General features: G+C 41.4%; 5 protein-coding genes across 10 annotated transcripts; 3 read left to right on the top strand and 2 right to left on the bottom strand.

The window, feature by feature from the left end:
• The first annotated feature begins 4592 nt into the window (after positions 1–4592).
• Positions 4593–23935, top strand: DLL4 (delta like canonical Notch ligand 4). The gene is made up of 11 exons (XM_089521922.1): positions 4593–4739; positions 4835–5107; positions 6059–6116; positions 8594–8863; positions 11730–11790; positions 12128–12258; positions 13582–13751; positions 16288–16507; positions 17085–17799; positions 20554–20662; positions 22122–23935. Exons 1-11 carry the CDS (start codon positions 4674–4676, stop codon positions 22125–22127), a joined length of 2079 nt encoding a protein of 692 aa, XP_089378048.1. The 5' UTR covers positions 4593–4673; the 3' UTR covers positions 22128–23935.
• Positions 23936–80621: 56686 nt separating this feature from the next.
• Positions 80622–85542, top strand: CHAC1 (ChaC glutathione specific gamma-glutamylcyclotransferase 1). Its single transcript, XM_089523154.1, has 3 exons — positions 80622–81023; positions 82614–82649; positions 84037–85542. Exons 1-3 carry the CDS (start codon positions 80622–80624, stop codon positions 84439–84441), a joined length of 843 nt encoding a protein of 280 aa, XP_089379280.1. The 3' UTR covers positions 84442–85542.
• An 18674-nt stretch (positions 85543–104216) lies between these two features.
• INO80 (INO80 complex ATPase subunit) lies at positions 104217–211639 on the bottom strand. Of its 3 annotated transcripts, none has more exons than XM_089521919.1 (36): positions 211178–211639; positions 189859–190044; positions 185424–185593; positions 185065–185132; positions 180575–180736; positions 179626–179746; positions 175813–176027; positions 170659–170712; positions 168986–169189; positions 167370–167565; positions 167159–167226; positions 165847–166056; positions 164770–164850; positions 163908–164003; positions 162637–162696; positions 161282–161424; positions 158833–158917; positions 157041–157158; positions 156283–156368; positions 154476–154643; positions 153716–153849; positions 152935–153002; positions 151811–151904; positions 149879–150056; positions 147935–148072; positions 135422–135647; positions 124868–124995; positions 119841–119935; positions 115913–115985; positions 115271–115429; positions 113803–113905; positions 112928–113016; positions 111900–112055; positions 108637–108796; positions 106680–106895; positions 104217–106188 (listed from the first exon to the last, which is right to left on the bottom strand). In XM_089521919.1, the coding sequence occupies exons 2-36, from the start codon at positions 189999–190001 to the stop codon at positions 105983–105985; spliced, it is 4671 nt and encodes a 1556-aa protein (XP_089378045.1). In that variant the 5' UTR covers positions 190002–190044; positions 211178–211639; the 3' UTR covers positions 104217–105982. The 3 variants fall into 3 exon arrangements, with proteins under 3 accessions (XP_089378045.1, XP_089378046.1, XP_089378047.1); XM_089521920.1 differs by having other exon boundaries at positions 179626–179740; XM_089521921.1 differs by lacking the exon at positions 211178–211639 and having other exon boundaries at positions 185424–185547; positions 189859–189927.
• Positions 211640–220033: 8394 nt separating this feature from the next.
• Positions 220034–255943, bottom strand: EXD1 (exonuclease 3'-5' domain containing 1). 4 transcript variants are annotated; one of them, XM_089523521.1, is made up of 12 exons: positions 255770–255943; positions 250331–250505; positions 247326–247394; positions 242163–242223; positions 241946–242076; positions 237696–237760; positions 231580–231666; positions 230656–230760; positions 230435–230515; positions 227921–228064; positions 222848–223039; positions 220034–221926 (listed from the first exon to the last, which is right to left on the bottom strand). In XM_089523521.1, exons 2-12 carry the CDS (start codon positions 250461–250463, stop codon positions 221198–221200), a joined length of 1797 nt encoding a protein of 598 aa, XP_089379647.1. In that variant the 5' UTR covers positions 250464–250505; positions 255770–255943; the 3' UTR covers positions 220034–221197. The 4 variants fall into 4 exon arrangements, with proteins under 4 accessions (XP_089379647.1, XP_089379648.1, XP_089379649.1 ...); XM_089523522.1 differs by having other exon boundaries at positions 255849–255943; XM_089523523.1 differs by lacking the exon at positions 220034–221926 and adding an exon at positions 221943–222066.
• A 359-nt stretch (positions 255944–256302) lies between these two features.
• CHP1 (calcineurin like EF-hand protein 1) lies at positions 256303–281181 on the top strand. Its single transcript, XM_089521918.1, has 7 exons — positions 256303–256390; positions 267408–267480; positions 275914–275994; positions 276454–276581; positions 278052–278113; positions 278720–278842; positions 279495–281181. Exons 1-7 carry the CDS (start codon positions 256324–256326, stop codon positions 279546–279548), a joined length of 588 nt encoding a protein of 195 aa, XP_089378044.1. The 5' UTR covers positions 256303–256323; the 3' UTR covers positions 279549–281181.
• The last annotated feature ends 7177 nt before the right edge of the window (positions 281182–288358 follow it).

Below are 288358 nucleotides of genomic sequence, written 5' to 3'. Positions count from 1 at the left end.
AAGAAGAAGAGGAGGAGGAGGAATATAAAGAAGAAGAAGAAGAAGAAGAAGAAGAAGAAGAAGAAGAAGAAGAAGAAGAAGAAGAAGAAGAAGAAGAAGAAGAAGAAGAGAAGGAGGAGGAGGCATCCCCGGTCTCTCTTTGCCCGGGAAAGACTGCCCTTCAAAGCCCTTTCCTTGGATGACCATTGCCTCAAAGTCAGGAGGACTGACTTGGCCTTCCCTGGCAGCTCCTTAGCCACCCACGCAGCCAAAGATGCTGACTGGGTCCATCCAGACGACATCATTATAACGCCTTGGTCCCGCTTTCATTGCCAGGGCCCCGTCCTGCGGGAATTCTGGGGGTTCTCCATTGTAAGGCAGGTAGAGCACTAGAGCTCTCTCGGCAGCAGAGGGGCTCAGTATAAATCCCAGCAGGATTGCCAGGATGGAGCCAGGGCAGGCACAGAGACACCAAAGTGGTCGAATCCTGCAGGGTGGCTGCTGCTGCTGCTGCTGTTGTTGTTGTTGTTGTTGTTGTTGTTGTTGTGTGCCTTCAAGGCGTTTCCGATTTATGGCGACCTTAAGGGGTTTCTTGGCAAGTTTCTTCAGAGGGGTTTTGCCATTGCCTTCCTCTGAGGCTGAGAGAGTGTGGCTTCTTGCCCAAGGTAGGGATGGATGCACCCAATATAAGAGCATCCATTCAAAGGCAGGGCATTTTGCCCCTTATAAGTATCTTCCAAACTGGTCCAAAGAGGTTGTCAATTGGGAGAACACAACTCCCTTGTGGCAACAGGTCCAGGATAATCCGATTTGGCACCACTTGAACTGCCATGTCTCCAGGCTATGGAATTCTGGGAGTTGTAGTTTGTTGTGACACCAGAGTGTGCCCATCATCATCATCATCATCATCATCATCATCATCATCTCTTACCCACCTCTCCCTATGAATCGAGGTGGGGCTCAACAACACTTAACACACCAGTCAAAACATATCCTTTAAATACACATCAATTCAAAACGGACAGACATAGAATTTAAGGATAAGCTGTACATACTTATGAAAACAATCCCCATTTAAAAGAACAAAATATACACTTATTAAAGAATCCACATTTAGAAGGACAAGTTAGATACATATTAAAGCAGTCTACGTTTAAAAGGGCAAGATATATACATCTTAAAACAATCCACATTTAGAAGAACAAAATATACTCTTATTTACAGAATCCACATTTAAAAGGACAAGATATACATTTGTGAAAAGAATCCACCTTTAAAAGGACAAGATGTGCACACATTAAAAGCACTGAAAATTTAAAAGTCGTCATTTAAAATTCACAATTTCAAGATCCTCTGGCTAAGCCTGACCAGAAAAGATTGGTCTTCAGCGCTGTCTTGAATTTCTTCGTGAAGTTGGTTTGGAAATGAGGAACATCCAAGAGAAAAAGAAGATGAAGAAGCAAAAGAAGGTTCATCCTAAGGATTAAAAAAGCAAAAGACACCAAATTATTTCACCAAGTTATGTCCTCTCTTCTTCCTCTGTTGTTGTTGTTGTTGTTGTTGTTGTTGTTTCTGCAGGTGAAGGGCACCCTCCACCTTCTGGGCAGAGGCTGGCATGAAGGTGGCAAGACCTCATTACCATACAGCTGAGGGTTTATCTTCTCTCTGCCCTTTCTCGCTCCCCCTTTTTTCTTTTTAACCAGCTGAAATAAAAGCCTCATGAAAGGCTTTGGCTGAGCTTGGCTTTAATGAGGGACACGCGACCTAACAATGGGCCCACACTGAACACAGGCCAAAGGGGGGGGGGGGGGGTGTTGGCACACACACACACACACACACACACACACACACACACACACACCAGGAGACAACAAGCTGGGCCTTTCAAGGAGAAAACTCTTTCTTACTGGGTTTTCTTGGTCAGATTCCTTCCGAGGGGGCTTGCTGCCAGTGCCATCCTCTGAGGCTGAGAGAGTGTGGATTTACATGGATTTGTAATTGGTTGACCCTGAAGCCAAAGGGTGCTCAATAATGGCTCCTTTTCATCCTGGGGAGAAGTGACCAGTGGGGTCCCACAGGGCTCTGTCCTGGGGCCAATGCTATTCAACATCTTTATCAACGACTTGGAGGACAGAATTGGGGGCATACTCATCAAATTTGCAGATGACACCAAACTAGGAGGAGTAGCTAATACCCCAGAAGACAGGATCAAGATTCAAAATGATCTGAATAGATTAGAAAACTGGGCCAAAGCCAACAAAATGAATTTCAACACAGAGAAATGTAAGGTACTGCACTTAGGGCAGAAAAATGAAATGCATAGATATAGGATGGAGGACACCAGGCTGAATGAAACTGTGTGAAGGGGATCTAGGAATACAAGTGGACCACAAGTTGAACATGAGTCAACAGTGCGATGCAGCAGCTAAAAAGACCAATGCGATTCTAGGCTGCATCAAGATTCGAACCTTGGTCTCCAAAGTCCAACACTCAAACCATGGTGGCTTAGTTAAAAATTCAGTAAGACATTTAGGTATAGTACATTTGAGGCACCTAAAGAAAAGGGGCAGAAGGAACATGGCCAAAGGAAGGCAAGCACAGCAAACAAGAGAGCCTGGTGTGTGGCAGAGTGGTTTGAGCGTCAGACTGTGTGACTCTCAGCCTCAGCGGAAAGCAATGGCAAACCTCTCTGAACAATCCTAGCTTGGCTATGAAACTCACTGGGGGACCTTAGCGAGTCACACTCTCTCAGCCTCAAGGGGAAAGCAAGGGGGGAAACTGCTCTGAACAATTCTTGCCCAGAAAACCTCATGATACCTTATTAGAATGACCATAAATTGGAAGCAACCTGAAGGCACACAACAACAACAACAACAACAGAGAGAGTGATACCTTTATGGGGACAACCAAAATGCACAAAATACATGTGGCAGGCTTTCATCAGGCAAAAGGTGCTAAAATCAAACAGGAGAAAGGGGGAAATGAGGACGTTAGAGTCGCAGCTTTACATTTTGTCAAGATGTTGCTATTGTTATCCTTAGTGAAGGTGGCAAAGAAGGATGGCTATCCAGTTAAGCAGAGCCCATTCCTCCCTTTTGGTCACGGGGCCTCTGGGAGTCTAGGCCCCAGTCTACACTGCAGAAATAATCCATCTTGAGACCGCTTTAACTGCTCTGGCTCAAGAAGAGGGAATCCTGGGAACTGTAGTTTCGTGGGACACTTCGCCTTCTCTGTCAGAGAGAGCTCAGCTCTGGTGCCAAGGCAAACCACAATTCCCAGGATCCCCTAGCCCTGAGCCAAGGGCAGTTTAAAGCGGTCTCAAACTGAAGGATTTCTGCAAAGTAGTGTTGATATGGAAAATCAGTTTGCAAAGAGATCAAGTGGCCCCTTTGGGATTAGCTGAAAGAAAGAAGTTGGTCGCCTGAGCATCTGAGGAACAAGGCTCAGGTCTAGGAAAGCTCAGGCGACCAACTTCTTTCTTTCAGCTAGTCTCCAAAGGGGCTACTAGATCCCTTTGCAAACTTTGCAAACAGCAAAGGGATCTGATGCATATTAATATCAAGAGCCAACCCTCAATCTCTGAGCAGACTTAATTTGACCATCTCTCTTTTAAGCAGAAGAAATGAATGAGGGATTTAATCATTGAGGAATGTGTTAAGAAGAGCTGCAACCGTTGTATCTTCGGCTATTAGCAATGGAGGGGGAAAGAGAAGTTTGTGAGGAGACAAATGGATATATAAAACGCCTTTTTTATATTGTAAATTTTCAATAAAGAGTATGTGTGTGTGTGTATATATATATGTGTGTATATATATATGTGTGTATATATATATATATATATACACACACACACACACACACATATATATATATGCGCCACTCTGAGTTTCGTTTGACATCTGCCTCTACATCCCCCTCCTCCTTCTCCTCCTCCTCCTTCTCCTTCCAAAGGGAGTGACTCCGGCGTGGGCCCTGCTGCCAATCCCTCCCCAAGAGATGCTTTCGGGGGGAAGAGGTCTTCCTCCTCCTGGGTCGGATCGGGGGGGCTGTCTTTGGCCCTTCTTCTCCGCTCCGAGAAAGCAGAGCGGAGCGCGGCTGGGGAAGGCGAGAGAGGCAGGGGCGGGGAGGGAGGGAGGGAGGGCCTCCACCGCCAAGCCCTGCTGGCCGGGATATAAACCCCGCCGGGGAAGGCAGCGCCTCACTCGCCCAGACAGCGCTGCCAGAGCGGACCCAGCAGCAGCAGCAGCAGGAGAAGGAGGGCAGCGCCCCCAGCCCCCAGAGAGCCCCCTCCTTGGCAGGTCTCCTCCTCCAACAGCAGCAGCAGCAGCAGCACCTTTTCTCCTCCTCCTCCTCCTCTTCTTCTTCTATTCCTCCTCCACCTCTTCTCTCCCTCTCCCTCCTCCTCCTCCAGAACCACTTCTCCTCCTCTTCCTCCTCCTCCGCCGCTTCTCCTTCTCCTCCTGCTCCTCATCCTCCACCACTTCTTCTCCACCTCCGCTTCTTCTTCCTTTACTTCTCCTCCTCCTCCTCTTCTTCTTCTTCCTCGGCTTTTGGAGCCTCTCAGCCGGACTTCCCCTCAGGACTGGTCCCTGGGACCCAGTGGATTACCGGATCTCCCTCGGAGCCCTCTCCTGCTTGGAAGGGGCGGCGGGAGAGAGGGCTGTCCGCCTGAAGCGCTGGGGCTGCTCCTTGGCATGGCCTCCTCCTCCTCCGCCTGGCGCCTTCTGGCCCTGGCCCTGGCCTTGGCCGCTCCGCTGCAGGTAAAGCCCTGTCCCCCTTGGGACCCCCGGGCGGGCGGGCGGGCGGTCGGGTGGAAGAGATCCGGGGCTGACGGTGTCTCCCTCCTTCCCCGCAGGGGGTCTGTGGCTCGGGGGTCTTCCAGCTGGAGCTGCGCGAGTTCCTGAACGGCCGGGCGGCCTTGGCCAGCGGGGAGCTCTGCCGGGGCGGATGCCGCACCTTCTTCAGGGTCTGCCTGAAGCACTTCCAGCTGGTCATCTCCCCGGAAGGCTGCACCTTCGGCAGCCTGGTCACCCCGGTCCTGGGCACCAACTCCTTCGCCGTCCCCGCCGCCAGCAGCGCCCAGGGCCCCGGCAGCCCCCTCCAGCTGCCCTTCAACTTCACCTGGCCGGTGAGCCAGCCCCCATCTCTCCCTCTCTCTCTCTCTCCCTCTCGGGGATCTGGGTTCCAATCTCCCCCTCCGCCACCCCCGACCCACCGGCACGGCATCCCCACCTTTGGAGCCCCGCTGCGTCTTCTAGCACACTCTCTCAGGCCCCTTCGAGGCTCCCCGAAAGAAAGGAGCTTCCCTCGACTTCAGCCGCCTCCTTCCTCCGGTGCTTTTGGTGGAGTCTGGAGTGGGAAAGAAAGCGTCTGAGGAAGCAGACTGAAGTCCGGGAAAGCTGCCTTGGGTTGGTCCAAAGGGGCTCCAGATCGCCTGCATAGGAGGAGCCCCTTGAAAAACCTGACTCTGAGGAAGTCGACTGCTGCCCAGTGAGTCCCAAAGGGGCTGCGAGGTCTCCCTCCAGACTGATGCTGCAGACGACCAGGGCTAGATCTCTGGATTCAGCCTCGGAGGGGGGCCACGCCAAGCCCCTCTGGCCAAGAAAAGCCCCGGAGAGTCCGAAATGGCACCCCCAGCCCATCACTTCCATATAAGACACAGATCCACAACTGGAGTGTGGCTTTTGGCCCAAGCCTCCCAGATTGGGGTTGAAAGGAAGACACGGGTCTATCCTGGAACGTGGGCATTTCTGTTAGAGACAGAAAATGTGAATGAGGGAAAATGAAGGGATGGAGGGAAAGGGGGCACAGAAAAGAGAGAGTGTGTGATCTTCCTTTTGAGAGTCCAGAAAGGTTTTCCCCAGGAGACTGAAAGCAGTGCTGCCTGAGGAAGCTCCATTTCATGGACTGGGAGAGAGTAATGCTATCTGCAATTAGATTAATTGAAATGGATCTCCTCCCGGGAGAAGGCTTTCTGCTTTCACCCGATTGTTTGAGACTGCCAGCTCTTTCCGATCACTTTTCACTCCCTTCTTCCTGGCCGCTCTTCAATGCAGTGCCTTCTTCCTTCCCTTTGCAGGGCACTTTCTCGCTGATCATCGAAGCCTGGCACGCTCCTGAAGGTTACCATCCAGCAGGTGAATATGGCGTTTCACTCCTTGGCCACTGGAGGGCGACAGCGGTCCCCAAAACTTGCCTGGTCTTATTATAAACTTGGGCCTTTTTAACACAAGACTAAACTAAATCTCTCAGCAGCACCGTAATAAAACAGCTATCACCCAAGGAAAATAAATACATTTCTCTGCACGTAGCCCCTGAGGGTACCTTTTCTTTGGTCGGTCCAGTCTGCAAGCCAGAGTTGTTGTTTTTTCTTTCCCTGCGCTCCCCATCCAGTTTTGCTTTGATTTTTGTCCCTTACTTAATCTCCACACAATTGCATTTCCTCCCCGTTTATTTTTGGCGTGGGAAAGAAAGGCGCTCTTTGGTGAGAAAACGGCAAGGCTGCCAAAAAACTCCTGACCGCCTTTTCCTGTATTTTACACCTTCTGCAAATTCCGCCCTTTGGAAAAGGAATAATGGCTTTGGGATGTTTTTGTGACATAAAGGAAAAGGATATTTCAACAGCGCAAGAGCTTTTACTTTGAAAGCCTTGCTGCAAAACTTCTCAGGGCCACGGCTAACAATAATGGATGCGAAAGGCAAAAAATAAGAAGGAAAAACAGTGTGTTATTTTCCCCCATTTGTACAATGCGACCCCCCCCCCTTACTTCCCCAGTTGTTGCTATCAAATATCCCAAATGTTTCCTTATATTTCTAGCTGAGGAGAGTTTTTAATCATCATTATTTGGCACAATATTTGTGGAATACTGCAACATTCCTCTGCAATGTCACAATTGCTACTTACGGCCTACTTGTTCCTCTTTACATGTTTCATTATTTTTGAATTATTTTAAGCATGCCACCAGTTAGAGGGAGCATTGCTTGGTTTTGGTTTTGGTTTTGCGATGGCGCTCGCTGATGGAAACTCTTGCACTTGGTGCTAGGGACTCATGGTTTGATCCTCGATGCTGTTGCTCATTAGCATGACACTGGAGACGAAGTACAAGTTAAGATGTAACACGAGAATGGTTTTAATAAGGTCACAGTGTATGGTAGCACCCACAGGAGGTGGCATGATGCTACGTGGCTGAACTGGTAGAAAGGAGCACAGTTAGGTATACAGTATAAGCAGGGAAGTCACACCTCTCAGCCTCAGGGGTGAGCAAACCCCCTCTGAAGAAACTTGCCAAAAAAACCTGTGATAACTTTGCCGTAGGGTTGCCATAAGTCAAAAATGACTTGTAGGCGCACAGCGACAACAAATAAGCAGTCAGTGGGTAACCTGGGAGAGGGTTATGCCTATTTTTGGTCTTGGACAACTATGACCTGTGAAATTTATCGCCAGAAGCAATGCCCAAGATGGAGGATGCAGGGATGGGGGAATGCACCTGTTGAATTTCTGCCTGTGACACAGCTGTTAAATGCAAATGCCCTGTCAGACCCTGAAAAGAAGGGAGTAGGAAAGGATGATAACCAATCTGTGAGGATGTGAAAAGATGCCATTGTAGCCTGGAAGGAAGCATGTGTGACATTGAAATTAGAGAACGGTACCAGGCAGGTGGCACCTGGCACAGTATGAAGAGTCTTGGAAGGTGTGCGTGCTTAATTTTTCAAGAGAGGCATGTGGACTCTCACCAGTTATATTTTCTCATCCCTCTTAGCAGAGCTGTTTCACTGAGGCGATTCAGGTCTGTGGCTATTCAGAGGTATATAGCACTCTGCACATGCATAGAGGCCTTTTCCTTTGTGGTTACACATCTCCATTCAGCAGAGGAGTGTGACACAAACTGAAGCCATTGCAACTAGGTGGTTGTATGAGAATGGACATCACTGCTTGCTGTGGGAAAGCTGGACGTTGCTTGCTGACATGGGGAAGCATTTGTGAGAGAGGAGATGGGAGGTGAGGCACGGCCTCCTCCAATGATACCCTGAGCTAGAAGGGCTGGCACTGGGCCCTAGGACAAGGCAAATGATTTGCTCTCCCTTCAACCTGCACAATTTGGTAACAAATATCATAACCACTCTATTGGGATATCAAAATTAATTTTGTAATGCATTGTTTTTGCCTCTCCCCCCCCCCCCTTTTCCTTGAGGGCTTTGCTCCCTTCCCACTCTCTCTCCGGTGGACTCTCCATCACCAACAGAGGTTGGGTGGGCAAATGTAGGATTTATCCGACATTTCAGTCAGGAGGAATCTCAAAAGGTCCTCCATTTTAAACTTGGCTAAGAAGCATGCATTTCTATTTAGAGTAGTGTTTTTAGCTTTTATTTGATCATGTACTCCATTTTTCTTGAACATCCCTACATTTTGCGGTGCCTTGTCATCCTTTGTGGGTGAGGACATCTGGTTACCCTGGGTGGGCATCTTTCAGGGGAGCTTTAATTATGTTTTCCAATTGGGCAGGCAGGGTTGGAATAGATGAACCTTGAAGTCCCTTCCAGCTCTGTGTTTCCCTGGGGACTAGAGCCTCCAAACCACCAGGTCTACATGTGTGTGTTTGTGTTCCTGTTGCAGGTTCTGAGCCCCCAGCCAAGAAATGGCTGATCAGCCAAATGGCCATCAAACGCTCATTGGCAGTGGGCGAGGACTGGTCCCAGGATGAGCAGAGCAATGATCAGGCCAAGCTCCGATACTCCTACCGGGTTGTCTGCAATGAACACTACTATGGCGACAATTGCTCCCGTCTCTGCAGGAGCCGAGATGACCACTTTGGACACTACATCTGTGGACCTGATGGCAGCATCGCCTGCATGCCAGGATGGACTGGGAACTATTGCACTGAAGGTAAGCTGTCACCCCAAAAACCCTCAGAGGCTGCATTTGCACTCTAAAAATAATCCAGTTTGACACGAATAAGTGCTGTGGCTCAATGCTGTGGAATTCTGGGGTTTGTCATATGCTCCCCTCTGGTGCCACAACCATTGACAAATCCCAGAATTCCATAACTTTGAGGCACAGCACTTAAAGCGGTGTCAAGCTGGATGATTTCTGCATTGTGGATGCAGCCAGACTCAGAAAACAGTGCGCTGGAGATGCTGCAGGAGGAAGAAAATTCACAGTGTTGAGAGCGCCGCCTAGTGGTCATGGGCCTCCATGATAGGGCAGACATTGAATTACTTATTACATTTAAGGCCTATAAAGAGTTGTAAGGAGAGAAACCATAGGTGAGGATCAGTGGGTAGGGTGACCCGACTTGATCCTCCTTTTCCAGAACATGTCCTCCATTTCAGCCTTCTCTCCAAGAGGAATTCCAAAATGCTTATCCTGCATTTTGAGCCTGCTGAAGAAGCACAAACTGATAATTCTGTGAGTGGTTTGAGCTTTTCTTTGGTCATGTCCAACATTTTTCTTGCCCAACATTTTGTGGTGCCTTGTCCTCCTTGGCGGTGAGGGCATCTGGTCACCCTGGTCAGTGCGGGATGAGGGAGAGGGTTGCGTTTGGTTGAGAGCAGGGAGATCAGCTGTCATAACCGTAAAGGAGAACCAGTCAAGTAGGACTGCATCCACACTGCAGAAATAATCTGGTTTGACATCACTTTAACTGCCATGGCTCAGTACTGTGGAATTCTGGGAACTGTAGTTTGTTTGGGCACAAGAATTCTCTGACAGAAAAGGCAAAACTACGGTTCCCAGAATTCGATAGCATTGCGCCATGGCAGTCAAAGTAGTGTCTAACTGGATTATTTCTGTAGTGTGGATGCAACCTATAGTAGTAATTCCCAAACACTGGTCCTCTCAGAAGCCCCAGTCACCTTGGCCAACCAACATTCAGGAATTCTAGGAGCTGAAGTCCAAAAAAACCCTGGAGGACCATAGTTTGGGAATCAGTGCTCTATAATTTCAACTATAAACCTCTCTGATGTGAACACAGACTCCAGTCTTTTCAGGAGAGAAGTAGGGGTTAAGTTGGGGGGTGGGGGTACTGGCTTCATAATGTGAGGAAGCTTCTCAATGGGAAGCTTATCTGAAACAAATGAAAGAAAAGCTTTCTGGAAGTCTCTTGAACTCTTTACCCCTGTAAATCATCCTTACCCTTTGTTTGTGTAAGCCATGTAATAAATTGTGAGGATTGGGGGTTTTCTTTTGGGGGGTACCAAAAATACCATTGCCATATCAGAGAGCAGTTGTTTCCTCCATTCCACCATAACAATAATAAAAAAAACCCGCAGTCTCCTTCAGAAAAGAAACAAAGTAAAATACTGGAGAGTTCATTGATCTAGCTCTGCACATTATAAGTAGTATCCCCTTCCATGCTTCAAGTAGCAAGTTTACACGTTATGCCTTACTGCACCAGTGTAGGCTGATGTAAATCCATAAAGAGTGATGCTCTGATGCATATCTCCAAACATGCTGCAGTGGATAAATGCCAAGAAGCTCACAGCCATTCCAGTGAACTGTACGTTCACTGTCACTGAATATTGCAACCTATAATACCTTCCCTGTGCATTTTTACAACAGCAAGTACTGGCAGTGGTAGGTTTGCTTGAAGAGCAACTTGAAAAGCTGCCACTTTGTTTTGTGGTAGCAGCCAGTATGTATTTGATGGCATGTATAATATGTTTCTGTTGAAGGCATTATGGTATAGCTCTCAATGCCAGTCTCCTGGGGATCACAGCAAGGAGGTGCTATCACACTAGTCTTCTGATTGTAGATTTCCTCCAAAAAGATCTTTGCCTGCAGCTGAGAACAGTAAACACTATATGTATATTCTCTGAGGAGAGAGGGTGCACAATGTGGGCACCTCTATGTAAAATGTCCTTCTGTCCGGTAGCTCCCTGTATCTTTGTAGGCCTTTGGACTTGAGGATCAGGATTTCTTTATGTCCAGGAGAGTTTCTGGTTGGAAAATAGTGTTTTTGCTCCTTTTTATACATGCTCCAATAGCAACTGGCCCATTTCCATTCATTTCCCCTCATTTGCACCCAATTCAAATTGTGATGTCATCGAATGCCCCTAGCAGACTGATTTCTGAAAACATATTCCGTAGGAGTTGAAGGTACAAAGTATTTTCATTGTAATTAGATCTCATCTGCCTTCCACTTCCAACTACAAATGCAACTTCCTAATAAGAACTATTGATTTCTTGATACGGATATTATAACATTGAGCTTAGGTGCATCTCCTAAGAAGTTTAGAGCTGAACCATTGCTAAAAGTTCTGTTACTGCCAGACCTGGTGAAACTGGTATGTTCTTAAAATATAGCCATGTTCTTCTTGGCCTTAGGAAACCAAATCTATATTTGTTGTGAAAACAAAGGCAAACCAGGCTTTACAGGAAAGCAGTATTTATGAACAATGCTGCTGTTGTAGTCTTAGTTGTCTTTTTTTTTTAGTGTTGTATCCACATATGCATGTAAAGGTGCCACTGTATGTAAAACAAGTCTACTATATATCGGTTTTCACAATTCTGAGCAAGGCATATGAGTTATCTTTTGAGATAATTTAGGTTTTTCTGTTAGTGTAAAATATAAATAGTACTTTTATATATAAGCGTGTCTGGGCTGTTCACTCAGATCCAGTAACGTGGTGGTAGGGATCTTGTGTTGACTTATTTGGAGGACAAACAAGATACAAATGTGATTAATGTTTTGAAATACATTCTTTTTTTTTTTCTTTTTTCTAACAAAATGTACTTCCACTTTTTCCAACAGCTATCTGTCTAGCTGGTTGTCCAAAGAAAAATGGATTTTGCCAAAATCCAGGAGAGTGCATGTAAGTTGTCATCATACTTGATCTGAATGAGAATACCAATATATGCAACACAGTTCTCTGCTACTTTCAATTTACAGATTTGAATTGGTATCCTAGGTTAAAAAGAACAACTGCCTTTGTCTTCAGTGATCCCAAAGTCATTAAATAGACAGCTAGAATCTTTATTGCTAAAAGCTATAAAGTATCACAATTCAAAATGATTAAAATCCTTGATACCAACAAATAAACAGATAACACATCATAACCATATAAAGATTACATTTGTATTAATTAAAGTTAAGAAAATGAATAAAGTCATTTAATAAGTACTGAAAAATTGCAATTATTTTCTTCTCAGATGCCGCAGCGGTTGGCGAGGCCGTTATTGTGATGAATGCATTCCTCATGTAGGTTGCCGACATGGAACCTGTACAACACCAGGGAAGTGCATATGTGATGAAGGATGGGGAGGCCTCTTCTGTGATCAAGGTTAGTTGGTATAATTATGACACGAATGATTTAATTTTGATGTGACTGCTGATTGAAGCTATTTCATTAAATGTAGAGAGCCAGCATGGTTTGAGTGTTGGAGCAGGGCACTGGGAAACCAGGGTTCAAATCCCTGCTTGGACATGGAAACCCTCTGAGTGATTTTGGGCAAGAAAATCCCATGATAGGTTCATCTTAGGGTCACCATAAGTCAGAAATTACTTGAAGGCACACAACAACAATAACCACCACAACAACAATAAGTCAAGAGCATGCCATAGCATTGGTTATGCTGATTACAGTAAAAGCTCATTGTAAGCCTGCAGTGTCATCTTATTTCATGTTCCTTTGATACACCATGGTCTGGATCTAGGAAGAAGCGAGGGCTTCCAGTGCTGAGGAACTAATTGAAATGTTTGAAAATGTGTTGTGCATGCTTTCATTAATCAGCTGAAATGAAGGCGATTCCTGCTGATTTTCAAATGTCTGCCATTGTTAGTGTGGCCAGACATGAAATATCCACTTCTTACAAACTGGTAAGCCTAAAAGAAAAATAGCTTGCACAAGAATTTTAAGTACAAGCCATAAGTGACATCTGAACCACAAATGTGCTCTCCCAAAGTACAGCACAGTCACTTCACAAAATGGAAATGAATAATAGTCAGGGAATCACCATCCATGTGTCCCTTTCCCAATCTGAGCAAAATAAGTGGATCCATATGAACAAAATACCAAACAATCCCCACGTCACACTACACCAAAATAAACAAATAAAACAGTACACAGAGAGAGAGAGAGAGAGAGAGAGAGACTGTGACAATGTTTGAGAACTATGCTTTAGGAAAAAGTACTGAATTTATACACCCTTATACACATTTGTTTATATTAAGTATGCAGTGTAGTCCATCTGGCTCAGGAAGTATATCCTGCTAAACCTAATATAGGAAATTTAATTGTTTCGGTTGACAATAAACTCAAGGTGTTTCAGCCCAAATCATTGTGTTTTGCTGTTTCTAATTGTTGTTGTTGTGTGCCTTCGAGTAATTTCTGATTTATGGGACCATAATGTGAAACTATCATAGGGTTTTCTTGGCAAGTTTCTTCAGAGGAAGTTTGCCACTGTCATCCTCTGAGGCTGAGAGAGTGTGACTTGCCCAATGAGTTTACATGGACAAGTCAAGATTCGAACCCTGGTCTCCAGAGTCCTAGTCCAACACTCAAATCACTACACCATGCTGTTTGTAGGGGCTCATCTTAAATGCTATTATTTATTAAGTCATAAATATTTCATTGACTGAAACTTTCCCTTTCTCCTCTGCCCAGATCTGAACTACTGCACCCATCATAGACCCTGCAAAAATGGAGCCACTTGCATGAATACTGGCCAGGGAAGTTACACATGTTCCTGCAAAGAAGGGTTTACTGGCATTGACTGTGAACGGAATATCAGTGTATGTGACAGTAACCCCTGCAAGAATGGAGGAAGTTGCACGGTAAGAACTAATCATATACAGGACATAAATATGTAAGAAGTTAAGTTGGTTTCCATCCTTATCATACAATAAAATATTTCTATCCTACACCTCTAAAGAGTTCAATGCAGGATGTATGATGAGGCTGTTCTACTTTACACACACAATAATCCTGTTTAGTAAGTGAGTCTTGGGCCCGTTCCGCACGGGCCTTTGCAGTGCCCCCATCACATGCTAGGGGTTGGCCAAGGACCTAGCATCCATACCGGCCTCACCCCTAGCACATGACGGGGGCATAAAAATGGCCGCGGCCTATACACATGGGCGCAGCCATTTTTCCGTGTCGGACGCTTAACGTCTGCACGTAGTGTCGCAAAAATGACACATCGAGTGCACCATTGGCGCCTTGTTGAGTCATTTCCACGACGCAAGAAGAAGCACCATTTTGGAGCTTCTTTTTAGCTGCGCCGGGAAGCCTCGTAGTTTGGTCGCTGGGGCTTCTCGGCACAGCTAATGACGGCGCAGGCAGAGCGCCGCTTTTCGGCGCTCTGTAACGCGCCTCAGTGATAATGATTTGCTGTTACATACTGTCTTGGGGATATTTCCTGGACAGTGGATAAAGAGAAGTATCACTGAGACACTGTTGCATCAGTTTAACAGAATGATATGTATAGCAGCTGATGTAAAGATGCTGGCACTGCTGATGTGGTATAGAAGGTTCTTGGAGCTGGCATGAGGGATGTGTACACATAAAGCTTCATGCCATGGAGGGATGTGCACACATGCTGTGCTGTGGCTATGGTTTCCGCCTGAAAAATCATGCTGCTATGTGGTGCATTACTTTCTCTCTCTCTTTCCCACCCGTGCACCTTTTTCAATCTGCACAGTGGCTGCACCAGCACATTTACCTGTATGAACTTCACTCTGATAGTGTGTGTATACAAGTCCTTAACAATGTAATATTGAAATTCCCACAAGTTAAAATAAAACTGTCAATATTTCCCTTTTATAAATGCATCTTGCAACTACTTCTAGAATGCTGTGTACACTTCTGAATATTGCATTGTAGAGTGAGAAAAAGTACAGAAAAAGGTAACCAAATATCAAGGGTCTGGAGCTACTGTTCTAAGTGCAAAAGTTACAATGGGGCTATTTTTGTGGGATGTGGAGAAAGTAGATAGGGAGAAGGCTTTTCCGACTCTCATAAAACCAGAACAGGGGTTAACCACTGTAACTAAATAAGCTAAATCTTTAATTAATTCTTTAATTAACGTCTTAATTCAAATTTCAAACTCACTACCACAAGGTGTAGTGATGGCTGTCAATTTGGATGGCTTTAACAGGAGATTGGATAATTTTAGGGAAGATGGATCTATCAGCGGCTATTGTTCAGTTTCTGGAAAGTATGAGATGATGGATGCAGTTGCACTCATGTCTTGTTAGCAGGTTTCCCATGTTCATATAATGATTCAGAACAGAATGTTGGACTAGCCAGGCCTTTGGTCTGATTCACCATGGCTCCTTGTATGTTCTTAAGAAAATATTGCTTCCAATTGGGAAGACAGCTATGAGATTTATTTATTTTTTGAGAATCCAAATAATCTACGTCAACCCTTCACTGTTGTTTTTTAAGACATTTGGTGATAATTAATAATAATAATAATAATAATAATAATAATAATTTGTTTTATTTATATACCGCTATTCCAAAGATCATAGCAGTGAACAGCAAGTAAGCTAATTAGCAAGTAAATTAAATATGATTTCATATCCCACCTGTTTATACATAAATATACAGAGGTTTTTTCTATGCGGCTTCTAGTAATGGATCAGAAGTTGATTGCTGGTATGAACTCTGTCTCTTTGAAGTATTCTCTCTTAACTTTATGGTGTTTAAAAACTTTCCTGCAAGACCTTCCAATAATTGGATAGGATCGAGATTTAGTCATATTTAGAGTAAACCAGCTAAGCCATTACAAGAACTGTGTAACTCTGCAAATGTTGTTGAACTGCAACTTGCATTGGCTATGGTGAATAGGACAGCTGTGAGTTGCAGTTCAGTAACATCTGGAGAGCTGCACAACTCTCATTCCTAAATTAGAATTTTACTGTGAAATAATACTGTGTGGTCTAATATGGTTTAATGAGATTTGCTCTTAACAGAAGTGATAGTGAAATGAACAGGAGATTATATACTCGTTGTGAAAGTGGAATCTTTTACTGCTTCTTGGGTTTCCATCACAGTTTTTACCAACTAGGGTCTGAATCCAACATTTAGTCCCATCTAGAGGGGACCATTAAGTCAATAAGTATAAATACTGGCTTATCAAGTTCACATTGCTTCTATTGTAGTTGAGACTATGTCTTTAAAACTACTATTAAATGTAGGTCTAGATATTTGTTCTAACCCTATTTTACCTGCAGCTGCCACTAAGGCCAATTCCTTTTATTTCAATTCATTCATGATGCTCAGAGAAACTGAATAATAATAATTTAAAAAATCAGAAATGAATTGCAATTTTATTCTTTTATTTGAAATGTCTTCTTTCTTCTACAGGATTTAGGGAAAGATTACAAATGTATATGTCCCCGAGGATATGATGGGGTCAGCTGTGAGCACAGTGCCTTGACTTGTGTTGATTCTCCATGTTTTAATGGTGGCACATGCCTGGAAAGGGAACAAGGAACCAGCTATGCTTGCCTGTGCCCTGTGGGCTTTACAGGATCTAACTGTGAGAAAAAAGAAGACAGGTGCACCAACAATCCTTGTGCTAATGGTAAATCCTTTCACCAGAAAGATTTTAAGGATTAATAGTACCAGCAACTTTAATCTGATTTTAATTTTAACATAATTTCTGTGCCCAGAAATTAAGAACCAGCGGGGATGCCCCTTGATGGTGCTGCATTTACTTGGGGTTTAATGCATATCAATTTGAGAGAGTGCATTTTTAATTCATCTTTTACTGAACTCCTTTCTGCCTTTGCATACCCGTACCTTCGCATCTTCTCTTTTCCTTCTCTCCTAGTGCATTACTCAACACTTCCCAATGACTAAACCCTTCCATATATCCCATAACCTCTTCCACAGTATTTATTTAGGCCACCTCACATGAATTGGCAGCATTCACACAGCACAGTAAATACTTCTCTGTGCCATTCTTGATGACTATATACTAGAGCATAGCTTCTCTAACTTTCATTCTTTTGATTGTAATTATGTATAGCAAATTTGTTCATTCTGTTGATTGTAATTCTGTATTTCGTATTGTAAATTTGTTCCGTAAAGGCATTATTATGTTTAGTGCAACACATTGAGGTCACTAAATTGAACTATTTGTGTCTTTTTCTCTACAGGTGGGCAGTGTTTTGTGTTGGGCCAGCAACATGTGTGTATCTGCCGTCCTGGCTTCTCTGGACAGAAATGTGAGATCAACATCAGCAAGTGCTCCAGAAATCCATGCTCCAATGGAGGATCTTGTCATGACATTTTGAATACACATGATTACACATGTACTTGTTTGCCAGGCTTCACTGGTAGAAATTGTGATATAAGAACTAGAGATGGATGTGCCTCTGGGCCATGCCAGAATGGAGGAACATGCTACGTTGGGCTTTATGCTCCCAGTTTTGCCTGCCACTGTCCCCCTGGTTTTGGGGGCAGCCAGTGTGAATTTGCAGTATATCCTTTCACAAAGCCAGAGCTTCCTAAACCAGTTCCATGGGTGGCTATATCCATGGGTGTTGGGCTAGTGGCTCTCCTCGTCCTGTGCTGCATGATTGCAATCGTCATCCGGCAGATGCAGAGGCAGCCAGAGCAGAACTCTGAAGCCATGAACAACCTGTCTGACTTCCAGAAGGAAAATCTCATCCCAGCCTCTCAGCTTAAAAACACCAATAAAAATAAAGACCTCGAAGTAGACTGTGTGCTGGAAAAATCAAATTACAAACTGAAGAATCACACATTGGATTATAACCTGGTGAAGGAACTGACAAGTAGAGGGATTCAGGAAGACAAATACCATAAAAGTGAAAAATGTATAGGAGAGAAATCACCCTTCTGGTTACACAGGTACAGATATTTCTTTTAGAAGCCTCGTTTCTCTCCACAGTTGGAAAATATGAACAAGAAAGCTTGTATATGAGCATTTAAAAACTGAGAGAGATAAGAGAGCAAATAAGAAATTTGCTTCTTGTTACTGTGTGGTTTGAAGTCATTACTGACTTATGGCAACCCTGTCACAGGGTTTTCTTGGCAAAATTAGAACAGAGGGTGTTTGCCGTTGCCTTCCTTTGAGGCTGAGAAAGTGTGACTTACTGAAGGCCACCCAGTGGGTTTCCATGGCCAAGTGGGCATCAAGCCCTTGTCTCAGAATCATTGTCCAATAGTCAAAACATTACACCACACTGGCTCATAGAACTGCAAATAAATTGAGTATTTATAGTTTTGAGATTTTAATTTTCTTGTTCAGTCTGCTGCTTTCACAAGTAATAGTCAGGATCTGAAACCCATTTTTAATCCAACAGTTAGATTATGTTAATTTTGTGTCTCCTTTTAAAATCCTATAAACCAAGCACTTTTCTTGGTTGTTATGATTATCATCATCGTCTCTGGTTTTCCAATGGTTTCTGAGTCTACACAAAGCCTGCTTTGGAACTGTCTGGAGAGCAAAAGTTTTGGTAGTAGCCCTCACCCCACCTCTCTAATATGCTCAGGCAGCCCTAATTCATTTTACTTTGTCTGCCATTATAGATCTTTCTCATCTGGAGCTTTTTTTAAAAAATCATCTTTAAAGTTTATCTGTTTTTCTTCCTGTCTAGTATTAGTTTTTAGTTTTTCATGTGGTATCTTTCCCTCTTTGAAATGGTAGTAATAGCCCCTTTGTGTGGGGCACCTTGTGTTGACTCATGGCCCAGCTGTGATCTAGGATCCTTCAGTTCCTCAAACAAAAACAGTGTCATAATCAGAGTAAGGGCTGTCCGGTGATTCTTCCTTTCAGAGATATTTACTTTACAAAGGCACCTCCCCTTGAGCACAGGGAACTTGAATGATGCAGCCTGTTTAATTGGTCTTGTGGGTCAGGGAAGTTAATGACACAGGGCAAGACAAAGTTAGCAGAATAATTGCCTGATTCGGTCTTAAACTGCAGATTGCTAGTCTGTGAATAAACATTCTGAAAGATGGCCATTATTTTGCACTTCTGTTGCATTCAAGTGCCAAAATAAACCAAAGACTGACAGTAATTTTAGGAAAATCTCTCTTTTTCAGTCTTATTTTCCCCTTTCATCAGTAGGAATAATGGTGGCTTACTGCCAGAATTGTTGAATAGGAAAGAATAATGGTAACAACACATATGTGTGTGCGCGTGCTTGCTAAAAGTAGTGGGCTTTCTTGTGGAGTGAATCCTTGGAAAAGCCCATTTAATCTTTCTCCACTCTGTGCTCTGCTCAGGACAGACTTGCAATAGACTTCTTCATGGATTTGAGACCAATGATGGATGGTTGTCCTACACTGTAATGTTTTTTGAAAATGCAGTGCTTTGCCTCCATAGGAGAGAATAGTACCCATTCATACATATCTGGGTAGGGTTGCCATAAGTCAGGACCTCCAAACCGGGACAAATGTAGGACAAACATTTAAAATGTAGGACACTATTTTTAAATGGGAGACACGTGAAAAAAATGGGTGATTTTTTTAAAAAAAATGTTAATATAAATGCGGAGGGGAACAGGAAAGGTGAAGGAGCCTCACTGAAGCGAGGCTCCTTGGCCCTGCCTATCCGCCAGGGCAGGGGGCCCAGCAGGGCGAAGGAGCCTCGCTGAAGTGAGGCTCCTTGGCCCTGCCTGTCAGGAGGGAAGCGGGCCAGGCGGGGAAGGAATCCTCCCCTCAGGGAGGCTTTCTTTCCCCGCCTGGGCTCCGTTCTCGGCGGCGGAGCCCAGGCGGGGAAAGAAGTCTGGCCTCGGCGAGGCTTCTTTCCCTCTCTCAGCTCCGGCGGAGCCAAAGAGGGGACGGAAGCCCCCCCGCCAAAGGAGAGAGGCCTACACAGGCCTCTCTCTTTTCTCCACTCCTGCTGTTGCAGACTTTGCAACAAAGCCTGGGGCGGAGGCAACCCGGGGCGGGACCGTGCGGACCCGCCCAAAACTGGGAAATTCCCGCCCACAGCCGGGATATGGCAACCCTATATCTGGGAGAAAGTAAATGTATGGATTTAGGGACACCATCTGACAGGCAAGCTAAAACTCAACTAGTTTGAAATGAAAGGTAGCTTTCGGTCCATAACTTTCTGTCCCTTGCAAGTACTCTTTCACTTCATAGCTCACTCCTAGGTTCCACTGTGTGGCCATGGTTTAGCGTGAACTAGAAATGGAGATGTACATTTCTGATCATTTAAATTTTGCATGCATGAATGGGAATTTGTTTTTAAAAAATTCCCTGCTTGAAGAGATTATAAGTTTTTACTCATTTTCAATTATCTTTTATATTACATCATTTATTTGCAAAATAAATTGCAGAAAACTATTCTATATTAAATTAAATTTTTAAATATCTGCATAAATTTTAAAAGAATAGTGTTTTCTCTCTTGTGAACAAGCAAAATGTTGATTTTTCTTTCTTTCTGAGAAAGAGGACATTTGTGAATACTGTATTCTTTACATGCCTTTGTTGGGAACTAGCTTTTTTTACATGTCTGTAGTTTTCCATGACATAGTATCTTTTCTTTCAGTTGCAGCTATTGCAGGTTGTTCTTTCTTCACATCTTAACACCTGAAACTAAAATATTTTACTTATTGTTCTTAATCGTATGTTTTTCTATGTTTTCTACAGTGAAAAGCCAGAATGTAGAATATCAGCAATATGCTCCCCAAGGGATTCCATGTACCAGTCTGTCTTTGTGATAACCGAAGAGCGAAATGAGTGTGTTATGGCCACAGAGGTATGCACATTGCCCATGCAGATGTCGCCTATGCAATGATAAATACATAGAAATGTGGCATTGTTTATCATGAACATGTGAAGAGAATAATGCAATTTGGGGTTCTTGGGCACCATTTACATACATCTTCTATGATTAAAGCAACTAATGGGAGAAAATGGCACTCTTTATTTCTGCTTCACATAGCCCAAGCAAATAAAGCTCAGAGAAACAAAGAAATAAATAAGGGAAATATCAAATGCTTCAGGTTTGGTTCTTACCTTCCATTATCAGATGTGTGCTCATAGAATAGCGCTTTCCAAATTCCCTCATATGTTTGCAGTACACTTTGATTCCTGAAAAGCTACTCCTTGGGGTTGGAGAAACCATCAAAATGGGATGGGTTGCTAGGTGGTGGTGGGAAAGCAAGAAGAGGGAATGGTAAAAATCAGAAAACATCTCATTATGACCAGAAGTGCCTTCCACTCACAGTCCTGTTGAGTCCATCCCACTGGATCTAAGAATAGGAAGCACAAAAAATAAATACGTGAAAACACAGTGAGTTCAGAAATATCAAAGAGAAAGGGACTTGTTCTCTGCTGTCTTAGAGGGTAGAACTAGGTCTAAAGGTTTTAAGGTACAGAAGGGTAGATTTAGATTGACCATTGAAAGATACTTCGTAACAGTGAAAGCAGCTCGGCAATGGAACCAATTTTGTTGTTGTTGTTGTTTGTGTGTCTTCAAGTCATTCACAGACTAGCAATCTGAAATTTAAGACAGAATCAGGCAATTATTCTGCAGTTATTCAGACTTATGGTGACCCTAAGGCATACCTATCATGGGGGTTTTCTTGGCAAGATTTGTTCAGAGGGTTGCCATTGCCTTCCCCCAAGGCAGAAAGAGTGTAACTTGCCCAAAGTCACCCAGTGGGTTTCACGGATGAGCTGGGAATCTAACCTTTGTCTTCAGAGTCATAGTCCGACGCTCAAACTACTATACCACCAATTACCTAGAGGCAAAAAGAGGATGGACAGATACCTGCTATTGAGCCGAGGGTTGGACTGATGACCCATGGGTCCCATTCTGATTCTATGATTCTATATCAGTCTAGATCAATGGTTCTCAACCTTGCTAATGCCACAACCCTTTAATATAGTTTTTCATGTTGTGGTGACCCCCAACCATGTCTCGTTTCCTAAGACCATCAGTAATATGTTTTCCAATGGTCTTAGGTGACCCCTGTGAAAGGGTTGTTTGACCCCCCCAAAGGGGTCGTGACCCACAGTTTGAAAACTGCTGGTCTAGATTGTTTGTCTTTAATAAGGGGTAGACAGAAAAAGAAGAAAGATAGTGATTTGAGTTGGAGGTTCTAAGTTTGTATTTGCCTACATTTAATTTTAAATTTACAGTGAATAAAGTAATATGTCTGTTTCTAATTCTTTTTTTCTTTTCTTTCCCCCCCCCCCCCCCACGTGGATAGGTATAAGAATGAAGGCTGCTCATTTTGCACCTCGGTTTTTGAGGTGCCACAAGGTGGACATTCCCGCTACATTGTTTACAATTCAGAATTGGATTGGACCTTTAATTTTTTATTAATTATATGCAATTTGCTGCTCTCAGGAGGAGGAGAGATGAAAGTGGGTGAACTGGACAGACTGTGAATTTAAAAGCTGCAATACACCTTTTGTTTCCTGTTTCCTTATTTTGAAGCCTGATCGGAGGAATGTAACTGACTACAGGGACGAGAGAGGAAGAGACTGTATCTCTTTCTAGCCTTTGAAATTGCATTGCTGCCAGTTGCTCATGAACAGTTGTATGACTTTCCAGAACTTCAGTTTGGGAGGTGCCAGTCAATGCAGAAGGCACTCAGCCATCATCACAGAGCCTACCAGCAATACTGTGAGAAGAATGAATGAAGAAACCCGTTTTTCTATGCAGAAAATGGATACAGAATAAATGAAGTCACCATTTTTTCTGGATTTGAAAGTGCCTAAAGCGTGTCTGAGAATCTAGAGAGCCCAAATCAAGGCATAACTGCCTCCCCCCCTAACTTGCAGTACCCCAACAGTATTGGCCAGAAGTGGCAACCAATACCTTTTGTTGATCCTCACTTTTCCAGCCCCTTTCCCTTCCATGTATCGCTCACAGACAGTGTAAGGAAAAATTAAGCATTTCATTGCTTAAAGATGATGATTATGCTTTGGTGAACTAAGCTGTAAGTTAGAATTTTTTCTTATTATTGAACCATAGGAACATCTGTGGACTTAAATGGGGGGGGAAAGAGGATACTTCTCCAAAACATGAGGAAACTTAATTCCATGATCAATGAAAGCCTTACAAGTGCGTTTAAAATCAATCAGCTTTTTAATGCCTTTTGCACTACTAGTCACCATGAATAGAAGTATGTTTCTTTGTATGCATAAGAAAGGACTTGGATTTGTGTTAGCTATCTCAGTCTGGTGCCACCATAATAATTGCAAACAATTTCAGACAGGGAAGTGTTATAAGCCCTGCCTTAATATCTGTTGCTACAGAACAACCATCACTACAAATCCATCCCTTCCCCCGAAGTCTAGCAAAGACTAAGCTATGAAAGGGGACTTCTTCAGAGATTATACTGTGTGGAAAACTTTAAATCTCTTGCTCTGGCGTGCTTGTCCATTCCTTCACAGTACTATGAGGAAAGGATTAACTTTAAACTTTTGAGTCCAAAGGAGCAGCTCTGAAATGGAAAACTGTGCACAAAGACTCTCTTATGCATTTACAGCAATAATAATAGACATTTCAGATAGGAAGTGCTGTGATGTTTATAGTGATAAACAAGTACTGTGGGAAACAAAATGTGGCGGAAGCCGAGAGAGGAAGCCAGTTTTCATTCAAGGAAGCTGGGATTGTACTTTCTGTGGAGGAAAAGCAACGTTCCTGACCTTGTAAATCCCAGCATTGGATTAGTCCACCTACAGCCTTGAATTGTGCAAGCAAGATCTTGCTTGGAATGTTCACTACAGACCTTCTGGTCTGGCAATTCAAGACCTTTATGGAGACAACCTTCAGAAATCAATAATATGGTTTATACTAGTGTCTGTTTGTAGTTTATTTTGAAGTCTAGTATTTCAGTAATTTAAAAAGAGAATCAGAAGCACTGAACTTTCTACGTTTTATAACATTATTTTGTATATAATGTATATTTATAATCAAAAACAGAAGTGTAAATATGTTTATTACTTATGTAATGTTTTTATGTGATGAAAAAAGTTTGAATTTTATTTTTTTTTCAAATAATGAAAATACCTTCCTGCTACTACAAAGTTTACTGTGTTTTTTTGTTTTGCTTTATGACTTTGGTTTCATGATCCTGCAGTGTTGCCCAGGTGTGTCTTGGGTTGCAGAGGTTAAGCAGCCTTGAGGCAGCACAGTTTGTTGTTAGGCATTACCTCCACAAAGTTCACATTGGTGTTTTGGGGAAAATAATTCATTCTTTTTGAGCCACTAAATGATCTTTTTGAATAGATTTTGTCTTTACGCCTTTAAAAAACCTAAAGTTTTAACAAGTCCTTACACTAGGGATAAAAGCGAAGCAGCAAGAGAAAGTATTAACCTTTGTATCTATAGTTCATTCTGGAAAATGATCCAGGACATTAATAAATTTGTCAACTTCATACTTGGTTAGCAAATTCTAAAGTTCTCAGCCTCAGTTGTGAGTAATGAGTAGTTTGTAATTAATTATTTTTCAATAATGAAAGTACAACTGACTGACAATATGACTATATATATATATATAGATATAGTAATTTTAGCTTACTTCTGTATTTATGAATGCAACCTCATTACATTGTGGAGGAAAACAATGAAATGGTTCAAGGCTGGCTTTGTATGGGTGTCTCATGCTGCACCATGATTCTTAAGGCAATGGCAAGGTTAACAGAGGAGCATTTTGTATCACAAGCCACCTTCCAGCATTCATATGTGTGTGGTTCTGCAACTAATTTATATATTTCTAAGAAACAGAAAATCAAAATTACTTCCAAAATCTAACTAACTGAAACTAAGCAGGTTTGGAGGCCTTGGAATTATAATAGTAACTAATTACTCTTTAAAACTCGCTATCCACACCCTGGAGCTTCCCTTGCTGATCTCTATTATAATCAGAGCTCTTGATTAATTAGTGCATCTGTCTCAAAACATCTGAGCTTCCTTCCTCCAACAACAGTAGTGCCTTGACAGAAGTAATAAGGAAAAGTACTCTGGATTTTAGTGCTGCCATTCTTGCTTTTGCGCTAGAGTTTCTCATCTGCCCTTTAGTCTATTTGCTTCTCATCGATCAGCTTGTGCATTACGAATAGGGGAAAGCATTGCCAATGTATTACATATATAAATCCCAGTCTGGAGGTTTTCTGTTTAAGACACATTTTTGTATTCTGTTTTAAAGTATTCAATTTCATTGTGGTAGAGTAAATGCTTCTTGGACTCCAGCCTAGTTACACCAAAGTACTTAGATTCAAGTTCAAGAAGTCACTGGAACTATCAGCTTAAATCCAACTGTTTTGGTAGTGTGTAGATAGCAGAGAATATTTTTTTAAAGAAACTTTTTAAAAAGATGAAATGCCATAATCAGGATTTCTATCATGTTGTTAAACCACAGTCATAATTTCCAAAATGATGAGTGAGCTTTTATTTTCCCTTGTTTTTAATGACATTCTGTGGTGTTTACCTTTTCAAAAACTGTTTGTGTGTGCCTCCCTCTTTAATTCTTTTCTTAGTAAAATGAGCTGAAATCCCAATCAGTCTCCTTGACTACCATTTGAGGCAAACAATCATCAAGATGGAAAACAGAAATAAAAAGATTCCCCTCCCATTCTCAAACACTTACCCCATAGAGCAAATTATGAAAAACAAGCCATTGACAAAAAAGCTGAGCAGATGCTCCTGATTCGCAGCCCTTCCTTGGCAATGTGAAATAAACCCAACAGATGCTTCTCTTAATTGAACACATGGATTACACACATGCACACACACAAACACAGAGTCCTGCTTCAAACAAAAAACAACAGCCAAATAGAAAAAGTAGTCAGGGAACTCTTCCCACAGTATAGGCAAAAATTTAAAACCTGGATTTTGAGACCCAAATACAGTTTTGGGGTTTCCAGATAAAAAGAAAACCATCACAAGGGGAAAATCTGAGAATTATATCTGCTGAAGCCTGAGAATAAATATATACTGATTAGTTAATGACTAAAAAACTTACATGTCCTACACAACAGAGAAACAAAAGCTGGAAAATAAATAAATGCATGCGGACCAGCAATCCCAGACACAGGCTTCAAAGAACCTAAAACAGGAACTTTCCTGTGCAAACCTGACTAAAGATTGGTGACACAATAAAATTTCAGGGTAGGCTAAAGTTTTAGATAACATTGAACAGACAGCTCCAAGGGTTTGTTCTGCTTTCAATCTTTAAAGAAGTCAAAGAAAAAATTTGCTTGCATGTTTGTGTGCATAAAGTTGGCCCTCCACATCCATGGATCCTGCATCCATGGATTCAACGATCCACAGCTTGAAAATATATATATATGACTTGAGCATCCACAGATTTTGGCATCCACAGGAGTCAAACCCAGGCTGATACCAAGGGCATACTGTATATGTATGGGGCATGGTTTATATACACCATGCTGCAATTAAAATTTGGAAGTACAGCCATTGGGGGTGTATCACTGCAGTATTGCAATGTTACACACCCAATGGGGGGGTTGCACTTAAATTTTAATTGCAACATGGTAAAAACATTTTTTTCCAAAAAGGGTTTGTGTTTGGGGGGCATTTTCACTCAGTTTTCAGTGCTATAACAGTCATTGGATTTTGTGCAATGCTTCCACTGTTTTGTAATTATAGAATGTATGGAAATGAAAGTTTTGACTGCTAGATAGTGCCACCAGTATTATAAAAACCAGCATCCCTTGAGGTGGTTGGGATGGTGTGACGAAATACATTGCTAGCTACCCTGCCTAGGGATGTCTCGAGAATACAGAGTTTCTTTCTCTGACTCATACGTATATATGCAAAAGAGTTTTATGCTGAAACCGACAAAAGTTATGCTGTCAAATTCTTACATTCAGGCTGCTTGATCAATATATATTTACACTGAGGCTGTGAAGTTTACTCCTAGTAGTGTAATTCTGAAGATGTATCTGGGGCCTGTTACAGACTGCCAAAATAAAGCTGCTTGGGGTCTCTTTGGAGGTATGCTATTTAAATGATGCATGCATCCTAAGAATCTGGAAGCTGCACCAAAGCTGCACTCCAGTGCTTAGGAATGAAGTGTGGCTTTGGCGCGACCTCCGGACTCTTAGGACCCATGCATCATTTAAATAGCATACCTCCAAAGAGACCCAAAGCAGCTTTATTTTGGCAGTCTGTAACAGACCTAACTTATGTCATGTTCTTTGTCTTCTTAGCTTTCATCAGCGTTTCAAAAGAAAAAGTAGCTACAAGATTCCTACATAGTAAATAGGTTAAGGTACTAAATTAGCTGTGTCTATAAGAGGAGGAATCCACATAGCCTAGCTTTTCTCCCATTGCTGCCCATCTTTGTTCCTTTCTAAGAACTGGCAAGAAATAAGCTAAGAGATCTAAGGAATGAAAGAACAGAGCTCTTTTCTTTCACTCTTCAGATCTCTTAGCTTATTCAACAACAACCCAGAATATTAGCTTACTCATACCCAATAACCCAGAATGACCTTCATGGAAAGTAACCAACATGGTAGGAGCCAGCATGGCAAAGTGGTTTGAGTGTTGGACTACAATTCTGGAGACCAGGATTTGATTCCCAGCTTGGCATGAAACCCACTGGGTGACCTTGGGCAAGTCACATGCTTTCAGACTTGGGGAAAGGCAATAGCAACCCTCCTCTGAACAAATCTTGCAAAGAAAACCCCATGGTAGGGTTACCTTAAGGTTGTTAACAACCTGAAAGCACACAACAACAACAACAACAACATGGTATTACAACAGTCTGTGAAGAAGGACAGTGGTCAGACTTGGGTTTCAAGTGGCTCTTCCTATCTTTCAGCTTCTCTACATCCTGCTTTGACCTCCCTTTGAGAATCTAGTTCTGCAGATCTCCAAGGGTCCTTTCACACCATAGTGCTAAGATTCCCCTTTAGCTACATCCTATGGAATCCTTGGGTTTGTAGTTTGGTGAGGCAGTAGAGCTCTCTGGCTAGGAGTTCTAAATACTGCTTCCTAACCTGCAAATCCCAGGATTCCATAGGATGTTGCCATGGCAGTTAAAGTGCTAAAGTGCAAAAGGGCCTGACCTACAGAATCTCATATAGCTTTATCTCTAAGCTACTCCCACATTGACTTTCCCCACATTGTTCTTCCTTTCTCACCTCCATTTGCCTTTTATTTTGGTTTTTGCTCTTAACAGTGTAAACATAACAGGGTGGGGATCAGGGTTTGTTTTCTAAAACATTGGCCTGTTTCTGCTTCTGGCTAACACAACTGCATACACCACATATAAAACATATCTTGGGACTGATCTGTATGCTCTGGTAATGTTTGACAAATGGGGCTTTGCAATTACTCCTGATTGTAGGGAAAGGAAAACCTGGTGCATGGTGGATGCAGAAAAGTGAACTAGACAGAGAAAAAAGGTGCATTCAGATAAGAGGTGTGGGTGCTGGGGATGAGAAGAGATTCCCTCCTGACTGGAAGCCATGACTATCCATCCTTCCCAACATCCAACACCCATCACCCTCCTTTTTCTCCTGATTTCCGTGTATGCCGGAAGAATTGCAACCAGCTGTTATAGTACAAAGTTATAATACTTGAGTTCTTACCACAGTCATCCCTAAGCAAAGATCCACAAATTGTCAAATTCTGCAGAAGATATCAACACGCTAGTCTTCCATGGCCAGGGGGGTTACATGTTTTTATATAAGAACTCACCAGACCCTGTAGTCTTAATGCAACCCCAGGTGAGCTACTTTCCTGACATTGTAAAGAGATATGAGCAGCTGCCAGAGGAAATGTATGTTCTGTGTTGCCTTACTGGCCAGACAATAATTTTACTCTCAGTTGGCAAGGGTACAAAAGCAGAAAAATAAAAATCCGCTGGGACATTTTTTCTTTTCTTAGGTTACGGTTGTGTGCCTTCAAGAGGTTGTCAACAACAACAACAACAAAAATTGTTAAGTAAGGTCTAACTATGTCACTTTATAACTTTAATGAAGCAAAGGATCATGTCATCCCTTTTCAATGTAAGTGTAACTGTGTCACTTTCTGTACTTTTATAGTTTCATGGTTTATTACTTTTATAGTTAGGATGTGTGTGTGACACTACTTAGGTATGTTTTGTACCAGAGGTTACTGCATTGTAGCATTCTGATGTTTTCCTAAAAGTAACTGAAACTAACTTTAGTTTAAGAGTAGGAGCTACTTTGTAAAATTGCAAGAATGTTAACCATTTGGGTGCCTTGGAACTATTGTTTATTAACTTTTTAAAAAGTATCCTTTCTAACTCTGACTGAGAGTAGGGTTTTGCATAATATGCTTATATAATAATATACAGATGTGCATACGGTGTTCATATGCAAATATACTGGTGCAAATCTAGAAATAATTACTAACTGCAGTTTTGTTTTAAAGTTTAAAACACTGCATATATTTCCCACATGTCTTGTTTACAACTGGAATTCTGCTTCCAGGAAGTTTCTTGATGCAAGCTGAGCATTGGATGAAGTTGGTATCCAAATTATATGAGCAAAAATGACTGTGGGTGCAAAGTAGGGTTGCCAGAACCTGATACTGGTGATGATTTTTTAAAAGTTTGTTGTCCTGCATTTGCTTCAATGTAAAATTAGAATTCCATCTTCTCCCAGCCTCAGTTTCCAATATGTATGAATGACACAATTTCTCTGCTTTTTGAGCAGACTGCCTCATGGATCTTAGCACATCAGTAACCTTTGCTCAATTCTATTTTTCATTTGCATCAATTGTACCCAAATCAGCATCTTTGCATCATTTTAAATTGTCTTAAAATTCTTAATTTTTTTTAAAAAAATGAGTTTAAAACAATCAAATTGATTTAAAGTATGCAGCCCTTAGATCCTATGACATAAAGTATGATATAAATATTTTAATAAATGAATAGTCTAACAAAATCACAGGCTAAGAAAACCAAACAATGTCCAGTGAAATTCAAAAACTACCATGTCCATTCAAAATTTCTGCAGATTCAACCAAATCTTGTGGCACTTAAGGACTAATACATGTTTTCTGGCATAAGCTTGCATGATTTCTGATCTTGAAAGTCTCTCTTTTAGTTACATAATGTCTCCATTTCCTTGTCCATGACAAAGCAACAAGGAGCTTGACATACATTTTTGTGTGTGTGTGTGGGGGGGGGGGGTATTGATCTAGGTTTATAGGTGAGTTCTGATTTTCTAACAAACCATGCCAAACAAGCACTTTCTGTGTACACTTTCCAAGTATACAGTAATAAAGTACCGCCTTTCAGAAAATAAAAGACTGAGGCTGAAATAACCAGAGCCAAAATTGCCCCCTCGGACTGTACCAATGGTAGTCAATGACTTCTTCCTTAAGTTTCAACCCAAAGCAAGGAGATCTCATTGTGTTATAATCATTTCTTCCTGTTTGTTACCTAGTGACATCATTTCCTGTTTCCTGTCTGATTATATCCTTGCCAACTGTTTTTCTCAAGCATTACCCAGCTTCCCAACCTCCCACCCCCTTTCTTGTTAAACAAAAATACCCTAATAAATATCTCTGCAACTGGAGGCCCTGACAGAAAAATCTTCCACTCCCTCGATTAACTATTCTATTTCCAGAATCCATGCCTGGCAATCATAAACTAAATATTGTGAAACTGTTTATTTTAATGTCTGATTAAATTCCTAGCAACCTTTTTCAGAAACACCATGAAACACTACAAGTTTTTGTTTTAAAGCCCTAACTGTCAGCCAATAGAGACCATATCGGACCTTTATATGCTTAATATTCCATAATACTAATACAGGTTGAATCAAGCTTATCCAAAGCGCTTGGGACCAGACATGTTTTGGATTTCAGATCCCCCCCCCCCCCCCCACAGATTTTGGGATACCTATATTTGCAGATACTTCCATAATGAGATATCTTGGAGATGGGATCCCAGTTTAAACATGAAATTCATTTATGGTTCATATATCCCTTATACATATAGCCTGAAGGTAATTTTATACAATATGTCGAATAATTTTATGTATCAAACAAAGTTTATGTACTTTAACCATCAGAAAGGAAAGGTGTCAGTATCTCAGCCGCCCATGAAAAAAGTTTTGGTTTTTGGAGTATTTCGGATTTCAGAATTCTGGATAAGAGAGATTCACATGTAGTAACATACACAGTGCTTGTGTAACTGAATCATAGAATCATAGAGTTAGAAAAGAACTCGAGGACCATCCAGTCCAACCCCCTGCCATGCAGGAACTCACAATCAAAGCACCCTTGAAAGATGGCCATCCAGCCTCTGTTAAAAAACCTCCAAAGGAGGAGGTTCCATCACACTCCAAGGCAGTGTGTTCCATTGTCAAACAGTGAGGAAGTTGTTCCTAATGTTAAGGTGGAATCTCTTCTCTTGTAGTGTCCTCATCAAGTGAGCCTGGTATGGTGGCAGGACTGAGAGAAAGCCTTTCCCTCAAGATACGGTTTTTCAAATAGTCTGGACCTAAGCCTTACAAGGATTTGTAGGTCATAACCAGCATAGGTCAATAGTTCCTCCACCTCCAAACCCAGTCCAGTGACTGTGACAGGGTGCATTAAGTCCATTGTGCCAATAAAAAAGCCTCCCTGGCACATTTAAGTTTTAAAAGCCTGCTTATTAAAAGCTTGTAAAGCTCAAAAACTGTGTATTAATCTATATATTAATGCTATACACAGTTACATATTTAAAACTTCCAATAAAAGGAAAGTAGAGAGTCTCCAGTGGAAGGGATTTCCAGAGAGCAGGAGCAGCCACTGAGAAGTCTGTCTCGTGTCCTCACCAAGTGAGCCTGCGATGGTGGTGGGAGTGAAACAAAGTTTTCCTCTGAAGATCTTAGAGCTCTTGCAGGTTTGTATGGGGAAATATGGTCTTTCAGATAGTCTGGGCCTAAGCCATAGGTAGATCAAGCTGTATATGACCTATATGATAATTACATAGTTCTGTTGCATTACATGGAATATAAATCCATGTTAGCTATGCCCAACACAGACACACCCCAATCAAGCCTTGTAACACTATTCTGGGTTATGGACAGAGTTTGAAAAATGGTACTTTGTTGGACTACAGTTCCCAGTACCAGCCAATGGCCATGATGGCTAGTGGGTTCTGGGAGTTGTAGTCAAAAAAGGAACAATTTGTGGTTTAACCATAAAATGCCCCAAGTGAACTCACAGACAGGATAAGATGGTGTTAGCTATTCAGCACTGTGGGTTTTTGTGGGTTTTTCAGGCTATGTTGCCATGTTCTAGAAGATTTTCTTCCTGATGTTTCGCCAGCATCTGTGGCTGGCATCTTCAGAGAATGCTTTGCCTGGAAAAAAATGGGTGTATATATACTGTGTGAGCCTGGGAATGCAGGAGTGATTTGCGTGTGTATTGTTTTGTGCTGATGGCAGGCCTCAGGCTGGGAGGCTAATGCAAAAGAGGATTAGTGTCTGCTAATTGGTGATCATTCTCTGAAGATGCCAGCCACAGATGCTGGCGAAACATCAGGAAGAAAATTTTCTAGAACACGGCCACATAGTCCGAAAAACCCACAAAAAACCATGGATGCTGGCCATGAAAACCTTCAACTTCACTATTCAGCACTGTTTGCCTTTATAGCACCTGGTAATCTGCTCCTGAACATGGACGTTTCCTTATGAGCTATCAGCTGGGGAAAGTGGTAGTTCATTTTGGGCTCCAGGAACCTGCTTGATATCACGGACTGGCCCAGAGTACCACTGCATCAAGTCCAGACTGATTAATATTTCTCTCCAGAATGACTGTACTTCTGGGAGTGGTGATATGCCTTTTATTGCATACTCCTTTTTATGACTTGTAATTAATATCAGTGGTGGCAATAGCAGCTGCTTCTGCAATGCTGTCAAGCCTTACTTAATGCCAAAATTTAGATGACAACTTTATGGCTTCCATAGGAGAGGCAGCTCTGTCGGTCAATGGAATCACATTGGCTTATGTCAGTGAAGAATCTGGATCTTGGGTGATTTTGTTAACTTTCAGAGTACTCTGTGCATGTGTGGATCAGGATATAGTAATTTCATTAATACTGGATATATCACTTGACAAAGGTCAGACTTCATTTCAACTATGGCTGAAATTCACACATAACAGCCAAGATCTTACATTGTCCAGACTTCCATAGGTGGAGCTGTATTACAGGTCCCCACTTCCCACCCTCAGAACTCATGGTTTTACTGCAGGTCTCTCTGAATGGCTGTTCTGTGTCTATTGGAGAGTGGGGAAGGGTTAGAGAAGCCTCTGGTTGTGCCCAGAGCCAAATACAGACTGACAGCATCTTCTGCTGTGATATGCCAAGATCCCAAGAACCAGGGTTTGAATCCCTGCATGACCTTGGGCAAGTCACATTCTCTCAGTCTCAGAGGAAGGCACTGGGGAACCTCCTCTGATCAAATCTTCCAAAGAAAATCAAATGATAAGTTTACCTAAGGGCCACCATAATTTGGAAATGACTTTAAGGCACACAACATCAAGATGGACTTATACTTGCACATGTCACAAGCAGGATGCTAGCCTTTAAGTGTTATATCTATTTGTTATATACCAGTGTGGTTATATATCACACAAATTTTCTACATATATGAAACATACAAAAAGACGAGATAAAACAGAAAATAATAAAATAATAAAAACTACTGATCTTGGAATTTGTAGTTTGTTGAGGAACTTAGATTCTCTGCTAGATTCCTGCAGAGTATTCTAAGTAATTCAACAAAAACAAATCCCAGGATTACAGGATGGAGCTATGGCAGTCAAAATGCTATCAAACTATTGAGATTGCAGAGTGTGGATTCACCCAAAAGCTCTGGGTACCTCTCAGTCACCTCGCCCAGAAAAAGATTTGATACTTGTTTATAGTTGTTAAAGTCCTGGGGATCCAAAGAGGGCTCTTTGAGAAGTGTTAACAATATATTGTAATTGAGATCTAATTGCATCTATTCCCTGGATGGCCAGCCAAGAAGAACAAGGATGGAGAGGAGAAATTGTCTTCCTTATTTGACTTAGCAGCTTGTCCACATCAGTAGTACTCACCAATTGAAATTGATCCAGTGTAAACATACTTATAGAGTCACTGGACACCCAGCAACTGTCAACCTCTGCTATATGGGTGTGTAAGTCAGCTCTTATCCAAGGGATTTTATCTGTGAAGTGGTTGTTCAAAGCATCACAACAAACTAGTAAAGGCTCTAAAACTGGATGCATGAGGTATGCAAAGGTGGCAGAATAGTGCAAATACCCTGGGTGCAAATTTGCAGCTACAATATGTGTAGAAGAAGAAGATTTCCTTCGCTGCACATATTATCATTTTATAGGAACAAAGATATTCTTTTTATTATGTCTTGCTGAATTTTCCACCATCTGTACTCCAGTTATCGTCCTTTCTGTTTCAGCTCACTGAGGTATTCTGTATAGCAAGAAGTTCGATTAGTAATGGGCCAGAGAGAACATTTGGGAGTGATCGTGTCGATTCTATCTACTGACCGGGGCTTGATAAGGATCATTGGTGGTACCAGCTGTAAAATCTTCTAAGGCTTTCTGGAATCTTGAAGGATCTATTAACCTTTGACAATAATCCATCTTAATAGAGGATTAGTCTGAGGTTGGGACAGGAGACCTTGACTACCAGAATGGAGGGAACGAGTAGGAATGTAAGGCGAGAGAAAAACCAAGTACCAAGTTAAGAAACTGTACCAAGTTAAGAAACTTCTCCCCTTGCCCCAAGCTTTGGCCCTGTCTCATTGGCCCCAGACTATTATTTTAAAAGCTTGCAGAAGATCATGATCATTGTCAGAACTCCACTAAATTGATTTGGTCCTAAGAATATTTTTTGTGATATTTATTTCATTGTGTATACAAAAAAAAAATCCACTTGTGCCAATCCCAACTTCATGAGAGCACAGGAAGGCAGAGGTTTTGGTGTGGTTTAAGGATGCAGGACAGTTTCATACTTCCTGTTGACACAAATTTACAGTTACTACAAAGCCAAGCAATGTCAACAAGTACTACTACCAAACTTTGCAAACAGGAACCACCAGAGGGAGCTCCAGGTACAGCTCTGGATTTATAGCAGGCTGCCTTAGCTACAAACAGTAATTACTGTAAGATGCATTAGATATAAACGGTACATTTATTGTATAGCTTATTCTTTGGATTACTATTGCCAGAATCCCCCTGACTAAGGAATTCTAGAAACTATGGCCTGTTACAGACTGCCAAAATAAAGCTGCTTCGAGTCTCTTTGGAGGTATGCTGTTTAAATAATGCATGGGCCCTAAGAATCCAGAAGCTGCACCAAAGCTGCACTCCAGTGCTTAGGAATGGAGTGTGGCTTTGGCGTGACCTCCGGACTCTTAGGACCCATGCATCATTTAAATAGCATACCTCCAAAGAGACCCGAAGCAGCTTTATTTTGGCAGTCTGTAACAGGCCTATAAGAGCAACTCCCCATTGTTATTTCAGTGTTTTTCAAGAACCCTAAAGAGACAGTATGGTGTAGTGTTATGATTGTTGGACTACTACCCTTGAGACCAGGGTTTGAAGCCCCTCTTGGCCACAGAAACCACTGGGTGATCTTGGGTAAATCACACACTCTCAGCCTCAGAGGAAAGTAAAGGCAAACCTCCTTTGAACAAATCTTAGGGTCGCCATAGGTCTGGAATGACTTGAAGACACACAACAACAAAGATGACAGTAGAAAATACATGTATATTATGACTGACAGGCTTTTGGAAGTCATGCAAGCCTGGTTTTATTTGTTTTTAACTTTTGTATATTTATGTGATTTTTATGTTGGATATGTTTTAATTGTTTTGAATTTTATTGCCATTTTAAATGTTTTATCTGTGAGCCGTGTTGGGTCCCTCCGATGAAAAAGGCAGCATATAAATGAAATAAATAATCCTATTGCTAACTTTTTTCAAGCCCTCGTTCTTTCAGGGGCACGTGATTCCTTGTTACCCATCATGGAAATCAAGCAAGGCAAAAATCTGACATAGTGGGAGTTCTCAAAAAAAACAAAACAAAAAAAAAAACAAAAACAAAAACAAAAAACAGTGAAAGAATGCCTGAACTTGTTAGGCCACTTTGTCACTTATCCTGAAGTAGCCAGTGAAGAAAAGGAAAGGCTCTTCAGAGGGAGGTTAGAACAGATGGCTCCTGAAGTATAATTCACCAAGAGATTCCAGATGTCTGATTCAGGACAGCAGAACTTTATTACAAGGCAGCTGAGATTCTTGTTGTTGTTGTGTGCCTCCAAATAATTTTTGACTTAAGGCAACCCTAAGGGTGTACTTGGCAAGTTTCTTCAGAAGGGATTTGCCATTGTCATCCTCTGAAGCTGAGATTCTGCTAGTCACTAAAGATGCAAAACTCTCTGCCGGCGTTCATCTGCCTGGTTTTGGGCATAACACAGCATAACACAACTGTGAAGGTATACTTCCATAATCAATCAGTGGTTATTGTTGGTGAGTTCTCAGGGACCATCCAACTATAGTTTTGCAGCTGGGAGAAAACAAAGGTTCTCTTCCCCTGGAGTTCCAGTGTACCTGCTGGAGATCGAGGAAGACAACGGCTCATTATTTTTCTCTACAGCCAAATGGTGACAAGAAACCCCTATCCCCGATTAGGCATGGGAATGCACTACAGCACCAGCAAGTTTTGTTGCCTGAAGGGAGGGCATTGTTGCGCAAAGAGTTATTGATTACTGTCTTTCACAATGACTGAAAAAGCACATAGGCTGGTATAACAGGAGGTTATGTCAGCTTATGTCACCAATAAGATTCCAGCTGTGGCTGAGATCTTGTAATGCACAGAGTAGTGCAAATGTTCCACAGACAGAACTATGCTGCATCTCTCCTCTCAACAGCCTCCATCCTCACCATTTAACCAGAGTAGCCCATCCAGGCCATTCAGGAGTTGGGGAAGAGCAAGGTGGATCTGAGGCAGCTGGGTGTGTTTGAATGATGGACCAAAAGCAGAGAGTGTTCGCTAATGGTTCCTTTCCCTCCTGAAGAGAAGGGACAAATAGTGTGATGCAGGATTCTGTCTTAAACTGAGTGTTGTTCAACATCTTTACAAATGATGTGGATGAAGGAATGTTTATTCAATCTGCAGATGATGCAAACTAGGGGAGGTAGCTGATACCTCAGAGAAAAGAATGGAAAGAAGAGTAGATTGGAGAACTGGGTCAAAGTTAACAAAATGAATTTCAACACAGATCAGGGTATGGGGCCAGGCAGGGGAAAAAAACATTTGCATGAATATAGGATGGGGGACAACTGGCTTGGAGCAGTATGTGCGAAAATTATCTAGAAGTTTTAGTCAATCATAAGATAAACAAGAATCCACAAGGTAATACAGCAGCCACAAAACAATACAAAAATAAAACACCCCACTGCAATTCTAGTCCGCATTAACAGATTAGAATTGCATTAACAGTGCCCAGATCAAGAGAAGGTATAGTACCACTCTATGGGGGCGTTCCCACTTGGCAGATGAAACGGATTATATTGGCGCGATTCTGATTCAGATTATGTTCTGGGAATAATTCGAATTTTTTCCATCGTTTCCATTACCAAAAGGGGCAAATTACCTCGATTCATTTAGACCCTGTTTTCGTTCCCTTTTATTTTAAATCACTTTATTTTAAAGCAGATTAACTTGCTCCCTGTTCCCATTTGTGTCCACAAGCTGTCAATCAAGCACCTAGGCCTCAGACATCACAAGTCTTGGGTTTTTTTTTAATTTTTAGGACAGCCAATGAAAATTGGCTGCATCCAAGGCTCTTCTGTTGTGTCTCCCCAGACTAGAAGGAGGCCTGGCAAATCGGATCAAGGAGGAAAAGGCAGTGGGCTTCATTACTGAGGAGAGAATATTTGGGGAAGAGAGAAGATAAGGCTCGATCCCCCCCCCCTCAGATCCCTGGACGTCAAGGCTCTCCATTCCCCAAAATCGCTTTGCCTCCCCCATTGCTCCTTGGGCTGTTTGGAGGGCGATCAAGCAGGCATGTACTACAAAGCCCATCTGCTGCTCAGGCGCTCAGGCAGAGGTGAAAAAGAAAAAAGAAAAGTTAAAAATTGTGTTCAATGGCTCTCCTCACACATCGGTCTATGAATGTGGAGCAGAGGGGAGGTTGCAATCCAGCGGGGTAAAGTCTATGCGAATGGAAGAAAATGGTGCTGGCGATGCAGAAAGAGACTAAAGAGGGTGACACCCCCAGGCCAGCCCCTTGAGTGCTGCTCCTCCCATCTCCAGGTTCCGAAATCAGACACCCTTTCGTTCCCATTTGGATACCGTGAATCGTACCTCGCTTTCAAAAATAACCCGCGTTATAACCTACTATTTTTTTAAACCGGTTTATAGTGGTCTAATTCGAATTATACGATATAATTTGATTTTGACTCGAATCACAGTGGAAACGATTCCGGGGCATTGAGGAACTAATTCGGGCATCAGTGGGAACGACACCTCTTAATTCGCTTCATGATCCACTTTATAGGCAAGTGGGAACGCGACCTATGTCCATCTCTGGGCACCATCATTTAAGAAGGATATTGGCAAGATAGGATATAAAAAAGGCAGGCAAGATACCTGAAAACCAAACCCTATAAAGAACTGTTGAGGGGAGCTGAGTATGTTTGTCTTAGAGAAGAAGAGACCGAAAGACAAAATGATAACCAACTTTAAATATCTGATGGGCTGTCATGTAGAAAATGGAGCAAGCTTTCTACAGATCCAGTAGATAGGACCTGATTCAATGGATTCAAATTGAAAGAAAGGGATCCCAAGTAAACATCAGGAAGGTCTTCCTGCTGGTAAGAATTGTTTTACAGTGGAATAAACTGTGTTGAAGTGAGGTGGACTTTGTTGGAAGTTTTAAAGCTATATGTCAGGCATGCTTTAGCTGTGGGTTCTTGCACTGACAGACCAGATGACTAGCCTTCCAATTCTACAATTCCATTGTTACCATTCCACAGACAGACAGCATATGCAGCTCACATTGTGCATAGCACTCTATGCATCTAAAGAAATAGGGTCTGTAGTCCATGAAAATTCATCTTCAACCATCACCACCACCACCCCTGTGACTGTTTCCCCTATAGTTCCAAGACTATGACTGCTAGACATTTGAAAAGCCTAAACTCTTGGAGGTGCAACTTGACGTTATTGTTATTTTAATGGAATTTAGTTGATTAAAATCCATCTATAGCATTCAGTACTACCTTCTGTCACTAGGTGGAAACCTTCCTTAAGGAGTGGAATCAAAGCTTCAGAAGGAATGGCTTAATGAGTGCCAAGGCAGAAGACAGAATGCCTAATGAGAAAGCAAAATAGAGGGGCTGGGTGAGAGAAGCGAAAGAACAGAGACAGGAAAAGAGCACTAGGTTACAAGCTACATAAAGGTAAAGCTTTTTCCTTGACATGATTGTCTAGTCATAACTGACTTTAGGGGGCAGTGCTCATCTCCATTACAAAGCCAAAGAGCCAGCATTGTCTGAAGACTGCTCCAGTGGTCATGCGGCCAACATGACTGCACCAAACGGTGTTACCTTCTCACCAAAGTGGTACCTGTTTATCTACTTGCATTTGTATGCTTTTGAACTGCTAGGTTGGCAGAAGCTGGGACTAGTGATGGGAGCTCACCCCATCATGCAGCACTTGGGCTTCGAATCACCAACCTTCAGATCTTACGATCCTCAGAATTGGCGTCTTAACCACTAAGCCACTGCAAGCTTCATACAAAGGCTATAATATGTTTATTCATTTTTAAGATTCCATAGGGCTCTTAGTTGAGCAATAGGAAGAACTTCTTTACTGTAAGAATGGTCTGACGGTGGAATAGACTGCTTCAGAAGATGGTGGATTCTCCTACTTTGAGAGCTTGGATGCTGTAATTGTGTTTTTCTGCATGACAATCTGTTGGATTCAATGGTCATTGTGGCTCCTTCCAACTCTAAGATTCTATTATTTTTACTAAGAATGACAAATACAATTGGCCTCCACTGAGCCATAAATCCTACAAATTTCTATAAACTTCTTGGAGGCTAGTATTGCTGTTGTTAATTTGCATCTTAGGAGTTATTATTATTATTATTATTATTATTATCATCATTATTATTAACCTTTATTTATAAAGCGCTGTAAATTTACACAGCGCTGTACATACAGTCTTTTTAATTAGACGGTTCCCTGCCCTCAGGCTTACAATCTAAAAAGACACCACACAAAAGGAGAAGGGAGTAGTGGTGGGGAAGGGGATGAGGTCCAGCAGTTCCTCTCTACCTCCAAGGCCTGGACCAAGGCAGATGGACTGGAGGGAGGACTTGGCTTCATAATGGATGGTTAATCTTCATCCAGGGGGGCAAGCGACAATTATGCAAGGCCTGGGAATTCTCTGAACGGGACAGTCTTCAACTCCGTTTTGAAGCTGGTTAAAGAAGTGATGGCTCTTGTTCGTGGGGGAAGAAGGTTCCAGGAGTGAGGGGCAGCAAGTGAAAAGGGGCGAATTCGAGATGGGGCAGAGGAAATCCTGGGCTGGGAAAGCAGACCTTGACTACCAGAACAGAGGGCCCTAGTGGGAAGGTATGGGGAAATAAGGTCTGATAAGTAGGGAGGGGCCAGCCCATGGAGGGCTTTAAACGTTGACAGCAGGAGCTTATACTGAATGCGGAAAGGGAGGGGGAGCCAGTGAAGGGATGCCAGCAAAGGAGAGATATGGTCAGAGCGGTGGGTGGATGTGATAATGCGTGCAGCTGAATGCTGGACAGAAATTAAAGACGGAGGTGAGAAAGAGGAAGCTCTGCCAGAAGGATGTTACAGTAATCAAGTCGTGAGATCACTAAGGCATGGACCAGGATCTTGGCAGTAGAATCGGAGAGAAATGGTCGGATTTTGGCAATATTGTACAAAATGAATCTACAAGCCTTGGCTGTGGTCTGGATCTGAGGGATACACGACAGAGAAGAGTCAAAGATAAAACCAAGACTGTGGACTTGCTGGACTGGTTGAATAGGAATGTTGTCCACAGAGACAGAAAAGGAGTGTTGAAGGGTGGACTTAGAAAGAAAGACAAGAAGCTCTGTCTTGGACATGTTGAGCTTCAAACGCCGATGGCGCATCCACTGCGAGACAGCTGTGAGACAAGACAAAACTTGCTGTTCAAGCCTTGGAGAAAAGGCCAGGGGTGGAAAGATATAATTGGGTGTCATCAGCATAGAGATGGTAGGAAAAACCAGAGGGGACCCAGAACAGAGCCCTGGGGCACTCCAACAGATAAGGGAACAGAGGACGAAGTTTGACCACCAGTGACCACTGCAAAAGATCGTCCTGACAAATAAGATCTAAACCAGTCAAGAACAGAGTCTGAGAACCCAAGGTCAGAAAGTATATCAACTAGAAGACAGTGATCAACAGTGTCAAAGGCTGCAGTTAAGTTCTTGCACCAATTTCTGAATTCTGAATTCATCGGAGCAGTACATCTAAGTTTTAGTCCAATTTTTGACCTATCCATAGTGAAGAACTAATTTGGGGATAAGGTTCAACCCCTTCAAAAAGTCCTTTAAAATTTCAGCAACTCACTGACATTGGCACTGTCAGCTCCAACTGATTCACCCTCAGATGCACAATAACACAATGCTGCCAATAAATAAGTATTGGTAATTCCTGTATGCAGGGTCCTTGTGACCAAATCATAGAGCATGGAATCATAGAATCATAAAGTTAGAAGCCATCCATTCCAACCTCCCCCTCAATACAGAAAATCCAGCTGGAGGATCCGCAGTAGATAGCTATCCAGCCTCTTTTTAAAGAAAATTAAAACCTGCCCTCCTATAACTTAAAACCATCGCACATGATCCTACCCTCTGGGGCTGCAGAGAACAAGCCTGCAACCTCCTCTCTGTGACAGCCCTTTAGATATATTTAAAGAGAGCAATCATATCACTCCGTCTTCGGTCTTCTCTTCAACAGGCTGAACATGCCCAGCTCATTCAACCTTTCTTCATGTTTTGTTCTTCATACCGATTATCCTTGTTGCTCTTCTCTGAACCTGCTCCAACTTCCTAAAATAAGATGCCTTGAACTGAATGTAGTACTTCAGATGGAGCCTGACTAGCACAGATAACAGGGGGACTATTACTACCCTTGTCTGACAAACCAATAATCTCTTTGATAGTGATAAAGTCATTTTGCTGTTTTCTGTCAGCTGGAGCAAAAACTCCCCAGTTTTAGTCTTAATATGATACTTAATAAGTATTAGTATGATAGTGCAGGGGGAAAATACATAACTAGTATTATTCAGAAATTCCAAAATTAATAAAACTTCAAAAACGTATTTTTCAGACTTACTGCAAGTTAATTTGGGGGCTGCAGTTCCTACAGTCTCCATGTAGAAGTTTGGATGACTGTGGGTGATGTCATCCAAAAAAATAACTTTTCCTAGCTCTGTGTGGGCTATATGAAGTTGTTACTCAAATTGCTAGGCTACTGAGACAACATCCATACATTAATATATAATAGGGACATTTTAATAGTTCAAATTAATAGCAGTGAGAGGGCCAGGGTAACATTGGCTGGGACACAAGCCCTTATATACCGGTTCTGAAAACCTAGAACTCCAGAGTGTTAAGTACAACTCAGTTTTATTAACAGCAAAGGAGAAAATCACCATACATAGCATTCACACACACACACAAACTAACAACAGTAAATGTAGTAGCTTGGAGCAAAATTTAAGGAAGGCAATACTTTACCAATCCAGAAACCAGGCTCCAATCTGGGAGAAAGCTGGGAGCTGAATATGACCCAGTCTGCTTGCTGTGTAGCACAGACAGCGGTAGCGAAGGTCCAAGTTTGAATTGGACAGAATTTCTGCCTTACTGCAAACTCGACCAAATTACTATTGTTCAGGCACATGTATTTATAGCAAGAAATAGATCTTGGGACAGTATTTCAGGAATTAAATTACTTTTTCTAAGAGTTAAATGACATTCCCAGGGGGAAAGAATGGAATTAAACATGCACGGACAACTGGACAATCAGTATGAATGTCCTCGGACAAAAAGAGTTTCATTCCCACAAGGAAACTCTCTCTGTCTGTTGCATGCAAATAATTTCCAAGTCCAGCTCTTCACCATCCCTCACTTTAGTGAAGGGATTATGCTGATTCTGATCTCAAGCGATCCCATCAAGGCTAAGTGCCTTTGGCTTCTCCCACATTGAGCCATCAAAATTTCCAAACATGGTATGGCTAGTTTCCTGTACTGGAGATCCCTCTTTTGGCTGCTTGCCAGAAACCTCCCTGTTTGATACCAATTTGATATCAAAGGTCGAATGGGGTGACCGAGGGCTGGACCCTGGGTTACAAAGGATCAATAAAGATGGTATGTATCTTTGGTTGCTGTGTTTTGTGTTGCTATCACAGTGCTTAAGCAGATGTTTTTAATTTATTATTTTAGCTATTTTGAAATTTTAAACATATAATTTGTGATTTTAGAGCTATGATTTTTTAAATCTGTGCTTTTAATGTTATTTGTTTGTGTAGGATTGTTAGCTTTTCTAAGCAATTAACCACTGAAGACTTTCAGGGAGTCCTCCAGTATTAGCAATTAAGAGGAAAATGAGAGGAAAAGCCTTGTGTATTAGATGGGGAAGAACTCTGGAAAGTCATTGGTTCTGATTCAGCTATTTTGTTTAAATGTGTATATTTTGCCAAGAAAGCCCCTTGAAAGGGTCACCATAAGTACTTGGGGAAGACTTGAGAGCTGCAGAACTAGATGATGTGGACTCTGAACCACTCATGTTCTTTGGAGAAAATTAAATCCTATGCAAAGTAACATAGAATTGAAACTCATTATATTCAATGTGGGATTTAAATCTGTTCCAGGTAAATATGGTTGGGATTATGTTATTTGTCTTGCAGAACCTCTGCTTTCTTTGGGAGATGATGATTATTTGGGTTGCTGTCTTTTAAAACTTTTTAAACTTTTTAAAACTTTAAAACTTTTTTTCTAGTGGTGAAATATTGGTGAGGCATTTATAAGACCTCTTGTGTTTGTGTTTTTTTGCTGACTGCACAAAATGAGGTTGTAGGAAAATAATGTCTGTCTACGTATAATATATCTGATACCTTAATGAAACTCTGTGTGCAAAGGGATCTTGTGCTACTGATTTTCCAGACTATCATGGCCAAATCTTTGAATTAAAGGAACTCTGTTAGATTTACAGTACACCTGCTACCTGATGCCCAAAATGTATAATGATGGGAATTTGTTTCTCAGGAAAGCAGCATATGCCCTGAAGGAAAGCAGCTGGTACTTTTTGACCTAGTTGTTTCAACACATATGCACATATACTGCTGCTTAATCTTGCTAAGCCACTTGACCCAGAAATATCCTGTGGCAATGCATTCCCCAGGCTTGCTGAGGCTTGACCAAGGGCAACATCTTTCTGTGTTGATCAGTGTCTTTGCTTTTCCTGTCAGTTGCCCTGGTCTATTTCTCTTTCACAGAACAGAGATAGGGAATGTTTGGACTTCAGCTCTTACAATCCCTCACCTGCTCCAACAATCTCTCATGCTGGCTAGGGCTCATGAGAGCTTAAGTCCAAAACATCTGGAAAATAAAAGGTTCTCCAATCTATTATAGAACAAGGTTCATAATACCTTCTCTCCTTCCCCCCCAACCTATATGAAAAGTGAATTATTGGGATGGCCAATTGGTTTATCTAACAGCATGACAATAATATTAAGAAAGGCACTCATTACACAACATTAATAATGCTGATTACCTGCAGTTTCCAGTTTCAGCAGGAGGAAAGATGCTCTGCCTGTTCTAAAGCACAGCTATTAGGAGAGTTGTCAGCCTGTGTGGTGCAGTAGTTTGAGCATTGGTTTGAGCATTGGACTACAACTCTGAAAATCTGGGTTTGATTCCATGCTTGGCCATGGAAACCCACTGGGTGACCTTAGGTGAATCACACACTCTCAGCTCCAGAAAACCACATGATAGGTTCGCCTTTAGGTCACCATAAGTTGGAAACAACCCAAAGGCATACAACAAGAATAGCAGAGGAGCTGCTGTAACAGCTCTGACCCACTTTGAGCAGACTGACAGTTTACTGTGGACCAGAATAATTTAGGTTGCCTTTATGAGTTACAAAACAGGTGGGGAAGACAAAGAAAGCACACATTCTTGTGTGATCTCCAAAGATGAGAGTCATGCATTTGTTTCTCTATTTTTGTCCCTTTCATTTTAAAGCATACTTAACTAAGCAAACTCTCCAAATACTATTCCCATTTTCTTCACTCTGTTAAGTGACAATCCTGCTACCCAAGCCCTTGTATACAAGGTAAAGTGGGCACCAGGCTGAGCTAAATGATATTTGGAGAGGCATATTTTTAAAAAGTAGGAAAAGGACCTAGTCCTCATAGTAAGAAATGTGTAGGATGCCTGCACTGAAGTCCCTGTGCTGACAGATTTTGCTTGTGAGGGCCAGTCAACACAATAAAAATTATCCTGATAGACTGTAAGTAGAATGTTATCCAGCCATACATGATTTGAACATATTCACCCTATTGGGTGGCTTTTTAAAAAGTCGTCAACCTCTGAAAAAAAGGAATTGCACTTTGTCCATTGTATCCAGAAAGATTTATAGGCTAGTAAAAATTATTTATAGCCCTCCCCCCCGTACTCCTGAAGGCTATGGGCATTTTGGGGTTATTCACATAATAAAAATAATCCAGGATGAATTCAGGGTGAATCTTTGTTGTTCACATGCATCTCAAATGCATTCAATTAATGTGGGGCGGGGGGGGGGGCTGTCAAAATACTCACTTACCCCAGGATAATCAATATTGCGCTTTCCCCTAAGTTTTTACAAAAGATTTGCATTATCAGCTGTGTCAACAACAATGCAAATAGACCTCAATAGACTTGAAATAAAACACCCCTTACCTTTAACAAGTTTCAGATGCATTTGCATCATCGACAGCCCACGTAGTCGAAAAAGTGCCACCTTTTCCCCAGCAGAATAACTGCTGCAGGGAAGAAAAATTACAGAGAGAGGAAAGAGAGGGGAGAGAAAAAGGGATGCCAACCCCCTTCTGTCTGGCTGAGGGGTGCCAGTGGGCATGGGGATATGGGAAGGGCATCTGTACATGTGAGCAACCAAACTTATAGAGATGTGGAGCAATGTAGTTCCCAGAAAGATGCAGTTCCATGGTATGAATAACAAACCTGTAATGTACGATGTGTGAATGAGGCCTAGTTAAAGGTCCGTAGCTAGGAGGAAATATGTATGTGGTCCTTTTCTCCCTCACATTGTCAGGGAAAGGGATGAAGCTCTCCCAGTGGTATCTCCTCCTTCCTCTGCTCCATCTTTCTCCTTTCACCCAGTGCCAGGAGAAAGGAAGGCTATTTATATTAAAAGACTGCCTTGGTTCTTCCAGATTTCAAGTGGTGGCAGGAAGAGATGATGATGATGATGATGATGATTATTATTATTATTATTATTATTATGCACTTGTTTTCAGGAAACTTTGCAGCATACAGCAACCAAAGGGATCCTAACAGTGGGTGACTGGAGAAAAGTATACTGCTAACCTGTTGGGATAGATGGGGGGTGGGATAGATGACAATGGAAGCAAAAGTGTTTGTGTCTGCATCATTTGATTGACAGCCCCCCACCAAAAAAAATAATAATAATGGGGCTGCGTGTGTCTGACAGAAAGCCATAGTTCAGAATAGGCAGGGTTGAAGTAAAAGTGTGAAAATCCACACCAATTCACATAAAACAAGCATGAGTAGACTCAGCCCTAAGAGCTTTACTTGTCAAAAAACTCTTAACCAGGGACAATGAGGTGTTCATCCCTGCAACCTAAAGTAGTTCTTGATCATGACTTTCACCCGAGTTTAGAAATTTTTACTTTTTTCACTATAGTTTCCAGAATCTCCCCCACGATGCAGATTGTAGAATTCTGGGAGCTGTTATTCAAAAATATATTTCCCAAGTCTGTCACCTTCACTCTGCCCTTGTTCTCCAAGCCTTGTCCTTTGTTTAGCACAGAGGCAGGCATTTTATTGTCTCTTCAGCTAAAGTTTCAGGTTGCTAGCTGGAACCCTGCCAAACACTGCTGAGAGAAGCAGCAGCATGTAATCTGTGTCCTGGATTGAGAACCTGACTTGTACTTTTCTCTGACTGTCACACAGAAATGGTGGGGGTTGTTCTTACCCTAAAACAGGTGTGAAGAATACTGTGCCTCTCCAGATGTCGTTCAACTCCCATCAGCTCCAACCAGCTTTGGCCAAGGGTCAGGCAGGATGGGAGATGTAATCCAACAATGTCTGGAAGGCCACAGGTTCCCCACATCTACCTTAAAGTCTCCACATAGGATGCTTGCCCCAAAGATTCAGTCTGCCTTAATCTAGCTATGAGATTTCTTCCCACATTGCAAAGGAACAAGGCCCACCTTAAGAGCTGCCATTTACATGCACATTTCTGCCACAGAGGACCTTCTCCGTCCACCCTCCACCATCCCTGGCCATCACAGCACCAGGGTCACAGTTGGGGGGTGTCTTGTAGGTCATCTAGTTGAACCCCCCAACTGGATCAAGGAATTCCCAAAGAGGTCCAGCCAGCCAGACCCTCTGCTTGGTGACCTTCTTAACACTCTAGCTAATCACCTGACACCCCTCTAGATAACTAGTTCTGTTGTCAAAAAAAGCTCTTATAGTCAAGACATTTCCCACAATGTTAAACAAAATCTGTCCTCCATAGGTGCCTTCAATAAACTCCTGTCTTCTGGAACAGCAATGAACAAAGCCTCTTTCACACTGCACAAGTAGAACACTTTGACACCATTTGGACTGTTATGGTTGCAGCTAGGGCTGCCATAACTTGCAGCAGACCTCTCTGGCTGAGAATTTTAAATGTCCCCCAATTGCCAATCCCAGGATTCCTTGTGATGTTGCTATGGAAGTTAAAGTGGAATCAAGGTGCTATAACTATGTACGTAGTATGAAAGGGCCCTAATTCTTTATTGTCATCCATTTGATAGCCCTTCAAGGCTTTGAAATGTTCAGCTACCTGCCTTCTTGCAATGTCTCCTTTTCTTCAAGTTAATAATATATATTTATTTTATTTATGCATTTAATTTATATCCTGCTTTTCTCCCAAATGAGATCCAAGGTGGCTCACACATGAATCAACACAAGGTGCATGAATATAAAAATAGTAAACCAAAGAAAACCAAACACCAAAAAAGTGTTTAAAATAATTAAACAAGCTACCATAATAAAATGTCAGTACTTTAAAATAATATAAAATCCTTTAAAACAAGGGTGGGCAACTGTGTAAGGGTAGGGGTCAGCGTTACCCCCAGGAGACTTTGGAGGGGGCGCATCCCTACACAACACACCCTGCCACAAAAAACCTCTAAAATTGTTTTGCCTCCCTCCCATAAAACAGTCTAGGGGTTGTTGGGGGGCATGTATGCCACTTTTAGGACCTCCTGGGGCCATTTTAGGCCCAAGAGAGGCTTTTTTTAAAAAACAGGAATTGAGTGGGGGGGGGAATTAAAGGCTTTTCCTGGCCCTAAATATGTCACAACAAGGCTCCCCACAATCCCTACAGGACACTTAGAGCAATTCATTGACACCTAGGAGGCCTTGAGGGGCCACAACCATGCTACAGGAGCTGGATGCAACCTGTGGGCCAGTTTTTGCCTATCTCTACATTAAAATAATAGGAAGAATATAAAATCATGACATCTCCTTCAACCTTTCCTGATGGATATGTAGAGAGGTCTTGTAGCACCTTTGAGACTAACTGAAAGAAAGAAATTAACAGCATGAGTTTTTGGAAACTAAAGTCTACTTCCTCAGATGCAAGGGATGGGACTTGGTTTCCTGACGGGATTTGTTTTGCTTACCTATGACTGTCTTTGTTGCCCTCCCCTGAACCTATTCCAATTTGCCTTACCCTCTTTAAAATGCAGTAACCAGAATGTGACACAGTATTTCAAATGAGGTTCAAAGAGTGCTAAACGAGAAGGAATGGTTACTTCCTGTGTCTTGGAAACTACGGTCCTAATAAAGCAGCCAAAAATTATGTTTGCATCTTTTACACTATTTTTATCCAGGTAACTGAGTGAGAAGACCTTCTTTGCATCATCAAAGAACAATGTCCTGTAGGATCCTGTAGAAGATATTATGACTATTAATACAGTCCTAAGGCCACTTTTAGCTAGAAAGGTCCTTCATCCTAGAACAGCCTCTGGTGAAGTGGGTTGGTATAAGAATAATGAATTTAAGCTAGCTAAAGAGAATTTGGCACATGTTACCAAAAGGGTAAAGCAGATGCAGCTGATTTGAAAGCATTGGCTTCTTGCCGCCTAATTTATCAGGACTTATTAAGAAAGAAAAAAAGGATGTTTATATTTAATCAGTGGAAGGAGCTGGGATTGACAGCCCTGGAAAGGAATGAAAGTCGGTTTTGATATTTGATCTCAGTATCAGTCACAAGCTTTAATCCCATGTTAGATGCTTGTGTTTCAGCTAACAGTTGGTGTATTTATTTTAGAAATATTTTTGAACCTGATGTGGATAGAAGTTTTAATGGATCAGGATTTGTTAAGGGGCCCTCAATCCAAGAAGAGGAAGTGAGCAAATCTTTATGTGTTCTAGCAGAAAACAAAGCACCTGGTGAGGCTATGATTCCATCAGAGGTCTTTAAGAACAATTCTGAATGGTTGGTCCCCTCTGCCAGCAAAACTATTTCCCCATATAAACTCTACAAACATTATTCCTGAGGGATGGAAAGAGAGCATAATCTTTCCACTTTATAAGAAAGGAGATAAATTAAACCCTCAGATTTATAGACTAATTAATTTATTAGATATTATTTCTAAAATTTACAGATGCTTCCTTCTCCAGAAGCTGGTAAAATGAAAGGATGAAAATAATATTCTTAATCAGGGACAAGGTGGGTTTAGGAAAGGCCACAGCACAGTGGACCAAATTTTTATGTTACATCATTTAATTAATAAATACTAGTGGTCCTTCCAAGTGACATTTTGCTCATTCATTGACTTATCCTCAGATTTTGATCTAATTAATAGGAATAATTTGTGGAATAAGCTTCCTGGAACTAATATCAAGACGAGTGTTACTCCTGTTTCAGGAGTTATACACTGAAACAGCTATGAGGGTAAGGATTAGCACAGATAAAAGATTGACAGAAACAAAAATACAACAAAAGGATTCAGACAAGGTTTAATCTTCATATTAATAATATAGTAACTGTGGTGCTCAACAGACGGGTGCTTTGCACCAACCTCAGCCTGAACGAGGGGTGTGCGGGGGCTGAGCGTTTACATGCTTAGCATCCCTACCGCACACCCTGGCCACCATCATTGCACGCACCTTTCCATATGGGGCGTGCAATGATGACATCCATGCAGCACAGTGCCCAAACAGCACCGTGCCATGCAGATGTCATCACTGCACGCAAGCGCACCAATGGCGCCCCGTGCACAGCCTAAAAAGAACCCGTTGGGCATGGGTTCTTTTTAAGCCTCCTGGAGGCCATGGTGTTTGGTTGTCATGGTCTCCATCCAGGGCAGAAAGGGGCGGCATCTCACCGCCCCTGCCTGTCCTTCTGTCTAGCCCCTATGTTAATTGCCCTGATCATTCCCCTCCCTCAATAGGAAATTGGAAAACGACAATCCTAATATATGATGATGACACTGTACTATTGTCTATGAATAAAATTGGGCAGAAGAGCAGTCTAAATAAACTTTATGAATTTTGAAAAAACAGAACTGTTTAAAATGTTAAGTAAAAGCCACAGCAAATTCACTAATGCATTGACATGGAAGTTACCAGCTGCCACTTGAAATCTAAGAGGGCTGAGGATTTTTATTTTATTTTATTTTATTAAAAAAGCATGTCTAATATTAAAAAGACAGTGGGATATTGGTATGAAGTGTATTTTCCTGGGGAAGCTGTTCCAAGACTGAAGCCCCCATCACAGTCAGTCAGTGTACTAAAAACATTACAAATCCAGTAAAGGAATAAATACATGTACATACATGCAAAAATCAGATTAGGAATTATTTGCACAGTCTATAGCAATATCTTTCAAATAGCTAGCACTAATACTTTTAACAGCCTTAGAAAATAAGGCTGTTTTATGTGTAACATATGGATCACAGTTTGACAGTAGCCAGCATAGCTTCATGTAAGAGTTCTCACCTTGTAAATAAGCCAAAATCTGCCCCAAGTATATCTTCCTGGGAATTTGATAAAGCTAGCTGTAGAGTAAATAGTGTGAAATATCCTTTGCTTCTCCCACACTTCAAATGCAGAGCCATAAATTTCTTGGAATGTTTTTATATCTGCCATCCAAAACAGATGTTGGCATAATTTAGAAATGTAGTTCTGTATATGCAGTTCTCAGAGGGGCAAAGGTAAGAGTTTATAAGTACTGAGCTCTTACATTATTTGATTTCAACAATGAGAAAATTTGAAGATCTAATGGAAACTACATCTTGATTATTATCCAATTTACAGATCCAGTCCCTCAGCTTGTATTTAACTCTAGGTGTGATAAGAAATATCTGTTGAAGGCATTTTAGAGGCTAATGCATCTTGAAATAACTTAGCCCAGTCACTTTTCTTCCACTGTTCACCTAAAAAAAGCTTAGAGAGGCAGTCCTCTGTCATGTCGAAGACTCTCTTATAATACAAAAGAGATGCCTTCTCAGCAATAAATTTTATAGATACCACATCTGTCTCTGTTCTGAGGAATATAGGTGGAATACCTGGAGGTATTGCCAAGAAGTACCTCAAAAACTGATTCTAACAGACCCCCAGGGCACTCAAAGTATTGTGATTTATCCCCCAGATCTCAATACCATGTTGCATTTGAGCAACTACTTTTCATAAAGATACTTTCAATGCTGGAGTTATCAGCCTGCTGCCTCTAGAATAGAAAAAAAAAATCCAAGTAGCATGGGCTCACATCAGGGCTGCTCTTTTGATGCTTTGTAGCTGAGTCTTCTAATATTTTTTCTCATCAAAATATACCACCAGATACAGAAGAGAGCAGACTGTTCTATCTTATTTCCAACTAAATTCCAATTAAATTTCTGTGATCATTTACTAACTATTATCACTTTAAATTTAGCACAGTTTACTAAGGATAGTGTTAGTTTCGGCACGCTAACCCTCCTCCCTATTGGCATGGGAACCACCAGCTACCCCATTTTAACTGAGCCTTACTTTTTTTGTTACTCTTCTCTGTTGATTCCACTAATTAAAAAAAAGCTTTATTTTTAGCCCGCCTTTCCAGGGACTGTTGTGTTTTATATTTTAAACTGCTCTTGGGAGTCCTTGGATTGATGAAGGATTGGAATAAAATAAAGTAAGTTACTATGCCATGGTTTTAACATGGCCATTCAAGACTTTTTCAAAGGAACATACCATCTTCTGGCACAAACTGTCCTTTATTCATTCTAGGATTTAACCAGTGTAAAAAGATTCCCAGGCAAATGGCACCATTCTGAGAAACCTTGAATCTCATTCTTAAGAATCTGGGCTCTGAGTCATGGCTACCACCCTAACAGACCCCGATTTTGACATGAGACCTTACTTCACTGAAATTTCATTACATTAAAGGGAATTTCTCCTAGCAGAAATTAGGAGAAAATATCTGTCCCATGAACCCTGACCATGGCCTTAATTCTAAAAAGCAGTGACAGCAGCAGTTCAAGCCATACAACATAGATAAGTTTTACCCATGCAACAGCCGCCTTGAGCCCCAGGCTGGAAGAAGGGCTCTGTGTGTGTATGTGTGTGTTCCCTCCAGGTTCTAACTGAAAATGGATAATAATAAATAATAATAACATTTATTTATAAAGCCCTTTAGATCAAACATTTTCTGGATACCAGAAGCATATATATTCTAAAAGCACTAGATCCTATCTGATCTTGGAAGCTAAGCAGGTTCATACTTGAATGGAAGACCATCAATTAATGACAGTGACAGGTGCTGCAGGCTGTATTTCAAAGAAAAGAGGAACTAGTAAAACCACCTCTGAGTATTCCTTGCTTAGGAAAACCTGATGAAATTCATAGGGTTGCCCTAAGTTGACAGGCAACTTGAAGGCACAGACATCAGAAGCATTCCCTCACACATATCATGGGTGAGGACCAGTAAACTGAAGCTGAAGAGACAGAGCTCTATGGATTAATGGCTGAATGCACCTCTCCTGAATAGGACTGCACTCCCCCGACGCAGTACTCCTAGTTTTGTCTTTGTCAATAAAGGCTTTGATTCTATGACCAAAAGTGCTAGAAATCAGCTTTAACTGGTCTATCAGTTATACTCTTTGCTTAGCAGGGATAACTCATCCCCTACAGTTCATGTACTGGTAACCTTCTGATTAGACATGCTGTAAACGGGACAGACCTTGAAGATTATTCAGAAAGTGTAAACAGCTGTAGTTCAGATCCCTGACCAGAATGCCTTATGGATCCAAACTTCTGATACAACCGACCATAATGCCTTATGGACACAATATAACACCAATCTTAAACAAATTGCACTAGCTGTAATAGGGTACTTGTCTGAATTGAAAGTGTTTGCAAGGACATTCAAAGCCCTAAATGGCTTGGAATCTTCATACCTTTTCCATACACACCTGCCTGAGAACTGAGGTTCTGGCAAAGCAGCCCTCTTTTGTCCTGAAGTGGTGAGAGTAATACACTGCATGAGGGCATGAAAGAGAGTCTTCTCAGCTGTGACACCCCATTTGTGGAATGCCCTTCCCTTGGAGGGCACTGACACTGGTTTCATTCTGGCGCTATTAGGTTTATTAAGAAAGTTATATGATGTTAAGCTCTTTTTAATGTTTTAACCTGTTCAGACCAGTTGTTTATATGCTTCTCATCTGCTTAAAACATCTTTATTGTTTCAAATTTTAAATTATTTTAAACAGCTTAATGGACTCTACTTCAATGACAGAGGGTGGGATATAAATATTTTAATAAATAAAATCCTGAAGATAAATCAATTGACACCATAAGATGAGATGAGTAAAGGGCTCCTTGCACAAGTTAATCATCTTTTACAGTATTACTGGTCTACTTGCAAGAGATCAGCCCATATAGCTGTATCTCTTGGGCTCTTTGAATATGGGCTTCATTTTCTTTATTTACCTATTGCTGGCTTTCATCTACTCAGTGAGGGCTGGTCAGGTTATGAATTGAATCCCTTGAATTAGAACCCACTATAGAAAAATCTCATCAGTTTCAAAGGAATATGTTTTCTAAAAAAGCATGCCTGGAATAATAGCCTTACGCTGCCATCCTGTGCAAGCCTACATGTGGGTAAGACTCACTGAATTATTATGGGATTTACTTTTTAATAAACTGGAGGATGGACTACATGTAAGCGTATTATGCAAACTGCTGTAGATTTTCACACATTCACAACAACTTTTGTCTTCACTTTCCTGCACAAATTCACATCTGTTCACCCTCCCTCTGCTAAACATGCGCAGCCAATTTTATTATTATTATTATTAACTTTTATTTATAAAGCGCTGTAAATTTACACAGCGCTGTACATACAATCTTTTTAATTGAACAGTTCCCTGCCCTCGGGAACCGATAATGTGCATCCTTGCAGATACTTGTGAAACTCTGGTAAAAACTGTGAAACCCTTTTCTGCAGAGTTTATGGAGTCCCCACCCCCCCACCCCCCCACCCCCAAAAAGCCTAAATTTCTTTGAACTGTGTGCAACCAGACAACCAGACAACATTCTATTTTCATCATGTAGACAAGCCCTGGGATTGCTGTACAACTTTTTTTTCAGTCCAAAAAAGGCTATATTACTGGTGTGTTGTTGTTGTTGTATGCCTTCCAGTTGTTTCTGACTTATGGTAACGCTAAGGTGAATCTATCATGGGCTTTTCTTGGCAAGTTTCTTCAGAGGGAGTTTGCCATTGCCTTCCTTTGTGGTTGAGAGTGTGACTTGGCCAAAGTCATGCAGTGGGTTTGCATGTCTCAGCAGGGATTTGGACCCTGGTCTCCAGAGTCATAGTTTAACACTCAAACCACTATGCTACACTGCTGTGTCATAGTTGTAGATAAAAGCAAGAAGCTGAGTTTGGTGTTTACCTTAGCTACTCTCTGGAGAAGACGTAAGGACAAATGCAAAGCAGAAAGTTGACTCAGTCCCAGGCGTACAAAATGACTGAACACAAACCAAGGAATCCCCACCCCTTCCTTGGTCATTGCAGTCACTTATGTCACTGCACCCACTTTTCTAATCACCATGATGACTTACTGGCACAACGCCACTTAGTTACTTTCATTTCCCTCTGGGCACATTCCAGTAATATGACATTTACATCACTACATACTCTATGAATTAGTGTCTCTATTGGTGACTTCAGTTTTCCAATGATGAAACCATTGGTCTGTCTCAGCTGTTTTTCTGGTATTCTGTGTAATATTCATCTCCTGGCAGGGATTTATGTCTAGATTTTCTAGTATTCTGTGGTAATATTCACCACCTGACAGAGATGTATGTTACATTTTGTATATGCATGTGCACACACATTAACAGGTGCACACACATGCATACAAAGCAGCTTTGCCTAACAGAACCTTCATCGTTTAGGGCCAAGATCATGCTCCATGAGCCATGGATCATATGTATGAGGCTGATCAGGTCTCTTCATGCAGGCTGGATGAGGTTAAACAAACTCAAGTTGAATCCAGAGAAAACAGAGGTGCTTACCATAGGTACCCCAGAGATTCGCCAACCAGTCCTGGACAGGGTCACACTTCCCCTAAAGGATGAAGTTCACAGTTTGGGAGTGCTCCTGGACTTGTCTCTACAGCTGTTATCTCAAGTGGAGGCAATGGCCGGGAGTGCTTGGTAACAACTTCGGTTGATACGCCAACTGCGCCCCTACCTGGCCCAGAGGGACCTTGAAGCAGTGGTACTCGCTCTGGTAACTTCTCGTTTAGATTTCTGTAATGCGCTCTACATGGGGCTACCTTTGTACCAAGTTCGGAAGCTTCAATTGATCCAATATGCTGCAGCCAGACTGGTCATGGGAACATCAAGATCAGACCATAATACTCCAATATTAAAATCTCTTCATTAGCTGCTGATCAGCCTCCAGGCACAATACAAAGTGTTGGTCATTACCTTTAAACCCCTACATGGCTTGGGCCCAAGTTACTTAAGGGAACACCTCTCCGTACACAATCCACCCCGCACTCTCGGAACATTAGGAAAGAAATTATTGGAATATACGAAAACTAGACTAATTGCAACTTCTCATAAAGCGTTTACAGCTGCGGCCCCTAAACTATGGAACAACTTATCGGAAGAGATCCGTCTTAGAAGCCTTTAAGAAGGCACTTAAGATGGATCTCTTCCGGCGGGCCTATCCATCTGACCTTCTATAGCTGATCTCAAAGAACACTCCCACTTCTGACTTTGACAGCATGGAAAACAGACAACGATTGGGTCATTTTAGTGATTAGTAGTAGTTTTGTTGTTCATTCTATTGATTGTACTTTTAGATAATACTGTATCTTGTATTTTATTGTTGATTTTATTCTCTGTAGTAATCCTGTCCCGATCCACAGGGATAGGTGGGAAATACAAATAAAATTTATTATTATTAGTAGTAGTAGTAGTAGTAGTAGTATTAAAGTATGGATCTCCAAACTGTGCACTTTAAGAGAATGTGACTTCAGCTCCCAGAAGCCTCAGCTATGTTGGCCAATAGTCTAGGATTCTGGGAGATGAAGTCCAAAATCCCTTAAAGAGCACAGTTTGGGGACCACTTTACTAAAGCAAGGGTGGACAAATGTGTCCCTGAGCTGCAAATGGTCCACCAAGCAGTAGTGTGGGCCACACCTGGTGACACCCAAAAAGGGTGGGGTGACACCAGGCCAGCTCTCCAGTCCCACAAAAGAGTGCCTTTTCGGGCAGCCCAGGCCCCAGACGGAGGCACCCCAAGTGCTGTGGCTGCTTCCTGGGGGCACGCTGGTGATTTATGGGAAGTCACGCACTGGAAGTCGCACCCACATAAGACCTGCCCCCCCCATGAGTGACCACACCAAGTGACACCAACCCTAAGGATGCCACTGCCACCAAGTCTGTTTGGTGGTCCTCAACTCCTCCAGAATCCTTGGTCCACCTTTTGTGTGTGTGTGTGTTGCCTTTCTTGGAAGCCTCTAGGAGCAATATGCCATTGTTTAAATAGGTCACACATTCACTCTACACTGTTGAACATCCCCAAATACCTGTTTTTCAGAACCAGAAGCAGAGCTTGGGGGCAGTTTTGGCATAGATCACAATCTATGCATGCAACCCTCAAAGGTTCCCAGGGACAGAAAATTGTCCCCAAACCCCACCATAGTTGCCCACTCCAGCACTGGAGGAAGATTGTACAGCATTAGCCCTTTCAAATGACACTCTGTAGAAAGCTTAATTGATGGGTCCTGCTGTTTAAACTCTTAGGAGCTGGCTCTCTGTTGTGTCAGTGGAGTAATGTCCCTTCTACTTGTTGTCATGCTTTTCCCAGCACCTCCTGGTCAGGTCAGTGTTCTCAGAAACACTGAGCTAGTGAATGTGTCTTCTGAGTCCAGGTGGCTGATCCTGTCTGAGCTTCCCTTTCTGACTCACTTATAGGGCTATATAATTAAGGTAATGTCTTGACACTTAGATGACATGTGGTATACACAGCCAGAGCTGGCCCATGGCATTTTCAGAGAGTGAAAAATTACATTTTAAAAGTAATTCCCATCGAGTTATTCATTACAGTGTTTTAAAAATAACTCATTGCAATGCTGAAAATAAATAAATGGTTAAATTACTTGTTACAGTGCTCATTACTTTCCCATGACTGTCTGTTATATTGATGTATGACAGAAAAAAAATCTGACAACTGAGATGAGAATGGCATCAATTAAAAAATCTTTGTGAAAACACCAATTAAACCCCCCCTTTAAAAGAAAATTTTGAAAGCAACTAGAAACCATTACTCATAACACCTGTGAAGACTTTTATATTGTCAGGCTCCAGCTTGCAGTCCCCCTTTCCAATAAGAGGCTGGACTGTAAAAGTACCAACTTTATTGAAAATAGTGTTACATACAAGAGAAGTGACTTCTTTGTCAGGAATGAAGATGCATACTTACATATGGGTTATATAGTCCCACAAGCATACCCACCCCCATAAAGCAATAAAGTAAATTAATTGGATAAGTCTTTCCCGCGCAGTGAGGAATCTCCTCCCCAATGATGTAATGTCCTCTAGTCCGGGATCTCTGGCAAACTCTCAAAACAATAAAGTTCCCACCAGGCGTTATCTCCTCCTTGCACCTGTGGCCTTGAAGCATAAACATCCTTCACCACTAGACTAAGTAATAATGAACCTTAACAGCCTATAAGTATATTCAAGCATGGTTATACATCCCATTATCCCACAACCCAACATACATGGCAGCATTTAAAATATAACAGCAACATATATAAGTATCATGAACATATTACCATAACATCATATAAGCAATAGCAATAACTCTTTAGGTTTAACTCCCCCTCCCAACTCAGTAACAGTCTCTGCCTAGCTGCTAGCTGGGTAACTCCCTAACATTGCAGCATTTCAATCCTAACAAGCAAGCACAGAGGCTAACCATCAATCCATCACCTTCTAGTATATTCTATCAAACTAATATGTGTCAAACCCACTACTAGCTTACTCTAATAATATCTAAACCAACCCTAAACTTATAATCCTTATGACAGAAACCTCAAATGAATATATGAATGCAGGGGATTTCTGACATATATGGGACATTAACTCTAAAATGTAGCATCATGATGCCACTATTACCTCCACTGCCCAGGAGCAGGTTGCAGGTACCTGTGTTACTTGTAACTCATTACATCTAAGCTCTGGCCATTTTATTGACTGCAATCAAGGACTGGCTCCCCACCAGATCTTTTCTTCTACTATTATCTGTTCATCTTGCCATTCATATCCTCTGCCTCTTTGTGTGTATGTGCCTTCAAGTTGCCTGTCAACTCATGGCAACCCTATGCATTTCAAAGGGTTTTCTTAGACAAAAAATATGTGGAGGTGGTTTTGCCAGTTCCTTCCTCTGAAATATAGCCTACAAAGGAGCCCTGATGGTGCAGCAATTAAATGCCAGTACTGCAGCCAGTTTTTCAACCACAAGGTTGTGAGTTCAATTCCAGGGCTCCACGGTTGATTCAGCCTTGCATCCTTCTGTAGGTTGCTAAAATGCATACCCAGCTTGTTGGGAGAGACTGCTTAGTTCACAATGAAGTGATACGGAACTGTAAATGCTATTGCTACAGTTTGTTGCATTCATTGGCAATCTCCCATCCAAGTACTAACCAGGACTGGCCCTGCTTAATATCCAAGATCAGATGGGACCTGTTGCCTTTAAGATATTTATGCAGCAGTTGTATGTTACCAAAAAGAACCATGTCTGTCCCAAAAGAGGACAAAGAATTTGCATTAAAATTTGCTAATTTATAATATATATGCAAATTTATGGGGGAAATCATCTGTTTTAAACAGAAAGAAAATTAATCTTACTACTACAATAGGAAAGACTATAAACCAAATGATATGTGTGCTTGCTGTCCAGCTGGTAAATATTACATAGGTAATTTTATGCCACATGTTTAAGGTTCTTTATCTTTAAATCAGGCTTGGACTGGGGGCTACCTCAAGTAGAAGATACCTTCAAAAGTTTATCACCAGTGAAGAAGCTGATGTGTTTTGCCAAGGATGGGAACAACTGGGAATTTATATCTGCATATCTATCTATCTTTCTGTCTATGTAGGTGAAACAAATTTCTCTGCTTTTCTTACTTTCAGCATTCCTAGGAGTTACTCCAGTTGAAATCTAAAACCATCATTACATACCCTACAAACATTTCACAGATCAAAACCAGGACATGTGTGACTAATCTCAGTGTGTGTGGCAAAAGGATATGGCGATGCAAAAAAAGGGCATAAGTTATTAATGAGGAAGAATGCACAAAACTACTATTTTAGGTAGAGGAACCCTGGAATTTATGTATTGAATTTAGGAAAGTCTCAACCTACTGGGAAAGATAAGACTCTGACCCCTCAACCCCTCTCCTCATTGTTTACTACTTTGCACTTTGAATCCAGTTTGCAGCAACTGAAGTAAACTGAGGGCAAAGGAGAAACAGGGACATTGTAAAAGCAGCTGAGAAAGTAGGATAGCAGATTAACTGACTGCTTCCGCCAAAGTGGGGTATTTGGAAAATATGCTGCTAGAGTCTTATTTGAATCACTGCAGACCTCTCTCCCCCCATACTGTATCCACTCAAGACCGAGTCAATGCAAACATCTTCAACATCAATGTACTTTCTTCCCTCTGCTCACCTACTTCCTACCTTCTTTTTGTAGCATCTTGCCTGGTGTAGAGATCCTGAAAGCTTGTAGAGTTTGTTGTTGCGGTCTTGGTTGCCCTGATAGAGAGTTGAAGGGAGAAAAAAGAAATCTAGTGCAAAATCTAGTAGAATTAGTCACTACAGACATAAATTGGTGGGGGGGGGGGGGGACAATAACTTAGGAATGATAACGTGAGCATTGAAGGTTGCCCTCTTATATCAGAGAGAGAAAAGCATGTTCTGCAACCTAGTTCTACAGGGGCTTTAGGAGCTGAGAAACCTTCAAACTGCAACCACAGACAGTGAATCTGAATAGTTATAGGTAATTGTTACATAATTCTAGCTTTACCCATTCATAGGCGTAGTTGTTCTGAACTTCTCAGATATCTATTACAGTTGGCCCTCCATATTCATGGATTCTTTATCCACAGATTCAGCCATCCATGGCTTGAAAATATTTTTAAAAATATATACATTCCAAACTTTGATTGTGCCATTTGATATAAGGGACACCATTTTACTATGCCATTGTATTTAGTGGGACTTGACCATCCATGGATTTTCCTATCCACACAAGGTCCTGGAATCAAACCACATGGATAGCAAGGGCCTGCTGTATAAGTAAATACAGTATACAATGTTTGTAATGATTATGCCATGCTTCTTGTGTGAGAGAAAGATGCTGTATGCCAAGGAAGGGAGGCACGTGGCCATCTAGCTGGACTTCAACTCTGCTTACCCCTGACCATTGCTTTTGCTAGCTAGGACTGACAGGAATTGCAGTTTTCAACAATATCTGGAGGACTGCAAGTTCCACACCTCTGTTATCGCAGTACCACTCATTCTTGCCATGACTGTAGCCAGGGGCTCTTCCACACTATACAATTACAGCGCTACAATTTCTCTGTTGTAGCTGCATTCTGTGGAATCCTAGGGTTTGTAGTTTGGTAAGATGCTAGAGCTTGCTAGCATAGAATTCTAGGTACCATGCTTCAAACTGCAGATCTCAGGATTCCATAGGATGATGCCATGGCAGTTAAAGTGGAACCATTCTGCTGTAACTATATAGTGTGAAAGGGTCCAAAGAACAGGAGTGTGTTGCTATTTTAGCCTCTAGACCTCTTTGGGAAGTTCACAGGATTCAGCTGACTAATCTCTGACCAGAGAAAGCACTACTACTATCATCTTACATTAACAGGGCTTGAACTAAATTCCTGAGCTGAACCTGCTGTACTAGCACACACTCTTCCTTTGCACTTTTGTCAGTGTCATTCACTAAGGAGAAGAACAGCTGCTGCTTACATCAGAGATAGAAAAGATTTGTTGGATTTCATTTCTGGAAGGAAATAACTATTTCACACTTCACTTTCACACTTGCTAACAGATCAGAATGTTTCTTGCCTCTGAAGAACATAACATTTGTGGAGTTCATTATACATTTTGAAGGACAATGTGGATATAGTTCCATGTGTACATTTTTTAAAAATGTGCACAATTTAAAAAGTATATATTAAGAAAATGCAGGTGAACAAGCTTCAGATTTTGCAAAAAGGTTCATACAATGAGTATCTCATAGGGAAAAAATGAGTACAAACAAACATTTGTCTGAAAAATACTCATAGGTTTCTAGGTGGTATGAAAGAAGAGTTTTGCAGAATTTAGCTAACAGAAGCAGTAGCAGAATGAGAATGTCAAGGGGAAAAGTGATACTCCACAAAAAAATCTTTATTCCTCATGACTTCAAATAATCATCAGGAATAAACTGTGTGTCTTTGCTCTGTAATGTTTTTTTACCTGGACCTTAGCCCAGGAACAAAATTCTTCAGGGCATTTGCCATTCTTTCCTAATGATGACACTGAAGCAAAACTGTATGTGCAGCTTATGAAATTTGCAGCAGCAAAAGCAGATGCTGCTGCTGCTGTTATGATTATGATTATGATTAAAACAAAACAAAGTAAAAACACAAAAGTTAAAAAGTGACCTTGCAATTATGTTTTCTTGAATTTATGGAGTGACACAGCTCATAATTAATGTATTGTTAGACTATCAGGTTTGGAAAGTTACTTTTTGAACTACGGCTTCAGAATCCCCAGGCCAGCATGGCAACAGCCAAGGGTTATGGGAGTTGTGGTGTTAAAAGTACCTTTCAAATTAGAACTTCCAGGCCTTGTCAGCAAATCTTAGGAAAAGCTCCTCAGTCATTCCTGTCAGGGATGATGGGAGTTGTAGCTCTTCACCTCTGGCTCGAACTCACCACCTTGTTACGCACCGGCACTGACCAGTTTTGGCCAGTGGTTAAAGCTTTGCTCTAAGGCAGCAGAGTTACAGAGAATAGGCTGAAGACCCTGACAAACTCTCCAAGCCTTCTCACTCTTGCTTCCACAGAAGTCTTTACACTTCTTCAGGATCCAGCTGGCTCTTGTATCTTCACTCAAGACACCAGACAACTCAGTAGTCTTATATAAAAGATCTACTTTATTCTACTATATACAGCTCCAAAACTATCCAATACAACAATACTCCTCACTACTACTATCCACTGCTACTACCCACAAAATACATTAGGATTCATAGCCATTATTATAGTCCTTGGATCAACCCACCCACTCTTGTCAGTTTCCACCCAGTGGGCGTGTACATCCATTTTCATTGGTTCTCTTGTTTCTACCCAGAATTAATGATTTCATCATCTCAGCCTTGACCACTTAACAATTCTCAGGTGTGTTCAATTATCCACTTTGCATTTCTGTCCTTGGCATTTAGGACTTGTTAATTATATTACCTATTACACCTGTGTGGCTCTTAATTGCTTCTGCTGAGTCACCCTGACTCTCACATACATGTTTTATTTCATTCACTGTATGTCCCATGTTGCTTTTTCCTTAACAATTCCACCAACCAACATTCACTCCAATATTCCATTCTCTCCTCCTTCTCAACAGCTCCTTACCTTATATTCTAATATACAATCAATAGCATTTCCAAATACAAGTCCATGACATCACAGTGACCCCTCACAATAAGGAATACCTGGGGCCACTTCATAATATACATGTATACTATGCATGATTCAACTTTAATTGGCCTGGATGCATTCTATGGAATCCTGGGATTTGCAGTTTGGTAAAGCAGTTTGGAAGAGCCAATGTGGTGTAGTTGTTTGAATGCTGGACTACAATGGTTGGAATCTCACTAGGTCACCTTAGGCAAGTCACATTCTCACCACCTCAAAGGAAGGCAAAGGTAAAACACCTCTGAATGAATCTTGCTAAGAAAATACTGTGGTAGGGTCACCTTAAGTTGGAAATATCTTGAAGTCATACAACAACAAAGCACTTGAGTTCTCTGACTGAAAACTGTAAATATCCTTCCTTAAACTACCAGTTCCAGAATTCCATAGCTTATGGTCAGCACAGTTAAAGTGGAATCATAGCAATATAACTATGTACTGTAAGGGGCTTCTGGCTACCCTACCCCTCCTCCAAAACAAACTGGAAGCAGGCCAACAAAATTTTCCTTTCCCACACAAGCTCTTTCCTCAACTACTCTTTCACCTGAAAATTATTCTGCTGCTATTTAGGTCAACTATTTCTCAGGTGATCCCTGATTCATAAAAAGGTGATTGCTCACTCATAATCACACACACACCAACACCAATCACTTCAAGCACCACAATTCCCTTTCTCTCAGAGAAATGCATCCCATGGTGAACACTACATAATAATAACTCAGGGTTATTTCATACTCATGAAATGACAGATATTTTTCTATAGCAGTGGCTTTTACTACAGGAGGTGAGAATCACGTGGCCCTCCAGATGTTGCTGGACTGCAACTCCCAACATTCCTTACCATTGCCCATGCTACCTAAAGCTGTTGAGTCTTGCAGTCCAACAACATCTGGGATATTAAATGATTCCCACCCCACTTTAATACTAAAATCCTATGAACTCATTTCCCCATATTTATCCACAGAAATAATTCCCAGGTTATCTCCCTTTTCCACAAAATCATAATGGATGAATATCTATTCTGGGTGTCCATCAGGAAACTGAGAAGAAAACAATCCATTTCTTTCAATAACCTGCTCGTTTTAAGTAGGCCATAAGAGCTGGAGGAAAAAAGGTAAAGACTGCCTTTTAACACCTGGGACCTGTAATTACAATTGAGAGATGGTATAATGGTTAAGAGAATGAACTGTGGGTCACAAAGTACCTGGTTAAAATTTCATCACAGCATGAACTGAGTTCTTCTCCTCTGAACCCATCTGTATATTATCTGTAATTGCAAGTTAACAATAGCACCGTCTGGTGGTTTGTTCTATAATGGGTTGGGAACTGTTGTTCTTCCAAAGGTTTTGGACTATAACTTCCATAGCCCTTTACCACTGTCTGAGGGCTGAAACATCTAGAGAGCAAAAACCCTTCACCCTGTTTTAAGGATCAGTACTGTCAGCATCAATACAGTTGTGAATTGGATCATATTATGAGGTTTTAATACTTCAAGTATATCTAGACTAACATGGGCTCGTGCTGAAACATTTCTTTCACAATTCTGACATGCAGACAACTTGCAATCACCTGAAAACTGTTGGTCAATTGCTTGCTTGATGTTTAACATAAAGTGGTGTGGTGGAGCCAGGGGTTTTTGATAAGCAGGGACTGTGACATTTTTCACCCCCCAGCCCCTCAGACCTCCCTATTCCTTCTCAGTTTATCTGCAGTCTCCAATAGCTGGAAGGAAAACAAATTTCTCAGCAGCAGGGTTTAGTTATGAAGTGTCCCTGTGGTAATCCCAAATATTTTTGGTGCTTGACTGCTGCATACAAAATGCCTGCTCCTGGTGGCAATGAAAACTGCTAGAAATGGGATATATGTGTATGTGTATGTGTATTTATGTGTATTTGTACTTACATCATGACAACTGCTTGCATTTTTGGAATCTCCTTAGGGGGGTTGCTATCAGGACTACTATGCTGAGGGTCTTGTTGTTGTTGTTGTTGTGTGTCTTCAAGTCATTTCCAACTTATGGCAACCCTAAGGTGAATCTATCCCAGTATTTCCTTGGTAAATTTCTTCAAGGGGATTTGCCATTGCCACCCTCTAATGCTGAGACAGTACAACGTGCCCAAAGTCACCAGTGGATTTCATGGCTGAGCAGGGATTTGAATCCTGGTCTTCAGAGTTCTAGTCCAAAGTTCAAAGTAGTACACTATGCTGGGTCTACACTTCAAATTTTGCTATTAGACCACTGTGAACAGCATACAGTAAATTTAAGGCTATAATCTGGGCACTGAAAATCAATCATAGAAGTACTTTCAGCACAAACACCATTAGCTCAGATAGTACTTTTCAATCTTTATCTACAAGAACAATTTTGGTGTATGGCTCTACAGACACTTCAAGAGAGAGCTGGCAAATCTGGCTCTCTGGATATTACTGACCTACAACCCCTGTAACCCAGTCTGGGCACCACATTTCTAAAACAATATTGACAAGCTGGAGCGTGTCCAGAAGAGGGCAACCAAAATGGTGAAGGGTGTAGAAACCATGCCTTATGAGGAGAAACTTTGGGAGCTGGGTATGTTTAGCCTGGAGAAGAGACAATTAAGAGGTGTGAAGTCGAAAGCTTTCATGGCCGGCATCCATGGTTTTTTGTGGGTTTTTTGGGCTATGTGGCTATGTTCTAGAAAATTTTCTTCCTGACGTTTCGCCAGCCAGAAAAATCAGCAGTAGCAGAACATGCTACAAACTATCCTGGGCATAAAATACTGTTTGAAAACACTGAAGTTCTGGACCATGCCAACCACTACCATGTCAGGATGCACAGGGAAGCCATTGAAATCCACAAACATCTGGATAATTTCAACCGGAAAGAGGAAACCCTTAAAGTGAACAAAATTTGGCTACCAGTCCTGAGGAATAGCAAAATAAGGACTCAGCAAATGCAAATGGGAAACCATTCAGAGTCAGGGGCTTTCCCAGCAGATAATGATCACCAATTAGCAGACATTAATCCTCTTTTGCATTAGCCTCCCAGCCTGAGGCCAGCCATCAACACAGAACAATACACATGCAAATCACTTCTGCATTCCCAGGCTCACACAATATATATATACCCAACATTTTCCACGCAAGCATTCTCTGAAGATACCAGCCACAGATGCTGCCAAAATGTCAGGAAGAAAATTTTCTAGAACATGGCCACATAGCCTGAAAAACCCACAAAAAACCAATTAAGAGGTGATATGATAGCCCTGTTTAAGTATTTGAAGGGGTGTCAATATTGAGGATGGAGCAAGCTTGTTTTCTGCTGCTCCAGAGAATAGGACACGGAGCAATAGATGCAAGCTCCAGTAATAGAGATTCCACCTCAACGTTAAGAGGAACTTCCTGACAGTAAGAACTGTCCGACAGTGGAACACATTCCCTTGGAGTATGGTGGAGACTCCTTCTTTGATACTGTTCTTAACCAGAGGCTGGATGGCCATCTGTCAGGGGTGCTTTGATTGTGAGTTCTTGCATGGCAGGGGATTGGAGTGGATGACCCTTGTGGTTTCTTCCAACGCTATGATTCTGTGATCCCCATCCCTGGTGACAGTGGCTAGAAGTAATGGGAGTTGCAGCCCAACAACATCTCAAGGTCACAACTATCCACTCCTACCTTAGGAGAAACAGTATTTTCAAGGCTTATAGCACACCCAACACAAAATAAAAGAACATAGTATGTTAGTATACAAATCAGATAATCTATCTGTTAGCCAATGTGTAGAAAATATGTGGACCTCTACATGCAATTGGACTTCACTTGTGCCTAGCACATCCTGGGAAAGCATACCTAAATGTTAAGACACAGCCAGCATTTGAGTACAACAACACTTGGAAGGTTACACATTTTCCACTCTTGAATACTATCTCCTTTTAATGCCAGAAGCTCCCTAAGATCTCAGACAGGAAACATTATTTTTGGAGTACAGCTCCCAGATTTCTCCAGCCAGTATCATTACTGGCCTTGTTGGGTAAAAATTCTGGGAGTTGCAGTCCAAAAATAGGAACACCCTATCTCTGAAACAGGGTTGTACTGGTAGGACAGAGGGACAGCGAGGTGTAAACAAAACAAACAGCTTCATTTATATACAGCTTCCTACTGAACTAACAGTATCTAAGTGGTTTACAACTGTAAGCTAATTGCCCTCAACAATCTGGATACTCATTTTAGTGACCTCGGAAGTATGCAAGCCTGAGTCAAGCTTGAGCCTTTTTGCTGGTCTTGAACTCGCAACCTTATGGTTTTGAGTGAGTAGCTGCAGTACAGGCATTTAACCAATGCACCACCAGGGCTCCTAGTAGTGCTTTGAGCATTGGACTATAGAGACCAGGGTTCGAATCCCCACTTGGCCATGGAAAACTGGGCAGGTCACACCCTCTCAGCCTCAGGCAAAAGCAATCCTTCCTCCTCCCCGAACAAATCCTGCCAACAAAAGCCCATTATTAGTTTTTTCTGGGTTTTTCGTGCTATGTGGCCATGTTCTAGAAGAGTTTCTTCCTGACGTTTTGCCAGCATCTGTGGCTGGCATCTTCAGAGAATGTTTGCCTGGAAAGGACTTGGGTATATATATTGTGTGGCCTGGAAAGGCAGGAGTGATTTGCATGTGTATTGTTTTGAGGGTTGCCATAAGTTGAAAAACATTTGAAGGCACATAACAACAAACCGGTAGGACAGACATTTGTATAACTAAAGAAATGGCTTTTGCCACAAGAACTTGGAAGTGAAGAAGATTATTTTAGACATTAAGTCCCAGAATCCCCCATCTGCACAGCCACTGGCCATGCTAGGAGGGAAAATTCTGGGATCTGTAAAGAGTGACTTTTCTGTTGTTTATTTAACAGTGGACTTTGCACAACTGGAGGCTGGAAGTGATTCCAAAATTGCCTGGAGTAGCTGAGAGAGGGAAGCATATCCATTACGCCCTTGGGAAAGTATGTGTATAACTGAGCAAAGCAAGTCCTAAGCAGAAGGCTAGCTGTACTGAATTTCATGCTTGGCTCCAACCCAGAGTTAACTTGGGGGTAGTCCTAGAAATGTCAGGACTCCTACATCATGATGCAGTCCTGACATCCATGCATCACCTGTGCCCAGAGAGTAGCACAAACAACTCTGTGCTCAGATGACACAGTCTGGGTTGTTATATAACTCCATGAATGTTGTTTCCTTGCGTCATGACTCTCCTGTTACATGAGGCATTGTACAGTCAGTTTAAACTATCTGTTTCAGTTTGTGAGTCTGAAAGTACAGTGAAGGATAACTGTTCAGAAAAGAAAAACAACAACTTTGTTTATCCTGTGCCTGTCTTTTAATATGCATACACCAGCAAGTAGATTTTCTTGTGGCATAGAGCTGTTTGGAGGAATGCTGCCTGTATAGTCAAGGGCACCTCTGTCCTAATCTTCTATACAGTGAGCAGATGTCAGCATGATGTATGTGCACACTGTATAATGTTCTGCTCATTGCAGGAGTCATGGATGGAGCAAGGAACAGAGCTTGGAAAAATTATTTCTTTCAGTATGGAACGCAAGACTGCTTAAAATATAAATGGGGAAAAAACCCTAAAACGATAAATACTTAAAAGTTTTAAAAAGATTAAACTGACAATCCAATTTAAAAAGTAAAAAATAAAACCCACTCAAAGTGCTGTGGGCCCTTGGTATCCACTGGGGTTTGGTTCCAGGATTCCCTGTGGATACCAAAATCCATGGATGCTCAAGTCCCATTTAATACAAAGGCATAGTAAAATGGTGTCCTTTATATAAAATAGAAAAATAAAGGTTTGCTTTTTGGAATTTGTATATTTTAAAAATATTTCCAAGCCATGGATGCTGGAACTTGTGGATAAAAAATGTGTGCATATGGAGGGGTGACTGTGTGTGTGTGCGTGCGCATGTGTGCGCACCTTCATGTTTCCTGTAAACATATGGTGACCACTTGGATTTCTTAGGGTTTTCTTAGGCAAGGAATACTCAGAGGTGTTTTGCCAGTTCCTTCCTCTGAAATATAGCCTACAGCACCTGGTAGTCATTGGTGGTCTCCCATCCAAGTACTAGCCAAGGCTGGCCCTACTTTGCTTCCAAAATAAGAGAGAATCTGGTGTCAATAGGGTAGTATAGATAAAAATACATCAGAGTCCATTAAAAGTTATTTCTGCCACCCCTAATCAGAAAGTGAAGGCCTGTTTAAATAAAAAAGTATTTGCTTTCCAGCAAAAAGGAAGCCAGCCTAGCCTCCCATGGAAGTGAACTCCACAGTCTGGGAGCAGTCACTGAGAAGGTTATATCACAGTGTTTCCTTGTCAGACAGGCTTAAGCAGCACATGACCTGAGACTGTGAGGTTCCATTTTCATGAGGTGGCCATAAATTTGTATGACTATGATGCTGTTAACATCTCATCAGTGCTGCAAACTTAAAGGCCAAGCCTGGCCCAAGATAATTTTGTGCTTGTAGCAAAGGACAAGGGGCCTAAATACTCTAAAGGCACCAGATCCTGTCTTATCTTGGAAACTAAGCAGGGTCAGTGCTGGTTAGTATTTGAATGGGAGACTGCCAATGACTATCAGGTGGTGGCTATTGCTAGCTGCTTTCGAGTTGATCTCAACTTATGGTGACCCTGTGAATGAGACATCTTCAAGTATCTTATACCTCCCTGCTCAGATCCTGCAGGCTCAGACCCAGGGTCTCCCTCATTGAGTCTATCTATTTGGCATGTGGCCTTCCTCTCTTTCTATTTTCCTCCACCTGCCCCAGCATCATTGTCTTTTTCTAATGAGCCATGCCTTCTCATTATGTGGCCGAAATATGACAGCCTCATCTTGGCTTCCAGGGAGAGTTCTGGTTTGAGCTGTTCTAGGACCCATTTGTCTGCTTTCTTAGCTATCCATGGTATCCATGAAGAAAGAGGCTCCTCCCTCCATAACTGACATCTTCTGGCCTATGAGGGAGAGAATAGGCTGGCCCAGCTCCAGCAGGGCTAGCCTAAAGAAGAAGAGCCCTCCCTCTGGTCCATCTGCCTTGGTCCAGGCCTCAGAGGGAGAGAAGAACTGCTGGACCTGATCCCCTCCCCTCCCCACCATTCCCTTCTCCTTTTGTGTCATGTCTTTTTAGATTGTAAGCCTGAGGGCAGGGAACCGTCTATTATCCCCTCTGTTGTAAGCCACCCGGATTCCCAGTGATTGGGCGGCATATAAATAAATCCTATTATTATTATTATTATTATTATTATTATTATTATTATTATTATCCTCAGCACTCTTCTCCAGCACCACATCTTAAATGAATTAATTTTCTTCCTATTTGCTTTCTTCACTGTCCAGCTCTCACATCCATACATGGTAATGGGGAATACAATGGCTGGAACAAATCATCTTGCAGAGTTACCATGAAAGTAAGAGTGGTGAGGAGGAATATCCTATGCCATCTTGAACTCACTGGATATGAGAGAGGGGATATACAATGGGCACACACATCTTAAGAGGCCAAAAGGACTGGAGCATGGCTTTGGTGCAGCTTCCGGCCTCTTAGGATGCATGCATCATTTAAACAGCATACTTCCAAAGTGACCTGAAGCAGCTTTATTTTGGCCTGTCTGTTTGGGCCCAATATAATAGATAAATGAATAAGTAGAACCTCCACATGTGGTAAGAGATCTTCTGCCTAGACACAGTTAAATGACTTGTTCTCTCAGAGAGAGGGCGCCATTTATGATGTTTCTGGAAGAAAACTACCAGCACAGCAGTGGAAGAAGAAGATAGATTAAGGGGCTAAAACTTCAGATCGGCTTGGTAGCCCTTCAGGCATCCATATGCTGCTGCCCAACCTCATCAAGTGGGAGAAACAGATCTGCCAAATTGTCAGTCCCTGAAGCATAATGCAGGAACTCAGTACCACGGATGAAATGTCCTTGCTGTTCTTCTTGCTCCATTTGCTGAATTTAACCATCTGGAAGGGAAAGGAACAAACTCTATCTACTGTGACCACCATGACCTCTAAATAATGCAAACTGAACAAAGAGCCAAATGATTCTTTCTTGTGTATGAATTTATCTGAGTATGGAGATCATCCATAGTTGTTCTTCTCCACACCCATCTGCCCTTACTTTGGAACATGCCTGAGGATAGGACCTTTGATTGTTTTTGTAGGCCAACACCCAACTGCTAGATGCAATTAGAGTAGATCCACCAAATCAGGATTTTTATCTGTGTTGATTTTCCATTTGGCAATTGATTCAATGGGTTTACTCTAGCTGAGATTAGCAGTTGGATTTAGGCCACAGCATCCTGGATTTGGAATGAGTGACAGGCCTGCTGCCAGATTTGATGCCAGGTGGAGCTGGCCCTACCATTAGGGAGAGTGAAGTAACCTTGTCAGGCAGCAAGTGCTGAAGGATGGGAACTGTTGGAGGACAGAACTGTGTGTGCCATAAACTAACATTACTTTTTCAAAAGTGGTGGAGGATGCTGTTGCTGAAATAATATTCAGTGACCAATATAGACACCTTATTTTGCATGGAATTGGAGATGATGGAATTTGAAGATCTTGTCCTTTGCCTCAGGCAGCAAAATGTTTTAACCTGGGTTACCTTTTTGGTTGTAGGTCAGGGGTTGAAATCATGTAGTCCTCCAGTTGTTGTTCAGCTGCAATTTTCAGCATTCTTTAAATTGTCTATATTATTATTATTATTATTATTATTAACCTTTATTTATAAAGCGCTGTAAATTTACACAGCGCTGTACATACAGTCTTTCTAATTAGATGGTTCCCTGCCCTCAGGCTTACAATCTAAAAAGACACCAAACAAAAGGAGAAGGGAGTAGTGGTGGGGAAGGGGATGAGGTTCAGCAGTTCCTCTCTACCTCCAAGGCCTGGACCAAGGCAGGTAGACTGGAGGGAGGGCTTGGCTTCATAATGGATGGTTAATCTTCATCCAGGGAGGCAAGCGACAATCAAGCAAGGCCTGGGAACGCTTCTCTGAACAGGATGGTCTTCAACTCCGTTTTGAAGCTGGTTAAAGAAGTGATGGCTCTTGTTCGCAGGGGAAGAAGGTTCCAGGAGTGAGGGGCAGCGAGTGAAAAGGGGCAAATCCAAGATGGGGTAGAGGAAATCCTGGGCTGGGACAGCAGACCTTGACTACCAGAACGGAGGGCCCGAGTGGGAAGTTGAGGAGCTGGCTAGGACTTATAGGAATTGTGGTGAAGCCACTTGTCTTTCTTTGACTACACATATTAAGATCCTTTGTGTATTCTACTTATATCCTGCCTTTCTCTTGATACTGTATGTATCTGTGGGCATTTAGATTTGCTCATGTTTGAATTCTTTTTTTACAAACATCCATTTTGCTACTGGTTCCATTTCTCTGTGGTTTTTTCAAAGATTGTCACCTGGCTTGACAATAGTACCTGTAAAAGGGATCTAGGAATCTTAGTAGACCACAAACTGAACATGAGCCAACAGTGTGATGCTGCAGTTAAAAAAAACTAATATGATTCTAGGCTGCATCAATAGGAATACAGTGTCTAGGTCAAGTGAAGTAATAGTACCACTCTATTCTGCTTTAGTTAGACCTCACCTAGAATATTGTGTCCAGATTTGGGGAGATATAACACCAAAAGATCTGGAAGCCATGCCCTATGAGGAGCAGCTTAGGGAGTTAGATTCATTATTTTCTATTTAGTCTGGAGAAGGGAAGTTTAAGATGTGACATGATAGCCATGTTTAAATATTTAAAAGGCTATCATATTGAAGATGGAGCGAGTTTGTTTTCTGCTGCTCCAGAAACCAGGACACAGAGCAATAGATTCAAACTATAGGATAAGCGATTCCACCTAAACATTTGGAAGAACTTCTTGACAGAGCTGTTCCACAGTGGAATATGTTGCCTCAGAGTGTGGCAAAGTCTCCATCCTTGGAGGTTTTTAAAGAGAGGATGGATGGCCATCTGTCAGCAATGTTTTGATTGTGTATTCCTGCATGGTAGGGTGGTGGACTGGACAGCCGTTGTGAACTCTTCCAACTCTATTGTTCTATGATTTTATACGTTGTGACTGGCTTCTATTGTTTTAAGCAAAATAAGCTTATCTGATTGCCATGGATTAAAAAGGATCTGGTCAGATTCCACTGACAGATATTGATGATAGTGGTGATGATAGTAAGCTACTCATTCATCTCCCATTTCTGGGCTCTCTTTTTGATTGAATTTCTATCTCTAGCCAGAGCTGAAGCAAGCTTTCTTCATTATTTTCTATTTTTTTAAAAAAGGTTATTCCCTCCACACAGCAAGAGACACCACCCCACCAATTTTTGTGGAACAAGGAAAACATGTAATAAGGAACTGGATCAATGGCAACAGGTTATACTGTAGCACTAACAGGAATGAAAATGGACAATTCTGTCTTTACCAGATTTGAAAGGGGGAGAAACAGAGAGAGTCATGTGGCCCCTCAGATATTATTTCACTACAATTCCTATAAACCCTAGCCAGTATAGAATTTCCAGAACCAGTGTTATCCTACCAAAACAACTATATCTGACATCAGCTAATGATTAGCTGAAATTCAGCAATCTTACACAGAATATCTAATCACCAGAGGGAGAGTATATGACATGCTGAAACACTATCTTCAAATATCCTCCAAATAAAGACATTGTTATGCAATGTTGGGCTTGTAGGTAGCTGCTCAGCTAGTTGACTACACAAGGGTGACTACACAAAGGAGTCTTCTAAATTGAAAACGAGCTTGTTCTTTATTTTGGGACCAATAATGTACCAATAATTACATACCAACATGTGTCATCAAGCACCAGGACTGGCCTGAGACATTTTGCTGCTTCAGGCAAAGGACATGATGACACCTCCCTCATTCCATGTACAAAAGCCAACTAGGCTGGCAGTTGAAATTTACTTTCACATGCTATGGGGCCACTAACAATAGATTGTAGAGGTGACATGTAAGCTGGGCACAAAGAGCTCTTTTACATCACCCCTCCTTGGAATGTGAACAACAATATCAGACTCTTCTGTTTATTCACCTCATTGTTGGTGCAAGTTAACATGCAGGCTAATGAAAGTGATCTGCAAAATAAGCATATAACCTCTGTCAAAATAAGAAAACTGCAGCCATGTTCTGGGTCAGACCTAACGCCTGTCCAAAAGCCTATCCAGTATACTCTTCCCATAGTGGTTAACTAGATGCTGGTTGGAATCCTGCCTAGAAAGAATGAATGCAACACATTCCTCTTGCTCACGTTCCTCAGCAGTTGGTATTTAGAGACATACTACCTCTGACAGTGGACATAATATATAGCCACCATGAGTAGTAAACACGGATAGCTTATGTGTGCATCTCTGTGCCTTCAAGTCACCTGTCAACTTATTGCAAACCTATGAATTACGTACATAGTGTTTTCTTAGGCAAGGAATATTGAGATGTGTTTTTGTCACTGCCAGTTCCTTCACCCTCTATTAATTTGTATAATCCCTTTTAAAGCTGTTCAGGTTTCTGGCCACCACTACATTTCATTCTCACTGGAGAACCCTTTAACTGGGAACCTTTCCCACTGCACAGCTAAGAGTCCACTTTAACTGCCATAGCTGATCCTTTGGAATCCTGAGGCTTGTAGTTTGGTGAAACACAAGAGCTCTCTTGACTGAGAATTCTATGTACTCCCCCTAAACTGTAAACCCTAGGGTTCCATAGAATGTAGTCATAGCACTTGAACTGGAACCATAGTGCTATAATTGTTTTGTGTGGAACAGCCCTGCTCTTGATTAATAAAGAAATGAATCAGTGAACAGAACCAAACTTGCTGGCCTTTTGCCCTTCTTCAGCTAAAAAGCATGGCCCCTGTTGAACACTTCCTGCCCACCAGAAGTATAATTTTTAACTTAATGTATTTTTCCTTCTGTTGTGGTAGTAGTGGTTGTGATGGTGGTGGTTGTTAAAGTCAACTGACTTAGATGGCAACCATATTGTACAAGTTTCAGGGGCAGGATTTATTCAAAGGAGGTTTGCTATTGCCTCTTCTAAAGGTGAAAGAGTATCCAGTAAGTTTCCATTGCTGAGCACAGATTCGAAGCCTGGTCTCCCACAGTCCTGGTCCAACACTCAAACCACAACACCAGCTTCACTGTTTTGTTGGGGAAGCTAAAGAAAGTAAATGTGTCTCTAACTCAGGTCAGTCTCTCCCTTGCCTCTCCAGTCTATGGAGATTATCAGACAGGGGACGAAACATCTGTGTCCCATCCTTTCCCATTTTTGTAGTGCAATCACGAGAAGAATTTCATACGGTGTTGTGCTTATCCCATCATTATCCTGTCCAGAAAGCCTGATTGACTGCGATCATGTGAAAGACTTTCAAATGACGTTGCACAGATCCCGTCATTGAAATGGCATTGCCCGGCATTTTGCATTAATGGGAGTTCCTGTTAATGCAATGCCACTTCAATGACAGGACAATAGCACTTTTGTAGTCAAAGATGGGATAAGGATGGGGGAGCGATCCCATTATTATCCCATCTGTGTGTGATAATCTACTCCCATGTCTCATGTCTCTTTTTTATTTTCTAACCAGCTGGGCCCAGGTTTTACAAACTGATGCAATCCCAAAGCCATTAATGTCACTGAAGCCATTTTTTAAAGAAAAGGAACAATTACAATATGACACATCACAATAATCCAGAAATTACCATTCCCATTATGCACTGGCAATGTTCTCAGGGCCATGCAAGAATAACCCATAATTAATGCTTGAAGGAAATGTAGCTAAGTTTTATGAGCAGGCTGAGAACTAAGAATTACAGTGCCAAGCTTTTCCCAAACCAAGCATATATATGACAGGGTCTGTAAATCAGAGGTGGAGAAAGTGCGACCTGTAGGTCTTATGTTGCCTGCATTTTTGGCCCCAAAGCCCCCTGGCATTTCCAAAGCCCCCCAGTCCTTAATGTTTTAAGTGAGAGAATTTTTCATTTGAAATCCACTCCAAATGCATCTAAATGGCTTGCAAATGCAGCAGCTTGCATCCTTCTCCCTCAAACCTCTTAGAACAGTTGCAAAATTACCCTAATACTGAATAAATGTGTGCCTCAAATCCACTTCAAATGCATTAAAATTGTCCATAAATGTGGTAGTTTTTATCCCATCACAGTGCCCCAAACCTCCTGAACAGCCACAAACTAAGTGCTGTAATGTCACTGCTGATGTACTACCAGCAAACTGGTAAAGCCCCTGGAGAGGATAGGCTTCCACCCCACATTCATGCAGTTGCCCACGCCTGTTGTCAATCACTCTTGGGTTCTTTGATTCAGTGAATTTCACTTTACCCTAGAGCAGGGAAAATGAAAGAAATAAAAATTGAATTAAAGAATAAGAATATATTCATATATACACTCCTAAACACCATTAACTTGTAAGATATAGAGTAGGTCTCTTAGGGGCTCCAACAGTAAAATAAGGGCTCCGTGAGTCCAAAAGTTTGGGGACCCCTCCCCTAGAGAATCAATGATGTATTTCTGCTTCCTTAAGATTTCTGCATAAAGCTATTTTATCTTCAATATTATTTACATCTGTCCCATCCTGAAATCCAACTTTGGGTTTCAAAGTGGTCATTCAAAATCTATTAAGGCTCACTTGTAAAGACTGTGCCTTGTTTGGCAACATCCTACAGAGGGACAGAACATTTCTCATGGAAAACACTAATAAATCAAATGGATGGACAGCATCATATTGCAAAGTCCAATTCATCTAGTGTCATTTGCAGTTTCATGTGACTGGCATGCAAGCAAGGAAATAACAAGTCCTGGCACTCTGATTCATTCAAATGACAATGACAAAAATACCAAATTCCAAAACTACAACTGAAAATGCCACATAAAACAGGTGCACTCTGCATTGCTTATTATAATTTTGCAAAGACAGGACTGAAAGCATATGAATTATTTCATGAAAGCACAATCAGGAGGTCTTCATATGGGAGAGGCAAGGAAACTTTTTTGGCTCAAGGGGAAACACAAAGTGCTTTTTCCTCCTTGCTATCTAATCACAACTAGCTTTGAAATTATGAGGCATCCTGATCAAGTTGTTCCAGATAAACCTGAGGATTTGCACCTTTCTTTCACCACGTCAAGGTGGTCAAAATTTAGAATGTTACTTTGGGAGATCCAGGTTCTAATTCCCATTCAGCTGTGAAACTGACTAGGTGACCATGGACCAGTCATTTCCCCTCAGCCTAACCTACCTCACAGAGTTGTTGGGAGGCTAAAGAATGGAATAGGTGAGCCATATATGCCACCTGGATCTACTTGGAGGAAAGATGGGGAATAAATGCAACTAGGACTATGCTCAGGGGGAGTTTCCCTCACTGTTCAGTGTTTATGGAAGTTTCCATCCAAATATCTGCACAGTCACCCTGCAGCATAAACCCACTGGGCAGCTTATAAGTAGCTAGAAAGAGCCAGGAAGGAGTTTTCAGAACAGCAGCTTGCATTTATTCTGTGTAAAAATGCAGGAATCCTAATATGAAGAAAGTTGCTGTAATTCCCCACCACAACCGCTGCCCCCCCCCCTTCCCAAAGCTTGCTGGTCTTTGTAAAGATCTTTGTAAATGTGAGTCAGTCTAATGTCATAGAGTTTTGTGTGCCAAAGAGTTACTTAGTGAACCGTATATTGAGAAAACTAGAACCTTAATAAGAGAAATGGCTTCCAATCCTATATTTATTTATCTGGATAGTGTGAATGAAACCTTAGAGTGACTGAACGTCAGACAGAAAGTTGACGTATGACACAACAAACAGAACAGAGTTGGCATTGCTTGTTGTGTGTTGCAGAACTGCCAGCTGTTATCTTGTTGACAGTGTACTCTGTACAGTACTGTACAGTCCCCTAGTGCGTCTAGTTTATTTTTACAGTGCATTGCCCTGGCTTGTCACTATCCTGCGTCCTGCAGAAGAGAAACAATCTCATCTTACGTCTGCAAGATACTTGAAATCAAGATCACCGTAGAGGGTAGTAGGGTTTACTTTTAAATAGCCTGATCATTGCCAGGTTCTGCAAACAGTTTTCTTCTTCTTCTTCTTCTTCTTTTGTTTGGCTGTGATTCATCACTACCTGAAAGAAACCTAACCCATACTTGTACATGTGCATCTTTAACCTGAAACTAGCATATTCACCCAGAATGATTATGGTAATTTGTTAAGTATGTAGAAGTGAGTTATCTTCCCCTTCCACATAGCCTTGAAACCCTATCACCAAAACTGTTTCTGGTTGCAAAACTCTAACCTTTGATTTGTCCCTTTCAGAGAATGGAAAAGTTACTTTTCTGGTAGGTTTTACAATTCCTAGCACATCTTAATGATGCACAATTGGGATATTCTAAGTGCTGCAGTCCAAAAAAGCAGCTTTCCCCAAGCTTTGTGTTTTTTGTTATTCCACATATTTATGGGAATGCAATACAGTTATTTTGTTGTGCCTTCAAGTCATTTTTGACTTATGGTGACCCTAAGGCAAACTTATCATGGTGTTGTTTTCTTGGCAAGTTTCTTCAGAGGAGGTTTGCCATGGACATCATCTGAGGCTGAGAGAGTGCGGCTTGCCCAAGGTCACCCAGCGGCCACCACGTATAATATTGTGTGTGTTTGTGTTTATTGTTGTTAACTGCCCTCAAGTCCATCTTGACCCATGGTGACTTTGTGGATGAGACATCTCCAAGACTCCCTATCCTGTAATGCTCTGCTAATGTTCCTGCAAACTCATGTCCCTCCATCCAGCATACAGCCTTCCTCTCTACTTCCCTCCACCTTTCCTAGCATTATTGTTTTTTTCCAATGAGTTGTGCCTTCTCATGATGTGTCTGAAGTTTGACAGCCTCAGTTTTGTCATATTGGATTTAATTATAATATTCATCATATTCTATTAATATATTAAATTAATAAGTATGTGAATACAGATTGTTGTTGTTGTTGTTGTTATAATTGCATAGCAAACCATCACTTTGAAATACTAAGTCGTCATCATCATCATCATCATCATAGAATAATAGAGTTGGAGGAGACCCCAAGGGCCATCCAGTCCAACCCCATTCTGCCATGCAGGAAATCTCAAATATAATCACTATTTTATCATTTATATATGTAATTATATTATTAGTATTAGTATTAGTATTTTGGAGTGATGGTTTGCTATGCAATAATAATAATAATAATAATAATAATAATAATATCCTTACTATCCTTTCGACGCCAGCTAAAGACGTCCCTGTGCAGTCAGGCCTTTTAAGCTGAGAAGGACTGCATTTTTAATGCAGGACTATACAAATTTTAACGGTTTGTATTTCAACATGTTATGTTTTAATTTATAACTGTTTTAATTTTTAATTTTTTAATTGTTTTTTTAATTTTTACATTTATGTATTTTAATGTTGTTGTGCTGTTTTTAAACTGTATTGTTTTATACTCGTCGTTCGCCACCTTGAGTCCTTGTATTGGGAGAAAGGTGGCATGTAATAAAATAAAATAATTAGAATTAGAATATGCATACATATTAATTAAATATAATTAATATAAATGCAAATAATAATATACATAATCAATACTATTTAATCTGTAATATACTTAATTAATATGTAAGTCTATGAATACAGATTGTTGTTATTATTATTATTATTATATATTTAATTATTTAATATGCAATATATTTAATTAATAAATGAATACAAATGGTGCTGTTGTTATTATTATTATATTTAATTATTTAATCTGTAATATAGTAAATTGCTATCTAAGTATATGAATACAGATCATCATCTGCATAGCAAATGTCAATAGTCTCTGTAAGCTGTTTGCAGCACGATCCCCCTCCTCCCCTCCCTCCCTCCTCCCTTTCTTTCCTGACGCAACCTCCAGCCTCTTTTACTCGAAAGCTTCCAGGCGCCTTGCATCATCCCAGCCTCTCAGAGCCGGCAGCCAGCGAACCAATCAAAGGCCGCGTCACGTCTTACGCTTGACAGGCCTCACTACCCAATCCGGATTCGGACCCTACCTGGGGAGGCGGGACAAAACGAGGCCGGAGCCTCTGATTGGAGGACGCGAAAGAGTCCGACGGGGCAGGGGCGGGGTTTGCCGGCAAGACGGTATTTAAGGAGCGGGAGCGGCCGGAGCGGGACAGTTGAATGAGGTCCCTCTCTGAGGTGATTTTGGCTCTGGTTCTCCTTCGCGCCTGCTCCTGCTCCGCCGCCATCACGGCCAGCCCCGACCAAGCCTCCCCTTCCACCCGGGCCACTCCTGCCCCGCTGCCCCCGCAGCTCCCTTGGCTGCTCCTCCGGCTCCTCCTCCGCTCCGGAGCCATGAAGCGGGACCACCACCACCACCACCAGCAGCAGCAGCAGCAAGCGACGGAGGTCCTGGCCGACGAAGAGGGGTCCCCTCCGTCCTCCCCGCTCTGGGTCTTCGGCTACGGCTCTCTGGTCTGGCGCCCCGGGTTCGAATTCACCTCCCGCAAAGTGGGCTGCATCCGAGGCTACAGCCGACGCTTCTGGCAAGGAGACACCTTCCACCGGGGCAGCGAGAAGATGGTAAGCGAGAAGGGAGAGAGAGAGAGAGGGACCAGGCGTCCTCCTTTTCCCGGACACGCCCTGCACCCCCTCAGCCTCCTCTCCAGGAGGAATCCCCAAGGGGCCTCCGTTTTGGGCAGGGCTAAGAAGCATGGCGTTGATGGGAAGAAGGACTAGGAGAAGGGACAGCATGGGATTGAATCATTGGGGGGATACTTGCCTATAGGGGATCATGGGGGAATAGTTTCCCATGGCAAGTATCCCCCAATCATTTCCTATGGGCAAGTATGGTTCCTCTATGGACAGATAGCCCCCATTGATTTCCCATGGGCAAGTATTCCCCAGTGATTTCCTATGGAGGACTATGGTTTCTCTATGGACAGATAGCCCCCAATGATACTCTATGGGCAAATATGGTTCCTCTATGGGCAAGTATTCTTCAGTAGTTCCCTATGGGCAAGTACTGTCATTTGTTTTAGTATGCCCTGAAACTGATATTTATATGAGTGCTTTTAATTTTGATTTGGTCACGCCCTACATTTGTTGTGAATGTCCTCCATTTGCGGTGCCTTGTCCTCCTTTGCTGTGAGGAGGACACCTGGTCACCCTGCCCCTCCCTCCCTTGAGTCCCCTGGACATTACAAAATAAAAGCCGAAAACGCCAATGTAAAGATAAATGGATGCTTCTTAGTCCTGCTCAAAATGGAGGAAATTATGGAATTCCCCCTGGACAGAAAAACTGGAATGTAGGACATGTCCTGGAAAAGGAGAGTTGGTCACCCTGGGGCTGGGGTGGGAGCCCCCTTCTCTCACTGGCCCTTGAGCCCCTGGGGCTTCCCTGTTGTTGGAAACATAAAGGAGGGAAACAGTTATGGATTTAGGGAATTTGGGTAGATTCCCCCACCTTGACCCACTTTGGGTGACCAGATGTCCTCTCTGCAGAGGAGGACCAGGTGCTTCAAAATGTAAGGCATTCAAGAAAAAATGTGAACATTGCCAAATAAAAAGCTAACAACACTCAGAAATGGAGGACGTTTTGGAGTTCCTTCTGGACAGAAAGTTGAAATGTAGGACACGTCCTGGAAAAGGAGTAGATCTGGTCACCCTGTACCCCAGTAGCTTCCTTCACCCTTGGTTTGGCATTGCCCATGCAGTGGCTCTGGAGGGGCATTCGCTGTGCGAAGGAGGCAGGGTGGGTCTCCTTGACTTCATGGGTTGGTTCTTCCAGTGGCATCACTAGGGAGGTGTGGGAGGTTCAGACCACACCAGGCGACACCTCACAGGAGGGGTGAGACCCAGTGGGGCCTTCCTCCCAGTGCAGTGGAGGGGCGAGCATGCCACTCAAGGCTTTGTCACCATCCCAGTGCTTGAGAATGGAGCCAAGGCACTGGCAAAGGTCATGGAGGGTGGCAGGTGAGCAAGGCAGTGAGGGAGGAGAGTGGGGCAGGCCACCACCAGTGCCATCCCCCTTGGCAGCCCCTTGCACCAGGTGTCACCAGGCCTGGTGGTACCACTGGTTCCCCTTCAGTTGAGATTTGATTTATGCTTACAGGGTTGATTCTTCCAACTTCCAAATTAACGCTGGCCCCTTTCTTCCCCTTTCTTGTTCAGCCTGGACGAGTGGTCACCCTCCAAGAAGATTACAATGTAAGTATTTGTTTCCTGCATCCTTATGCTGTTAGCATGGTGTACACTTCTACAACAAGGCCTAGTCTGGGTTCTTTTTGTGGTGATAGCTCTTTCTGTCTTCCCAGTCCTCATCTTAGATTCCTAAAGGAAGAACAGGAGGCTGGTGGGGGATCACTGTAGTTAGAGGTTTTTCTAAGGCCAGACTATTTACCTCTTGATGTTCATGTGGCCTGTGGGAATGCTGAAAACACTTGAATATTCAAGACACTGTAGAATGCTGTTAATGCTCTTAAGATGGTTATCCATTCTGTCATCATGGGTTACTGTGACAACATGAAACAGGATTTTGATAAAATTGGAGGCATCCTGCAACTGGCATGTAATTGCTCAGCAAAAATTTGGAAGGCAGCTGAGTCAATACAATGGCTTTCCAGGAGTCTCTCCAAAAGTTCACTATCTTAATGACTCAGTGGACTGGACAGAGGTGAAGGAATGAGTGACAGTTTTTTTTTTAAAAAAAAAAATAACTGCCTCTAACCAAAAATGTGGCCTTTAACTTCCCTGGGCCCACCATAAAGTCCATTAAAAATTAGAATGGATGGCAAGAAGCTGTATTAGCATAGAAAGCAGATCAGAATTTGTAAGAGTTGCTTTTTGGATTGCAATTCCCAAAATGCTCCAACTAGTAGGGTCACTGGTTATATCAGCTAGGAGGGTTGGTGAGTTGTAGTACCAAAATATATCTTTTTCAAGCATTCCAAAGCTGTGTTCTTATGGAAAATGCCAGTTAAGGGATAGAGAGACTGTTCTGAGGTATTATGTTTCTTATGTCTGGCTTCAAAATATATAGCATAAGGAAGCAAAGCATAAGCCAAAAGAGGATTTGTAATATGCAAGTCAGTAGAGCCTGAGGTGCATAGTTTGTCTATTTTTCTTGCTTGATTTTCCAGGATGCAAGTAGGGAAGCAGTAGTCAAAGTGATTGGAAAACATATTTTGTACTACCGGGGCTTGTGCCCATAAACAGAGTGGGAGTGTGCATAGAAAGTGTGATGCTCCAGATGTTGGACTGCAACTCCTAGCATGTGGATGTGATAGTTAGCACTGTTGAACCTAGCTCTCCAACAACATCTGGATAATCATATTTTTGTCAGCTCTTGCTGTAAATATAATGCCACTTCCTGCTGAACATAATAAAATGCCATTATCAATCCTCAGTTAGTTTTTAGACCCCTTTCTGCCTTTCCTTGAAAGGGTTACAGTACATATAAATTTATTTCCAGCACATACACACATATTTATTATTATTGTTATTACATTTTATTTATAAAGCACTGTAAATTTGGAATATATAAAACTGTACCTCCCTGGGTAAATTACTCATGCATTTTACTTTCTCATTCCAGGGGTCCACATGGGGTGTTGCCTATGAGCTCCATGGAGATCAAGTTGCTGCTTCTCTCAAGTATCTGAACGTGCGAGAAGCGGTTCTTGGAGGATATGTCACCAAGCTGGTGAAGTTCTACCCCCAGGAGAAAGAGCTCAAGGAGCCAATCCTAGCCCTGGTTTACATTGCTACACCCCAGAATCCTTCCTACTTGGGGCCAGCCTCTGAAGAGGACATTGCTGCTCAGATCATTGTCTCCAGTGGCCGTGCCGGCCACAATATTGAGTACCTGCTGCGGTTGGCAGATTTCATGCGCTACTGCTGCCCTCAGGTGGAGGATGAACATTTGTTTTCAATTGAGGAGGCTCTGATTTCTATCCTGCCCTGTCTATACCATGCTGAAGAGTCTGTAATAGAAGAATGAATGTGGTTTATGCCATCCCGGAGAGACTGATAAATGACTTTTTAGCCAAGGACACTGATTACAGTACACACATCAAGTGCAACTCCAGTCAGATTAATAAAGCCAGTGGGTAAGATAGGTGGGGTGGATGAAGATGGAGACACTGTTACATATTTGCTGCTTTAATGATCTCTGACTGGCAGTAGGTTTGTTGTCTTGAGTGGAGAATGAAGAGAGCTACTGCCACTCTACCAGCCACATTTGGGTTGCAAAACTAGCGAAAAGACACTTTTAACCCTATACCCATCCACCCAAATGGATGTAAGTCTCACTGAAGATACTGGAGCTTACTTCTGAGGAGTTATCCCAGAGTTAGGTGAAGTTATTATTGTACGAACTGTAAGTCTCAGAATCCCCTAATCAATGTGGGCAGTGACCATGCTGGCTGGTGAGGTTCTAGGAATTGTTCACCAAAAGCAGTAAATGTCTAGCTCTGCCTTATGCATAGGGATGTGCTGCTAATTGTGGTTTTAAAACGTGCAGCCTAAGCAGTTTTCTTTAAATTTGCTGAAGCTACAATATACTTTTAGTATTTTTAACATACCCCACCTGAAGCAGAGCAGTGGCTGTAATAGCCTCACAATACCTCACAAGCTGCAAGTGTGGGGTTGAGTGTTTGCAGGTCAGAAGAGTCAGCCTCTTTCTCCAGCCTCCATTTCAGTGACTCGACCTTCATGTGTATGCCGGGGTTCCCAGTGCAATATAAATTTGCCTTGCCTTCTGTAGGCTCTCTGAAGGGGCCAAATTCTTAGATTTGTCTTAAGCGAACATTTAATGCACTACCTTTTATAAATATACATAAAACTTGATAATGTATTTATTGTACTGAACATAATATTTCATGAAGAGAAAAGTGTTCAAGTTGTTAGTGTGCTAGTAACTTCTCTGCAGAGCAGGGGGTGTTACAAGACTGATGTGGTTGTGCCTTCTGGTTTTAGAATGGCTTCCCTGCCTTAAAGAAAAGAGCATCCACTGATAGAAGCTGTGGTCTCTTGAGGCAGCTTTCCTGTGAATAGTGTCACTCTGTTCTGTGTTACGTAATACAGTTATTTCCATACATTACCTCTATGTGTGTCCTTTCTGCTGTGTGACTACAGAGTTTAAACACCAAGGCCTGTTTATCTACCACTCCACAGTCCAATTCAGCTATAGTCTAAAAAATATAACATCCCTTTGTTCAATGTCTAGAGTTAAAAACAACACATGTTCACAAAGTTAGAGGTTGCTGGAGAGATTAGATATGTATATGGAAGAATGCCTGTGCTGAGCATTGCCACCTTAGAACCCTCCTGGAGCAAATGCAGGTTAGGAAAGAGTTCAATTCTTCTTGTCGTAATTTTTTGAAAAAAATAGCTGTTTTTGTTAACAAAGCTGAGTCGTGGGAAAAGCTCATTGACATGTTACAGGTGTTGTGATATATAAAAAATTCTGTGTTTCTTGTGCCTAGATAAGAACCAATCTGACAGGTTCATCCATCAGAGAGACCTTTTTGGTTTTTACACTGAAAGAACATTAGTGGTTTTTTGCTAAGAAACTTCATGTATATGGAGATAAAAACTCAAAACAAGCATTTCAGAGGTCACAGTGAATAAGAGCCAATATTGCTGTGACTGCTTCCAAAGCTTTGCCATTAAAGGTCTCTGAAGCTACTTATGGCTGGGTTTATCTGAAGCTATTTGCTTGACAAGCACAATTTGTACCTTGCACTTGTTCCAACACTGGGCATCTAGTGCTAAGTCAAAACCTTACTGTGGGCAGGATGTAGAAGTTGCTTCTAACTCACACACCTAGAGCGCCGTAATAAAAGATTCATGATGTCTGCAAGATCTTCCATATTCCCTCTCCCCTGTCTCCCACCAAAAAAGCTGCATAGCGCACTCAGAAAGCACACAGGGCTTATCTTTCAGACACCTGCATTTTTCTGTGTTTTAGGGCAGTGGAGCCTTTGCGATAACAATATGCTGTTTAAGCCGTCTTTGCTCCCATCCAACTCAAACTAATGTGTATCCCATGTCTCTGCATTTGTCTTAAATCAGATAAAAGAAAAAATGCAACTCAGTTGGCTTTCCATTTGTGTGTAATGGCCTGCAGCTAGAGCGAGAGTGTTCTGGCACTGGAGTCGGCAGAAGATAGATGAAACTTTATTGGGAGATGGTCCCCAGTAGGCTAGGCCCTCTGTCAGCCAAGCATTTCTATATCGGATGGTTTTGGTGTTTTATCACAATGAATGTTCAGGCAGCTTTCTGAAATTCTGCTTGAACTGATATTGTGGCCTACATCTCTGATCACTGACTCATGCTGGCTGTAATTGAAAATAGTGCTACCCAAAGTATAGGTTGTTGGACTGGTGTCAACCCCTGTGCCATCTGCCAGTCCCTGGAGAGCTTTCAGGCAAGAATATACTGCAGTCAATGGGCACAGTTATGGTGCCAGTCCTTAGCACATTTGTGTGTGTGTGTTTGGGGGGGGGGGGATGGCAAGTCTCTTACATGGTAGTTTAAGCACTTGCTAAAATGCATCTAAAGAGCACCAGACGGGAAGATTTTACAACACCCTCCCTGAAGGATGCAATTCTCTCCATTGATTGCTGTGGAGGAAATCTAATAGCCCTAGCAATCAGAGTATGATTTTATTCTTCCTCTTTACTCTGTTAATATGCCTGTGGCAACAGTTTGCAATGCAGTTGAACAAGTGGCACGGCCACCTACTTCCTAGGCCAGAGCTGAGGGTTAAACAACCACAAACTGTTGTGGCCTTTTGGAGAGAAAAAACACACCCTATAAACAAATATACAATACTCATAAGTAGAATCAACAGCAATCATGGAACTCTGTAAAGACCAATCTGTAACCACATAAGACTGACCATTTTGTTGTGTTTTGTTTTGGCAAGAGGCCTGTTCCAGTCCCAAAAGGGCTGAGGCTCCCCTCCCATGATACAAGGGGCCTTTGAGAGGAGCCAGAATGCCTAGGGCATATGCACTTTCTTCACCTCAATTTACTTTTACTAATATTCAGTTCAGGCTAGACATTGCAAATGTTACATTAGATTTGTAATTGGTTGACTGACCAAACCCAAAGGGTGTTGAGCAATGGCTCCTCTTCATTCTGGAGAGAAGTGTCCAGTGAGAAGCCACCAAGTCCTGTCCTGGGCTCAGTGCTATTCAACATCTTTATCAATGACTTGGATGAAAGAATAAAGGGCATGCTTATCAAATTTGTAGATGACACCAAATTAGGAGCCGTACCTTATACCCCAGAGGAAAGGATCAAAATTCAAAATTAACATAATAGATTAGAAAGCTGGCCCAAAATTAACAAAATGGATTTCAACAGGGAGAAAGGTAAGGTACTGCACTTAGGTAGAAGAAATTGAATGCATAGATATAAGATTGGGGACACCTGTCTTAATAAGACTATGTGAAAGGGAGCTAGAAGTCCTTATTGATCACAAGTTGAACACGAGTCCACAGTGTAATGCAGCAGCTTAAAAAGTTAATACAATTCTAGTCTGCATCAATAGAAGTATAGTGTTTAGATCAAGGGAAGAAATAGTACTGCTGTATTCTGTTTTGGTCAGGCCTCACCTGGAATACTGTGTCCAGTTCTGGGCACCAAAATTCAAAAAGGATAATTAGAAGCTGGAGCATGTCCTAAGGAGAGCAGCCAGAATAGTTAAAGGTCTGGAAATCAGGCTCTATAAGGAGAGACTTAGGGTGCTGAGTATGTTTAGCCTGGGGAAGAGAAGGTTAAGAGGTGATATGATAACCCTGTTTAAATACTTGAAGAGGTGTCATATTGAGGCTGGAGCAAGCTTGTTTTCTGCTGCTCCAGGGAATAGGACATGGAGCAACAGATGCAAACTACAGGAAAAAATATTCCACCTCGACATTAGGAGGAACTTCCTGACAGTAAGAATTGTTCAACAGTGGAACACATTCCCTTGGAATGTGATGGAGTCTCCTTCTTTGGAGATTGTTTTTAAGTATAGGCTGGATGGCCATCTGTCAGGGATGCTTTGTGAGTTCTTGCATGGCATGGGTTTGGACTGGATGGCCATTGTGGTCTCTTCCAACTCCATGATTCTATCAATCTAGGAGAGTGATGTGGCTCCCTCCCCACCAAACCTGCTCACACTGGCTCTCAGGGGTGATCCCCACACCCTTTAACAATACTGACTGGGCAGAGACAGTCCCAGTTAATCCTCTGTCCTCCCATTTTTTCAGCTGCTTTCATATGCTCATTTTAATCTCTTCCCACTTTCCATTTTGTCTCCAGTTTACTTAAATTGGTGGAGACTAAATTTAAAGTGCAAAAGTAGTTTGCACTCAAGTCAACAGAACTGAGAGGAGAGGAAGGGGCAAAACCTTGCTTTTCCCAGTAGGCTCAGGCAAAAGCAACCTAGCTTGTCTATTCTTCCTCCTTCTTAACTTTTGGTCACCTTGACCTCACCATGATATTGTTTGGCCATATGTGTCCTTGTTTTGATCTGTTCAGTGTTGAAGAGTATGGGCCTCTGGGCTTCCAAAGCTTTGCTTGGCAGGAAAAAAAACCCTGTAACTCCCAGAATCATTCCAGATAGCATGGCCAGAGACCATGTTGGCTGGGGAGATCCTGGGAACTGCAGTCTAAAATGTAACATTTCCAAGCTCTGCTTAACAATGCACACTGTGATGAGACAGACAGGACCCCTGATCTAGGCAAACAGAAAGAACAGTCTGTGGAAGCTACCTGATCTCCAGCGCACATGAGCACATATTCTCTTTTAACATATCTGCGTACACACAGACATACAAAAATGCCCCTCACCCCTTGCTGTGCTGTCCCTCCAAGGACAAGGGCTGCCTCTGACACAGTTCTTCTGAGGACAGAGGTCAAATACAGAAACAATTTCTCTCCCCCCTTCCCCCTTGCAAGGATGCCAAGGCAGGCTTTAAATAGAAGATTGTGAAGCTCCTGCTTGGACCATGGGGGAAAAACACATCTTCCCAAGAACCGCAAAATCACAGTCCAAGAAACTGATGTTATACTTTGACAAGTGGAGACAAAAATATTCATATACTGTATTTTAAAGTATATAGCTCCCTGCCCCCCCACCACCAAATTGTTCCTCAAAGCCGAGCTAGGCTAAGATATTGTATTTGTATCAAATAACAAAATGGTACCTTTGGCCACTCTGTGTACAGAAGCTGCTAAGACCTGCTGCTGAATCCTTCTTCAGCACTGGAGATAGGACATCTTCCACAACAGCCACGAGGAGCAGGCTAGCTGTGAGTGCATAGGAGCACTCAGCTCTGCCTTCCAAACTTTTGTTGCTTCTCTCTTCCTCCCAGCTATCACCTTTCATCTGACATTGAGAGAGGTCACCCAGTGGTTTCAGTGGCTGATCAGGGATCTGAACTATGGTCTCCCAGAGCCCTAGTTCAACATTCTAGCCACTAAGCCACAGTGACTCTACAATGTAGATATTCAGTGGTGAATTCTTAGAGAATTCACATTTGGCCTAAGAGGATGGCAGTGGCAACCATCCTCTTAATAAATGTTGCCAAGAAAGCCCTATGAGAGGGTAACGATAAACCAGAGTTGACTTGAAGGCAAAAAAGAAGAAAAGATGGAGAAGGAAAGCATCGACGGTAGCCCAATTGAATGGAATGGGACTTACTGCAGAGTAGCTACACATGTGATTACACTGTTACCGTAATTTTACCTTACTTAGTTCTCAAAATAGGAAAGAGGAGTCGTATGGAGTGAATTGAGGCTAATATTCACAAAAGATTTAGCACTGGGATTTCCAGAACTCAACATTAGGACAGGTGGCTTGTATGCAGGAGGTTCCTGTTTGTTGACTGAAATCCATGGCAGGAAACCTCTACCAGCCAAGTGTGTAGACCAGGCATAGGTAACTTCTGAGGGTTTGGGAGCCATTCCCCCCTCCCATATCCTCCAACCATCATACTTTGGCAGGGACATAACCCCCTACTAATCCTGTCATCCCACTTTTCACCTGCTTTTAAAGTGTCCCAGTTTCTTTCTCCTCTTCTCACTTTCACCATGTCCTCAGCTTGCTTCAATTGGAGCAAACCATTGAGTATGATTGCAAGTGGAGTTCAAAGTGGAAGGTAGTTTACATTCAATTAACTCAACGGGAAGAGAGGACAGGAGGGGTAGACTTTTGCCATTCCTAGCTCAAGCAAAAGCAAACTGCTGCAGCCTTTTCTAGCTTCTACACTCTAATTCATTAACAACCTTTGCTATCTTGAACACACTTCAGTCACATATGTCCCATTTTTCATCTATGAAATGTTAGAGGGTATGTCCTCACCTAGACCTTGTTGGGTTATCCCCAACACTCCCAAACCAATCCCACCCCCCATGACAAATCATGTCTCCATAAGCCATTGTCTCAAATTAGCTTTCTACCTTGTGATGATGGTAAAGGAACTATCCCTTTACCAGTCCTGAAGTAGAATTCAGTTGCTGGTCCAGTCTGTTTTTGAACATGAACCTGGCAGCCATAAACTAAAAAGAATAACCACAATGATCCAGAAGCCATGAATCCAATCTTGCAGACACAGGAGGCTAACAGAAAATGCTTTTGAACTATAATTGATTTGGGTGACAGACTAAATAGCTCAGGGAAGTGATGGGAAGACGAGGAGGGCTATGTATTGGAAACATTTAAAATCTACAGCTCTTGCTGTAATAGGATTCTTTCCAGTTTCAGCACACATGATTTTTTTGAGGCACTAACATACTATGAGAGAAGGTACTGTATATGTGCAGCTGTCTCTGATATACTTCACATTTTTAATAAATAATAAAATAAATTAAAACTTTTATTTTTATCCCGCTTTTCTGTGACGAGACAATCAAAACAGCTCACAAAAAATTCTCTCATACTAGGGGAGTACAAATGCTTACAAATTTGAAGATAGATCGTTCACATTTCAATCAGCTTCCAATGCCTATTAAATAATTGCCAGTACCCATGAAATAACTGCCCACCTTCACTTCTATTCTTCCATTTAAAAGAGAACATTTCAGTTGCTGCTGCTATCCACCAATTGAATTTTATTGCCTCCTCACCAATTACCACGTACGGATGTGAAATGGGGTGCTGGAGAAGAGTACTTAGAATACCATGGACAGCCAAAAGACAAACAAATGGATTCTTAAACAGATCAGACCAGGGCTTTCCTTGGAAGCAAAGATGATCAAGTTGAGACTATCATACTTTGGCCACATAATGAGAAGGTACGGATCACTAGGGGGAAAATGCTAGGAAAGGTAGAGGGTAGAAGAAAGAGAGGAAGACCACAAACCAGATGGATAGACTCAGTCAGGGGGGTTATAGGCAAGGGCTTGCAGGATCTATGCAAGGCAGTGGAGGATAGAGATTCTTGAAGATGTCTCATCCTCAGGGTCACCATGAGTCGGAATTGACTTGAAGGCAGCTAACAACAACAAACCAGCTAAAACACTTTCTACAAACTGATTCTGTCTCTTCACCTTCTCAAGTACATCTGGTTGGATTACAGGAGAGGGATTTCTCAGTGATGGTTCCCAGGCTCTGGAATTTACTTCCTAGAGAGGCTGGACTGGCTCTTTCTTGTTGTACTCCCAACAATGACTGATCATAAGAAAAGAGTTTTTAATAATTTGTTTTATTTTTAATAGTTTGTTGGGTTTTCCTAATAGGTGTGTTTTTAAATTGCTTTAAATTCTACTGATAATTTAATTATCTTTTAAAGTTTGCATGTTCTTAGACTGATGTAAGTGTCTTCTACATCAGACTTCATTATCAAGTTTTATGTACATCTTACACTGATGCAAGGTTTTTTCCCATATGTTCTTAGTGATACAAGTTTTTTATCTCAATCTATTTTAATTTTCAAAAAAGGAGAAGAGATGGGATATTCAATAAATAAATAAATGATACTAAAACTAAAGAGTCCATGCCCCACTCTGTCTATTAGGAAACTTTCAGAAGCTGCCATATCCTGTTAATGCTCTGCATGTAATCCTAGTCCTCCATAAAGCTTCTGCCAGCCTTTCATCTAAGCAAGGCGCATGGATCTGGCAACATGTTGTTTTGCAGCTGGGTTTATGTCTGGCAATGCACTCCAATAACTCCATTTGTACTTCTAAGCCTGCCAGCTGGAAGGCAGATACTGGCTTTGGCTGAGCTACCCACATGTGTTTAAGGGATGTAGGAGGGAAGACAGAATACTTTAATCTGTTACCATGCCAGTCAACTCAACCTGTAGAGTCATGCTGACAAAACCCTTTGCTCCACACTGCACTTGTTTCTTCCATGCTGAACAGTGATGAGCCCATAGACCCAATAATGATTTGGGACATAGCTTCCCCATCCCATAATGTATTTAATGTATAAACTATGTGGGGGGGGGGTGCGACATCTGCATGTAGATATAAAGGGGGATCTCAAGAGTAAAGGGTTTGAGTACCATTGATCTAGTGGGCTAGAGACTGAGAGCTTCCAAAACAGTGAATCCTAGAGTTTTGTGTGTTAGCCAAGAGGCTCACTTGTCCTGCCTCATGAAAACCACTGTGCTACATGTGATTTGTACTATATCTTTGTTTAAGTGTAATTTCAACCTGTATTAGGCCATCATATCTCTTCTTCATAACTGCTAAGAATTTTTAAATGTCCAGTCAGGCACTCTGTAATGTTTCCCCTTCTGGGACAAGAGAGGTAAGCAATAAGAAGGGAGAACATGGGAGATCCAGTTCTCTTTCTCCCCCCCCCCCCCCCCAGAAAGCTGCTCAAATGGGGCAAGAAGGGAAGGGGAACAAGAAAAGGGAAGGCAAAAGAAAGTGGAGGATGAGGGACTGAGGGACAATTCCCAATCTGGTGTTAATGAAAAATAAGCTTATACCGATCAAAATTCTCAAATGTGTCCATAGAAATAGAAAAAGAAAAATGAAACCTTTTTACTTCAATTCCAGTGTTTCTGTTTTGCATTCATCCTGCTTACAACTCTTTTATGTGAAAAACAAACAGCAGTATGCATGTATCTGACACATCCTAAATAAAAAGTATTAGATGTTTGAGCCCTACATTTCTATCATATTTTTTAACTTCTCATCTTCTTCTAAATCTTTGTCTGCACATAATATTTTTGCAAATGCTCCTGGAAGGAAATTGCATGCAGCCTTTTATATTGGTTCTGATTGCATTAAATACTGATCTAAGAATTAACACTGAGGTGTCCTGCTCAAGAAATCAGCATTCATGAGCATCAGTAAACATTCTGTGTATGCATCCCATTTTCTACCACAGAGAATTCTAGAAACTGAACGACTGTATTAAGTCCAGAAAGGTATTCTGAAGAAATAGTTGTATGATTCATACAGGACAATTTCCAATCCCTGTACTCTTCCCTCCCAAACAACAGGCACACTAAAGAGAAAGTTTGCCTTCCCCTGAGGGTGAGAGCATGTGACTTGCCTAAGATCACCCAGTTAATTTAATGGCCAAGCAGGGAATCAAACCCTGATCTCCAAAATCATAGTCCAAACAGTCAACCCAAAATTGGTACAAACATTTAGCAAAAAGTACTTTCAGATATGCTTCTTCCAAGTTTAGCATCTCAGAGAATATGGAATCCATAGAAAGATGCACAACCTGGAAAAGCCCCCCCCCTCCCCAAGATTACCACTCTCAGAATCCCTCAGCTAGTATGGCTAATTCAGCAATATAGCAAGAAGATTATTGGCTTTTGCTGAGATTTAATCTCTCGGGAAGTGGATGTTTTTCAGGATGTGTCTTGTAACATTTTTCTGATTTAAAAAGGGAGAAAGGAGTGGGAAAGAAAAAGGAATGTGTTAGCAGCTTTAACACTAACTGGTTTTTATTTTAACATGAGCTTTCCTGTTCTTCGAGTAAATCGCAACACCCAGGCATCCACTCTGAAGTAGTACTGAATCCTCACAAAGCTATTCTGATACATGAAGAAGATCCGCTAAGCACTTCTGCACCTTATTGGTAGTAGAAATATAACAACAAAGGAAATCACCCACCCTTTTACTATGCCTGAAATCTACTGCCTGTGGCAGGTAAACCCAATACATGTTCAAAATGAAGACTTTTGCTGTTTTGTCTCTTTTTATCTATACAGAACAAAAATAGACGATAAGAACTGTTGCTGAAAAGTCTCCATGTTTCCCCCCTTAAATTTCTAATGATTTTGCGGCTACAGTTGTTTGTTTTTCCTTTTTTAGTCCATCTAAAGTGCTTTCTCTTTAACAATACAAACTATGAGAAAATATTAGAGGAAATTAATTTTAAATACAAATATTAAGGCCATAAATTTCACTTTAAAACACATGACCTCAAATACAAATCTCAGTGAATAAGGTGATGCTTTTTCTACAAATAAGCATAATTCAACCTAGACAAGGAAGAAATAGAAATAATTAGAGTTCCCGTACCTGGGATCAAACACTGATTAGGATGGCAACTGCAGCCAAGAAATAAGAAGACTAGGAATGGGAAGGTCAGTGGTGAAATAACCAGAAAAGAACCCAAAAAGCAAAGACATATAACTGAGTGCTCGAGTCAGAATCGTCCAAGCCATACTATTCCCCACCATTATGTACGGATATGAGAGCTGGATAGTGAAAAAAACAGATAAGAAAAAAAAAACCAACTAATTTCTCAGAGTGCTGAGGATACTGTGGACAGCCAAAAAGACAAACAAATGGGTCCATGAACAGATCAAGCCTGAAGCCAAGATGGCTAAATTAGGCCTGTCTACTTTGACCACATCATGAGAAGGCATGAATCATTAGAAAAAACAATAATGCTAGGAAAAGTGGAGGGTAGTAGAAAGAGAGGAAGACCACACAGAAGATGGATAGACTCAATCAGGGAGGTCACAAAGATGGATCTGCAAGACTTAAGCAGAGCAGCGGAGGATAGGCGGGCTTGAAGATATCTCATCCATGGAGTTGCCATAGGATTGAAGTTAACTCCAGGGCAGTTAACAACAAAAGCACACGAAATAACTTTTTCTTCTTTGGGATTTCAGCATATATCTATATAGGATATTCTACAGCATTTCCGAAAGGATTATTATCAAGAAAGAGATTTAATTTAATAGTGCAGTCAAGTCAATCCAGCATGGGTCTGTACACCTCATGCTTCAAAAGGTAGAACAAGTTCCTTGTCTGAAGTGATTTGAGGCCAACAACAGAGTGCATCCCAGTGCAAAGAAATGTACAGCCAAATATTTCGGGCCTGCTGCACCCAGGCAATGCAATGCCTGTTTTCTGCAGTAGCAGAACCCTGTGAAAAAGCTGGGCTCAAAAGGCATTCTCTGTAGGACAGTCAGGAAGTTCTACAAACTTTTTGCTCATTGGTTTCTGGGTGTGCTTTCTCCAACCCCCTTTTCATCTCTTCCACTTGCTTGTCCACTTGGCCAAATGAATGGTTGTGCATTTGTTTATGCACTGAAGTTCCTAAAAAGTACTGCCAGTACCTTGAACTCTGAAGAACTGAAATAAAGGTCAGGAACTCCATAAGAGGAAGAGGTTGTTTACTGTGAGTCTGAGACTTTTTTAGCCTCGTCCTGGGGATACCAAAACAAGATATCTCCCTCATGTGCTTCTGTTTATTCAACTTTTCTTGTCTGGAGGGGTTCAGTGCTGTCCATAAAGACAGTGTCAGGCCATAATGAATATATTGTTACAAAACACATAGGCAGTTAGCTGAAAGCTCCCCTTTAAAAAAAAAACAAAATAAAAAAGTTGACAAATTCTATTTAATCTCTCAATTCAATGGGCCAAGGCAGAGGCTGTAAATTTATTTTGTTACATTGCATCTCTCAGTGGAATGTTGGCTCCGTGTTTTTGGAAATTGTAGTTGACAAAATTAATTCTCCAGGCTCTGGGCAGAGGATGGGAGAAAGGTGCATGTGTGGGGGGAGAAAGTTTCCAGTGGAAATATATCAGCACTTAGTAGAGAGTATTTTTTAATCAACACTATCAGCACTGTTCAGGATTTAAAAAGTCAATTTTTAAGAGGAGGATTCTAACACATTTTCCAGGAAAAGTGTATTTTTCTTAACAATGGCCCGTTCCACATGGGCGGAAATTACGTGCGCGGCACGTACTAGGGTTAGAAAGGGGCATCCTTTCCGGACGCCCCTAACCCTAGTACGTGCCAAGCGTGTACAAAATGGCAGCACCCGTTCTACATGGGCGCCACCATTTTGACGTAGCAGACGCTTAGCGTCCGCACGTCTCGGCGCCATTATGACGCTGCAGGTGTGCCATTGGCACCTTGTGGCATCATAAGGGCGCCGCAAGAAGAACCTGCATTTTGCAGCTTCTTTTTGTTGTGCAGAGGAGTCACGCGGTTTGGCCACTGGGGCTCCTCCGCGCAGCAAATGACGGCACCGGCTGACCACCCTTTTTGGGCGGTCTGTAAAGCACCTATATGTCTTCCATAAGTAAGTTCTAGTGAGACCAGTGAGGCTTGCTTCCTTGTAAGTGTGCTTAGGACTGCAAGCTAACATTAAATTAAACTAAAATCTCTTTAGACACAAAATAGTATTCACTTCTTAAAGTGCTTCTAGCCTTCAAGTATTCTAAGACTGTGCAGTGGTGGTGAGGGAAAGCAGACAAAATCTGTCAAGCACCTTTTCACACTACACAATGATTGCAAATTAACTGCTATGGAATCCTGGAATTTGCAGGTTGAGTATTCTAAATACCTCTCCCTAAACTGCAAACCCCAGGCTAGTAAATCTTTTCCCACTTTAAAGCAGAGACAGGGAAAGTGTGAGCTTCAAACCCAGGGGCAGTTTTTGTGGCTGCTCCATGCTGCAACAATAATAACAATAACAATAATAGGAGCTCCCAAACTCTCCCTGTGGGTATGGGGGTGACTTTGCCATGCTTTGGGGAGTGGGTACTTTTAATTACAGGAGAGCTCTTTTTTTTCTAACAAGAAAAAGCCTGGAAGCTGACTGGTTTTCTAACCTTTAAACTGGCTGATTTTACAGGCATAGGAAACATGACTTGGACAGGAATCATTACAGAAAGAAACAAAGGATTGTTGGCTCCTATCAATCAAGCTCCCTATACTCACTCTTTGTAATGTTCAGCCCTCCCAATGTTGTCAGACTGCAGCTCCCAACGTTTCTCACCATTAGCCATGCTAGCTATTGCTGATGGGAGTTATAATCTAACATCTGAGGGCCACCTCAGATATTCACCTCTACTCAAAAGCAAGAAGAATAACATACTTACATAATTACATACATACTTAAAGCATTGACTGGCTTGGTTCTCAATGAAACCTATTTGTATATCACTGCAGCTTGGCCAATCCATGTTGGAGTGAACACTGTTTACTTTACAAGAGGATCCTTGGATCTTTGGTTTAAAATCTGAGCTTTATATTGCCTTTAGATGTGTTTATATTTCCTCTCCTCCCTCCCAGATCATTTCTTGGCTATCTTTGGAGTGTTCTAAATTTCTAAATACTAAGCAACAGGCATTGCAAGCATCTTGGGAACTATGATGCCAAAGGGTGAAATTATGCCAAAGGGTGGTGAAGTCTTGGACAAGGAGCATGTTTACTAGAAACCAAGTATGGACCTTTTTTCCAGGCCACTGAGGCAGAAACTTTGTTCCACAGGGCTCTGTCCTGGGCCCAGTGCTATTCAACATCTTTATCAATGACTTGGAGGACAAAATTGGGGGCATACTTATCAAATTTGCAGATGACACCAAATTAGGAGGAGTAGCTAATACCCCAGAAGACAGGATCAAGATTCAAAGTGACTGAACAGACTGGAAAGCTGGGCCAAGGAAAACAAAATGAATTTCAACACGGAGAAATTTAAGGTACTGCACTTAGGGTGGAAAAATGAAATGCACAGATATAGGATGGGGGACACCTGGCTGAATGAAACTATGTGTGAAAGGGATCTAGGAGTCCAAGTAGACCACAAGTTGAACATGAGTCAACAGTGTGATGCGGCAGCTAACAAAGCCAATGCAATTTTAGGCTGCATCAACAGAAGTATAGTGTCTCGATCAAGGGAAGTAATAGTGCCACTCTATTCTGCTTTGGTCAAGCCTCACCTGGAATACTGTGTCCAGTTCTGGGCACCACAATTCAAAAAGGATGTGGAGAAACGAGTGTGTCCAAAGGAGGGCGACTAAAATGGTGCAGGGTCTGGAAACCATGCTCTATGAGGAACGACTTAGGGAGCTGGGGATGTTTAGCCTGGAGGAGAGAAAGTTAAGAGGTGATGTGATAGCCCTGTTTAAATATTTGAAGGGATGTCATATTGAGGAGGGAGCAAGCTTGTTTTCTGCTGCTTGAGAGACTAGAACATGGAACAATGGATGCAAGCTACAGGAAAAGAGATTCCACCTCAACATTAGGAGGAACTTCCTGACAGTAAGGGCTGTTTGACAGTGGAACAAACTCCCCCGGAGTGTAGTGGAGTCTCCTTCCTTAGAGGTCTTCAAACAGAGGCTGGATGGCCATCTGTCGGGGATGCTTTGATTTAGATTTCCTGCATGGCAGGATGTTGGACTGGATGGCCCTTGTGGTCTCTTCCAACTCTATGATTCTATGAAACTAGGGTGGTGAGATGAAGCTTCTGTCTTTTTATTGCTCAGTTGACTTCGCTACTGGTTTTCTAAATGTTTTATGTATATGTTGGGATTAGTCAACCTCTTAGATGACTTTTCTGCCCCAAAACCCCCCAATACACAACAATTTTAATAGGAACCAAGAAATGCATCAACATCAAGTTACAGTAACGGTTTAACAGTCAGGTGTAAGAAAGAAATCTCTATACCAGTGTATGTCAACAAAATTCCAGCCAGTATGTATATATAGTGCTTCAGAATAACTTAAGCCAGAGTGCACAATTGCATGGGAGTAAGGAATCAATTCCTCCCTCTATGGTCTGCACCCTCCACAACTCACAGGCAACCTAAATATCTCTTTTCCTCTGCAGTCATTCTCAAAATGGCAACAGAAAGTGATGTCATGTAACTTCCTCTCACTATTTTGAGAGACTCTGAAGAGGGAATGAATTTATTTATTTATTTATTTATTTATTTATTTATTTATTTATTTCATTTTTATGGCCCCTTTCTCCCAGAAAGGGAACCAAGGAAGCTCACAAGATAAAAATACTTTTAAAACTTTACAACAAAAATTTAAAAACAATCAAAACAATTCATTTATGGGTTGTACAGTATCCTGGGGTGCATGTGAAGGTGGATGAGGGTACTTTTACCTGTTTTGGGGGATTCTGTATGGTTTGGGACAAAATTGCTGTGTGACTTCAAAGAATCAGAGTTGGAAGAGACCACAAAGGGCCATCCAGTCCATGCAGGAAATCTCAATGAAAGCTTCCCTGACAGATGGCCATCAAGCCTCTGCTTAAAGACCTTCAAGGAGGGAGACTCCACCACTCTCCAAGGATCAGGAAATTCCTTCTGATTAATGGTGACCTTAAGGCAAAATCTATCAAGGGATTTTCTTAGCAAGATTGTTCAGAGCAGGTTTGTCTTTGCCTTCCTCTGAGGCCAAGAGATTGTGACTTGCCCAAGGTCACCCAGTGGGTTTCCATGGGCTAGTGGGGATCTGAAATCTGGTCTCCAGTCATAGTCCAAAGCTCAAACTGCTACACCATGCTGGCTCTCACCTGATATTTCACTGTGCAGCACATCAATCTGATGTTTAACAACATCTCACAGCTCAGACCCTCTCACACACAACCTCCTTGGCTGTTTTCTACTGCTACCTCACTCAACTTTGTTCCTTCTCCTTTCTCCCTCACCTCTTTCCAGTATTTCTTTTAGCAATCTTTCTTTGACTCCTTTTTCAGTCTCTATTGTCCACCTACAGTATTTCTCTCTACCATTCTAAGGGATCTCTTTGTGTAAAAGAAAATGAGATGGTATCAAGATTGCTAGTGTGAGCCCAGCTCTGCCATAACCATCATAAAGCAGAGCTGAGCAAGGATGGTCAGTTGCAGTTCTGGGGCTAAGTCTATCAAGGGGTTTCCTAAGCAAGATTTATTTAGAGCGAGTTTGCCTTTGCTTTCCTCTGAGGGTTTGCCTTTGCCTTCCCCACCCTCCCCTTTCCCTTATTTTTAATATTCAGAAGTGGACTTTTGGCCACTTCCATCTTCTCCCCCATTTAATCGGATTCCAGGCTTACTGAGCATGCCCACATAGAATCATAGAATAGAATCATAGAGTTGGAAGAGACCGCAAGGGCCATCCAGTCCAACCCCCTGCCATGCAAGAAATCCAGATCAAAGCATCCCCGAAAGATGGCCATCCAGCCTCCATTTGAAGACCTCCAAGGAGGGAGACTCCACTACACTCCTAGGAAGTGTGTTCCACTGTCGAACAGCCCTTACTGTCAGGAAGTTCCTCCTAATGTTGAGGTGGAATCTCTTTTCCTGCAGCTTGCATCCATTGCTCCGTGTCCTAGTCTCTGGAGCAGCAGAAAACAAGCTTGCTCCCTCCTCAATATGACATCCCTTCAAGTATTTAAATAGGGCTATCATATCACCTCTTAACCTTCTCTTCTCCAGGCTAAACATCCCCAGCTCCCTGAGTCGTTCCTCATAGGGCAAGGTTTCCAGACCACTTACAGGTTTCAGGTCAATTCACCTGAAACCTCTCCACATTTGCCATATACCTTTGTCTAGCCCAAAAGTGGAGGAAGGCTCCGGGTGGTGCATCCGCTGCGGAGACGCCTGGACGGAGGTGTCGTCGTCGTCCGAGGGCTCCCCCGATGGCAGCAAGGGCTCCTCCTCGGAGTCGGTGTCCGAGGTAAGCGGGATGTCCGGGACCCTGACCCGAGTTGCTGAACGTGCCGGGATCTGCAGGGACGATGGCTCCGTCAGGGAGCGGCGTGGTGCAGAGGCTGAGGCCGTCGCATGGGAAGGAGCAGGCTCGTCATCTTGGGGGGCCACCGGGCGCAGGTTGAGCCGGGTGAACTCCCTGAAGGCAGTCTCCCTCGGCACTGACATGTAGTATCTCCCGGATTCGGCGTCAAAAAACATGTCAGTGTCCCTCTCCATCGGTTCGTCGACCTCCGAATGGATAGAAGGAGGAGGTGACACTCTCCGAGGGAGCTCGGCTGCTTCCGCATCGGCGCGGGCAAAGTCGACCGTCGACAGCAGCAGTGTGTCCAGGAGAGCGGCCGCATGCGAGGCGGAGGAGCCATCAGGGCACGAAGAGGCTGGTGTTGGGGCCTTCTTCGTCGGGGAGGGATGCTTGTGGGAAGCGCGCTCCTTTCCCTTGGAGGAGACCTCCGACACGGTGTGGTCCTTGGAGGGCTTGGACCTCTTTGGTGCGGAGCCTTCAGCTGCCTCCTTGTGGTGCCTCCTTTTAGACGACTGCGGCGTCTCGGCCCGATCCTCGGGGAGGAAGAAAGGGTTGTCTGGCAGGTCCAGCAGGACAACGGCTCCCGTGGATTGAGGCTTAGATGTCTTCGCCTTTTCCACCGGTGCAGCCTTTCCCGAAGAGGATGCCCCCATCTCGGGCAGCTTGGAGGCGTGTCGAGATGCCTTAGACGACGCCTTGGAGGACGGAGTCGGGACCGACGAGCCCTCCGTCTCTGCGCGATCCTTTGCGCGCGAGCCCTCCGGGGACGGCTTCCTCCTGGATTTCGCCCTGGGCTCGGTACCCTCAGTCCCCGACTGCTTGTGGGGGTGCTTGGAGGGCTTGTCGGTGGCACTGGGTTTGTGTGAACCACGGGCCACATCGGTGGTGGTGGACGATCCTGCCATCGGCGGGGAAGACATCACGCTGGACACACTCGCCCGGGAAGATGAGGCAGGCGGCGGAGACGAAGGAGCCGATGATGGACAGGGGCCTCCCTCCTGAACCTTGCCCAAAGCGATGGCCGAAGTCAGCCGGGACTCACGGTTCTTGCGAGCCTGGGATGAGAGGGACTTGCAGAGCGGGCAAGCCTTCGTATCATGGTCCTTGCCCAAGCAAAGGAGGCAGGAGGAGTGCAGGTCCTTGATGGGCACCTTGCCCCCCGCAGACATCACACTTCTTAAATGGAGCAGGCATTTTCCGAAGTCGACAAGTTGAAAGGGAAAGTCCAGAAACGAGGTCAACAGTCCGAGAGTTCGAAGTTACCAGGGGCGGGAGACAAAGAATGGTCAAGAAACGGTCCGAGGTCAAAAGTGAAAGTGATTCCGATTGCAAGCTAAAGCGAGCGAAGTTCCCTGAAGCAGCTAGCGCGGCGGAAAAAAGGAACTGGGGAAAAGAGCGGGAAGGCAGGGGCCTTATAACGGGTGGGCGGAGTTACCGCCAAAAAGTTTCTATATGTTGCAAAGTAAACTTTGCCCAGTGACTCCAGAAGTTTCCGAACAGCACTGCGCAGGCGCAGTGAAACCCATTTGTATGATTCGCAGAGACCACGAAGAAGAAAATATAATTCTAGTGCTCTTTTGCAGTACCTAATCTCACAAACTGATTAGGAAATTTTAATCACTAACTTTCTCTTTCAACATGTTTTCCTATGATATTTAAAGATATATAGACCTAACCTAGTCTCATCAGGTTTCACATGGTATTTTAGCCAACAGGGGAGTCTGCTGCTTGCCCACAAGTAAGCACACCTGGAAACACATCCTACCATTTCCCAGACTGCTGAAGATGAGCAAATACAGCTTTTCATAGCTCAGCCATTTGATAATCTCATAGAACCTACATTAAAGCTCAGTCTCATGTGATAAACACTACAGTGAGACTATGTAAACAGTCACATCAAATAAACAGTGTCTATAAATATAACTGCTTGTAGAAAGCACCTTACCACTTTCCTAGACCATCTCCTTTTTGTTGGACATGACTGTTTTGTTTGAACATTTTAAATTCATGCAATGTCACATGATAAATAAAATGATAATATGAATCTTACTCCTTATGGTTCTAGCCTAGTCACAGAACAATCCATAAGTACTAAGCACCAACTATTCAAACAGGACAGAAGGGTAAATCTTTTCTCTCACTACAAGTCTAGGCTGTGGGAAACAGTGAATGGATCATGTTGACCTCGTCACAAAATACTTTCATGGTTGAACAGATGAGCATATTGTTACTAAACTATATAGGGGAGGGGAAATAATTGTAATGATGTTATTTGCCAAGGTGTTTAAGGGAGAGGATACAAGGGGAAGTACTGGAATCCATATCCCACCACCAGTGTACAACACTACACATAATGTATAATATTACACAGAGTGCTCTTACATTTCATAGCACTTATACTATAACTGATTTTCATCTCCCCCTCCCCCCATAATATATTTCATTTCTGTCAAAGTGGGAAAAATTCCATACTGGACCATCAACACAAGGACAGGGAAACGAAAAAATACTGTAACTTGTGTTTTTGATAACCAGTTTATCAGCCAGATGGCTCCATGACTATATTAACTTGTAGTAATAAGAAATCTTCTCTTTTTTTTCCAGCTTACAGTCATCCTACTGCATATATTCATTGCTTCAACATATGAAAAACAATAAACAAAAAACAAGAAAATGTTCACAAGAGACATTACTGATTAGTTAGGAGATCTTCAAACTTCTTGATACATTACCTGTATCTATACACATTTACAATGTATGTACTTCAGAACACACTGTGTTTCAAGATCTCATCACACACTCTATGGAAACAATAAACCGGAGTCTGAATTTACATAAAATTATCTCACTCCATTTTATTTAAGATTCATTTCTCCAGTTAGTAAAAGAAAGATGTGTCTCTTTTTATACATATGTACAAGTTCAGTTATAAAAATAGACAGCACATTCAAAGAGGAAAAAAAAAGCTTGGCATTTTTTTCTGATTCCCTCTAAACACTGTATATATACACATGTAGAATCTGAGGGAGATGGGGTAAACTCTTCATGATTTAAATTAAATATCCCCTCTCCACCCAATTATTCCCTCCAAATTTGTTTTTTTTTAAATCAATCTTAACTGAACTCTTTTCTGCTATTTTTAGGTGTGCAAATTAGAGGCAGAGTCAACAGGAAGCACTTGCTCTACACTGTGGGATGCCAGGAAAGGTGCATGAGACTGAAAAATCCTTTGCTGCCTTAGCTAAGATCTTCACCTCGACACCTGGTTCTCCCTTGAAAGATGAGAATGCCCAGAACAAATATCAATGTTAACGTGAAAGCAGAACTGCCTTCCTCCTTCATCTCAGTGCAATGCAGACAGTATTGATATATATCATGCTAAAGCAGAGGGTTCTTGTGCATTCAGAATGGAGTATCAGGACAAAGAGTTGCACTAATGATCTTGCTGCTCTTAGACAACTTTAACGAGATTCAGAGAACAGTGCTACAGTGCCAGATCATCACAGTGCAGCAAGTCTAACCTGCTAGATATGGACCCAGTTGCCAATTGAGACTTGCTAAAGAGCATATGGTGAGTGGATGGCTTGGAATAAAAGATAATCCTTAGCTATGGGTTCTATGGAAGTAGGGTTAGTACATTTTCCATTGTTCATCTTTTGCAACATGGCAAACTGTGGAACCTAAAACATTACCAGAAAGCTCTTCTATGGCACAATGAGAAGAAAAGCGGTGACATTCTCCCCCTTTCAGAACTCTTTCTTGTTGAAAGATCACATACAAAATGGCTCTATTTTAAATGCCTTAACATTTCCATGTAAGTCAAATGGAAAAAGTATACTTAAAACCCAGTGCTATGATAGTAAATGCAACAGAACTTGGTACTGTGATGTTAAACTTTCATACAATGATGCAGAGATAGCAATGCCATTCTGAAAGCCCAGATCTGTCCTACTTTTGTTTAACCAACCAAACAAGCAGTACTTTGGTAGTTCAGAAGCATGATAGTAACAACAAGTCTTCCTAGGGCACAGTGCAAGACTCCTCTCTCTTTTCCCTTAAATCTATTCTTCATGGTATCCCACCATTCATACATATTAGAACCAACAAGTTATGTTTCCACAGCTCCCTCAAAAAGGGGCACTGACCAAAAGGCTCCTCCAAATCTGCTGGGGACCTCCAAAGGTAAGATGCTGATCTCATTATAAGCATGGAATTGAATTCCACACGAAACCTGAAAAGACAAAGAGAGTGGGTGCTGGTGCAGGTATGAACAAAAGGAGATCTTGTAGCCAATCTTACACGGACGCTGGATCTTCTTCCTGCATGATTTGTAGGATGCCAGAAAAAACTCAATGCAAAAGTTAAGTTCACGCATCCCAGATCTCTGTTGCTTCTCCTCACAAATCTGCAAAGGTAGTAAATCTGGGCTATGCATGAAAGTGCACACAAGACACCTCTTGCCTCAGTAGTGCAGGAAAGCTTCTCTTCACACCCACATAAGGGATGGAACCAAGGCATCATCTGTATATCCTTGTGCTGGTAAGTGTAGGCTGCTCAGGAAGCTGATATGAACACACACAGGTTCCAGGGATTCAGAATTACTATCGCCCACCTGAAGTGTGGGCTCCTTTATATTGTTTTCGAATTGGGGCTTCTGGCACCAAAGAACTTGTCAGGTTTAAGGTTTTTGAGGAACCACAAACACTGTTTCCTTTGCTCAAGGGAGAAGAGGTGCTTGATGGTACAAAATCTGTAAGTCCAGCATGCCGAATAATTGGAGTCTGGAGAGGGCTGCCTGAAGACATACCTAGTGACAAAAAACAGAATGTTTTCCCAATAGGCCATATCCAAAATATGGTTTTTTAACTACTGACAAAATTAAAATTATGAGATTAATATTAAGTATGACTTTGAGTGACAACATCAGCACTTTCTTCTTTTCCTTTTTGAGGAAGCATCTGTTCTGACGTCGACCCACAAGGAGATTCAAGACATAAGATGAAGGATCTGAGCCCACTGATTTTGGTGGAAAGAAAGGTCTTTTTTTACACAAGAAAGGTTGCAATATTGCAGTAAGGCTTAATCTGACAAAACTAATTCAGTAAGGAAAAAATCTCTTAGGCTATTACAGTATAGTTCTACTGAATGATTTATCTCTCTGGAACTAGATGAAAACTTTAAACATAATATATGTTGATAATTCATTTCATCTGAGATTAAACTACACTAGAGATATTTGTAAGGATGCCTGGCTGAGGATCTGCAATCCACACATGCAGTGCCATATCACACACATACCTTTGGACACATTGTATCCATATGCTGCATATGCTGCTGCAGAGGCGGCGGCTGCTCCTGCTTTAGCACCTGCCATGGCAGCTGCACTTCCTGCTGTAGACTTTCGGCTCCGACCCTTCCCTGTGCTTTTTGATGCACCGTTTGAACCTTTGGGCCGACCTCGGCTTCTACCTGAATGACCTCGTGCTGTGACAGGCATATCTTGTATTGAAATTCCTTAATGAAATGAATGAAGAAAGCAGATGTGGAAATATTTAGTGGTGTATCACAAACGGGATCTCCAAAATTAAATACACCTTAGTAATTAACACAATTTGTTTCTTCTTTATAATCCCATATGTTTTCACACTGTAGGTATCTCATTCTTTAAGACAGACAGACAGAAAGACATATAATCTCAGTTTTTGTTAGTAAAACAGTTATTTCAGACAACAGCCCCTCGGTTCTTCCATTATTCCCACTCAATGTTTGTCCTAAACATCAACTTGCTCTATACTTTTAAGGGGTATGTGTAAAGTAGCAGGTGCTGAATTTACAGGCCAATTCTTTGCAAATATGTTTTGGTTTCCTGAATTATCACTGTAATCTGAGATACCTTTCTAAATATTTTATGGTAATATTTTATGATCTTCCCAGTGACCTAGATATGTGCCTTAGGGGATAAATTTGATCTGCGCACATGGAATTTAGCTCACTCTCCTTGCTGAAGATTTCTGTATAACTCAAAAAGCAAAGATAAATCTGTCATGAAACAAATAGTCCAGTAGAAACACCCATTAATTTTATATTATTCTAGCAATTTTGAGTATGTGTGGCTTGACTTTTACTAAGAAAAAAAGGTGTTCCACAAAAATTAATCTGTAAGTGCAATTTGTTTTATTTTGGATTGCCTGTATAACTGCGGTGACTAAGAATAGAAGTACATCATATTTTTAGAGAAAATTATTACCTCTACTACTTGATAGTATTTTAGCGATCAAACAAGGCCAAAGCTGAACTGGTGGTGTAGTGAATGAAGAGATGCAAAACAAAGCTTTTATCTATTATATCTATTTATATAATATATAATCGTGTGTGTGTGTGTATACTGCATTATATAATATTGTGTAAATTGTATCTTATAAATCTTTTTTTTTACTGATGTAATCCCGCCTCGAACCTTGGGAGAGGCGAGAAATATAAATAAACATTATTATTATTATTATTATTATTATTATTATTATTATTATTATTATTTATCTGTATTCAGCAACATATTCAGCAACATATCTACCAGCAAGTTTTTGTTTGGCTACATATCTGAACCTGCACTACTGGTAACACACTAGGATTGCTCTTTTGAATAGCTTTTTAGCTGTTTTAAGATACACTTTAAACTCTTTAAGAATGAGATAAAATAGCATAAAATAACTGCAGTTTGCCTGGCCTCCCAACATGAAACAGGCCACACAACTTGGTCAAATGAGCCAGACAGCAAGAAATTTCTCTCCTGGATGTCTTTCTAGTCAATCCCTCCTGCTAGATAGACAGTGAAGAAGCCAAGAACTGAAAAGGAAAAAGATCTGTAGAGGGTTATCCCACCCAAATCCTGCAGCATTTATATTGTGCTAGATTAGTATTATTATCTGTACAATATATATGTGAACTGAGAGTGAGGGAGTGCCATGACTAAAACTATCCAATAAATTCATGTTACTTGGAGCCATCTGCATCAAAGCTCACACTATCAAATCACACATTCTCCTAAATATGCAGTCCTATTTAAAAGCAAAATCGTTAGACAGACCGTGAATGATTAAACATGTCAGAGTCCATTAACCTAACAGATATGAAGGTGATATTCTTTCCTAGACTTCCCCTTCCCTGGCCCTTAGGTAAAGCCCATACTGATAAGCAATGCAGAAGTACAGGAATTATGCCATGTAGTGTTGGAACAAATTTATAGACAAATACCAACCATTCATGTTGTCAGAGACTGAGCCTGTGATGGAAGCAGGGGAATTGGTAGCTCTTGATTGAGGTGCTGAAGATGCTGGATCATCTACAATCACCAGCATGTCATTGCTGCTTTCATCAGGTGGAATGGATCCCATGTGCAACTCACTGTTGATGGAAATCTAGACAATATAAAAATACATTACTTTAAGTTTTAATTACACCAACAAGTACACTGTGTGGGAAATAACTACACTGTGTTGCAACTGGAAGTGATCCTTTTTCAATTTTAACTCTGAAAGAGCAACAGAAATGCCATAGCTCAATGTTTTACCCCATGAAGAGGTCTGTCTTACTCCGTGCTGGAATACTGACTTTCATTATGTGTTGATACAAAGTAATGGCTTCTTTCAGCCATCAAGACTTTGAGCACCAGCAATTCTTCCTAACAGAATGAGGTCAGAACCAATAGTAGGAAGAAAAATAATAAAAAGAGTACATTAGCCCTCTATATCCACAGATTTTTCATGCAGATTCAAGCATCCACTGTTTGAAAATATTTTAAAAATATATAAATTCCAAAAAGCAAACCCTATTTTGTCATTTTATATAAAGGACATCATTTTACTATTTATTCCATTGTATTTAATGGGAGCTGTGTATCTGCAGGGGATCCTGGAATCAAATCTAAGAGGATACCGAGGGCCCACTGTAAGGCCTATATCCCATCTTTCCTCCATGGTGCCCTCCAAGATTGTATTCTTACAATCACCCTCTGAAGTATGTCAGGCTGAGAGGAGTGAATGACCTTGTGGGGATTTGAAACCAGGTCTTCCTAGTGTAATAATCTAGCTAATATACCATATTATACAGTCTGCCCTCCCTATACATGGGGGATTCGTTCCGGACTCCCCTGCGTATGGGGAAATGAGCATATGCTCAAGCCCTATAGGAAATAATGAGGTGCATGCTTGCTGTGGCGCGCAGGGCGCACGGTGCAGGTAGGTGCCTCATTACTTCTAATGGTGCTTGCCTTCTGCGTAAGCTCAAAGCTGCAGAAGGCAAGCCTGCCTATGAGGAGGGCTGGCTGTACATAACTTTTGGTCTGCATCAGTTTTGGAGGTATGGGTGAGGCATTTCTAAACCTCTGCTGTCTTTCAGGATAGTGCGCAGCTGAATATTTCTTAAATATTATATAAAAATATTGTTTGGGCTGCTTTTCTACCAGAAAGTAAAAGGTTAGCTATCTTCACAAATACAGATTTTATTCAAACAGGGGGAAAATGTCTTAATTTTAACATGATCCTGAACCATTTAAAAGTTGAAAGCAGAAACCTGAATTGAACCTCAGTACACTAAAAGCCTGTGTAGACATTTTAAAACAGTGGGATATGCTCAGGAATCTGGCTGCCACTTCATGACACAACTGAAGTTCCCAAACCATCTTCAAAGGGCAGCCCCACAATAACAGTTATCTATCCTGAAAATTATCAAGGGACACTATCTATCTAGAAGGGACATATGCTATATGGATGAAAATTCTTTGTACCATCAACATTATTCAGGCATCCAAAGTAAGGGCCAGAGCCCGAGGGCAGGGAACCATCTAATTATAAAGATTGTATGTACAGCGCTGTGTAAATTTACAGCACTTCATAAATAAAGGTTAATAATAATAATAATAATAATAATCTAACAGCATTTCTTTTTATGAACTCTTTTAAGTGTAACTTTATCCAAAGCAAGCTAAACACCACCTCTCAAGTCAACTGAAGAGTATTTTCTTTTTTGCTGCATTCAGTATCAATTTGTGAATGTATTATATGGGGGAGGGGCAATTCTAAGAGGAGAGATATTAACCAGTTTAACAAATGTATGAAAAAGGGAATAATTTAACAAGTAATCTACCCCCAACATTTCCTGCTAGCTACTAGAGACAGGATAAGGCTGCATTCCTTGCTCATTCTTTTTATCATTAGTTAATCTAAACTACAAAAGACAGATGGACCTTTCACATGTCAAAACAGATCCCTCCCATGAGTGGAGTATGCCCCTGATTTCTTTTCGTCATTGAACTTGTAATGAAAAAAATTCACTTGACAATCACGGGTTGCTTCAGAAACAGCAGGAGGACGGGCAGTCCAGACTTAGATCTGTTTACTCAAAAGTTAAGATTCCCCGTGTTCAACAAGGTTCATTCTCTGAGGAGCATGTATACATAGCCCAAGTCACTTTTATCTGTTCAAATGCTGCCTTTTATGATTTGGCCCTGCTTAGCTTGAATCAAGATCACAATAGAACTGATATTGGTTGGTGAAAAATTTATGTTTTCCTTTAACTGTGTATGTCCCTCTTCAGGGAGAAATACTCCCATCTTCAGAAACACATGCAATTTCCCTCTCTTATCACAATTATTTATGAGTCAATTATCAATGCATCTCATTCTGAATTCTGTAGATTAACAAAGTAATAAGATTCCATAATGGATGAAACTAATTTTATTTATTTATTTAGCAATAGGTATTACATTATACAGCCATAAAATGTGAAGAAGTATTAACAACACAGTAGCAATTTTTATAGCTATCTTCTGTGAGGCTTTGGATGATGGAAAAAGTGAAATCTCATACGAATAGTAACTATTATTACTATTTTATTACTACTTCATTGATATCCTGCTTTTTTCCCCAGTAAGAGGACTCAAGGTGGCTTACAAATTATTGAAATTATACAAAGATCAGGTGACTTCACTGTTCAGATTTCCCACTTTATTGAAAGTTCCCCTGGTTTTCTTTAAAGAGACAGGGGGCAAACCAACCTGGGAATTTGGTACTCGGGCTTAGAAACAGGTGACTGCACAGAGTAAGACAGTTCTGATGAGGTATCAAAGAGAAGAGTACATAGAAAAGTACATTCTCAGTTCTGGAACAGGAAAGCAAAATGAAAACAGCAGATAAAAGTATAAAATGAAATTCTATATAATACTTTGAGGGCAGATGAGTGCAATTTAACTTACCAATAGTGAATTATGCTCTACCTTATTTACAATGTTGTGTGGTATATTAGAGAATGGGAATAATCTGTTCAAGAAAATATGAATGAATATGATTTTCCTACAGATATCATTTATAGGAAAAAATGGCAATGTCAAGTATGAAGTGCTGTTGGAAGAGTTTAGTTCACCACTTGTTAAAAATCAAGACTTTCATGAATTCCTTGCCTCACTGCACTCATCTCAAATGTCATATATGAAACAGCTCTGTTGTGCTGTAAAGGTAGTCTTACCTCACTAAAAGGGCTAGGCATGGCAGAATCTACACTGACAAATGATTCATCACCATCTGCAGAGAGGTTGGAGTTATCTGCAGATGGAAGGAAAGGGATCACCAGATTCGTGCCTTCTTTCCTTTTCCTTCCATCTAATTCATCTTCCTTCTTTTTCTGTAATCAGAAAAAAGAAACAATTATCCTAAGGCCAAAAAACATGGAAGAAATACTCAAAACATGTCTGACAATATGCCAGGCAACCACACAGTACATTATTATTAGCTGAAACCTAGCAGTAATCATCTAGTAAAGTAAGTTGCCTGACTTCTGACTTTTGGCTCAGTTTGAAGAGGAATCCTATTCAGAGCTCGGAAAAATTACTCCCAGAATCCCTCCCCTATAGCATGGACCATATAGTCCAGCACTCTAGTGAGTATACAAATGTAGTGAGATGTCCCCAGAAATCATACTAGCAGGATATGGTGGCACCATGCATTCCTTTTGACTCCAGCAAATGCTTCTAAAAAAGGAAGCTCCACTTAGGTATTATAAATAATTGCTATGTACATGATCACCTTTACATGCATTCACCTAATAATTTTTAAAAATCCATCTAAAACAGTAATTCATACACAAGTTAAGACATTTTATACGAAAGCTATCTACTGTAATTAAAGTCATTTATTTAACCAAATTAGATAAAAATGTCTGCAGGAGGACAATATATATGTATATATATATTCTGACCACTAAGGATGACTGCTGGATGTTATTCTTTCCAAGATAGAAATACTGATCATCCAAAAGGCAGGTGTGTATGATTATTTTAAGAAAATTTACTTTAGAAAGCACAATTAGTACTTATTGGGGCTTGCACTCTCTTCAGAAGAGAGCTTCAAACACATTACAATGACTTAAGACTTCCTTTCTGGAGAAAGAGTTCAAGCATTAAGTAATGTATATGGGGTAAGTGGGAAAAGGGAAATGAACCTGACCCATATTTAAAGTTATAATGCTACAAAGGAGCAGAAGCTAGTTCAAAGTACCTTTTCAGCATACTTCTCCCTTTTTCGTTTACGTTCTTTCACACGATTTGTCTCCTCCTGCTGCCGTTTCTCCTCCTGACGCTGACGCACTATCAGTTCAAAAATACAGTCAGAAATCTTTATCAGTCATCATACAAAGCTTGGTGTAAAACTTAAGTCTAGTCAAGTATTGTAGGAACAGGATGTTGCTCATTTAAATTCATTCTCCTATCTTTCCATCTCCATCCCTTTCCACTGTGGCCCATCCGTTCATTTAAAAAAATTTACACTATTATAGCAAAATAAAAATAATTTGCACACTATTTTAATTTGAAGTCTAAAATGTTAAATGCCTTTCACGGAGGTTCAACAATGACCATTAGGCAAAAACAAGAAAATTAAAATAAATAGCCTCCCTATTCCAACTTATTTTCACCTTTTGATTTAAAAGGTTTCAAAGATCAATGCTGACTACATTTCTTTATTTTTATTTTGCTGCACACTATGGTTCAATGACTGTCAATAAGTACTGGGAGTACTTATGCAGAATACACTGTCTCTAAGTATATTAGAGAAATTTACCCAGCACTTGGTACTTCATTGCATGGCACACGTAAACAAACTCCAAGTAAGAGCACACTTTGCAGCAAGCAGCAATGAAAACAGTGCCTAAATACAAATCCATCTATTGTCTTTAAACACTGTATATTACTGCATGGCAGGTAGCTGGACTGGACAGTGCTTGTGGACTCTTTCAACTCTGATTCCTTCATCTACCTCATTTTGTAGAGGTAGATAATTTTGTAGATAAAGCATCAAATGGAAAGAGAGGCACACATTTGGAGCTGGTGATGTTTTGGACAAAGATAGGATAATAATAATTTACTCTAACATACATTTTTTCTCAAGTTCTTCATCATCCAGAAGCAGACTAACCACTTCCTTGGGCTTCAAGGTGTCCGGTTTGAAATTGCCACCAGAAATCACCATCCTTTGGATCTACATTAAAAAAAAGAAGAAGACCTACTAATCAGTCTTTCCGTCCATAGTTTCTCCATAGGCAGAGATACTGAGAAGATGTGGGGATGAACTATTTTGGTATAGCACTCAGGAGTAGATCAAGACACACTATTATTTTTTCAAAATGGTTGATAGTTGTATGTGTATGTGTCTATGTGCCTTAAATCAACTGTTGACTTATAATGATCCCATAAATTTCATAGGGTTTATGTAGGCAAAGAATATTAAGAGGTGGTTTTGCCAGTTCTTTCCTCTGAAATATAGCCTATAGCACCTGGTATTTGTTGCTGGTCTCCCATCCAAGTACTAACCAGGGTTGACTTTGCTTAGCTTCCAAGTTCAAAAGGGAGCTGGTGCCTTCATAGTAGTTATGACCACTGAAACTGACATAATAAATTTTATGCTACTGATATGTTCTTGTGCTTAACATATTCTTTAGCCAGAATGTTAAATATACATTTTGCTATGTTGAAACCTTACTGTAAAATGTATTTCAAAAATGTATAAATTCCAATATGTATAGAAACACAAGGCCATGGATAGTTTGAGTCTCAAATGAAAACAAAGGGAGACAGCATGTTGATAACACATTATGAGAGTGGGGCAGGAAACAATAAGTTCTGCAAGAATGTTGTTAGTTGTGAGAGTTTCTCTGGCACCTGTGAGTAATGGCACATTTCACCCAGTGATTGGAAACCTACAGTCATTCTAATTCCAAGAAGTATTTTCCTGAGCAATAAAGTAGGTGTGTACCACCAGTGTACTTAAGTGCCCTGCACAATCTAGTTTATATGGGTATGGCATAATCTAAAGGTGCACAATGCAGCCTTGCTCCTGATGCTAAACAGAGTTAGAGATGGTCAATGCCTAGATAGGAGACCACTTGGGAACTCAATGTATGTTGCCTTGAATGCAATACTGGAAGAAGGGTAGGATTATAGTGTATTAAATAAATACGTGGCAGGCATAAAAAGCCTTTTTCCCACCCGAGGCTAAATACAATGATCACCCACCCTTTCTCTATGGCCTTATTTGAATCATGGAACTTAAATTAGTTGAAAACCACGTTGGATCCCATACCAGGAGAAAGGCAGGGTATACACTGAATGAATGAACTAACAAACAAAGAAACAGTTTGGTCACTATTCAGAATATTTTCTTCACAATACAATCAATCTCTATTAGATTATGTTTCCTCTTCTGGAAAGGAATGCCTCGTTTCTCAATGGTCATTGTTCAATATCCCTTGGAGCCCTTTTGGGAGAAAGGCGACAGCCAAATGAAATAAACAAATAAACAAATAAATTATATCCTTTTCATTATTTCACATTTTATTAATCTTACCTCACTTTTCTCCTTAGCCCGCTGCAAAATGCGTTCCTCAATGGTGCCTTTACAGATCAATCGGTATACAGTCACTTGTTTTGTCTGACCCAGCCTGTGTGCTCTGTCCATGGCCTGCTGATCCACTGTTGGATTCCAGTCACTATCGTAGAAAATTACCTGTCAGGGGAAATTTTAAAACAAAATTACAAAACAAAAATACAAAACAAACAAACATTCTCTTATCACTCCCCACAATTTATTAATGCTCTTGAATTTATGGTATAAGGTCTTTGCATTTACTCTCAGGATAATTTTGTGGCTGGACAATTTTATTTGGTCACTTAATGAGTTTTCATGGTGAAAAATATGTAGGAAACCAGAAACAACTGATTCTGTTGTTGATGAACCCAAGTGGTATAAGGCATGTGTGATATTTCACTGTTCATTTTTAGAATATACTTTGTTTTATTAAAGATGTCACAAATATAATGCAATCATTCATCAGAAAAGTCATATTAAAGGTACAGTAAAGGTACTTTCTCAGTATTATGGGCTTTTAAGAGTTTGTTCATATAGTGTACTGTACATCCTGTTTTATTGCTTGTTCATTTTTATCCTACAGTATTAAGATTCTATGTTGAAACCAAGGTGTTTACTTACTGTATCAGCAGCTGTAAGATTAATGCCCAATCCACCCGCTCTTGTGCTTAACAAGAAGACAAAGATATCATTCCTACAGAAACAGAAAAGCACCATCATTTCAATTGTATGCTCTAAATATTCTACATGTTACTATCAGGAGGCTAAATACAAGTCACACTGTAATACTGACATAATACAGTCACTCCTCCTTTCTCATGGACTTGGGATCCGCGTTCCTGAATATAAGCGAAGGGGTGACCTCCGTTACCATCAATGGGGTGTGTACTCGCAGGGGTGTGCCCCATTCAAGCCTATGCGGCTTGAATGCATTCGAGTCTCCATTTTTTTTGGAGGGGGGGTGTCCAGAACGGATCCCCTGCGAAAACAGAGTCAACTATAATTTTGCTTGGCTTTAATTATTGTAAAAAATTACAGTGGGCTCTTTCCTTATGTGGGGGATCCGTTCTGCCCGCCCCCCTGTGTAAGGGAAACCATGTGTATGCTCGCACCCTGTTGTAAACAATGGGGTGTGTGCTTGCGGCATGGCACACATGCCTAGCCATTTCTTTCATTGCCAAGCATTTTCAGCATATGCTTAATGCTGCGCGTGGTGCGCCCACATACAGTGCATGTGTACTGTATTTTACTTACTGTATATACTCAACTATAAGTTGACCTCATGTATAAGTCAAGGACAGGTTTGGGGGCTAAAATTATGGATTTTGCCATGACCTGTGGATAAGTCGAGGGTAAAACTTGGAGGCTCCTTCAGTGTGTGTATGTATACGCATAGCAAGAGACTCTAATTGAGGCTTTTTGCTTCAGTGTTTCAACTTTGCTTTCACCCTTCACTCCCCAGACAGTGGCAGCTAGTGGGGGGTTCCTGTTTGTTTGTTTAACAGCAATTAGTCACCCAGGACTCTTTCTGCTTGGCTCAAGAGAAAAAGAAACTCTCTCCCCACTACATGGGGAAATATGAAAGAACTGCTATCACAAAACCATACTGACCGATAAGTCAAATTGGGATTTGGGGGTCAATTTTTGAGCATAGATTTTTGGACTTATAGATGAATGTTCCTACAATGACATATTCATGTGTCTGGAAACAGGCTAAGACTGCAATCCTAAACATGCTTACTAGTGAATAAGCTTAATATGCTGCAGTGGGAGCTACTTTCAAATAAACATGCACAAGGACATAAGAACAGGTGGAGTAAGATGCCATATCACTGGAGGCTGATGAACCTGCTCTCTTCTCTCTCTCTTCTTTACTGTTGCTGGATTAACAGTGATAGCAGTTATTCTGAGGAATTATGTGCAAGGTGATGATAGAAACTTCTTGTGGCACTGTGCAATGACAACCTGAGCCATAATGGCTTCCTTTCAGGAAAGATTCCACAGACCAAGCCACTTGGTTTGGAAGGTCTCAGGAGCACCCATTCAAACTGTTTGAAGAGCCCCAGGAAGTAGTAGTAGTGCTCCTTGGCAGAGCACAGGAAGAAAATAATGTACACAGAAGTGCTCTGAAGCACTGTGTGGCCTCTGAATAACCATTTTGCTCACCAGCAACTGAATCTGGAAAGACTTCTATTTTTCTTAACTTTTTAAACATTTCCCGCAAATTTCATTACTAGAGAGATCTTTCTGGAGATTTCATTCTTCACACTTTGTTCACTGTTTTCTCAATCCTTGGCTGTAGGTGTCCATAGTACTGGTAGACATAGCTTGTATTATCTCTACAGTCAGTCAGAGTATTATGTCAACAAGGAATATACACACTTTTGTTGCTAACCGCAGAATTGTGTAAGAACCTTTGCACCACAGTAAATGTAGAAATCACTGTAAAGCATATCTGTATATTTCTGTCCATACAGTACCTTCTCTGCTTGATTGTACATAAGGAAATGTTTTGGATGAGGATAAATTTGTATGAAAATGATTTGCAGGAATTAATCTTTCAGCTTGTTATTGAAGAAGAATTATCTGGCCCTTGCGGTCTCTTCCAACTCTATTATTCTATGATTCTATGATCTGGAGGATTTTATATACTTTAGGACTGATAAGTAAGTGCACAGATTTATGTGACCATCAGATATGGATCTTAAAATCCAAATAATATCCATGACAAAATACTTTAACTGCATGGTTGTGGGAAAACAAGTGACATCTGTGAAAGAGCATGGATACTGTTTGGAAATTCGGTCCTAGTGGTCTGTAGACTGCAGAGATATGAAGTAACGTTCCATAACACTGGAAGTACAAGGTTACCAGAGTGCAGTGCAACTATTAAACAATCTGCAGCCCTTCAACAGCTGTTTGACTTTAGACAGCTCAGACGCTTTAATGACACTGTATTGTAAGAAGATCCTACACCATTCTCTCATAGAGCTGCCACTTGGGTTCTTTTGCAAAAGACTTTTGAAAAATGGGGGGCAGAGAGGGCAGTTACTTTTGCAAACCTCACGATTCCTTGTGTCTGCCTGCATCTTCTTCACCTTCCTCACTGACTCTAACTACTCTCCTGTTGGCACAAACAATTTTGTTGCAATATTAGGAGTGATGGTGAGGTGGGAAGGATAATTCAGAAAAGTTATTGGGTTGTATACAGGATCTGCTTTCCATTGCTGGATGGTCCCACCATATGATTTTCAACTCCGCTGTCACTATGTCAAGGGCTACTCCATTACAGAGGGTCTCTCAACACTCTGTTAAGAATTTTCAGACACTTGGAATGCCTTCATTGCTACTAGGAATTTAAGGATGATGATGTGAAGTTCTTATTCCTAAGGTATCCACTTGCCCATGATAGAGTATGGATCTGAATGAGCGTCTCATTTTGAGCACTGGCCATCAACATGGCTACCAGTTTTGATGGGCTGAAAGGCATTTGGCCTCTCAAATGGTCTAGACCCATCTACTAATCTAGGGCCTTTTTGACGCTGCTTTTTTCTGCAACTTTTTCAACAAATTGATTCTGCTCAAGTGTGAATGAGACGTGGATTGGAATCGATTCAAATCTGCTCTTCGGCTGGCTGAAGCGGGTTCATTTTTAATTGATTCATTTGTCAAGGTGAATGACAAGTGGGTTATTTTACAGGGAAAAAATGCAAACCACAATGCTGGTAATGCTGGCAGTGTCCCGGAGAACCAAGATAAGTCACCTTGCGGAGGTTGTAGTAATATATAACTGTTAATTGAAGCAATGGCACAAGTAGCATTAATATTATCACTGATAGTAGATGGCTACCTCTGGAGTTTTGAGGCTGTTTCAACTTAATTGTCTTCTTCAGTAACGTTGGTGACTCATGGATTTTGTAACTTGTAAGCTGAATATAGCCTAAAATATGGAAGCATGGAATAGCTTACTGGAACTATATCTTCCTGAATTGTAATCCGGAATTGAAATGTTACAACATTATTGAAGAAGACAATTAAGTCGAAATGGCCTCCGGAGGTAGCCAACTCCGGAGGTAGCCATCTGCTATCAGTGATAATATCAATGCTCCAGGACATTGCCAGCATTGCCGGGCTTTTCAATGAATTAGTATTATTGGGATATTCACCCTACAATGTCTGTGATGAAGTCACCGGAGTAAACAGAATAATTGTCATTGCAGCACCTTATATCCTTGCAAGGTGTTTTTGGGTTGGACTCTTTATTTACAATTGTTATTCTCCTATATTAATTTCATCATCATTTCATATTCATTTAGAATCGTTCAATTATATATATTGGTTTAGAATTTTTGTAGCATTCTTGCATTTTTTACATTTGTACTTAGTGATATATAGTATAACTATTTGTTGTTTTTTTCTCCTATTTTTGACCAGTTACTGCGTAAGCCTCCTGTTGTGTTAGTTTCCTAATACTACTACTACTAATAATAATAATAATAGGATTTATTTATATGCTGCCCGATCAATAAAAACAAAACAAAACACATACCTGTTCTGAAAGTCAGCTACCATATCCCTTCTTTCAGATATTTTTGATGAACCATCCAGCCTCATATAAGTATGCTTCCTGTAAACCATATATTCCTAAAAACATAAAAAACAAAGAAAAAAAGATGCAGGTTTCAATTGCATTTCTAAATGTTTAAACAAATTTATACTAGTTACTAACACCACAATTTCATATAATGCTAATTTCCCATAATGTCTACAGCTGGGAGGAGAGAGGCCAGGACAGCTGTACTTTAAAACTCAGGCTCCAAGCCCAGGACCATGACCCCACCGGCACAGCCAGGAGGAGAGAAGCTTCACCCTTAAAACACAGGCTCCAAGCCCTGAACCATCACCCTACCGGCACAGAAACACCTGAGCCCAGCGGTCTGGCAGTGGCAAGAGGGAGGCATGCCGGGAGAGTGGCAATTCAAAAGCCGGAATACTTGGCGGAACCAGCACAGGGAACATCATCAGCCTACAATGGACATTAGGCTGGATGTATTATTATTATTATTATTATTATTATTATTATTATTATTATTACTATTACTATAGAGAGAGATGGCAACAGGCAGAGGGAGATTACTGTTAATAGTGGACTAGGGGATGCAGACAATACTAATCTTAAACAGCCCAGCCTGCCCCTGATGGTCCTACTCCATTTGCCTGTTCTCTATCTATTTTATAATTAATTAGTATAACTATTTTAAGCATGTAAGTTGTATTTGATTGTTATTTTGTTGTTGCGGGAGAGTTAGGGATTGTTTTATTACTTATTATGTTATGTTATGCTTGATTATGCCATGTCATATAATTTTAACATATGTAATTTGATATTGATAGCTGTTCTGCTGCCAGGGAAGTGCCGGGGATTGCCGTTTAAATTATTATGCTATGTTATGCCTCCATTATTATGCTATGTATTATGCTATGTATTTTGGATGTTGTACTCTGTATTCTTTATTTTTTGTATAATTACTTTATTGTTATAATATTGCTGTGATGTATTTGATGGGTTGGTGTATTTTGCATTTTTGATACCTTTGTTTTGTAATCCGCCTTGATTTCACAAGGAAAAGGCAGTATATAAATAATAATAATAATAATAATAATAATAATAATAGTTTTATAAAAATAAATACAAAATAAAATTGTTAATAAAATACAGTACTGCTAAAGCGTACCTCTTCTGAATTGGCTGGACACCGCAGTAAAAGGATACTGAGTGTGACTTTTTGTGATTTAACATTCAATTAATGTGTTATGTTAACAGCCCAGTGTGTCACTGATTTCAAGCTCACAGCAGCTTCATTATTTCTCACCTACATAATTTGGGACTAGTTATAATCATAACATGAAAAAAATAGCTTCACATCTCTTTAAAATTTTACCTAAAGCTGTCAGAAAAAGGATTCAAGATTTTCTTGGAGACTATTTTTGTGTTAATCCACAAAGATTAGCTCACCCATCTGCATTTGAACTCATGTAAATTAAAGTCCATTTAATATTGGCAGAACTATGTGTTTTTTATAATTTGGTGACTGCTTGCCACAAATGCAGGATTTGGAAACAGGTGAAGAAACCACCATCCTGGAATTCCAGTTTTATCATCCACCGCTCCATAAATGCAATTTTTAATATGTAGTCTTGAAACTGTTAGGGACATCAGAGATGCTACCTTCACTGAAAATCACACATGAGGGTTACACATGCTCTATTGTCCTGAGCCCTAGAATAACACCATCTCTTATGCACAATCAAGCAAACCTACTGCATGGGGCTTTTAGTTTGGGAGAAAAGTTAGTCCTTAACATTACTTCACTTAGTGGAGGATCACTTGGTCCTATTTTCTTTTATTTTCTATAACCTAGGAAAGTTGTCATTCAATAAAAGGTACAACTGGAAGCAAAGGCAGACCTAGATTTCGGAATGTCAGCCAGCCAGGCAAGATTTACATGACCCACTTCTGGAGATTGTCCTTGCTGTTTTTGTGGCTGCATTGGGATTCTCTCTGTTACAACTCCAGTGGCAAATGAAAAAGATATGTGAAGACTCCAGGCCACTGCCAGAATGGAGCTGAAATATCCCAGATGAGAAAGATATCTATCTGGCCCAGTCACCTAAGCCACAAAAAACATGAATTATGTTTGCTCCCAACTTTAGAAGAGATTGTTCTGTCCAAGAATGTACTCAGTGCTTCCATTTGAGGGATGGGGCAGCATGTATAGAAATCTGTCTTAAGCATGCCAAAAATTGCACTAAAGTAGGGATAGAACTAGGGCTTAGTGTTCTATATTAGAACTTTCGTTAATATCATAATCACCAGATTATTTGTATGCTGCTTTTTCATGGTAAATGATGCTCATAGAGGTTCTCAGCAACACCAGAAGAGTTTACATAATGTAACAATATTTTAACATAGATCAAATAAAGGTGCTGCAGGCTAGAATAATAAACTATAACACAATAATATTCAAATGAGGTATTCAGGGTGTTAATATCAACATATATTAATTACACTGAAAGATTAATAAGTTATTTCCAAAAAGCCTTTCTGATTTTTAACCAAGAATAGACTGTAGTATTCTGTTTTTAAGTAGAAAGGGAAGCTGATGGCTAATGCTAGAAAGATAGCTATATTAAAATCACTTGAGTACCCTCTCATTAAGCTTCTTTAGCTGACACAGTTATCATGACACTAGAAAGACTAATCCTCCAAATACTGAAATCAACCTCAAAAAGAAAGAGCTGATTACTGAGGCAACAGAGAAATGTGAAGTCGAAGGCTGTCATGGCCGGCATCCATAGTTTTTTGGGGATTGTTTGGGCTATGTGGCCATGTTCTAGAAGAGTTTATTCCTGAAGTTTCGTCAGCATCTGTGGCTGGCAACTTTATAGAATGCTGGCATAGAAGAGGTGTGAGGTATATATTTATATATACTGTGTGACCCTGGGTACAGAGGAGTGATTTCCATGTTAATCTGTGTATTGTTCTGTTGCTGAATGGCAAGGCCTCAGGGTGGGAGGATATGCAGAGAGGATTAGTGTCTTTTTAATTAGTGATCATTGTCTGCTGGGAAAACCCCTGACTCTGGGTGGTTTCATTTGCATTTTGCTGGTCTTGATTTTAGTGTTTTTCAGGACTGGTACCCAAACTTTTGCACGGTACAGGCTGCCCCAAAGGGGCGGCCTGCACCCGCCACTTTTCACGGTGGATTGGGGCCAGGGCAGCCTCACCGGCAGCCCTGTGGCCCGAATCCATCATTTTTCCCGGCCAAAGAGAAGCGGCAAAATGCCTGAAAAAGGGGTGCCCTTGAGCCTTAGGGCTAATGGCACCCTCGCGCTAAAAAGGAGAAAGGGGTGGCCACCATGGCCCTTTCTCCTCTGTATTGTTGATGTGGCCGTTTGATTGCCACAGCAATGATGTGGGGCTCAAAAGGAGCTCCATTTCAGAGCTCATTTCTGTGCCTCTGCCAGGCCACCGTAAGCGGCCTGGGACGCCGCCACATAATAATGGCGCCCCCCCAAGTACTAGGGGTAGGGAGCATGCGGTTGGTGCACGCTCCCTAACCCTAGTATCGCCGAGAGCATGCCGTTTTATGGCAGTGTGTACTGGCCCTTTTCTAACTTTAAGGATTTCTTCTTTCTTGCTGAAGTTGTCTTGGTGTTTGTGGCTTTCCCTGTGCATTCTGACCTGATAGTTGTTGGCATGACCCAGAATTTCAGAGTTTTCAAATAGCATTTTATGCTCAGGATGTTTATAATATATTCTGCTATCACTGATTTTTGTGGCAGACCCAGTCTGCACTGTCTCTCATGTTTCTTGATTCGTGTTAGGAAAGTTTGGCTAACAGTCCTGAAAAACACTAAAACCCAGCAAAATGCAAATGAAAACCACCCAGGGGTCACACAGTATACAGTGAACCACACTATATGCGGGGCTCGTTATAGGCGGTTTTCAGTTTACGCTGAGGCCGCCTGGGAGAGGGGAGAATGCGCAGTGCATGCACATGGCTGTGCAGTGAGCACAAGCACCATTCTATCCAGTGGGGCTTGCAAAAGGTGCGCGTGGCTGCAGGTCAAGCGCAAACCCCATTGGATATAATGGGGCTCGAGCATACATGCATTTTGGTTTATGCGGGGGGAGGGGGATCCGGAATGGATCTCCCATGTGAAGCAAGGGCCCACTGTATATATACATACCCTACTCTCTTCCATGCCAGCATTCTCTGAAGATGCCAGCCACAGATGCTGGTGAAACACCATGAATAATCTCTTCTAGAACATGGCCACAAAGCCTGAAAAACTCACAAAAAACTATAGCAACAGAGACATTTAGTAATTTCATTTGTCTCTTTTTCCAGTCCACTGGGAATGATGGAAAGTTTGTAAAGCTCGCCCACCCTCATATCCACCACCTCTATTATTCAGACTGAAATAATCAAGTAATTCATTCAGAGCTCTGATGGCATCTTATGGGGGCACAGAGGGTGCACTGGGTTCCCCTGAACTCACTGGGAGCTGCATGCCATGCCACTGCCAAATACATAACAGTGGTGGCAGCCTCCCATCCTTTTAAAGCAAGGAATATAAGGAGTATGTGCCTTCTTGTTACAATGAAACATTCTTCTTTAGTTTTCAAGATGTGCCATTTTTAACTGGAATAGTGTCCCCAGGTGCTGCTACAGTTGCTTACACCTTCAGTAAGTTACGCTGCCTAATATATTTTTCTCTGGCAGGGATGAAGAAAGGTCTGCATGGGTCTGCTTTCTCATCAGAGACAGAAGGTAGTAGAAATAGCATTACTGCATAACAATGTTGCAGTGCCATAGGTCTAGGTTGCACATTGGAAGAAAAAAAAATCAGTAAGATGCCAGTAAGATGATATTAGTTCTGTTTTAGTGACCATTAACCCTGTGTTGAAGAAAAGTTTTCTAGCTTTTCTTAAACGATTTCATGTCAAATACTAGATTTATTCAGCTATTAGCTTCTGATTCCCTTTCATACAGGTGATATGTTTCCTACCTCCAACAAGTCAATCATCCGTGTCATCTGAGAGTAGATAAGGACTCTGTGTCCTTGAGATTTCAATCTTGTCAACAGAACATCTAGGGCATAAAGCTTTCCACTATCTGTGATGAGACTTTCTTTGTCTAGAAGGGGAAAGAATAAAAGAATGATTTCAAGCCTGCTGCATATAAGTCTTGCAGTATATGGTATGTCTATGTGTATGTACACACACACACACACACACACACACACACACGCACACACACACATACACACACTAATTCAGTTGATTGACAGAATAGCACATTGTGGAACTTACCGTGAAGGTCCATTCTAGCCAAGGAGAAGGAGGCATCCAAGACAGGGTTAATTCCAGTCACTGCCCATGCAAGGCAAGGGATCACATATTATTTTTGAAGAGTATTTCTTTTTTTATCCCTAACTCCTTCTCAGTTGATTCCCATGCCCAGAAAAAGGAAAAGAGTGAACAGAAAGAAGCTTCTGAAAAAACGAAAAGTAGTCTTGTCACCCATGAGTGGGGCTGAATGGCTCATTCTCCTTGGGTAGAATGGACTTTCATGATATGTTCTCCAGTGTGCCATTCTTAGCCAGTGGAGAAGGAGTCATCCAAGCAAGAGAATTATCCTAGCATAAATATACTTTGGGAGGAAGGTGGCAAGAAATTTGATTAATCTGACAGGACATGTTGAAGCATCTTTCTGCCAAAAGGAAGCCCTGGTAGAGGCAAATAGTCCAACCTGTAATGCTTTGTAAAAATGGGAGGGGTAACCCAAGAGAAAGATTGTGAATGTTTGTCCAGAGTAGGAGTGATGTTTGAACCTCCCAGGTTAGATAAATCTTGACGAGCTGATGTCTTGATATGAGTTTCAAAAAGGGTCAGAGAAGCCACTGCAACAGAAGAGAGTGGAACTTTACACAAATGGATAGGTGAATGCAAGAAATCATCATGTTAAATAGATGTGTCAGTGTCATTAGGTATAGACCTCTTTTTTCATGAACGGAAGAGCCTCCCTTCTTTTTTCTATTCTCTCTGCAGAGGAGCAATGAGAACCCTTTCTCTGTCTGCTAGAGCTCCTAAAAAGACTATCTATATGTTGAAGAAAGATTACTTTGTTTGAAGACCATGAAGAGCCTGAAGAACTGACAAAGTGGTTGCTAAGGTTTGTTGGGTTGGGCCCCTGGGGGTATGTCACTTCAAAAGGCTATCGCCCATTTAAGAGAAGATACGGATGCCCTGCAGTCTTAAGTGGGCCACCAGCACCTTGGTGATGATGGACCAAGATCAGCCCAAAAGGCAGGGCTTTGAATTGATAATGGGCACTAAGGTAACAGAAACAAAGGTATTTGTGAGATGGACTGGGTAATAATATGAAAATAAGCTTCCAAAAGATCTACTGAAAGGAACCAATCCCCTGGAAGTATGTGATGACTGTTTAAAGGCTCTCAATCTGGAAGTGCCTGTACTTTACAGACCAGTTGACAAATCTGAAGTCCAGTATCAGGCCAGTCTCATAGCCAAATGGATCTTCTGGCTACAGTTGAGCGAGCAGAAAAGGTCAAGGAATCTCTGGAAGCATCAGCTACAAAGACTAAGGAATTACAGATCTTAGGTAAGGCTTTATGTAGAGAATTTGTATCTAGGCCCTGGTTTTTAAATATATCTTGCACCCATAATATGGCCACCCGAGCAATGAGATGCTGTCGAAGATATACAGAGAAGGCAGAGGCCTCATGGAAGTGTTTGAGTGAAGTGTCTTCCCTCTTCTCATTAGAGTCCTTAAGGGCCAAATCTCTTTCCTGGGGTGCCAAAGCAGAAGCGCTAAAATTGGCACATCAGTGAAGAAGGTTTTAAGAAGATTCATCACTTCTGGAGGAATTGCGCTACATTAAAGCTCTATCTGCTTCATGTGAGGTTATTCCCATTCTGTTTTAACTATGTCATTGAAATCAGATGAAAAAGGAGTAACTCATTCCCCTTCTTCAGAGTCAGAAAAATCCCTGTGATACATTGAGTGAAGGGAGGTTACATCAAGATCTCTAGAAAAAGGTAAGGTAGGGACTGTTCTCCCTGTTGGCTCCTCATCAGAGGAATGAATTGCCTCTGCTTCTGAACTTGGTTGCATAGTTGCAATGTTAGATCTAGCCCTGCCGTAGTTCTTTGGAGGAATTGGAAGGGCAAGAACTGCATGTTAGGTAGATGACATAGGACAGGGAGCTCTGGATCTTTTGTATAAGGCATAGCCTGAGGAGGGGGGCAGTTGGCTCAACTATTTAAGCTCATTAGCAACTATGGTGGAAAACTGTTTCAGCCATGAATCCTGAATGGAAAATGACACAGGAACAGAGGAAGGTACTGGAAAAGCTTACTCGAAATGACTAGCTTCTGCTTGCGATTCAAAACAGCCCCCATGCTTAGGCCTGTCCCTCAACTGAATTGCTTGCTTAGGCTTTCCACCCCAAGCAACTCTGATTGAGCTTTGCTGAGGAGAAACAGAGAGCTCACCTTGTGGAAAAGAAGTGGTTGGGGAATTAAGGCGATCCATCCCTTCTGTATCTATGACTTCTTCTAACTGTTCATCTGCACTAGCAGTGGTAGCCATATGATCAAGATCTGGCATTTGGGGCAGCCAAGCAACTTCAGCAGCCTCCGCAAGATCAGAGGCAGAGATGATTTCAGCTTCAACAAAACTTATTTGTTGAAGAAACAATGTTTAACTGTTTACATACCAATTCACAAGAAAGGAGATATAAAAGACTGCAGCAACTATAGGACAATAGCACTAATCTCACATGCAAGCAAAATAATGCTCAAAATTCTGCAGCATAAACTCCAACCATACATGGAGAGAGAAATTCCAGAGGTGTAAGCAGGATTCAGAAAAGGGGCACTAGGGGTCAAACTGCAAACATGTGATGGCTAATAGAGTGCACCAAAGAATTCCAAAAAAGAATCAGCATGTGTTTTATAGACTACAGCAAAGCATTTGATTGTATAGATCACAAAAAGCTATGGAACGCACTCAAAGACATGGGCATACTACTACATCTGATAGTCCTAATGAGGAATCTGTACCAAGGACAAGAGGCCACCATCAGTACAGAATTCAGGGAAACAGTGGTTCCCAATAGGCAAAGGGGTCAGGCAAGGCTGCATCCTATCACCCTACTTGTTTAATTTATATGCTTAAAATATCATAAGAAAAGCAGAATTAGAATCAGAGAAAGGAGGAGTAAATATAGGAGAAAGCAACGTTAACAACCTAAGACAGCGGTAGGCAACCTTTTTGGGCCAGGGGCCGGGTTGCTGTCTCTCAGGCGACTGGGGGGCCGAAGCCGGGGGTGGAGCTTCCACCCTCCGGGGGCAGGGCCGCATGCCGGGGGTGGAGCTTCCACCCTCCGGGGCGGGGCCGCATGCCAGGGGTGTAGCTTCTACCCTCCGGGGTGGGGCCACATGCTGGGGGTGGAGTTTCATCCTCCGGGGGCCAGGCCTCCCCATCTTTGCAGGCCCCTGACGGGGCCCCAGGCCCTGTCAGAGGCCAGCAAAAAAGCCTCTTGGAGGACCCCAGTGACGGCACCGGGCCTCCTGGAGGCCCGCTGCCGCCGCTGGAACCCTGTTGGAGGGTGCCACCGACGGCATCAGGCCTCCAGGAGGCCCGCTGCCGCTGCCGGAGCCCTCAAACAGGGCTGCGACGGCGGCATTGGACCTTCCAGGGGCCCGCTGCTGCCGCCGGAGCCCTGTTGGAGGGCGCCAGCGACGGCATCGGGCCTCCAGGAGGCCCGATGCCGTCGCCGGGGCCTTCAAACAGGGCTCTGACGGCTTCAGCGGGCCTTCCAGAGGCCCGATGCGGCCGTCGGAGCCCTCTTTGAGGGTGCCAGCGACGGCATTGGGCCTCCAGGAGGCCCGATGCCGTCGCCGGGGCCCTCGAACAGGGCTCCGACGGCTTTAGCGGGCCTTCCAGAGGCCCGATGCGGCCGTCGGAGCCCTCTTTGAGGGCACCAGCGACGGCATCGGGCCTCCAGGAGGCCCGATGCGGCCGTCGGAGCCCTATTTGAGGGCTCCCTCGGCCGCATCGGGCCTCCTGGAGGCCGAGGTCACGCAATACTTCGCCTCTGGGCACCGCCATTTTGGGCGAAAAATGGCGGCGCCCAGAGCTGCTTATTGCCGCTCTGGGCGGCGCCATTTTTTCGCCCAAAATGTCGCCGAACTCAGTCACGCGAGACTTCGGCGCCATTTTGGGCGAAAAATGGCGGTGCCCAGCGCGGCTTTTTGCCGCTATGGGCGCTGTTATTTTTTCACGCGGCAGCGGCAACCGCCCCCAGGGGCCGCAACGAAGGCCTCCGGGGGCCGGATCCGGCCCCCGGGCCGGAGGTTGCCAACCCCTGACCTAAGATATGCAGACAACACCATAATATTAGCAGAAGACATTCAGGAATTGGAACAGTTAATAAGGAAGGTCAAAAATGAAAGTGCAAAGGCCAATCTGATGCTGAACATAAAGAAAACAAAAATAATGACCACAGAGGAAATACACAAATTCAATCTAGACAATGAGGATATTGAAATAGTTAAAGGATTCCCATATCTAGGATCAAACACTGACCAGAATGGAGACTGCAGTCAAGAAACAAGAAGACTAGGATTGGGCAGCTATGAAAGAACTGGAAAAGATACTGAAGAGCAAAGACATACAACTGAGCACTAAAGTCAGAGTTGTTCAGGCCATTGTATTCCCAGTTTCCATGTATGGATGTGAGAGCTGGATAGTGAAGGAAGCAGGTAGAAAATCAACTCATTCAGAATGTGGAGAAGAATACTTAGGATACCATGGAAAGCAAAGACAAACAAATGGGTTCTCGAACAGCTCAGACCAGGGCTCTCTTTGGAAGCAAAGATGATCAAGTTGAGATTATCGTACTTTGGCCACATAATGAGAAGGCACGGATCACTGGAAAAAACAATAATGCTAGGAAAGGCAGAGGGTAGAAGAAAGAGAGGAAGACCACAAAGCAGATAGACTCAATAGGGGATGGGGGGTGGGGGTGGGCAAGAGCTTACAGGATCTGGGCAGGGCAGTGGAGGATAGGGTTTCTTGGATATGTCTCATCCACGGGTTGCCATGAGTTGGAACTGATTCAAGGGCAGCTAACAACAACAACAAATGTTTATTTTCTCTCCAGCTAATTCAAGCTCCCAAACTGCAGCAGTGGTTCTGGAGGAGCAGTAGGGACTGTAAGCAAGTGCACATCTTTACAGCCACCGGGGGGGAGGGGGTGTCTTTTAAGAGTGCTCGCACATCCCAGGCAACTCTCACATACTAGGAAAATAGCGATGTGAAATGGAGAGAGACAACATGTCATGAGACTGTGGGGTTTTTTGGGGGGGAGGCAAACTGGACAGAGAGAAAAGCAGCATGGAAGACAGAGGAAACAAGAGAAAGTGGAGGAGCAAGTATACAACTTTTCCTGGTTAAGGCAAGGAAAAAGAACTGAGGAGGAACTAGGGTTCAAACAAGAAATACTCTTCAAAATTAATACATGATCTCTTGCCTTGCCTGGATGGCAACTAGAATTAATCCTTTCTTGGATGGCTCCTTTTTCACTGAGAGAGAATGCAACGGATCCTAACTTAGAACAGAAGGTTTCTGTACAATAGATGATCCCACTAGTAGAAGGGGTAGTGGACAATTTTCACCAACTTTCTCCTTCTCTGCAGGCCCAATTTCATTTGGAAGGGCCTCTAACCTGCCAGGACTGTTTTTTGGATAGAAGTCCTCCCTATTATCTGTTCTTGAATGGAACTCCACTCAAGGAATGGGGCTATTGCCAGAAGCAAAAATTGGATCAAAGACAATCATATTTTCTAAACTGAGAGCATAAAACCATTTTCTAGAGGGAAAAAAAACAATTCTCCTGATAGCTTCTTTTACAGACAAGCCATATAAGAATTAAACAGAGAAAAATGTGTTCAGACATAAATTTGTGCCACCATGCTCTCTCCAAATTAGTTTTCTTTCACTCAAAGGATGATCTGCTTTTAGTCAGGGTTTATTGAGTTCTCTGAAGATGCCTGCCACAGATGCTGGCGAAATGTCAGGAATAAACTCTTCTAGAACATGGCCACATAGCCTGAAAAACCCACAAAAAACTGTTTATTGAGTTTCTTGGGGAAAATAAGTTAATCTTCTTCATGGTCAAAAAAACTGTTCAAAAGAACCCCAGAGAAGGAATTTTCTGAGGGACTAGGTTTAATCCAGTGTGTAATTAGACAATACTGCACTGTTAATATAAAAATAGATGGTAAAACAGCTAACAGAGCCACTCCAGGTCTCAGTAAGGTAGGCTATAAATAAAATATTTAAAGAAAATACAACTTGCTTTCCAGCAACCACCTTCTCTCTCTGAGAAATCTGCAGGGCATAATGGGGTCAGTGAGAAACTATCTAGCTCTCCTAGTAAACAGTTAGTCAATTTGGCACTTTTTATCAATTTGAAAAGAACTCAGACATTTCCTGCAATTTAATCTAAGACCATTTTTCTTTCTAAGAACAGGAAAAGCCTCGAGAGATTCCCACATTGATCACAACAGGGAACACAGCATCTAATAGAGAAGGGGAGAGTTAACTACAACAGCAGCTGTTTTGTTGCTCACTTACTGCACTGGAACACTGCAGCCTAACATATAACTCTCTACTGATTTCTTCCTTGAGTTATTTTTCACTTTCTAAAACAGAGGTGGGAAACTGCTGGTGCATTTCTATAGTGTTCTGTTACCAAAATGTAGCTTAAATTCAGTGATATACTAGTGGGAGAGGGTGAAGAAAATCCAATATTTTCACTGTAAAAGCACAGTTTTTCATTCAAAACAAGCAAGGAGATTCATGCACTTGGAAGCACAAATTTACCTGCAAGGTTCATTTTTTGTTTAGAAGGAAAAATATACTTTAAAGTGAAATGCTACATTTTTGCTGTTGTTCTGCTGAATTTTGATAACAAATGCATGCTGCATATGCATGCAGCTCCAGACCCATGCTAACTGTCCTTTCGTTTTCTGAAATAAAACCATTTTCTAGAGGGAAAAACAATTCACCTTATAGGTTGCTTTACAGACAAGACATGGTTTGTTTCTCAGTCTGATCTACCTTCATATACATTTTTCTTATTCATTCCTCAGACACACAATTTAAATCTACTGATTATTTCTTTCTGTAGCACTTCCCTGAAGTAATCTGAATCAACTTTGTATTACAGCTACACATATTGATCAAAAATGAGGGGTTGGGATTATTGGTGTGGTTGCCAAATTTAGCTCATTGTGCGCTATTCTTTTCTTTTTATCTGTTGGTATTCACAGACCATTTTCATTAATATTGCATTCAGGTATTTTTCTCTTTTTCTTTAGAGGTTCTGTTGCTATTATTTTAGTTAAGTGTTAGGATAGGATAGGATAGGATAGGATAGGATAGGATAGGATAGGGAGAAGAGAAATAAAACCGTGACCTGTTGGCAAAGCAGAATTTAAGAACTGGTAAAGAGGAGAGGGAAGTCAATGTCTGCAATTGAAAAGAACTTTGGGCTACTGGTGCATGGGGAAGACCCATATATTTGTGGATTGCTCCTCCATTCTACCAGAAAATAAAGAGTGACCAGCCAGAGAGATTTCTCTTTAAATGATTAATTCTAGCTTTATTGTATATTTGTAAGCACTATTGTATGTATAGTTTCTGCTCATTAACATACTGTACTTCATAAAATACTTTTCCCTTTGGTCAATACTTCTAACAATCCAAGTTTCTTACTCTCATATTTCTATTTATAATAGCTTTAGACTGTTTTCTGTTATTTCAGAAACAATTATTAATCTGTTGCTTTTCATTTGTTTATTTATATTTTTATTTTGTTCATTGCACAGCAATCATCTCCCAAATTTCAGTATGGTACAAACGTCATTAGTGTCCTAGTGATAAGCACTATACACAAAGGGAAATTAGAAGTTCTGCCTGCTATCAGGCTTATGAAGCAAATATAAAGAAAGAAACAAAAGAAAGGAAAGGAAAAGACAAACACAAGAGAAACAAAAGAAAGGAAAGGAAAAGACAAACACAAGAGAAACAATACGCAGATGAAAACAGAGACACGGCTGAAGGCCTACCAGCATCTCCTGTCAATTTTACTTTATTTCACAACAAACTGCTCTGCATTTATTTAAAAGCCACAAGAATATTTAAAGGCATGATAGAGGAAAAAAACTCACAACTGCTCTAGAATATATTCTTAATAAGTAGAAATCTATTTCAGCAGCTTCAGTGTGCAAACCTGTATCTCCTCCATTGTTATCTGTGGGTTTTCTGGGCTATGTGGCCGGATTCTGGAAGAATTTATTCCTGATGTTTTGTCTGCATTTGTGGCTGGCATCTTCAGAGTGGCCCCAGCCACAGATGCAGGCAAAATGTCAGGAATGAATTATTCCATAACACGGCTACATAGCCCAGAAAAGCCACAGAAAACAACAGATGCCACCATGAAAGCCTTTATCTTATCCTCCCTTACACATCTGGTCATGATTTTCACTAAGTTTTTTAGACTCTTCAGTGAACCTTCTCCCAAACTAGATGATATGAGATATCCAAATTAATAGGGAGGTGGAGATGGTTCTTTCTTTTAGGTGGGCTCCAATATTTTGTTTTTATGGACATTTAAGAAATATTAAATCCAAAATCCTAGGGTCAGGGAGTCACATTGTATCCCTCTCAATCTACTGGGACTGCTGAATTGCTGCTGCTGTTGAAATCTAGTAGCAGAGCAATGGCAACTGTGCCCTCTTTCTATGGTGCACTAGAGGGCCAGAGTATCCTCCTGCACAACAAAACAGTCTGGGGAAGCGGTGCTGGGGCAAAAAGAGAAACACTGGGGCATTTGGGAGGAAGAGGGTGTGAAGGGATCAAAATGGGAGTGAGAAGACTAGTGTGGAGTGTTTTAGGGATATGGCAATGATTTAAGCAATGTCAACAAGGCAATATAATTAGGTCAGCAACATTACTGTTTGGGGACTATCTGCCCCTGCTTTATATTACATATGTTATCTACCTTTCCTTATATTATGTCCCTGATGTGATGCTTTAAGAGTTACTAAATAAAATGACAGGTTAAGCACTTCTGTTTGGTTAGTTGTTCATGAATATGCATTTATATGTATGTGGATTAGAGACAAAACACATCCCTAACAGATTAATTGCTAGAACTGAGAGGGGGAGGCTGAATACAAGAGAATATCTACAGGAATTCAAACAAATAAAGTTTTAATAAGGCAACTCAACCATAACAGCAATTCATCAGCAATCACAACCAGAAAATATAGTCTGGGAGCATATGAGAGTGGAAGAAAAAGATGAAAGGGAAGATAGTGCCTTGGTAATTTCAAAATAAATTGATGACCTATATACAGACATTTATATCTAATTTGGCCCAGACACTCAGTATGGTGTGGAGGTAATAAAGATGCATATTGCAGCCCAAGAGAGCAATCAAATATATTCTAGGTCTAATTAAGCAAGCACCATTTACACCCATAACCATCCTTTGAAAATTTTTGGAGGAAAACTCCCCTCAAAAGAAGCTTTATTTATTTTCTAGCTCTTAGACGTAGATTGCTTGCATAGGGGTTTGAATATTTATAGGAATGAAGCAAACAAATACAGTTGTCCCTCCGGATTCGCTGGGGTTAGAGGAACAGTACCTCCACAAATATGGAAAATTCGTAATAAGATAAGCCCCTCCCACTTCCCCTCTGATGCCTGGGATGGCTGTCCAAGACATGGGAGGGACCAGAGAGCTTGCTCGGCTCTTCCTCCACCCTCCCATGCCTTTAACCAGCTCTGGGAAACTAGTTAAAGAGACAGGTGGTTGGGGTGAAAGAGGCACACACGTGCGCCTGCCTCCCTTCATCTCCCCGCCCTTCAGTCCCTTCCCACAGCCAGCTAGAGGGACAGGAGGGTGGGGGGGGGTGAGGAGAAAGAGGCGTGCGCCTGCTTCTTCTCTTCCCCTCACCCTTCAGTCCCTTCAGTCAGTGCTGGGAAGGGACTGAAGGAAGGGAGGATGAGGAGAAACAGGCATGTGCCTACTTCTCCTCTTCCCCTTGCCCTTCAATCCTTCTAGCCGGCTGTGGAAAGGGACTGAAGGGTGAAGGGATGAAGGGAGGCAAGCATGTGTCTTTTTCTCCTCTTCCCCCGTCTTTCAATCCCTTCCCAGCACTGGCTGAAGGCACTGGAGGGTGAGAGGAAGGGGAGAAGCAGGCACTCGCTTGGCTCTTCCCAGAGTCGGTTGAAGACACAGGAAGGTGGGGAGATGAAGAGAGGCAAGAGCGTCCCTGACTCTCTTCATCTCCCTGCCCTTCTGTCTCTGCCCTCCCATTCGCAAATAATCAAAACAGTGAATCTGAAGTCCGCGAATCCAGAGGGACAACTGTATATAACACAAAAAATATGTAATGTTTTAGGCTCATTGCATTCTGTTTTCATTATGAAACTATTCAGTCCAAGGACTGCAGCCTACCTGGTATCCTGATGAAAGACCAGCCATTTGGAGGTCTGATTCCCAGCAGTCCTCCTGGATGCTCAGGAAACAAATGAGAGCATCGTCTCAGCCAGCCAACTGCAAGTTCTGGTGCACCATGTAATACACACTGCTTTGCTTCAACATTCCCTCCTTCTTTAAGTGCTTTTCGCTCATGCTCTGCACTTTGATCATTGCAGTAAAAGTCTAGTGGCACAGCTGTTACCTGTAAATGAAAATATGGTGAAAATATTCACTGACAATTAAACACATGCAACAAATTAGCTTCCTTTACGAATATAGTGAAGCAAAACATTTATTAAACTAATTAGTATTCTCTAGATCTAACAGAATGGCTTCAAACAATGGGAAATATTAAGTAGCACTATGGCTAGTAGAAGTATTCAGCCCCTTTAACTTTTCCTTATTTCCTTGTGTTGCAACCTGGAAGTGAAAGAGATTTAATAATTAATATTACCACTTGCTGTACACAAGATACCCAACACTGTAAAGCTGCTAAATATTTATATTGTGGAACAAATTTTTTTTAAAAAACAAACAAACTTGCAATTGTTGGTTGTGTACTTATTCACCCCTTTGCTGTGATACATCTAAATAAGCCCTGGCCATTCACTGCCATTAGAAGTCACATTAGGCACTAAACAGAATCAAAGGTAAAAGTAAAGGTAAAGTTTTCCCCTTTGACATGATTGTCAATTTGTGTCTGACTATGGGGGCAGTATTAATCTTCATTACTAAGCCGAAGAGCGAGCGTTGTCAAAGACAACTCTGTGGCAGAATGACTGCACAGAACACTGTTACCTACCCACCAAAGTGGTACCAATTTATCTACTTGTACTTTTACATGCTTTAAAACCGTTAGGTTGGCAAAGCTGGAACTAGTGATGGGAGTTCATTCTGTCACATGGCTCCTGGGCCTCAAACTTCAGACATCAGATCTTACATAGAGTCTACCAGTATGCAATTCCAGCACTACAAGATCCCAGATGGGATACACCTCTTTCTGGAAGGCTTCAGAGTTTGTTGGAGAGTATATCTAAATGAAGAACATTAAGCAAGCCAAAAAGCTATCAAAACAAATCTAGAAGCAAGCTGTGCAGAAGCACTACCCAGGCTTGGGTTATTTTAAAATCCCCAAAATGTAAGCATTCCCCAGAGCACAATTAAATCCATTATTATAAAATGAAAATAATCTGTTTCAACCTTGACTCTGCCCGAAAAGGCCATCATCACAAACTTAGTGACAGGGTGTGGAGGGCATTGTTCAGAGAAACAATCAAAAGGCCATTGGTAACTCTGAAGGAGCTAGAGAAATCCTCAGCTGAAATCAGATAAACTGTCAATGGAACAAGTATCACCTGGGCAGTCCACTACGCTGGGTGTTATGGGAGAGTGATGAGAAGAAAGCTACTTCTAAAACAAACTAGTATCAAATTCTGTTTGGAGTTTGCAAAAAAGCATGTAGGAAACACAGTAAACATGAGGAAGATGTTTCCCTGGTCCAATGAGACCAAAATTGAATTTTTCAAGCTTCTTGCAAAACACTATTTGTAGAAGAAAGATGACAGTGCTTGTATTCCTGAGAACATGTTGCAAAGACACATTTCCTCTGCAGTGACTGGAAAGCTGGTCAGGAATGAGGCCAAGATGGATGGAATAAAATGATGGATAGTTCAAGAGGAATCTCTGTTTCAGTCCACAAGGAAGTTAGGACTGGGGTGGAGGTTAAGCATGACACTGACCAATGGCCAAAGTAACACTGGCATGGTTTAAAAACAAGAACGTGAATGTCCAGTCAAAACTCAGACTTCAACATATTCATGTATACGTTCTTGGGCACACCATTCCCCTCCCTCCCAGTGTCCCAGGAACCAGCAATAGGTTTGTAGCCAATGAATATGTTTCTTTCTTTCTGTGACATTCTCCAGGGAACACTACTATGAAGAGCACTGGTGTAAAGTGTTCTTTTTGTAGTTCATTATCTTTGCAAGGACCTAGTACAACTACAGCAATGGCCTGAAGAATGCTGTGGATATACCTCAGAAACCTCGCAGAGTAGCACCCACAAAAAGGGAGGTGTGGTGGTAGTTGTTTTCTTCTGTTAATCTTTTCAAGACATAGCACTTTATTTCAGCTAGACAATCAACCTGAATGCAAAATTCTATTTCTGTATTTATAACACCAAAGCTTTCAGCTTATCTTCCTTTGCATGCTACTTTCTCTCCTGTCAGCTTCAGTATGAATTACCCAGCCATGCAAACAATGCTGCCAACACAGGAATCTAAGCTGTACACCAAACTAGCTATTTTGGACCATCTCCATCTTTTTAAGCTTTGCTGCTGTCTGCATGAAGAAGAACATTAGCCGAACAGCTGCCTCTTGTAATGGCTGAATAGTTGAATAGTGTCAAGATAAGGAGTGTTTCAGCAGTCACCTTTTGCAATTTTTTTTTAAAAAATCTATAGTCTTATCTATTTTCAACAGGCTGAAAGACAAACCCATGGTGTCAACCTGTACAGCAAGCAACTGCTCCCAAGTCCACAGATTTTCACAGTAAAACACTGAAAGCCAAAGCAACAAGAGGGTCACAAAGGCAAGTAAGAGTGATAGAGAAACTGCACAAGTTATCATTAGTGGTTATAATCTCTGATTCTACATTAGCACAGCAGACAAGGGTAGGGAACATCTCCCATCTTGGCAAGGAAAATGCAGTGACAGCGAAGAACTATCTACTGTACCTGTACTATTACAGAATGCACTACTTTGTTTCTGTAAGGAAAATAAGCACAATACACATATCCAGAATTAAAATAAGGCATCACCCAGAAGTTCTCCAAATAAAGAGAACCTTTACAATTTCCTAAGCCCATAAAACAGCCCTATGAAGAGGTAAAGGATGAATTTAGACAATTTGCTTGACTATTCAGGTGTCTATGCTGGCAAGCATATTAAAACAAACAGCTATGCAAAGTGAGCATAAAACACTTTATACTCACTTTAAAGCAGAAATAACAGAGAGAATAAAAATCTAACCAAAAAATACAGTGCGCCTGCGCCATACGCAGGTGCACTATACATGGCTTTCAACTTATGCTGAAGCCGTGCGACAAAAAGATGAATGGCCCACGTGCCGCAAGCACGAGTCCCATTATATTGAATGGGGCTTGAGTATACGCGCTTTTTGCCTTACGCAGGGGGTGGGGTCTGGAATGGATAACCCGCCTAAGGTAAAGGACCACTGTATAGGTCAGAACTCTTTATTTAGAGGGGCACACATAGCTCCCCCTGAAAATAGTGACTGACAAGAGTGATGTTGCCCACTAATTATATCTGCTATTAAGTCCAAGGCTGGGTATGTCACAGTTTCTAGAACACAGTGTTATACTTGTGGATAGAATCACAGGGAAAACATTTACACTGTCAGGACATTATCATCACTATAAGAAATGCTGACTATAACTGGGAAGGTGGTGGGGAACGAATGAGCAAAACACATTCTTGTCTCCTCAGCCAATATAATATTATACCTCCCAAAGACATAAAGTAAAAGCACTTACCAGAAATCAGAAAACAAAACAAAACATGAAAGTCCAAATCTTGCCACAACAGCCAATTATGACATAGCTTTAAGAGTATAACTGCCCCGCCCCAAGAAACATATATCACCTATCAAGACATGCACTTTTGGCTTTTTGTAATCATTTTATATAAATAACAACTATAATATTTTAATTTAGACCAAATCAGATTCCACTGATGGGTGTTAAGAACTAAGTAATTTATCAAGAAACGTCCTTCCTTGGTTCCCTGTTCCCTCATCACTGCCTAATTAAAATCTGTACAGCCTTCTCCACAATGATGGGTTGTGGAAGTGGTTTATAATTCTGAATAATTAAAGTAGAATAACACTCTTGGCTTCATTAAATGCATTTGAAAAGTGCATTTTCTATTCCAAGAGTAATTTGTTTCCAATAAACTGAATTTATTTTATTTTAACACAGACCATAGTTTGTTCTGAAATTCAACTTCTGCCCCCCACCCCTCATGTGCCCCTCCTGGAGTTGCTTTATTAAACCTGAATAAAACATAGCAATATTTTTGAGGTCCTTTTATAATAATCAAAAGCATAACAGATTTTGCCAGCACATTATGGTGTAATGTTTCTTTAGAGCCAATCTGCTTTTACTGCTCTGTAAATAAACTTGGAGAAAAGAACTAGAAATATCTTCTAATCCTTTACTGCTGCTATAGAAGGATAAGCCTGAGGTTCCTGTGGTTGTCAGACCTCATCCATGATGCTCATGCTGGTATTTGTAAAGGAATAAATTGCAGTTGCAGCTGGAGACTTATCAACTTATGAGTCTGCTTTATACTAACTGGTATAGTCAACATTACACCTATGTGGAACTTGCTGGCCACTAAGGCCTTGTACAGACGGGCAGGAAGGGGCAGCGAGATGCCACCCCTTTCTCCCCAGATCGTTGCCACGGCAACTGCACAGGCACGGCAATGGTCCACTCCCAAAAGGAGCTGCGAAACACAGCTGCTTTCTGTGCCGGTGCGGCACCATTAGCGCCCTGGAGCAGCACGGTGATGTCTCTTGTGTGCCACCCCATTTGGATGTGACGCACAAGGCATGTCATCGGCGTGTGTGCCATGTGAACACATGCATGCCAAAATGGCACCAGGAGCCCTAATTTTGGCCCCAGGATGGCGCTTTTTGCACGTCTGTTTTGGGCCTAAGTTACTTTCTGGGCAAACAGATTTTTGTGGGGTTTTATTTATATTAGAAAATGTTTCACCTTTTGAATGATATACAGTATTGTCATATAATATCACTTTGGAGAGTGACTAACATTTTGTCTAGTACTATATGTAATACAGTACTGCCATCTACAGTCAAGCGATAGGTAATGAAAAAAGCAAGGTTTCATACTGTATGGGAGGGGGATCTAGGACCTCACTACATGTTTTGGAAAGGAAATGTTTTACCTGCATAATAATTTTTTAAGAGGATGAATTTGAGGAGAAATAAGGAAGATTAAGTCTGGAACAGGGATGTGCAAATATGCCCATGCAAACTTTTCATTAGCACATGCAGCATTATTTAAACATATCTGGAGGATTCGACAACTATGGTTCCATCATATGTGTATAAAGCACAATGTGCTGTAAAATACATTAATACATAATTAGTCCAAGAATATACAGACATTTTGTTAAGTTTGAGATCTAAGGAGTGTTTTAAGTCAATGCTACTTGCAAATTGGACTGTCCCTCCTGTACTTTTCAAATCTGCTCCAGTACCCCCCCCCCCCCCAGCCCTGCCACTCCAAAGCAGATATAATGGGATCAGAGAATTAATTCCTTCATCTTTGCTGGAAGAAGCAATTCCTATTGGTAGGAGCAGCTAATGAGATAAAACCCTATGTATGAGACCATGAAGTTTAAGACTTTTAAAATAAATTCCATGGATTAAAATACAGTTAAACTGAAGACAAAACTAAGGATCTACCAGATCTACCAGTGCTAGTTACTACACTTGGGTCTATCATTTGAAGTTACAGTAATTTTAAAAATCTAGACTTTTTATTGCATTTGATATATGACAGCTCAGTTTCATTAATCAAAAGTAAAAACAAATTTTGAACCGTGTATAATAAACATACGAGAAGAATATCTATAATGAAGTGTCAAGCTGACAATAAAAAAGCTCCTTTCAACATTCAGTCACTGCTACTTACAAAGAAAATGAATTTGATTAACCTTAAATAAAATCAAACTACCAAAAAAAAACAAAACCCAACCTTATTTTAAAAACATAATACTTTATAAAGAATAACAGGACATCAAAACAAAATATATTCCCAAGAAATCTGGCCAAAAGCTTGCCAAAACAGAAAAGCCTTCAGTCAGCAAAATAAGGCTAAACTGGCAAGCAGTGGTGGTGCTTAAATCTATGGTCACTTTCAGGCAGATGCAAAATGTACTCTCCTAATGATACATGCAGAGCACTATTACTGACACACTTACAACAATCAACCTCTCTTTTGAGAACCAATAGAAATCACATGGACATAAACCAAGTACTGCCTGCATTGACTCCTAAGGACATTTTCAGTAAACAAAGTACTAAATGTGTTAAGCCTACTGTATAAACTCATGTCTAAATCGAGAAATTGGAAGAAATGTTTTTGCCAACAGTCTCAAGAACTAGATCAGGAGGGCTTTAAACTGAGTTCCTAGGGGAAGGGAGACAATATTAAGGAAGGCGAAAGGGATGGCGAAAATAGTCAAACTGACATAGAGGAAACAAGAAAAAAAGTGCAAGGACCCAACAGTGGGAGGCAAAAAAACTTGCACAGGCAGCAAGTAAAAGGGACCCATGGTCTGCGATGTCTCTACACTAATGCACAGAGCATGGGAAATAAGCAAGATGAACTCGAACTCCTAGTACAACAAAGCAAATATGATATAATAGGCATCACTGAAACCTGGTGGGATGAGTCTCATGATTGGAATGTGGAAATAGAGGGGTATAACCTTTTTAAGAGAAATAGGCCAAACAGGAAAGGAGGAGGAACAGCACTATATGTCAGAGATATTTACACCAGTGAAGAGATCCAGGACATCAATCATGGAAGCCAGGTGGAGAGCATCTGGATAAAAATCAAAGGGGAGGGAAACAACAAGGATGTTACGGTGGGAGTCTACTACAGACCCCCAAGTTAGACTGAGGAATTGGATGATATCTTTCTAGAACAGATGACCACACACTCAGAAAGGAGAGATGTAGTAGTGATGGGTAACTTCAACTATCCTGATATTTGCTGGAAGTCAAACTCAGCAAAATCCTCAAAGTCTAGCAAATTCCTCACTTGCCTGGAAGACAATTTCATTGTCCAAAAGGTGGAAGAGGCAACAAGGAGGTCAGCTATTTTAGATCTGATCCTAACCAACAAGGATGACTTGGTTAATGGGGTGCAAGTGGTGGGATCCTTAGGTGGAAGTGACCATGTTCTGGAGTTTGTAATACAGTGGAAAGGAGAAACCAGGCAAAGTCAAACACACATTCTAGATTTTAGGAGAGCGGATTTCAGTAAACTTAGAGAAGTATTGAGGGCGATTCCATGGTCAGAAATACTAAAAGATAAAGGAGTTCAGGACAGATGGGAGTTTCTCAAAAGGGAGATACTGAAGGCACAATTTCAAACAGTTCCAGTGAAAAAGAAAAATGGGAGGTGTCTTAAGAAACCAGGATGGATGACTAAGGAACTTTCAACCGAGCTAAGTTTGAAACGGAACATGTATAAGAAATGGAAAAAGGGGGAAATCACGAAAAAGGAATTCAAAGAAAGAGCAGGCATGTGTAGGGGTAAAGTCAGAAAAGCTAAAGTGCAGAATGAACTCAGACTTGCTAGAGAGGTTAAAGACAACAAAAAGGGCTTTTTTGGATATGTCCGCAGCAAAAGTAAGAAGAAGGAAATGGTAGGGTCACTACGTGGAGAGGATGGCAAAATGTTAACAGGGGACAGAGAAAAGGCAGAATTACTCAACACCTTCTTTGCCTCAGTCTTCTCAGAAAAGGAAAAGGGTGCTCAACCTGAGGATAATGGAGCAGAGGACAGAATAGGGGAATTTCAGCACAGAATAAGTAAAGAGATAGTAGAGGAACACCTTGTTAATCTAAATGAATTTAAGTCTCCGGGACCAGATGAACTCCATCCAAGGGTATTAAAAGAACTGGCAAATGTAATATCGGAGCCATTGGCAATAATCTTTGAAAACTCCTGGAAAACAGGAGAGATCCCAGCAGACTGGAGGAGGGCAAACGTTGTCCCCATCTTCAAAAAGGGGAAAAAAGAGGATCCCAACAGTTATCGTCCAGTTAGTCTGACATCAATACCAGGAAAGATCATTAAACAGAGAGTCTGTGAACATCTAGAAGGCAATGCCATAATCACAAAAAGTCAACATGGGTTTCAGAGAAACAAGTCATGCCAGACAAATCTAATCTCTTTCTTTGATAAAATTACCAGCTTGGTAGATGAAGGGAATGCTGTGGATATAGTATATCTTGATTTCAGTAAGGCCTTTGACAAGGTTTCCCATGACATTCTTGCAAAGAAGCTTGTAAAATGTGGACTAGACAAGGTAACTGTTACATGGATTTGTAACTGGTTTACTGGCCGAACCCAAAGGGTGCTCAACAATGGTTCCTTTTCATCCTGGAGAGAAGTGACCAGTGGGGTCCCACAAGGCTCTGTCCTGGGCCCAGTGCTATTCAACATCTTTATCAATGACCTGGATGACAGAATTGGGAGCATACTTATCAAATTTGCAGATGACACCAAATTAGGAGGAATAGCTAATACCCCAGAGGACAGGATCAAGATCCAAAATGATCTGAATAGACTAGAAAGCTGGACCAAAGCTAACAAAATGAAATTCAACACGGAGAAATGTAAGGTATTGCACTTAGGGCAGAAAAATAAAATGCACAGATATAGGATGGGTGACACCTGGCTGAATGAAACTACGTGTGAAAGGGATCTAGGAGTCCAAGTAGACCACAAGTTGAACATGAGTGAACAGTGTGATGCGGCAGCTAAAAAGGCTAATGCAATTTTAGGCTGCATCAATAAAAGTATAGTGTCTAGATCAAGAGAAGTAATAGTGCCACTGTATTCTGCTTTGGTCAGGCCCCACCTAGAATATTGTGTCCAGTTCTGGGCACCACAATTCAGAAAGGACATTGAGAAACTGGAGCGTGTCCAAAGGAGGGCGACAAAAATGGTGAAGGGTCTGGAAACCATGCCCTATGAGGAACGACTTAGAAAGCTGGGGATGTTTAGCCTGGAGAAAAGAAGGTTAAGAGGTGATATGATAGCCCTGTTTAAATATTTGAAAGGATGTCATGTTGAAGAGGGAGCAAGCTTGTTTTCTGCTGCTCCAGAGAACAGGACCCGGAACAATGGATGCAAGCTACAGGAAAAGAGATTCCACCTCAACATTAGGAGGAACTTCCTGACAGTAAGGGCTGTTCAACAGTGGAATGCACTCCCTCAGAGGGTGATAGAGTCTCCTTCCTTGGAGGTCTTTAAACAGAGGCTGGATGGCCATCTGTCAGGGATGCTTTGATCTGGATTTCCTGCATGTCAGGGGGTTGGACTGGATGGCCCTTGCGGTCTCTTCCAACTCTACGATTCTATGAAATTGCAGTAAAAAAACTGTACAGATAGGATGGAAAAGGGGCTGGAGAAAAGAGGAGAGAAGTGAAGGGGGAGGAGGCAGAAAAATAGAGGTGGACCTAGTCTGGAAAGGCCTGCCGGAAGAGATCCGTCTTAATAGCCTTCTTAAAGGTTTCCAAGTTGGTAATCTGACGGATCTCGTCATTCCAGAGTCTAAGAGCAACTGCTGAAAAGGAACGCTGAGTCACTGCTGAAAGTCTAGTCCTCTTTGGTTGAAGCAGATTCCTCCCAGCAGAACGAAGAGTGCGGGAAGGATGATATGGGAGAAGGTGTTCCCACAAGAAGTCAAGACCCAAGCCATGTAGTATATGTAAATCTTCTATACAATGCAACAGTCAAGTACAAAGTTTGCATGAATCTGGACCACACATACTGGCACCCACAAACATGATGTACAACATACAAATATCAAGAATTCAAAGATATAGCAGTATTAGTCTGTAGAATCAATACATACAGATCTTGTAGCACCTTTGGGACTAATTGAAAGAAATAAATTGGCAACATGAGCTTTCATAGACTTCAGTCTACTTCCTCAGATGTTTTTTATTTTAATTTTTAAAAGCATCTAAGGAAGTAGATGCTTTTAAAAATAAAAATAAAAAGCATCTGAGGAAGTAGACTGAAGTCTATGAAAGCTCATGCTGCCAATTAGTCTCAAAGGTGCTACAAGATCTCTCTACATACAAATGTCAAGTAAGGGAGGAAAAACCTCATTCTTTGAATCAACCACAACAACTGTATAGGGGCTGAGTTTCTAACAATTAAGCAGAGCTAGATTAAACTCTGAAAGAATAAAGAAAAGGAACAGAAAATAAAATATAAATGTAACATAACAGAAACTACAATGAATACTAATACTAATAATAATAATAAATTTTATTTCTACCCCGCCCTTCCATGGAAATGATCAGGGCGGCTTACAAAATTTATAAAAACATTGCAATACAGGATTAAAATTCAGTATAACAGTTAAAACCATTACTACAAAAAACAGGAACAGGAAACAGTAAAATAGGAAAATACACATGTCAGGGGCAGAAGACAAATGCAAAAAAGTTACATCGATCCAGGGTCAAAAAGGGAAAAAAGGGGCAGGAAGAATAAACAAACAAATTAAGGTGGGAAGGCCAGCCGGAATAGATATGTTTTCAGCTGTTTTTTAAAAACAGCTAATGAGGCAGCGGAGCGAAGCTCTGCAGGGAGCTTATTCCAAAGTGAAGGGGCAGCAGTAGTAAAAGCCCTCTGTGAGGTCCGGGTAAGGTTAGACCTAGGGACCTCCAACAATTTAGTCCTGGAAGTTCTGAGTGTGCGAGGCGGATTATATGGGGAGAGGCGGTCCTCCAAGTACCCTGGGCCCAAGCCATTTAGGGCTTTATAGGTCAAAACCAACACCTTGTATTGAGCTCGGAAGCGAATAGGCAGCCAGTGAAGATCTTTTAAAATAGGTGTTATATGGTCCGACCTGGAGCTACCAGCGACCAATCTAGCTGCCATGTTCTGCACCAATTGCAGCTTCCGAGTTTGGTACAAGAGTTGCCCCATGTAGAGCGCGTTGCAGAAATCCAATCGAGAGGTTACCAGAGCATGTACAACAGATTCTAGGTCCTTTCGGTCCAGGTAGGGACGCAGCTGGCGTATCAGCCGAAGCTGATAACAGGCACTCCTGACCGTCGCATCCACCTGAGAAGTCAGCTGGAGCGACGAATCAAGGAGTACTCCCAAGCTGCGCACCGAGTCCTTCAGGGGGAGCGTGACCCCCTTCAGGACCGGGTGACGGATCTCACCACCAGAAACCGGGGAACCTATCACCAGTACTTCCGTTTTCCCTGGATTCACACTGAGTTTGTTCTCCCTCATCCAGCCCATTACCGACGCCAATCAGGCATCTAGAGGAGAGATGCCATCCTTAGTTACTGCATCAGTCGGAGACATAGAGAAAATTATCTGGGTGTCATCAGCGTACTGATAACACCGCGCCCCATGTCTCCGGATGATCTCTCCCAGCGGCTTCATGTAAATGTTGAATAGCATAGGGGACAGAATCACTCCCTGAGGGACACCAGATGTCAGGGCCCTCCTATCGGAGCGACAGTCCCCCAGCTCCACCATCTGGGACCTGCCCGAGAGGTAGGAACGGAACCACTGCAAAGCAGTGCCCCCAATTCCCAACTCCCTCAGGCGTCCCAGAAGGATACCATGGTCAATGGTATCGAAGGCCGCTGAGATGTCCAAGAGCACTAACAGGGACACGCTCCCCCTGTCCATGCCCAGATGGAGATCATCAACTAAGGCGACCATGGCAGTCTCAACTCCATAGCCCGCCCTGAAGCCGGTTTGAAATGGGTCCAGAAAATCGGTGTCGTCCAAGATCGACTGAAGCTGGAAGGCGACTGCTCTCTCGATCACCTTCCCCAAGAAAGGTAGCAGCGAGATGGGTCTATAATTATTATGAAGCAGGGGGGTCTAAGGAGGGCTTCTTTAGCAGGGGTTTAACCACTGCTAATTTTAATTTAGATGGAAACTGACCCTCACTTAGAGATGTATTGATTATGTGATGTAACATTAGTCGCACCACATCTCCCCCCTGAGCTGTCAACCATGAGGGACAGGGATCAAGAGAGCAAGTCGTCCTCCTAACACTTCGGAGGATCTTGTCCACTTCATCGGTACTAACAAACTCAAAGTGATCCAGTATAACAGGGACCACGGACGCTTCGGACACCTCTCCTATAGGATCTGCACAAAAACTGGCGTCGAGATCAGCCCTTACCCGAGAGATTTTATCCGCAAAGAAGTTGTTAAAATCGTCGCAGCAGGCTTTAGATGGCTCCAAAATAGGGCTCAGGGTGGGAGGGAGCCGAGTTAGCTCCCTCACAACCCTGAACAGCTCTGCCGGACGCGACTCTGCGGACACAATACGTGCAGCATAGAAAGAATTCTTTGTTGCATGTATTGCCACTCCATAAGCTCTCAAATGAGAGCGAAGGAGTGTCCTGTCAGACAAGCGCTGATGTCTTCGCCATTTATGCTCTAGTCGTTGCACGACCCGCTTCCTTGCCCTGAGATCTTCCGTATACCAGGGTTGTTTATTGGAAGCAGGCCGGAAAGGACGCTTGGGAGCGATACTGTGTATAGCCCTAGAGAGATTAGTATCCCAGATGTCGGTTAGGGCATCAACTGGACTACTAGACATAATATTTTACAGAAAAATATTCAGAACAGAGCAGAAAAGACTTACCCTTGGACTCACTACAGACAAGAAGGATGGCAACTCTGTGATTTGACAACACTGTTTCCATGAGGTAGCTGATCGTTGATGAATGATGTAATCAGAGTAGCCGATTACTGCTTTACAGTGGCTTGTGAATACAAGGTTCTAAAATAAATAAAATTCAAAATGTATTCTAAAGATTTGAATTTTTTTTTTTAATTTTCAGAACATGCATACCTAAGGTCCAAAACAGATTGCAGAAATAATCCAGTTTGATACCGCTTTAACTGTCTTGGCTCAATGCTAGGGAATTCTGGGAACTGCAGTTTTGTGAGACATTTAACCTTCTCTGTCAGAGAGCTCTAGTACATAAAAACAATTCCCAGGATTCTGTAGCACTGAGCCAGAGCAGTTAAAGTGGTCTCAAACTGGATTATTTCTGCAGTCTGTTTTGGATCTAAGAGGGAAGCAGGTGGGCAGGAAGGAATGGCCAGAAGCCGCTCCCAGCCCAATCACCCTGGGGCTGTGGCATTGTTCCAAAAGGAGCAGAAAAAATATGCTCCTTCTTGGGCTGGTTTTGGGCTGTCTTGGCCCTGGCACGGCTTTCGGGTGATCCGGGGGCGTGCGTTGTGTGAGTGGCTGGAAGCTGCCCCCTTTGCCTGTCTGTTTTGGGCCATAGTTATTTTATTATTGTAACTTGCTTAGGGTTAACCACTTCTTTATTGGCATAACTGTAACATCTTACTTTTTACAGTTATTGGTCGTGACCTCAACTAATGGTAGAGAAAGAATATTACATTGTTCAAATGCTGGCTCATGCTGATACCTCATGCTCTGTTGTGGATACTAAAGCAACAATGAGGTGGACAGGAAGATGGTGAATTTGTACCATAAGCCAGCAGTTCATAGCATTTGGAATTTTTAAAAGGTAACTAAAAGTAATGATTTTATTTACTTTTGAGAAGAGAGAAAATACAGAGTTACTTTCAAAAACTGTAACTATGACAGGAGGGAAAAATTACTTTTTAAAAGTATTCCAAACTCTAGTCTAATTTTATTCTACTTCAAAAAGGTTAATGATGAAGCATTAACTATTACTGAATTTCCTTTCTGTGATGACATTCTAAGGGTTTACTTATATTTTCAGTATTTATAGTATTTAACCTACACTGTGTGACACATACTGTGACTATTAAAAAGAAGCTCATAAGGAAAGGCATCATTCCATTTTCTTTAATAACTCCAACTGTGAATAGCTTTCATTGGAAAACCATGTTTTTTAAAAAAAATAACAGAAAGAAAATGAAAATCATTAATTATTTAGTACAAGCTGAAATCAGACAAGAAGGGGGGGAGCTATAGATATTAGTAGGATTAGCACGCCATAAAACAGGATAAGGCTGTCTCAAGTGGCAATTTTGGATATCATGAAAGAGCAGCAGATTGTTATTTAACAATTTGCAAGGACAATTGTATGCAACTGAAGATTCTCTTATCCAACCTGATCAAGACAGGGTTATGATTAAGGTTAAGAGCTTTGGTGGTTGGGAATGGGGCTTATCTGTCCATGAACTATGCAATGTTTCAAAAACTGCAGAATCGTGCAAAATAATAGAAATTATTCAAATATAGTTGTTTTGCATAAGCTAGATCAGTTTTAAAAATAGGTTGTCTGGTCTACAATTTTATTTTATCAGCACAGCATGCATGTAGCAGCTAGTCTACTAACTGGAACACTGTACTAAAACAATGTAATATTATTTAAAGAAAATGTATTGGCTCCCAATACACTTCTACAGTCTGAAGTCAATATCTTCAGATATAGGAAAGGACAAAATATTTTAAATGCATACATCCATACACAGAGAATGACTACATTCTGAGTGTGTTGAAGGCTAATCATTTATTGACTTCTTAATGTTTTAACTCAAGCTATTTATGTACTTGTACATAACTTAAAATAGTGCTTACTTGCAGCAAAGTGAAGCTGTGCAAGTTCTGAGGGGAGAGTGGAAAATTGACATCCAGCAAGAAATCTTTGTTCTTCAGACATGGAGACTTATGCTGGTCTTCTTCTTCCAACTCTCTCCAAAAGCGAACATGGTGGAGCCTGTAGGTGGCTTTCAGAGACAGGAAAAGAGCTAACCATCTGAAACAAACCACAGTAGATATTCTTATTCACAGCTCTGTGAACAAGAATTTAAAGATGCAGAAAGCCTGTCATTTTCTAAAGTTTTATCATTAACAGATGTGATCAGAGCTACTTTTTTTTAAAACAAAGTTGCGATCAGAGCTATTTTTTTAACAAAGTGAACACAAAAGAGGAGTCAGTATGTAGAGAGATCTTGTATCCCCTTTGACACTAACTGGAATAAAGAAGTTGGTACCATGAGCTTTCGTAGACTTCAGTCTACTTTCTCAAATGCATATAGTGGCTAATTTTTGGTACTGGATTTAGTAGCCATTCAATCATTTACAAAGAGACAACAGATAAATACATAATAAAACAACGCATAATGTTTGAGATGCCTTGAACAGAGCCTGAAATACTACTTCCTGTGGATATGCTCTGTCCATGAGTTGTTTTGTTAATAGGCACAAAGCATTTCAACCCACATTCTGGACTTAACAAATCACAGTCCATCCATCTCAGTAGAAGCTTCACTTTCAATCAAGTTAAAACAGTTCAAGAGTTTCATCAAAAAGCATTGGTACATAGTTCAACATATATCAGACTGGATGGGTGGGTAGAGCCCCAAATTTTCTTCAGAAGAACTAGAAACACTAGGGATATTTTTGTGAGTAGTAATTTCAAGGAACAGAAACACACATATCCAACAACATTCTGATGGGTGTAACTAGATCCACAGGACATCCTCCCTGTGGCCACTGTGTCTATGGCATGTACGTTTCCAAGATCCCTGCATGAGAAGACGATACTAACAAATAGAAGTACACTTTACAACAATTCACTACTTGTAATAGCATGTTTTGTTATCTATGCTATTCAATACATGTGCCTGAAGATTTATGTGGGTAAAAAAAACCCTGACTTCTCAAGGAAAATATAGATGAACACCTCTGTAACATAAAAACAACAACAAAACAGCTGCACTCTTAGTGAGTCATTTCTTGGAACAATAGCACCATGGAACAGATCTTAAATTTTGGGCTACAGAAGAACAACAGAAAATGTGAATACTAATAAGAGAATTCTGACAAGAAAAGAGGAAGTGTGTGTTTTAAAACTAAAATCTTTGGTCCCCTGAGGCCTAAAGGAGGATCTTGACCACCTCCTGCTCTTATAAATTTCCTTTGAACTCTTCAGCAGTTCTATTTCCTTTAGTTGTTACATCAAAGTGTCCTTGAAATTTTTCAAACCACTTTTCCTGACCCTCTGCTGACATTAAAAAAACCTTCAGCCTTAAAAATGTGCAAGTTTTGTGTGTGTCCCCGTGTGTGTCCAATAAATGGTGTGAATTTCAGCTCCACATAAATTTCAGATATGTGTCTACAGGGCATAGTCAGTGTACAAACATAATTAATGATTTCATATACTGTAAAATTATGCATTGTTTTATTATGTATTTATGTGTTGTAAAAAAATATGTTGGGCTTTTGCCAATAAATTGTTTATCTATTGAGCAATTTAACATGTGCCTCTACTTTCTTCTGTAGGTTTTATTAGGTGCTCCCCAGTTTTATTACTTTGAGATTTTGTGCTTGGCCAATAGACTGACATAGAATATACCAACTCTCCCATGCAATGTTAAATACAAGTATCATTTTTCAGATTTATTTACATACAAATACAAATAGGTCTACAGAGATCTTTCCTAAAAAGTATTAACTATATATTCCCATTTCCCCCATTGTTCTAAGATTTGAACTAGTAGTTCTCACCTGGCTAAATGGCCCTTATGCATAAGGCTTGCCATCTCTGATGGAGAAACATCAATAAACCTCAGGAAAGAGAAACAACTCTCTTTCTCATTACCTAAAATATAAAAATGACAATACTGAAAGTAAACATCTGGTGCAATAAACAACAGGCATACAATAACCACCTGAAAACTGCTGATCACATTTTTTTTATTTCCAAACGGTAGATGCGACAAGCAGTAGTGCAACAACATTTCAGGTTCAACCACTACCTTTCACACTTGCATATAAGCTTTTCAATAACTAGTTTGCATTCCATGGACAACGACAACACTGAGTTCTCACTGAATATTTTGTCCTCATCTTAAGGCTTTTTGCTAAACATTTTTGTATTTCTGCAAAGTTTGGAGTTGATCGCTGATACATAAATCAGAGAATATAATTTTATTTGACTAAGGCCAATCTGGTGCTTTGACTCCTTAGTATGTGCAACTCACATATGTAGGTGATTTTCACGATTAGCAACCATCCAGTTTTCCTATTCAGTTATTGCAACTATTCTGTCTTTAGGAAAAGTGACAAGCAATATTAACACCTTAAGAAACCCCCGCAAAAAAAGGTTTTGTATCAATGAGACAGAGAATATAGTAGCCCCTCCCAATTTATGAATATCCGTTCCAGACCCCCTCACGAAAATGGCAACTTGCACATATTCGAATCCCATAGAAAATATTGGCCTGCCCATCTATGGTGCATGGGTGGGGCTGTGTGTGGACACGCAGTGCCATTTATTAATGGCCACTTGTCCCTCACATGAAGAGCAAGACCGTGGATTCCAAGTCCCTGAAAAGGGAGGGACAACTGTATTGCCCAATCTGTGGTTTATGAAATGCACTGATAGTTGTGGCTTGTGAACAACAAGATTTTTCAGTATGTCCATGTAGACAGAGGGAAATAAAAGAACTCAGGACAAATGACAGGGAACAATCGAGGACAGGTACAACTGGAATTAGAAAGAATAAGAGGTGCCTGTTCTTTGCAAGTATAAGCGGCTGTGAAAGAAAGCCAGATCGAAATCCACTAATATAAGTAAAATGGCATATGACCTAAATTCACTCTAACATTTCTTAAAGACTTTAACGTACCCTTCCTATGGAAGAGAGATTTCTGGATGTGGTCCGGTGCAAAAGGAGAAAGTAAAAATTGCAACCACCTAAAAATTAGGAGAAGAGTGTAATGGTTAGAGTGCTGAAATTAGAACATAGGAAGTCCAGGTTCCATTTCCAAATGAGGCACAAATGACTGTGTGACCTTGGTCCCAAACACACTGTTTTAACTGCTCTGGCTCAATGCTTGGGAATCTTGGGAACTGTAGTTTTGTGAGACATTTAGCTTTCTCTGACAGAGAGCTCTGGTGCCCCAACAAATTATAATTCCTGAGATTCTGTAGCACCGAGCCCAGGCAGTTAAAGCAGTCTCAAACTGGATTATTTCTGCAGTGTGTTTTGGACCCTTGCACCAATTGCTCTCACTCAATTTGTCTAACCTGACAGGGCTGCCGTGAAGCTAACAGGACAAGAGCTAAGTATATCACCTTTAGAGTTCACGGAGGAAAGGTGGGACATAAAATGTAACTGGTACATTATAATAGTAAATACAAACATGAACTTTTAAAAAAGTGTCAGTTAAATCTAGTCCCAATTTTATTTGGTTTTTGTTTTTGTAGCCCACTCTTTCTTCAAAGAGTTAAAGACTACTCATTTTGCCTGACAATCCTGTGATGTAGGTCAGGATTCTTCATTCATAAACAAAATCTGAGAAAGAACAACTGTTGGTTTTTTTTTTCTAGAGCAATGGCAGGAAAAAAATCCCTTTGCCTAAATAGATGGAACTAGAGAAGCAGAATGGAACACCAACATTGCTTACCTGTCCCGTGAGTGGTTATATACCCTGATCTGCCCATTACGGTAAAGAAATTTTGAAATCTGGTATGGCTTTAGTGAAATGTGAAATGGAGACCATGTTTCTTGTCGTTCAAAGAGTTCTGGATGATTGCAGACCTGGAATGAAATTTCAATATTTAACTATTCAGAAACAGATAGGAAAATTAATTGTGGATATTATTTAGGTATTCTCAGTGTCTGGAAAAGAAATTGTGAGACATGTTGCAAATGTACCATTTCACAATAAGTGGTATGAGGACTGCAGTTTAAAAAAGTAAATTACTTTTTACAAACATGAAGTCTAAGCAGTATAACTCCACTTATTCTTGCCTTCTCTATGCCCAGCCCTGTTCCCCTTCCAAAATTCTCACTTTCATCATCACAAATTATTCTGTATTGCAAATACAGTGGGCCCTTGGTATCTGTTGGAGTTTGGTTCCAGGATCCTCCATGTATACCAAAATCTGTGGATGCTCAAGTCCCGTTAAACACAGCAGGGTAGTGAAATGGTGTCCCTTATATATAATGGCAAAATCAAGGTTTGCTTTTTGGAATTTATGTATTTTTAAAAATATTTTCAAACCATGGATGCTTGAATTCATGTATTTAAAAAAATCTGTGAATAAGGAAGGCCAGTTGTACTCCAGCTGCAACTAAACTTTACAGGATAAAAGTCACATCTGAGAAATGATTCAAACTTGTTAGTCAGAGACAAGAAAATGACTGGTGTTCAAACATTTCACCTTCCTGAACTGCATGACTAGATTCATGAGGCTACTAGTAGTATTCTGTGCTTGCTGGGTGGTCCCCATGGAGGATTGTAAAAGATCATCAATGGAAATTTTGTTCTTCAAAGCTTGATAAAGCAATTTTTGCCGACTGGTCTGTGGGCAATACATGAGAATCTCAATCTGAAAAAGAAAAGCAAAAAAACAAAACAAAACAACAAACAAACAAACAAATTGAACTGTTACCATCAGAAAGTAACATTAAACCCAGGTTTAATACTCACAGACCATGAAAGATTAGAGTAGCTAGAGCTCTATTGCAGAAATGTTTACACATGGTTTTGTTCAAGGATCCATGATTCCTATTTCTAGGAAATCATTTCTTGGCAAAGAATAACTGAATATTTGCAGTGCCAGAAAGATGGGACTTTCAATCCCTCTCCTCTTCCTTTGGCTCTCAAGACCACTTGGAAACCTGCTCCAGAAAGGTTCACAAACCTCCAGAACAGATTTTGGGATGCATGGGTAACTGCAGCTGGGGAAGGGAGGGACTAAGTGTCATGAAGGAGGTATTCTATTGAATCTTGGCAATAAAGCAGCATAATTAAAATAAGATTAGAGATGAATTAGGATGGCCAGTCTTCAGAGACTTCTGAAATTCTAAGATTTCTTGAAAGTATTTTCCAGCTGGTATGCTTGGCACTCTTATTAACTTCCCCATCTCATGGTAAAACGGTGAGATGCATAGGGCTATCAATATGACCGCTCCAGAATGTGGCCTTTAGTTGCATGGAAGAGTAAATTTTTCAAGTCTGTTTAAGCAATGAAATAGACAAGACTAGCCTGGCTGCTAGCATTCTGGCTGGGAAACTCCCACCCAAAAGAGACTAGACTGCCTCCTCACTGTTGTCATTTAGTCAGAAGCTGAAAACACATTTATTCATGCAAACATCTGGTTGATAGGCAAATGTTTCACATATGAAGATGCTAATCCTTGTAGATGTTTCTATCTACAGTCTTCGAATTATTGTTTTAATGGTGTTTGTACAGTACACTGTACTGTGTTATATAGGCTTTTAGGTACACAAATTCTCAGAGTGGAAAGAAGGAATACAAATAAATACATTGTCTTTTTAAAAGAAAACAAGGTAGCACCTCCAGATTAAAATCAATCACAATAGGCACTTCTGAGTAAATCCAAAACCTGCTTAATCACAAAAGGAGAAGAAATGTGCTGAATTTCCCCAATAAGGTTGTTATATAGTAGAGTTGCCGCCAATAATGGCCTGGGTGCCAACAGGAATTAGCCTTATGGTGGATGACTTACTGCAACCTGCATAAAGTTACATTACCAGTAGTCATTCAAAACATAAGAAACAGGCAAGGCAAGGCAAGGCATGCCTAAGACAGCAAACATTATTTGTCCAATAATAATCATGCATTATTTTCACAATCAATACAGTTTCATAGAGTTTCACTGTAGGATCCTGCTAGCTGAACTGGAGTCATGATGGGGAGGAATTTTTTCCAAATTTCTCTTCTGCCTTCTAACCCTCCGTAAAGGTTTTCCAGGGTGCCAGTGGGGCTATAGGCAGAAGGAGTAATCAGTGAAAATCATCTCTCTATGTTTTCCTCACTGGAAGTGTTTGTAAATAAGGTTCATTCCTGTGAATTCTGAGTCCAGCCCAATGAATGCTGGAAGAAAGTCAAACTTTGCTAAGTTTGACTTAATGCTAGGAATAAAAACTATACAGTGATGTAAAACAAAACCCTGAAAGGCATAAAAAAGTAAAAATATATATAAACTAATTTTATCTAGGACCTTGTCTGACAACTCGTTTTCCACATCCTTCTTGATTCTCCTCAGCATAAAAGGTTTCAGGATCATGTGCAAGCGAGATAGTTGATCTGAAATTTTAGAGAAAAAACAGCCTGTGATCAATACATTAATGTTGAAAATGTACTCTTCTGCTTTCTGTTTAGTCATACAATTCTGTTGGTGGCTATATTAATAAAATTTCATATGATTTTACGTATACTATATTTATTTCAGTGTTTAAACCACTTTGTGTCCTAGTTCTGAAGGAAAAAGTGGGATGTAAATAATGATGATGAAAAATATATTACAAAGATGAAGTTATATAAACTATGTCTATACTTTACAAATGAGAATATTTAGATCACTGGCAAGTCAGCTTTGAACTTGGGAACTCAGGTACTGTGGTGAGAGTACCAGGGACTACTCCATATTTCTCCCTCTGTAGCACATCTGTAGAAATGTATCCATAAAATCTTTAGCAGTTTAGTTTGTCAGCAGAAGCAGAAGACTTCATGCAGCTGTAGTCTTTTCCTTTAAACTACTCAGGATGTAAAGGTATTACTGTATTATCTCTGCTATTGGTGTTCCCATAAGCTTTTCAGAAGGCTTATTACTCTAGCTTCCACAAATATAATCCTTAGCAGCACAGAATAAACCAATAAAGCAACATAACACAAATAAAGTAATTTATTTTTATAACTGTGTTCTCCTTAAGCTGTGGAAGTCTGATACACAAAGAATACATTCTACACAGTACTCACTCTCATCAATTGCAGATTTATTCTCCGCATGGCTTTCAATATCTTTAGAAAACCACTCATTGAATTCCTCATGGGAGTCAAACAATGTCGGCATAATGAAGTGGAGCAAAGCCCACAGCTGCAATACGAGAGCAAAGTTGGTATCAGAAAAAGTTAGCTCATTAAATGTCTTTACTATATAGCCAATGTGGTATGGTTAGAGTGCTGGACTAGGATTCTGTGATACCAGGGTTCAAGGACCTGCCTAGCCATGAAAACCTGATGAGTGACCCTGGGCAAGTCACACTCTCTTACCTTTAAAGAAAGGCAATGACAAGCCTTATCTGCAAATTTCTTGCCATGGAAATACTAAGTAACAATTAGTTGGAGTTGACTTGAAGGCACACAATACCACAACTTTTTACTAAATAAGCTGAATTCAAGTTTGTGCGACAGTATCAACAACTTCTCAGCAAGGAACACAGTTTATACAAAGATAGACAAATGGATTTACCAATGTAGAAGGAATGTCTTTACAGTTATGACAGAGAAGAGCTTCCCCACAACTGATGTGGAGGGGAAGGTTGCTGATAGCCTTGCCCTCCACAATTCAAAATTCAACTGCTCTGTCCAAGTGAGAGAACTTCAAAAAGGAGGTGGGTATAATATATATGCACATATTAGACTTGAACAATCTCCCTTGGACTGGTGCCACACACCCTACACAGAAGTAACTAACAGGCTATCTGCTGGGAAAGGAAAGAATGGTATACAGACTTGCAATCTTCTGGTTAAAAAAAGTACAACACACCCGCGTCATACGCGGACGCGCTCAAGCCGCAGGGCGCATGCAGGGCAGAAGGGGCGGCGCGTCCCATTCAATTGAATGGGCGCGCGTGCCCGTTGCACCCCGCCGCACTGCCGCGCCGCTGTGCACGAGCCCCATTGTTTCCAATGGGGCTTGAGCATAGGCGGAATTCGCCTTACGTGGAGGGATCCGGAACGGATCCCCGCGTAAGGCGAGGGCCGACTGTAATTGTAATGACTGGTTCTGAAGAGTAGAATTATGCCCTTCCTACAATGCTACACTATGAAGATATGGAATTCTCCCATTCTTCATGATAAATTCAGCAGATGTGCACATGGGTAATTGGACACTTGTTTGCATTTTAGTTATTGCACCCTTCGCTGCTTCAATCATAATAGGTCTTATTTTTCTGGGACTCCGAGAAATAAGCAAAACTGGAAAAGTACAAAAGACGTACAACAAATCCAGCAACATAGCAACTAAAATCTTTCATCTATAAGGTGCTGCAAGTACTGAGAAGGAAAAAACAAAACATTAGTGGCCAAGAAGTGTAGCACCAGGCAAAGCAGAGACACTCTCCAAAGCTGTTGAAAACTGTCCATCAAATGTTGAAAAAAGCCAAATGTGCAAACAATAAAAGCTTACAGAAAGAAATATATGCATAGTCAGAGTCTAGGTGTTTTGTTTTGTTGAAATTATGCTGCAGCAATTCTCACTGCTGAAGAAATGAATTTCATTTTAAACTGAAAACGGCAAACTTACAGCAGGTAAAACAACTTGAAGGTTCAATAGCCTGAAAGTTCAACTTATGTGCATGGTTTTCTACAAGCACATTTACTGTGTTTTTTTCATAATGAACAGAACAATTAGTTCTCACAACGTAAGAAATCATAGAGTTGTAAGAGACCACAAGAGCCATCCAGTCCAACCCCCGTCATGTAGGAATAAACTTCTGTTTATTAAAAAGTCCAGAGAAGCCAATTGAAGAGAACAAAGCATACATACCTCAGCCATGGTATTTTGGATGGGTGTTCCAGTTAGAAGCAGTCGATTTCGGCACTGGAATTGGAGTAAAATTTTCCAACGGACGCTGAAATGTATTAAATGATTTAAAAGGATCTAAAGTAAGGACTAGCAATAAAGGATATAACTGCTATTTACATTGTTAGAACATTAATTAATTATTTTTTAACAATGAGAAAAGACGACGTTAATATTCTTGCTGCTTTTTATCTCTCTTTCCCAAGTACAGTGCGCCCGTAACATGCGTGGACGTGCCTTACCCGTGCTGGGAAAAGGAGTGGCGTGCCCCATAAAGGGGTAATGGCACGCACGCCCATGGCGCATGTGTGTTGCTGCACTGCCGCATGCACAAGCCCCATTCATTTAAATGGGGCTCGAGCACACGCAGAATTCTCTTTATGCAGGGGGTGGTGGTGGTGGTGGTCTAGAACGGATCCCCTGCGTAAAGGAAGGGCAGACTCTACTTCAAGGAAGTTGGTACATTGATAATTTCTTACTACTACTAATTAAGAACTACTAATTAAGGTTGTTTCAACTATTCAGTTGTGAACAGGTCATTTTAAGACCAATCACTGACTATGTGCCAGTGCCTCCAAGCAGCTTACGTCCAACCTCAACCTGTTCCAACTTGACAGAGCCAAATGCAAGGTGATCTCCATGGCCAGACTCATCCATAAATGCCATTTGGCCAGCTTCTCCATCCAATAACAAGTACATTTAGCAATAGTAAGTACATTTCTATACTGCTCATCAGTAAACTAGCATTCCCTAAGCGGTTTACAATGTGTAGGTCAATTACTCCCAACAGGCTGGGTGCTCATTTTACCGACCTACAAAAGCATGGAAGGCTGAGCGGACCCTGGAGCCCTGCCTGAGATCGAACCCACAACCTTGTGGCTATGAGTGGCTGCAGTACTGGCATTTAACCACTGTGCCACCAGGGCTCCCTGACCTGGTTGGCTGGCTTCCCCATTTGTCCATAAGTTTGCAAACGCTGGTGGATGGAGGAGGAAAAGTGCTGCTGCCTGCACTACACTATAACTAACCATTTAAGTCTGCACATATTATTTTTCTTTCAGCGGGCACCAAAACTTTTTTAAAAAAGGAAATGAGCCAGGATGTCCAGTGTAAAATAGGCAGTGATGCGTCTATCTTTGGCCACTGATACTTTTTTGCCATTCCTACACATACAGGGCTAGTTGATCCTCCAAATTACTGCCTAACCAGCCTGAGTTGGAGATGGTCAGGAAAACACCACACATTGCACTATCTGCCTTACTCGTGCTGTCACCCATGTTTAAATAGCACAGGCAGAAGCATTTTCTCTCCATTAGTAGTCTGGCTGGCCCTAAACAACTACAATGCTGTTCTTTCTCTTGAGTTATTTTCAACCAAACCTCTGATGCAGAAGGAGGGACAAGGCTCAGAAACAATGAAATGAAATGAGTGGCTACAACAGTATTTGTACCTGACTTGCTCAATGTTTCTGTACAACGCTCAGCAATTTAAAATTTCTCACTCTCACACACACACCCCTATTTTAAAATAAAAGACACATGTCAAAGCCTGTGCATTCACCCCCATCGTCACTCAGGATCTGACCATGCTGTGCTGAAGCTGAGCTTGTACTCATTCAGACTACCATCGAGATAGATGGATTTTAATGATTAATATCCTCACAATAGATTTATAGAAAATGGTTGCACAGTGGATACATAGAAGTAAGATTTTTGAGTCAAGGGCTTCTGAGAGGGAAAAGGCTAAAAAGGATTTGCAGTAGAAATGTTTAGAGACAAGATGACCTTTGAAGGCTCATCAAGGTGCCTGGCCTGCTTTGAAAGCCAAAACAATTAAGAGCAGCATCCTTGAATGAGGAAGTAACACATAGGTGATAAGGGTAATGGAATATTCCAAATGTGCCTTAAGTGTATTTTAATGTATTCATGTATCTTGGCTCTGATTGTAAGAAAGTTCTGTAAGTTTGAACTTTGAACCAGCCAATAGAATGTATGTTAGGGACCTCCTTGTTTTGAACTACTATATAGACAGCCATTTTTTTTTGTTTTTGTTTTTTTTTTGTTCTGACATTTTCGTTTGGAACTTGGGTTTCTACTGAGGACTGCCAGCAAATAAACTGGATTCTCAGCATCTCCTGGGTCCTCTTGTCATCTTTGCTCTGTCAAGCTGGTGGACTTTGTGAGAGAAAGTCCAGGCTTTTAAGGTTCCCACAACACCATAGCTACATACATTCAGGTTAGAAATCATAGCCTCCTAAGGAGACAGACAAAGCAATTTTAAGTGTCATAATAAAACTCCACAAATATGTAAGGAAAAGAAAAACCCAACATCTGTAACTTTTACGTCCTGTATTCTAGATTCCCTTCTATTAATGGCCTAAAAACTGAGATTTCTTTCTTTCTTACTCACTTACCTGGAGCTACTCTTGAGTGCTTGTGCCTCATCGAGCACCATATATTGCCACTTAACCCGTTGAAAATACTTCACATCTTGGACTACAAGCTGATAACTGGTGATCACAACATGAAAAGGAGCATCTTGGGTATACAAAGTCTTCTACAATCCAGAAAAAAATACAGGAGTTACATAAACCAAGTTATTTATCAGTGGCACAGACATCAAGTATTCAAGATCAGAAGTTTTCACACCATTTTTGCCTACCTTTTCCCAAATTCAGAGGAATTAATGGGGGGAGGGGTGAATAAAAATATGATTAAATGCTTTTATTACAATCAGTCAAAATGTCACACTTCTCTATTGTGGCGTTTTGGTTAACAGGGGACAAAAAACAACCTATTAATAAGTTATCTGTCCTCTCTGGAAACATTCTCCTATATTTCAGAAAGAGTATCTCTTATCTTTCTCACTTTAAAAGTTCCACATTTTAATGCATTCATACACAGCATATGAAGAACTAAGGATATGACCTTCAGTTAAATGCAAGGGGTAAGAAGGGATTTGAAGCAGTTAAATCAACCATTCACTTTGGTATGATGACTTTCCTTCCTACTCTGGACAGTGATAGAAGTTACCCACTTCTATCACACAGTTGTGTGATTATCTATCTCCTCTCATCAACCCTGTGAATCTACAGGACTTCCCACTGCTGCAGCAGCAGCAGCAACAACAACAACAAACACCTTGTTTCAGGATAGTGAGGCTCTGCATATACCTTGTTTCATGATTGATGGCTTGCATCATAATGATTGCATTCCAACATATACCTTGATCACATAGGAATAAATCCTGTGATTACAGTCAAGACATCCATTGAAAACATCATAAAACACATTTAAAGAATCAAGGCAGAAATGCCTGCTGCTGATGCTTCTTTTTAAGACGTGCTCAAATGTTGTGTTCTCATAAGTTCAGGGGGCAAAGAACATGGAGGTGGAGAAGAGCAAATGTAGAGGCTGACAGTGGGTTGGAGTTCTGGGGCTTCGAAGGTGGCAGAGGGTTGCTCTAGCAAGTAAAACAGAGGATGGTAAGAGCTGGGGCTTTAATGATCCTGGAAGATGGAAAGCCTATTAAATATATTATTCTGAAGAATTATAGAGGCAGGTGTTGGAGGGAGGATGAATAGTAAAATAAGACTGAAAAAAAGAAAGCATAGATTTATTCGTATTCTTTTTCTTTTTGGATTATATTTCCACAGTCTAATGTAATGGAACAAGAAATGATGAGGCTACTTTTTAAAAAATGGGGAAGGAAGAAAGGAAGGGGAAAAGAGAAGAGTGGATAAGGTATGTGTACTGTATGTGATAGTACCTGACTCCAAAATTTCCTGATCACTTTTCGGTCATGTGGATTTCCCCAGTAAGGTAGCACCTAGAATGGACACACAAACATATTCTAAATAAGTATTTTTAACATAAGTTAACAGGAACTAGAGATCTTTCTTATTTCTGGAAGCAAATATCCCAGAAAGCATTATTACTGATCAAGTAATCAGTAAAATCAGAAAACTGAAAGAAAAATAAAAAAAATATTTCTCAGAGGCATTGCTATTTTAATAAAGCACACATGTTGGGGAATGCATTTGTGCGACAAAGGACTGATAAAGCCAAAGAGCAAAAACAGCAAGGACAGCAGTTAGAATTTGAGCATCACATAAAATATACTACAGTGGGTTCTCTGTATCCACAGATTCTCCATTCATGAATTCAAGCATCCATGATTTGAAAATATTAAAAAAAAAATATGCATTCCAAAAAACAAACCTTGACTTTGCCATTAGGGACACCATTTTACTGTTCCATTGTATTTAATAGGACTTGAGCATCCACAGATTTTGGTATCCATTGTGGGGTGTGGCCCTGGAACCAAACCCCAGTGGATACCAAAGGCCCACTTTATGATGAAAAAACACTTGTGCTGCCTTTAATAACTTAGTATATGGCAATCATATTGATCTATTTTTTTATTATTTCTCTGTTATTTATTCATACAGCCTTAGAATTCTTGTATTTTACATCAGGCTTTACAATTCAGCTGTAGGAGCAAAACTATTGCTATGTTGAATATGAAGCAGCAGAAATCCACTTTTCCTTTACATTCTCAGCTGCAGGTTTCTGAATAGTAATACTAGCCATTTTCTACTTTATATAGTAACCAAATTATAGTAGTATTTCCAATGATATGAATGTGCAGTGTGACAGAGACATGCATCCACAGAAGGAACAGGTACCAAAGAGAGAGGTATCTGCTACAGGCTTATAGATTTACCTTCTCTCCACACTCACTATGTTTTCTCTTGGAAACACTAGTAAAGTTGGTTGCCATGTAAAGTAAAAAGCAGCTTTAGATTGGCTCTAGATGGGTCTATTGATCAAGAACAGAGATAATGAGAGAATCATCTAAGAGTAAATATCACAAGAAAGGCTGTCCATCAAGAAATCAGGAAACTATTGGAGGACTTAATAGTAAAAATGACCAGAGGGAACACAGGGAACAATGCAATAAGGCTTTTTATGCCATCTCAGTTTTCAACACATAAAAGGAACACAAGGTATTGTTTCATTTTTATAGCATCATCATACCTTAAACTTTGGAACAAATCTGGCAAACTCCTGATGCCAGTTATTTAGCGTGGAAGCTGGTGAAATGATTAAAAACGGTCCCCAAATGTTTTCTCTCTGGAAGAGGAAAAAATCTTGACTGGAAGGAAACCACACATTACATAACATTCAAATGAAAAGCCAATAATTTAATAGTATTGTTTACAATATGTAATTGTAACAAAGTTTCACACTTAGAAACACACAACTAGGGTTACCAAAAATGTAAAATGTACACTCTTTAGTGAACTCTCCCTTCATGTTCATAGTATTTCTTTTTTTTAAAAAAATTGTAAGAAAACAAGTAAATCCAAACATTTCTTTGTGGAAAATGGCTACCATGAGAAACAACAGTATTTTTATTGGCTTTCTCACCAACTTCTGCATTTCTTCAGTCTGAGAACAGATTATTATTCCACTCAAAGTGCAGTGCCTTATTTATAGAACAACTGCTGCTATTCATTGGCATAAATCCTGTTGTTCATTCTGACTAAAGTACACCCATTCATTCAATGGGATTTGCTAATATATTGACTCACCACTCAACAACTAATTGAATATGTCTGCTCTAGTTGGGACTAACTACCAGAATGCCAGCCATGAAGTGAAAATAACAGGAGCAATCCAAAACATAGAAGTAGCATAAATCTTTTCATGGCCAAAATAGGTTTGCAGTATTAGAAAGATGAAAGTGAAGGGAGAAGACAACTGGATAAAGAAGCAATTGAAAATGATATTGGGGGTAACTAACTAGTACGAAAGCAAATCTGAGGCCTGTCTGAACCATATATTAAGTATTTCCTTCAATTAGGTGTGTGAGGGCAGGCACAAAGAATCCACTTACTTCAGCTAGATGTGCTAACAAGGCAATACTTTGCACCGTTTTACCCAGACCCATTTCATCTGCCAGGATTCCATTAATGCCCTGCAATAAAAGGAAACACTTTATTCCACAAGGAAAGCAAGCACTTCACAATGTATGAGGCACAAAATACGTACAAGAGAAGTGAGTCTCAATTTGTAATGCCGCATTTACAACACTTCTAACATACAATTTTTCCAGGAAAAAAAATATATATAAACGAAAATCTCCTCCACGATGCATAGCACTCCCAGGATGCCTGTTTGGTTGAGCCAGGCAGGTGAGGCAATAGACAGTGGAGAATGAGGTGAGAGAGCAAGGCTGTCTGGAGTTTGGTGTGGAGTTTTCAGCAGTCAGAAAAGGTAACTGGACTGGTTTTTCTTTTACCTGCTTAGGAGGGGGGAGGGAGAGAAAGCAACAGAAGTCTTGGCATTTCTGGAAGGAAGGGTTTTCCTTTGCCTGCTTAGAAGGGAAGGAGGAACAGGGAGAAAAAAAACAATGGAATCTGGGAAGTTTTGGTGTGGTTTTTCCTGTTTGCTTAAGTTGAGGGTGAGCAACTGATGCTTGTTTTCTTCATTTGGCGAGCCTGCTGGAGAGGACACAGCAGGATATGTGCTGCTTCTCTCTTCCCTGATATGTTTTCTCCACTTGGGAAGCCTACTGGAGAAGGGAAAGCAGAATCCACAGTTCTTACCAGTTGCTCTCTGCCTGTGCACTCCTCTGAAGAAGAACTAGTATCTAATGGCAAGCCAGCTCACCAGAGCCAAGCCATCTTCAGATCAGCAATCATTGCCTGTTTTGGTCCCTCTATGGATTCGCTACAGAATAGGTCTCCCTTCCCAGACACACAATTTATGTCAGTCTCAATTAACATTGTGAGTGAAGAAACACAACCACAACATAAACTGAGATACTGATGCTATCAGAGGTAAAATTATACATGAAAAATTGCCGTGGAAATTTAATTATATGACTGTAAACCAATACATGCAAGTGTAATTCATTTTTCTTTCTGGAGCCATACCAAGAAAGAACTAGCCTTAAGAAATATCCGCATACCTGCTCATAAAGATTGGCTAACCAATTCATGCCTTTCAATTGGTAACCTTTTAGTTTACCATTGAAAATGGTAGGCTGTGGAATGTCTTCTCCTGCCCGGATAGATGGGTTGGCAAGGCTGTAGCTCTCTCCAAAGCCAGTGCCAGATTTGTTGGCAGCACGAAGTGCTGCTGCCCGACTCTCTTTAGCATCTTCATCAAATGATCTGGTCTAAATGATGAGAGAGGAAAAGGGATTGAAACTGTGAACCTAGACACCACGCCTGTGTTGGCTGTGGAAGCCTATAGCAACTCCAAAATCTGTGGCAGGGCAGATTTGTTTAATCCCCACCACCACCACCACCACCACTGAGAAAGGAAATGGCATGATATCACTTCTGAACTTATTTCCAGCATTGAGTGGAGGTGAGAGGGAGCAATTTCCAATGCCAGAAAAAAAAAAAGGAAAAAAAAAGGGGGGGGGGAGCAAAATGAATGAATATGCGTGATGGCTTTGGCCCCTTTGTCATTTTTAAAAAGAAAAAAATTCCCCCCATTTGGTGACCACAGTGCTGCAATAATGTGGTTCTCAGGACACATGTGGCCCAAGGGCTGTATTTTCCTCATTCTTGCTATACACAGCTACTGGAAGGACAACCCTACTCAGCTTAATGGGATTTATTTTGAATAAATATGTACAGAATTGCAATGTAAGGCTGAAATCCTATATGAACTTAGCTGGAAGAATGTATCATAGCAATATAGCAATAGCATGTACATTTCTATACTGCTTATCAGTAAACTAGCACTCCCGAAGCAGTTTACAATGTGTAAGGCAATTGCCCTTAACAAGCTGGGTACTCATTTTACTGACCTACAAAAAGATGGAAGGCTGAGTGGACCGTGGAGCCCTCCTCTAAGATCGAACTTACAAAGTTGTGGCTGCAGTATTACCATTTAACCACTGTACCACCAGGGCTTCTTAAGATCATCATAATAAATACACACAAGAGTTGGCTTAACAAATGAATTTGAATATAATTTCCCCTTCATTGTTTAATACACTTTATAATAATTTGAACCCAGACACTCTCTTTGTAGATTTTATAGCAACATCACATATTAACAGAAATTTGGGGCAAGGCAACAACTTTATAGTTTAAAAAGGCAGAAGACTAAAATGACTACTTCTTTGAAAACTTTCAACCTGTTAGAAGAAAAAAACTGAAATACTTCTTTTCAATTTGAGACACTCAATAAAGAATGCTTCCCATTTTACTTATTATTATTATTATTATTATTATTATTATTATTATTATCATCTCAGTACTTACCTGGGCTTGATGAATCCGGAAGGCATCTTCAGCATTCTTCAGAGCCTGACCCTTGTAGTAGTTACTATCTGAAAATATTATCAATTTTTTTTTAAAGCCATATTGATTAAATCTCAAGGCAAATTCAAATTTTAAAAGAATACACAAGCCTTGAATATAACTGCTTTAGAGATTTCCCTCAATCCTTCTAGAATTTAGTTTCTCTCCTTACCATAATCCTCTTGGGTGATGTTGACAACAACACCACCGCCAATATCAATCTGCCTTTGGATAGAAGTGTCTTCAAGTTTTCTTAAGATTTCCTCCTGGATTCCATCGTGTCCTATATCTTGTTTGCGGCTCATGAAATGGGCATACAACTCCGTTTGCGTGATCAGGAAGTTAAGTTTTCTCTGCTGTCTCTTAGCCTAAAATAATTTACACCAGAAGACAGGAAATAATTTCATGTGTAAACATAACCAATACTATAAATAAATAATAAATAAGATAGTGTATTTAATTTTTACAGCTGTGGATAGATTTTTTAAAAGATCTAGTTATATTCTCAAATCTTTCTGATCTGCCAATGATGTCCATCATTAATCAAACATACTTCTTCCAAAATATCTAAAGGGCTGTAAAGTTCAGCCTGTTGTGATCTTTTACTAATCAAAAATCTTATAAAATAAATTAAAACTTGGCCTGACTGAGCAGAAATAAGAGATAAAATATAGCCCAACCAGCAAACATTTCCAGATGAAAAGAAACACAGCCCCACAATTTAAAAAAGATGTGGAGAAACGAGCGTATCCAAAGGAGGGCGACTAAAATGGTGAAGGGTCTGGAAATCATGCCCTATGAGGAACGACTCAGGGAGCTGGGGATGTTTAGCCTGGAGAAGATAATGTTAAGAGGTGATATGATATCCCTGTTTAAATATTTGAAGGGATGTCATATTGAGGAAACAAGCTTGTTTTCTGCTGCTCCAGAGAACAGGACCCAGAACAATGGTTGCAAGCTCCAGGAAAAGAGATTCCGCCTCAACATTAGGAGGAACTTCCTGACAGTAAGGCTGTTCAACAGTGGAGCACAGTCCCTCAAAGAGTGGTGGAATCTCCCTCCTTGGAGGTCTTTAAACAGAGCCTTGATGGCCATCTGTCAGGTATGCTTTGATTGAGATTTCCTGCATGGAAGGGGGGTTGACTGGATGGCCCTTGTGGTCTCTTCCAACTCTATTATTATGATCCTATGATTCTACCATCTCTATCAACTGGTATGTTATCCAGCAGAAAATATTATGCTCCAGGTTGTATACAAAACAAACGTATTTCTCAGCCAAAAGAAAACTGGTATTACAAGTCTTGGTAGCTGGTACAGAAAGTTATGGTGTGCAGGCCAAAACACATTTAGTTCATGACTTAAGTGACTTAACTTTTAAAATTAGCATTACAATGTGGACCAATACATCTTGAAACATTAAAGTCACTTCCTCTAGATGACTGCTGAGTCAAGGGACATTTTTAAAATTCAAACTTTAATAGTACAGTTGGCCCTCGGTATCTGCAGGGGGATCCATTCCGGATATTCCCGCGGATCCTCCTCCTCCCTCCTCCCGCTGCCGCCGCCCTCCTCCTCCTCCCTCCTTTTCCTCTCTGTTCTTTCTTCCCCCTCCTCCTCTTCCTTCCTCCTCACTGCTTCCTCCTCTTGCAGGCTTGCCATCCGCAGATGCTGAAATCTGTGGATATGGAGGGTGGACTGTAGTATCAATCAAAAGAGGCTTTTTGGGGAGGGGTGGGTTGGTCTTTGTTCCTCTGGACAGATTTTCATCTTTTTATGAATCAGTCTCACCTCTCTCATCTCTTCATCCAATTTGCGTTGTTCTAGTGCCTCCTTCTCTGCTCTTTTGCGATGTTCTTTCTCCACTTTCTCATATTTCTTCCAGTAAAGAAGCATTTCTTTTGTAAGGCGTCGTGCCCTAGGTAGCGTCTCCTTGCAATTCTTTTGGGCTTGGATAGCTGCTCGACGCACCTCTCTCATACACTGGTGAGCCAGCTACCAAGGAAGGGAAGAGAAAAGAGGCTCTTTTCAAATAAAAGGCAAATATAGAAAAGCCAAGGGATGGTAATGTATTGAAGGACAAATCTAGGCTTCTTTCTCTTAGCTCTCCAGCTGAAATTTAATCTTGCTGTTTTTCACATATATTAAAATAATTTTCTTGCAACTGGATTCAGGCAGAATATGCACATAAAATACCATCACTCTCAACAATATATTATTCTAGAATCAGAGCTTTCTTTTCACAATAAAAATATAAACATAAACATTTTAAAGTTGCAGTAAATACATAAAATAGTTTTAGAGGAATAGGAAAAAGTTATGTACAGTCAGCCCTTTGTATTCATGGGGGTTCCGTTCTGGACACACACCCTGCAGACAACAAAAAAACACAGGACCTCAAGACCCATTGTTTCCAATGGCACTGCAGCCATGTGCACATGCTGCCACTGAGGTGAATGGGGCAGATGGAAAGGCCACAGATGGCTAGAGCTGACTGTACATACACAGTCACATAGCATAAACTCAAAGGAGTGTTCATATCACATGCCCAATATGTTTATCAGAGGATCTTTTCTGAGATCTCTGAGGTTGGTAAGTTGTACAGAAGAAGGCCTTCTCAGTGGTGGTTCTCCAAATAAGGGTATTGCTTACAAAGATGGCTTGGTTAGTGCCAACACAGATATAATTTCATCACTAGAAAATCCGGTTTTTATTCTCCCCAAATTTGAAATTTCTAACTTTGTGAGGTTATTAAACCACTTCTGTAGTGTTTTGATGCTCTAAAATGCTTGTCATTATATTTTTGTAAAACATGAGCATGCAGTCTTAAACCCACTTATTTGGAAATAAGTCCCATAACACTCAGTGGAATTTATAGCCATTTAGACACATACATAATTATTTTGTTAGCACCATAAATATGGTAATTTATTTGAGTAACAAAATATAAATTAATAAATAATGTAGAATAATAAATTTAAGAGAGAATACAGTATATACTCATGTATAAGTCTCAAAGGTTTAGTCAAAAAATTGAACCAAAAAACCCTGAGTCGACTTTTCCATGGGTCAATGTAAGTACTGTAAATGCGGTAATCTAACTTTTATTTTATTTTTAAAAGGAGCCATCCTCTGGTGAAAGGCAATAGTATAATCTGTCCTGGAAGCATTGACACTCCCTGCCCACACTCTAATCCATCCATCCATCCTTTAGTGTGAGCACAAATAAGGATGCCTGCTGAAAATTTAAAATTATTTGGCATTGTTTTTCTTTGCTTCATCCTTTTGATCCTTTGTTACACGTCCCTAAGTTTTACTCTCAACTTCTCCATGGGTCATATCAAAATCCATAATTTTGGCCCCAAAACCTGCCGTCGACTTGTATGTGAGGCTGACTTACAGTTGACAATATATGGTAAGTTTCCATCTTATCAAAATACAAGAGAATCCATAGTACATCGTACCTTTCTGCTGTTGCTTAAGAACAGGTTTCGGGCAGAGACTTTTTGTTTGTATGCCTAAAAAAAGGAGACATCACTTGGTCATATTACTAGACAGTAATTTTAATGTTCTCAGAAATACCAATAGCAGAACTGAAATACAATGGTAGCACTGAGAATACTGAAAACAATACTTCAAGTGTCTACCATTAACCGTTAAAATGTTTTCCTCATAAAAGTAACCAAACCATCATTCATGCTATAGCTAAACAACACATTAATAAATCAAATCATAGAATAGAGCTGGAAGAGATCACAAGAGCCATCCAGTTCTATCCCCTGCCATGCAGGAATACATAATCAAAGCACTCCTAACAGATAACTATACAGCCAGTTTAAAAACTCCAAAGAAGACGACTCCACCACACTCCAAGGAAGTTGCATGAACTGTTGCCTGAAAATCAATTACCCTCACCATAACAGATGAACCATATGTACTTTTAACTCCTGGAAATTGTTTTTTCTTGCTAAGATAAAATGACTAAGTATTCCAATATACTCTTTTTTTCCCTTTTAACTGTATGAACAATTTTTTTCTTTCCCACATAAACAGATAGTTATCACAGGCTCAAGAAAATGTCTACAGTGTGCCCGCTAGTGTTTGGTTCCAGGACCCCACATGGATACCAAAATCCGTGGATGCTCAACTCCCATTAAATGTAATGGCACAGCAAAATGGGGTCCCTTATATAAAATGGGGTCCCTTATATAAAATCAAGGTTTCTTATTTATATATTTTTTGAATATTTTAAAACTGTGGACACTTGAATCCATGGATAAAAAATCTGTGGATACGGAGGGCCAACTGTATTTTAGGTATGCTTCAGTCTATGAACCCATACATCCCCTTGATTTAGATTCCCTGCATGGCAGGGGGTTGGACTGGATGGCCCTAGCAGTCTCTTCCAACTCTATGATTCTATTCCCTATGCCAATTTCCTGGTCTCTTCTAAGTAAACAGAAGAGGAATTTTGCCCAGCATTACTCAGGTTGATACTGATGATTGTGCTTATAATCTAAATAAACAAACAGTAGTAGCACACAAGGATCCATACATGATGGAGAAAAATAGTAATTTTCCCATAGAACTCCAGAGTGTATTTGCTCAGAGCGTACCTAAAGAAGTTGACACATCAGGTAACAAGTAAGAACAAAATATATTCATAAATGTCCATCCTAGACTGAAAAACACAGAAATTCAAAGTGTTTGCTCAAACTGTACCTAAAATACTGTAGTTGATATATCAGGTTCAAAAGCATACTACAGTTTTTGTTTTGGTTCTATGACATTACACACAAGTTTAGTAATTGTGATTACGCATACAGATCTGTATAACGCAATACTTTAAGTTACAGTACAGGCTCAGACTCCCTTACCGAGATTTCCGAAATCCAAAACGTTTTTCACAGATGACTGAGACAGTGACACCGTTGTTTTTTGGTGGTTTAGTGTGCACAAACTTTGTTTTATGCACAAATTTATTATTATTATTATTATTATTATTATTATTAACCTTTATTTATAAAGCGCTGTAAATTTACACAGCGCTGTACATACAATCTTATTAATTGGACGGTTCCCTGCCCTCAGGCTTACAATCTAAAAAGACACGACACAGAAGGAGAAGGGAGTGGTGGTGGGGAAGGGGCCTGTCTAGTAAGATAATACATATAAAATACATAGCAATCCAGGAAATGATTCAATAAAACAGACAACAAAAGAACATCAAATAGCAAGTGACAATTATGCAATGCCTGGGAACGCTTCTCTGAACAGGATGGTCTTCAGCTCTGTTTTGAAGCTGGTTAAGGAAGTGATGGCTCTTGCTCGCAGGGGAAGAAGGTTCCAGGAGTGAGGGGCAGCAAGTGAAAAGGGGCGAATTCGAGATGGGGCAGAGGAAATCCTGGGCTGGGACAGCAGACCTTGACTACCAGAACGGAGGGCCCTAGTGGGAAGGTATGGGGAAATAAGGTCTGATAAGTAGGGAGGGGCCAGCCCATGGAGGGCTTTAAACGTTGACAGCAGGAGCTTATACTGAATGTGGAAAGGGAGTGGGAGCCAGTGAAGGGATGCCAACACAGGAGAGATGTGGTCAGAGCGGTGGGTGGATGTGATAATGCGTGCAGCTGAATGCTGGACAGAAATTAAAGGACGGAGGTGAGAGAGAGGAAGCCCAGCCAGGAGGATGTTGCAGTAATCGAGTCGTGAGATCACTAGGGCATGGACCAGGATCTTGGCAGTAGAGGCAGAGAGATATGGTCGGATTTTGGCAATACTGTATAAAAAGAATCTACAAGCCTTGGCTGTGGTCTGGATCTGGGGGATACATGACAAAGAAGAATCAAAGATAAAAACAAGACTGTGGGCTTGCTGGACTGGTTGAATAGAAATGTTGTCCACAGAGACAGAAAAGGAGTGTTGAAGGGTGGGCTTAGGAGGAAAGACAAGAAGCTCCGTCTTGGACATGTTGAGCTTGAAACGCTGATGGCGCATCCACTGTGAGACAGCTGTGAGGCATGATGAAACTTTCTGTTCAAGCCTTGGAGAAAGGTCGGGGATGGAAAGATACAACTGGGTGTCATCGGCATACAGATGGTAGGAAAAACCAAAAGAGCTGATGAGTTTACCTAAGGACAGTGTGTAGAGAGAAAACAGAAGGGGACCCAGAACAGAGCCCTGGGGAACTCCAACAGATAAGGGAACAGGAGAAGAAGTCTGACCCCCTGCAACTACTGCAAAAGATCTGCCAGACAAATAAATAAATATTAAAAGTATTCTGTATAAAATTACCTTCAGACTATCTCTGTTATATGTATAGGAAACATAAATGAATTTCGTGTTTAGACTTGGGTCTCATCTACATGATATCTCATTATGAACATGTATGTATTCCAATACCAAAAACAAAACAAAACCAGAACTGAAAATACTTCTGGTCCCAAGCATTTCAGATGAAGGAGCCTCAGTCTGTATAGATGTATAGCACATAGGTTTCTGCACATGTGTGTATTCATGCAGATCCTATAAGAGAGGCGTCCAGAGCGTCCGTGACCCCTGTTATACTGGATCATTTTGAGTTTGTTAGTACCGAGGAAGTGGACAAGATCCTTCGAAATGTTAGGAAGACGACATGCTCTCTTGATCCCTGTCCCTCGTGGCTGGCAGCTCAGGGGGGAGATGCGGTGCTAACCTTGTTGCACCGCATAGTTAATACATCTCTAAGAGAGGGACAATTTCCATCTAAATTAAAATTAGCAGTGGTTAAACCCCTGCTAAAAAAGCCCTCCTTAGACCCCCTGATTCACAACAACTATCGGCCTATATCGCTGCTGCCTTTTTTAGGGAAGGTGATCAAGAGAGCGGCCGCTTTCCAGCTTTAATCGATCTTGGATGACACCGATTTTCTGGACCCATTTCAAACCGGCTTCCGGGCAGGCTATGGAGTTGAGACTGCCATGGTCGCCTTAGTTGATGATCTCCGTCTGGGCATGGACAGGGGAAGCGTGTCCCTGTTAGTGCTTCTGGACATCTCAGCGGCTTTTGATACCATCGACCATGGTATCCTTCTGGAGCGCCTGAGGGAGCTGGGTATCGGGGGCACTGCTTTGCAGTGGTTCCAGTCCTACCTCTCGGGTAGATTCCAGATGGTGGAGCTGGGGGACTGTCACTCCGATAAGAGGGCCCTTACATCTGGTGTCCCTCAGGGAGCGATTTTGTCCCCTATGCTATTTAACATTTACATGAAACCGCTGGGAGAGATCATCCGGAGACACGGGGCGTGGTGTTATCAGTACGCTGATGACACCCAGATATGTTTCTCTGTGTCTCCGACTGATGCAGTAACTAAGGATGGCATCTCTCCTCTAAATGCCTGTCTGGAGTCGGTAATGGGCTGGATGAGGGAAAACAAACTCAGTGTGAATCCAGGGAAAACGGAAGTACTGGTGATAGGTTCCCCGATCCCGGGAGGTGAGATCTGTCACCCGGTCCTGAATGGGGTCACGTTCCCCTTGAAGGACTCGGTGCGCAGCTTGGGAGTGCTCCTTGACTCTTCGCTCCAGTTGACATCTCAGGTGGATGCGACGGTCAGGAGCACTTGTTATCAGCTTCGGCTGATACGCCAGCTGCGTCCCTACCTGGACCGTAGGGACCTTGAAACTGTTGTACATGCACTGGTAACTTCTCGATTGGATTTTTGCAACGTGCTCTACATAGGGCAACCCTTGTACCAAACCTGGAAGCTACAGTTGGTGCAGAATATGGCGGCGAGATTGGTCGCTGGTAGTTCCAGGTCTGACCATATAACACCTATTTTGAACGATCTTCATTGGCTGCCTATTCGCTTCCGGGCTCAATACAAGGTGCTGGTGTTGACCTATAAAGCCCTAAATGGCTTGGGCCCAGGGTACTTAGAGGACCGCCTCTCCCCATACAATCCGCCCCGCACACTCAGGTCAACTGGGATGAAATTATTGGAGGTCCCAAAAACGCGATATGCGGGGACCACACAGAGGGCTTTTTCTGCCGCTGCCCCTAAATTTTGGAATAATCTCCCTATCGAGCTCCGCTCCACTGCATCCCTAGTCCTCTTTAAGAAGAACCTGAAAACATAACTTTTCCTGCAAGCCTTTCCACCCTAAATTATCTTTTTATTCTTTACCCTTTGTCATCGACCCCGGAATCTGTACTTTGACTTCCCAACTGCCTGCCCCTTGTATTTGACTCTGTTTTTTAACTCTGTTTTTAACTTTGTATTGTTATATTTTTCCTGGGTATGTATGCCGCCTTGATCAGGTTACTGGAAAGGCAGGTTACAAATAAAACCTATTATTATTATTATTATTATTATTATTATTATTATTTAGATATAAACTTTCTATATACAGTATAAATATTATATCTATACGATATAAAAAAGAGAGATAAAACAAGCACACACATTTTTGTTAAAAGCGAAAAGAAGCCAGCTGTAAACCAAAATAACAATGTCATAACTGGCCAACGATAGGCTAGGGGCCTAGCTTACTTCCACTTATATCTGCATACCACTACCTGCTAACCTCCCTGCCACCCACCACCCCAAAACAATCTGGTGCATTTCAACTGACAAAGCTCACCTTTGGCAGTTCCTTTTTAGCAATGCTCAACCATACTTTTCGGCGGCGAGCATTCAACTGTTCAATGGATAAATGCTTTTTCTTGGACCCTGGAGGTGGGGTATCATGAGAGAACTTGGCAAAAACTTTGGTTTGATGGTGATGACGTCGTGGAGACTCCTCAGAGGATATTTCTTCATCCCGTCTCTTCTTTTTTTTCACCTTTTTCAATTTTGCTGCAATGGAAACAGTAGGTCAGAGAACTGCTTTCCTCTCTTGACCATTTTGAGACTGTTAGCATTAATTCACAAACTTCAAACATACTCCTAACAATTACTTATTAAGATTTTTTTTACCGGTTTTCATTTTTTTAAAAAAATCATAAGCAGTTTACAATATTGTGATACATAAAATACAATAAAATCTAGTAATCTGTAAATCAGCAATAAATAAAGCAATAACACATTTCCTATTCCACAAATCTGCAGATTAATCACTTTAGGACTTGATTACTGAGAATGAATATTCTTCATTTAAAGAAGTCTATGTTTAATTAAGGTATTTCTAAAGCACCTTGCAACCCTGTATTCCTTCCTCAAATGAGATTGTGTTCACAAACATTTAAGATGAGGATAAACACTGAAGAGAGATTCAAAGTGAGCTTTAGAATACCCGAGAGAAACATCTAAATTTATGTAGTATGAAGACATCAAGCTGTCAAGATCTAGCTAATTAACCACGTTGCGGATGAGATTGTGTGGGGAAAACTACTGTAGAGTGAAATGAAGCTAAAGCTTAGAAATATCCAACATCGTTTCACAGAAAGCATACGTAGTTTTCAAAAATATTTATCTACTGCTCTCTTGCAATGCTGGCCATTTCTCATTCCAACATCCTGGAAAATTTCCTATGTCCCATCAAAAGAAGATGTGATTTGCTTCTAAATAATGATTCCAGAAAACTCCAGGTGGGAGAGTGTTTCAGTAAGATCTTAAAATGCTTCATTGTCATATTTTATGTTTCAACTATACGTTTCTCCCTTGAACCTCTAGTTTAGAATAATTTTTATAGGATTGAGCTCATGTGTCTGGCAATAACCATATCTGGAGTAGGCAGCCCACCAGATGCTTTAACTATAATTCTCAGAAACCACAACAAAAATGGCCAATGATAGTGAAATATGGCAGTTGTAGTTCAAAACATCTTGAGGGTGTCAGGTTGATAAATCCAATCAGAATCATAGGTGCTTACAAATGAACTTCTATGATGTCTTAACATATTTTATAACTCACCAGAAATAATTGGTAAAAAGCTTGAGCTGAAACTAAGGCCTGTTACAGACGGCCCTTAAAGTGCGCACTCCATGCGTGCTAGGGTTAGAAAGGGGCGTCCTTTCCGGACGCCCCCAATCCTAGCACGCGCGGAGCACGCACAAAATGGCGGCGTCCGTTCCACACGGCCGCCGCCATTACGACGTCACGTCCGCGCCACCTCTTCCTTTTCTGTTTGCGTCGCTGGGCGTAGCCTTCAGACGGCTGCGCCCAGCGACGCAGAGGAGAAAGGGCCGAAGCGGCGCCTTTCTCCTCCTCCCTGCTGCCACGGGGTGTCCTTGGGGCTTGAAGCCCCAAGGACACCCCTTTCCAAGCTGCGGGGAAGGGGCCTTTTGCCGCTTCCTCGCAGCCTGGAAAGCGGCGGATTGGGGCCTCAGCAGCTGCCACTCTGGCCACTGAGGCTCTGATCCGGCTGGGAAAGGGGCGGGTGCAGGCCGCCGCTTTTCGGCGGTCTGTAACCCGCCTAAATTTATTATGATTAGGAACATTTGCATCTTACTTCTCCTCTAACAGAATGCTTACTCAGAAAAGAATGCATGTTCTCTCCACTATCACCACTTTTATTTTTACAGCAAACTAGCAAAAGAGGTTTTGCTAAATTGCTTGACCAGTCTAGTTCTCTGAGAAGATTCAGGGCAGAAGGTTCACTCAAATCTCATTTTCCTAATGAAAACCCACACTAACACTTTGCATGCCTTCAGATTTGATCCATTTTCTTCAGTCCTGACAAGTACTACAAAGGGGCAAATACTCTTTATTTCATTTCTGTCAAGGTCCAGTATTCTGTCAGAGTCAGACTGTTTTAAATTAACATGCAGGAGTGGGGTACTCAGTAACAATATGCCATCCTCCCTTCCTCCTTCCAACTGTCATATTTTGGCCTTAGAGGGAGTGAAAGGACAGGCCCAACGCCATCAGGCCTGAAGAGGAAGAGCCCTCCCCTCCCTCCTTCCAACTGTCATCTTCTGGCCTTAGAGGGAGTGAAAGGACAGGCCCAACGCCATCGGGCCTGAAGAGGAAGAGCCCTCCCCTCCCTCCTTCCAACTGTCATCTTCTGGCCTTAGAGGGAGTGAAAGGACAGGCCCAACGCCATCGGGCCCTGCCTCAATTAAGAAAAAGGGCGCTCCCTCCAATCCATCTGCCTTGGTTCAGGCCTCAGAGGGAGAGAAGAACTGCTGGACTTGATCCCCTTCCCCGCTACCATTCCCTTCTCCTTTTGTTATCATGTCTTTTTAGATTGTAAGCCTGAGGGCAGGGAATCGTCTAATTATTATCCCCTCTGTTGTAAGCCGCCAGGATTCCCAGTGACTGGGCGGCATATAAATAAATCCTATCATCATCATCATCATCATCATCATCACCACCACCACCACAAATAAGTGTCTCTTGTTGCTGTCTGCATCTTCTGACTTGCCACAGATTCACCAAGTGGTGTTTCCATATAAATGACAACTCACACAGCCAATCAAATTATGCCAAGGTGATTTCACCCGTATGAGATTTTTTGGCTACCTGTACCACCATACCAAGTGATAAAGACTTATTGACAATGCTGCACATAACATCTTGCACTAACAGAAACATACACTGGATTTTAGTTCCCTTTTTTATATATAAAATTTGTGCTAAGTCAGGAAAAGCCTTCTCATTCATGGAATAAACGTTCAGTTCCTGAAATGCACCTCTGGATCTGATGTAATGTACATGAGAATTTCTAAATTCTGGCTGCCTATTAGCTTCCGGGCCCGGTACAAGGTGTTGGTTATTACCTTTAAAGCCCTAAATGGCTTGGGTCCAAGCTATCTCAGGGACCGCCTTCTCCCGTATAATCCTCCCCGCGCTCTCCGGTCCTCTGGGAGGAACTTACTGCAGCCTCTAAAATCTAGGCTTGCGGCGACCTCCCAGAGGGCGTTCTCTGCTGTCTCCCCCAAACTCTGGAACGACCTGCCGGATGAGATCCGTCAGTTGACATCATTAGACAGCTTTAAAAAAGCTGTCAAGACAGATCTCTTCCGGGAGGCCTTTCCAGATTAACCATCCCGGCCTGGGCTCCCTGATCCCCTCTTTCCTCTCGTGGCCCCATCTTTAGTGATGGTTGAGGATCTCCAGTGGGACACCAGGGTTTTTAGTTTGTTTTAATTATGTTTTGATATTGTGTTTTTTTAATCTGTCATATTTTTTAATACTTTCTTAAGGAGGGGAGGGATTATAATGTTTTTAATTTTATATTTTACTCTTGTTATATTTACTGTTGTCAACCGCCCGGATTGGTTCGCCACAGGGCGGTATACAAATAATAATAATAATAATTATTATTATTATTATTATTATTATTATTATTATTATTATTGAGACATATACAATCTGATTTTATGCCCCATCTTTGGTATCAGATATTAGTGCAACTGTCTTTCTACAAATTAGTTAAATAAAACTTACTATTCAAAACTGTTTTGATACTGATGATTAGAAACACAAGAGAAGAAATCAAAATAGTATTTACCCTTTAATTTTTTTTCTTCTTTAAACTTCTTTTTCTTGGGTCCTATGAGATGTCTCTGTTGTTCATAGTAAGGATCATATGTGGAAAGCAAACCTGCGCTGTAATACTGGTACTGCTGTAACTGAAGAAAACATGGATTGATCTAATAACGAGGAAAACCTCTGGATTAGAACATTCAAAAATATCTTAAAACAATGGTAGCTCCTGACATATGATCATATTTATGGTTTAAATAAGATTCCTCAACTGAGCAGACAGGCCAAAATAAAGCTGCTTCAGGTCACTTTTGAGGTGTGCTGTTTAAATGATTCATGCGTCCTAAGAGGTCAGAAGCCATGCCAAAGCCATGCTCTAGTCCTAAGGACTGCAACATAGCTTTGGCGCAGCTTCTGGCCTCTTAAGATATATGTGTCATTTAAACAGCATACCTTCAAAGTGACCCGAAGCAGCTTTATTTTGGCTTGTCTGTTTGGGCCCTAAGTTAAATTTAGTACCACAAAAGGAACTTCTAATCAGCTATCTAGTAGAATCTTTGGGTGAAGGGGGATGAGACCACTAAACCCATACTTGATAAAAGAACAGATAAAAGTTCTGTTTTGTTTGGTCAGTTAATAATTAAGTTAGGAACAAGAGGAATGCCAGAACAGCAAGCACATTTATTTTACGTAATGAAAACAAATAAAAAAGCACAGTTCTGTACTTTTTATTCTCTGTTGTGCTTCAGATCACAACATTCAGAGGACAACTTGAAGAAAAAGAAAAGAAAAATGAGGTACACACATCCCTTTTCAAGCAATGGAATTTGGAATAATGATGGCTGTAAGACAGAGGAAGGGCACTGTGAAACGCATGTGCTTTTTGCACTGATGATGGGTTAGTGTCATATATATATTAATTGCTTCCCTTCATGATAGCTTGCCAAAGACATATTATGCTTTAAATCTTTTACCTCTTTGTCTTTGCTATATTTACTTTGATGTGATTTCTTGTACTTGTGCAATCGCAGCATATTATGAAGCTCTTCCCTAGAAAGAGTAAACTCCTCTCCCTCTTCCACATCCTCATCAGTTGCTGATTCACTGTCACTGGAATCATCACTCAATAGAATGCTCTGCCAAGATCAAGATCATTTCAATTCAATAACAGTGATCAAATTAACGAAATCAGCAAATAAAAATCCCTCAGGTGTGCTAACTGGATTAAGGTAACTAAGCTTAACAGGAGTAACTTTTTAAATACTTTTCTCGTACTTTTCTCCCACCTGACCTACGCTCTTACCTGAAAAACAAAAACTTTAATGAGACAAAGAAATATGAGCAAGTCACACTCTCTCAGCCTCAGAGGATGGCAATGACAACCCCCCTCTGAAGAAACATGCCAAGAACATTTATTTGATTTCTATCCCACCTTTCTCCCCAAAGGGACCCAAGATGGCTCACAAATAAAATCTAAAAACGTAATACAATAAAACAATTAAAATATAATCTAAAAACAGTATAAAATTACAGACACAGAAACCACACTAAAACCATGGTATTCACCCTATATAACAAACACCCAAGCCATCCTGTGATTATACATCCAATGCCTGCCTGAATAGAGCTGTTTTTGCTTGCCGACAAAAGGCAAACAAAGAGGGAGCTAGCCTTGCTTCTCATGGAAGGGCATTCCAGAGGGCAGGAGCAGCCACCAAGAAGTCTCTCTCTTGTGTCCTCACCAGGTAAGCCTATGATGGTGGCAGGAACGAGAGAAACTCTTCCCCGGAAGATCTTAGGGCTCTAGCAGGTTTGTATGGGGAGATACAGTCTCTCAAATAATCTGGACCTAAGCTATGCAGGGTTTTATAAGTCATAACCTGCAATTTGAATCGTGCCTGGAAACAAACTGGTAGCCAGTAAAGGCAGTTATGCGGTCCCAATAACTGGCCCCGGTCAGCATTCTAGCTGCGGCATTTTGCAGTTTCCAAAGGCAGCCCCACGTATAGTGCATTGCAGTAGTTCAAACAGGATATAACCAAAGCATGTCTCACTGTAGCCAGATCTGATGTCTCAAGGAATGGGTGCAGCTGATGCACAAGTTTTAACTGTGCAAATACTCCTGGCCACTGCTGAAACCTGGGCATCCAGGCTCAGAGTGAAATCCAGGAGTACACCCAACTTGCAAGCCTGAGATTTCAGGGGGACTGTAACCCCATCCAGTACAGGCAAGGTCCCTATTCCCTGATCTGCCTTACGACTAACCGGAGCACCTCTGCCTTGTCTGGATTAACTTTCGATTTGTTTGCCCTCATCCAGTCCATTACTGACCACAGACACTGATTCAGAACAGCGACAGTTTCCTTGGAATCAATGGGAAGAAGAGATAGAGTTGGGTGTCATCTGCATACTGGTGACACCTCACTGCAAAACTCCAGATGACCTCTCCCAGAAGTTTCATGGAAATGTTGAATAACATGGGGGACAGAACAGAACCCTGAGGGACCTCAAGGGTCAAGGAGTCGAATAGGACCCCAAAACCACCTTCTGAGTCCACCCCTCCAAGAAAGACCGGAAACACTGCACAACAGTGCCACTAAGTCCCATGCCAGAGAGGTGGCTCAGAAGGATACCATGGTCGAGAGCCACCGAGAGATCCAGGAGAACCAACAGGATACACTCCTCCTGTCCTGTTCCCTATGGAGGTCATCCACCAAGGTGACCGAAGCTGTCTCTGTCCCATAGCCAAGTCAGAATCCAGAATGAAATGGATCTATGGAGAGATAATTCATTTCATCCAGAAACCCCTGGAGCTGGAAAGGCACCACTCGCTCCAGAACCTTGCCCAAGAAAGGAATATTAGAGACTGGCTGATAGTTATCCAAGATGATGGGATCCAAGAACATCTTTTTTTCAGTAATGGCCTCCCCAAAGCCTCCTTTAGTCAAGATGGAAATTTGCCTTGCTGCAGTGAGGCATTCACCACTCCCATTACCCACTCGCCAGTCCCCCACTAGCAGCTTTGAGGAGCCAGGAAGGGCAAGGATCCAATATGCACATGGTGGTCCTCACTTCTCCAGGGATCCTGTCCACATCATCAGACTACACAGATTCAAACTTATCCTATAAAATGGGACAAGCAGGCGCCAAGATTACATCCACTGGACCTGTGTCAACTACAGCATCCAAGTCACAGCGAATCCAAGCAATTTTTCTGCAAATTGTCTTGCAAATTCTCCACAGCATGCTGTCAAGTGGTTGTTGTTTTCTTCTTGGGGGCCAGAATGTAAAAGTCCCTTGACCACTTGGAACAGCTCTGCTGGAAGACACCATCTTGAGGGAGAGAGAGGCAGGCTAGCTCCACCAGGCCTGCCTGGAAGAAGAAAAGCCCTCCCTTCATCCTCCATCTTGAGGGAGAGAGAGGCAGGCTAGCACCACCAGGCCTGCCTGGAAGAAGAAAAGACCTCCCTTCAGCCACCATCTTGAGGGAGAGAGAGGCAGGCTAGCACCACCAGGCCTGCCTGGAAGAAGAAAAGACCTCCCTTCAGCCACCATCTTGAGGGAGATAGAGGCAGGCTAGCTCCACCAGGCCTGCCTGGAAGAAGAAAAGACCTCCCTTCAGCCACCATCTTGAGGGAGAGAGAGGCAGGCTAGCACCACCAGGCCTGCCTGGAAGAAGAAAAGACCTCCCTTCAGCCACCAACTTGAGAAAGAGAGAGGCAGGCTAGCACCACCAGGCCTGCCTGGAAGAAGAAAAGACCTCCCTTCAGCCACCATCTTGAGGGAGAGAGATTGTATTGTATTGTATTGCATTGCATTTTTGTACTGTACACCGCTATGATCATTGCGGAATGGCGGTCTATAAATAAAAAGTATTATTATTATTATTATTATTATTATTATTATTGTGCAGACAAAATGGTGGCCAATAAGTGTAATTTCTTCACTGCATCCATTGCACCACCATAGGTCATCTAATGGGTCTTAGCCTGTGTCCAGACTCACCCTGGACTTCTGCTATTGTCGCTCTAGTCTCCGCCCCACTCATTTAATCACTGCCCGCTCCTTAGTGAACGAGGGGGCATGTTTGGCTCCACTCTGCAGGAGGGGGTGCTCAGGGGCAATAGTGTCCACTGCTCTGGCCATTTCCCTGTTTCAGAAATCTGCCAGGGCTTTGACAGGATCATCTGCCAAGGCAACAGGAAACTCCCCAAGAGCCATCAGAAATACATTCAGATTCATAAGCCTCCTGGGGAGGACCATCTTAATCCGCCCTCCACCTGCAGAGACTCTGAGTCCCAGTGAGTCTAAACTCTACCAGGTAGTGATCAGTCCATGACAACAGAACTACAGAGAGTTCCTCCAGTCCCAGGTCACTGCTGTCCTTCCCTGAACAGAAAACCAGGTCCAGATTATGTCCTGCAACATGGGTGGCACCAGAAAACCCCATAATAGGTACACCTTAGGGTCACCATAAGTCAAAAATGCCTTGAAGGCACATAAACAAAAATGAAGGCACACAAACCAAGATGTCTTGAAGGCCCATAACAATAATTACATAGTTTTTTGTAGGGTTTTTGGGCTATGTGGCCTGCCATCAGCAACACAACAATGCACATGCAAATCACTCCTGCATTCCCAGGCTCACACAGTATATACGGTATATACCCAACTTTTTCCAGGAAAAACATTCTCTGAAGATGCCAGCCACAAATGCTGGCAAAACATCAGGAAGAAAATCTTCTAGAACATGGCCACATAGCTTGAAAAACCTACAAAAAAATATGGATGTCGGCCATGAAAGCCTTCGACAACAGCAATTACACCTGCTTTCTGTGCAAAGAGTTTGATATTCCCATGCAAGGATTTTCTCATATTTAAGAGACTACTGGTTCTTCTCATTATTTTAGCAGGCTGGGTGGAAAATGTATAGTTCCGTAGTCCAACAACTCCCGTAACCTCTCATCATTTATCATGCTGGCTAGGGATGATGGCAACTACCATCCATCTAGGGAACTGTATATTACCCAGCCCTGTTTCAGAGTAACTCAAAATATGAATATACTCCCATCTTTAAGTACACAACCACATGAAAGTAGTATGATTAAATGTTTCACTGAACCATGATTTAAAGTAAAAGCTTTGGCCCCTGATTGGATTTCTGCCATGTTTTGGGGACTCTTCATAGTAAAGAAAAATGTTCCCCATTCCAGGTTTAATGTGATAGGGGTACATGATTAGTATTAATGAAGAAAATAAAAGCACGTAACAAGACTGATTGTCACGAGACTCCACGATTTTGTATAAGAGGCTGTAAAATATCTTGGGAGGTGTTTTGAAAAAAACAACAACTATTTTTTAGAAAGCATTCATATTTCTATGAACTGTAACTGTAACAACTGTAACAATGCAACAGAATCATAACTATGAACAGATCTAGATTTCAGAATAATAAAAACCTTACTTTTAGCCATTTTCTGCTTTTCTTCAATTTGGAAAAGTTATATAAGCTCCCCTTTTCTGTTTTTGGCTCTGTTTAAAGAACACACAAAGAGGAAAATTTTGAATTATGCAAATAATTTAAAGGTATTTTATACAAAGAAAATATTTATCCCAGCCCAATATACAGAAAAACTATTCACTGATAACAACAGTTGCCAGCTTGCATGCATCTGAAAATGGATAGCTTGAATTGTACATTTGGGACACTAGTAACAAACTAGAAATTGCCTGATGATTCAAATATATGGTTATCTGCATGACTGGATTACTCTACCTACTATTATCAAAAGCAAATTAACACTCATTCTGAAGTACACTTACCAGATTGTAACACTCCATTTAGAGAATGTGTGTTTAATATTCCAGAACTTCCTCCTGCTCCAGAACCTTCCCCAAGCAGGGAACTTGTAGGTTCTTCTTTAACCTGCATCAAGGGACCCCCAGGCTGAGGAAGCAGAGGATTGTCATCCAATCCATCTTCACTTTCATCACTACAACATAGTTAAAAATATATAACTGCAGCAGCAGAAAAGGAATAAATAGATAGAAAACAACAGCCGTGCGTGTACTTTGCCCAGTGATTCTAGACGATTCCGAACAGCACTGCGCAGGCGCAGTAAAACCCATTTGTATGATTCGCAGAGACCACGAAGAAGAAATATAATTTCCAGGGGTAGTCTGGTGATATAATTTCCATGGTAGTCTGTGATAGTCTGTGGCAGGAAAAACAATAACAATCTCCTGGCACTTTAAATCTTGATAGATATTACAGTGGGCCCTCGCCTTACGCGGGGATCCGTTCCGGATCCCGCCGCGTAAGGCGAATTCCGCCTATGCTCAAGCCCCATTGGAAACAATGGGGCTTGTGCACGGCGGCGCGGCGGCGCATGGGGCGCAACAGGCGCGCGCACCCATTCAATTGAATGGGACGCACCGCCCCTTCCGCCCTGCAGCTTGAGCACGCATGTTCAAGCCACGTATGGCGCGCCCGCGTATGGTGCGGGCGCGCTGTATTATATACCTTTTTAATAAACAGCTCACATGAGATGCAGGAAGTCATACCCACCTATCCGTGTGTGTGTGTGTCTCGAGATACGCACACTAATCTGTCAACTACAATAACACTTCATGAATCTGATGAAGCAGACTGTAGTACTGTAGTAGTATTGCTGTTTTGTGGATTTTGAATGTTATTGTGCTTTGCAGTAGCCTCTCCTGGATATGTAGATACTACATTTTAGCCACAACAGGGGAATCCTAAAGAGGGAGCCAAGGAACTCGGACCTTAATCTTTGAAGTTTCTACCTCTAACAAAGGTTAAACTTTAGAAAAAACAACAACCACCTGGGACTGCATTTGTCACGTTTTATCTAAATAGCATCTAATTTTTTTCCAAATGCAACAGCGTAAGAGGCTTCTTGAGAAATTTAATGTTCTCTGCCTAACAGAGATGGCTGGTAGCCTTGCAAGGACAGAGGAAACCTGGATATTAAAAGAGGTTTTTTACCAACATGAATATCCCTCCATACAGGGATGTAGTCAGGATTTTGGGAAGGGGGGGGATCCAGACTAAGTGCCACCATTTTGGGGGGGATGGGGGGTAAACACGTTGCAAATACATCAGGATATTAAAGTAATAAACACAATTTTTGGGAGTATTTTTACATTTAAAACATATATTTTGCGATTAGATTAGGTTTAGTTGATATAAGTTTTAATATTAATTAACGGAAGGGGGGGTCAAGACCCCACGGACCACCATCACCAACCCCCTTTGGCTACATCACTGCTCCATACCACCACAACTGTGAACAACAACATATTTACAAAATGTAGGCCAATGACTCTAACATCATCATACAGTATATTTATTTCTCCAGTATGATTTTGAACATGTTTGCCTGATGAAGAAGCCAGTGGAATTTTAAAAAGCTTGCAATGTATATTTTATGCATTTTGGTCAGCCTAAAAAGGTATCATTTTTTGTAGATTTTGGATGTACAGTTGGCCCTTGGTATCTGCTGGGGTTTGGTTCCAGGGCCCTCCATGGATAACAAAATCTGTGGATGATCAGGTCCCATTAAATACAATGGCACAGCAAAAGGATGTCCCTTATTTAAAATGGAAAAATCAAAGTTTGCTATTTGTCATTTATAATTTTTTTGGAATATTTTCAAGCCATGGATACTTGAATCTGTGGGTAAAATATCCATGGATAAGGATGCTGACTGTAATTGTACTTAAGACACCATACTTGATAGAGTTCCAGTAGATATAGCCTTTTCAAACTGTGCAGCCTGAGGACAGAATCCTAGAAGAGGTGAGATACACCATATGTGTACTAGACCCTTGCTCTTCCTGGCTAACTAAACAGGCCAGAGGAAGACTTGCGGTGTGGTAAAGGGAAGTGATTAATGCCTCTTTACAACAAGCCGGGGTCCCCACATGCCTGAAGGAGGCTGTGGTAAAATCTCTTCTGAAAAAAACTTCCCTATATCCTATTATACTAGGTAACTATAGGCCAGTCTCAAACCTTCTACTTTTGGGCAAGGTACTGGAGCATGTGGTGGCTTCTCAATCATGGATGAGACAGATTATCTAGATCCATGTCGGTCTGGTTTCAGACCTGGTTATGGGACTGAAACAGCTTTGGTTGCCTTGATGGATGACCTATGCAGGGAACTGGATAGAGGGAGTCTGTCCCTGTTGGATCTACTGAATTTCTTAGCAGCTTTCGATACCGCCAATCATGGTATCCTTTTGAGTCTCCTGTCTGGGATGGGGTTTGAAGGTATTGTTCTACAGTGACTCTGCTCTTTCTTGAAGGGGTGCTCTCAGAGGGAGATACTGAGGGATGTATGTTAGACTCCTCAGCCACTGGCCTGCAAGGCCCATCGAAGTTCAGTCTTGTGCCCTATGCTATTTAACATCTACCGGTATATGTAACTGATGAAAGAGGTGTCCAGAGTTTCGGAGACAAGTATCATTAGTATGCTCATGATACCGAGCTCTAATACACCTTTCCTCCTAATTCCGTTTGGCAGCAGGTAAAAGCATTCCTGTGCCATTAGGTTTTTTCAAACTGACAAGAATTGGGCTTTTAACTGCTGTGCAATGTCAGATTTTAAGGTCTGCATAGTTTTTAATACATTTTAATGCCTCGTTAAGAGACATTTAGAAAAGCGGTTAAAACCGAGCTCTTTAGCCGAGCATACCCCACCTGATATGAATACCCCCCCCCCCGATATGAATGACATGCCCCTGTTTGTGTATTATCCCTGCCTTGCTTGTTGATGCTATTGTTATTGTCTGATGTTGGATATTTTATTGTTTTTAGCTGTTTGTAATTGAATTTTGATGTAAACACTTTGTGCTTTTATTTAGTCTGTAACCCAGCTTCGATCCACTGGGAGAGGCAGGGAAACATAAATAAAATTTTATTATTATTATTTAATATGTAATGATTTTAACTTTTTAAAATTATTTAATTGTTTTTCAGGCTTTATATCTACATTTTAATGCTTCTGTATTGTTTTCAGCTAGTACTATTTTAAATTTGTTGTTATCCACCTCAAGTCTCTCTATCGGGGGAAAGCCAGAATATAAATAAAATTTTGCTATATGGCCAACACAGCTACCTCTGGATATGTAGTACTTGTGTAAGTCATTAAGGTGCCTCAAGACTTTGCTGTTTCAAAATGCCATTATTGTGTTTTTAACATAGCAAAGGAAATTTAAGTTTTGCAAACAGTTCACTCTCCCCCCTCCAGCCCAGGAAACAGTTTTATCTCATGTAGCCAAGATTTCAAGAAAGTTAAATCTCAAAACCATTCAAAGGCGAAGAACAGTCACAGTTTTGATCAAGTGTCAAAAATAAGAGCAGTATCCACACTAGACTTCAGTTAGAATCAGCAAAGTGCAGTCTCCACTTCCTACTTCAGATTCCCCATGAGCCCTAACCATTTGCTCAGGAGGTCTGAGAAATCTTCCAGAGTTAGTTTTCAAATGACTGCAGGGGAGAGGGATGGAGAAAGAAATTCAATGTCAAAATAAGACTGGATTTTGACCTCACTCCCACATAACATTCAAAATCCTTGTTGTTTAAGGTCCAAAGTAGATATGACAACAATAGAAAAATGAATGGATTTTAGAATCAGCAATTGTGCATAGGAACCCTCTGTCTCACTTCTGCTAATTAAAACCTGAAGTTGTTAGGTGGCTAATTGATCTGCAACTCCCAGTGCACCATAATGTATAGCATGCAATTCCCGGTGATCTTTAAATCCGTAAAAACAAATTTTCAGGAGATGCATGTGAAAGCTACAACTGGAAGACTGAGACAGAAAACCCGTTTCAGGAATTTTGGGATGAAGCAGGCCGGAGACTGTGATCAGCTGTGATCAGCCTGGGGCCATGGCAATCGGATGGCCTGCTCTGAAAGCGGGCTACCGCTGTGCTCCCAAACAAGCTGCTGGCAAGGTAATTTTTTGTCATTTCTTTTGCCAGTAGCTTCAGGCTGCCTTAGGTGGCTTCAGAGAGGCTTCCAGCTGCTTCGGAGGCATGTATCATCTGCACACCATGCCTTCTAAGTGGCCAGAAGCCACTCCTTTTGGCCCATTTGTTTCAGGCCTCAGATTATTTCATGGAAATAAAATCAGAATCAAAACCATTGTTCTTTCCATCTCACAGACTTAACATGAAAGCAGCAAATCTTTTTTCAGTGTCCCCAAGTCAAACTAAGGAAAGGCTTCGATACCTGGATACGCTCCTGTTGAATACTGCAGATGTCTGTCGTAAAAAATTATCCAATCGAAGAGCTTTCTCCAGATATCGCAGATAGAGGGGCGTTGCCAGCTCTGTGCAGTTGCCATCCTCTCCTGCACCCAGCTCTGAGGCCATAGAACAAACCTCTCCTCATGCAAAGATGTCTTCTAACGCACAGCTGTTTCAAAAAAGAAAAGAAAGCAATCATTGCATCAATTTTTAAAGTAAAGAAATCAAAGAACCCCAACTGTGTTTTGGGGGGATGGCATTCTGGTATCACATTTCATATGAAGCTGGCCTAGGCAGGCCACTGTGCAGAACTGTGCCCTCATTATCTCAATGTATTCTCCTCCTGTGAATTTGTTCTACTCTTCATCATGCTAGACAAGGTTCACTCTTAACATGGATTTAGAAGCAGTTTTTGAAATGGCCTCTGTTGATAAGGCTGGTGAGAGGAAGAAAGGAAACATTTATATGAGAGAAGACAAATACTGTTGACAATGTGCACGTAAACAGGGTTCGTTATTCTATACCACATTGTAGTGTTGGCAGACAAATAAATTCAAGGTACCTAGTTTCTGTTATGTATCTAGGTACATAAATATGTGATGTAAGAGCCTAAAACTATTGTTCTGATACCTAGCGATTTGAAATATTTTCAACATCCAACTTATTTACAATCCAAAGCTCTCAAAAACAAATAAAGGCATGAAATAAAGAAATACCAAACAACAGACCAAACAGGCTATTTTTAGAACTCATGTGCTTTAAAGTTAAGGTTGTTCGGTTTCCACCTTAAATTCTATTTCAATGAGCATGAGAATATCATACTTGCTTCTGAATTTTTTCCAAGTTTGTGTAAACGTCTAATCAATAGCTGGTAACTACGTATAATATTATTTGACCAAAGCATTCAAATTGTTTCACAAATGCCATGCCAAATCTTCTAAACAGTAATGACAAAGTGTGGATAGCACAAGTATATTGTACAGTATTTAAGGCCTTGCTAGACAACCAAGAAAAAACATCTACCTGAAACTGTGAAGTTGTGTGTGTGCTCACGTGTGCACTTTTAAATCATCTGTCAATTTATGGCGACCCCATTAATTTCACAGGATTTTCTTTGGCAAGAAAAAGAGATGGTTTGGTCAATTCCTTCCTCTGAAACACAACCTACACCACCTTGTATTTATTGGTGGTCTCTCATCCAAGTACTACAGAGCTGACCTTCCTTGGCATGCAAGATGAGATGGAGTCTAGTGCTTTTAGGGTATTTAGGGCTGTGCTTTTTTACTTATATCCTGGGAAACATTATGGATTCTTCAAATGAAAAGTAATGAATAGCAAAGGAAACCTACCCAGCCTTAGCGATCTTTCCCTATCTGGAGAATTAGATGTAATCTGGGGTAATCTTGGTTCATGTGATGTAAGCCAAACAGGTCTAGCCATTGCATTGCATTAACAGAATGTGTGTTTTAGAACATGTCAAAACATCTCAAACAAGTCAATGGCAAACAAATGGGGAATATTTTCCTTAAAGCGCCATAGAGACCTCAAACAGAGTCAATGCCATGGGATAAGCCACCATAACTTGTGGATGGTGCAGCATACAAACTAGCAAATTTCCCAGTTTTCATCCTCTTACTATATGCATTTTACTACAAATAGCACAGTACAAATCTCACAATCCCTCTGTGAAATTACAATTGTACCTCAGAAATGGCATACTGTTGCCAGCACTACATACAACACAAATACATGAAACAAGCCAAATGATGTTTGAATACTGCAAAAATCAAAAATGCTTCATTTTATATGTATATACTGTATACATTTAAAAATAACATTCTTCCTTCCTCAGGGCACAGCATTTAGCAAGGGAGTGCTGAGCCTCCACCAAGGGAATAAGTCAAACACAATTCAACCCTTATGCTTAAGATGAAAGCAGTCCCAGTTCTTACTTCCATGTAGATATTAGACACCTCTCTTTATTATGAATATTATACCTTACATGAGGCACCTAATTGATTATAGGTTTGTGGGTTAAGACATAAATATATATTTCCAATTAACTGGAAATTATGGGGCCTATGAGGCAACCTTCTATCTCCTAGAGGAGGAAAGTAGGGTGTGACTATCTTGCACCCCTAGAAGACAGCAGAACTAAAGTTAATATGAGATTTGATTCTTTTCCCTTCGAGGTCTCTTCCAGTTGAGATCTAAACATGGTTGACTATATAATGAACAACTCATTAATACCCTCAGTGATTTTGCTATTTCCCTAAGCATAAACAAAATAGCAGTGTATAAAATATAACCATATGAATTTATGCAGTGGTGCCAAGGTGGTGATGCTCTTGCACTGTCCCATTCACCCACCAAAATATTGGAATTTGAATCATATAGATTGCTGAAATTGTAATGGTGAGGAAAAAATGTGCAAAAAAAAAGAGACCCACAAAGCTAGAATACATGACACATTGCTATGGTGGCATATCATCATTTTAAAACCCATCTGTTCCTTTCCCATCCCACTCCCCAAACACTGAAGACTAGCAGTATTCTTTGCTACAGCAGACAGTGAACAGAGTTGCATATAAATTTCACTTTGTGATTGAAACACTGGACTTTGGAGCATATCGATTCCATACTTGGAGTAGAGCATTCTCATTAAGGGTACCAAAAATTGTAATGGTGAACGGGGGGTGGGGGGATGGAAACACCCACCGACACCTCATCACTGACCACATAATCAGAAATGTCCCCCTGAAGCAGTATGCCAAAGCTAGAAAAAACAGGTATCAGCTTTTTTGTACCTTGCCAAGAATACAGTTGATGTCAGAAAATGAGGCTCTACAGACTGAAATAGGAAATGTGTCCTTTCAATTGCCAATAGTAAATCGTGATGTCCCATGTATGAACAACTGTCTAAAGCATGATAAATCCTCTTGTTTGGTTTCACCATCTGTCCAACAAATCTGAACAGCCGCATTTGTATCATTGGGCTTGTCTGTAGACAATGAATTCTGTGGTGTATTCCAAGCCTACAGACAATTACAGTCCAGGAATACAGATACATAACCACAAGGCAAACCTCACACATCTAAAACAAGGCAGTTATAGCAATGTAAAGTCGAAGGCTTTCATGGCCGGCATCCACAGTTTTTTGTGGGTTTTTCGGGCTATGTGGCCATGTTCTAGCAGAGTTTCTTTCTGACGTTTCGCCAGCCACAGATGCCAGCCACAGATGCTGGTGAAACGTCAGAAAGAAACTCTGCTAGAAAATGGCCACATAGCCCAAAACCCCCCCAAAAAACTATGCAGTTACAGCACTTTGTTGGATCAAGTAGAGTGCACAAACAGTAACTTTAGTGAAAGGACAACTGTCACACAAATGAACTAGGCTAACACTAACTACTAGAAGGGCACCATTGCTAACACTTGCCTTTTAAAAATCATAACAGGTACTTCATCTCAGAATTCCAGAGAAATACCCAGAACCAGAGCTCAACTTTTGCAATGAGCAGTTCAAAAACAAGGCATTTTTAATTAAGCCATTTAATTATGCCTGTTACACATATCCTCAAGTTGTTTCCCACCCATCCATCCATGCCACAGAAAGATGAAATTATGTATTGCTTTAATAATTCTCTTTCCCCTCTTAAAAAGATGTTGAAACTGTACATATTTTCAGATGCTACCATTCATGGTGAATATACATGAGGAAGGGTAGATGATGATGGCAAAATGCCTGATGTTACAATTTTGTATGAGGGGGATCAAGGTAAGATACTCTAACAAATAATGTTGTAAGACATAGAACAGAGCTACTTGTCTCCCTGCTCTCATATGCATGAGAAAAGAGGCTAGCTTCAGGAGTCACATAGTATGGGGAGCCACTATGTAAAAAAAAGAAGAGTCCTACTGGTGGGGGGGGAAACACGCACAAATTATTGCTGAAGGAAAAGCTATCTTTGAGGATTTTAACTATTCCATTTTAACTACTAGTATCTAAACATGTATAACTCCCCCCCCCTCAAGAATCAGGGTCCTGTTACATCCAGCAGAGCAAACCATTGCTCCTCCCTGCAAAGTGTGAAAATTGTCTCAATAATTTTATCAGAGTGGGGGAAATGCACCCTGTTTTGTGGTGCTTGAAGCCCTCAAACCCTGCCAATTTAAAAAAAATCAACTAAACAAAATGGCCAAAAACAATGATGACGATGACAGTGTGATAGTTTCACTCCACTTGCTCTCCACAAGCACCCAGCCTCCTCCAAGTCTGTGGAAATTGTCTGTATTTCACTCAGTTCCTAAAACTAGAAATGACATCATGTCACTTCTGTTTGTACCAAGACTGCTTGTGTAACCCATGGAGGGTGGTGTACAGGTGACCACCCAGACTAAATTAATTATACTTCCAACAGCTGATTCTCTGAGCTGAAGCATCACAGACCAAAATATAGGTAAAGAACCCTCCAGATACACAGAAATATATTTCTCAAGGCAAATTAATTACAAATATAGAAATCTGTCCAGGACACAGCAATTTCAAACTAAATTATAAATTATTTGAGACATTACTAAAATCAAACAGTATATGGTGTTTTAGTCTAGAGACATGTATTGGATGCAACAAATGCATGCATGCATGCATGCATGCATACTTTCTTCAACAACAACACCAATCAAGCACAGAACAGCATTTTTTAAAACAGCACAAATCCATGCCTACCAAACATACAGCAAGCTGCAATTCACACATTTTCATTTAAAAAGGAAATGGCTGGATGACAACAAAAAAATGGTGGTGACAATTTTGCCAGCCCCCCCCCCCCCCCAGCAATGAACATCAACTGAGGAGGAAACACAGAAATGGCAGTTGGGACAGCAAAAAAGCCAGGAGAGAGAAAAAACAGAGGGAAATTGCTATGAACAGTGGTGAATTAGCAGCACGTGTTTATGTCTGGAGGCACACTTTAATGATTGGGGGAGAGTAGGCTTGCCATATCCCGCCTGGGGGCGGGACTTTCCCGGCTTGGGGCGGGGCCACACGGTCCCGCCCTGGTTTGGCCCCTCCCCCGGGACCTCCCCCCCCCCAGCAAGGCCCTGGAGGCAGCTCCAGCCCTCCCCATGGCTGTGGGCCACTCTCCACCTCCCTGTCTGACTTAAGCCTAGAGAGCAGGTCTTAAAGACATCTGCCACTCAGAGCTATTGCCAGCCCACTTGGTATATATACCCTGCAAAAGGCATTACTTTCAGGTTACAGTGAGCAAAGAAAAAAAGGCCATCAATCGTTCCTGTTTCCCTGGGAGTCTAAATGTCTCATCTTTTAAATGTCTACCACTCAGTATTGTTGTAATTCTTTATCACAGGGTCGTTTTTGAGGCCCTAAACACCTTTACTTGTAATATGCAAATTTCTCCGGAAGCTGACCAATGGGAAAGAAGCAATCAGCCCCCCCTCCACTTGGGTTGGTTTTCAAGGGCTTGGAAGGAAGAGATTTTGCCTTGCAAGTTGCTGGTAAATAATAGAAGGCTTTGGGGTAGCAAAGGCTGCAGAAATAGTTTGACCCCCCCCCCTTTTAAACATCCATGGCTCAGTGCTATGGGATTCTGGGAATTGTAGTTTCTTGTGGCACCAGAGCTCTTTTGACAAAAGACTGAATGGAGGCGTTGCCTGGCTGGGGGCAGAGCCTCTTGCCAGCAGTGAGAAGGCTGCGATGATGAGGAAAAGCAGGGGCTCCTCTGGTGGTCCTGGCCACTTCCCTTGGCTCCCTCCCTCCTTCTCCTCCTCCTCCTCCTCCTCCTCCTCCTCCTCTCAGAGCTCATTCACACTCCCTGGCTTTTCTCTCCCCCCCCCTCTGCACTTTGAGACCCCTTTAACTGCCAAAGCTCAATGCTCTGGAATTCTGGGGTCTGTGAGGCATTTGGCCTTCTCTGTCAGAGAGCTCTGGTGCCACAATAAACTACAATTCCCAGGATTCCATAGCACTGAGCCCTGGCAGTCCAAGCAGTGTGTTTTGGACACAGAGATCCTCCAAATGAATCCAGTCCCTAGCTTTTATATCTCTCACACACACTGCAGGAATAATAACCCACTTTGAGACTGCTTTAACTCAGTGCTAGGGAATCCTGGGAATGCTAGTGTTTGGGAGACATTGAGACTTCTCTGTCAGTCATGGCTCTGAGGCCACAATAGACTACAATTCCCAGGATTCCCCAGCACTGAGCAGTCTCAAACTGGACCATTTCCTCAGTGTGGATGCACCTGGTGAGGAATCCTGGGCACTGCAGTTCAACTACGTTTGGAGGGTTATGGGACTCCCTGTCAGAGATAGCTCTGGGGCCACAATGTACTACAATTCCCAGCATTCCCCTGCACTAACCCAGGACAGTTAAGTCACTCTCAAACTGGATTATTTCCTCAGTGTGGATGCAGCTTTGGTGAGGAACTCTGGGCATTGCAGTCCAGCATTGTTTTATTTCTGCAGTGTGTTTTGGACCAGAGACAAGGTGACCAGGCATCCTCCTCCTTTTCCAGGACATGTTCTCCATTTGGATCATGGCTAAGAAGCATGGATTTATAATTACATGGGTGTTTTTAGCTTTTATTTTTGGCCATGTCCTACATTTTTTTTGCTTGGGTGCCCTACATTTTGGGGTGAGGGCATTGGTCACCTTGGTCAGAGAGCTTTCCAGGGGTTAACTGCCATTCTGCTGTGGTGCTGGAACAAACCACCATTCCCAGAATTCCATAGCATTCAGGCAAGACAGTTAAAGTGGTCTCAAACCAGATTATTTCTCCAGTGTAGATGCAGCCCAAGCCTTTTGCCTCTCTTATGCCTGAGATTTCAAAGCCCAGCCTTGGCACCACAACAAACTACAAATCCCAGGATTCCATAGGATGGAGTGATGAGAGTGAAAGCAGTGTGGCAGCAGCCTAAGTATGCTTAATGCAGTTCTTAACATGGTGCACCTCTTGCCTACAGAGTCTCACAAGACTTTTTTGTTGAACAACTTGTACCCATTAACTGCATTTCATGTCTCCTTTATTTAGTGGGGAGGAATACAGACAAAACAAGTCAAAATGAAGAAAAACCAAAGTCCCTTGACCAAAGGGTTTGGTTGTGGAATAAGCCTCTGAAATATGCAAGAGGCAATGTTAAAATAAAGCCATGTTCAATGCTCAAATGTGCTGTTTGGAATGGGGAGAGGGGGGTGGCCAGAAAAGGAAGTACATTTCCGTGATCTGTCTACGAATAATGTCAAAATGTCCTCCATTTTGATCATGCCTAAGAAACATGGATTTATATTAACATTTCTAAAAAAAGCCTCAATTTTTTTGCGTGTCCTCCATTTTTTAAAACGTGTCCTACATTTGAAAATGTTGTCCTGCATTTGTCCTACATTTGTCCCGGTTTGGAGGTCCTCACTTATGGCAACCCTAGGGGAGAGGGGTCATGTAGTCCAAGGTTCTCCATCCCTGATCTACATGGTGATAGCCTCTTTCAATTGCTTGCTCACCAATGTGTACATGCAAACACTATCAGTGCAACTGCTGGTCATTATTATTACTCTTCTGCATTCCTCTTAACTCACCATCGGGTACAGAAATATGGACATTCCCGACTATAAACAAATTATATAGTATGACCAGTAGAAAACTTGAATGAGTCCAATACTTCCTTTCTGGGAGTGTTCCTTGTTAAAATAGTATGTCTTCTATAACGTGAGAACTAAGTGAAAATTATGAAATGTATGCAACCTATCATAGCACATAATACAAGTATGAAGGTAACTGAAGCATCTGCTCTGCTGTTTACCATTCAACTTTCAAAGGCACTGAAGATTTCCTAGAACAGAAGACTGGTCATCCTATTCATCTGTCCTAATTTCAGACATCACTTTAGACTTATTGCTGTTCATTAAGAATTGTTTCCATTGGTAAAAGATGCTAGTAGACATGGACATCCCCCCTGCTGTACAATTCAACTCGACTGGCAGAATGAGTGTAGCTACAATGGATGTCCTCACTACTACTACAAAATACAGTTAGATCTAACTTGCAAGATATTATTAATGCATCTCTCATGAAGAAAAGTTTTTCGTCTTATTTTTAAAAAGTGGTAGTACAACCACATTTTTTAAAGCCTTCCATAGACACCTGGACTCACAGAACTATTGACCAGTGTCAAATCTCTCTTTTCTAGACAACGTGATTAAAACAGCAGTTGTTTCCCAACTCCAGGCAATCTTGGATGATGCAAGTTATGTAGATAATAATAATAATAACAATAACAATAATAATTTGTATCCCGCCTCTCCCTGTATTGGATCGAGGCAGGTAACAACAAACATAAGAACAATAAAAAATACTACACAACAAGCCACAAATAAAAACATAGCAAATCCAATTCCGTATCTCCCTCCCACCTTAAAATAGCATTAAAAACAACAATTCCCAATAAAATGTTACCAATAAAGTAGTCAATAAAATCAATCACAATCACAGTCTGGTGGGAACAGCTATGCAACTGGGGAGTGAACATTCCAAGGAGGTCAGTTTGGGGAGGCCTGCTGGAAGAGATCCATTTTTATTGCCTTCTTAAAGGCCTCCAAAGATGTTATGTGGCGGATCTCTTCTGGCAGGTCATTCCAGATTTTTGGAGTGGCAACAGAAAACATCCTCTGGGAAGTTGTTACCAGTCTGGTTTTCTTAGACTGCAAGAGATTCTTCCCAGAGGACCTGAGAGTGAGGGAAGGACTGTATGGGAGGAGGCGTTCCCTCAGGTAAGCTGGACCCAAGCCATGTAGGGCTTTACAGGTAATGACCAACACATTATACTGTGCCCGGAAGCTAATAGGCAGCCAGTGTAGGGATTTTAAGATAGGTGTAATAGGATCACATTTAGAACTCCCTGTAACCAATCTGGCTACCATATTTTGGACCAGTTGCAGCTTCTGAATGAGGCATGAGGGTTGCAGAAATTGAGACAAGAGGTTGCCAGTGAATGTACAACCGTTTCTAGGTTTTCCCGTTCCAGGAAGGGTTGTAACTGGTGTATCAGCCAAAGGTGATAGCAAGCACTCTTGGCTGTCGCATCCACCTGAGATGACAGCTGAAGCGACGAGTCCAGGAGCACCCCCAAGCTACGGACACAGTCCTTTAGGGGAAGTGTGACCCCATCCAGAACTGGAGAGCTTATCACCATTACCAGATTAGGATTGCCTATAGCGAGTACCTCCATTTTATTTGGATTCAGTTTAAGTCTATTTTCTATCATCCAATCCATTATTGACCTCACACAGTCATTCAGAAGGGAGATGCCATCCTTGGTCACCGAAGCAATCCGAGACATGGAGAAGCAAATTTGGGTGTCGCGTACTGATAACACCCCGCCCCATGTCTCCGGATGATCTCACCCAGCGGCTTCATGTAAATGTTAAATAGCATTGGAGTCAGTATTGTGCCTTGAGGGACACCCAATTTGAGCTCCCTCTTGGCCGAACAACTGTCACCTAGTGACACCATCTGGAACCTACCCAAGACATAGGACCGGAACCACTGCAAAGCAGTGCTCCCAATTCCTAACTCTCTCAGGCATTCCAGAAGGATACCATGGTCTAGGGTATTGAAGGCCACTGAGAGGTCCAAGAGCACCAACAGTGCCACACCTCCCCTGTCAATGCACAGACAGAGATCATCGACTAAGGCAACCATGGCGGTCTCGACTCCGTATCCTGACCTGATGCCAGTTTTGAAATGGATCAAGGTAGTCGGTGTCATCCAAGACTGCTTGGAGTTGGTTGGCAACTGCCCTCTTGATCACCTTGCCCAAAAACGGTAGAAGAGATACCGGCCGATAGTTAGATTTCTTCAGGAGATCAAGGGAAGGTTTTTTCAGAATAGGTTTAACCACAGCCAGTTTTAAACTGGCTGGAAAGCTGCCTTCCCTGAGGGAGGCATTAATTATAGATCTTAACAAACTCATAGTTGCCTCCCCTCCCTGGATGACCAGCCATGAAGGGCAGGGATCAAGGGCAGGTGGTCTTTTTGACCTTCGCAAGCAGCTTGTCTACGTCACCAGTACTCGAAGACTGAAACTGATCCAAATTAAACTCATTAACAGAGTCGCTGGACACCTCTCTAGATGTTTCTGTGTTAAGGCCGGTGTCTAAGTTGGCCCTTATCCGAGAGATTTTATCTGCAAAGTAGTCGTTGAAAATATCACAGCAGGCCTCAGTGGGTTGTAATAACGGATTCAAGGTGGAAGGAGTCTGAGTTAACTTCCTAACCACCTTGAAAAGCTCTGACGGATGAGACTTTGCAGACGCAATAGATGCAGAAAAGAAAGATTTCTTTGTTGTATTTATTGCCACTCGATAGGCTTTAAGTGAAGTCCTATGACATGTCTTGTCTGATAGGGATCGAGTCTTTCACCAGCAGCGCTCTAGTCATTGTACAGCCCACTTCATCCTTCTAAGATCTTCAGTATACCAAGGATTTCTATTCGAAGCAGGCTGAAAAGGACGCTTGGGAGCGATTGTGTCGATAGCCTTTGTGAGATCGTTGTTCCAGGTGGACACCAAGGCTTCGACAGATTCACCAACGTTACCAGCCATAGCACCCTCCAGGGCTTCCTGGAACTTTTTGGGTTCCATTAGCCTTCGAGGGAGGACCATTCTAATAGGTCTACCCCCCCCGGGGGGGTTATGAATGGTGGCCTTTAGTCCAACCTTAACCAGGAAATGATCCATCCATGACAAAGGGGAGGTACAGATGACCTCCGCCCACGGATTTTCCTGATCCAAACAAAAGACCGCATCGATGGTATGACCAGCACAATGCATAGGCCCAGAGACAATCTGGGATAGGCCCATGTTTGTCATGGCCCACATGAACTCCCGAACTGCCCCTGTAAGATCTCAAAAAATGGACTCAAGGGGGATGTTGAAATCTCCCAAAACATGAAGCCTGAGAGTTTCGAACACCAGCTCTGAGACTAGTTGGGTCAGCTTGGCTAGGGAGTCTGTTAGGCAACGGGTGGTCAGTATACCAACAGAATCCCTAGACTATCCCTTGCCTTCAGGCAAAGGTACATAGTGTCAATGTGGTTTAATTGTCAGAGAGGTATCCTGGTCAAGGTAATGTTGTTCTTATGGACTATGGCCACCCCACCCCCTCACCCACTTCCCCTTACCTGTAGACCCATTTTAAACTGGCTTCAGAGCAGGCAGTGGAGTTGAGGCCTCTATGGTTGCCTTAGTAAATGATCTTCACTTGAGCACTGATGGGGAAGTGTGTCCTTGCTGGTGCTTTTCACCTCTCAAAGGCATTCAATAACATAACACCCAAATATATTTCTCTATGCTTTCAAAAACAGTCTTAGCTAAGGGTAGTGTGTTTTCTCTGAATGAATGCCTGGAGGTGCAATGGGCTGGATGAGGAAAAACAATCTGAAGTTGAATACAGACAAGATGGGAGTTGCTTACCAAGGATTTGAATCATAGGTTGGAGGTGTATCAACCAGTCCTAGATAGGGTTACACTCCTTCTGAAAGACTGTGGTTCACAGCCTGACCGTGCTTTTGGATCCATCATTCCAAATGCAAGTTCAGGTAGATGTGATGAAAAGGAGTGCTTACTATCAGCTTATGGCTGTTAAGCCAGCTGTGCCCCTTCCTAGAGCTGGAAGACCTAGAGATGGCAGTACATGTACTGGAAACCTCAAGGCTGGACTTCTGTGATGCACTCTACATTGGGCTAACTCTGTACTCAGAAACTTCATTAGTTCAATACAAGGCAGCCAGAATGGTTATTGATACATTCACAAGTGATCATACTGGTTGTTGTAGTGTGCCTTCAAGTAGAGTTATCGTGACCTTTAGGCAAAGTTATCATGGAGTTTTATTGGCAAGTTTCTTCAGAGAGGGTTTGACATTGCCATCCCCTGAGGCTGAGAGTGTGTGACTTGCCTAAGGTCACTCAGTGGGTTTCTATGGCCAAGCGGGGAGTCAAACCCTGCTCTCCAGAGTCATAGCCCAATGCTCAAACCACTACACCATGCTGGCTCTCAGTAATCGTATTACACCAATATTAAAATCACTCCACTAGCTGCCAATTAATTTCCAAGCAAGGTACAAAGTGTTGATTACTCCTCTAAAGCCCTAGATGGTTTGGAGCCAGGTTACCTATGGGATAGCATCCTCCGAAATAGTCTGCTCCATACACTAATTTGCTCTGGGGGACATTGACTTCAACCAGCCAGGACTAAGTTGGCAACTGTCACCCAAATGACTTTTTCTTCAGCTGCCCCAGACTGTGGAACAACATGTTGGAAGAGATTCAACAGAAGAACACTTTGAATTTAAAATAGCATTAAAGAACAGTCTCTTCCAGCAGGCCTATTCAGGTGATTTTAAATTATGAATTTTAAACTATGGACTCAGCAGTTTGGTTTTATACATTCTTTTTAAAAAAGAGCCCTGGTGGAGCAGTGGTTAAATTCCTGTACTGCAGCCACTCACTCATAAACCACAAGCTTGTGAATTCACTACCAGCCAGGGGCTCAGAGTCAGCTCAGCCTGGCATCCTTCCAAGGCCACTAAAATGAGTATCCAGCTTGTTGGCGGCAATTAGCTTACTGCTTAGGGAGTGCTTAAGTTCACTGATAAACAGTATAGAAATGTACTTGCTCTTACTATTGCTATTTTAAACTAATGTTATATTTTAACTGATGTTATGTGTTGTATTTTAATGTTCCTACGCTCTGTCTTGACCTATGTGGAGAAGCAGATAAATTATTACTGTTATTATTGTTTTATTGTAAGCCACCTCCATCCTGAAAGGAGAGGCAAGGTAAAAATAAAGTGCTGTTGTTATTATTTTAGTTATTATTATTACTGGATTATTACTAATATTGAGCCCCAACAGAATTCATCCTATTCAACTCTGACTACTGAAGCACCAGCAAAGGCAGAGGGATAGGTCAACACAACTTACAATCCCTGATTAACATTGGAATGGAAAACAATGTATTTGTGTATCTGAATTGGAGTAACCAATAACACCTAAATGTAAGTAAAGGTTTCTCTTTTTACTTGACTCTCTGTTCCAGTGGTTCCTAGATTTTGGTCCTGCACATGTTTTGGACTTCATTGCCCAGAATTCCTGACTGTTGGCCAAACTGGCTGACGCTTCTGGGAGCTGAAGTCCAAAACATATGGAGGGCCAAAGTTTGGGAATCACTTGGTCTAGTTGTGTCCAACTACAGTATAGGGGATGATACTCATCTCTGTTACTACATCAAGGGAGCCAGCATTGTCAAAGACGACTCTGTGGCCATGTGGCCAGCATGACTAAACACTGAGGCACAAGGAATGCTGTTACCTTTCCACCAAAGTAGTACCTATTTATCTACTTGCACTTTTACATGGTTTCAAACTGCTAGGTTGGCAAAAGCTGGGATAAGTGATAGGAGCTCACTCTGTCATGTGGTGCTTTGGTTTTGAACTGCTGGCCTTGTGGTTGTCAAAGTCGGTCTTAACAGCTGGGCCACTGCGTCCCTCAGTAACACCTGCTGAGCCAATTATCAGCAAACACCATCAATAACCCAAACAAACACAGAAATGGATGATGAATGGGATTGTACATAGTGAAAAACAACATGGTCCATATATTTCTGGAGAGCTAGTTAAGCAGAGCTATTGGTCCAATCATAACTTTTTCTGAATGCTTATGACACTAGTGTCTCCAACCTTCCACATATCTGCTTGTTTTACTGCACCAGTACTACCAATGGATGACTGCGATGACCTACCAGTCCCTTTCATTTCTGAAGTTGCAGAGGCAGACAGAGATTGCAATAGCAGCTGCATATTGAACCTGGCCCCAGCTGCAAAACTGAGAGGAAAGCTGGAGTTATTTAGTAGTAGAATGACCAAGAAGCCCAGCCATACACATATGATAAATGAACTGGTTTACAGCAGGGCTGGGGAGTTTATGGCTCTCCAGACTGTATTGGACTACAGTTCCCAACACCCATTCCCCCAGTTTATGAGGGGATTACAAAGGCCCAGCTAGATTTCTCCCACGGCTGCCTGTGATGTTTGATAAGGGGATTGTGCTAAGAACGGGAAGCCTGGGTTCTAGTAGTCTTTTTCCTCCTTCTGAGATTACTGGCTGCATAGACAGCCAAAGGGGACTTTTACTTCTGATCGTCATTTCAACATTTCCCATGGTAGGACATGAAACGCCATCTTCTTGACCTTCTGGGAGCTGAGCTTGCTGTATTTTCCACTGTGGAACATCCAATTGGCTTTTTCTTCCTTACTAAGTTTATTCTTCTCCCTGCAACCAAAATTCTCCAAGTGGTCCTGAATCCTTTTCCTAGGAAGCCCAATCCTTTTTGATACCTCCTTTCTACCAAGTGACTTATAGATCTGGTGGCATATTGTTAACAGACAGCTCTGTACTTCATTCCTTGTGTGGTTCTGTGCACCTGCTTTCCTGTGTTTGTAATTCAAGAACATTTAGAACCCCATCTGTAGGGAACCCTGAACACCACTGCTTGGTGACAATAGCTGCATTTGTACTAGCCACAGAATGGTAGCATACACTGATGATGAAAGTGATGCAATGACTTTGTGACTACTGGAGTGTATACTACTTGTGAGACAGGTGGCGCTAATAATGTGTTCCATTACTGTCCCAACTGGACTGGTTCCTTCCACACTTTGTTACAGTAAAGGTAGTACTATCACTATACAGTACAATACCTTGTTTGCCACAAATCTGACATGTTGCCATGGTTGTTGTGGGTGTTGCTATTTTTCTCTTGTTTAAAGTGGTATTGTTTTGCTGTTGACATTGCTATTAGGCGTTTGTTAGATCACAACTTGACTGCATGGCTACAGTACATTAGTGTTGGGGCCAGTGGGAAAGTGGTACCACAGAGATATGCTTCAGATACAGTAACTGTGCCTGGGCTATGTTCACACACAATGGGAGTCTACCTCCAAGCAATATATGGGTGAACTAGGGAGTGAGGGGGGGGAATGAGTATCCAATAAACACATAGTCAGCCTTATTTAGATACATGATCAACATATGCCTGCAGAAAACAAATATTCACAAAAAATATCAAACAAGATTACAATCCAACATGAATGAACCTGACACTGACAATAATCTAAGCATTACAGAAAGTTATGAGCAATCTAAGAATGAATGAGTCTCCTTTTCAGTATTTTGGAGCATAATGCATTTTTTGAAGTGAAAATACAACTCAATTTATACTAGTTTCTAAGAAGGGCTTGCATATTTAATATTAACAGAAAGAAGGAAGTTGGCAACTATGAAAGCTCATGCTGCCAACTTCTTTCTTTCAATTACTATATATATTCATGTATAAGTCTAGAAATTTTAGTCAAAAAATTAACCCAAAAAACCTATCCATGGGCCAATGTCAGTATTATTTATTTATTTATATAGTGGTGTAGATTTGCACAGCGCTGTACATAAAACAATAAATATATAAGAGTAAACCTGCCTATGGCGTAAAATCTAAGAAGTACTATACTTTGACTCGTTATCAAAAAGGGACCACCCCCTGGGGAAAGGCAAGAGTGTAATTTGTTATGGAACCACTGATCCACGCCCTGCTCTCTCATCCAAGAATCATAGAGTTGGAAGAGACTACAAGGGCCGTCCAGTCCAACCCCCCTGCCATGCAGGAACTCACAATCAAAGAATCTCCAACAGATGAATGAATCTTTATTTATTTTATTTTATATGGCCCAGATGGCCATCCAGCCTCTGCTTAAAGACCTCCAAGGAAGAAGACTCCACCACTCTCTGAGGGAATGTGTTCCACTGTCGAACAGCCCTTACTGTCAGGAAGTTCCTCCTAATATTTAGGTGGAATCTCTTTTCCTGGAGCTTGCATCCATTGTTTCGGGTCATTCTCTGGAGCAGCAGAAAACAAGCTTGCTCTCTTTTCAATATGACATCCCTTCAAATATTTAAATAGGGCTATCATATCACCTCTAACTTTCTCTCCTCCAGGCTAAACATTCCCAGCTCCCTAAGTCATTCCTCATAGGGCCTGGATTCCAGACCCTTCACCATTTTAGTCGCCCTCATTTGGACATGCTGCAGTTCTCAACATCCTTTTTGAATTGTGGTGCTCAGAAATGGACACAGTATTCCAGGTAGGGTCTGACCAAAGCAGAATACAGTGGCACTATTACTTCTCTTGATCTAGACACTATACTTTTATTGATGCAGGCTAAAATTGCATTGGCCTTTTTAGCTGCCGCATCACACTGTTGACTCATGTTCAATTTGTGGTCTACTTGGATCCTAGTGTGAGCGCAAACAGTTGTGCCTGCTATAATTTTGTAAGTTCTTTGCCATTGTTTTCCTTTGCTTCATGCTTAAGACCCTTTGTTACATGCTGCACCTAAGTTTAACCTCGATTTATCCATGGATCATACCAAAATCCATAATTCTGGTCCCAAAACCTGCCCTCGACTTATACATAAGGTCAACTTATAGTTGAGTATATACGGTAGTCTCAAAGGTGCTACAGGATCTCTCTGCTTACTGATTCTACAGACTAACACGGCTATATCTTTGAATTCTGTGAATTATAGAAAGCTAAACAAAAAAATAGCATTAGTGACAGATGACTGTTTCACACAACTCTTTTTGTCACATCTAAGGAATGACGTTTGTTGTTCAACTTAATCTATCTGCTTCAATCCTCAAATAGAACATAAGTGGGTTTTTGTTTTTTTGTTTATTTGCTGTAAATTGTCTTCACTTCACGTTCCGGACCGCCCGCATAAGGGAAAAAATGCATATGCTCGAGCCCCATTCGATGCTTGTGCCCACAGCGAGGTGCACGCACCACAGGCATACACTCCATTACTTCTTCTGGGGCGCGCAAGGGTTTTTTCCAGCACAGCTTCCAACGTATGCTGGAAACCACATAAGGCGTACCCGGATATGGTGCAGGTGCACTGTATTTACTAAAGCTACAGAGATAGTGCCATGCTACAAAATTAGTTGTACATAGTATGCAAAGGGATCTTGTAGCACATTTGAGACTAACAGAAAGGAAGAAGCTGGTAGCATCAGTTTTCGTAGACTTGAGTCTACTTCCTCGGTTGCATTGGGGAAATAGAGCAAAGTCAAAGAAAGCTCATGCTACCAGCTTCTTCCTTTACATAGTCTCAAATGTGCAACAAGATCCCTTTGCATACTGATTTTTCCAGGTTAACACAGCTATGCCCTTGAATTCTAGTTGCACACAGTTTACTAAACATAGACCAAGGAGATGATCACTCCAACCCCTTTGTCATTGCACACATCAAAATAAAAATAAAATAAAATGGGAAAATACCAATTTTATAGCAGACATCATTGCATTGTTTTTCATTTGTGCAGCAGGGGCTTCCTGCCCTCTCCCTCAACTCAGCACTCCTCCCTGTGCATTACCCAGCATCCCTTTGGTTTTTTTTTTAAATCAACCTTCTTTGTGCAATTCCTGGGCTCTGCAGTCTCAATTTAATCTTTTAAAAACAGATTTTTAAAAAAACTTCAGAGGCTGCAGAGTTCCAGAATTGCTATATATAGCGAGGTGGGGAAGAAGGAAGGTGGGAACAATGACACCATGTGACTGCCAATCATGCAAGTGCCCCGGGAATGGCTTTTCGCATCTGGGGGATTGCGTGATTGCCAGTTCATTCACAAGTTTCCCTCATGAATGAAAAGGGATGGGTGGAGGAGACGGCAGCTATGGGTTGGAAGTGGTGGTACGTGATCAACATCACCTGAAGCCACTTCCTTCCCAGGGAAATTGCGCTTTAAAAGCCACATGTGATAATCTTCTGTGTAAGAGCCAGTGTGGCATCGCGGTCTGAGTGCTGGACTAGGACTCTGGGAGACCAAGTTCTGAATACCTACTCAGCCATTGAAATCCACCTTGGCCATGTCATGCACACTCAGCCTTAGAGGAAGAGAATGGCAAATCTCCGATTAATAAATCTTGCCAAGACAACCCTAGGACAGAGTCACTGTAAAGCAGAACTTGAAGGCAGAGATTTGGTTTTAGACTGAGGAGATCAAAGTTCAAGTACACCTTTCTCAAAGATTCACAGGGGCCCAACATACAGAGGCCAAAAGCGCTGGCTTCAGGCCGATCTGGAGACATGGTGTACAGTCAATGTATGCCCCTGGATTGAGCCGAGGTCATGCCATGGCTGCCTAAGGCACCCCAGGGTCACTAGCAAAAACAGGGCAAAAAAACGCTGCTTGCTGGTGGCCCATCTCGGGACCGCAGCATCTGGTCACTGCAGTCCCACGACGATCAGGGAGCAACTTGGGGGGAGCAGCCAGAAGCCGCTACAAGCTGCCGGTCTGCTACTTCAGTCCTATACAGACTTACTATTTAGAAACAGGTTCCATTAAGTAAGTGGGACTTCCAAATAAAAATGGAGAGGATCTTATTTATAAAAGAGTAACCCAGGCCACAAGTGTTTATAGTGTTGACACTTTTAGAGTTGTCAAGCATGTTTACAGATGGCAAGCATTGTAACACAGCCTGCAAATTTCAGATGCTACGTAAATAAATGATTAGCAACAGTAATAATGTGTAACTTCAACCTTTGACTGACTATACCCATTCTCACTTTATTGATTTTTCAAAGCAGCAATATTTCAGTTGACTGTTTAGCTTTTCTAATTAAGAGCCTACCATCACATTGTTCTAATCCTGAGATAGTCAACAATCATGAAAAGAATCCATCAAGTTATGAATCCAGTTGAAAGCAGCCAGCCAGAATTATGCAACAGAGCACCAACTCTGATGCTGTAGACTGTATTCCACAGCACTAACAAAACAAAACAAACTTCTCCAAAAGTTGGAAATGTTTGTTCTGTAATGGTGGAATCACACTGAGGCACTGAAATTACCTCTCTAATGGTACACCAAATGCATACCTTGTAATACAATAAAAACAGTATTTATCTCTACCCTGTCCAAAATTACTCCTGCTGAAGAAAGAGACAGGACATATTTGGCTTAAAGGTACTGAAAATGTTTTACCTATCAAGAACACTCAACCCCTGTTGGCAATATATCTTGGGCCCTGACCAATTATGAGGTTATGAAGTCTGAGTTTGCCTTAAAACGTGAGATCAAGAAAATACCATCATGGTACCCCTCTACCTACCCCAATAATGTAAACATGAAACTATACAACTTCAAAAAAAAACACTACACCGTGATTGCTGAAAGTAGTTGTTTGAGAGGTGGACTATGACTCTGTCGATCAGAGTTTGAACCCCCACTCAGCCACCGAAACCCCACTGGGTGGCCTTGGGCAATTCACACTCTCTCAGCCTCAGAAGGAGGCAAAGGTAAACCTGAACAATTCTGGCCAAGAAAACTGTGAAGCCTTAGGGTTGCCATAAGTCAGAAACAGTGCGATGAGATGCAAGAACAAATACAAAGTTGTCAGAAGATTTGCACACCAATCTAGGCATCAGAGGGAGAGAAGATCTGCTGGACTGTCCCCTTTCCCCACTGTCATTCCCTTCTCCTTTTGTGCGTGGTCTTTTTAGATTGTAAGCCTGAGGGCACAGAAATGTCCAAGTAATGATTTGTAAGCTGCTCTGAGACCCTTTTGGCTGAACAGCTGGGTATAAATACTCTAAATAAGTAAAATACATAAATGGTATGCAAAGGGAGCTGCAGCACTTCTGAGGTTAATTAAAGACAGAAGTTGGTAGCATGAGCTGCCATAGACTCGAGCCTACTTCCTCAGATGCACAGACCAAAATGGGTTCACTCACTGTGGGATGAAAAACCATTAGCAGTTTCTGGTATGGGAAACCACAAGCTTTTCAAGTAACAGTGACCAGTCCAAAACACACTGCAAAAATAATCCAGTTTGAGACCGATTTAACTGCCCTGCCTCAATGCTAGGGGATTCTGAGAAGCAGATTTGTGAGACCGTTAGCCTTCTCTCTCAGAGAGTGCTCTGGCACACAGCAAACTACAGTTCCCAAGATTTCCCAGGGCAGGAAAGCAGGCTCAATCTGGGTTATTTCTGCAATGTGTTTTGGACCTAAGTGACATTCCAGAACTGCTCCTCTTTGAAGGACACACAAGAACAAATACTAAGCAGTGCTAAAAAACATCTGCACATCAATCAAATAGGGCATCACAGACCAAAACGGGCTCACTCTCCATGGGATGAAGACATACAGTGATTCCCAAGCGTCCACCTTAACCGTGTTTGGCTCTTCAGTTCCCAGAAGTCCTAGGCAGCTTGGCCAGCAGTAAGGGATTCTGGGAGCTGAAGTCCAAAACATCTGGCAGACCAAAGCTTGGGAACCACTGACCTGGAAAATTTCCAAGCGACAGAGGCATCCCAGAACCCTGCAAGTCCTCTCCGCTCTATGGAAACCCTGAGGGGGAGAACAGGGCTTTCTTGGCAAGCATCTTGCCATTGCCATCTTCTGAGGCTGAGAGAGTGTGACTTCTTGCCCAGTGAGTTTACACAACTGAGCCCATCTCAGGGTTTCCTTTCAAGATCTGTTCAGAGGGGTTTCCCTGAGGCTGAGAGAGTGTGAGCCGGGTTCAAAAACTCATCATATTGTGTTGTATGCTTTCAAGTCATTTCTGGCTTATAGCAACCCTAAGGCTATGAAGAACCATCATGGGCTTTTCATGTCAAGTCTCTTCAGAGGGGGGTTGCCGCTGCCTTCCCTGCGGCTGAGAGAGCGTGACTTGCCCGGTGGGCTCCCGCAGGGGAGGACTCCAGAACCGCCTCCTCTGAGGCTGAGAGAGTGTGCCTGCTCCTCCTCCTCCTCCTCCCGATCTAGCCTTGCCCTGGGCGGCGGGCGCTTTCGGGCCAGAGAGGGGCGACCTTCCACGTGTTCCGGTGGGAGGCTGGGGCTGAGGAGGGGGGCGGACGGGGCGGCTCCGCCTGGGGCGCGCGCACGTGCCTGGAAGGCTGGCTCCCTCCGGCACTGGCTCCCGGCGGGGCTGCCGCCTCCGCCGGAGGCCCCTCTTCCTGCCCAGAGGGGCTTTGGGGGCGAAGCGGCGGAGCAAGCCCCCTCAAAAGAGAGCGCCGGACAGAGACGCGGAGGGCCGCCTGTCCCTTTAAGAGGAGGCCCTGGGCCCGGGGCGCCGCCGAGGGGCGAGGCGAAGGGTCGGGGCCGCCGCCGGCCCACGCCGAGCCCCCCGTTCCCCGCGCGGCTCCCCTCCTCCGCTCGCTCGCTCGCTCACTCACTCACCCGGGTGCGGGGCGCGCCTTGGGCCCGGCCTGGCTCCGAGTCTCCCTGGGCGCGCTCTCCTCCCGCCGCGGGGCCTGCGCTGCGAGTCTCCTGCCGCGCTGCCTCTCGGCGTCTGCCTGGACAAAATGGCGCCGGCGCTGAGGAGGAGAAGGAGGAGGAGGCGGCTGGCGCTGAGGCGGCGGCGGCGGCGGCGGCGGCGGCCACTTTCGCTCACTGAAAGGAGAGGAGCAGAAGGGACACGGGGAGCCATGGCGGGGGGGAGGAGAGGCGCCATGGCCAGGCCAGAACAATCGAGCCCCGCACGGGGACTGCGGCTTTCCAGCTCTCACCCGCGGGCGCTCTCGGCCCACCGCAGCCGACGCCTCTCCGCACTTCCGGAGCCCACGCCTCGCGCTCTTCCCCGCCACGCAGGGCCCGAGAGTGGGCCTCCGGCATCGATGCGACGGCGTTCGACTGGTCGGGTCTGGCCGGCGACGGAAATTGCCGAGCGCTTTCGGGCTGGAGGGAGAGAAGTGGCGTGAGTTTTTGCAGTTCTCGCGCGAGGCCTCGGCGGAGTTCTCGCGAGAAAGCAGGTTTCAGACGGGAGCTCTCTGGAAGTGACGTAGGTTCTCGATCACTCTCAGTGCTGGAATGAGGGGGCGTTAGGCGCCTAGGCCAGGCCTGGGTCCTTGCGGATGGCGCTCCTCAGGAAGACGCACGGACGGTTAAGTCTGAATGGCGCTCAAGTCAGACTCCTCCAAGGCATTCTTGCCATGTATGGATGCGAGAGAAGGACAGGGAAGAAAACAGGAAGAAAAGCAACTGCTTTGAGCTGTCGGGCTGCAGAAGAGGGCTGAGGGTCCCATGGACAGCCAAAAGGACGAACGAATGGGTCCTAGAGCAGATCCAAGGCTGTTCACCAAAGGTTGAACAGGAGTCAACAGTGCGATGCAGCGGCTAAAAAGGCCAATGCGATTCTAGGCTGCATCAATAGAAGTATAGTGTCTAGATCAAGGGAAGTAATAGTGCCACTCTATTCTGCTTTGGTCAGGCCCCACCTGGAATAATGCTGTGTCCAGTTCTGGGCACCACAATTCAGAAAGGACATTGAGAAACTGGAGCGTGTCCAGAGGAGGGCGACTGAAATGGTGAAGGGTCTGGAAGCCATGCCCTATGAGGAACGACTTAGGGAGCTGGGGATGTTTAGCCTGGAGAAGAGAAGGTTAAGAGGTGATATGATAGCCCTGTTTAAATATTTGAAAGGATGTCACATTGAGGAGGGAGCAAGCTTGTTTTCTGCTGCTCCAGAGGACAGGACCCGGAACAATGGATGCAAGCTACAGGAAAAGAGATTCCACCTCAACATTAGGAAGAACTTCCTGACAGTAAGGGCTGTTTGTCAGTGGAATGCACTCCCTTGGAGTGTTTTGGAGTCTCCTTTATTGGATACTGTTTTTAAACAGGGTATGCTTTGATTGAGAGTTCCTGCATGGCAGAATGGGGTTGGAGTGATGGCCCTTGGGGTCTCTTCCAACTCTGATTCTCTGGATGCAAAGATGACCAAATTGAGGCTGGCATACTTTGTTCGCATCCTGAGAAGGAATGAATCATTAAAAGCATCATCATCATCAGAAGACGTTTTCTGTCTGTGGTTCCCCCAAACTGTGCCTTTTAAGGGAATTTTGGACTTTAGCTCCCGGAGTCCCAGACTATTGGCCAATGTGGCTGAGGCTTCTGGGAGATGAAGTCCAAAAAAATCTCTTAACAGACACACAGTTTGGGCACCACTAGTACATACAGCGCCTTCAACACAACACTTCAGTTAACTGACTCTACCTCAGTCTCTGTTGGTAAATTTAAAACCAGAATTTTTTCATCAGAATTAGCAGGGAGACCTGGAGCCGGTTGGAAAGGAAAACATAGGTTTTTTGCTGCAGCGTTCCCAGAGGAAATACATCTAAATTACTGGGACCCTGATTCCAAAGCAAACCAAGCATTTTATAGTACAGTACTTTGAACAAAGAAAACTACAAATTACATTAATAATAATAATAAATAATAATAAATTTATTTCTACCCCGCCCTTCCATAGATATGATCAGGGCGGCTTACAAAATTTAAAAACAGTACAATAGAAGAGAAAAATTCAATATAAAAGTTAAAAACATTACTACAAAAACAGGAACAGGAGATCAATAAAATACGCGTGTCAAGGGCAGAGAAAAAGAAGAGTTAATTTAAAGCAAACCGGGGTCAAAAGGGGAAAAATAAGGGGCAGGGAAAAAAAACAATCTAACTAAGGCGGGAAGGCCAACCGAAATAAATACGTCTTCAGATTTTTCTTGAAGATAGCTAGTGAGGCGGCGGAGCGAAGCTCTGCGGGGAGCTTATTCCAAGATGAAGGGGCAGCGATGGCAAAAGCCCTCTGAGAGGTCCGTACAAGGTTAGACCTAGGGACCTCCAACAGGTTTGTCCCGGATGTTCTGAGTGTGCGGGGCGGATTATATGGGGAGAGGCGGTCCTCCAAGTACCCTGGGCCCAAGCCATTTAGGGCTTTATAGGTCAAAACCAACACCTTGTATTGAGCTCGGAAGCGAATAGGCAGCCAGTGAAGATCTTTTAGAATAGGTGTTATATGGTCTGACCTGGAACTACCAGCGACCAGTCTGGCTGCCATGTTCTGCACTAATTGCAGCTTCCGGGTTTGGTACAAGGGTTGCCCCATGTAGAGCACGTTGCAGAAATCCAATCGAGAGGTTACCAAAGCATGTACAACAGATTCAAGGTCCTTACGGTCCAGGTAGGGACGCAGCTGGCGTATCAGCCGAAGCTGATAACAAGCACTCCTGACCGTCGCATCCACCTGAGAAGTCAGCTGGAGCGACGAGTCAAGGAGTACACCCAAGCTGCGCACCGAGTCCTTCAGGGGGAGCGTGACCCCATTCAGGACCGGGTGACAGATCTCACTACCCGAAGCCGGGGAACCTATCACCAGTACTTCCGTTTTCCCTGGATTCACACTGAGTTTGTTCTCCCTCATCCAGCCCATTACCGACTCCAGGCAGGCATTCAGAGGAGAGATGCCATCCTTAGTTACTGCATCAGTCGGAGACATAGAGAAAACTATCTGGGTGTCATCAGCGTACTGATAACACCTCGCCCCATGTCTCCGGATGATCTCTCCCAGCGGCTTCATGTAAATGTTAAATAGCATAGGGGACAAAATCGCTCCCTGAGGGACACCAGATGTCAGGTCCCTCCTGTCGGAGCGACAGTCCCCGAGCTCCACCATCTGGGATCTGCCCGAGAGGTAGGAACGGAACCACCGCAAAGCAGTGCCCCCAATTCCCAACTCCCTCAGGCGTCCCAGAAGGATACCATGGTCGATGGTATCGAAGGCCGCCGAGATGTCCAAGAGCACTAACAGGGACACGCTCCCCCTGTCCATGCCCAGACGGAGGTCATCAACTAAGGCGACCATGGCAGTCTCAACTCCATAGCCCGCCCGGAAGCCGGTTTGAAATGGGTCCAGAAAATCGGTGTCATCCAAGATCGACTGAAGCTGGAAAGCGACTGCTCTCTCGATCACCTTCCCCAAAAAAGGCAGCAGCGAGATGGGCCGATAGTTGTTATGAATCAGGGGGTCTAAGGAGGGCTTCTTTAGCAGGGGTTTGACCACTGCTAATTTTAATTTAGATGGAAATTGACCCTCACTTAGAGATATATTAATTATGCGATGCAACATAAGTCGCACCGCATCTCCCCCCTGAGCTGTCAGCCATGAGGGACAGGGATCAAGGGAGCAAGTCGTTTTCCTAACACTTCGAAGGATCTTGTCCACTTCCTCGGTACTAACAAACTCAAAGTGATCCAGTATAACAGGGGCCACGGACGCTTCGGACACCTCTCCTACAGGATCTGCACAAATACTGGCGTCGAGATCAGCCCTTATCCGAGAGATTTTATCCGCAAAGAAGTTGTTAAAATCATCGCAGCAGGCTTTAGATGACTCCAAAATAGGGCTCAGGGAGGGAGGGAGCCGAGTTAGCTCCCTCACAACCCTGAACAGCTCTGCTGGACGCGACTCTGCGGACGCAATACGTGCAGCATAGAAAGAGTTCTTCGCTGCACGTATTGCCACTCCATAAGCTCTCAAATGAGAGCGAAGGAGTGTCCTGTCAGACAAGCGCTGATGTCTTCGCCATTTATGCTCTAGTCGTTGCGCGACCCGCTTCCTTTCCCTGAGATCTTCCGTATACCAGGGTTGTTTATTGGAAGCAGGCCGGAAAGGACGCTTGGGAGCGATACTGTGTATAGCCCTAGAGAGATTAGTATCCCAGATGTCAGTTAGGGCATCAACAGAATCGCCGTCAGAGCCAGTCGTATACCCCTCTAGGGCTTCTTGGAACCTTATGGGTTCCATCAGCCTTCGAGGGTGGACCATCCTAATAGGTCCACCACCCCCAGGGGGGATAAAGGTAGAAGCCTTGATTCTAGCCTCAACCAAGAAATGATCCGTCCATGACAAGGGAGAGACATTAGAGATCTCTACCCACGGAGCCTCCATGTCCGTACTGAAGATCACATCAAGAGTATTACCAGCACAATGTGTTGGCCCTGAGACTAATTGAGACAGGCCCATGGCTGTCATGGTAGTCATGAACTCCCGAGCCGCACCTGTTGGAATGTCACTGGCCTCGAAAGGGATGTTGAGGTCCCCCAGGACAAGAAGCCTAGGGGACTCCAACACCAGTTCCGAGACCAGCTGTGTCAGCTCGGTCAGGGAGTCTGTTAGAGCACGGGGTGAGTCTGTTAGAGCACGGGGAGCATTGGTTACCTTTGAATTAAACATTTACACCCCTGTATATTCGTTGGATACTCTCATATCACACCTAACATACATCTCTATCCCTTGCAGGGTACCCATCAATCAAAATATAATCTATGCCTTTCTCTTTCACAGTCTCCAACTGTCTTGTATTGTATCCTTTTGTTTTTGTTCTTTCCAATAACAGCTTAAAGGAGGAACCAATTCAGGGCCACTTCATGGGTCAAGGATGACTTGAGAGCAGCTAACAACAATGAATTGCCTTCAGAGCTGTTTACTGAATTTACACAGTTCAAATGTGACTCACTTATACTCCTTGGTGCCCTTTAGAATGGCTTTGTGACTCCTGTGTATACTCTCAGTGAAGACTTTGAATACCAATGGGTTGCATTATATCCATTTGGGACATGTTCAGCAAGAATCTGCCCTTCCCTGCCTTTTTTATTCTGTATTGAGGGATGTGGTGGCTCAAGTGGTTAAGATGCTGACTGCTGACTGCAAGATTGGCAGGTTGGCAGTCCAGGTGCCGCATGATGGGGTGAGCTCCCGTCACTAGTCCCAGCTTCTGCCAACCTAGCAGTTCAAAAGCATGCAAATGCAAGTAGATAGGTACTACTTCAGTGGGAAGGTAACTGTGTTCTGTGACAGCCAAATGATCAGAGTAGTCTCTGACAACACTGATTCTTCAGCTTAGTAATGGAGATGGGCACTGCCTCCTATCGCTGGACAAGACTTGACAACCTTCTCAACGGGGAATACCTTTACATTTTATTCAGGGGGACCATGTGTTCTCCTCACTGCAAAGAAGGACAAGGCACTGCAGAATGGAGGACATGACCAAATAAAAGCCAAAAATACTCACATAAATGTAAATCCATGCTGAGGCATGCTCAGAATGGAGGACATTTTGAGAATTCCTCCTGGACAGAAGTTTGACATAGGACATGTCCTGGAAAAGGAGACTATCTGGTCACCTTGCCTATATTGCAACATGCTTGTGGAAAAGACAGTTTTCTTAAGCATGAAGTAGATTGGGTTTTGGTGGTGGGGTGTTGCACTATATCACTTTTGATACCACTTTCAACTGCTTGTGGTTGCATTCTACAAAACCCTGGGATGTCTAGTTTGTCAGGTAGCAGAGCTTGTGATAAATGGTCTCTCAAACTGCCAATCCCAGGATTCCATAAGGTTAAAGTATCAAAAATTATGTAACTAGTATTAAAGACCCCCCCCCCCCAAAAAAGGAGAAAGATTTTTCTCACATTGCTGAAGAGCTAATTACTTTTCAAAATATAAACTCAAGACGGTCACCAGAACACCATGCATAAATATTTTTTTGGAGCCCAAATGTTTTTCTTTCTTTCTTCTGTATGAAACAGACCATGTACTCACTGTGTACACTGGAAATAGAGGTGAGCCTATGGGATAGTGCTGACTACCTCCCAGGTCACAAATACAATTATAAAAATATTAAGTATATTTCAACTCTGCCCTACATAATCACAATTGTCACACATGAATTACACCATTCCCTTTTTTTTAAATATGCATATGGATGATTTCATTGTATTCAAACACCACCAGGAGAGAAATTATATGTGACACTGCCCCAGCTTCAGCCCATTCAAGCAACCTTGCAGCATTTGAACCTAGTTATCTTAATATGCAACATGGGGCCAGAACAGATGGCCCTTTAAACCCTCCTTCTGTGTGGCTTGGGAGCACAGTGTTTATATGCCACGGGCAGCTTCAAGATGGTCTGACAGTGCAGCATTTACATGACAATTGGTCTTCCGAAAGAGCGGCTTTAAGCCACCCCTTCTTGCTGGTCTATTCCAGCCCATGGACAATAGCAGCAATGGCTGGAAAAGCATTTACCAGGAATCATTTCTACAACACATTCTAGCTTTGCTTTTCACATAATTCCATTAATCTATACAGATTATTGGCCATTATTATCAAGCTATTTGTGTCTTTCAATTCTCTGAAGAAACAGAAGGTAAGCATGTGTTTCCGTGGTCAGGATTCATATTCAGGGGTTGCAGTGTTGGTCATGGTGGACCAAAATACAAAAAATTCAAAAGCCACAAAGTGATACCTTTATCAGGTAAGCCAAATGCAGAAAATAGATCCAAAGACATTCTTATCAATTACTGTGAGGTACAACCCATTTTTTCCAAGATGTCCGCCTTCATGAAAAGACAGACTATGGTTCAAGAAGTGAACCATAGCTCCACTGGCTTCATCAGGAGGAAAAAAAAGTGACAATTGTAGAGTCACAGGCCTACATTTTGTATCAGATGTTTCAGTTGGTACAGTTATTTTGAGAGGAAGGCCACTCCCCTCCTTGGCCATGTAGGGACAGGACAAAGGGCAATAAAAGACAGATAATAACATTTTGACTATTAGCAACTGAAAAGTAACTTTCCTTGGGATTATGCCTACCTCTGTCCTGTACTAGGCTAATTTTCCCTTTCTTAGGTAGAGAACATCAAATTTCTCAAGAAATCTCTGTATTGTTACATCTGGAAAAACTTTAAGGTGCTATATAGGTAAAATTTGCAAACTGTAGTCCAAATGAAAGAGTTTTCCCTTCATTGGATGGGGGAAAGCCTCAAAGAAGTCCATTGCTCCCTTTTGTTGAAGTTTCCCCTGCTGCAGAAAAATTCGTTATCTTCAAACACAGGAGGAATATTCAGGGATAGCCAGGTTGGCCATGCAGCAAAATACAACAAAATTAATAAAACAGCCCTGTCCTGCTCCATGTAGGACAAACGATACTGCAAGATAAAGCCTTTAGCATACTGCAATAGATTATGAAGCTCTGAGGAGGAAACTAAAGAATCTTGGGACTCAGGTTGTTATCCCTCTTTCTGGTTGAATAACTGGTTCCACAGAAAGTGCCCTTTAGAAAATTCACTTCTTGAACCATAGTCTGTCTTTTCATGAAGGCAGACTTCTTGGAAAAGATGGGTTGTACAGCAATTGATAAGAATGTCTTTGCTAGGAGTCTAACAAACTTGAGCAGTAGGGTTTTGAACTGAGTTACATGGGGAGGCAAACAGTACAGTGGGCCCTTGCCTTACACAGGGGATCTGTTCCAGATCCCCCCGCGTAAGGTGAATTCTGCCTATGCTCAAGCCCCATTCATTTGAATGGGGCTCATGCATGGCAGCATGTGGGGTGCCATGGGTGCATGCCCCGTTCGTTTGAATGGACGTGCCGCCCCTTGCGCTCCATGCAGCTTGAGCGCATATGCTCAAGTCCATGTATTTCAGAGGGTGGGGGGACACCAAGTATTGAGGACAATGATACAACCTCAATGATACAGGAAGATTTGGGCCAATTGAACAAAAACTCAACAGTGGGCAGGAAAAAATTAAAGGGTTTACCTGGAGAGAATGACCCATTGTCCTTAAATGTCTCTACACTAATAAACAGAGCATATGAAATAAGATGAACTTGAACTCTTGGTACAAGAAGGCAAACATGATTCAAGAGGCAAAAATTTGAGGGGAGGGGTTACAACTGCTCTCCCAAGGCTGAGAGAGAGTCACTTGACTAAGGTCACCCTGTGGGTTTCCATGGCTGAGCGGAGATTCAAACATTAGTCTCCAGAGTCATAGTCCAATGCTCAGATTACTATACCACACTTGTCTACTACAATGCTTATAAAAAGAAAATGCAACCACAACATAGGCCTTGCAGAGCTAGTGTCACACAGAATAACCACTAAGATAGTTGTAAATAGCTTCAGCAGTTCATGAGGAAGAAAGGAGTCCACAGACAGTGTGAGGGATCTAGAGTTGATTCAAAGCTCAGTGCAGGGTGGACAACTTGTGGCTCTCCAGATAGTGTTGGACTACAACTCTCATCATGTCTCAGCAGTCCTAGTCCAATGCTCAAAATACTGATTCTAAATTTATATAATAATAATAATAATAATAATAATAATAAATTTTATTTATATACTGCTTTTCCACAAATCAAAGGACAAAGATGATAAAGAATCAAAAGACTTTTATTTCAAACATAAACTCTGCAAAGGCTTTGTGGACAGAAAGCTCTGACAAAAACACAGTGTAATATACCTATATGTGACATGCATATATCTGTATTTTGCAAAACATTTGCTCAAAATCACCTGCCCCTACGTTTGGCCTTTTTCAAAATAGTGTACTTAACTGAAGGCCTTCATCTTTCTTTATTTTACAAACAAAAAGCAACTTTCAAAAATGTAAACTCAATTAACATCCACTGATTTGAAAAGACACTGCATTACATTATGAGAAGGCATAACTCACGAGAAAAGACAATAATTCTAGGGAACATAGAAAACAACAGTGCAAGAAGACGACATGCCAGATGGATAGACTCAAACAGGGAGGTCACTGACTTTAATTTGCAGGACCTAAGCAGAGCAGTGGAGAACAGGGAGTCTTGGAGATGCCTTATCCACAGGGTCACCATTAGGTGGGGCCAACTCAAGAACAGTTAACAACAGCATTGCATAATCAAACTGCAGTTGTCATATTATCTTATGTCTACATATTTTGATCTATATCCAACTGAGTTAAGTGGATGGCTAAGGATCAGATGATTTTGCTAGAAAAAGCACCTTGCTGTTCCCTACATATTAAAGGTATGAGGTAGAAATAAGACTGCTATCTATGAATAGTTTGCACAATACAAATGTTTCTGTCTTTCTCTAGGACTGGGAAACCTGTAGTGGACTCCCAACTATCACAAGCCATTGACAGCACAGTCAATAATGGTGAATGACACAAGTTACACTCCAACATCTCTGTTCTAGGGATAATTACACCAAAATGGAAAGCTTTTCTCAAATGCCTTGCTGCAAATACTGTGTGGTAAGAAAATTAACTATCCTTGATTAATATGTAACTATCAGCCAATGTTGCACTTAGGTCAAGTACATGACTGGTCTCCAAAGTTATAACCAATAATAGTAATTCTAAACCATTCACACATTATAAACAAGGGTTAGGAAAACAGAAAAGTCTCAGAATGAGTATGATCTTTATAAAGACACTTGTACTCTGATTTAACAAAGAACCTGAGTTTACTTTGAGAATGCCAATAACAAATTTAATTTACATGTCATTTTTTCTAAATAACAAAATAAGATTTCTGCTCCCACCCACTCCAGATTTATGTTCAATAGAAATCTTGAATTCTAATGAAATTAGTTCTTATTTTCCTACAGAATTTGGGGTTGGTGGTCTGCAGCTGAAGCCATGAGGCAAGGCAAAATGAATATCAATGTCTTTCCTTTTAGGACTTATGGGACCAGGTGGATGGTGGTTTTGGGTTTCTTGAAAAGAAAGCTTTTGATAGAGAGTATTGTTTGACAAGGTTTGACAAGATGGCTTTACAGGAGGCAAAGGCAATCTTCCGCCATGAAATGAGAACTGAGGAGAATAGTTACTTCTTGGAGGTATAGAGGCAGAAACAGCAGGACCTTGGGTTTCTTCATCCTTTTTTTCTGTCAATAATTGACTGATTTCCTCTTCCAAAGACCTAGGAATCTTTTGCGGCTTCAAGGTTGTAGATTTACAACAAGCTGGATCTCTTGTTTCCAATTTGTATTCTACATTGCCTCCAGTTGTATGTCCCTGATTATCACAGTGATGTGCCTTCTGCTTCACTTTTTGAGAACTTTTGGGAACAACTGGATCGCAGGGATGGAGACAATCGGCACTGTGTATTTTAGAGGAGACTATCTTATTGGAAGGAATTAAGTCAGTGTCACAATTTTTGTTTCCTTCTTCCTGTTCTCTCTTTTCCCCTACAGGCACTACATGTTTTCTGATGAGAAGACCTTCCTCATTCAATTGGAATTTCTTCAGGGCATTCTCTCTCCGAATTTTGTGAAAATTTATCAGTTGTCTTAGCTCTTGTGGTAGCGCCATAGAGGAAATCTGATTAAGACAGACAAATCAGACCTCCAGTATCTATTTATCATCAGCATTTCATTCAATTATAGTAACTACTTCTATAAATGGAGCTAAACATGAATGATATAGTACAGATGAAGCTTACTGTTGTAGAAGAGTATCCACTGAAAAGAGAATAGAAGTATGATGTGACAACCTAATGTACAGTCTAATACATAAAATTGATGAAAAAGAAAATAGCAAAAAAGGCAACTTTAGTTTTTATACTACAGCCTGCCCTCTGTATCCATTGATTCAAACATCCACGGCATGAAAATATTCAAAAGATAAATAAATTCCAAAAAGCAAACCTTGATTTTGCCATTTTATATAAAGGTCATCATTTTACTATCCATTGTATTTAATGGGATTTGAGCAGCCACTGATTTTGGTATCCATGAGGGGGGTCCTGGAACCAAACCCCAGTCAATACCAATGGCCCACTGTTCATAGAATAATATTACAGTAACATTATACAGATGATTTAATACAACAAACTTGTTTCTTTTATTTTTCCATATTTTCACCTTTTGTGCTCTTTTTATTATTTTATCTGCTGCTATCTAGGGCTTTACAAAATGTTAATGTTACACATTGCATGGTTTCTTTCTTTCTGCCTTTACAACATTTATGTTGAAAATTTTAGAATATAAAGCAAATAATAAATATAAATTGAACTAATGTTTCTTTCCTTAGTTAAATACAGAAATATAACAGGGGAAAACACTCAAATACTGGCACTTTAAATAGAAATGTTTGTTTTCTGGTAAATCTGAACGAATTGAAGTAGAATTATGAATTGGCAATAATCTACAGTTGGCTGTTCTAAAATATAAGATCAAGAATGGCAGAAATAAATAATTATTTGATCTCATTACCTGGAAATGCTCCCAAGGTTAAACTTACCTCTGTATTTCCCAGGGAGTGTCCAGATCCCTCCCGAAATGCATTAAGGTATCCATCCACCAAAGTTGTTAAATCAGACATAATTTCATCAAGCAGCATCAGGCGAAGAGGGAGGAGGTACACTGTTTCCAGAGCTAACACGTTCAACAGGGCAGGTGGAAGGGGTCTCGTAAACCATACCTCAGGATTTCCCTTCATGTCCAAATGAAATATGGCAAAATATATTACTATTTAAAATGAAAGAAGGATTTTTATTTTTTTTTAGTAATCTTGAAAAACTGGACCTGGAAATGCAACTGCTGATACAGTTTAGTGCATAATAGGCAAATGGTAGCCAGACTCACATATGCCCATCCAAGGATGTTTTCACACTCCTAGACCCCTCCAGACTCCTCAAGCTCTCTTTTCTTTGGCCAACAAAGAGAATGAATTGCTTCTCTTCAAAGTATCCAACAACATTAACTCAGCATTAATATAGATTATAGGAGCTTTCTGCACTCCTTAACATTTTTAAGGGAACATATTCAAAGTAGACTTCAGGCCAGGTGTTCTATAACATTCTTTTTTTGCCATATTTTTTTATTGTTTTCCAACATAATAACTAGGTGGATCTCAGGTGGATGCGACGGTCAGGAGCACCTGTTACCAGCTTCGGCTGATACGCCAGCTGCGACCCTACCTAGGCCGGGGCGACCTTGAAACGGTAGTACATGCTCTGGTAACCTCTCGGTTGGATTTCTGTAATGCGCTCTACATGGGGCAACCCTTGTACCAAACCCGGAAGCTTCAATTAGTACAGAACATGGCAGCTAGGTTGGTCACTGGATGTTCCAGGACTAGCCACATAACACCGATTCTGCAAGATTTTCATTGGCTGCCTGTCCGCTTCTGGGCACAATACAAGGTGTTGGTTATCACCTATAAAGCCCTAAATGGCTTGGGCCCAGGGTACTTGGAGGACCGCCTCTCCCCATATAATCCGCCCCGCACTCTCAGATCGGTCGGGAAGCAATTCTTAAGGGTTACCAAGACGAGATACACCTTGTCTTCCCAAAGGGCATTTTCTGTTTCCGCCCCGCAGACCTGGAACTCCCTTCCCGACGAGCTCCGATCTGTCACCTCCCTTGACCTGTTCAGGAAGAAACTTAAGACCTATCTCTTCCAACAAGCATTCCCCCATGTGCCTTGACATTTGTTATTCTCCCCCATTATACAGTTGCTTATCCAGCTAGTTTGTTTCTTTGGTTTTACTCTTGTGAATTTTACTGTGCTTTATTACTGGGATGTTTTTATGATGTTTTTATATTGTATGTTTTTATATTGTATATTGCTTACATTTATGCTGTACCCCACTTTGATCGTTTTTTGGAAAAGCGGGCTATAAACAAACAGTATTATTATTATTATTAACTAAAACAAATGTACATATAGTTCTTTTTTTGTCACTGGATCATGGAAGTTTTATAACATGCGTTATTAGACTTAAAACAAGAAAAAAGAATTTATTTACTGTATTACTTCCTTAAATTATCCCTCTGGCTCCTAGTAAACTTTTAAAAATTTAGCTTCTTATAAGTCATCGAACATTTTTCTCATAGCGCTTAATCCACTTATAACGTAACACTTCCTCAAGTACTATTTCACATACAGTATTTGAAATATTATGGCCTGGGTCTCTTTTCAGTCAAAAAGTATCGTAGCAAAGGTCCCTTTGGTTATCATCAGTGACATTCTGATTTGTTTCTTGAATCTCCTGGCAGCCTGTATGGGTCATGTGACCAGCCCTGTTGATTAGGAGACTGATGGTCCTCAAGTTGCATTTTGCCTTTCCCTGAACTACCCATATGACAAATAAGTGATTCTGTCTTAGCAACCAGCAATTATATGAGAATAATTTTTACTTATCTTGTAGGATATAGAAGTTATCAAAGTAACTTATGTGTACAAACTTCATATTCAGCTATTGTTGTTTGTTATTAATTGCCCTCAAGTCAATCTTGATTCATGGCGACCCTATGGATGAGAAATTTCCAAGACCCTCTGTCCTCCACTGAATCATAGTTGGAAGAGACCACAAGGGCCATCCATTCCAACCTCCTGCCATGCAGGAACTCTCAGTCAAAGCATCCCTGACAGATGGCCATCCAGCCTCTGTTTAAAGACCTCTAAGGATGGAGACTCCACCACTCTCTGAGGAAGTGTGTTCCACTGTCCAACAGCCCTTACTGTCAGAAAGTTCCTCCTAATGTTGATCTGGAATCTCTTTTCCTGTAGCTTGCATCCATTGTTCTGGGTCCTGTTCTCTGGAGCAGCAGAAAACAAGGTTGCTCCCTCCTCAATATGACATCCCTTCAAGTACTTAAACAGGGCTATCATATAACCTCTTAACCTTCTCTTCTCCAGACTAAACATCCCCAGCTCTCTAAGTCGTTCCTCATAGGGTATGGTTTCCAGACCCTTCACCATTTTTAGTCGCCCTCCTTTGGACACACTCCAGTTTCTCAACATCCTTTTTGAATTGTGGTGCCCAGAACAGGACACAGTATTCCAGGTGGGGCCTGACCAAAGAATAGACTGGCACTATTACTTCTCTTGATCTAGACACTATACTTCTTTGTTCTGCTTAATTCCTGCAACCCCATACCCATGACCTCCTTAATAGAGTCCATCCATCTAACATGTGGCCTTCCTCTCTTCCTACACTTCCCTCCACCTTTCCCAGCATTACTGTCTTTTCCAGTGAGTCCTTCCTTCTCATGATATATCCAAAGAACAACAGCCTCAGTTTGGTCATCTTGGCTTCCAGGGAGGTTTCCAGCTTGATCTGCTCTAGGACCCATTTGTTTGTCCTTTTGGCTGTCCATGGGATCCTCAGCACTCTTCTCCAGAACCACATCTCAAATAAATGGATTTTCTTCCTATCCTCTTTTTTAACTGTCCAGCTCTCACATCCATACATAGTAATAGAAAATACAATGACTTGTATGATTCTAACATATGTGCTCAGTTGTATATCTTTGCATTTTAGAATCTTTTCTAGTTCCTTCATAGCCAACCTCCCCATTCTTAATCTTCTTCTGATTACCTGTTTGCAGTCCCCATTTCTATCAATGTTTGATCCCAGGTATGGGAATTCTTTTACTATTTCTATTTCTTCATTGTCTAGGTTGAACTAGGTTGAAGATCCTCGGTAATTATTTTTGCTTTCTTTATGTTCAACATTAAGCCTGCCTTTGTACTTTCTTCTTTGATCTTCCTTAGTAGGTGTTCCAGGTCTGTGAGGTTTGCTGCTAGTACTATGGTGTCATCTGGATATTTTAAATTGCTGATATTCCTTCCTCCTATTTTCACTCCTCCTTCTTCTGTGTCCAAACCTGCTTTTCTTATAATATGTTCTGCATACAACTTGAACAGATAGGGTGAAAAGATACAGCCTTGTCTGATCCCTTTGCCAACTGGGAACCATTCTGTTTCTCCATGTTCTGTTCTGACAGTAGCCTCTTGTCCTGAGTACAGATTACTCATCAGGCCTATCAGATGTGTTGGCACTTCCATGTCTTTAAGGGCATTCCTTTCATGATCTATGCAATCAAAGGTTTTGCTATAGTCTAAACACATGCTGATTTTCTTTTGGAATTCCTTGGTGCACTCCATCAGCCATCTTATGTTTGCAATGCAATGAATATTAAAATTTAATCAGTCTTACTCCCAAGCAAGAAAATACAAGCTTGTGCAACTAATCCTAAATTGTCTGGCATTCTAGCTTACACCAAGGCCTGCAATCTTGCCTTTTCCAAATCCAGCTCCCTTTTCTAATTTTCAACTTTTCTTTCTTGCAGCTCTTGCTCTTCATTGCATTTTACCTCTTGCTTATTTATACTAGCAGATAATGCTTTCCCAGCAGGGACGTAGCCAGGATTTTGGGAAGGGGGGGGGGGTTTCCAGACTAGGTGCCACCAATATAATGGGGCTTGGGCATGGCGGCACAGCAGCACACATTATTCATTGTATCTAATGGAAGGGGGTGGGTCCGGATCCCACAGACCGCCCCCCCCCCCGGCTAAGTCCCTGTTCCCAGCCAGAAGGCCAAGAAACGATATGTCTATTTGTCCTTTTCATACACTTTCACTGTCAGACCTCTGTCCTCTCACTCCTGAGATTTTCTTAAGCTTTCCCCTTACTTTTTCCTTCCAGGACTACAAGTCTCTAACTACTTTCTTCTGGAATCTTTGATCTTCAGCATTTCAAGCACTTTCACAACACTGCTGCCCCCCACTAAAGAATCAATAGGCTGGCTATTGGATTATTTAAGTAGTATAGATTGTGGTATCCACCAGAATTACACTTGCAGAAAAATAACATATATGAAGCTTGCTTGGGAGCAATGGAAAAGCTTATCACAACTTTGTGTTGATCCTAGAAGAAAAAACAGCCCAAAGATTCAGTACAATTCCGAGACACTGGCTCACGTATACATGAAGATGTACACAAATTCACACATTCTAAATCTAATGCATTACCAGTACAAATCAGAAAGTTTCAGGTCTCAGTTGTTACAACCATTGACAATGGAAGGTGTTGTATTTTGTTTAATATTCCCTGCTACAAAAGGTGAGTTGAGTTATACTGAATGAACTGCTAGTCACTTTTAAAATTTTAAAAATCAGCAACAGCCCTTCAGGGTTTTTCCTGTCTGTTAGTATTTCATATTTGAGTCTCTCTTTTCATGGCCCCTCAATTCTTTTTCAAAAAAATACAAATTAATGGCTTTCTTAAGAGGAAAAAAGATAAAATTGTGTTCACCTTTTCTCTCAGCCTTCTTTCATTGATCATTTGTGGATCACTCTCTCTGCTCTTTTATCAGAATTATTGTTCTAAATATGCACTGTACATTATACAATTTGAATTGTAACTTACTGTTTCAGTAATTAGGCAGCAGTTTATTTTAATAAATACAAAAGGTAACAAGGTTTCTATCATCATTAAAATAGCCCCTAATAGATAAAGTAAAATTATTGCAGATGTGCTTGAAAGGCTACAATAAGATAGTGCCATTCCAGCTGATATGCTTACTTCAATCTCACGCTGCCGTAGATCCATGAAAGAGACTTGCTTGTGTGACATCCCCAGGTATCGCATTAAGCACTCTTGTAAAGTGCTAATGCAATGTGGAAGAAATCCACCTGTTTCTATTGAGAACTGCAAGACATCAGAAACCTATGGAAGAAAATGGGGATTGGTATGTCATTTCCAAATGTGCTGGCTTCAGAACATGCAAGAATGCTGCTGTAATAATTGCTATGTAACATATGCTAATTTTGGATTTTTTAATCCACTGTTTTAGTTCAGTGAATGTATTTTTACAGAAGAATGTTCTTTAGGAAATCAAATGTAGTTAGGAGCAGGCATAGAAGAAAATGTCACTAAAGGGTGTAAGGCTGAGACTGCATCTGGTCATGATTCATGAAGAAGTACTAAATATATGCAGTGTAGACAAAGTCTGCAGGATCTGACATCTATTTCTCCAATTGTGAAGAACAAACTGAAACAGCTTTCAGAAGACCCACAACTCATGCTAGATAGGGGGCTTTCTGAATTGGTATATGCATGTAAAATTGCATTCTTGAAGATAAAGGTCTACTACCTATATCTTTTATTGGACAGAGATAACCTAACAACAGTAGTTCATGCACTCACTGGTAACTTCCCAAGTGTAATACTACTGCAATGCATGCTACATGGGACTGCCCTTGAATGCAACTTGGAAGATGCAGCTAGTGCAAAATGCATCAGCTAGACCGTGACAGGAACATTACCTAGAAACTCTGTAATACTGATCCGAAGCAATTGCCAGTACACTTCTGGACTGTCAATCTACATGGCATTCAAAGCTCAGACTGGCTAGGAGCTTGATATTTAAAGGAGTACCTCTACCTGTTTACACTTACCCAAATTGTAAAGTCTGTTGGAAGGGCTCTCCTCTTCATCCTATCAGATGGGCCAATATACTGTAGTACAGTACTTTCTCTGCTGCAACACCCTTGTTGTGGAATTCTGATGACATTGGGCACCAAGTAAAACCTGGGGCCATTGGGGCCTAACTGAGTTTATATAAATCCTGGCATATGCATGGTCTTCTATTGTTTTACACTCTTAACTGGTTTTAAACTGTCTTGTTTTAACCTGTTAATCTGTTTAATATGTTTTTAGCTGTGCACATTACCAAGGGAAGAATTGCACTATGGTCTGCTTATGGATAATTAAATGAAAGATTTAAAATGGATAAAAAATTCAAGAGTTTGAAATGTCTATGTCTGAATTTGAAACTCAACTATGTATAGATGTAGATTCCTAAAAATTATAAACTATTGCTGAGAACCGAAACAGAAGGGGTATAGATAAAGGACTGTATGGTGAAATGTGATCAAAATATTGGTATCTCAATTCAAATGGAATAATGGGATAGAATGTGGACAAAGAGTGTGAAATTTATCTTGCGTTATGATTTAAGGGAGAATTTTTATAAAATGATGTATATATGGTATTTAACACTAGATAGATTATCAAAAATGTATAATAGTTCAAACAAATGTTAGAAATGTAAACAGAAGATAAGTGTATTTTTTATATGTGGTAGACCTGTGATAAGGCACAAAAATATTGGACTCAAATTCATTTAATGCTAGAGGACATTTTTAATGTCAAGATACAAATGAAACCAGAGATTTTTTGCTTGGAATGTTGACCAATCAAACTGAGAAGAAATATAAAAAACACTACAATGTATGATCACACCAGCAATAATAATATACACTGATGCCAATGCAACAAGGCTGATGAACACAATTGAAATTGCTGAAATGGACAAATTGACAATGTTGATCAAAAAGAAATGTTTGGAAATTGTTTGTTACATATTTGCATTCTCATTTGCATTCTCATTCAATCAGTTTTAGGTTTTCAAAATAACCAACTGATATGTTGTAGAGGCATAACATTATATATAAGGAAGTAGTGAAACAGTGGTATACATCGTGAAGTCGAAGGCTTTCATAGCCAGCACCCATAGTTTTTTGTGGGTTTTTGGGACTATGTGGCCATGTTCTATAGGAGTTTATTCCTGATGTTTCGCCAACATCTGTGGCTGGTATCTTCAGTATACATCCATTAGTGGGGGGGGGGGGGGAATCAGTAGTGTATGTTCATCTTTGTTTAGTTTGTTTTCTTGTAGCCTGTGTTTTAGATATGTCAATAAAATATGTATATTAAATGTTTAAAATATTTTTATTACGTTTTAAAACAAAATATAAAAGGTTTTCATATATTTGTATACAAATTGGTTCAACATTTGCAAAAAAAATGACATACATTTAATATGGTGGAAAATATGAAGAAAAATAAAAAGAGAACAGCTGGGTAATAGGCAACAAACATTTTGTTTTTATTTGTATATTTAAAATATGTATATTAAATTTGTTTGTGAATATGTTTATGTTTAATAATTTTTTAAAAACGATTTATTTTTGAAGTGGCTTATCATTCTACCTTTTAAAATATAGTTACAGACCAAAGCATCTTACAACCTACCTGTGTGTCAAAGACATTAGTGAGCAAAATTCCATATTGGTGAGAAAGACAATCAGAAAGCCACCTGCAGTCATGAATAACCTAAAGAATGTGAGAAAGAGGCAATGTAGCAGTTAGCTGATCTAGAACTGGAATAAAGACATCAAGAAACTATTTCTTGTTGCTGTTTTTACACAGTTCTGCATATTTTCTCAAATGTTATGTGCAGCACAAATACATACTTTTAAAATGTTTTGGTCTTCCAGTATTATTCTGAGTCCATTCTTGAATACTCGAGGTCCCAGAAGAAAAATGTCAAATAAGAAAACCTGGCTTCTTGTTGCAACCTATGATAAGTATGCAGAACAGAGACCAAAATGAAAAGGGGCACTATTATCCAAGTATTAGCAAGAAAATGTTTTCATAAAATTAATAAAACTATTCTCCTGCATCTAGCATTGCATGCATCGCTCATGTCAGTCGAATTTACTTAACATATTTAAGATCTGGTTTGAAACTGTTTCCTCAATTTTAATAAAATTCAAATATATGTAGTACAATAGGAAATTCACTTTCTTACCACATAACTATGTGGCAATCATACATCCAAAACAAATTATTAATTCTACCCATTAACACAGTACCCCTGTCTTAGCCTACTATATGAGCAGACTCCTGTTTATGCAGTGGGATTGTCTTGTCTTGTTTCTCCAGAAGATATTTTGGGAACAGACAGAGCACTACAGTGGAGTTTAGGAAGTAATCCATTGGACATATGTTTTTCTGATGAACACAGCTGGATTTTACTGTTAAAAACCCAACACCCTGTGGATTCAGTAGATGATGGCAGCTAGCAATTCACTGCAATTTGCTAGGTTATTTTATAGTGGGACTACCAGTAAATACACTATGTAACCTAACCAGTTGTATCAGCCTTCATCCTGCCACCTAGAGTAAACATAATGAAAGGTCACAGGGACATCAACTCCAGCTATTAAACTAAGGATAAAGCAGCAATACAAAAAGGGGAAGTGTTGGCAGGGGTAATATTGAAGAGCAAGGAGTACAGCATCTCTTTCTTCTCAGGCACCTAATAACCATAAGGAGACCGCTGATTAAAAACCACAGATTCATACAAGTTCCAAGCCAAAAAAGTATTTTCTTACTTGCAGCCAAGACAGTTTCCCATAACGACACAAATTGACACCCTCTGCTGCTATACTGCACACAGTTTGCTTTTTAATGTGTATCATCTAATAAGAAAGGGAAAGAAGAAAAATTACTAGGTATACTGGTGTGTCGAAGACAAAGAATACAACACAAACCCTTTTTTTTCCTATCAAGCATAGTGTTTAAATACAGCATAAGTCAGATGTATCGGGGGTATGATGGGATGGTTGACACAGTGTAAAGAATGAATCAGATTTCAATCTCTTGTACTGTATTTATACAGTACCATAACAGCCAATTTTTTTCCAACTAAGGCATTCTACAGCATAACACAATGTTCTTCCCCAATTTCTCTAAACAGATTACTAGATTATGCTCTTCTATCCTTAACATCTCTATTGTGGTTATGCTGTCCTTTCTTCAAATTAGAAGATCTTTTGGAGGGAGGATTTAAAACAATCCACTAAGGAATGCTTATATTTGAGTTCAAAACACATTGCAGAAATAATCCAGTTTGACTGCTTTAAATGCCCTAGCTGAGTGCTAGGGGATCCTGGGAATTATAGTTTATTGTGGTCCCAGAGCTCTCTGACAGAGAAGACTAAATGTCACACAAAACTACAGTTCCCATAATTCACTAGCAGTGAGCCAGGGCAGTTAAAGTGGTCTCTAACTGGGTTATTTCTGCAGTGTGTTTTGGACCTCAGTTAATTTTTTAAAAAATTTAAGTAAGATGCGACTCTAGATTTTTGGAATCCCCTCATACAGGTACCACATAACATGCTTGAAACATTCCCCCCTCCCATGCCTGAGAAAAGTAAATAAGTTTATTGTGGATAACTGCATTTTAAAATATTCTGTACTGATATGTATAAGCCTTTAACATTCTCAGTGTTGCCTCTTCCAGTAATAATAATAATAATAATAATAATAATAATAATAATAATCTCGCATTTTCCCGAGGGAATCAAGGCGGGTTACAGAATGAAATATAATAAAATACAATACAAAATAAAATTCTCATCTTAAAAAGAAATCCCCTTCCAAAACCCCCTGTAAGAATATTTGCTCTAATTAGGGAAATTTTAATTAGCTTAATTTATTCAAACAATGGGCTTCTCACAAGTACCCGCTTTGGACCAAATCTCAGAGTTTTTACGGAGCTACCAAATATCCCAAGGAAACAGTGCAGAAGCAGACTTGTATAATTAAAAGCTAGTTTATTAATGGAAGGGGGTACACACACATCAACACACACACATTCACACTCTCACTCAAGGCTAACAGAAGAAAAGGTAGGAAAAATGGACAGAGGACACTGGGCTTTCTAACGGTGATATGGTCTCCTGGGAATCAATGTAGATGCAGCAACACAGGAGATGGGAAAAGGAAAGGGTTATGGAGTGTGGAAGTACATCGGGACACAGACAGACAAGATGCCAGCCTGGATTCGAACACAGAACCAAGAACAAAGGAATGGCAGGGCTTTTTATAGGGTTTTCTCTGTCCTTAGCGGAGGTTGTTTTTCTACTTCAAAGTAAAACCAAATCTACACATTGCTTGATCTATAGTCAGCCTCTTCAATGGGAAAGGGTAATCAATGCCAGAATAATGGTGTTCTGCATAACATCTTAAGGCCAGAAATCTGTCTAAAGGTGTGAGAGGATTCCTCCTGTTGGTGACTCCTACCTGTGGCTTCACTGCCTTATGTGGGCTGCTCACATTGCCCTTATGGAAGACTGTTTCCAATCATGCCTTTCCGTATAGGGTCATGAGAAAGAATGCCTTCACACTATGTACGTTAAGGTCGTCTTAGAGGCTTCTATATGTCAGCAATGCTATGGTGGGGGCATCCAATTATCTCCGCTAATATACAGTCGGCCCTTCTCTCAGCCCCGGAGAAGGTAGTCGGCCCTTCTTATACATGGATTTTTTATACACAGATTCAAGCATCCACGGTTCCAAAATGTTCCAAAAAAGTATACATTTCAAATATCAAACCTTGATTTTCCATTTTTTATAAGGGACACCATTTTGCTATGTCATTATAGTTAATGGGACTTGAGAATCCACAGATTTTGTTATACATGGGGGATTTTGGAACCAAACCCCAGCGTATAACAAGGGTTCACTGTACTTTATATGTGGGGATTTTTAGGAGTGTTTTTATAAAAAAATCCCACCTGGGTAACACCCCACCCCCGGTATGGCTTCTCATTTCATATCTGAATCCTACAGACAATCAATGGGCCAAATACAATGAGCTTTCATGTTACAACAGCTTCATTGCCTATTGTTCCGTTTCTAGACATAATTCAGAGTAGTTCTCTACAGCTCCAAGAGAACTTGGGACAAGATTATATGAAAGACAGTACTGTATTTTGAAGATGAACAAATACCCCATGGATGTGTATATTTTGGATGCTGTACTGAGTCCTATATACAAAAATACCCCTTTTTTCCAAGCTTCATTTTAATTTTTTAAAATAATAACTCAACTAGGTGGAATGCTGACTCTTGTATAATTTAAATCCAGAATCACTAGGACATGGAAGCACACTCTAAATAAATTTCTATCTGGTCTACTCACATGAAAGATATAGCCATTATCTCATTACTTAACATAACAACAGCTTGTCTTCATTATGAGACAGTCTCTGTTTCCCATTTATAGGTGCTACTCAAAATTTCCTTTTGTTTTTCTTATTGATTGGGTATTTTTGTGCAAGTCTGTACCATTTTGTTTGCCTCATTTGAGCAAGACCTCCATTTGCCAAAGGAAGCATTCTTTTCTCTAACAGATTCCTTATCACTGTCTGTTAATAGTATTGATGGCCTTGCAGGTTGGAATAAACGCTCCTGATCTGTTGTACATTATACCTGAATTCAGGATACTTTTGATTGTGAGTTCCTGCATGGCAGGAAGTTGGGCTGGATGGCCCTTGTGGTCTCTTCCAACTCTATGATTCTATGAATTTCTGTTATGGTTGTGAATAACCACTCACGCTTCGGGAGAGATTTGACCTTGATTTTTCCTTTCAACTTCGGGCCCATTCATACTACCTTTTAACCTGCTTCAGAAATCGATTCTTGCACGTGAAGTTCATATTCGCCCCGAATCTCCCACAAGCGAATCAGAGGCTTGCACCCCCGTTCCGTGGCAAATGCCCCTTAGAGCGAGTTAAAAGAAATCGGGGCAAATAGCGTTTCTTTTGGGAAACCCCGGGTTATGCTGAATAGGAACTTGCCCCCAATCATAATCGGGTCAAGTTCAGGGCGGGATTAAGGTCAGAGGGCGAGCAAAGGGCAGGGCATTCCCTCCCCTCTCCTGCTGGCTTTTTGCAAGCCACTTGCCCCTTTTTTTGGTTGTTGTAATGACAGATTATGCGTATCCCGTGGCTCTTCCTTCTTCTTCCCTGCCTCCCCCCTCTTATTCCCCCTCTCTCCCTCCTGTCACTGCTTGCCCTCCTTTTTTCCTCCTCCTTTTCCTCTTCTCCGCTCTTCCTCATTCTCCTCTTCCTCCGCCAACGCCACCCCCCGCGGGCTCTTTCTCCTTTTCCTCCTCCTGACCTCCTTTTCCTCCTGCTCTTCTTCCTTTTCTTCCTTTTCCTGTTCCTCTTCTTCCTCCTCTCCCTGCTTCCTCCGCACCTGCAGTCGAGGAAAAGCAGAGTAGAGGAGGAGGAGGAGGAATGCACAGGAGGCGGGGTGGGCTGGGAGAGACCCCCAGGAGCCAAGGACCCTTGGCCCCCAGGGCAGGCAGGCAGGTGAGCGTCTGCAGTGAGGGAAGAAGTGTGTGTGTGTGTGTGTGTGTGTGTGTGTGTGTGTGTGAAGGGGAAAGAAGGAGGGAAGGAAGGAAGGAAAAAGGGAGTGAAGGTAGGACAAGGGAGAGAAGAGGAAAGGAGGAAGAGAGGGAAGGAGAACATGGAAAGAGGGAGAGAGAAGGAAGGAGAGAGGGATAAGCAGTGAGAAAGGGAGTGAAGGGCAAAACAGAGGGAAAAGAGAGAAGGAAGGGAAGGAGGGGACAAGGGCAGAGAGTGAAAGGGAGAGGGTCTGGCTGCTTCTGCCGGGGCGTCTGGTGTCATCTCCAATGGGGCTCCTGTGCCATCAACGCGCAGGAGGCAGAGATGCCAGGGATGCCCAGGACCCTCTCCTCCTCTCCAGGAGGAAACCTCCGTTTGGAGCACCACACAAAAGCAAGTAAACAACTCCCAGAATTCCATAGCAAAGAGCCAGACAAAGAGTTAAAGCGGGGAGGGAAGCTCACAACCTGAAGGCACACAATACATGCACACACACAGGAGGCAAAAGGGTGACAAGTTGCAAAAAAGGGGAATTGGGGTGACAGGAGGCAAAGGGTGACAGGAGGCTACAGTGCCTGAGATTTCCCTTTCATTTCCTCTTTCTCCTGGAATTATTTGTTTAAAATGCCAATGCTACGATGCCAATGTTACAAATGTTTCCCTTTCAATTTGGGAAATTGATGCTTGATAATTGAATGCTTTTGCTATACACAAGACACACACCGGAGTTTTTTTAAATTTGACAGCATCTGCGCACCTTGCCCGCCAGAAATTTTTTAAAAAGGAGGGGGGAAGCCCCCATTCACTTAGCCAATGGCTGCAAGAAACGTCACCTTTTATGAAAGCAGAACTAATTTGATTGACACCAGAGGACTCTTCCTTTTAAACCAATTTAAAGAGCTGCAATGGCTTCTGGTGCTAAATATTATTATTATTAACCTTTATTTATAAAGCGCTGTAAATTTACACAGTGCTGTACATACAGTCTTTTTAATTAGATGGTTCCCTGCCCTCAGGCTTACAATCTAAAAAGACACCACACAAAAGGAGAAGGGAATAGTGGTGGGGAAGGGGATGAGGTCCAGCAGTTCCTCTCTACCACCAAGGCAGATGGACTGGAGGGAGGGCTTGGCTTCATAATGGATGGTTAATCTTCATCCAGGGAGGCAAGCAACAATTATGCAAGGCCTGGGAACACTTCTCGGAACAGGACAGTCTTCAACTCCGTTTTGAAGCTGGTTAAAGAAGTGATGGCTCTTGTTCGGAGGGGAAGAAGGTTCCAGGAGTGAGGGGCAGCGAGTGAAAAGGGGCCCCGATTGAGGTATTTATAGTGGGCACTTACTTCCGGAGGCATTCGGGGGGGGGGGCAGAAACCAAATCTGCCCAGTTCCTTCCAGTGCAAAAGTGCCAGTGGGAATGGAGCCTGAATTTATCCTTTCCTTTTTAAAAAAAGTTACCTCTTTTGAAGTCAAATTTGACTACAAGATATCAGATTTCCTTGGCAATTTCCCACTTGCATAGAAATGAACACTGATAGCACTGTGGTCCACCAATTCCAACTGATTAAATAACACTTATCTTGCAATGAGGTGCCAAGTGTCACTGAAGATTAAGCCCATGATCACTCTCCTTCTGATCAGTCTCAAGACCAGGTCACCCTCATTTAGGATATCTAGACATCTCCCTGCCCCACTTTTTTGTGACCAGAACATGACCATCTAGTTGAAGTAAGGAATTTAAAATCACATTGAATGCCTCCCTAATTTCATTTTATATCTCAAGATCAGTGAAAGCATTTCCCAGTGCTAAATTATTTTCAGAATTCTGCATTGTCACCCCCTTCATGATTTCTACTTTGTTTTTCAGTGTACTTTGATGTACACAGCAATATCATTCCCAATCCCATTATGCCCTTCCTGTTGTTCAAAGAGTGTAAATCAAGAGATGTTCATATCCCCCTGGTTATTTCCCTTCCACAAGCTTTCCACTGAGCTCACTGCATCTAGATTTTTCGTTTAAAACCAAGTACTGTAGCTGACTCATCTTAGCTCTGATACGGAGTAGTTTCACAACAAGCATCCACCAGCACCACCACCCCAGGAGAGCAGTATGATTCTGGTCAGAGTTCAATGTTGCACAACTCGACACACCCTTCCCTTCTAGCATGTCCCAAGGGGAAAATTGGCAAACAAGTGGCTAGTTATGCAAAACTGATCAGAGGACCACAACACACACATCTGTCTTTCCCAGTGTAAAAACCAGCAGCAAACTGAATAGACGTCATGAGCAGAATATAACAGTATTATACTCACTGCATAACCAAATTTCTTCTGGAATTGATCAACAACAACATATTCAATTTCATCCCTCTGGTCTTCTGCAATTTAAAAAATACACACTAAAAATCCTATTTAGCTCTGAATACAAGAAACCTCATCAAGCATGGAGGTGATGGGAGCTGCAGTCCTATACATTTGTATCGAGCCAGGTTGAGGAAAGTTCTAAAATATATTTTCAAATATACACTGTAACTCTCCCTTTACAGCAGGGACATTCAGCAATACTTTCAGAATAAATGAAGCTATGAAACTGGTCAAAATATCAAAAGAAATGCTCCTTAAAAACATTTCGTTACACTACCTCTTAAAAGGAGGGTAACAACTGCATGTCTGAGAGACAGATAGTTGTTGGACTCTTAGCCATGACACAAATGTAACTGAAATATAGTTGAAACACTTCTTAGTAACTGGCTAGAATTACAGTAGGCCCTGTTTTCGCGGGGGATCCGTCCTGGACCAAAGCATAGGCTTGAATGGGGCATGTGCAGGGCGTGTGCCGTGGGAACACATCCCATTGAAAATAACAGAGGCTGCCCCTCTGTGAATATTCAAGACCACAGACCTCAAGTCCATGAGAAAGGAGGGGTGAGTGTATTTGAACAGAATGGTGTTAAAAGAGTGATAAGTTTCCAGATCATAAATAATATAGTATATCATTTACCCTGATTACTATGCATTTTATAAGTAAATAAGCATCAAACCTTACTTTTTGTAAAATAAATAAATAAAAGTACAAGCTTCCTGAGACTTTCCAAAGGATGGCCAAAATGCTCTACCTCTCTTCCCACAGCTCTACACTAGGCAAAAAGGAGAAATTCTCCTTCCTCTGAGGCCCACTCATTTCTGTGCTGGCTACAGAGGGAGCAAGCCCTCCATCCCTCTTCCATCAACCATTTGAGTCACACACATATGATCTCTTGTTGCCTGTAACTACTAGGTAATTGCTTTAAATACAAAGCTATTATAATTTTGAGCTAAAACCTTACAGGTTTTATTATGTTTGTTTTCCAACTGTTATAGCAGCACTGCTCACAAATATTCAGTTTTGCACTAGAAACCTCATATATATTTCTTAAAAAAATTTTTTTAATAGTAAGGTTGATCATTCTTTTCATCTGGCAGCCTAGTAAACTCCTCAGTTGCTCAGTTACTACATGGAATCTTGTTACTTTAATCACAATTTAAAATCATCTAATTTTAATTGTTACTTGTTTTCTTCATTAAATAATTACTTTAATTTCCAATGGTGCATGCACAGCTGGAAGCAAACAATACTTTCTTTCTTTCTTTCTTTGCTACCTTTCCCCCAGGACTGGACCCAGGGTGGGTTCCACAACACATTAAAATGTTTACAAGTACAAGACAAACTTAAAAAAAACACCACATTAAAACACCATAAAACTGGTTAAAGAAACATAGAAAAGTTAAAAACCAATAAAACATACATCTACATTACAAACTTTCCCTGCTTTAAGCATTGAAAAGCTTGCTTAAACAAGTATGTTTTTGCCTGCTGGCAAAAAGAAAGCAACAAGGGGGTCAGCCTACCCTTTAATGTAGAGGAGGGGTTCCCAACCCTTTTTGACTTGTGGAGCCCTTATTTCTATGGTGGAGCCCTAAGAGGCCTATTCTATGTCTTACAAGTTAATGGTGTTTAGGAGTATATATACAAATATATTCTTGTTCTTTAATTTCATTAAATTTTTATTTCTTTCATTTTCCTGGAGCGGCCATGGAGCACCTGGTGCATGTGGAGCCCTAAGGGCTCCTCCTTGGAGCACATGTTGGGAACTCCTGCTCTAGAGTAATCACATACTGGACTGCTCTGTTAATTCTTTTTCAATGTTGGGGGAAGCATGTGCAAGATACCCTTCACCTACACACTGTAATGCCATTGTCTCAAGCACTGCTGTTTCCAGTAACAGGTCTGCACTATCCAAAAGTATTCCCACTCACCAAAAGTGAAGCACCTGGTTTAGCTTTTGTGCCTTAATCACTGCAGCCCTGCATGCAGCAGTGCATATTGTTCCAGAGGATTTCTACAGCTTTAATCATGAGTAGCTTATTCAGGGGCCATGTAGATTAAAACCTGGTACTCTGCTTTGCTTAAGTGGAAGTGTTTTCTCCAACCTAGGACAAGTCCACCACTGGATACAACCTGCTCTGTAGTGATGTTGTACTACCAAATTCAACACTTGAAATTCTTTATTACGGTCAAAGACCAGCATCAATATAAAATATAACATAGAAAAATAAAATAATAAACATAAAAAGATTGCTTGGGATAAAAATCTGCCAACTAGAAATGTAAATAATTCATTTCCGTTACATTTAAGATAGCGTCATTTAAAATAAAATAAAATAAATAAAATAAAAATAAACCTTTATGGGCTTTCACCCTTAAGATAGAAATAATAAAGGTAGATAAGTGATATCAGATTTTTACCAGACATGCAGTACCAGACATGACACAATATTATGTGTTTAACTTTGATCTGTTGTTCTTTTCCTACAAGTGATTGCTAGCGCAGAAAATTGTGCCACTTTATAAGTTATATGCGAGTTCCAGTCTGGTAATAGGTAATTTAAATAAAAAGCTTCAGATCTCCCAGGTACATTCAAAAGTATAGGAGTGATCAAATCTCTGCGAGCATTGCCATAAAAAGGGCAGTGAAACAATACGTGTCCAACATTTCTCTATATCTCCTGAGTTACAGGGGCATGTTTGCTCATGAACAGGAGTCTAACTAAATTTACCCTCCAGTAATGCTGATGGAAGAACGTTTAATCTAGCCAGTGTGAAAGTTATTCTATATCTGGAGATCGATAGGTTCATGATGTAGTTTGGCACAGTAAGCGGTCCTATACTGTCCCAATAAGAAAAATAATTTGCGGACTGAGTTCTATGGTTTTGGAATTCTGCGTCCTTTATGCGCTGCATAAAAAGCTGTTTTAGCTTTAGAATATCCCATAGACTGAAGGGCATTAGTCGTGAGTCCCAGATTTTGGAGTTTTGTAGTCAGAGAGTTTTTCCATTTAGATTGAAAAGTATCTGCCAAATAAGTCCCACAAGAAGAAAAGTCAACTTTAGCCAGAAAGCATCAATATTTGGGCTCCCATAGAAATTTGTCCTGTCTCCAACCTGAGTATTACATTTGGGATGCATGTTGGAATTCTTGTAATTGCTCTTAAAATTTTGGTTTGTGCTACTTCGAATGAGTTGTAATCATTAAGTGTGTACACCTGACAGCCGTACAGTATCTGGGAAATTATTTTGCTGACAAATACTTGGATGGCTGTGGGGACATATTGGCCACCTTTAGAATAGAAAAAGGAAAGAAGTGCTTTGGTACTTCTTTGGGCACTAGCGATGGCATACTTTGTTTGCAGATTCCATGATCCTGTTGACTGGAAGATTATCCCTAAGTATTTCTATGAGATAACCTAATCTATTTGATGGCTGTCGATCTGCCATTTATTTTTGGTCTTTTTCTTATTAAATACCATAACCTTTGTTTTGTTGTAGTTTATAGTCAACATTTCATCTTTACAGTAGGTAGCAAGAGCGCTTAAGAGACATCTCAAACCTATTCTTGTCTGCAATAAACCTTATGGTGGAGGGTTTACTTTGCTATGGAAGGTAACTTTAACAGTTTCACAACTTTTACAGAGGTGTGTATTATAATACTGCCATATTCTGGAAAATCCAATATACACTTCAGCAATACTCTCACATGTACATAAGCAAGCACGCACACATATTGGACCCATCAGAGACCATGGTAGGGTGGAATGCTATCAGTGCTGTTGAATTTTCTTCCAGGTTTATGCAGCAGTGGCAAAGGAAAGAAGCCTGTATAACAAACCATACTTCCTTCAGAACTGTCATGCCCATGGCCTTTTCTCCTCCCAGTGCTGCTACATACACTGGAACCAACAGGATTCTGGCCATACTCTTAGGGTGTTTCCCCCCAGCCCTTTGCTCTGCAGCAGGCCCTAAGTCACAGAAGTCAATCATGTAGCCCACCAGATATTGCTAGACAGAACTCCCAGCATTCTTTCTGATACACTATGCAGCTGGCTAGGGTTGCTGGAATTGGCAGTTCATCTACATAGGGAAAGCTGCATGATTCCCACCTCAGCCCTAAAATGATGCTATAATAAATATGGGATAGAAAACAAGATCTGCGGATTAGGTATTGATCTGAATTTCTATTAGTTACCTGCAAAGGCATATTTGATGGTATTCAACCTGAACTCTTGTCTTTCTTGGGAATCAGCTTCAGGCTCCTGGGGATTTGGCATCAATGATCTTCCTTTGCCTTCCACATACATTTCGGTAGTTGGAACTTCTCTGCACAAGTTGTTATTATTAGTATTATGATTAGTAACTATTTGACTTAATATCAGAAGTCTAAAAACAAAACTCTTCATACATACCTACACTTAATGGCAGTTGTTTTTTCTTCTGCAGCCTGTTCTACGTCATCAAGTAACTCCACTGAAACATAAATCAGCAGCTCCTATTACAGAAATAACCTTGAACCAGGAACTACATGTAATCCTAGAAAGCTGAAGATATGCCAAAACCTCCAATGGCAAACTACAACAACTAGCAAGCAAGCAAAATAACCAAAATTAGAGCTAGAAGAAAAATGGACATTGATTCTACAGGATAACCACTTATGTTGAGTACAGTAATGTTGCAATTTTACATTAAATACACACACATTACAGAAGTAGAACAGAAGTTGCATGGACCTGCTCTTTCCTGATCGTCCCTTTCATGCTATTGACAAAGGAAGTTAAGATTATTTCACTAGTACATTCTCAATAACAAGCTGCCTTTCTAGAATCTAAGAATGAGCATCTAGAATCTAACAATGAGAACAAGCTGGGAAAGGCAGAATTTTAAATATACAAGGTTTGGAGATAACAGGAGTAAAACAAACAGGTTCAGGGAATTGAGGAGGGGTGGATAATATGCAGTCCCCAATATAATTTTGTATTAAAAGCAAATCTAAGTTATAATTTCCCTTCAATCCACAAACTAGCTCTAATCTTATTGGTACAAATGAAAGGTAGAAAATATCATGACAACCATATCCATTATACCCCACAACAACAACTCACAACAACTTTCATTGAATTCTGTACTATTTATGGATAAATCATCATGCTTCAAACTGCTCAGTTCTAGGAGACTGGCTTTTCAATCTTGTTTAGCTGTGAACATTTGGGTAGTTTTCAGGAAATCAATTTGAGTCCATCAGTATTTCTTAAACTCAGTTACCCACATGCAACAATAATGATTTAATTACCTTCTTCACAAGGATACAGTGAAGCACATGGAGGGATGCTGCCATTAGGTCTAGGCCCACAAAGCACTGAGTGTCTATCTGTGGAACTGGAACTTTTTTCCTCTGTTAGCATAGTTCTATGCAATTTTCAACTGGATTACAGCTAAAGACAGGAAGGTTAACCCATGTGCTTGGGGCTACAACATGGAGGGAAGGATTAACTTTTTTCTTTTTATGTACTCTGCCCCACCCCAACCTCCAGGGCAAACTCAGGTTAGGAAAAAAGTTCCAGTGATATCAGTGATTGGTTTTCCTACACAGGAGGAGAAATAAGCATCTGGCTGAGAAGCCATTTTCATTGGGTGAGTTTTTTTCAAACCTGGAGTGTTTTTATTCCTGACTGGTGAGGCTTTGGTGAGTCATAGGAGCGGAGCTAACAGCCTAGCTGTCTAGAACTGATTCAGAAGCACACAAATTTTCAGCCAGGAAGACTCTGAGCACAGAGCAGAAGGAGACCTGGGAGCTGTGTTTGAGGGTTCTCTGTTACTTTTCAACTGTTTTTAAGGGGCTAAGTGAGGGGCTTTTGCTCCCCATAAGAGACTTGCTTGGAGGGGGAAGTCCAGAGTCCTGGTTCACTGACCACTTTATACTTCTCAATATGGACAGTGAAGAAGCTGCTGCAGCCACCTGCAACAGTTACATGATGTTTATCTTCTCGCCTATACCCAGCTCTTCCAACTCTATGAATCTATGATTCAGTGGAAGCTTCCCCCATTCCAAGCTTAACTGCATGGAGTAGGGGCAATTTTCCTTCAGAAGAGAAAGAAAGAGGGAGAAGTGTTAGGAGTAGGGTGGGCATAAATCCGTGACCAAAGAGGGGGCCAAAATGTGCATAAAATATTTAGATTAGTAGCAGTAGCAATAGCAAGTACATTTCTATACCGCTTATCATGTATGGGCTAAACCTGTGTTTTCCTAATCCCATTGCTCACCCAGCCATGTTGACCCTGGACTCGGGACCAGCATGCCACTCCCTACCTTGCCGGCTGTCAATCTGACTGAGAAGCCCTCCAGTCGCCCTGTCTGACATAGGAATAGGGTGCTTGGCTTCACCCATAGGGCCAAGCTCCCTGGTTTTGTGTCAGACACAGAGACTGGAGAACTTCTCAGTCAGATCGATGGCTGGCAAGATAAGGAAAACTGGTGGAGGGTGGTATCAGAATAGCCCAGTTTTGCCACGGAGTGTCTTAAAAACTCCATGCAAAACCAGGGTTTAATTACCCCAAGGTAAAGGCTCTTTACCCTGGGGTCAGATAGCATCCTCCAGATCTGTATCTGGACAGGCAGGATTGGGCCCGATCCTGCCCTAGGTTTTGGGCCTGCGTCAGCTAATCCAGATGACATGAAGCTGGAGGGAAGCTAGCGCTTTTGACCCGTGTGGACAACCCCTCAGAGAGTTCAGTATTATGTGTGGTGTACATCTATGTTTTCTGAGTAATTGAGAATACTAGCTCCTAGAAATGTCTTTACCTACCCAAATCTGACCTCATGTGCTTGACTGGGAATTATAGAAGACAACAGGAAGATGCAGCTGCTAAGGAAACTAGAAAAGGAAAAAGACACTTCTACAAAATGCACACACATTTCTTTTGACATTTTCCAGAGAAAACAAAGATTCTGATCAAGTCAGAACACTACTGGAAAAAGAAGGCATTCTGGAAGAATACCATATACAGTATATGCCACGCTACTGAAGGAGCAGAAATGAGTGAAGAAGAAAATGAAAAATGTGTTATTTTCTTCTTAAAGGGTTAAAAAATCTGGGCAAGAGGTCCATTTCTAGGTACCCAAATTGTGTTTTCAACTGGGGCTTTCTCTGAAGTAGGCATATGCCTCTTCTCAACTTCTGCAAAAACATAAATGGGCAATACCTTCTTATTAGATAACTAAAGCGTTGCAAAAGTGATGCAAGCTTTTGCATTTTTGAGAACTCTACATCAAGGAGATTGGTACAAAAAATGAGGAACTAGGAGAAGAAAATGTAAAAAAAATCTGGCTTGGCAGAATGACCATTGTGTGTCTCTGCAGTTGCAAGATCAATATTTCAGGCTCAGTTAAGAGAGAAAAATTGTTAAACATCTGCTGTCACCTTGCTGGGGTATAGAGTTCATGGTTCTTCTTCATCCCATAATCTAAAGTTGGTTGATACTCTAAAAATTGCTCAGTGCCCTTCTGGAAGTTCATAGGCTCATTCAGCAACATGATAGTCTCCACAAAGCTGGAAATTTAGGGGTATAGTAGGCAAAACAAAAGTCAGTTAAAGCCAAATTGTAAGTTGCATCTCAACAAAGACACTTCTCTTGCAAAAAAAAAAAAAAAAAGATGGAGACATATTGGATTGCAAGGGAAGTGTCCTTTTTGGGATAAGGGATCGAATTCTAGTTTGTACATGTTAGGTATTTGTTCATGTATTTTATGTATTTGCTTATGTAAATTGTTTATTTTATGTATTTGTTTATCTAATTTGTAAACCGCCTTGATCTTTTGGAAAGGTGGTATATAAATAATTATAATTATTATTATTGAGATGGAAATGGATGTTAAACTTCCTGGACTTTGAAAATCTCCCAATTGCCACATAGCCAGAAGGAGGAGGGGCAAGCCTGCAAAAGATGCCTCACATTACCATCTTGACTCAGAACAGAAACAGCAAAATGCAGTCCTATAACTAACATATTCAATTTTTTTCCTCCAGTTTGGTTTGTAACACTTTGCTTGATGAAGAAGCCAGTGAAGCTTCTAAAGCTTGCAACACCTCAGAAAGGTTGGTTGGCCAATAAAGATATCACTGCTTGGTGGATTTTTGATTGACTTTGCTAAATGGCCCACATGGCTACCCCTGGATGCTTGCTAAATTGTAAGTTACCTAATGGTTTGAGGTACTTGCAGTCCTTGTCCTATGCTATATAATATAGTGAGGTGATACTAGTGTGATGCTTCCTAGGCTGCTCTCATACCTTCCTCTGTGTGTCAATTTATGTGTTATGATTCTAGGGAAAGTCATACTTCCCCCCACATGGAGACAACCTCAGAAAATGAAGCATGAAAAGAGATACCCATCTTTCCACCGTTGCTACAGCTGACACCTTTTTCTCTCTTTTTTCAGGTTCTCATCTCCTCCATGCCACCCTGTCTTTGCTCCATCTGTTCTAACTCAAACCTGCCCTTTACTACCTTCTCCTCTACCTTCTTTCCTACCTCCTCCTTTCTCTCTACTCATCTTCCTTGTTTTTTTCCTTCCGATTCCTTTGCTCTCCTCACAAGCTCTCATCCACCCAACATTTTGAATTATACCCTTTTAAATCTGTTCACCAGATTTTGTATTTAATGTATAGATAGAATGATGATTATAGGATGGAGCAATTAACTGAAGGGAAATTGTTTAAATGTTATAGCAAGGTTTGAATAGAAATTGAGAACAATCCCAAATTTGCTCATTTTAATGAGGAAGTTGCAATTTTAGAAGGGAACACAAGTAGCCACTCTTTTTTTGTTTTTCACACTAATGCAAATTAATTATAATAAGAATCTTCTGTTTGGGATGATAGAAGGCACAGTACATATTCACTGAATAATTTATTATATTAGGCATTAAAGGTAAAGGTAGTCCCTTGACATGAATGTCTAATCGTAACTGACTGTTGGGGGTGGTGCTCATCTCTGTTTCTAAGACGAAGAGCCAGCGTTGTCTGAGGACTGCTCTGGTGGTCATGTGGCCAGCATGACTGTACTGCACGCTGTTACCTTCCCATCGGCACCTATCTATCTACTTGCATTTGAATGCTTTCGAACTGCTAGGTTGACAGAAGCTGGGACTACTGAAAGGAGTTCACCCCATCATGCCTTCTCATCTTCCGACCATCAGAACTGGCATCTTAACTACTAAGCCACCGCATTACCGAAATGAAATATAATTATATATGGCTTTACTTCTGCTGAAATCAATCTTACTTTAAAGTCCCAATTTATGTTTACCTGAAAATGAAGAGATTTATGATGTTGCAGCCTTTTCAAAGCTGCGTTGCAGATATGTTTAATGTATATCAGAAGCAGATTTGTTAGCTATAGCTTTTCTACATTTTAAAATCAATGTCAAGGCTAACATGATAAACACTGCAAGTTGCAGTTGGGAATAGAAAAACTGGAAGTAGATATTCCTGGGTAAGAAAACTCATTAGTAAGAGGGAAGGAAAATTAATGGCATAAAACCCAACAATGTCCAAGCAAAAGGAAAACATCTCACCATTAATAATTTCATGGCCAAAAAACATCTTTACTCCTGGTATCAGTCTGCCACTTTCCAAGTTCTTAACTGAAATACAGTAAGAAAAATGTTAGGACTTCATTCTGAAAATTAAAATCTAAGATAAAAAAATATTATTGCCACCTAGCACAATGTAGGTGGAGCAATGTGGAAATGATTTTGAAATAGTGGAGCTTTTCTGCAACCATTTGTTCCTTTGCACAAAGTGAATAACCAACACGTATCACACGTTGCTGTTTCATTATAAACACCAAGTTTATTTATTTCCTTATCTTCTCAAGTTGCATAGTATTGTCATTACAGTTTCTAAATATATGGAAAGGCCCAACCTATTCTAACAATTTTGTTGTTTTCCCTCTGCAAAATTTAGTCTTGGCCATTCTATAGTTTTGTTTGATATTCAGGGTGGGGATTACTACTATTAGCTGCCCTGAATCTTTAGCAATAAGGCAGGATAGAGATCTAGAAATTAAGTACAGTACTTTGAATCTCCTGCCACATTTACTTTTTCAAGTAAAACTCTGCTCTCTTAAGAATTAATTTCTTTAACACTTTTCTTTTTCAGACAAACTAAGTCTGCTTTTAAAAAAGGAACAGAGTGTAAAGCTGTTACTGGTACTCCAAGTACAACAGGAGGAACCTTTTGCACACATAACTGGTGGATCAAGGTCTCATGTTATTACTTTGGAATTTATTAATAGATGCCAGCAATTGAGCAACCTAGGCAACACAAATGATACTAGACTCTTCTCCTGCTGTATAAAATATGGGTATATTAATTATTTGGCAAAGCTGTTCGAATGCATTCAACATACACCTTTAGTAAGGCTCAGATCTACATTTCATTTAAACAGAACAATCTCAAGTAATCTACACTCCAGTGTACTCTCTAAGGTCAACAGGACAAGTGAAGAATTCACAACATGAGTGCAGCTATAAAATTTTTAATACTAAACTACATCCTATTTGTACAAAATACATACAGTACTTAATCAATCTCAAGGCTTTGAAATTTCATAAAAATATAGGCCCATTTGTGTGATCAAATACTAGAATTTCTGCACTTTTTGGTCAAGAAGGGTAGCTATGTCTAACAACATTCTGCTGACAGTAATTACAAATAACAAAAAAGGAATTAATAACAATGATGGAATATTATTATTTTAGATAAGCTATTTTTCCTGAATGGATACAACTAAAATACTATAAAGACATAACAACTAAATTCAGTCTGTCAGGTCACGAGAATTTAACAATGAGTTTCTAATAAAGTCTCTTGCAACAGGTCTATGTTTGTTTTGCTACACAGACTGGCAAGGAGCTAGACTAGATGACTCATGGGATCCCTTAAAACAACAGACCTTTAATATTATGACTAACATGGTTATCTTGCTAGGAGTTCCATTGCTTAGGACTATCTACTTCTCTGACAGTCCTAAGCACTAGAAATCTAAGCAAGATAGCTTTGGCCCCAAACAGACAGGTCAAAATAATGCTGCTTCAGGTCACTTTGGAGGTGTGTTGTTTAAATGATACATGCGTCCTAAGAGTCCGGAATCCACGCTAAAGCCATGCTCCAGTCCTAAAGACTGGAGCGCAGCTTTGGTGCAGCTTCTGGCCTCTTAGGACGCATGCATCATTTAAACAGCATACCTCCAAAGTGACCTGAAGCAGCTTTATTTTGGCCTGTCTGTATGGGGCCTATGTTAGTTATAATTTTAAAAGACTATTGCTGTAAGGGATCCCATGGGTCATCTAATCTAGCTCCTTGCCTGACTATGTAGCAAAACAAGCTACACAGAATACAAGCCCCCAAACCCTGGTGTTTTAGTTCCAGCACTTCAAAAGGGAAGACTAGGTTTCCCCTCTTCCAAATTCCCTCCTGTTCATTCAGGATCATACACTGATAAAAATGGGAAATGACAGCATACACAGCTATAGGCTGAAGAAAGGAATGCAGCTCTGCTACTCTATCTGCCAGGAAGACACACCTGAAACACCAGGCAATGTATTTCCTTCGATCCCAGAGCACTCTGGAATTTAGAAGTATATGATCTAAGCCTACAATCCCCTGCATATGTATTTGGCAATATATCCAAGTCCACTGGGACTTCTAAGTACAACTGCATACAACTGCATATGATTAGGGTGCATTTTAAGCAGTTATACAGGAACTACCCACTATTGAAATACTGTGGGCACTCTTGATCCTTTCTTCAAACTTTTGTTATGCATACAGTATTTGAGACCAAATAATAACTTGTACATCGAAAGCCTTCATTGCCTAAAAATAAACTAGAAGCATGCAGACTGGTACTTCATACAATACTGGAACATCGAAAACAGTGTATCTGTATAATTTACCTTATTCCACTCTTCTCTTTGACTTTTCAAATAGTAAATATAACTATTACAGGTATAATAATAATAGTTTATCTATATTTTCTCACCTCTCCCAGATAGATTGAGGCAGGATTACAGTCTGCTAAAATACCTACATCAATACTTAAAGTACATATAAAAATACATCAATAAAATTAATAGCTATTAATCTTAAAAACTAACTTTCCATCAAGTGGCAATGCAGCAAAGTTATACAATAGTCAGAGGGTATTTCTTACATAAGGTCAGGTAGTCAACTTTCCACTATTGTATTGCAGGGCTATCTTGAAAACGGAAAAAGGATGCCGAAGTGGTAACCTGTAGAAAATTCTTGGGGCCCAGACCTTAATTTATTGGAAAGTTATTTTGTTCTCTTCTGAGAGCAAAATGTGTTTTTTAATTTTGAGTGTAATTATTCATATAGAGTAATTTATTATGTGGCTACTTTGCAACAACTCCACTAAAATACAAATACAAACCACTGTCTAAAAAACTGAGAAGCTAGCCATTCCTTATCTAGAAGAATGAAGAATGTCCATTAATATTTGAGTAGTAACTTTCAAAAGAAACTGATTTAATTTTTTTTAAAAAAAGAGCATAACCTTTATTTAGAAAGATACTTTGGCTGGAATCCAAATGTTGCAAAATGCCCTGGAATGTGCCACATTTCAGAGTGATTTTCACAGTTCTCCCAAGAATGCCATGAAAAAAGTAGTAATCACTGCTCCGATCCATTTATGGGTTTTATCTTTCACAGTACTGTATCTAGTGTTCAACCTAAAAGAGAAACAAAATCAAGAAGCCTTCTGTTAAATCACTTCTAGAACTCTGAGCACATACACATGTGCACACACAACATCCTAGAAAAATGATACAATTAAAAAACTACAAAAATTTGGAGGGAGTGTGGTGTTCTGGTTGGACTCAGACTCTGGACTACCAGAATTCCAATATCTATTCAGCCAGGGAAACCCACTGGGTGACTTGGGCAAGACACACTATCTCAGCCACAGAGGAAGAAAATGGTACACCTTCTTTGAATAAATCTTACAAGAAAACCCTATGATAGTGTCATCATACGTTTTGGAACCAACTCAGAGGCGTGTAACGACAACAAAGTTAATGGTTTGCCTTCAGGGAGGAATTGAACACTATGCCTAAAGACTTTCCCCTATCTCAGGTAATTAAACTGATACAGTGAAGGTGAAATTGCCCAAGTTATAAAATCCACCTATTTAAGAATAACAGCAGGCTCAACAGTCTTTACATAATAAAAATTGCAGTGGGACACCATTTTTATATGTGTTAGCAATGAAAGTAACAAATAATTTGAATGATTAGTACATTAATTTATACCCTCTTATCCAGCTCTAAAGATGGAGTGGTAAATCCTCAGATTGTGGAACAAATTTCAACCAGTTTAAGGTCAGATTTCTAGAAATACATTTTCCTCATAGTACACAGAGGAAGCAAGCCCTGACAGTGACTGACACAGCTCTGGGAAATTTCCCCCAAAGTAGTGTTGTCTGCAACCCAGCAGTAAGGCAGACAGCTGAGATTGCCTTGAGTTACATAAAGACAAATGGTGGTTGAATCCTCCAGTTGGCACTTCCTTCCTCCACTTTTCTTCTATGCAATACAGATAGAACAACACAATGCAAGCAGCTCTGCAACAGAGATGGGATGGACAAAGCAGGGAAAAGCTACTTGCCACAGAATCTATTGAAGCTGTCATTGCCATTCATTGCTCAGCATGAAGATAACAGACCCTGACTTCTAACATTTTACTGTCCTACAGCTGAAAAGAGGGCCAAACTGGAATCCCCTTTCTTGCCTAGTAGTGGTGCCCGCATTCATTCCTGGAAATCCACATTAGTGCCTCTGCGCCTTTTTCTTCACCTTTGTCAACTGTGCCATTAGGTGGGAGTGGGCAGGGACTGTGCTGTTCAGGATAAACCCTATTAATTATACCTGTCCCCACCACAAAGTACTAAAATTGCAAGAGGGATGCCTGACTTCCCCCCTAAAATTAAAGATCTCTCTTTAATTAATTAAATGTAATTAAAGGACAGTCTGGTGTTTACATTAATGACTTAATCAATACAATATATTATGTAATGAGACTGTGCATGTTCACGCTGAAGAAGTCCTGCTGATATCTATAAAATGGAATGTCCCTCAATTTAACATCTACTGATACCATATAGCATGACAACATAAATCCTCAAGATTTTATACCAGGGCTCAGCCCTGCCAAATGTTTTTAATACTAAAGCCAATAGAATACAGGATGTAAAAACTGGTGAAAAAATCGCCCACTTTCAGCCTCTGCAAGGAGCACTGAGCCTCCTTCACAAACTTCAAGCAGGTTCACCTCACCTGTTTATGGTTCTGGCCCTGCCTACCAGCAGCTTTGGTCTCCAAATTAATTTTCCTCTGCACATCAAAAGGCCCTTTGGAATAAAAGCTTTCCCACGACTACTTTAAAGCCTCCAGGCATTTGACAATGTGCAAAAGCTGTTACGTATAATGTACCTCTCCCTGACTAAGCCTGAATGCTATAATTTGATGTCAGTCAGTAAAACATGAAAGAGTTTGCCAGTTGGAGACACTAATAAAACCTTTAAAGGAAACATATTTAAAATATGTTGCTAAACTAAACTGAAAGTATGTTGTTAATTTGGAATTAGCCTGGAGAAGAGAAGGTTAAGAGGTGATATGATAGACCTGTTTGAAGGGATGTCATATTGAGGAGGGAGCAACCTTGTTTTCTGCTGCTCCAGAGACTAGAACATGGAAGAATGGATGCAAGTTACAAGAAAAAAGATTCCACCTCAACATTAGGGAAGAACCTCCTGACAGTAAGGGCTGTTCAACAATGGAACACACTCCCTCGGGGTGTGGTGGAGTCTCTTTCTTTGGAGGTCTTTAAACAGAGGCTGGATGACCATCTGTCAGGTATGCTTTCATTGAGAGTTCCTGCATGGCAGGGGGTTGGACTGGATGGCCCTTGTGGTCTCTTCCAACTCTATGATACTATGATTCTATGAAAGAAAGATGACATCTACACACTTACTCTGCAGTGTGGGAAGTAAGGTAGGACGTCAGACTAGCAAGTCTCCCCATTAAAAATGTTTAGACAAAACACATCCAATTCCCTTCTCATGAGAGCCATCACCACCACTATCACTGCATATTTGTGCATAGTTAAAGGCCTTGTGTAGTTAGTAAAATCTTCAACATAACTGCAGAATAACCCGAACAGACTAGTGTTACCAGTCACCACAACCTCCAGGCATGCATGCAAGAAGATAGTGACTTTTGGGAACATCCCTTATTTGAAAGGTTTGCCATTCCAGAGTATTATGCATACTGAGACACAATCTTTCAAAATAAGGAGCTACAGAGCAGAATCTATCTTCTCTCATTTTCCCCCAAGTTTTCCTTTGTGATTTGGCAATGTCTATGGAGGAATAGTCAGACAAGATTGTTATTCTAATGCCAGCAAATGCAGTCCATTATAAAGCTGCAGAAAAGTAGCAGAGCTCAAGGGAAACTGGAAAAATTACAGATGGTTCACCCAATTAAACTGTTGTTTAATTAAACTATAACCTCTTAAATGCATACTGAAATCAGTTATATTTCTTATATAGCTAAGATACATGAATGGCACTATATAATTAATGATAATAATAATAATAACAACAATAAGCAGAAGCAGCAAACTAGTGCCACTGTTGCAAACCACTCTCAGTCCCAGGAATCCTCCTTCCCCTACTACCAAAACAGAAAGAATTTTTCAACTTTAGCACAATTACTCAGATTGAGAGTGGGTGAAACCTTACTCACATTATCATACTCCTAGCTGATTCAAGAGATAAATCTACCTTATCCTTGCCCAAAAATCAAGACTAGGTTGAAATAAAGGTGGAACAGAGCCATAAAACCTAAGCTTTTGAGAGGAATCCAGATCTGCAAGAATAATTAGTATGTGAAACTGCACTGCCCTTTGGTATACTCAACACAATTATGTTATTATCCTAAGCATGTTTATTCACAAGTGAACCTTATTAAGTATGTTGAAATTAATCCCTGGCATGTGCGTTTAGGATTGCCAGAGGTGTAAACCATTGGAACAGCAATCTACCTAACTGGTCAATCATTTGTGCAACAGGTAAGGAAAGGAAAAAAAGCATACTTTCTAAAACTATGGTAAAGGTAGGTGATTCTTGTATTCTAATAATTTGAGTTTGTAAAGCATACCCCTTAGATCAGATGCCTACAACTTTGAAGGGGGAAAACAACATTTGATTATCAGTGCCTTTAAAATACAAGTTAAACATCTTGGTGTTTAGTTCACTTTTAAAAAAGTTAAAATTTTCTTTGAAAACTTTGTTTCCCTAAAAGTATGTACACTGTGCACCAACAGAAAGAATTAAAGGACTTAAATTATACAGCCAGAACTGAGAACTTTTCTCATGCAAAGACCAACCGCCTTCTAGCCAACATGCTCTAAGGCCAGGTTGGCCACCACTGAAGTAGTCTCACAGTCCAACACCCTCTTGGTTTTTTCTGATGCTTGTTATAGTCTATATCCAACTCTCCCACTAACTTGTGTGTGTCTGTCCCTGTAACTTCCAACTTATGGTGACCCCATGAACGTCATAGGGTTTCTTAGACAAGGAATACTCAGAGGCGGTTCCTTCCTCTGAAATATAACCTGCAGCACCTGGCCGCTTCCCATCCAAGTTCTAACCAGGGCTGTTCTTGCTTAGCTTCCAAGATCAGACAGGACCTGGTACCTTTAGGATATTTTGGTAGATTCGGATTGCTTTTACTTCAAAAATAGGTGCCACAACATAATTCTTTTTAAATTTTTATACACACACACACACACACACATACAAAAGCCAGCATAGCCAAGTGGTTTCAGTGATGAACTATGACTGTGGAGAGCAGGGTTCAAACCCTTGCTAAACCATGAAACCCACTGGGTGACTTTGGGCAAGTCACAATCTCTCAGCCTCAGGCGAAGGCAATGGCAAACACACTCTGAAGAAACCTGCCAAGAAAACTCAGTTAGGGTTGCCATAAAGTCAAAATGACTTGAAGACACACAAATACACATACACACATAACATTATATATAATGTGTGTGTGGGGGGAGGGGGTGCGTGCCTTCAAGTCATTTCTGATTTATGGCAACCCAAAGGCAAACCTATCATGGGGTTTCTTGGCAAGTTTCTTCAGAGGTGGTTTGCAATTACAGTGGACCCTTGTTAAATGCTGGGGTTTGGTTCCAAGATCCCCCGTGGATAACAAAATCCGTGGATGCTCAAGTCCCATTAAATATAATGAAATAGCAAAATGGTGTCCCTGATAAACACTGGAAAATCAAGGTTTGATATTTGAAATTTATACTTTTTTTTAACATTTTCAAACCATGTCTGCTTGAATCCATGTATAAAAAATCTGTGTATAAGAAGGGCTGACTGTACCTTCTCCTGGGGCTGAGAGAGTGTGACTTTCCCAGAGGCCTCCCAGTGATTTTCAGGGCCAGAATCGAACCCTTGTCTCCAGAGTTGCTCTCCAACATTCAAACCACTACGCCACATTGGCTCCATATAATATATATACACACACACATACACATATATTTATATCATATAAACTACATAAATACATAAATATACATTTTAATATTACTAATATTTAACTATTTTTTAAACTCTTGTAATCAATGTTTTTACTTCTTCATCTTTTTTAATTATCGTCACCTGCCTTGAATCCCACTGTGGGAGAACGGCAGGATATACATTATTGAGATGAATAACATATAAATATATATATATACATATACATATGTCGCCTCTGGCATCGCAGCCCAAGAAACCTGGACGGTCCCCACCATCATATACACTGAGTCATAATGAGAAAAACAAGGGCAGTTTCACCACTTTTGATCCTAACCAAAAAAGAAGCAAAGCAGACACATAGAAATTCTAAATTCATGCTGTTTAGTCCTGCTCAAAATGGAGGACCTTGTGGGATCCCTCCTGGGCAGAAGGCTGAAATGGAGACTGCTCTAGTCGCCCTGAACAAAGGGGCCTACTTCCTCACATTCAAGGCGAATATATAACTAGCGCCGTAGGCGGCGAGGGTATGAGGCTTCCAAAGGAGCGGCTAACAACCTCCTCGTGGCGGCGACGCCAAAACCAGACTGAACCTGAGGGGACAGAGAGCAGCGCACTGCGCAGGCGCAAATTCAGTGGGCGGGGCGAGCCTGGAGGGAGTGGGCGGGGCGGAGGCTATAAAAGGGGGCCGTGCGCGAGCTCTCTGTCAGTTCAACCTCTGCAGCCGAAGGAGAGGGAAGGGAGGAGGTGGTTGACTGCGGCTGCGCACTCGCTCCTGGCGCTGGGCCTAGGGAGGAAGACTCGCTGGGCTTTGCGTTGGATGTGAGGCGGCTGCTGCTGCTGCTGCTGCTGCTGCTGCTGCTGCTGCTGCTGCTGCTGCTGCTGCTGCTGCTGCTGCTGCTGCTGCTGCTGCTGCTGCTGCTGCTGCTGCTGCTGCTGCTGCTGCTGCTGCTGCTGCTGCGATGGGCTCCCGGGCGTCCACCTTGTTGCGGGACGAGGAGATCGAGGAGATCAAGAAGGAGACAGGCTGTGAGTATGCTCTGGCCCCGAAATGAACTCCAGCTCCCAGAGTCCCATAGCCTTGAGCCAGACAAAGAGTTAAAGCGGGGCCAAACCGGGCTATTTCTCCACTGTGGATGTGATTGAATAAAAGCTTCAAACACAGACGCGCACATAGGAAACATAAACCCATGCTTCTTCATCACCGTCAAAATACTAGACAGCTTTCAAAAGGCAGCCAAGGCATATTTCTCTCCCAGGAAGCCTTTCCAGATTCAGATCCTTGCATTTGCTCACCTTGACACTTGCCCTGACTGCCTCTCCCTGTTTTAATAGTGGGTTTAACAGCTCTCCCCAGTAATTGAATTGCATTTTGTTGTGGATGGGAGGCTTAAGGCAGGGGTTTTGGGGACTTAATGAAACATGCTGTTATTGTATTTCATGGATATATTTTTCGATTGTTTGGAGAAGTGGAATATAAATAAAGATTTTTATTGTTATTATTATAAAACGGAGGATGTTTTGGAATGGCACTTGGGCAGCAGGTTGAAATGGAGGACGTGTCCGGAGAAAAGGAGGACCAGGTCTGGTCATGCTGAGCAGGAAGCCTAGAAATGTAAACTCGAGCTGCTTGATCCTGCCCAAAATGGAGGGTGCTTTGGAATTCCTTCTGGATGGAAGGCTGAAATGGAGGGCGTGTCCTGGAAAAGGAGGACCAGAAAAGGTCTGGTCACCCTGAGTCCAAAGAGCTTGTGGGGGCAGTTGTTGTCTGTCTCCTAGTTGCTGCTGCTGTTGTTGTTGTGTGCCTTCCAGTCATTTCTGACTTAGGGGACCATAAGGCAATCCTATTATGGAAATTTCCTTGAGGAGGTTTGCCATTGCCATGCTCTGAGGCTGAGAGAGTGTGACTTCTTGCCCAAGGTCACCCAGTGGGGTTCATCTTTCATGGCTGAGCTGGGACTGGAACCCTGGTCTCCAGAGGCGTAGTCCAATGCTGGAACCACTCTCCTAACTTCCTATAGGTACAGGTTCCTCCTGCCCTGGTCCCCAAACTGTGTGCCCTTTAAGAGATTTGCTTGGACTTCATCTCCCAGAAGCCTCAGCCGCGTTGGCCAACAGCCTGGGCCTCTGGGAGCTGGAGTCCAAGATCCCTTAAAGGGCACCGTTTGGGGAGCCCTGGGTACAGGGCGAACTCCCCCCTCCTCCTTCTCCCGCCCAGCTGCCGGAGGCGAAGGAGGAGCCGCGGCGTATCCTGTTGCATCTGGTCACCCTCGACGGCCACGTGACCCGGGAGGCCATGCGTCACCCTGAAGCACCCTTTTCTCCTTCAGGGGCCTTATTTCCACCGCCTTCCTCGCAGTGACGTCAGTGGTCCTCAAACTGCCCCTTTAAGAGATTTTTTTGGACTTCAGTTCCCAGGCGCCTCGGCCATGTTGGCCCATACTCTGGGGTTCTGGGAGCTGAAGTCCCAAATCCCTTGAAGGGAATAGAACACAATCATAGAGTTGGAAGAGATGACAAGGGCCGTCCAGTCAACCCATTCTGCCATGCAGGAAATCACAATCAAAGCACCCCCGACAGATGGCCATCCAGCCTCTGCTTGAAGACCTCCAAGGAAGGAGACTCCAATACACTCTGAGGAAGGAGTGTGTTCCACTGTGGAACAGACCTTACTCTCAGGAAGTCCCTCCTAATGTTGAGCTGGAATCTCTTTTCCTGCAGTTTGCATCCATTGTTCCAGATCCTAGTCTCTGGAGCAGAAAAACCAAGTTTGCTCCATCCTCAGTCTGATAGTTTGGGGACCACTGCGGTAGGTGTCACCCCCCTCCATTGACCTCATACACCCACACCGTTTGTTGTGGTTCTCTGTCTTCAAGCCGTTTTCGCCTTAGCAAGGTCTTTTCAGAGGAGCATTGCCCTTGCCTTCCCCTCTGAGGCTGAGAGAGTGTCATTTGCCCAAGGTCACCCAGTGGGTTTCCATGGCCAAACTGGGAGTTTTGCTGAACCAATGAACTAGTGGCCCAACACTCAAACCACTCGCCATGCTGCCTCTCTACATCCCACTCCATACAGAATCCTTAGTAATATTTTCGTATTACTGTTACTTGTAAATCCCATACATCGCTGAATGTAATGGCAATCCACATTTGCCACGTTGATTATTTGCGGATTTGATTAATATGTTCTCTTTAGGAATCTCTAGGTCCTCCAAAGCAATTTTGCCAGACGTTTGTCATAAAGTTGTTCCAGAGACCCTAGGAGTTTCTAAAGAAAACACTTGTCTAGCCATTTGTAGGTCTTCCAGCCTGATTCTGTGGCCAAGGTCTGGCAGAGGTTGACCATAGAATTGCCCCAGAGGACCTGGAGAGATGTTCCTTCAGGCAGAAAGAATAGCGACTTTTATTTGTGGTTTCCCTTCACCCCAACCCCAACGAATGTGGAGGAACAGTAGTTGCGACAGAAACAACTAGCAAAATTGAAATGACACCTTTAAATTACAGTATCATAGGCATGGCACCAGTGTATTTGCACATACATGGTTTCATGTGGTTGAAGTGAAAAGTTGGTTAAATGTAATCTTTTAAAGAAACTTTAAAAATAATTAATTTTTTAAAGAATAGTTTTTTAAAATTTAAATTTTAAAATGTAAATTGTAAAAAAAACTTGGGGCCTGTCTTTTCTCCTCCCACTAAGCCTTGCCCCCGCACACCATCTCTCCAGTGTTTTGAAGGGACACAGGTGAATGCCACATCCCATTTCTGACTAAAGGGTAAGGTGTTCCCTCGTGTGGCTTGCATTACACACACCGCCACCTACCCTCTAGTGACATCCTGGCTTTCTCATACTGCTGGGATCGTGTGGTTGTAGTGTCATCAGTCCACTTACTGGACTGAACAACTCTTGGGGTAGAGAGGTAGAATAATCTTTTTTACTTATTTCAGGAAGATTTCCTCCCTCCCCTTTCTATTGATGGAAATGCTCTTTTTGGTTCTGTCACCCCCTTTTTAAAAAATGCTGTTGCTGAAGAACATACAGAGACATTTTAATGATATATGATAATATATCCAGGGTTAGCCATATTGGCTGCATGTTGTTGTTTCTGCATGCCTTGGAGTTGTTTCCAACTTATGGTGTCCCTATCAGGTTTTTGGGTTTGTTTTTTTTTGGCAAAATCATCAGAAGGGGCTTGCCATTGCCGTCCTTTGAGGCTGAGGGAGTGTGACTTGCCCAAGGTTACTCAGTGGATTTAATGACCAAGTCAGGATTCAACCCCTGTTCTCCAGGAGTTAGAGTCCAACACTTCACCCACTAATCCACAAAATAGTGATACCTTTATTGGGTCAAAGAAAATGCATAATATACATGTTGCAAGCTTTCAAAGTTCTGCTGGCTTCTTCATCAAACAACAGCGTTAAAAATCATACAGGAAAAAATGACAATATTAATGGATAATGGGATTTTTTTGGACAATTTATGGCAAGTTATCATAACTGTAAGAGCCAATAGTATGTGCCATTTGAGGAAGAAGATGCTGAATCTGGCAGGAATTAACCATTTTAATGTGATCATTCTGATGTAATTTTTATTTTAGTTACTTGCAAGTGTAAGTAAATCCTTACATATGTTATGTTCTCTGCTTGTGGCAATGAAATAAAAAGGGAAAAGAGCTTGCAATCTCTATTCTCTTGGTAGTACTACACTTGTCCTCCACATGTAATGATTCAGAGCAAGTAGTGCCTCTGTTGAAGGCTTTGTCTTCTGAGTTCTCCAAATGATATCAAAAGCATTGCTTGTCACATCCTGAAATTGTTTTTAACATGTTGATTTCATGTTTCCTCAAGCCCTACCTTTTCATCAAGTCTTTAAATTTTCCATTTCAAATAGCAATAGAAAGTACATTTCTATACTGCCTATCAGTGCACTTTAGCACTCCCTAAGTGGTTTGCAATGTGTAAGCTAATTACCCACAACAAATTGGGTACTCAATCTAGTGACCTTAGAAGGATGCAAGCCTGAGTCTAGCTTGCACCCTTGGCTGGTATTGAACTCACAACTGTGAGTGGCTGCAGTACAGGCATTTAACCACTGTACCACCAGGGCTCCTGTATTATGTATTCCATACTGTCCCAAAGCCTAACAGTACAATCCTATGAAGGTCAACTTAAAGACACAAATCTACAAAATCGTATGCTTGCTCACAGAAAAGTGTATGCCAAAGAAATGATTACATATTCTTTCCATGTTTATTTTCCCCCTTCTTACTTTCTACTATGTACAATTATGATTGTAAATATCTTCAGATATGGACCTGTCATTTTATGATAGGGGTATGCTATGTAAGCAGACAGATGGGACATTATTTGTAAATAAATAATACAGCGGCTGGCATTCTGCTGGCTAGTCCCAAGTACAGTAGACCCATTAAATCAGTTGATGAACAGTGACTCAAACTGTAGGTAAATCCCATTGATTGTAGTCAGGAGTAAGAGCAGGATTTAGACCAGTGCCTCTTTGGCATAACTTGAAGTGGTTTGATGTACAAGTTAATAAAGCAGTATATAGTTGTGTTGCTGCCTTATATAGTGTTTTTTTATTTATTTACTGCATTCTGAATGTTATTTAGCAATTTTCATCTTGTGATAAGGTTGAGCAACCCAATAATATGATAGCAATTCCTGTATATCAGTGAAGAACTGTTAGACTGCATGATGGCTCCATGGCTGAATTAGAACCTTAATATGAATGATTAAGTAAGCAAATGGTGCCTACAGTAACAATGAGATATGATGCTGGATTATCAAAGACTGACTCCAAATGCCCAGTGATTTTTGTCTTGCCCTAGTTCTGTTTTTGAAAAAAGTTACTGCTCTGAGTACAACTGGAAGGATCGTACTGTACAGTGGACCCATGTTATACGCTGGGGTTTGGTTCCAAGATCTCCCGTGTATAACAAAATCCGTGTATGCTCAAGTCCCATTACATATAATGACATAGCAAAATGGTGTCCCTTATAAAAAATGGAAAATCAAGGTAAATGTATACTTTTTTGGAACATTTTCAAACCGTGTATGCTTAAATCCGTGTATAAAAAATCCGTGTATAAGAAGGGCCGACTGTATTAGATCACTGTTCCTGGTGTGTCAGGTCAGATGCTTATGGAAGCTCATGAGCAAATGATGGGTACAGTAACAGAAGTAGCACCCTTCTGTTTGCACTACCCAGCATATTGTCCACTATATTGGAAATAACATTCAGCCATTTAAATTTCTTGTTTGTATCATGGGACTGCTTCACCTGAAACAGTAGGAAACTTTAAAAAATACCAAAGGTAAGGCAAGGCAGCATGCTTTCCAAATTAACAGCTTGCAGTTCTTTGTGAAGGAGGTGGTAACCTCTGAACTAAAGGGTTCTTGCTGACTGCTTTCAACTTTTTCCAGTTGCTTAACTGCAGTGAAAGAAGCTAAAAATATACTTAATGGTTTCCTGGAATTACTTTGTGTGTGTAAGCAACTACTGTAGTTACCATAGGGATAGTATGTCAGTGCAGATAGGAGGTTTACTGATATCAGCCTTTGTGTATTTGGTCTTTCAAGCAGCTACAGAAATACCTGCTGGGGATGCTTTAGCTGGATATTCTGCACAGAGTAGGGGGTTGTATTCAATGGCCTGTGAGGCCCTTTCCAACTGGATTATTCTATGATTCAATTATTCTGAACTCCTTACCAGGGAATCTAGAGTAAAATAAACTGTCATGAGATAAGAGGAAGCATGGGGCAGGCGGATGGAATAAATGCCTAGTTATCATGACAGAAAGAAAAAAGTAGGTTCCTCCAGATATCTGTACTGAGATGAAAGGTGAGCAATGGGACAACCAAGTTTCTGGACAGCACCAGATTATAAGGTTAATTAAAATAAAAGGATTGTGGAAAACTTCTAAAGGATGTATTGAGTAAACGGGAAGCAAAGTGGCAAATGCAGCTTGGTATAAAAATGTTTAAAGTGATGCATGTTGGGCCAACAAATCCTTCCTTCTAACATGTCTTGTTTGATGGTGACTGATAAGGAAACAGATATTAAGGACATGGTGGATAACTTAGGGCCCAAACAGATAGGCCAAAATAAAGCTGCTTTGGGTCACTTTGGAGATATGTTGTTTAAATGACACAGGCATCTTAAGAGGTCAGAAGCTGCACCAAAGCTGCGCTCCAGTTTTTATGGCTGGAGCATGGCTTTGGTACAGCTTCTGGCCTCTTAGGACACATGCATCATTTAAACAGCACACTTCCAAAGTGACCCGAAGCAGCTTTATTTTGGCCTGTTTGTTTGGGCCCTTAGTGAAGACCTTGGAGAAAGATGTGGCTACTGTGAAAAAAGCAAACTGCATGTTAGGGATCAGTAGGAAAGGGATCAAAGATGCTAATACAGTATATCTTTCTACAGATTCAGAGTTCATAGCTCAGTGGTAAAACTTATTTATCTGATATTTGATTAGATAATGATGTTGATGTTTTCATTGTTGCCTGTTTTTAACTAATTCTATTTTATATGACAACCTACTGTTTATATGTATTTTATAGATTGTTCACCATTGGCAGGTTTTATATTTTTATTTATTGATTATCTGTATGTACAGCGCTATAGAAATAAACTATAATAATAATGGGATTGAGTCTCCCTTATCTGAAATGCTAGGTGCTGGAGGTGAATTGGATTTTGAGGTTTTTTATTTCAGTATATTTGAATATACATAATGAGATATCTTGGAGATGGGACCCAAGTCTAAATATGAAATTAAATTGTTTTATGCACCTTATACCTATAGCCTGACTGTATGGTAGATTTAGACATAATATTTTAATAATGTTGTACATGAAACAAGGTTTGTGTTTACTGAACCATCAGAAAGTATTACTTCTCAGCCACCTAGCTGGACAAGTTTAGGTTTTGGAATTCTGATTAAAGGATAACCAGCCTATAGTAACAATTGTAATTTGATTGTTGCTTTCAAGTCATGCCTGATAAGGACATCTTATTCCCATTTACTAGTGTTTTAGTCCAAAATGTGAATGCTTTTAAAATGAACTAAAATAATCTATGTGCTGCCAACAAGTAGAAGGCATTTCCTGAAGAGTATTAATTACATGTTATGCAGACATTCAGTGAATGACTAAATCCCTGAACATTTAAGAAATAGACTAGGAGATGAGAATTGGGAACCTGGCTGAATACACTCTGAAATGGTAGAGATTAGTACAAATTATGCCTGTACCTTTCTGACAATTACAGCAGAATGAATCATTTTAGAAAAAGGTTGCCTACATCTGGAACATAAATTTGCAAAACCATGTGCATTCCATGCACTGTGGCTGTGAAATAATACTTCATTGTTAAAATAATGTGCTTCTATCATTGTCCACCATGTTGAGTATGACAGGCACTTGCCACTCATACACTGATTTCCTTGGGAGTTTTCTTCTACAGGACCAGGAACTTCATGATAGCCCAGAGTTCAGTACTTGAAATTTCACTTTTTTATCCTGGTTTTATCAGGTTGTGATAAAAATTTCTGAAAAAAATAAGAAATTAGCTACGATCCTGCAAATTGGCAGTTTACAATGCAAAATAATACTCTTTCAAGCTACACTGACAAATTCTGTTCAGATTTTAGGAGGTGGGTTGGGCTGAGAACTTTCCAGCACTCCCTCGTATCATCCTCTGTCAGCAGTGCCCCTCTATTATTATTATTATTAACATTTATTTATAAAGCGCTGTAAATTTACACAGTGCTGTACATACAATCTTTTTAATTGGACGGTTCCCTGCCCTCAGGCTTACAGTCTAAAAAGACACGACACAAAGGGAGTAGTGGTGGTCTACTCTTGACAGTTCCTGCACAAGCAGATAAATGGCCTCAAATCTGAATTAGAAATTGGTGATACCACCAAAATAGAGAACGTCACCCTTTTTGGATGTTTAGTCTGACCTGCGATTACCTGTTCTGTGGGGTTTGTGTGTGTGGGGGGGGGGGTTCAATGAAAGATTTGAAAGGAAAACAGCTGAATTGAGATATATTCTGTTTCCAATCAGTTCAAGGTATGAACAGATCCACTGGTTTCTTGGCCCACTGTATATGTTAATGTATGAGTTTTCATCACAGTTAGATTATAACAAAAGAATTCCCAGGAAATATCCCTACTTAAAGGAACCTGACTTTTGAGTAAACAGAATTTTATAATTTTCACACCTCAGGTTGTGAACAGCCCTGTATCATTGTACACAATTCTTATGACCGGAATCACAATTTGCATTACTAATTTGTTATGCTCAGATACCACTTCTGCAACAAAGCAGTTCATTAAATACCATCACATTTATTTTATACTCAGCACATCTGAAGAAGTGGACTGAAATTCATGCTAAAATAAATCAGTTAAGGTCAAAGATCCACCACTTTCTGTTTTATACTGAAACAATTAAGAATTATCTCCTTAAAAATTGATCCTCACTGGATATCTCATGTCAGGATGTGACTCCAAGAATAAGGACTGGTTTAGAAGATAGAAGATCTCATTTTACTCTCAACTTCCAATTAGCAGATACTAAGACATACAACCAAAAGTAATTAAAGTCACTACTAATGACTTGTAGGTTACAAAATTGACATTTTGGATATGCACTTTTAAAACTCTGCAGACTACATAACCACAAGTAACACAAACTTCGGTTAGTACATTAAAATATAATTATGCACATTGAATTGGTTTATTAAAATGAAGACTCATTTATTCCTGTAGACCTGTATCTTTTACTTGGTTGTAACAGGTAGAACTAAACTGGCAACATGGCAGTTGGTTAGAATAATAATGATTCTTACATCAGATAAACTAAGGCGGGGTACAGACCGCCGCTTTGCGGCGGTCTGCCGCCGCCGCCAGAAGGTCCGCGGGGGAGCCGGAGCCTTCAGACGGCCCGACTCCCGCGCGGACCGAAAAAAGAAGCTCCAAAATGGAGCTTCTTTTTGCGTCGCGTTTGCGACGTAGCGAGGCGCCAGGGGCGCGCTCGCTACGTCAGCAGCGGCGCGACGCGTCTGGACGCTGTGCGTCCGATACGTAAAGATGGCGGCGCCCATGTAGAAGGGGCGCCGCCATCTTGTACGGACGGAGTCCGTACTAGGCCATGGGGCGTCTAAAAGAGACGCCCCTTTTTTAAAATGGGACGTCCGGAGGACGTCCCAAATGGCAATGTAGAAAGCCCCTAAGATTCTTAAGAAATTGATTCATGTGAACCCATGGTGTTCATTAGTCAGATTTAAACTTTTAAAAAGTATTTTAGTATCTAGACTTAGTGATCTAGGTGAGTCATACATTATAAAAAAGACTAATGGTTTTATACTTTTATGGAGAGATTCCTGACTGAATGAGGAAGTACTTTAATACTGTGTACCACAGTAACCATTGTAGTCTAATAGAATGGCTGTAGCTTCATTGGAAAGTTCCAAGGCCTTTGAAAATCTTGAATAGAAATTCCACCATAAGATTTGTGAAACAGTGTACAGTCTCCCTTCCTAACTCCCGGATCTGAAATCTACAACTTTGAATATCCGCGGAGGGGCAGCCTCCGCTATTTTCAATTGTGTGTGCACCCGGGCTGCATGCATGAGGGCGCGCCCCATTCAACCCTATGGGGCTTGAATAGGCACAAGCCCCTGTTTTCACCGGGGGGGGGGGGAGGCAGAACGGATCCCCCCGAAAACAGAGGAGGGCCAGCTGTATTTTGGAACTCTTAGTATAATCACAACAGAGCAATTATTTCTGTAGTTTAGACTTTAGTCCTATAGTTGGTCCTTCTTATACATGGATTTTTTATACACGGATTCAAGCATACACGGTTTGAAATGGTTAAAAAATATAAATTTTAAATATCAAACCTTGATTTTCCATTTTTTTAAAAGGGACACCATTTAGCTGTGTCATTATATGTAATGGGACTTGAGCATACATAGATTTTGTTATACATGGGGGATCTTGGAACCAAACCCCAGCGTATAACAAGGATCCATTGTATAATGATTACCAAAAGAACAAAAACAAGGCTCTTCTCTTTCACCACTGCCTTTTGCATTTGCAGTGGAACCTCGGGGAGTACTAATTAAAAGAGACCCATTAATGGCAGATGTTACTATAAATGAAGAGCCAATGTGGTGTAGTGGTTTGAACATTGGCCTGTGACTGAGGTTCAAATCCTTGCTTGGCCATAGTAACCCTTAGGCAAGTCACAATGTCTCAGTCTCAGAGGAAGGCAAAGGCAAAGCCCCTTTGTACATAATCTTGCCAGGAAAACCACATGATAGGTTTACTTTAAAGTCGCCATATGTCAGAAATGACTTGAAGGCACACAGCAGGACTAATGGCAGGCAGACATAATTGTTCAACCAATTTATTTGCTGACATTGTGGCAGTTTCAATCTTTGATGCTGAATGAGAAATTGGATAATTTAACTGATTTTTGAAACTGTTTCAGGTATTTCCGTTAATCTAAACTTATCCTAAAATCAATGCCTTGGCAAATGATAGAGATAAACTTCAAAAATAAACAAAGATCCCACCAACAATGTTTTTATTGAAATGTTTAAGAGTTACTGTCTCAGGTTGCAGCAAAAATTGGTCTAAACTATAAAAGCCTCTACTTTTCAATGTAAAATAAACAAAGAAAAAGACCCTAAAGTTGAAGTAAACTTAATTTATTCTGGTTGGGCCATATTGTAGATATTAAAATTTTTGTCTTACCAAAAACTCATGTACCTCTTTCAGGCTTTTCCAATAAGTATCTTAGATATGCTGGTACAATAATTAGCTATGGGATCATTAACCATTTGTATGGATAGTGAAAAGTTTTCCTCGTAGGAGAGTGATCTTTTTATGCTACTTCTATTAAGATTTGTGGTGATCTGAATTGTGGTGAGATGGCCCTTAACTTTGTTTTCTGTGGAATGGCTTAATTGTTGTCAATGTTGCTTCTCAATTTAAACTGGCATTCTTTTCTTCAGTTTCTCACAGTCAGATTACTCGGCTGTACAGTCGGTTTACAAGCTTGGACAAAGGAGAGAACGGCACTCTTAGGTAAGTATTTTGTGTTGACTTACACATACATGTACTGCCTCTGTCCAGTTACTCCTGAGTTCAGCTCCCAATGCAACCATGCATCTCAGGTGCTTCCACAGAGTCCTTTGCGCTCAGTCCCCAAAAAAGGGTTTTTGATGTACTTGGGCTTGTAGCAAGGAGAAAGGGCCAGGGAATTTATTTTGCACAGAAGTCACATAAGATAGCATTTGCGTATTTGTATTGAAAACAGATTCAGGGTCTGTAACCTCAGAATCTAATAAATAGAAATGGCTGACGTGAGTGATAAGTTAATGTGAAACTGAACAATGTTACAGAGAGATGATGGAAAGTATGGTATATGAGCAGGGTATATGTAATGCTATATTAAAAATGTTGGAGAATTTCAGGCCAGTTAATTTCAGGCAACTCTAATTCACTTTCTAATTATGTGCCTTCAAATAACTTCTGATTTATAATGATCTAAGACTAACCTATTTATTCAAAGGGGTTTACCATTATCTCATACATTATCGAACTTTTGGTGGGGAGTATACTTTGTAGCTAATGCCTTTGTTGTAATCCACTTTGATTTTGTGAGAAAAAAGCGGAATAGAATAGAAATAATAATAATAATAATAACAACAACAACAACAACTGAAAGGAGAGAAACAGGGTTATGGTGGTACATTCCTTTCCAAATCCAAAATTTGTCAGCTCTAAAACTCCCATAAACACCTCTTCTCCTGTCTAGCACCAACTCTCAGCTTTTGTATTTAAATATTCACAACTTCTAATAAATACATAACATAAGAGAATTGTTTGGCTTCTGAAAGATATTCCTATGGTATAGTGTTTTGTGGACTAGATCCCACTTTATCATCAATTTATCTGATAGACCAGGTTTCTTTTCTGCTGCCAGAAAGACAGCATCAGTAGTAATGTATTGGGAGAGGCTGTGGGTACTGCAACAGTGAGAGAGAGATGATCAAGTTTGCAGGACCCATTAAAAGAGGTGTGTGCTAACTCTGAGCACTCCGTTTCCAAAGGCCTGGCTTTGGAGGGAGATCCTTGGAGTGAAGGTGCTTTGGGAGCAGAGACTTAGAAAACTGCTTGTGTCATGGGACAGGAAATTTTTCTAACTCACTTCTCCAAGGCTGTCTTTAGCTTTGTTGATCCCCCCTCTTTTGGCAGCAACACATTTGGAAATAGGCTATTGAGACCCAGTAGCAACCTTTGAAGGCCATCACTATCTTCTCCCCCCTGTGTAAATACACTACACTAGCATAATGGACTATTATGTTAGCATGAATTGCAAACATATTTCTGGTCTAGTCTTTTGAGAATTACAGGACTCTATTCTTGTTACAAAAGATTAATGTCACTACTCTGTTAAAGTTTTCATATATATATTGTTCCTGAGTTGTCTCCTCGGTTAACTCACTCAAATCAGTTTACATGGGAGAAGCTAAAGAATTAATGGAATTGCAAAATCACTAAGAATGAGCTAGTGTTTAGACTGGTGAGTTCTGCTTCCTTACTTTAGCCAACAATTTTCCTAGTCAAACTACTGTTTCTCAAGTTCCTGGGCCCCTCTCAAGAGTGGCTGAAAAGACTAAAAATGTAATTACTTGTCATCAGCTTGGATCACAGAAAAGATCCCAAAAGCAGGCTCCTTTACTGCCTCTAGACAGGGAGATTAGGCACAGGAAGGAGCCTGCTACAAAGCAATTGTGGAATCTCTTCATTCGGAACAATGTGATAACAATGTCAAAGCAAAATTGTGATTTATGAAGATCTAATACAGAGGCATTTACTAATCTTTACATCAGCACGCTGACAAATCTGCCTTTTAATCCAACACAGTATATTCATGTAACTAGAGTTATTTTCTCATTGAGCTTGAGTGAGAGGATTACACTTTGTAGAGCATTTGAAAGTCAGTATAACCTTAGGTGCCACATAGTTTTCTGTGTAAGATGGAAAAACAACAAAATCCAGAAACTAACTCTTAAAAAAGTAAAAGCCTCTTATGATTGCAGTGCATATAACAGTATTATGTTCATTAATGTAAAAAAACTGGAGAGAGGCAGGATAACACGCATTACCTTATAATGGCTTTTTAAAATTGCTTTCCTGTTTAATCATAGTACTATAATATACATATATGGGAGAGATGATGGAAAGTATGGTATATGAGCAAGGTATATGTAATGCTATATTAAAAATGTTGGAGAATTTCAGGCCAGTTAATTTCAGGGAACCCTAATTCACACTTTTTAGTTTGTGCCTTCAAATAATTTATGACTTACAGTGATCCTAAGATAACCTATCACAGGGTTTTCTTGGCAAGATTTATTCAAAGGGGTTTATCATTATCTCATGAATTATCAAACTTTTCAGACCATAAATGGATGCTTGAAATTTTGTCATAATGTCTTCACATCAACTGTAATTTGTTGTGGCTCCAGACGTCTGTCACAGAGAAGGCTAAATGTTTCACAAAGCTACAGTTCCAAAATTCCATAGCATTGACCCATGACAGTTGAAGTGGTGTCAAACTGGATTATTTCTACTGTGCAGATGAAGCCCTAAAGTAGACTCATATCTGCTGTAGCCATTCCCCCAACACTTAAGTTCTGTTGATTATCAGATGTATCAATCTCAGTTGTTTAGAATTAATGAATTTAAAAATGTGCAAGCATTTTTCAGGACGACATAGAGTTTATTAGATAGTTTTGCTATGATGTGAAGAAAAGAGAAGTAACAATTTCCTGTAAGTTCCAGCCTAAGCCAGGTGAAATAGGTTTTGCTAAGGTAAGAGCTAAGTACATATAGCAACGCACAGATTGTTTTTTGGTGTTCATTTACTTTTATGGCTTGTGCAGATTTTCCAGTTAGCATTTTTAGTGGATAATGTCCTTCCATGAGCAAAATGGAATGTTTAAATGCTGGTAAGAATGGCAGCAAAGAATTTTGAAGGTGTAGTTACGTTTAGTTAATTTTTAATCTAAACTCTAGCCATAAACATAAATTTAAACGTGAATGTCTGCATTTAAATCTCAGCAGCAGAAACTTAACAAATTGGGACAGAATACAAGGGGGTCTTGTGTACCTTTGAGACCGAGAGAAAGAAATTGGCATAATAAGCTTTCATAACAACAGAATGATAATGTAATTATTCTTAGAAGTGCTGTTGATTTGTCATCCATGCCATGTAGAATAACCTATATTTGCAGATCTTCCCTGTTGGTTGGAACCATGAACCAAAGAGGAATTTGGCTACCTGAAGAAGGGGGCATGGATGACTCTTTTGCTGTTGCTATTTTTATTATTTAACCTCTCCCTGGAAATTAGCATTTTCCCCTGCTGTGCAAATACCAGCTGAAAGTTTGTGTAAACTGGGGAAATTATCTTAGGTAAAAGGTTAGTCTCAAATTGGTGCAGAGGAACCTTTTATAAAAATGTGGATTAACCCCTCCTGCTTCCAGTCCAGAGGCAGGAGTCATGTGATCTTTACCAGAACTTTCTAACAAACTTTCCTGCCTTTCCCTTTAGTTTTTCAGTTCCTGCCTTTGCCACAGCCAAAGACTGTTGGTTGTCTTCTTTCTCTCTCTGTTCTTGTCTGCATATGCATGAGTTTTTCCTTCTACTTTCCCCTTTTGCATTCCTGTTTCTTAATTCTAACAATGTCCTCTCATCTTATTTTTCTCTGAGTACAGAGCTTCTGATGGAGTTAGGAAAGATAGAGAAATCTGCGATTGTGTGCCTTCAAATCATTTCCGACTTATGGCAACACTAAGACAAACCAGAGGTGGAATTTTCTTGGCAAAATTTGTTCAGAGGAGATTTTCCATTGCCTTCACTGAGGCTGAGAACATGTGACTTGCCCAAGGTCACCCTGAGGTTTCATGGCCAAGGAGTAATTGAACCCTGGTCTCCAGAGTCATCGTACAACACTCAAGTCACCATACCACACCTAACTGTTCTTAAACGAAATGTGGAAAAGGACTATACGATCCTATGGTTATCCACATGTTAACAGTTATTTGGAGCCAGCAAAAAAGCTGACTTTAAAGTAGACCCATATCTGCTGTAACCATCCCTCCCCAACATTTAAGTTATGATACAAATTGTGCCCTAATTCCCCAACTGATTTAAACGCTTTTTACTAAAGATTTTTTTAAAGGCAGAATAAAAGTTAATAGACTTTTTGGTGTTCTTTCTAGTCTGGGTTGCTATAGTTGACCTGGCTTTAAATTTCATCTTAGATAGAACCACTTTACCTTTGTTTTAAAAGCAGCCACTAAAAGCTAAGATTACCCTAAAAGCCTAGAAGAGACTTCAGACACTGTACAGTGAATTCGGACTGTTTCTTTTTTGTTTTTGAATGTAGTTTCTGACTGAGTTTATGTAGCTGCACAGTAATTCAGGTAACTTATGGATCCAATGCCCTTTTACCAGAAGTGTTATCATCAGAGTAACCCCTAAAATAACCGATCATATCGCTCACTTTCAGTCTCCTGCTCAGATGAGAGAAAGGTATATATATATCATTCTCTTCCATGCCAGCATTCTCTGAAGATGCCAACCACAGCTGCTGGTGAAACATCAGGAATAAACTCCTCTAGAACATGGCCTTATAGTCCAAAAAAACCCCACAAAAAACTATGGATGCCGGCTGTGAAACCCTTTGATTTTACAGGAGAGAAAAGTGTTTTTTGTGATTCATGTCTTATACTGATGACATGATGGGAGACAAATATGGCCATGAAGCTGCCACATATGAAGTGTTTCCATCATGGTCTGAGGTCTACCAAGATGATCATTCTCACAGTCTTCCACATCAAGATCTGTTTCATTAGCTCAGGCAGAAAAATGTAACACCAGCAGAATTCCTAACTTTTCCAAATGACGAACCAAAGCGGTAGGCATTTCAAATCGGTATTTCCCAGATGAAAGTCCTGGAGATGAAAGCAACTTTTTTCCCACCCTTTGACTATACAGCAAATGCAGTAGTAAAACACCCAAACAAGTGTAGCTGTGAGAGATTAATTTCTTCCAGGTTTTCTACCCAGGTTTCTGTGATGCAAACTAGGTCAGCCTTTTCATCAATTATTAAATGACGGATGACAGAAATTTTGTTTTGAAGTAAACTGATAGTCAGAAATAAGACCAGGAGGCCAGAAGACAGGCTGGTAAAATAAACAGGAACATTTTTGCTTGAAGGAATTTACTTGCTATTGCTAAGAATGGCCAGTAAAAGATACAGAGGTGTAAGATCATAGAATCATAGTGTTGAAAGGACCATCCAGTCCAACCCCCAGCCATGCATGTTGAACTACTCTCCCTCTTTCCAGACTTATCCAAACCTTACTCTTATAATAGATCTCTTCCCATAAATATTCAAATAGAGGCACTGTCTTCCCTCCCTAGATAACTTACCGTAGACTAGTCACAAAAAAGTGGTAAAATTAATAAAGTTACTCCTTGATTTTTATTCTCAAAGCCTCATCAGATTGGAATTGTGCCTTAAATCATATTCTTCCTATCATAGGGATCAAACGTGTTTTGTATCTCTTCTGTTTTCTAGCATTTCTTCCTTTAGTAGTTGTCACTATCACTACTTAGCAAGGTTTTATCACTCATCATACATATCAGTAGTATTCATAAAATGGGGGTGCTCTAGTGTCCTGTTTCCACATAATATGTTACTTTTAATTCAGTTTGTAATTATGGTGTTTGAAGTAGAACTGTCCTACTTGCATGGTGTACAGTAATAAACTCTGGACAATTTGGAGAGAATCAATGGGTTGTTCATGGCTTGAGGAATCTTTACCAGGTGACTTGAGGAAAATATAGAAACAAAGATGTTATGAATGTTGTGTCATGCATGGCTGCACAAAACCGTTCTGGCCAAGTAGTGAAAATAATAATAATAATAATAATAATAATAATAATAATAATAATAATAACAATAATAGCTTATTTATGTTATCACGCCTCTCCCAGATGGATCAAGGAGAAATTACAGTCTGCTAAAATACATACATCAATTCTTAAAATGCATATTAAAACACATCAATAAAATTAATAACAATCTTAAAAACTAACTCATCATCAAGTGGCAATGCAATAAAGTTATGCAATGGTCAGGAGTTATTTTTTACATAAGGTCAGGTGTATAAGCTTGCCGGAAGAGGTCTGTCTTAAGTGCCCTCTTAAACACTTCCAAGGAGGTAATAAGATGGATCTCTTCCGGAAGACCATTCCACAATTTCGGAGCAGCTGCTGTAAAGGCTCTCTGGAAGGTTGATATAAGTCTGGTTGATTGGTGTTCTATCACATTCTTCCCAGTTATTCTGATAGTGCGGGGCAGATTGTGTAGGAGAGGCGTTCCTGCAAGTAACTCAGGCCCAAGACATATAGGGCTTTAAAGGTAATCTCTTGTCTTGATTTCTGTAATGCGCTCTATATGGGGCGACCCTTGTACCAAGTTCGGAAGCTTCAGTTGGTGCAAAATGCAGTAGCCAGAGTGGTCATTGGTTTGTCCAGATTTGACCACATAACACCTGATTTAAAATCTCTTCACTGGCTGCTGATTAGCTTCCGAGTGCAATACAAGGTGTTAGATAGCAGTACTGTAAATATTCTAAAGAGACCAGATCCTGTCTGATCTTGGAAGCTAAGCACAGTCAGCCCTGGTTAGTATAGTACTTTGTTGGGAGACTACTAATGAATAACAGGTGCTATAGGCTATATTCAAAGGAAGGAACTGGCAAAATCACCTCTGAATACGCCTGGCTGAAGAAAACCGTATGAAATTTGTACAGTTGCTATAAATTGACAGATGACTTGAAGGTACATACACATACACTAAGCTAGAAGGAGGCAGGTTGTTAGAGTCATGTTTCCTTTCTGTTTTGGGGTTAAATTTAAGGTGACTGATTTCACTATGCTCTATGTGCCAAGATCAGACAGTAAGGATATATAGACAGGCATTCTTGTTTGCTTCCCAGAGTTGCTCTAGGGGAGAAACATATTCACCAAAGCAGCAATCGAAGTCCAAGTCTGAATGCATTCCATAATATATGTGTGTGTGGCTGGCATTTAACTTCCATTGTTAAGGTGATACCAAATAGTTTTGCGTGAGAGAGAATAAATGGGATTTTAAGTTGACAGCTCCCCTGATTTCCACTAAGAGATGAGAAATAAATGAGATTTTGATATAACAGAGATGGGGTTGCAGCTCTCCTTTAGGATTGTTATACCTAACACTGAAAGTGAGGATGGACATTGGTTGACACTGTGGTATTCTCCACGTATAGTGACTATGCTCTCAGATGTGGTGGAGTGGCAGTTGGATTTCTCCAAAATGTCCTAGTGAAAGGAGTTATGGGGGAGGGGAGAAGCTCTGCAAAACCAAGAAGTCTGGAATGGATCACTGATACAGCAGTTCAGCTGTGATGTGAATTTTCTTCATAGACATACATTCATCCAATTTCAAAATCAGGCAACCTAGTGAGGTAGAACCCTGTTGATCGGGGCACAGACCTGTTGAGTGTAGCCCAAAAGCTATTAAGGCAGAAGTGGGACACCTTTGTATCCCAGGACCCTGTGTGGGCTACATAAACTATCAACCCTTCCCGATATTTTTTTTAAACCCCAAGTGTCCAGAAATCTACTTCTGGTTCTCAAAAAGTGTATTTTTATGTTAAAAATCACACTTTTATTAAACATTACACAAAACCTATTTTAAAAGAGCATCTCACTCATTTTTTGATTAGAAAAAGGATCCTTGAGAGGTGTCTAGGTCAATAAAAAGATCCTTGAATGGGTGTACTTTCCCCACTGCAATCTCAAATATAAAGCTAATTTACAGGATTCCCCCCACCCCTCTTTTTTGTTGTATTTGGGTTGACAGTGGAAAGAGAAGCTTGGGGCTGCGTCTTCGGGACAGAAGGGGAAGGTGACAGATGTGCTGTGACACAAAATTATGAAACATAAATTCATAATGGCCATTTCTTTGAAAGCTGCGATTTCTTATAAACCCCCATGTCTTGCTACCCTGGTAGAAGCTGCTTATGTATAAAAGTGATTTAAGTATACCTGTGAGTAATGGTAATTGGTTATTTAGAAATTGATGAAGAGAATATTAGAATTACTGTATAGGAAAGTTGCCAGATTCTAGATTAAATACTATACTGTATTTTATAAACCACTGTACAATTGCAATGATGGCAGATAAAAGGCTATTATATGATGAGTGAATATTGATTTTTAATTATTAATGCTGTAAACTTAACTTTCCTAAATTACTTTTAAAAGTAATTCATAGCTATCATGTGGTGTCAGAACCATAACTAGTAATCAGCCTTGTACAAAAGGTTAACAAATTGATCAGAAATTTTACTTTGGCTAAAAATGGATATGAATTTGTTTTTGGCATTGTAGCCGTGAAGATTTCCAACGCATTCCAGAACTTGCCATCAACCCACTAGGGGACCGGATTATCAATGCATTCTTTCCAGAAGGGTAAGTTCCATAATGCATTTACTTTCTAAACTAGACTGTGTTGATTGTAGTGCTTTTTGGATACATCTAAGACATGTTCTCAAACAGCATTTTTAATGTGAAAGCCATATCTCAGGACTGCCAATAAAATATTAATTAGTTAGTAAATGAAATTCCTTTTGTAATCTTTCAAGCAGAGGGACTGAAAATATATATTTGTGGTAAAAGAAGAGCAGTCAGTCAATGGTTTAGATCTTCGGTTTGCTGCAGTTTGTGTCTAGGCAACCTACTCAAAGCAGCACATATTCATTTGCTCTGCTAATGAAATCTCTAGCTAGAATCTTCAAGTATTAGCCCCCTAAAGCATTAATGAATTTAGATTTTTTTCTAATTGCTCTGCTACATTTTAGTATGATAGAAATTTCAATGAGATCATTCTCTTTCTTTCTCTTTGTCTCTGCACACGCATTCCATATGCAGAGAAGACCAGGTGAACTTTCGTGGATTCATGAGGACTTTGGCTCACTTTCGGCCCATTGAAGATAACGAGAAAAGCAAAGACCAGAATGGACCTGAACCACTTAATAGTCGGAGCAACAAGTTGCACTGTAAGACAATTTTAACTACATATCTATCTACCCAGAATAATTGTATTACTTTGTATCCATTTCTGTCTACTAGTCCTGCATATTGAAATCTGCCCATCTTTCTCTAAATCTAATTTGCACCTGATAGAAATAAAAGTAGAATGGTTTCTGAAAATGTGAAATTTTCTTTATGCCATTTCTTCAAGCAGATCTCCCAGTTTTCATATTTATTTTAGTGCTCATGCTTTTATCATAACATTTATTACTTGATAACTTTATTTATTCATTACTTGATAACTTGGAATGGATCTCTAAAAGGTAAAATGCCTGCAAGATGAATATTTCATAGCATTTGAACCTTGAATGAGCATTCTACCTTTGAGTTATGCATTTGTTCAGGTTATATTACCTGCTTTCTGATGCTTCCACAGTCTCCACCAACATCAATATCATTACTCCTTACATGTAAATGAGGGCCAAATATACACTAAATCTATATGGAAGTTACTTTCTGCAAGTTTGTGAGCTAAAAAGATAGAGGAATTGGCCAGGAATTCCTCAGGAATTATAAAATGCTTACCTTTTACAGTTCCCCAGCTAAAACAAAAAAGAGTTAAGGTACAATAATTAGCAGTGAATAAGAAATAATTTAAAACCATAGGTTTGTCATATAATTTTCATTGGGTCCAAAATTATATGAAGTGGTTTAGAAAGTAACTACCTGTTACGTGAATGTTTTAATTGCTGATCTGAGTTACACTTCTGGACATGTATCTGCAAATCTTCACAGGTTTTCTGTCCCACCTTGGTCCCACCCTTTATTTTCTTCAGAACATCATTGCTTAATAATATTTACCCTCTTAATGTTCCGATCTCATGACACTCCATTCCTTACATTTTCATACTGGTTTCCTATTTGCTTTCAGATTTTCCATGCCCTACCTCCCCTACCACTTCACTGTTATCGCAGTTGATCACTGTATGTAAGCTTTGCTTTCCCAGCTCAATTATCTAGTGTTTACTATTCTTTCAAATTAATTCATCCCTTCTGCCTTGTCAGCCGTTAAGCTTGGAGCTGCTACCCAAAACATCTGTGCACAAACATTGAGTTCCTATATTCTATTGCAGGGGTTCCCACCCTCCTCAGATTTGTTGATACATTTGCAAATTTGAGAAGCTGTTGTAAACACCAACCCAAAATGGCTTGCATGGTCATGTAGATGATTTATGTGAAGTAACTTGCACAAGAAACTGAATAAAAAGTTAAGTCTGAGGAAGCCTCAAATAACTGATGAAGCTGAAAGAGAATCCACTTTTTCCTTTCTTCATGTGGTGGTCATATTACTGAATAAATCTGTGTAGGATTTCTTTTTTGTATATCCTATCCCCCATTTTTTCTAGACCCAAATCACCAAAACTTAGAGAAAAAGTTATTTCCCTGTTGTTTACCACCAGTTGGAAAATGTAGCTAATTGTTCATTTTTCCTATAGTTGCATTTCGACTTTATGATCTGGATAAAGATGACAAGATTTCTCGAGATGAGCTACTTCAGGTAAGCTAAGTTTCCACAGTCCTCATATTGTAAATTGTTTTTTCGACTCTTATTTTAGATTTAAACTCCTTGGGTATGCCATATAAGGAATTTGGGGATGTGTAATACAGTAAATCTAAAGTACTTCCTAACATTGGAAGGTGGTGAAAGAATAAGACTACAAAATGGCACAGGAAGGATGAAAAAGGAAAAAGTATCCATTGTGCATCCCAGACAGTACTACAAGATTCGTTTTCCAGACTGAGTGGACGCTGGATGGGTCCACTCCAATGGTTTGGTGTGTGCATGTGTGTGTAACATACTAATCAGGTTTAATTAATTAGTTCTGTGATGTTGATCCAGGCATTGGAGAATTCTGAACATTATTTTGCTAATCTGGGAAAATTCTGAACACAAGAAAGCTTCTCTTTCAAATAAAATGTGGGGTTAATAGTTTGAAATTCATCTGGGAAGATGACCCTACTTTTAAAAAGATCTTCCCATGTTTTACCTCAGAAATGTCATTTGGCCTGCACTTCTTATGAAGTACTGAATTAATAGAGAACTCTTCTTGCTTTCATTGTTATAAATAAACAGACCCCAACCTTTATTTTGCTTGAATTGCAGGTGTTGAGGATGATGGTTGGTGTAAACATCTCTGATGAACAGCTAGGAAGCATTGCTGACAGAACAATCCAGGAGGCTGATCAAGATGGTGACAGTGCAATATCCTTTTCAGAGTTTGTTAAGGTTAGCAAACAGCTTTTATTATATGGTACATCTCATCACTCCACTGTCAGTTTTTCCTGGTCAGATGTAGACACAGATGAATAGGTGGTGTACAAGTATCTTTTTATGTGTGCTCTTCTATTTTCTTTGTTTTGCCATAGTTGGCAAGTGGAATGTCACTCAGTTTTGTAGAAATTGCAAGAAACTTCTCATTTTGACTTAAAGTTTTCTACATGGAGATGTTTCTTTTTCTAAATTCCTAAATTTTGAATGGCCTTACAAATTATTACAAACAATCTTATTTCTTAGATTGTACGCCATAGGCAGGTTTACTCTTTTATATTTATTGTTTTTATGTACAGCACAATAATAATAATAATAATAATAATAATAATAATAAATTGCCAGTCTTATCAGTATCTAAATGGGTACTGTCTGAGAGTTTTACATGCCATCATGGAAGGAAAGTTGATTATATATTGAACTAAAGACATTAGTGTTGCCAAGTGCAATTTTAATTTCCGATATTTTTTAATTAGGAGATCAAAATTTACAAAAATTTCTGCAGTGCACAACTTCAAGCACCTGAAAGAATATCACTAATTAAAGCAGAGACTTAACATTATATTACTGGAATCTGTAAGAAAATGCTAACAGTTCTTCTTTTTCACAGGTTTTGGAGAAGGTGGATGTGGAACAAAAAATGAGCATCCGATTTCTTCACTGATGAATCCAGGCCAATATTTTTGTTGTCCTAATATTTAAGGATTATAGTTCTTTTTACTCTCCTTTCTCTTGAGCATTGCTACTGGTGCATGCGAGGTACATCTCCAAAACCCTCCCCAATTTGTTCCATCAGCGTGAACATTCCTTCTGCATCAGAACAAAGGAACATGGCTGCAGTGCAGCTTGGAATGGAGCATTGAAATGGTCTTTTCTTCACGGTTATTTTTGAATTGTTTTCTGATTATAAATGATTTCTTCCTGTGTACTGTACTCTCCCACCATTCTCTGGACTCTGAATTAGAGAGGAAGGCAAATTCCACTGTAGAGCTGGCTGTGAGCTGTTTCAAAAAATGTACAACAAAGATCTGATTGGTAATACTTATATTTCACTCTTTTTCTTACCAGCATAACAGAAACTGCCTTCTACTCTCTTCTTGATTTTGTTTAAATAGATTCCTGTCAGTTTCTACTAAACTTCTTAAAATAATTATGCAGGGCCAGTGGTTTTGTTTTCAGAACTAAGGCTTGGATGGTTATAGCCTTCCAAGTGTGTCAAATGTATACGAATTTGTCCACAGGGAGATGGGACATCTGCCAAGGGTGTAAGATATTAATGTTGTTTATTTATGTATGTAATTTCTTTACTAATAGAAGTTAAATGCTTTCCTGCTTTCCATTTTGAAATTGCTGTTTGTAATGTGAAATCCTCTGTTTCTTGCTTGTGCTTTTGATTAACTATTTTTCACTGAATGTTTGTAACACTGTTTTTGTTGCACAGTTGTAGGGAGAGTCTTTTTTTCATACTAAATATGCCATACTAGATCACTTGATTTTTCAGTCTCCACCGTACATGTGAAAGTTCAAACTGGAGGAATATAATGTGCTCTCAAATTCTGTGAAAAAGCTGTGTTTTTAGGAAAATATCTAGCACATGTACAACCTGTGACCTAAGGAGATTTATTAATTCTATTTTACTTCACTAATTCATACACCCAGACATAGTTAACACATTGGCTGAAATAAATATTAACACGTTTAATGAGCAGTACAAAACTGAGTGATAAAAAAAAAATGAGATGTGATAAACTCTTTGGACTAGCTTGCTTTTGCTGTTCATAAACAATTCTATTGTGCTCATCCTCAAAGCAGCTCAGCAACAGTTTTTGGTTGTGCAACTTAACTTTGCAGTGTTGCAAAAAATATTTCTACTGAGAAGAATATTCAAATACTTTGGTCCCTTTCTATTTTCACATGTCAAGCTTAAATAAATATTAAGTGCATTATATCCCATTTAATTAAATCTTGCACAGTTTAGGATCTTTCAAAGTTGATTTGCACTACTTTACACTTTAAATTGCACAAGGAATTATCTTTTCAGTCCAATCATTAAGTTGTAAACACCTAGGGAACATAACTGAATGATCTCTTTTGAACAAAATGTTTTGGGATTCTGATCACAATATAACATAGGAATATTATAAAGAGAAGGAAAGTGATAGTTAACACCAAGATGTTAGATGTGCTTATTTTCAAATAAGCTTCATCCTTTGGTTCTGTAGCTGTAATCCACAGTTGTGCCTTGTCCAACCTCTTGTATTCATCAGTCCATGAATAAAGTCCTTGAACTTGGAAAATTCCCTTGTCATTCTTTTAGGAATATTGGAGAGGGTAGATTTAGGAGGATAAAAGGTGAAAGTGAGTTTGGAAATATGAATTTCTTAAGGAGATTTCAACCTGGTTTTCCAATGCTCTGAGCTTCTAAGCTTAATTACAGTGTTTCTTAGCTTTTAAAAAAAACTTGCATTTATTTCAGTTCCACAAAACCCCTGATTCAAAAGCAACAACAGCATTTTCAAACAGGCTTAAGATACAAGTATAAACGACACTTGACAGGTAATTCCATTAAGGTGGCATTGTACAATTAAGATAAACACAAAAGCCCACTGAGGGAGCCTTTCATGACAGGATCGCATTCAAGCTAAAAGTGTCTCCTTAAGTCAGCAGTTCCTGACAGTGGTCTGGGGAAATGTGAGGTACTGGTAACATAGTCAGTGAGAGTTGACAAGTCCTCATAAAAGGAGTGGGATTTTTTTTTTTTTTGGGGGGGGGGGACGTCCATTGGAAGAGGTGATGGAGTAGGATCTGACTGTACCATGATAACACTGTGCTGCATGAGGAGAGAAGGAAAGGGAGTGATTTGTACATGTAACTTTTAAGTCTAAACACCACCCTAGGTAACTATCCACCAGTCTTTAATCTCCCCTTTCTAAGACATAGCCATGTTAGTCTGGAAAATCAGTATGCAAAGGGATCTTGTAGCACTTTTGAGACTAACTGAAAACAGCTGATAGCATGAGCTTTCATAGACTTGGATCTACGAGTAGTGACAATAGAACTCCAGGCTTCCCTTGATGAAACAGATTACCCAGATCCATTCCATTCAGGCTTTGGGCCTGGTTATGAGACAGAAACAACCTTGGTCGCCTTGGTGGATGACCCACACTAGGAGATGGACAGAAGGAGTTAGTCCCTATTGATCTTTCAGTGGCATTTGATACCTTGATATCCTTCTGGGTCATTTAGCTAAGATAGGACTTGGACATTGCTTTGCAGTGTTTCTGGTCTTTCTTGGCTGAACTTTCCCAGAGGGTAATAGTGAGTGTCATGAGTATCCTGATGATACCCAGGTCTGTCTATCCTTTACTACTAATGTCAAGGAGGCTGTGATAGCACTGAATCATTTTCTTAATGCAGTAAAAGACAAGATGTGGGTGAATAGGTAGCTTTAATCCATGGGTTGTTGGTCAGTAGGAAAACCAAATGGATTGGGCTTCTGGATGGGGTGGTTCTCCCTCTGACAGATCAGGCTTGTAGTTTGGGGGTGCTCTCAGGCCCAGTGCTGCTCCTGAAAAGCCAGGTTGTTGCAGTGGCTAGGAGTACTATTGCCTTCAGTTGGTGTGCCAGCTGTGCCCTTTCTTGGAGAAAGTAGATCTGACCACAGTGGTCCATGCCTCAGTTACCTCTTGGTTAGACTACTGTAATGTGGGGGTACCCTTGAAAAGTGTTTGAAAGCTGCACGTAGTGCAAAATGCAGCAGACTTCTGCTTTTCACAGGCAACCAAAACTATTCTGTATGGCTTTCAGTGTCTGAAATTTCTGTTTTAATTGTTTCAAAACTGGATTCTCAGCTTATTTTTAGGTTTTAGGATTCTTTAAAAAGCATCCTGGTGTTTTCAATTAAAAAAATCTTTGTATTATTTTAAAATAATTTTAAATGTTTATTTGTTCATTGCCTTGTGGTTTGGGAGGCAATACAGGAATACTATAAATAAATAAATAAATAAATAAATGGTGAGGTGTGGAAAAAAGTAATTTTTAAAAAGTAGTCTGAACTTTGGCTTTTTTTCATTTTGTTCCTTCCCATTCCCTTGTCATGGAGCATATTCGAGGACAGATTATAATTTAGTTATTTTTATTTATTTACAGTATTTATACCCCGCTCTTCAGCCCTAAAGACTCTCAGTGCAACTTACAGATAGTTATTCAGATGGTTCCCTGCCCTCAGGCTAATGGTTCAGTTGGTACACATTATGTCGGTTCAGTGCTGTGAGGTCTTGATTGCTCAGTTAACAACTCTTGGCTGCCAGATCTGTGCCACTACTTTGTTTTACTTTTTAATTCTCACTCCCTGCACTGCTCAGCCAAATAACTTAGATACGAAAAAGATAATGACTGCAATCCATCAGGTGGGGACAGAGCCTTCAGGAAGCAAAGGCTGAGAAAGAAGAGAGGTGTTCAGTGCTGGAACTGTTCCAGGCCTCCCCAAGACTTGTTCAATATGGTATTTAGACATATTGCCATAAAATTATTATTATTTACGGTATTTATACCCCACCCTTCAGCACTAAAGGTTCTCAGAGCGGATAATAATAATAAATTACACGGTTCCCTGCCCTCAGGCTTACAATCTAAAAAGATATGACACAAAAGGAGAAGGGAATGGTGGTGAAGGGGATCAGGTCCAGCAGTTCTTCTCTCCCTCTGAGGCCTGAACCAAGGCAGATGGACTGGAGGGAGGGTTCGGTTTCTTAATCTAGCCCAGGCCCGATGGAGCTGGGCCTGCATCTCTCCCTCCTTGGCTGGATGGTGCCAGATGGACTGTAGGGAGAGTTCTGCTTCTTAGAAGGCACTTGGAAGGCGGAGGTCCAGGTGGCAGTAGAACCAGCAGCTTCTTCTTCCCCCGGCCCCTGATAGTCACTGTGGTCATCGCATTCTCTCTGCTGGGTGATACACTAGGTGGTAAATGATGCAGCAGATTGTAAGCATTCCACCTCTTCTCATAAGGTCTAGCATGCTAACACAGGCAACAATATCTACCCAGGTTACCCATGGGCAGTGTGGCATAGTGGTTTGAGTGTTGGACTATAGGAGACCACGGTTCGAGTCCCACCTCAGCCATGAAATTTACTGGGTGACTTCTGGCAAGTCACAGCCTCAGAGGAAGGCAATGGCAAATCACCTCTGAACAAATCTTGACAGGTTTGCTTTAGGTTCAGGGTCACCGTAAATTGGAAATGACTTAAAATATACACACAACCCCTGGCCAGAAATCTATTTCCCTATAGTTAGCCAAATGGGGAACCTCTCAACTGGAATGCATCCCCCAGGGCAAAGCCGATGGAAGGTTTACTTCCAGAGATTATGTAACACAGATGTAAATAATGAAAATCAAAATCTGCAAATGTGACCTATCCCCTTCCTTAATGGGAACTCTGCAAACAGGCCATCAACATGGGAAAATGAACTCGTGTTTTCAGCTCCCATATCTGTTGCTAGCCTCAAACCATTAACCAAATGCAAAAAAGCCCCAAACAAAATAATCGCTGCAATAGATCCCTTCATACACTGGGAAGTTGTGACCATTTGACCACAATGCCAACAGACTTCCACACCTATTTGCTTGCCAATTCTACAGGTGAAAAAAACACCATATTTATTTTGACATTGCTTGCTCCACTCTGGTTGCTGCCCCACGTTCTCACCCCACAGAACCAGTGTGAATGTATGTTGAATACAAGCAGTATTGTTGCTGCCATTTCCCTTTTATTGCCCTCATACCTTTTCTGCGCAGCACCTCTGTCAAGTAGATCATCCCAGGCAGTCTTCTAGCCAAAACCTGAGACCCAGACAGCCCCTGCTCATGTTAGTAAATGTAATAAGTACCAGCCACTGTTCCTCATCTGAGAAGACAGGATAAGGGACATTTAATCAAGCCTACTTGCTTCTGAAAACCAGCATGGTGCAGTGGTTTTGAGTGTTAGACTAGCACACTGGGAAATGGGTTCAAATCCACACTAGCCATGGAAACCCACTAAGTGATCTCGAACAAGTCATATACTCTCAGCCTCAGAAACTAACAAAGGCAAAATCCCTCTCAACAAACCTTGCCAAGAAAACCGTGACAGACATGACGTCAGGTTGCCAGAAGTCAAAAAGGACTTGAAAGCACATAACTTGCTTTAATTGAGAAAGTGAATGTAGAACAAAGTGAAAGGTAAATCCTGGCACTGTAACTGGGAGCAAGAGGCAGCTAAGTAAATACATGCCTGAAGAATCTTTGCAGCAAGAATTCAATTAATCCTTGGAAACTGTAGTAAACTGGTCCTCTACTAGCTGAGCTGGAGATCTGAACACCGTCCTTTATTTTTGCCTGGAATCAAATTCGTGAAAACTGGAGAATTTTCATCCTCATTCTCCCCACCCCCAAGATGACCCATGAAAATAGGAGACTCAGAGCCAGACCTTGAGATCTGACAACCCTACTACCAAGGACTAACCAACCCTGAGTAAGTGATTATTCTAAGCTAGGTGAGAAAAAGCATATTGCAATAAAAGAAGGGAAAGAAAACAGAAAAAGGGGAACACACTCAGATTCTGTGAAATACCATATCTGCGGGAGGGAGGAGAGTGTGTATACAAGACTGGGAATGGGGGAAAATAGAGGTAGAAAACTGGCCTGTTAGACTAGTTGCCACAGTACAGATGGTATACTAGTGGTTTGGTTGTAAATGTTCATTTAGTTGCAGGTGTTTAAACTTCTGCCATCTGCAGAGGTTCAAGCAGATGGCAAAAACTGGCAAAGCTTGAACTTCTGTAAAATACAGATGTTTTGCCATTCTATGAACTGGTTTGTATAACTATATATTAATTTCCTCCCTTATTGTTCTATCCACCTAGCATACAGAAGTAGGAGCAATTAATAAAATTCATAATTGAATATGGATTAGATTTTTTTTACAAAATTAAACATGGCCAGATGGACATTATTAAGGGCACACTAGAATCTGGGGGTTCAGAACTAGTGCTACCCAGCGGGACTCTTTGTTTTCGGGCAGCTTTGGCCCTTTGGCGGCACCGGAGAGAGGGCGCTTTAAGACTCTGGGGGGAAGGCCAGGAGTGGAGCTCGCCAGGTGAGAGCGGCGGGCTCATAAGCCGGGCCTCGGACCTCCTCGTCACGCCCCCTTCGCCTCCTCACTGGAGCCCGCGGCCGAGCCGCGCTACAGCCGGGTGGCCTCCTCCCGGGGTGTCGGAGGTGCGCATCTGCGCACCGCCCCGGGAGTGCCACCCACGGACTGCAGAGCACCCAGCGGGACTCTTTGTTTTCGGGCAGCTTTGGCCCTTTGGCGGCACCGGAGAGAGGGCGCTTTAAGACTCTGGGGGGAAGGCCAGGAGTGGAGCTCGCCAGGTGAGAGCGGCGGGCTCATAAGCCGGGCCTCGGACCTCCTCGTCACGCCCCCTTCGCCTCCTCACCGGAGCCCGCGGCCGAGCCGCGCTACAGCCGGGTGGCCTCCTCCCGGGGTGTCGGAGGTGCGCATCTGCGCACCGCCCCGGGAGTGCCACCCACGGACTGCAGAGCACCCAGCGGGACTCCGAAACTGCGCAGCTGCGCAGCTGCGGAGCTTTTACGGGGTTAGGGAGGCTGTGGGTTAGATTGGGCAGATGATGCCTGCAGTGGTTTACCTCTGCCCTTTATTTGTTTGTGTAGGGCGGGTGGGGGGAGGCCATGGACGGGGGGGATGCGTGGGCTGGGGAGGAAGGGGACGACATCACTCTGAGCGGAGCTCCCATTGAGGTTGTGTGGGGCAGGGAGAGGTATGGCGGTGGGAGGAGGGACTTGCGTTCCAGGGGAAGGCGAGATAGATACCTCATATCCATCTCTCCTTCCGGTCCCCCTCCCAACCTAAGGAACCTGAGGGCCGCTCCAACCGTGCCACAAACCCTGTCGCTGCTCCTGTGCAACGCCAGATCAATTAACAACAAGACCCACATCCTCCACGATGTGTTGGAGGACCGAAGTTGTGATCTGGCTTGCATTACCGAGACCTGGCTGGGGCCTGAAGGGGATGCAGTGTGGGCTCAGGCCCTGCCTGCCGGGTTCTCGGTGAAGGACCAGCCCAGGTTAGGTGGGCGGGGGGGTGTGTGGCCTTGATACATAGGAACACCGTGTCCCTCACTAGGAACCACATTAGACAGACGTCCTATATCGAGTGTATTTACCTGACCCTTAAAGCTAGGGACAGTCTAGGGATTCTGTTGGTGTATCGGCCACCCCGTGCGCTAACGGACTCCCTTAACGAGCTGACACAGCTGGTCGCTGAGCTGATGTTGGAAATGCCCAGGCTACTTGTCCTGGGCGACTTCAACATCTCTCTCACGGCCAGCTATGTTCCACCCGGTGCAGCTCGCGAATTCATGGACACCATGGCTGCCATGGGCCTGTCCCAGCTAATCCAGGGTCCTACGCATTGTGCGGGTAATACCCTCGATTTGGTCTTCTGTTCTGATGTGGAAAATCCGTGGGTGGAAATATCTGACATTTCCCCCTTGCCATGGACGGATCACTTCCTGGTTGAGGCGAAAATCAAGGTCTTCACCCAGATCCCTCCCGGGGGTGGTGGACCTATTAGGATGGTCCACCCTCGAAGGCTAATGGAACCTGGCCGGTTCCAGGAAGCCCTAGAGGGATACATGGTTGGAAGCGACGGCGATTCTGTTGATGCCCTGACTGGTATCTGGAATACCGGTCTCTCGAGGGCTATACACAGTATCGCTCCCAAGCGCCCTCTCAGACCCGCTTCCAAACGTAAGCCCTGGTATACGGAAGATCTCCGGGCAAGGAAGCGGGAGCTGCGACGGCTAGAGTACCGTTGGCGGAAACACCTTCGCTTACACGACAAGACTCTCCTAGCCCAACGGTTAGAGGACTATGGAGAGGCGATACGAGCAGCAAAGAATTCGTTCTATGGTGCTCGTATCGCGTCCGCGGAGTCGTGTCCAGCAGAGTTGTTCAGGGTAGTCAGGGAGCTCACTCAGCTCCCTCCTGCCCTGAACCAGATCCTTGAACCTTCTAAGGCCTGCTGTGACTTATTTAATGACTTCTTCGTGGATAAAACTTCTCGTATAAGCGAAGGTCTTAACGCCGACATTCAGGCAGAACCTAACGTAGAGGCGTCCAGGGCCTCCGTGGACTTAGTTAAACTGGATCAGTTCGAGTCGGTTAGTACCGAGGATGTGGACAAGATCCTCGGAAGCGTTCGGAAGACAACCTGCTCTCTCGATCCCTGTCCTTCGTGGTTAGCAGCCCAGGGGGGACCGGCTGTAACCTCATTGTTGCACCGGATAATTAATACATCTCTGAGGGAAGGGCAATTTCCATCTGATCTTAAATTGGCCGTGGTAAAACCTTTGTTAAAAAAGCCCTCCCTCGACCCCCTGGTGTATAATAATTATCGGCCTGTTTCACTGCTGCCA

The sequence above is a fragment of the Sceloporus occidentalis genome, unplaced genomic scaffold (assembly GCF_023333645.1).
Source record: "Sceloporus occidentalis isolate IW3139 unplaced genomic scaffold, rSceOcc1.0.p SCAF_4, whole genome shotgun sequence".
In the NCBI taxonomy this organism is placed as follows: domain Eukaryota; kingdom Metazoa; phylum Chordata; class Lepidosauria; order Squamata; family Phrynosomatidae; genus Sceloporus; species Sceloporus occidentalis.
Note: the sequence above shows the minus strand (reverse complement) of the source record. Positions and strands in the feature narration are given on the sequence as shown.

Bases quoted from the DNA above. Each gene is read 5' to 3' on its own strand.
- DLL4 (XM_089521922.1), top strand. From the start codon at position 4,674: ATGGCCTCCTCCTCCTCCGCCTGGCGCCTTCTGGCCCTGGCCCTGGCC. The intron at 5,108-6,058 runs GTGAGCCAGCCC...TTCCCTTTGCAG, and splicing joins CCTTCAACTTCACCTGGCCG to GGCACTTTCTCGCTGATCAT. The intron at 6,117-8,593 runs GTGAATATGGCG...TTCCTGTTGCAG, and splicing joins TGAAGGTTACCATCCAGCAG to GTTCTGAGCCCCCAGCCAAG.
- CHAC1 (XM_089523154.1), top strand. From the start codon at position 80,622: ATGAGGTCCCTCTCTGAGGTGATTTTGGCTCTGGTTCTCCTTCGCGCC. The intron at 81,024-82,613 runs GTAAGCGAGAAG...TTTCTTGTTCAG, and splicing joins ACCGGGGCAGCGAGAAGATG to CCTGGACGAGTGGTCACCCT. The intron at 82,650-84,036 runs GTAAGTATTTGT...TTCTCATTCCAG, and splicing joins CCCTCCAAGAAGATTACAAT to GGGTCCACATGGGGTGTTGC.
- CHP1 (XM_089521918.1), top strand. From the start codon at position 256,324: ATGGGCTCCCGGGCGTCCACCTTGTTGCGGGACGAGGAGATCGAGGAG. The intron at 256,391-267,407 runs GTGAGTATGCTC...TCTTTTCTTCAG, and splicing joins GATCAAGAAGGAGACAGGCT to TTTCTCACAGTCAGATTACT. The intron at 278,114-278,719 runs GTAAGCTAAGTT...CTTGAATTGCAG, and splicing joins CTCGAGATGAGCTACTTCAG to GTGTTGAGGATGATGGTTGG.
- INO80 (XM_089521919.1), bottom strand. From the start codon at position 190,001: ATGGCCTCAGAGCTGGGTGCAGGAGAGGATGGCAACTGCACAGAGCTG. The intron at 169,190-170,658 runs GTACGATGTACT...CTTCCTTGGTAG, and splicing joins TCTTAAGCAACAGCAGAAAG to CTGGCTCACCAGTGTATGAG. The intron at 115,986-119,840 runs GTATGTGTTTTG...CTGTTTCTGTAG, and splicing joins GTAGCTGACTTTCAGAACAG to GAATGATATCTTTGTCTTCT.
- EXD1 (XM_089523521.1), bottom strand. From the start codon at position 250,463: ATGGATCGGAGCAGTGATTACTACTTTTTTCATGGCATTCTTGGGAGA. The intron at 230,761-231,579 runs GTAAGAAAATAC...TACTTATCATAG, and splicing joins GGAAACTGTCTTGGCTGCAA to GTTGCAACAAGAAGCCAGGT. The intron at 230,516-230,655 runs GTATGTATTTGT...CACATTCTTTAG, and splicing joins AAGACCAAAACATTTTAAAA to GTTATTCATGACTGCAGGTG.